Source organism: Haliotis rubra, unplaced genomic scaffold, assembly GCF_003918875.1.
Source record: "Haliotis rubra isolate DU_JTF1 unplaced genomic scaffold, ASM391887v1 Scf486, whole genome shotgun sequence".
In the NCBI taxonomy this organism is placed as follows: Eukaryota; Metazoa; Mollusca; class Gastropoda; order Lepetellida; family Haliotidae; genus Haliotis; species Haliotis rubra.
The window spans coordinates 136,140-417,711 of NW_025767175.1; the positions used below are offsets into that span (position 1 = coordinate 136,140).

The 281,572-nt window shown below is 40.7% G+C and overlaps 5 protein-coding genes and 1 long non-coding RNA gene across 10 annotated transcripts; 3 read left to right on the forward strand and 3 right to left on the reverse strand.

Moving 5' to 3' along the window:
- Positions 1-4,788: 4,788 nt before the first annotated feature.
- Positions 4,789-27,845, forward strand: LOC124291224 (DNA-directed RNA polymerase II subunit RPB1-like). The gene is given in 26 exon segments (XM_046728167.1): positions 4,789-5,110; positions 7,782-8,051; positions 8,339-8,497; positions 8,948-9,059; positions 9,062-9,228; positions 10,314-10,475; positions 11,206-11,426; positions 11,986-12,118; positions 12,520-12,644; positions 12,998-13,208; positions 13,370-13,579; positions 16,195-16,533; positions 16,865-16,993; positions 17,486-17,708; positions 18,270-18,480; positions 19,257-19,507; positions 19,875-20,003; positions 20,006-20,079; positions 20,554-20,778; positions 21,334-21,580; positions 22,210-22,307; positions 22,698-22,802; positions 23,195-23,377; positions 23,784-23,987; positions 24,407-24,590; positions 24,920-27,845. Coding segments are annotated over 26 exon segments (5,826 nt in total). The 5' UTR covers positions 4,789-5,029; the 3' UTR covers positions 26,293-27,845.
- A 6,185-nt stretch (positions 27,846-34,030) lies between these two features.
- Positions 34,031-36,206, reverse strand: LOC124291223. Its single transcript, XR_006902169.1, has 2 exons — positions 35,574-36,206; positions 34,031-35,488 (listed from the first exon to the last, which is right to left on the reverse strand). It is a non-coding gene; the product is annotated as an uncharacterized LOC124291223 (long non-coding RNA).
- A 13,058-nt stretch (positions 36,207-49,264) lies between these two features.
- Positions 49,265-143,907, reverse strand: LOC124291226 (kelch-like protein 9). Of its 4 annotated transcripts, none has more exons than XM_046728170.1 (5): positions 143,311-143,907; positions 95,352-95,463; positions 58,288-58,444; positions 55,566-55,772; positions 49,265-51,520 (listed from the first exon to the last, which is right to left on the reverse strand). In XM_046728170.1, exons 2-5 carry the CDS (start codon positions 95,384-95,386, stop codon positions 50,099-50,101), a joined length of 1,821 nt encoding a protein of 606 aa, XP_046584126.1. In that variant the 5' UTR covers positions 95,387-95,463; positions 143,311-143,907; the 3' UTR covers positions 49,265-50,098. The 4 variants fall into 4 exon arrangements, with proteins under 4 accessions (XP_046584126.1, XP_046584128.1, XP_046584127.1 ...); XM_046728172.1 differs by lacking the exon at positions 143,311-143,907 and adding an exon at positions 121,096-121,175; XM_046728171.1 differs by lacking the exon at positions 143,311-143,907 and adding an exon at positions 103,885-103,994.
- LOC124291208 (amelogenin-like) lies at positions 119,057-119,764 on the forward strand. The gene has a single exon (XM_046728144.1). The coding sequence runs from the start codon at positions 119,057-119,059 to the stop codon at positions 119,762-119,764; it is 708 nt and encodes a 235-aa protein (XP_046584100.1).
- A 6,037-nt stretch (positions 143,908-149,944) lies between the features above and the next one.
- Positions 149,945-212,513, forward strand: LOC124291209 (GRIP and coiled-coil domain-containing protein 2-like). The gene is given in 30 exon segments (XM_046728145.1): positions 149,945-150,052; positions 151,400-151,459; positions 153,267-153,351; positions 153,869-153,954; positions 161,868-161,972; positions 162,382-162,464; positions 162,661-162,688; positions 164,358-164,462; positions 164,724-164,843; positions 166,844-167,544; positions 167,547-170,466; positions 171,393-171,512; positions 173,966-174,109; positions 174,967-175,155; positions 175,476-175,583; positions 176,330-176,455; positions 177,321-177,483; positions 178,321-178,421; positions 187,479-187,611; positions 188,544-188,566; positions 196,719-196,798; positions 197,057-197,110; positions 197,275-197,397; positions 197,842-197,944; positions 198,861-199,076; positions 205,968-206,073; positions 206,691-206,776; positions 207,314-207,457; positions 208,227-208,335; positions 208,962-212,513. Coding segments are annotated over 30 exon segments (6,477 nt in total). The 5' UTR covers positions 149,945-150,046; the 3' UTR covers positions 209,012-212,513.
- A 5,305-nt stretch (positions 212,514-217,818) lies between these two features.
- Positions 217,819-251,184, reverse strand: LOC124291225 (malignant fibrous histiocytoma-amplified sequence 1 homolog). 2 transcript variants are annotated; one of them, XM_046728169.1, is made up of 5 exons: positions 251,024-251,184; positions 228,866-231,611; positions 227,819-227,986; positions 225,031-225,104; positions 219,390-219,549 (listed from the first exon to the last, which is right to left on the reverse strand). In XM_046728169.1, the coding sequence occupies exons 2-5, from the start codon at positions 231,561-231,563 to the stop codon at positions 219,535-219,537; spliced, it is 2,955 nt and encodes a 984-aa protein (XP_046584125.1). In that variant the 5' UTR covers positions 231,564-231,611; positions 251,024-251,184; the 3' UTR covers positions 219,390-219,534. The 2 variants fall into 2 exon arrangements, with proteins under 2 accessions (XP_046584124.1, XP_046584125.1); XM_046728168.1 differs by lacking the exon at positions 225,031-225,104 and having other exon boundaries at positions 217,819-219,549.
- Positions 251,185-281,572: the final 30,388 nt, after the last annotated feature.

A 281,572-nucleotide genomic window follows, 5' to 3' on the forward strand; every position in this document is an offset into this window, starting at 1 on the left:
CTTCCCAGATTCTTCAAGAAATATTCAGTCATGACTTTTCAGAAAGTGAAGTGAGTTTTCTTAGAAATAAACACGTTTTCAGGCCCTGACAACATCCTAGATATGTTCCATCAGCAAGTATTTCAAACTCTATTACAGCGGTTCCAAAATTGTTTGTGTTCGATTATGAGAAAATGTGATCGATTGCTTGGTCGTTTGGCCACTGCAACCAATCTTCGATTATTTCAATTAATCGGACCACCACTACGTGGAGTGCTTCCAAAATGTCTGCTGAACATTTATACCTATTACTTACCAGCTGTGTAAAACTGACCTGACATTGTGTATTCACTGGAGCTCTATATTATAACATTTCATCACCATTTTGACTACATTTTCAACTGACTGCGTGCGATGGACTGTTGATCAGTTGGATATGGATCAGTTCAATATTTTTTATATTTGTTTTTGTATACTTGAAAAAATACCAGAAAATTACTTGGGTCATTCTCAAAAAAAGGCCAAATTCGTGCTATGAAAAATATGAAAATACAAAGCATCATACTGAATTATCTCATAATTGTTATGAATGGTCAACACCTTAAAGAATGCGGTCATGATAATTTGCACACAGGAAAGTAATAAAATATTTTTAAAATAAACTTTTTTAAAGTATCCACTGAAAAAACCCGTCAGTGGTGTAACAAGCATAAAAGTATTCTTTTTTCAAACTTTGATGTCAGATAAGGAATTTTTCACATTTGTCATTATTTACAAACTTTTTCTATTTTCAAGTATAAATTAAATCGTTTCATTATTCTCACATATTTAATTGTAAATTTGGCAAAAAGGGCTTGGTGTGAGAAGAATGTAATGGTAACATATGATATTTTTTTCTGAAATAACTTGTATACTTAAGACTGATCATGTTTTATGTATACAGTGCTATTAAAGCTGTTTTAAGTTATCATAAAATATCAGTCTAACTGTTAAATTATTCTTTTGAAATAATTAAATGTTAGCAAATATGCATGTTACACCACTGATATATTTTGATATCCTGCCTGTTACACCACTGAACTTTCTGCAACTTACTGGAACAGTAAACCAAATCAACAGCCATATGATGCTTTGGATTACTTAATAATCATCATTTGAGAACGGCTTTCCAACATGTGGCGTTGGAAAACAAATGATATCAACAGTTAAGATTAAAATGTACAAATTCAAAGAGTACTGTGACACCAATGACATTTTGTGTTACACCACTGATTTTTCTTTACCTCACTCTAAATATAAATCCAAATTACTTGCCTTTAATTGATAATTAACAGATTTAAACAGCTCAACAGCAAATTCTGAACACTCAGATTTTAAAAGGTTTTTAAAAAATAATATACAAAATCAATAAACTGAACAAATAGTAGTAATATTGTTAAACCAATGACATTTTTTGTTACACCACTGATTTTTATTGAATTAACTTCAACGATAAATTCAAATTAATTGCCTTTAATTGATCATTAATATAATTAAACAGCTCAATAGCAACTTTTGAACACTCAGATTTTAAAAAGGTTTTTCAAAATAATATTAAAAACAATAAAATGAACATATTGTAGTAATACTGTTACACCAATGACATTTTTGTTACACCACTGATTTTTCTGAACTTTATATACTAATATACCAGAACAAATTACCTTCACAGACTTTACATGAGTTAATGGTAATAAAATATACTGGATAAATACAATGCAAAGCAGTTGAGTTTTGTGAACAAGTGACTTAAATGAACATTTTGTCAGTGGTGTAACAGAAATTGTCAGTGGTAACATTTTCCAATGTTATACCACTGACAGTTACACCACTGACCTATTCCCACTTTTATGAACTTTATAACAATTAATGCTTCCTAATCACAGACCACCTGGCATAAATGTTGATGTTTTAGCAACTTTGATGTACTTTAGATAAACATTGTTATGAAAAGAACACATGAATAAGAAATCAGCGTTACACCACTGACGCGATAAAAGTTATGATATGAAGTAGACTCACCAACTGCATCAAACTTCAACATCAAAATAAAATTTGGCCTCCACAAAACTTCTGCCACGAGAAGAAAGTCATCAGCAAAGGGACCATTTAGTGTTTCATATTTTTTACTCAAACGAGATAATTATTAATGTCACATGTTTATATTCGTTACACCACTGACTGTGACATTTTGGACAGTCATTGTTTTCATTGTAGTTATGTGATTTTCATTTTGTTTTCAATATTTCATGCAGGAATGTGTTTTTAATATTGGTGTTTCATTATAAATCTTTAAAAAATATGTATAAATACCCTGGAATTTAAACTTTATGGTGCTGCAAAGTAATGTCGCTGTCCACTGACAGTGGTTTTTCTTTCAAAATGATGATAAAAACCCAATTTTGTCCCAAAAATAACAAACAGGTACACTATTTTACATCATTATGAGGAACAAAATACATTTTTCTTTCATAATATGATTTTTGAAAAAAATTTGAAACAATATTTTCAGAGCAATGTGTTACTGACCAAAAGTTGGGCAAATTTTGAGAATGACCCACTTATTAAAACTGAAATTGAGAGGTAGAGCTGGTACATATTTTAAAAGCTTTCCAGTTTAAATAAGCTACATGTAAATCATTGGATATCTATGTCAAATTATCAGTGGATATGTCCGAGTCAATATATATTGTAAGATAAACAATTGGGTATTAAAATGACAAAGCAATTATGTACATTCAAGCCAAACATGTAGATAAAGTGTGAGTGAGAGATTATATATCATTTAACGCTGCATCAGCAATTTTGCAGCTATTCTAGGTAATATAGGAAAGAACTTGTGCAATAGAATGTGGGAACAAGGGAAATCATAAGACTATCATAAGACCTGTGTATATCTGCCCACTTGTACAGTCTCTAAAACAAAATGATCAATTGCAGTTGTTAACAAGACATGATTGAATATCTAATGAAGGCCAGTGGAACTGTCGAACACAAATTAGCATCCAGTGTATATCAACCTTGTCAATTGTATATACTCACTATTAGTGGGGTTCCGATTAATTGAAATAATCGAAGATTGGTCGCAGTGACTAAATGACCAAGCAAGCGATCACATTTTCTCATAATCGAACACAAACGATTTTGGAACTACTGGTTTAGTCTTTGAAACACTTGACGATGGAACATATCTTCAAAGTTGTCAGGGCCTGAAAACGTGTTTAATTGTTAAAATACTCACTTCACTAACTGAAAAGTAATGACTATTTCTTGAAGACTCCAGGAAGTTTATGTTCATGGTATATTAGTCATCACTTTAAAGTAGCAAGTTGCATCATGTTATACATATCTGCAATAACTACCTGAATAGGAAAATCTGAATAATGATGCTAACCAATTTTTTCGATGATTGATCTGTTATAATGAACCAATCATCAATTATAAGATTTTAATCAGTTCCCAACACTACCCACTATGCAGCTATGTATATATTCTCCTTGTTACAACTTTTTGTATCACTTGCAAGCTTGATAACGGGGCAGTCTAAGTAAACTTAGGCTCAGTATTATTCGTTACACTGCTATCAGTATAGCAGTGTAACGAATAATACTGAGTCTAAGTTTACTTAGACTGGAAAACGGGGTTAGTACCTACAAGGATATGTCGCACTCATTGCAATAAAGAAGTTGACTATCCATAGAACTTGGTTTTCCTTCACCTATACAACTTCTAAAATGCCTCTTAAAGAAGCTCTTGTCAACTTCAATGAAATTACAGTAGAATACTGACTGAACTTGGAAAAGTGCAGTGTTGTACTCGAATTATTGTACAATAAACATCTAAACAGATTCACAGCCTTATTTTTGGAAGGTAATATTGTTGACAAGCCTTGTGTATTTCACATTATCATAATTTACTTTGGGTAAGTGTAGCTTAGACTTTCGGAAATTCACTATGACTAATCAATGTGTAAAATCAATGAATCAATTGAACACAAACATACAATCTCATCTGGTCCTAATATCCCGAACTGGAGTTTCTTCACCAGCATAAGTGGCGCATTCGAGTCTCCCGTTGACATTGTGAAAATATGTCACGCAGTCAAGTTCCACGAAATACTAATCGATGCATAACTTAGAAGAGCACAATTGAAATGTGTATTTATTACTGTTATGCTCTGGTGAACACGAACTTTAGCTTAGAGTTGCGTGGAGTCAAAAGTACTTGTCTTGTAGCCATATGTGACAAACGTAACTTGGGTCGGGGGAACGGGCGATTTTTAATTTAGGATTTCTACGATCTTGTTTCCCCCGATCGTGTTGAGCAAGAACCATGATGGCAGCCAAATGCATGGCCGCGGAGGATATGTGGTATGATGTGGTTAAGATTTGATCACACTCTTTTGGCACACAAAAATATATTATTGCAATCTTAAACCAGACAGGTTTAATGTCCTGTTTCTTCGTTTCTGCTCGTCTGCTCAAGTGCGACGAGGAGCGCAAGATCTGGCCTGGTCCAGGCAAAATAGTCTCTAAGCTGGGCCCCGTCTCGCATATCGCGAACTTTAGCGCGCGCAAAGGGAGCCGGGAACCAGCTTAAATATAGTCTCATGATTGTAAACATGCTGCGCATCATTTCTATTTTGGCGCACTAATGACCTTCACCTTCTCTTCGGTTAAAATCGCACTGACGGAAATTACCGACATTGAACGATTGCACAACGAAGCCCATGTTAAGCAAAGGTTGAACCCGTAGCTGACCAAAAGGTATAAATACGCAGAAGGAAAGCTCGGAAGCCATCGGTCCGACATTGGACCAAGGAGAGGGGAAACGAGACTGAAAAGTCTTAGAAGTTAAAGGCTTCCGTTCCCCTCGACACGTTACAGGGGGACACAAATGTTTCTGTTCTCCTTACTGATCAAATAGCTAGTCGAAACAACTGGTCTATTTCTTGTAGTACCGAGGATTTCTTCATATATCCAGGAACGCATCGACGCGCCATATTTTCACAATGGCGTTTGTGGGAGACTCGAATGCCCCAGTTATGCTGGTGAAGAAGGTCCAGTTCGGAATATTGGGACCAGATGAGATTGTACGTTTGTGTTCAAATGTTTTTGTCGAAGATTGACTCGCGAATGTTAGGAAGTATTATTTTCATGTTTACATGCTCGTGAAACTATTTTTTTAAAAAGAGCACTTTCGATCTGTTTATATTTAATAAATCGATTATAAGACCCAACTTTTTCAAATACTGTGATTCAAGTTCAGTTTTCTATTGTCATTTGCTTAACAACTGACTGCAGCCTTACTTCTTAGACCTTGATTAGTCCAGATTTTTAGGCTAAACAAGCTTATGCAAATCAGCTTTTTCGGTATCTTCAGAGCATGTCTTAAGATATTGTACCGTTTCAGATGCCAGGGTTTACTCTCACTGTAACGGGGAATATAAAACAAAAAATGTACCTACTCAGAGAATGGCTACTGTTTAATAAGATAAGTAAATTAACGAGATGTTTTACAGCTGTTCAAGGGATCAGGCCTAACAATCCTACAACAATTGTTTGAAAGTCTGAAAGCCACAATATACAAAGATATATGCTACAGCTTATCAAGCTCATCCCACAACATTCTTTTCTATGTGTAAACTTTACAATTGGAGTGTGAAATGTATTATTACATAAGGAATAATCTCGGCCAGTAGCGATACATTTGCTTAAATTTATCCTTGCGTTATAGGTTTATTGACACCTAGAACATCCATTTGTCTCGACCAGGGCATGAGCAATTGTTAAACATCTCGCTAAATTATGGAAGGTTACTTTATCCTATACTTAAGCCATAATTCAAAACTTTACAAAATCTGTGACACGCCACACCTTGTTACTGCCCAAGGAAGCACTGCCGTCTGAAAAGGTGTGACATCCGGAAACCTATGGTCTTCAGTTCCATCCAAATGTTTGTCTGACGTTTCTGTACACAAACGTAGAAGTTGTGGTTTTGAATTTTTTTAAACAAATATACCAGAAAAGAGGCTATCTTCTTGCTTGTATAATGAAATGATCTTGAATTTCACATTATATATTGTTACTAATAGCAACAGTAACTTCAGCTGTTGTCCCAGTGTTAAGCCCTACAAGGTCTAAGAGCCATGACCAATATTTATTTGAAATAAACTTCAATTTGGAAAAACAACTCTGGTAGATATGGTCTTTAAGACAGAATGTTATGAATAGTTTGTTAATGACATCAGTTCTCAGATAGATATTGGATTTCTGCCTGCTGGATAGCCTGTAGGTCTCAACATTAGGGCAGCAACGATTCACCCAGACTAGATTCAGTTCGATTTTCAATATTGGACCCTCGATTCGATCATTTTCGATTCGTTTCTTCATACAAGTAAAACATCAGATTTCATTTAACTCTCTGAGTTGGCTTTATAAGCGTGATATCCATCGTCAGCTTGGCGATGTCTACTAACAAAATTCATATTGGATAATTAGCTTGGCGTCAACCAATCACGTTTTGCCTTATTTCAGCGCTCGAAACTGCTCAGGTTGGGAGTCAAGTGTTCGTTCTGGCTGTGCGGAAATAATTTAAATTGGTATTCAAATATCGAAATAGTGATAGCGGTTATCGAAAATATGGTGTCAGATTCAATTTTTGATGAATCAAACCAAATCGTTGTAGCCCTAGTCACCATACGGAACCACCCACGCTGTCAGGGCACAAAAAAAATTGGTGTCTACTGCCCCTAACATGACAGTCATTTATTTAAGTAGATGTTTCAGTTATCTTGTGAACCTTCACGAGCTGAGCTGACTACACCAAACATGACTTTACTAGACTCTGGCTTCGCACTAGCAGCTATTGTTAAAAGAGTGCACATTACGCATGAACCAGTACGATACAAAGTCATAATGTATATCATCACATAGGTGTTTATAAGAATAGAAAATAATAAGAGCTTATCACATAGGTGTTTATAAGAATAGAAAATAATAACAGCTTATCATCACATAGGTGTTTATAAGAATAGAAAATAATAACAGCTTATCATCACATAGGTGTTTATAAGAATAGAAATAATAACACAAACTCAGGATGCAAGTTTAATGTTGGCCCATTGTCCATGTTTTTGGATGGAAAGTCAACAAGCATATAAACACTGAAAAATGATATGTTACTTTAAGTGTACCTAGCTGCACTACAGTAAACATGCTTATCAGTCTGCGTGTTGAGCCAGGAGTGCAAAATATCACATTGAAGATTTTCTTTTTTGCATTGGCTGAGCCAATTGGGGTTTGAACCCCCTGAACCCCCTCCTTTCAAAATTCCTGGATCCGCCCATGAAGCCAGTGTGCGACTTAGTTGCCAAACTTTGCTAGCCAGTCATGCTAGCTATGCCTGAAAATTACTAGCCCACAAAATAATTCACTAGTCGAAAATTTGACGGTAGAAACTAAGCAAAAGAGTACAAAAAGATGAGAATAAAATATTGTCCGCATAACAGGTTTCACCATTAAGCTGCTAATATGGTGAACATTTTTATCAGGCCATAATCTTGCATGATTTAAAAGTGTATTATAACTTAACAAGTTGGAGAGAGTGATATATTTACAAAATGACCCCATGAAAATTCACTAGCCAGTCAGGCCAGTGACTGGAGATTACTGGCCCACCTTGATTTGTACTAGCCACTGGATAGTGGGCCAGTGGCTATTTTGCACACTGTATGAAACCATACCTTTTCTTTTTTTGTGCAGAAACGAATGTCTGTGACTGAGGGGGGCATCAAATACTCCGAAACCCAGGAAGGTGGTCGGCCAAAGATAGGCGGCCTGATGGACCCACGACAAGGAGTTATTGACAGAATGTCCCGATGTCAGACCTGTGCGGGCAACATGACAGAATGTCCAGGACATTTTGGGCACATTGAGCTGGCTAAGCCTGTGTTTCATGTTGGATTTCTAGTGAAGACAATCAAAGTGTTGCGATGTGTCTGTTTCTTCTGTTCAAAGATGCTGGTGGATTCAGTAAGTGGTCTTTATTCCGATTCTGATGAGAATGGGCGGTAAGAATGCATGCTTGTCTTATGTGCCAACTGATGTCAAGGTACAGGTTGTTACAATGTTGGACCTTATCTGAGGTAGTGTCAGAGATATATCCTGTTTTAGTTATTGCAGAACTCAGCAAATATTGGAACCCAATTTTCTCTTGATTTGAAAAGTGCAAATCATTACAGGTTGTGTGAAATTTTGAGAACCGGATAAATAACTAATGATTATTTTTAATCAGACCATTGTGTTCTGTTCTTTGACAGACTGGTCCCAAAATAAAAGATATTGTCAACAAATCTAAAGGCCATCCTCGCAAGCGACTTGCTCACGTGTATGACTTGTGCAAAAGTCGTAAAATTTGTGAAGGTGGAGATGAAATGGACAAGCGGACTGAGGAGGAAGATCCAACAGCTGAAAAGAAGGTATGTATAATTGTTACCAGGCTAGGATAACAATACAACAACAGAATGAGGTATATGCTATTGTTAACAGGCTAGGATAATGATACATTGTTAGCAGGCTAGGGTAATGATACATCATGGTATCGCCAGGTTGGGGTAAGACTTAGACAATAACTAATGAGTGACGGATATTGACAGGTTATCTGTCCCGAGTTATATCAATTACGTAATTCTCAAGCACAGCATATTGTTTTTAACCAATGAATCAGTTGGGTTTTTTTTTCTGAAATTGCCAATCAGCATTCACCAAAAGGTGTAACCTCCCTAGGGACTTACAGGAAAAATACTACCCTGTGTCCTTCCCATATGGGTAATAAAATCAGTTTATGTGGTAAGAGAATATCACTTGTAACCTGGTTTAAATCTTTGCTAATCAGAATATTGCTCAATTTCATGAACCAATGATTTCAGGGCCATGGTGGGTGTGGCAGATACCAACCCAAACTGAAGAGAACTGGTCTTGAGGTGATTGCAGAATGGAAGAATGTGAATGAGGAGTCACAAGAGAAGAAACTTGTTCTGTCGCGGAACGAGTACTTGAAATCTTCAAAGGAATTTCTGATGAAGAGTGTTTGATTCTGGGAATGGACCCAAAATTTGCACGTCCTGATTGGATGATTCTGACAGTGTATCCAGTGCCACCATTGGCTGTGAGACCAGCTGTTGTCATGTTCGGTTCGGCAAGGAATCAGGTGTGTTGCTACTTTCATTGGAAGTATTTGTGTAGGGTCTGTGGTTAAATTCAGGCTTGAAATTCAGCAGGAAAGTCAGGGGTTCTTGTCATGACCCTACTGTTGAATGTTAGGAACTGAGATGGTCTCCAGATTTATGTACTACTGGAGCAAACCCCAGTGATCCTAGGTACCCCAAATTTCAAAGGCTGTATGGGGACTAAAAGAATTAAAAAAAATTGTTTTTGTTGTTTTGAGTATCTTGACTTGAAAGTGTCAGTTACTTCTGATTGATTTTGGGGGATAGAAATTAGTGATAGCCTGCAACGTCAACCAGTTTTAATAATGTTTAAGCTATCGTAAGAGATAGTAGAATTTCACATATTGTTTTGCGTATTACTGTATGTTATCAAAATTTGGGCTTGTGGATGTCCATGTCCATCCCTAACTAACATGTACAGTACGTGCTACGGGTATTATAGATTTGCAAAAGCCCAGTGATGTAACATGCTTAACGTCTTGACTACCTGACAGTAACGTTAAACACTCTAATTTTTTTCTGAGGGCTGGATGCATAGTTTACTCTAGTGAATTCGAATTTCTGTACCCTCTGGACAAATGTCACCAGCAAAATACATAGGACACAACTTTGTGTCACAGGGCATGGGGCATTATTGGAATTAGTGTGTCAACAAAACCTGCTCAGTGTCATTTTACTATGACGTGTTTGCATTATCCTTTTCAATTTCTGAATTTAGGGATTATTTTGTAAATGATGTTTTCCATAAAGCTTGTATAGTGTTCATTATCCATGTGTTGGGGCAGTGGGGTAGCCTTGTGGTTAATACGTTTGATCATCACACCATGGACCCGAGTTGGATTCCCCACATAGGTATATGTGTGAGGACCATTTCAGGTGTGGTTGGTATTTCAGTGTAATGAAGGTCAAATTCTGAAGTCTAATAGAATTATCACCGTTGTCTTCTGATTACCCTACTTCTTGACTTGAACATAAGTGACATGTTTTTTGCAAATTTGTTCAGTATCATCAGTATGTTGAATCTGTAAGCTCCTTCAGTACAATAATGTATCTCTCTTGTCTCAAGGATGATTTAACTCACAAGTTGGCCGACATAGTGAAGGCCAACAACCAGCTTCGGCGGAATGAACAGAACGGAGCTGCAGCTCACATCATAGCTGAAGACACAAAGATGTTGCAGTACCACTGTGCCACACTGGTAGACAACGAGCTGCCTGGTTTGCCAAGGGTAAGTAATGTAACTCTCTCTTGACAGGCTTAGCAAAGAACATAATCCATTAGTCTGATTCTAGCATGATTCAGGAAGGAAAAATGACATTTCCTTGAGGACTCCACTGTGAAACTTAAGGTAGACGGCAATTCAATAGCATTTTCAGTAGAGATCATGTTTTCTCATAATCGAACACAAACAGTTTTGGAACACTTGTTTGCATTAACAATGTTTTCATTTCATAAGCACTACAAGCTCGTTCCTTGTCATGATTGAATTTATCTTAAAGACTCCAGGAAATTTATGTTCCTAACATACCAGTCATCCTTTAAAGATGTGACATTAGTAAATGCATATTGTGCAATTTGCAAATAAATCCCAAAAGACCTACATGTTTTTTCTATAGTTTTGGTGCGTTAACAAACATAACCAGGAGAATTTGATAAATGACGCTAACCAATTATTTTCGATAATTGATCTTCTGTAATGAACCAATCATCAATTGTGAGATTCTAACCAATTCCCAACGCTAATTTTCAGAGACTGATAGAAATATATTTTCTAAACCTGCATTTTCTCATACACTTCATCCTTCATTAGCCAGTACATTCTATCAGAACAAATACCCTACATCCACTTGCTATGGTATCTTTGTTAGGGTTATGATGTCACCTGATGTCATTTGGAACACAATTGCTCTGTTATGTAAGTTTGAAATCAACAATAAGAAATCTGTTGAATTTTACAGGCAGTACAAAAGTCAGGCCGTCCCCTGAAGTCAGTAAAACAAAGACTGAAGGGAAAGGAAGGACGAGTTCGAGGAAACTTGATGGGAAAGCGTGTGGACTTCTCTGCACGTACTGTCATCACACCAGATCCAAATCTAAGAGTTGACCAAGTTGGTGTTCCCAGAACCATTGCACAGAACCTTACATTTCCAGAACTTGTCACACCATTCAACATTGACAGGTAAGTGGTTAAAATAAACTGATAATAATCAAAATACGTTGTACTGATCATTGACAGTGTGTGCACAGACTTGGAACTTTCATGTATTTAAGGTGACTTGGTTTGATTGTGACATTTATAAGCCCGATGATGTAAAGCACTTAACGTCTTGACTATCTGATAGTAATTAAACACTCTAATTTTTTTCTGAGGGTTGAAACGCGCATGTCACAATGCAATACATAATATATCATCACATCACATCGAAATTCTGTTTTAGAATATAGGTGTCGAGCAAGCTATGCATGTCATAAGAGGCAGGAAGTGGATTGGGTGGACATTCATGTCATTGTGTCCCATTATTGTGCATTAGTGCCAGTACCACTGACCAAAGAATTGTCGGGTCCAGACTCAGTTATTTACAGACCACCATCTAATAACTGCAAATATTTCATCTCATCTAACGGGATATGACGACATAAATCAAGGATATCGTGTCATGGGATGTGTATAAAGATGCGGTTTTTATTCTGTCCCATCCAGCACTGCTTTGTCTCATAGTACTGCATGATCATTGCAGAATGCAGGAGCTGGTACGTCGTGGAGCCAACCAGTATCCTGGAGCCAAGTACATCATTCGAGACAATGGAGAGAGGATTGATCTCCGGTTTCATCCCAAGTCATCAGACCTGCATCTCCAAGTTGGCTACAAGGTTTGTGTGAAGTCGAAGATAGTAAACCTGGTTGATTTGTACTCTCTACCACTTGCTAGTATGATTCATATGGTGTTGAATAGCCATGCAATGCTTAACTCACAAAATTGATGTTTTGTGTAACTTGTCATTACATGCCAGTATTAGTTCAAAACATACATAAAAAGCAGCAAGAGCTGTTGGTTCATTCTATTTGAACATTGTTCACTTCCATGCCCAATGATGTAAAACACTTAACGTCTTGACTATCTGATAGTTACGTTAAACACTCTAATTTTTTTCTGAGGGCTCCACACAATCAACAGTTAAGCTGCCTTAAAGAGGTTGACTGAAGTAATTACATTGTTGGTGTGTTGGTGTGCTATTGCCAGTTACCCAAAGTGAATATTGCTGTGTTGCAGGTAGAGAGACACATGCAAGATGACGACGTGGTCATCTTCAACCGACAGCCCACTCTCCACAAGATGAGTATGATGTGTCACAGAGTTAAGGTCTTGCCATGGTCAACCTTCCGTCTCAATCTCAGGTATGTTTTTCAAAGAATAAAGTCAAATGTTAGGTACATCTCTAGAACCTCACTAACCTAAACATTAAGAAAAGAGAAGTCACGACTTGTCAATGCCTACCACAAGAAAAGAACTATGTTTTAAACAAACTGTTTTGTCACAAAAACATCGACCATCTTAAATGTTTGGAGTTTATAGCTTGCCCTGTGATGTTATCATTCAACGTCTTGATTTCCTGAAAGGATACGTTAGACACTCTAATTTTTTTTCTGAGGGCATGAGGTTGTAAAATGTCAGTTCCATTTCACTCCCTTACAGGTACATGGTCAGTGATTGATTTTACTGACATTGCCACCATTACTTTGTGTTTTAGTGTAACCACTCCCTACAATGCTGATTTTGATGGTGATGAGATGAACCTTCACTTGGCGCAGTCACTGGAAACCCGGGCTGAGATTCATAACCTGGCTGCTGTCCCTCGTATGATCATCACCCCCCAGGCCAACAGGCCTGTTATGGGTATTGTGCAGGACACACTGTGTGCTGTCAGGAAGATGACCAAGAGAGATGTCTTTTTAGACAGAGTGAGTATCTTTTCTTTCACGTACTCTGAACTGTTAATGGATAAAATAAGATGACACATTTAAACTTCTATTTAGTAAATAATCTTTGGCGAAAGTCGCAGGGCAACTCTGTGCAGTACTTGTGATGTCCGTGCTTTGAAATGTCATTTTGTTTTATCCAGGGTGATGTGATGAAGCTGTTGATGTTCATGCCCACGTGGGATGGCAGACTGCCGATTCCAGCCATCCTCAAACCCAAGCCATTATGGACGGGGAAGCAGATCTTCTCCATCGTCATCCCTGGTCGAGTGAATGTGACGAGGACTCACAGCACACATCCAGATGATGAAGACAAAGGACCATACAAGTGGATATCTCCTGGAGACACCAAGGTATTCACTGACTGGGTCAACTAAACTCTGAACAGTCAACATCCACGTGAACACTGAGGTGGCCAAGTAGTGAGGCTCTTACACATGACAAAGTCTCATGTTATATTCCACAACACGGGTTTACGGTGTTCCCAGTTGTAAAAGTGTCTGAACATAGGCAAAATGTCATACTGAATCTCTGTTGTATATTTTAATGAGTAGTAGAGCTGGATATTGCCCTGATTCTCATATTGCGATATATTGCAATAATTTAAGAGATATTGCAATGTATATTGTGATATAGTGAATGGAGGGTTTCTGCCCAAGTGCGTACATCATAAATTCATAATAGCTCTGTGTGTGTGTGTGTGTGACATTATCTTCTTCGTTGCTGTTACACCATACTTTCAGGCTCCCAGTCCTCATTGTGCATGGCTGTATGCCAATGGTTTCTTGGTATAATTTGACAACATATGAAATATGTGATAAATAAGCTTTCAAATGGTGTGAAATATTCCTAACATAGAGTACATTTCTTTACACAAGAGTTAAACGTTACCCACCTATGCATCATCACCGTACAAGTTGATAGCTGCTAATACAGTTGGTTGATAGTGCTTTCAAAAAAAATCACTGTACGGTTTCTAGTTAGTTCATGTTATCATTTCTAAATAATTGGAGTTCCTAATTATATTTTGCATCATTTTCTCTCACTTCTAAATCAACACAGGTCGACTAATGAACACTTCAGTTTGCTATTATTCTGATTTTCGGACAAATTCTTTCAACTTTCTTTCAACATTACCAGTGACCACTGTATTTCAATGGCCCATCCAGTGAATTAAAATACTAATTCTAATATCTTACCTTAAATTTTTTTTCTTCAAACGCAAAATTTCAAACTGAAGTATTCAGTCCCCTTAAGAAAAAGTCTACATGTGATATGAAGGAGGGTGTGTTTGGACAGATGCAAGCCTTGTCAATGAATGAGTTAACAGAGGAACTATATAGGAATACAAAAACATTTTCCTCGCATGAAGCTAGCACTCGGACCTCGTCGACAATTGTTATTCCTGCATGTAGGGAAAAGTCCCTAGTGGTGTGTATTTTCCCAATGATTCCAAAATAAACTTCGCAGTTCCTGATAAGACTGTTCTGGACAGAATGAAAGGTTCTTTTGAAGACAACCAACTTGTACCTTCTTGCAAATGCAGGACAGGACTGCTAAAACTGACCCAAAACAGGTTAACACTTACAAAATGTGTGTTAATGGACAGAAAACCAATGTCTGTACGGGTGGAAAGTTAGGGGATGTTGATTTATGTGGAGTTTAGGAGCATCCGACTCTCATCGGAAAATGTTAAGTATCACACGAAGCTCATATTTTGGAAAAATTGTGAAGAACTTTTAACAGTTTGGAATTTCATGAATTAGAACAGGTTACGGAATGTTCAGACGAACAAAAAAAAAAAGAGTAGTTCAAGTCGTTGGGTCATGATGTCAATAAGATTTGCAGTGGTCACGTTAGACAGTTGAGACAACTCAGAGCTTTAGAAACTCTTGCACATGACAAATTTCTGAAAGCTGTAACTTGTGAATGGAGACATTCCAAATATGTTTTCGTAATAAGTTCTCTCATACCAGTACAATAAATACATACGTTGAATGTGTCCAAATATATCAAAGCGCACCTTTGAATAAGCTCTGTCAGGACGTTATTCAGTTACGTGCTGTATTCCATACAGAGAAACAAACAGTTTCGGCTATAATCCAATACAGTGATGCTGCATTGTTGCCAGTGAATTCATTGATATTGTCATAACTAAACAACATTGAAACATGAAAATTGACACATACATTGTAAAATCTATTACGAATAGAATACTGGTAGCCCTTTGGGCTAACATGATGGTATATGTGAGTAAAAGCGAAAGCACACAAGTTCGTCGAATTTGACCTGATGCGCAAGAGGTGAAAAAAATTGTGTTTTCATTAACATACAAATATCTTGCTAATAATTACTGTAACTGTTATATCGAAGTTATCTAATGTTGTAGCACAGCCTATTTGCATGTAAAGTTATACTGTACTTTGTCTTTAAATACACGTTTTTGATCGAGCATACCTGTTCAGACGACATATCTATGAACCAAAGCACGAGCCTAGAGCGCACTATATTCGGTTTGCACTGTATGGGATCATACACTGTGCTTAATTCCTCCAAAATGTCACATATGAAACCATTCAAACCCACAATACGTAACGCATTTGGTAGAATATTTGGCACTTTTGGAGCCTATTATAAAGATACTCCCACTTGTAAAATGTTACATGAAACCAACAGAAATATGTGTATATTTGGAACTTTTAGAGCACATTTTTTTTGCTTGGAAATCAAGGGCAGATAATGCAAAGGGAGCTAACTCTGGCTGACCCAAGTATTGCAGAATCTGAACCATATCGCGATGATCGGATCGCGAGATACTGTACCGGTTTACCGGTAATATTGCACAGCCCTAATGTGTAGAGTCTTCTGGCCTTTGTCCCCAAAAATAATTTTAGGAATGTTTTCATTCCTTATTTCCGTAATATGTCATTGTTGGCATTCACATTTATTGGAATGGTTTCTTCCTTAGGTCTTGATAGAAGACGGTGAACTTATCTGTGGAATCTTGTGTAAGAAGACTCTTGGCGCCACCTCTGGAGCTCTCCTGCATATTGTATTCATGGAACTGGGCTATGACACAGCAGGAAGACTGTATGGTAACATTCAGACGTGTGTGAACAACTGGCTGCTGATCGAGGGTCACAGCATTGGTATTGGAGACACCATTGCTGATCCAGAGACATACATAGAAATTCAGGAGACCATCCGAAAAGCCAAGACAGAGGTGATAGAGGTCATTGAAAAAGCCCACAACGATGAGTTGAAGCCATCACCTGGTAACACACTCAGGCAGACATTCGAGAATCAGGTATGGGAGAGCTGATGAAAAATGTATACAAAGATTAATGTCATTTTTCTGAGGCAGATATTTTGCTCCATGTCTTCTGCTAATGCTAGAAGAAGTCCCAAATTGGAATGTTGCCTTGGGTTTAATGTTTAAACTTTAAGAGGTACCTTTTCCCCTTCACAAGGCTGCATGAGTTGTATTCATAATTGTGTTCATGGAACTGAGAATGAGAAGATTGAAGAACCCAGTGATCCACTGACTGAAAATAATGTGTCACAAAGGGTGTGTATTTTGGTGTATTGTTACTGTTTTGTTATCAGAGTATACATTTTTATTTTCTGTCATGCTTTAGGTCAACAGAATCCTGAACGATGCTCGTGACAAGACTGGAAGTAAAGCTCAGAAGTCTCTGTCCGAGTACAACAACTTCAAGGCTATGGTGGTGGCTGGATCCAAAGGATCAAAAATCAATATCTCTCAGGTACTCATGGAGAACAATAATATCCCTGTTGTCATGGTTATCATACCACATTACTCAAAATGGTGATATATCTGATGATAGCTGGAAAAATGATGTTTGCAATCTGCCTGGTTCAGGGTAAAAACAAAGAGGAGAGAAAACAATATTGGGCCTTTACGGGTTGGGTTTGGCCCTCAGTAACTCAAGCTTGTTATGAGAGGCAACATACGGGAACGGAATTGGTTGATGCATGTCATCATATCGCAGTTTCATAGATTGATGCTCATGATGTCAGTCACTGGATTGACTGGTACAGACCACTGTCATATAGCTGGAAACTAGCTGAGAGCTGCATTTAACAACAAACTAGCTGTGAAAGCTAATGTCCTATAATACATATTTTATACTTTCTATATATACTGTTCCATACTATATTTAACTTTCATTTATATGTACATGTACATATAACACAATAATACTTCTGTTTGCTAAACTTATTTCATTTGTCATCAGGTTATTGCCTGTGTGGGACAGCAGAACGTTGAGGGTAAACGTATTCCGTTCGGTTTCAAACATCGGACACTGCCTCACTTCATCAAGGATGATTACGGCCCAGAGTCTCGAGGTTTTGTTGAGAACTCCTATCTTGCCGGTTTGACTCCTTCAGAGTTTTTCTTCCACGCCATGGGTGGAAGAGAGGGTCTCATTGATACAGCTGTGAAAACTGCAGAAACTGGTGGGTAATCAGGCAGTTGTGTTCAGTAGTAAGGTTCTTGACACAAATGGTATAGACAACTGACATACATCATAGAATGCAATATGGAAATAACATTTTGTGCACTCAGTGATGCTAATCTTGATCAGAGATCCTGTGGTGAATCAACTGAATCACTCTAATTTTTTTCTCTGAGAGTGCATTCCCATTAATTCTCAGGTAGACATGTTGAAAGCTAATTATCATACAGCAGTTTCAAAACTGAAGACAACACAACAACACACAGAAAAGTACCTGACTACTTTGGGGAATTGGTGACCTATTTTATAGTTTGCTTCAAATCACTGCAGAGTTGTGTCCCTTTGACATGATTTGCAATGAGAGACCAGGGATCGTGTGCTTTTGAATCACTTATTTTCGTTGATTAGTTTTGTTAGTTTGATCTCATCAAAGTGATTAAGGTCCATACCCTGCCTTATTTCAGACACAAACAGCGATATAGCTGAAATACTGTTCAAAACTCTAAAACCAAACTCACTCACTTTCCGCGTGAACAGTGGCTCATGTACATGTTCACTTCAGGTTACATCCAGCGTCGGTTGATCAAGGCTATGGAGAGTGTAATGGTCAAGTATGATGGCACAATCCGTAACCAGGTAGAACAGCTGGTCCAGTTGAGATACGGTGAGGATGGTCTGGATGCCACACATGTCGAGTTCCAGAGTATGCCTTCTCTCAAGCCATCAAACAGAGCCTTCGAGAAGAAGTTCAAGTTTGAACCAACAAATGAAAGGTATGTTAGATGGATGCTTAAGTCAGGATTCTGTTTATACAGTGGAAGCTGTCTAAACCGGCACATGTCGGGACTGAATAAATAATCCGGTTCTGACAGCGTGCGGAATGTAGAGCTGACATGGTAACCTACAACTAGAACTAAACCAGTTTTATCACTCTCAAATACATTGTTGTATAAGGTGGTTCTCTCAAGTCACTAATTACATGTACAAGTACACCCATACTGAACTAAGATTAAATTTGTCAGCAACCATGTAGTTTCAACACATGATTACTGACTCCTTGCAACACGCCCGTTTAGACTGCGCTGATTACTGTATAAACCCATATTCGGGCGGCTCATTTCATGCCGATATCCCGAATTGACAGCTGCTGGATTGCAGAGCTTTTAAATGATGATAAATGTACTAGCCATGGACGGGACTGAGATTTTATGCCGATGTTGACAACTTGCCGGATTGGACAGCTGCCGGTTTTGACAGCTTCCACTGTATTATGCATTTTCACATAATTTGAGATTTCTTTTCCTGACTGTATGCTTGGTTTGTGAATTGAAGCTGTTGACTCGAATAAAATATTGTATTTTGTCAAAATTGCATAATAAATGTTTCTTTGAAAACAAGTAAGATCATGTGCAGACATTGATGCCCATTCTTGCAGAAAAGATGATTAGTTACTGTTCAAGAAAGATATTCCTTTGTGATGTTAAGAAGAAACCTGGGTTTTTTTTAAACTCCCTGACATTCATAATAACAGAAATTAATTTAATTGTAGGGATTTGAGAAGATGTTTGTCAGAGGAGGTGATCAAAGATGTGATTGGTGACCCAGCTGTCATTTCTGAGCTGGAACGGGAATTTGAGCAATTGAAAGAAGACAGAAACGCCCTCAGACAGATTTTCCCAACTGGGGATGGAAAGATTGTTTTGCCATGCAATCTGATGAGAATGATCACAAATGCTCAGAAAATCTTCCGGATCAACACAAGAAAACCAGCAGATCTACACCCAATCAAAGTTGTGGAAGGTGAGTAATGTTACTGAATGACTGTCATGCAAACATGGAGGTGATATGCCGTAGAATCTGTAGAGATTTACACCTGTTAAAAGGTGGAGAAGATAAGCATACTGAATAAGTGTATGCTTCAAGCGTGGAAGTATTTGTTGTATAAAATCTCTTAAGGCCGGGTATAAAATGGCACTAAAGTATCCATTGTCTAAACGGGGAGACACAATGACAATCAGTATTTGCTCCAGTAATTTTATATCATTTTACAGATGTTTGTAATTTGCAATGTATCCATTTTCACACTTATATCATTAGTATCAATAACCCTCCCAAGTGTTAACCATGCAGCATTTCTAACTAATGTTTGTTTCTTGTCCTCTGTCAGGTGTGCGAGAACTGTGCCGTAGACTGATCGTGGTGGCTGGAGAGGACAGACTCAGTATCCAGGCTAATGCCAATGCCACCATTCTCATGAAGATTTTAGTGAGAGCCACACTTTGCGCAAAACGTGTCGCCAACGGTTCAGACTGTCTGCAGAAGCATTTGAATGGATCATCGGTGAAATTGAGACAAAATTCTTACAAGCTCAGGTATAGTACAGAATGCTTCCTACCGTTTGTTTGTCTACACTTTGAAAGTTTATTTGACATAATTACATCCGAGTAATACTCTCGAAGTTCCAGGTTAGAATTGTGCTTCAGCAACCAATGCTTGTCGTAAGAGGTGACTTGCGCATTTGGGTGGTCAGGGACTTGGTTGAGACATGTCATCGTATCCCAATTGCATGAATCAATGGTCATGCTGGAGTGTCTGGTCCAGATTTGATTATTTACAGACCGCTGGCATGTGGCTGGAATATTGCTGAGTAAGGCGTTGAACAGTCAAAAAAAAAAAAAAAACCAAACCTTTCTCAATCATCTTTTCAAGTGTAATTAATGGAAGCATATGCTGGTTGTGTAAGTACCAGTAGTGTTTTCCAGAAGTTACAAATCATAATCAAACACTGCAAAATTTCTAACAGAAGTGTTGTGTCATTTGCTAATATTCTTGTGTGATATCTGTAGGCCCATGCAGGTGAGATGGTGGGAGCCCTGGCTGCCCAGTCTCTTGGAGAACCTGCCACACAGATGACACTGAACACTTTCCATTATGCTGGTGTGTCTGCCAAGAACGTAACCCTGGGTGTACCTCGTCTGAAGGAAATCATCAACATCTCCAAGAAGCCAAAGACACCCTCCCTGACTGTGTACCTTTTGGACCAGGCAGCAAGGGATGCAGAGAAGGCCAAGGTCAGTGATGAGACTAATCGTGATGAGACTAATCGAAAAGTCATGATAAAATGTTTTGTGGAGGGATGTCACAATAGATGTGACTTTTGGCAGAAAATTAACACAAGCTGAAGCTGAAAGTTTCATTAAACTAAAACTATTTTGATTAATAGTTTATAGGACTTGAGGAAATTCCCTGATAAATTTTGTGATGCAATATGAGTTGTGTGTAATATTGTTGTCAATGTTCTGTTTCTGTGGATTTTTGTTTAGTTCAAGAATTTGATGGCACTTGGTGATGAAGCTCTGTTCATATTTGCAATGATGATACATTTATCAATCACTCTAATTTTTTATCTGAAAGTGCCTATTTACTGTGATGTGCTAAAATTGATGTAATGTAAAACCTTTCAAGTCATGATCCCAAAAGATGGGGACCTGGCATTAAATCATCTTTATGAATCCAGGGAATGGTGTGTTTGAAAAGTACTTTTTTGAATTGTAAAGGGGAAGTAAACCTGTGTGTGAGACACAGAAGGACATGTTCATACTGAGTGATTGTTTGCTGTTCTGCAGGATGTACTGTGTCGACTCGAGCACACCACGTTGAGGAAGGTGACGGCAAACACAGCCATCTACTACGACCCTGACCCCATGAACACTGTGATTGTGGAGGACCAGGAATGGGTCAGTGTGTATTATGAGATGCCTGACTTCGACGCGTCCAGAATCTCAGCCTGGCTGCTCCGCATCGAGTTGGACAGGAAACGTATGACAGACAAGAAACTCACCATGGAACAGATCTCGGAGAAAATCACCGCAGGTATGTTGACTTGCTTTAGGTGGCAAGATTGAGAGAGTGGGGGGGAGTCCAGGCTGGAATGTTACCTTAGAATCACAGCCACTCAATCTGATCTAGGAAGAGGGGAACATTTGGACTGGGTAGTTGGGTCAGGTTTGGCATCATGTCTGACACTTCTAGGTCATCAGACAAGTGACTGGATCATCTGGTGTAGACTTGACTATTTACAAGCTGCCACCATACAACTGAAATAGGGGCCTGTAAGTCTCGAGGCTCTACTTCCTTCACTAAGCTGGTTCCCTGATCCCTTTTACACACAGCAAACTTGCGATATGCGGGCCCTGCTTACTTCTGCTACCAGATTTCCAGTGACAAGCTCATTCAAGTTTTGGTTCCAAATTGCGTGACCACCAAATGTGACTTTACTAGACCGTACCAAGTGTACGTTGTTTGATCCGGGAGTTCTAAAATCTCGCAAAGTGCCATGGCCTACTTACGGGCCCTATACATTGTGCAGCATGAGCAACAATAAACATATTGTCAAACATTACTGATCTTTAGGCTTGTTTAATTCTCCTGATTTGATGGTATGAACAATGCTATGTCCTGATCTAAGGCAAAGTAGCAATAATTTGAATTCCTATTTTCAGGTTTTGGAGATGATCTCAACTGCATCTTCAATGATGACAATGCAGAAAAACTTGTTCTGAGAATCCGAATCATGAACTCTGATGAAAGCAAAAATGAGGTATGAGAAAACAGCTATGTTTTATAGCCTTCTGTTGCTCTATACGTTTGAGACATATTTCCTTCCATTTTCTTATCAGTGAAATGTTTATACTCCAGCCAGACAATGGGTGTATTCCTTGAAGAAGGGGCAGTGGGGTAGCCTAGTGCTGGATAATTGCAACAAGCGGTGTAAAACTAAACTCACTCACTCACTCACTCCTTGAAGAAATGTCCTGTTACTGTGCACTCCATGATGATAATCTGACTCCTATGTTCTGTGATGAATCAACTGAATCACTCTAATTTTTTTCTCTGAGAGTGCACTCCTGCCCATAAGGTAGTGTCTCCTATCAGGTAGTGTCTTAACATAGGCAGTTTTAGTACTGTAGACTTCTCTACTGTGTTACAGGAAGAGGAAATCGCAGACAAGATGGAGGATGATGTGTTCCTCCGATGTATTGAAGCCAACCTCTTGTCTGACATGACACTCCAGGGCATTGAAGCTATTGCCAAGGTGGGTTGTGTTTCTTTAGCTCTCCTTTTTACTTTTACATCAAGAGATAAATATATTCCAGCATGCATTTGTCATGATCAGCAAATTATAGTGTGTAAAACCTAGGCAAGAACAAGTGCTTAACTTAAAGTTTGATTTTTACACTTTATGAACACATAATATTTGTCAGAAATTTACAACAATTTTATATGCATGCTGAATTGTATCAATTTAAATGATTCGATTGTCATACAATTTTTCCTCCGTCATGATTCCCAGTGAACATAATTTGTTAGGCCTCTGGAGGAGTGTCGGGGTCAGTAACACCCCACTCTCCATTCACACTCAGAGTCCAACATTTCAGTGATTTCTGTATCTCATCATCTCATCATCTGTCTCCAATCTGTCTTCAGGTGTACATGCATTTGCCAACCACTGATGACAAGAAGCGAATCTTCATCACGGATGAAGGAGAATACAAGGCTGCTGCTGAGTGGATTCTGGAGACGGATGGTACTGCCCTGATGAAGGTGTTGAGTGAACGAGACATTGACCCCATCAGGACATACACTAATGACATAGTGGAGGTGTTTGCTGTAAGTACAAGATGGAATACTTTCCTTAAACATACACTGAAACATACACAGATGATATATCTTAAATGTAGATCCCTTATATTGTCAATGCAGAAATTTCTGATTGGAATTTGGCCTACAAATACTTTTGTTCCTTGCTGCAGAACCTAAATCATTTTAGCCACTTGGCCTTATTAATGTCAGCAGAAAAAATCTTCCATATTTGAATATTTCTATTAGTTCCATGGATATTAAAGATGTTCTTGTTCCTTGAGGTTTGAATACACAGTGCTGGCGATTAGATGCCAGACTCTGAGAGTGTTGGTTGGAATCTTCAACTAATCTTCAACTGCTGGGGCTATGACAAGCATCCCTTTATGGATGATGGTTATGATTGCTGTTAATTATGAACATGCTTTTGTTTCAGACCTTGGGAATTGAGGCTGTGCGTAAAGCCATTGAGAAAGAGATGAACCATGTTATCTCTTTTGATGGTTCCTATGTCAACTACCGTCACTTGGCACTTCTGTGTGACGTGATGACAGCCAAGGGTCACTTGATGGCCATCACACGTCACGGTATTAACAGACAGGAGACAGGTGCTCTGGCCAGATGCTCCTTCGAGGAAACGGTAGGAAGCTTTGATAAACCTAAGTGATGGAAGTTCTAGAAAATAGACACATTAAACATTTAGTTGTGTATCATCAACAGAATGGTCACTATGTAATGAAGAATTACAAAATTACCTTATTCAGTTATAATGAACAAACAGAACTATCTTCTTGTGGATGCAAGGAACATTTACTTGTGAGCGTATTTTAGATGTAATTTTCTGTGATAGATGAGATGATTGACCAGTTAAAAATTCTGCTTGTGACAGGCTATTTGCTTGAGAAATGTTTCAGTGGATGAATATTTGAATGGAATCAGTTTTTGTTTCTTGTGACTTTCTGCTTTCTACATTGCAACTCAACTAATTTGATCATGAAATGATTACGTTTTATGTGTATTGTGTGAAAGATGAAAAAATCTGTGAATTCTTGTTATTAGGTGGACATTTTGATGGAGGCAGCAGCCCACGGCGAGCATGACCCGATGAAAGGTGTGTCTGAAAACATTATGCTGGGACAGCTGGCCAAGATTGGCACAGGCTGTTTCGACTTGCTCCTGGATGCAGAGAAATGTAAATACGGCATGGAAATCCCTACAGCTGGTGGATCAGGAATGATGTCAGGTACGAATGTACTCATTATGCTGGACTGTGTCCAAATACTTGTCCACTGTAATGTGAACTTGAATCAGTCTTCAGACTGATGTCCAAAGTCTCTAACAAATATTGGAGTCAAATGTTGGAATGGTTCTCTATCAATACATGCTGGTGACACAAGGCGACTTAATGGTTGAGGTAGTGAGTCTCAGTGTCATCACATACCAGTAAATTGCCTCAGACTTAAGATCAAGTAAACATTACTTCGGGCTGTACACTGTATTGCCTATTGTTACTTCAGTGTATTTTCATTCATCTGTTTGGGCAGACGTGTCATTATTTCATTTGTCTTGCAGGTGCAGGAACTGGTATGTTCTTCGGCAGTGTTGGCAGCCCTGTGAGCGGCATGTCTCCACAAATGACACCCTGGAACCAGGGAGCCACACCCGCCTACGCCAGTGCCTGGTCCCCTGGTATTGGCAGCGGCATGACACCTGGACAGGCGGGCTTCTCTCCGTCAGCTGCTAGTGAGAGTGGCTTCAGCCCCGGCTACAGCCCTGCCTGGTCACCTCAGCCAGGTTCACCGGGCTCGCCAGCCAGTCCCTACATTCCCAGTCCTCGTGGCGCCATGTCACCAAGCTACTCGCCAGCATCTCCATCCTACATGCCAAGCTCGCCAGCCATGACTCCTCAGAGTCCTGGCTACTCGCCAACAAGTCCATCATACTCGCCATCTAGTCCTGGATATTCACCAACCTCGCCTAAATACAGTCCAACTTCTCCGTCATATTCTCCAACAAGTCCAAGTTACAGTCCGACATCGCCGTCCTACTCTCCAACCAGCCCATCCTATTCTCCAACAAGCCCCAGCTACAGTCCAACATCACCATCCTACTCTCCTACAAGTCCATCCTACAGTCCTACCAGCCCATCTTACAGCCCGACCTCTCCTTCCTACAGTCCCACATCACCCTCCTATAGTCCTACAAGCCCGTCCTATTCCCCCACCAGCCCCTCCTACTCTCCCACAAGCCCCTCGTACTCTCCAACCAGCCCAAGCTACAGTCCAACTAGCCCCTCGTATTCTCCAAGCTCTCCTAACTTCAGCCCTCAGTCACCTTCCTACTCTCCAACCAGCCCATCCTATAGCCCAACAAGCCCCTCGTACTCGCCCACAAGTCCGAGCTACAGCCCAACCTCCCCAAGCTACTCTCCGACCAGTCCTTCTTACAGCCCCAGCAGTCCAAGCTATTCCCCAAGCTCACCCAAATACACTCCAACCAGTCCATCCTATTCCCCCAGCAGCCCATCTTACTCCCCCAGCTCTCCACAGTACTCTCCAACATCCCCAAAATACAGCCCAACCAGCCCCTCCTACTCCCCAAGCAGCCCCAAGTACTCCCCCTCGTCCCCCAACTATACCCCAACCTCCCCACAGTACAGCCCCCAGTCCCCCGAGTACAGCCCCTCCTCCCCACAATACAGTCCCAGCTCACCTCAGTACTCACCCTCCTCTCCCACCTACTCCCCAACTAGTCCCAAATATACCCCAACCTCCCCAACATACTCTCTTACCAGCCCTCGGTACTCCCCAACATCACCCACATACACCCCAACAAGCCCCAAGTACTCCCCAACCTCCCCCACATACACCCCAACCACACCCAAGTACTCCCCAACCAGCCCGCGTTATTCAGGTCAAGGTGATGAGGACAGTGATGAAGACTAGATCTCTGAACGGGATAAACCAGATGGAGATCACAGTGCAACATGCAGCGGCCTGGATAAAGACAGTTAAAACTACACTGCAAGATTCAGAGACTTGCTGCTATACAAAATGTGTTGTAGGTATATTTGTGGCACCTACACAGCTAGTGCTGGGAGTGAAAGACAGTTGTGGAGATGTATTATCAGACATTCTTGATGCTTGAAGCAGATACTAATCAAGTTGTATATAATGTACAAACATTGTTGAAATTCCTGTTTCTTGAATACAAGAAACCTGTACAAGATGTGGATCCAGGTTGTATATCATGTACAAACTGGCATCTTTGGTGAAATTCCTGTTTCTTGAATACAAGATTCTTGTACAAGATGTGGATCTAATTGTATATTATGAACCCTCACCTTTATTTTGAGTATTTTTTTGGTGTTTCTATGGAAATGGGAGAACAATTGAAAGAACTATGGAGCAACCATTAGAGAAAAAAAATGTTGAAAGTCTTAATTGGAAATGTGTATGTTGTACAGACTGTAAATCTACAAGATGTGTTCAGGTTGATGCAGGAACTACTGGAACTTGGAATAGCAAATAAGCTATTGCTGCCAGATTACTTTCCTTTTCGACCTTTCAATAAAGTGAACTAAGTATTTTTGTATTGACCTGAATGCTATATCCATATATCGTGTTTCAGTTCTTTGACATTTTTCATATTCAGCATCTTATATTTGCAGTTTTGTTTTGTCATCCTGAACTGATGTTCAAGTGTAATACATTTTTCATGGAATTCTTAAAATGAGAGGTATTTATGTGTAAATAATTGTTCATAGCATGAATTTTCTTCATTTTATATTTAAAATTCCAAAATTAGGACCATCAGTCCTGATATATAATGGATTGCTGTGTCTTGCGATAACTTTTCTGTTTGAGGACAAACATTGTCAGCGAAAAGAGCCTTAATCATTTTTTTCTGATAATTTCTCAAACCAAAAAGATCGTGTTGGCAATCTCTGTTACAGAATATTCATGTAAGATGACTACAGTGATGATGCCCCTAACTTATTGTAAATATTGTATATATACATTAACTGTAAATATGTCACTTCAGAATCATGCAAAAACATCTTGATGACATTTTTCAATAAACATGGCTGAATTTTCAATCAGGTTGACTTGCCAGTTGTCGCTTGATATGATTTTTTGTTTGAATGTTTTTCATGATTTGAGACAAAAACAATGCTTATTTATTGACTTGGTTGAAAAATATCCTAGGGCAATGATATAGAACTATGTTTGAGGTTGCCTTTGACTGACATCAGCTTTTGTGGATGTTTTTCTTATTATGATTTGAGACATCTTATTAAGAGTTGAAGTTTTGCATGACTTGTTTACAGTTTTGATCACAAGTTAAAAAAATGTTAACGTTATTTTCTTTGGTTGGAGCATAAATCTTGGTATGGTTCTTTATCTCTATATTTCTACCCAAGAATGGTAATTTAGAATGTACCTTTTGTGATGGAATTCCAGATACTGTTTGATCGAATAAAGTCATCATGAAAATACCCTTTGTTTTTCTGATTTGTCAGTACAGAAAGGGGCACAGGATGCAACACTCAATTCTTATGGGAAACCTATGGATATATTCAAATCCTAAATTCAGTTATTGGTTTCAATGGGGATTTTATGAGATGTTTAGTCAAGAATTAAGTGTTTTGATTTCAATTTTCAGACTTGATCCTAAAGCTGAAAGTAGTTCCTATTTACAGAACTGTCTTGTGACTGTTAGAATCAGGGTCACCAAGTGCATTTGAAATGCAATTTCCAGACGGCTTGATTTCCACAACATAGTAGGGAACCAGTACGATGTATGACAGACTGGGTGTCAAGTAGGAGTAGTCAGACAGGACGCCATATTCAGTTGGGATGCCAGAGGCGTAGCTACTGTTATAGGAAAAAGCCTGAGCTTACACATGATTGTTGCTTAAAACGTTGGGCAAGCCCTCAATACTATCTAAATATAAAACTTTGCAACCTATCAGGCTTACACGAAAAAAATGGCTTGCTAAGTGCCTGGATGCTGCTTGTCAAAAGATAGAACTGAATATTGGAGTTTGGATCACACTTCTGCCATGACTTGCTGTCTCCACAATTTAGAATCAAGATCATCTATCATAAGGAAATTTGAAAATGCTTTTCACTCTTAAATATGCTCATGATTAACTTTTCTCTCATGCCTTTAAGATATTCATTTGTCTCCTCTGAAAAGCAATACAAAGCAATTGTTTCTGAGTTGCAAACCCAACTCGGTCAAAGGGTCAAGAAAACTTCGCACTCAACATTCTCAATGCATAGCACAATTCACGGGCGGATCCAGGTATTTTGGGGGAGGGGGTGGGGGTGGGTTCGAATACCCCCATTGGCTCCGCCAACAACTTTTTCTCTTATTTTCATATATCAATTCCAGACACTCCAGAATATATACTACCCATTGAAAGTTTAGACTCACTTAAAGCACTCACTATGTTGTGTGTGTGTGTGTGTGTGTGTATATATATATACGAAGTCATTCTCAAAATTTGTGCATTTTTCATGTAGGCAAAAATTGTAAATTTGGTTTTCTGGTTTTACTTTGAAATGTTGTTGATTACGTTCCTACGTATACAAACAAATTATGCAAGCTTAACGATGTTTCATTTTTCATATTTTACCCCTTTTATTAGAAATTTCATGAAATTGCGTCACTACCGTTACGAAATTTATAACATTTTGAAAATAAAAAATCCAAAGATGATATTTATTGAATGTACATATATATTAAACTTTCTAGTTTTACAATATAACATGGCTAATGAGTTTTTAAATTTTATAGTTATTGCTTAATAGGGGCCAACAAGCCACAAAAATTCTTTCATTTCTGATTTGCAAGTGTAGAGTAATATGGAGCGAATAATTCAAAATGAGAATATGAATCATAGTATGCTTACTTGAAGCTCTACTACCAAACATAGTTGCATTACAAATTCCAGACATAAACAGATAAATCAATTTTAATTAAATAAGGAAAATGATATTGTTATGGCATGGACATTGGAATTAATTGTTACGGTAGTGACACAATAACGGTAGGTACATTTGTAATAATAGCCAGTTTTATATGTTTACTTTAAAAGATAATTTTATGAAATTAGTCAATCAGATATTTAAGAATGTTTGAAGAATATGTAATAGGCAAAAGATTTACTTACGGATGTTCCTGTCATGTAAAAAACAGGTAAAGACAGCATGTTACGGCAGTGACATTGTGACGGTATGTAATGTCACTACTGTAACGGCCCTATCACAGTCATTTTCTTCTTTGTCACAGCTGTTACACTTCCCTGTCCTTACCGTAACAAAAAAATCATACTTATATGCTTATTGATTTTATTAATTTGATACAATTTTTTTATGTTAAATAAGATTCCAAAACATTTGAAATCTTTGAATTGCAAATTTAGATACAAACAACATTAAACTAGAAAAATGTCACTGCCGTCACAAAATCTGTCCTTACCGAACAAAACCTATGATAACGGCAGTGACCGTAACGGTAGTGACAGCCACTAATAATATCAGTTTTAAAACAATAAATGGTCCCCAAAGTTTACTGAGCACATGGTTTCAAATGATTTCCCCTACTGTCTAAGGTACTTGGCATTGTTTGGCTTCACCAAATTAATTGGTTTCAGCGGTAGCCACCATAACGGTTAGGACATGCAAAAATCTCAGATATCATTTTGTACACACCTTTTTTGCGATAAAATTCAGAATAAAATAATGTTTTTGTGTCGGTGTTGACTGTCATGTTTCCTCAGTGCCATTGCTTTCAAACATGAAGTAGAATCAGAAGACAGTACAGGGAGTAATCATTGCAATTTTTGGGATGACGTTACGGTAGTGACATCAAACCTTGTGACAAAGTTTGACCTTTTTTTACAAAATGTTTTTCCATACAACAAAGGCCAAACCACGCCAAGCATGTAGCTGTAACATCATTAATTATGATATGTTAAAATATTTCCTTTGGAAAACATGAAAAAGAAAAAAAAATCGAATTGCACATCGGCCACTGGAGTTGTGACACATGAAAATTGAGAAAAATTTGGTGGTTTGGGGGTTTCAAAATAATATAAAAATATTTTTTCCCCAATTTTGTTACTGTAAAGTGTAGAATAAACTGAGATAAATTAGATACCGTAATTTTTTTAAATTTTTTACTTGAGTTTGTCGGGTACAAACATATAACATAAATATGCACGAATTTTGAGAATGACTCATATATATATGGTTACATCGAAAATGAATTTCTCCACTAACTTGGGGGAACCAACTGCAAACCATATGCAGATGAATTGTACAAGGATCATGCATTAAATCGTTGAAAAGCATGTGCAAATATTGTGCATGTTAACAGCTGTATTTTGGCAGGGTATGAAACTTCCAGACATTTCAACCAGACCACAGGGCTTCTTAGATATAAAACTTACCTGCCCATAAAATATCTTCATATACATGTACATGTCTAAAGTTTAACCCGACCGTCGGGCAGGTGAATGTGAGAATCTGGTAGTCCATGTTGAAAATAACCCATCCCGGGCGGTCGGGCAGGCATTTCGAACGCTGATTTTAGTGTTAAGTTTTGTGAAGAATTCGCCAATTGTTACTGAACTCGTGACAATAATCTTTTCAATGTTACGACTTTGTTTTACAATACATCAGTTCATGTGTAAACAGTACCTTCACACAGTATGGAATACTTTGCAAAATCTAGTTTAGAACAGTTGACTGAAGTAAGTGGCTACATTTACACCAGTGAGTCGAAACTTTTCATAGGTAGCATAAAATACTAAAATAAAAATATAACTATAACCAACTGGTTTGTAATCTGACTTTATTTCTATTGTTTATCATGCCAAATAACATGGCAGTATGTACATAGCCTCTACGTTTCCTACTACCACAAAGAGATGAAACAAAATAGACCTCTGATACAAGCAACAATCGCTTCATCAACATCATCACCGGGTTGTCAATGGAAATACAACATGTTAGGGTTCACATATAACAATAGTTCAACATCAACAGCTCCAACAAATGTCCCAGGAAATCGATTATCCTATAACAATCACGTCAGTATCAGTGTTCAAAGAGACTACAAGACAAATGGTTAATCCCAGTTTAAATCCCCTTTTTCAATTATCATGCATTTGAAATCTAATTTAAACTGGCTGTATTGTTTTCTTGATAGAAAATTCTGTCAGAAGGTCAAGAAAATCTTGTAAACTCAGTGCCATCATCTCCGATATTTAGCTGAAACATCAGTGTCTGGTCCTTGCTATACAGTAGCCAATCTCTTGTCTATAGTCTCTGCTACATACAGCCTATATATAGCATATAACAGCCAATATTCAGTGAAATCTGTCAAATCCTGACTCTTTGTAAACCATTTTTCTCCATAATCCGGACTACAGTACTCTCTGAGTCCTGGCAAAATTGTTCTTAATTTATCATTAAAGCTTGTTTTATAATCCGGACTCTCTCAATTACAGATTACGGACTAAAATAACAGTCCTGACAATCACCAGTGCTTTGTAATGCGGATCTAGCTGACTAAAATAACAGTCCGTTGAATAAACATCCCCGTTACTTCTTTTCTCAATGGTTAATTAATTCTATAAACACACATTATTTAATGTGACAGGATTAAATCAGTGTGACTTTGAAGTCCTATAAATGACAGATTCACTTCATAGTTATGTCAGACCGACCAGCGAAACATCATGGCATGTCTATGGTAACAGACAAAATTTGACTAATCCGGACTGCTGTATAATCCGGACAAATGAGTCTGTTCCAGGCCAGTCCATGATAGACAGATTCCATTGTAACAGTGTGACCTCTGCCTTAAATATACTGCTAACACACACTATAATGGTAGTCAATATTACAGTCTTGAACCTCATGTAAAACCAAGTTAGGAAACATCTTGAAGGCTCAAAATGTTTACCATATAGCATTGACTTGTCATCTCTGCATTTCATGTGATTTTGTGAGCAGTCAGATCTAAATGCAGCAAATGAAATCAAGAACAGGCTGCAATATAGTTCATAGCACTGCATAGATAGCATGGTTACACTGTGTAGCAAATAGGGCAACCTACTTCACCAACAGCAACTAATGACTGACAACCAGCAACGTCAAGGACGTACAATACTTGATAAACACATGACCCAAGACATTTGTCAGAGCACATTTCACATAAGCCACAGCATTTCAAAATCGACTCTCTAAGATATACTGACACAAGTCAGTACAGTCCCTGATTGAAGACTTGAGACCCTGGGTTAATACATTCAGTTACATGACAGTCATGAAAATCTACCTAAAATCTACACAAAACAATTCAAAGCATGAATACCACATTTGAAATATTCAGCACCACATTACTTAGAAATTCATCGCCCCTTGTCCACAAAGAGATTTTTAATTGAAAGACAATATTAACTCCCATTTTGAACATATACCCAGCATAGGCAGATCCCCCTTTTGAGCTGAAAGTTTGTTAGATCCAGAACCTCGGTGAAAATGAAGTGTGCCCCCCTCCTTTTCTCAATAGTGTGCACCCCCCTTTCTCAAAAAGCTGTATCCGCCCCTTGTGGACTGATTCCACATATTGATACCCCATCATCAGAGTGAGTGAGTGAGTTGGGTTTTACGCCGATTTTAGCAATATTCCAGCAATATCACGGCGGGGGACACCAGATATCGGCTTCACACATTGTACCCATGTGGGGAATCGAACCCGGGCCTTCGGCGTGACGAGCCCCATCATAAGACAAATCGCAGTTGAGAGATCGCAGATGAGACTTGCTACAGTCAAAGAATAGTCCTCAGGTTACCTGAAATCTCTTTTCCTATTTATTGTCTGAATCAACTTTAAGGGTGCTATTTATTTCAAATGCAGTATTATAACAAACTTTATCAAATACCCTTCATTGGTATAAAAATTGTATTTTTTTCCTATTAAGCTCCTCATGCAAAATGAAAACATAATCATGTACATATTACTCAGTTTGACATGTCTACAAGTTGTTTAAATATCATTAAAATATTACTATCTGACATTTATAGATTGTTGACAATAGTCATGTGATCATTATCACATGACCTGCATGTGATCACAGCCTCATTCTCATTTCCACTGGAATTCTCTCTCTCGGCAGAACCACAAAATATTTGGCAGAATTATGATTTACTACAATAAAATCATTCTGTTTTAAACAAAACAAAAAAGAATTCCAGACTCGATGGAGCCAAGAGTCTGAAACATAGAAATTTCAAAGGGTCTTACCAGAAAAGCACCCTGAAAACTGAAAACCTATTCATTTCAAGCATCAACAGCATCTGATAAAATTAAGAACTTCAGAATAAAATATATTCAGGGGTGGAAATAACTTTAAAATTGCTAGCGTACTCCAGTACAGTGGCACATGTAAAATCACTTGCCCTGATAATTTTTCCACTATACCGGCCGATTTTCTTGTTCATTTTTTAAATAATCAACATAATTAACATTGGTAAATCAACTGGACACCGGTACAGCATGATATACAAATTTGCTTGCCCGACAGAAATAATCACTGGACTGGGACGTCGGGCAATGGGTTATTTCCACTCCTGATATTGTTCTGTAAATTTAGTGCTCACAGAGAAAACTTGAAATTTATTTTCACTTATTAAAAACTACTATAATCAATGCATGGATTTGACCACCATCTTTTCCAAAAAATTCCACTAACATCAAAGATTAAATGAAAACATAATATGGCACTGCCTGGAAATTTTACCTTAGTTTTCATAGCAAAGAACACAAAGACAATATTGGGTGTATATTGAATCTTCAAGAATAAATCATTGCAAATCAGCCTTTCTAGTACATAAAGCAAATAAGGGTTCATGTGCAACTTGTTTCATAGTGTGGTTTTCATTTGTGCAATACAGTCATCAAATATTTGACCAATTTTCACAATCTTCACAAAAATAGCGCAATTCAGGTGAGGTCTAAATTGGTCAGATATCATACCTGTTGAAATATAGACAATGACATCTCACATGTGACATGATACAAGTCTTGATGTCATACGGCCTGTGATGTCATACAGATTGTGACATCATGGTATGGATGACGTCATTGGACTGTTCATACTGATTGATATCAAATTTCACATCATATTACACATGCTTTGATGTCATGCAGACTGTGATATCAGATGCCACATGACACAAATTTTACTTTATGGCATACGAAGGATATCACACATCACATGACATTATATATGCCTTGATATCATACAGAGACACCACACATCACATTACACATACCTTCATGTCATACAGACTCTGATATCAGGTGTCACATGACATTACATATACCTTATGATATACAGTGATATCACACATCACATGACAATTATATACCTTGATGTCATACAGACTGTGATATCAGATGTCACATGACACTATTTATACCTTAAGATATATGGAGTGATATCACACATCACATGACCTTTTTATATCTTATGGTATACAGAGTGATATCACACATCACATTACACATACTTTAATGTCATACAGAGTGTGATATCAGATGTCACATGACACTATATATACCTTAAGATATATGGAGTGATATCACATCACATGACATTTTTATACCTTATGGTATACAGAGTGATATCACACATCACATTACACATACCTTGATGTCATACAGACTGTGATATCTGATGTCACATGATATTGTGTAAATGACCTTGATGTCATACAAGACATTATACATATCCTAATGCAGGGACTGGAGTGTCATACAGATTGTAATGTCAAAGATGACATACGTAACATAATGTCAAACTGTCATGGTACACAGATTGTGATTTCTTACTCATTGTTAGGATGTCATCTGAACTGTGATGTCACAACATCAGATATGATAACCTCAGATGTGATGACCTCAGATGTGACATCATTAAACATACCTTGACCTCTTCAGTCACACAATCCCAACACAGTACAAGCATATTTCAAAGCTTCCTCCTAATCTCTTTGGTATAGTACAATATCTACAACATATCAGGGTGCTAGCCGGCAACGTCCACAAACCACCCACCTCCCTTGAAATATGCTACTACAAGTTCACCACCTCTCTGTCAACATATCAGGGTGCTAGCCGCCAACGTCCACAAACCACCCACCTCCCTTGAAATATGCTAATACAAGTTGACCACCTCTCTGTCAACATATAACCATTCAATAGTCAATCATCAATGAAGAATGTGGAAAAATATACATTTGAAGACAAATACAATGTTTACATTTAATAACAGTCTGCATTGATTTAATAAGATTTACAAAATATGTTCCTCTGAACTGCATTTTTGGTTCAAAGCACTAAGACAGTGTTAACATATTCCTCAACATCCCCATCGGCGCAGCCAGGGCTCAATATTTGTTCACACAGCATATAAACGCATCATATATATTGAAAGCAACAAATAGTATTCACTTGATAAGGACAAATGTACAAGATTGATAAACAGGTAGGTTATTAATCCACACTTTAATCAAACTGTTTGGAAAGTTCTGAATGAACCAAACAGTGATCACGTAGAACATATTTTCATCAGAACCATTTTGTAACAATAAATCTTTGGTCATTCAGTGTAATAATTTGCAAGGGGATTAATGTTGTGAAATTAGTATATTCTTTAAAAACGTTATATGAGGAGACCCTTTTCTGCAACCCCATCTAGCATTGTAATCCACTGAAGAATTTATAAATTATGTTGAAACTAGTACATTCATAAAAACAAGCTATATAAAACAGATTCTATTGTACAGCTCCATAGAATACCACTCTTTGTCTCTGAATTGTTCTATTGTCACCTAGCAATCTATATACTTGAATTAAAACACATCACTCAATGATCACAAATATAATTTTTTATTTAATTTGGTATTATAGTTCCAATCAATATTCCAAATATTTAGAAATAATTAAAATATGTAAATATTTTCCTAATTATTGAAGGAAAAAAAACAATAGATGTGTCCAAGATCATAACTTGAGAAAGTTGTTCAATGCAAACCGAATACTTTCAGAACATCACTCATGTTCATCTAACTGAGGTATATCATCATCATAATCATCACAAGTCTATACAACTACACACACTCCTGCGTTAATGAAACCGATGCTGTTAAGGTTGTTGTCGATGCAGGTACCTTTCTGTTTTCACAGTTGTACCCCCAAGGAAGTACCCTGGGCACATTTGTGTATACAACATGTACCCTGGGCACATACGTGTATACAGAATGTACCCTGGGCACATTTGTGTATACAGAAAGTTCCCTGGGCACATGCGTGTATACAGAATGTACCCTGGGCACATTTGTGTATACATAATGTACCCTGGGCACATACGTGTATACAGTATTTACCCTGGGCACACTTGTGTATACAGAAAGTTCCCTGGGCACATACGTGTATACAGAATGTACCCTGGGCACACTTGTGTATACAGAAAGTTCCCTGGGCACATTTGTGTGCACAGAATGTACCCTGGGCACATTTGTGTGTACAGAATGTACCCTGGGCACATTTGTGAATACAGAAAGTTCCCTGGGCACATTTGTGAATACAGAAAGTTCCCTGGGCACATTTGTGTATACAGAACATTCCCTGGGCACATATGTGTATACAGAATGTTCCCTGGGCACATATGTGTATACAGAGTGTTCCCTGGGCACATACGTGTATACAGAGTGTTCCCTAGGCACATACGTGTATACATTACAATTGGTACATTTGTGTATACATGAAGGTACCAACATCAACAACACCAGCGAAACTGATGGATTTAACGAATGAGGTTCTAAGATCTCATTAGTAACTGATGACCTCGAGGACAAAATGTGACAAGTGTGCACGACAGCGAGATATCCACCACGACTCATAAAACATCATACAACAAGACAGTTTGAAAGAAATACTTTTCTCTGCATATCTACATATTTCGTTTCAATGGGCTTTTTTCAAAATTTTACTATCATAAACCAAACATTATGAAATAATGAGGGCTTAATTATATATTCTTTTCTTAGAATTACAATGGTGTTGGTATTTATTTAAAATAAAAATATATCATCTCTGAGTTATGATACGACATTAAGCGGATGAGCAAGCAAGTTTTGTTTTATGCCGCTTTTAGCAATTTTCAAGCAATATCACAGCAGGGGGCACCAGAAATGTGCTTCACACAATGTACACATGTATCAAACCCGATCTTCTGCATGACGAGTGAACGCTTTAACCACTAGGCTACCCCACCGCCCCTTAAGCAGATAAACAAGACAGGTTGTCTTGGTGTCAGCACCAAGTGTTTGTGTGGGCTATCCCTGTTCAGCTGCATCATGGTATCTCAGCCGACAAGCCCCCCCCAACTTATATTAATCGGGAGTAGTACAAGCAGCATTTTACAGAGCACTGTGAAAGGGATCGTACATAATTTATTGCTAGGGGGGGGGTCGATGATGATTTTAAGGGTGGGTCTGACGTGGTAGTGGGGGCTCAGCAATTTTGTACATAAAAATATGTTAAAAATTAAAATTATGTTTAAAAATTATGGGAAGGAGGGGGGATCATTCATTTTGTACATGATATGCAGGGGAGACACTTACTTTGTACAGAAATGTGTATGTGGGGTGGGGGTTTGGGGTGTGTGTGTGTGCGTCGCGTCGCGTCGCGTCGCGCGTCGCGTCGCGTCGCGTCGTCGTCGCGTATGCGTCGCGTCGCGTCGTCGCGTCGCGCGTCGCGTCGCGTGCGTCGCGTCGCGTCGCGTCGCGGGGTTTTTGGTTTCCATTCACATTGTACATGCTTCTACATAAAAATCATCATCACACACCCCTTGCCATAAATTAAGAACGGTCCCTAAGTGAATAATCTGGAACGAGACGTTTCACCTCTTTGTTACAACACCTGTTTGTCCGTTTAAACCAGCACTTTCTGGAGGCCATTGATAGAAGTGGCAGTTAGGAAGTCACAGATTTTCATAAAACAAATTCAGTTACATCCCAGCATTCAAGAAGGGGCGCTGATCCAATTTGGAAGGAAAATAGTAATAAAAAGATGGTCACAGACATTAACCGTTTTGGTGACAGCCAGCGGCATGAACATGGATTATTGATCATTACATCATTCAGGGATTATCAATCATGTTATTCATGGATTATTTATCACAATGTTATTCAGGGATTATCAATAATAATATTATTCAGGGAATATAAATCATAACATTAGTCAGGGAATATTAATCATAACGTTATTCAGGGAATATTAATCATAACGTTATTCAGGGAATATTAATCATAACATTATTCAGGGAACATTAATCATAACGTTATTCAGGGAACATTAATCATAACGTTATTCAGGGAACATTAATCATAACATTATTCAGGGAATATTAATCATAACGTTATTCAGGGAATATTAATCATAACGTTATTCAGGGAACATTAATCATAACGTTATTCAGGGAACATTAATCATAACGTTATTCAGGGAACATTAATCATAACGTTATTCAGGGAACATTAATCATAGTTATTCGAACGTTATTCAGGAATATAAAGTAAGTGTTATAGTGAGGGCACATTGAAGTGGTATATACCGATTATACAACACTTTAACAAAATTGAATCAACACAGTATACCTTCAGGAAGACCCCACAACACCCACCACAACATAGGACTATAGTTTTGTGGGGCTAGAGAGGATGGTTTGAGAGCTGGTCTTTATCTAGGCATGTCATTACCATCAAATTTGATCTCTGATAAAAGATATAACTAGCACACAAGTGAAACATCAGTTGATCCATCTAATGAAAGATAAGAAAAAATATAGTACCCTGTGATACCCACCTATTACGTACTGCATTCAGGATGATTTTGTTTGTTTCATTGTTGAGATTCTTATGGTATAAGAAAACATGCTCCTCGGGATACTAAAGTCTTATCTCACATCTAAAATATCATGAAAACCTTTATTGGGAACAAGTTACATTATACGTCCAGCATACTGTATATATCATTGATTTTTGTCAGTTTGTGCATGTTACAATCACTGAAAAAAGATTCATGATCCTGAGATGCATAATTGTCTATTGAAAATGTGTGATCCTCTATTGAAGATGCATTTTATCCCCTATCACCTGATGCATGGTCCTCTATTGAAGATGCACGATCCTTTATTGAAGATGCATGATCCCTATTGAAGATGCATGATCCTCTATTGAAGATGCATGATCCTCTATTGAAGATGCATGATCCCCTATTGAAGATGCATGATCCTCTATTGAAGATGCATGATCCTCTATTGAAGATGCATGATCCTCTATTGAAGAAGCATGATTCCCTATTGATCCTCTATTGAAGATGCATGATCCGAGCTAAAATGCATGATCCTCTATTGAAGATACATGATCCCCCTATTAGCAGATGCACGATCCTCTATTGAAGATGCATGATCCTCTATTGAAGATGCATGATCCTCTATTGAAGATGCATGATCCCCTATTGAAGATGCATGATCCTCTATTGAAGATGCATGATCCTCTATTGAAGATGCATGATCCTCTATTGAAGATGCATGATCCTATTGAAGATGCATGATCCTCTATTGAAGATGCATGATCCCTATTGACAATGCATGATCCTCTATTGAAGATGCATGATCCGATATTAAAGATGCATGATCCCTATTGAAGATGCATGATCCTCTATTGAAGATGCATGATCCTCTATTGAAGAAGCATGATTCCCTATTAAAAATGCATGATCCTCTATTGAAGATGCATTATCCTCTATTGAGGAAGCATGATTCCCTATTAAAAATGCATGATCCTCTATTGAAGATGCATTATCCTCTATTGAAGATGCACGATCCGATATTAAAGAAGCATGATTCCTATTAAAGATGCATGATCCTCTATTGAAGATGCATTATCCTCTATTGAGGAAGCATGATTCGATATTAAAGATACATGATCCTCTATTGAAGATGCAGTACTTCACAGCCACTTAACCGAGTCTTCCACGCAATCCATGTATCCTGTCTACAACCATGATCATGTTTTCAGCCTGCCCAAGGGAGATAACTCTGCAAAGTGAGTAGGTTTCTGGGGTCTTATAAGAAGGGAAGGATGGCAAGGTTAGAGTTCAAGGGGAAGACTATCCGATTGCAGCAGAAATGATTAAAGGTTGAAGACCGTAGCATTATCCTGACCTTTGGTCCACACAGCAGGTGATATTCTTCACATTTTCAAAGATTAAAGAGTGTTGAGGAATTAACACAGACAGCCCAGAGTATCACAAGGTTCTCACATGATCAATGTACCTTAAACTTCTATATTTTATCAGCCATTTAACAGCTAACCATTCAGTATGCTTAATTATAAATATACTATTTTCCTTAAAAATCACAAGGTTCTCACATGATCAATATACCTTAAACTTCTATATCTTATCAGCCATTTAACAGCTAACCATTCGGCATGCTTAATGATAAATATACTATTTTCCTTAAAAATCACAAGGTTCTCACATGATCAATATACCTTAAACTTCTATATCTTATCAGCCATTTAACAGCTAACCATTAGGCATGCTTAATGATAAAATATACTATTTTCCTTAAAATCACAAGGTTCTCAATCAATATACCTTAAACTTCTATATTTTATCAGCCATTTAACAGCTAACCATTCGGCATGCTTAATGATAAATATACTATTTCCCTTAAAAATCACAAGGTTCTCACATGATCAATATACCTTAAACTTCTATATCTTATCAGCCATTTAACAGCTAACCATTCGGCATGCTTAATGATAAATATACTATTTTCCTTAAAAATCACAAGGTTCTCACATGATTAATATACCTTAAACTTCTATATCTTATCAGCCATTTAACAGCTAACCATTCAGTATGCCTAATTATAAATATACTATTTTCCTTAAAAAAAAAAGATTCTCACATGATTAATATACCTTAAACTTCTATATCTTATCAGCCATTTAACATCTAACCATTCAGTATGCTTAATTATAAATATACTATTTTCCTTAAAAATCACAAGGTTCTCACATGATTAATATACCTTAAACTTCTATATCTTATCAGCCATTTAACGACTAACAATTCAGTATGCTTAATCATAAATATACTATTTTCCTTAAAAATCACAAGGTTCTCACATGATTAATATACCTTAAACTTCTATATCTTATCAGCCATTTAACGGCTAACAATTCAGTATGCCTAATTATAAATATACTATTTTCCTTAAAAATCACAAGGTTCTCACATGATTAATATACCTTAAACTTCTATATCTTATCAGCCATTTAACGGCCAACAATTCAGTATGCTTAATTATAAATATACTATTTTCCTTAAAAATCACAAGGTTCTCACATGATTAATATACCTTAAACTTCTATATCTTATCAGCCATTTAACAGCTAACCATTCGGCATGCTTAATGATAAATATACTATTTTCCTTAAAAATCACAAGGTTCTCACATGATTAATATACCTTAAACTTCTATATCTTATCAGCCATTTAACAGCTAACCATTCAGTATGCCTAATTATAAATATACTATTTTCCTTAAAAAAAAAAGATTCTCACATGATTAATATACCTTAAACTTCTATATCTTATCAGCCATTTAACAGCTAACCATTCAGTATGCTTAATTATAAATATACTATTTTCCTTAAAAATCACAAGGTTCTCACATGATTAATATACCTTAAACTTCTATATCTTATCAGCCATTTAACAGCTAACCATTCAGTATCCCTTAATTATAAATATACTATTTTCCTTAAAAATCACAAGGTTCTCACATGATTAATATACCTTAAACTTCTATATCTTATCAGCCATTTAACGGCTAACAATTCAGTATGCCTAATTATAAATATACTATTTTCCTTAAAAATCACAAGGTTCTCACATGATTAATATACCTTAAACTTCTATATCTTATCAGCCATTTAACGGCTAACAATTCAGTATGCTTAATTATAAATATACTATTTTCCTTAAAAATCACAAGGTTCTCACATGATTAATATACCTTAAACTTCAATATCTTATCAGCCATTTAACGGCTTACCATTCATCATGCTTAGTAATAAATATACTAATTTCCTTAAAAATATTTCACATTTCAACACATCTCCAGCGAGGACAGAAAAATACCCTATTTCATGTACATATCTACATTATTTAATTCCAAGGTAAGACAGGCCAATAAACTTAAACAAGATTCATGCAATGTATTTAAAATGTGTGTTGTCCTCAACGGCACAGCATCATGACATGACAACTACATGGACAACATCTGACTCACTACACTGCTCCAACAGGAGCTGTCAGCACTAGACATATGTACAACATGGTAAACAATGTAAACAACCGCATTACTCGTACAAATCATGTATGATAACTGTTAAAAAACGTACATCAATGTGGATTAAATGCATAACATACTGATGTCAAAAATTTGAAAGTCTGATGTGCATAAATAAATATCAAAATTTCAAAGTTGGATACACGTCATGAAAAATCACACTCTGTTTTAGAACGCAAACTTGAGGATGAATGTAAAAAAAATAAGCAAATGTAACAATAGGCATTTCTACTGAAACTTCAGTATCTATATACAACATTCTGATCCGAACCTCGTAAAGGGAGACAACTCTGATCCCTGAAGTATTCACACACACACATATATATATATATATATATACACGGTAAAGAGAAGGCCAGTTAGGAAACATTGGTTCCAATTACCCGACTTCAATATTTCAGTGGTGCTATGATTGAAACTATTACTTAGATGACTCACACACACACACAAAATATACGAAAAAACAACAACACAACAATGAACTGGAGACTCTCATAATGACAGCCTTGCAATCGGAACAACGTTTTTTATGGCCATATGAAGTCAATTCATAACCAATTATAACCCTGATTTAATCAAATTGCATAACTAACACTAAAGTATATATAATGTTCACCATGACTAACACTAAAGTATATATAATGTTCACCATGTTTTCAATAAGACTAGAACCACGACGTAAACACCATACAAGACTTAAACACAGGGACAATAAACACTTAACTGGGAGAGTGAGTGAGTGAGTGAGTGAATATGGTTTTACACCGCTTATATCAATATTCCCGCAATATCATGGCGGGGGACACCAGAAATGGGCTTCACACATTGTACCCATGTGGGGAAGTGAACCCGGGTCTTCGGCGTGATGAGAGACTGACTGACTGACTGAGTTTGGTTTTACGCCGCTTTTAGCAATATTCCAGCAATATGATGGCGGGGGACACCAGAAATGGGCTTCACACATTGTACCCGTGGGGATTCGAACCTGGGTCTTCGGCGTGACGAGCCAACGCTTTAACCACTAGGACCCACCGCCCCTCCTGGGTGAAGGATTGGAGTCCATCACATCCATGTAGACGAGTGAATCTGAATAACTCCAGGCAAATAGAAGACATAGGGCACAAAAATAATTACTGTCAAAGTTTTTCCTTCTATTTTATCTCCTCAAACCCAGATTGATATATTTATTGAAATGCTACATTGAAAACATTTTCCTGCTTATCTATGATCAAACAACCCTGCTAAATTTACTTGATCCTAAAGTTTATATTTTATCATGCATGCTAAGTTCAGTTCCAATTCCACTTTGTTATTGTTTTGTTCCATTTCAAAGTTGTACTTTTTAAGCAACCCATTTCTACCGACACCTTTGACTCAAGGCGACTGTAGGCCCTTAACAAGTATTGAGTACTATGTATTGTATGACATTAAGGTTCAGGATTGTAGACTAGAAAATTGAGTTGGTTGGTAACTGGTGTGAGTGAGTGAATGAGTTCAGTTTTACATTGATTTTAGCAGTTTTCCAGCAATATCACGGTTGGGGACACCAGAAATGGCTTCACACATTGTGCCCATGTGGGAATCAAATCCAGGTCTTCGGCGTGACGAGCAAACGCTTTAACCGCTGGGATACCCTACAGCCCCGGGTGACAACTGGAAAACATATATGGGAGTTGCTGGCTAATGTGACTGAATGTCCTAAACACCGCAACCCAATATGTGTTGATACTTGAAACATCAACACAAACAGTCTACACAAGACTCAATCAATTTCACTTCTTGTGGTACACATTTCTTGCTCAATTTTCCAATATCAGGGGAAAAGTATAGAACAATATTTTTTTCCCAGGCTTGACTTTAGTTTCAAGTTCATAAAAATCTCTTCAAAATAATATTCATGACAGTATGACAATACTAAAATGCAAATAAACACCTTCATTTCGAAACATAAAATCATCAAGATTTTGGAAGCCTTGTGTGTGAAACGAGAAATATTACCCAGAACAGGTGATTTTACGAAGGAGATGTGAGGGAAAATATGGGAATGAACAATCAAAGTGCTTACAGTGTTTACAAAGACTGCAAAATGTCAGCAATACTTAAAACACAACTGGAACCATTTCTAAACTTTGCTACTGGAAATAACTTTGTCGTGATGGTTTAACATGATTATACTAACGACCATCCCAATTCTTCCAGTGTAAATTTCTGTAATACTATTATACATTTCCTGTACCAATTCACAATGAGAGGTTCGTTTTGAGGCTGGTTTGTATGTTCTGAATCTAAAATACTAAACAATGGAGCACTGGAAACCAAGGATACTGAACAACTACTGTTTGAATGTCCCAGCATGGGAGAGTGTGGACAGTAAACATTGGAGCACTGGAAACCAAGGATACTGAACAACTACTGTTTGAATGTCCCAGCATGGGAGAGTGTGGACAGTAAACATTGGAGCACTGGAAACCAAGGATGCGGAACAACTACTGTTTGATTGTCCCAGCATGGGAGAGTGTGGACAGTAAACATTGGAGCACTGGAAACCAAGGATGCGGAACAACTACTGTTTGAATGTCCCAGCATGGGAGAGTGTGGACAGTAAACATTGGAGCACTGGAAACCAAGGATGCGGAACAACTACTGTTTGATTGTCCCAGCATGGGAGAGTGTGGACAGTAAACATTGGAGCACTGGAAACCAAGGATGCGGAACAACTACTGTTTGATTGTCCCAGCATGGGAGAGTGTGGACAGTAAACATTGGAGCACTGGAAACCAAGGATGCGGAACAACTACTGTTTGATTGTCCCAGCATGGGAGAGTGTGGACAGTAAACATTGGAGCACTGGAAACCAAGGATGCGGAACAACTACTGTTTGAATGTCCCAGCATGGGAGAGTGTGGACAGTAAACATTGGCGCACTGGAAACCAAGGATACGGAACAACTACTGTTTGAATGTTTGAGTAGCTTTCCCAATTAGGGCAAAGGTACAGATACTGAAGTTTCAGCAGGACAATTTGAGGTAAATGTAGTTTCAAGTATATATAGACATTATATATCATCCTAGCTGGAAACACAACACATATGTATATACGAGGCAGTATGACTGTGTCACAGATGGCATACAACAATCAGACATCTGAGACAATCAGATACTTCTTGTAAACTATTAACAACAAGTTAACATAGTTGGTAACAATAGTGAGTAACAATAGTTACTAGTGGTTACTAACGAGAGGTCCCTTGATAGTTTCAGATAGTCATGGCCAGTAAATAAGCAGTTCTACTGTTGCCATGGTTACAGGGCAACGTGCTGCAATTCCAGACCTGTATTATGGAGAAAGTGGATCTAATCACTTGGTTGCCCCAAAGCAGTATCAATAGTTTAAAGAATCAGGATGTGATTAAAACGTCCCTGACCTAACCTAATTAACTCTACTTGGAGAAAACTCCGATATTTCCATTTGTGAACTAATGTACTCACTGAAACACTGTAATTCACAATTAAATGTAATCTGTGATTAGCTGTTCACAATAATCATGAAGTTATGACAAACTTGAAGGTCACTTCACCATGCCGGCAGTCTAAACCCAGACTGTAACCACACCATGCCTGCAGTCTAAACCCAGACTGTATCCATGCCCCACACCATGCCCACAGTCTAAACCCAGACTGTAACCACACCATGCCCAGTCTAAACCCAGACTGTAACCACACCATGCCCCCAGTCTAAACCCAGACTGTAACCACACCATGCCCACAGTCTGAACCCAGACTGTAACCACACCATGCCCCCAGTCTAAACCCAGACTGTAACCACACCATGCCCACAGTCTAAACCCAGACTGTAACCACACCATGCCCAGTCTAAACCCAGACTGTAACCACACCATGCCCCCAGTCTAAACCCAGACTGTAACCACACCATGCCCACAGTCTAAACCCAGACTGTAACCACACCATGCCCACAGTCTAAACCCAGACTGTAACCACACCATGCCCACAGTCTAAACCCAGACTGTAACCACACCATGCCCCCAGTCTAAACCCAGACTGTAACCACACCATGCCCAGTCTAAACCCAGACTGTAACCACACCGTGCCCAGTCTAAACCCAGACTGTAACCACACCATGCCCAGTCTAAACCCAGACTGTAACCACACCATGCCCAGTCTAAACCCAGACTGTATCCATGCCCCACACCATGCCCACAGTCTAAACCCAAGCTGTAACCACAGCCCTTCCTATGTCAACAGCCTAATCTCAAACAAGACAAAGAAATCAATTTGTTCAAACTTCTAAGCCTACTTCTCAGTACTTCTTAACAGCACATTAAAATTGGATGAAAAACATGTTCACAGCAGAACACATGATCCCATTGTCTTCAAACACTGGGCACAGAGACAACTCAAACAAAGGTACAATTGCTTTAGTTACCCTCAACCTCATCAGTTCAACATACACAAGTTAAGCATGTCTATGCATTCATACCTAAAACATCTAAACACCTATCAATATGTGATTATGATTCAACAACACTATTTTTTCCAGTGTCCAAAAGTAAGAGAGTCAAGGTTATCCTGAAGTCAAGGTTATCTCCTTTAGAATATGAACCAAACTTCCTTCACTGGTCAACTTGAAACATAACAGCTATGACCATAGCCTATTGACCCTTGTGTTACCATTTTGAGGTGGCTTGTTCAAATTACACAGCCGGATCAACCAGAGAAGCTTTGTTTCGGAATGCCTCAGGGTGACCGGTATGTGCGAACAAATGCAAGACCAGGCTAGATGTCGACCAAATTTTCAAAATGTAGGAACTGAAGACTAAGAACACTCAAAAGCAAACCTGTGTGCTGATATGATACAGAATTCTCCCAGAATCCAAGGCATCGGTAAAGGCCATGTGTTGCATACATGAGGTTGAGAACCTCTTCCCCTGATTGCATGTGTACACATGTGATGAATGTTTTGAGCTATTTATGTGCAGGTAGACGATGCCAGCCAGACACAGGTAGATAAACTATCAACCTCACCACACCATCACCTCACAACACTTCCCTCAGAGCACCTGTCATATGTAGGTCAACAATCAAGGTGGCCAAATCTAGAAAAGTCACCTGCTGAAAATAGGTCAACAATCAACCCTGCCAAGACCAGAAATGTCATCTGCAAATTCAATGTTGCCAAATCTCAAAATGTTACCTGCAAACCCTGGGTCCACAATCAAGGTTACCAAATCTAGAAAGGTCAAAAACAATATTTCCAAATCTTGAAAGGCTGTCTGCAAAACCTAGGTTGACAATCATTGCTGACAAATTGAGAAAGGTTTCTTGCAAATCTTAGGCTAACAATTAATTTTGCCATATCTCAAAAGGTTGCATGTCCTTTTCAGGCAAACAACTGATATTGCCAAATCTAAAAAGGTCAGCTGCATTATCTTGACCAACAATTCATGCTGCCAACTCTGGAAAGGACCCATGCATTTTCTTCACCATGCAATTTAAATAATTTAAATACATCCCAAGAAGGAGCACCTACAATACAAAACCTCTCCCAAAGAATTTGCTTTATTCGATAAAAGGTATACTATATATACAGATCTGTTTTGAAAAATGAATAGTAAAATAAATACTTTCTCAGAGGAGTTCACAAGACCAAACAAAACCTTCCAGGGTTCAGGATTCAAACTAATGGTTGAAGTTGCAAGATGTAGGGACATTGAATTTTGAATTTTGAGTTTTGGTTTACAAACACATAAGCAGGTGGACTACATTCAGCCATTGTGGTGAAGGTTGCTGACTGAGAACAAATCTGAACCTGAAGGCTGTTGTGAGACGATGACGTGGTGAGACGGACAACGACGAGGTGTGATGCTGACTGTCACGTTGAGGTACCTAGTGGAAGATCAGCTGACTGCAGACAACTCATACTGGGAAACTCCAACCAATCATTGTGTGGACTGCCTTAAAATAAAGTCATCCTGTATAGAAGAGCCACTTGAGATCGAAGACATAACCGTGACTGTGGGACTTCTGCTTAATGCCACAACACTGCACATCAGCACTGAGCCTAGGATTCAAAACAAAATCTTTGGATCCTAGCATGACTAAGGGATGCAACTCTGCACAAAAACATTTTGTGCTTTAGTTTCAGGCCCCAACAGCTAATAGAATTAAGGTATAATATAGATATTACAGAGTCTAAACATTCCGTTCTGATAGATACTTATTTCATGCAGAATGATTGATCACTAAAGGAAAATTTAACAATTAAATCAGTAACTCACAGTGAATGTATTATGGCCAAATACTTAACAAAGTTTATAAGAAACTTGAAAGTAAACCATTTTTCATCTTACACGAAACTAACAAAAGAATAAGGTACGTGAATGAAAAGCAGTGTTTTTTATTCTGGCCATCAGAGATAAGTAAAATATTTCTAAAAAATACTGTTTCTATCAACGTAAACGAAATATTTAAAATACCATAATTAAAACCTGTTGAAACATTATTTTGTAAACTTCAGAACACAACAAATAATGACAAATTGTGAGAAATAAAAAACTATACTTAAAAAGGGAAAGAGAAAATATTCAAAGTTACTGACCTAAACTTAACGGCTCAAATTTGTAAACCACAAACTAAAACTGTGCAGTCCTTACCACAAAATTCATTCACATTAAAGTTTCAAGAAATATTGCATGAACTGTTTCACATTTACATAATGAAGTATATCTGAAGCAGGGTAAAGCCATTACAATCAGAAAACACTTCAAACCAGGTTGAACATCAGCTCTGTGCATTTTATCAATTAAAAATCTCCCAGTCTGCATCGCCAACAGCAGCCAATCACTGATGAGGATAGAATATTGAGGTACTCTTAAAAACAATTCTCATAACTTTGGCCTGTTAAAAAAAGGTATAGGGACCATCTCAAAACTTTTTGAGGTATTGTCTAGAGAAATACAACTGTGATAGTCATGTCAAGTGTCATGTCACAGAAGCTTGAGATAGACCCCATCAATGCCTGAGATCAACCTTTGCCGTTGATTACCGCAAAGCTCAGCAATATACACTTTAGTCTCCTCCATTAGAGGTTCAAGCAGAGAGACTCTTCTCAAGATGCTTGGTAAAATCACAGCGATGTTTCTTGCACTCTGTAACCGTGACGAAGCTTGACGTCCTCTTGATCACTCCTTTTGTTACAGATGCAGTATCCAGCAATCACTTCTCCTTGATAAACTTCTTCGCGATCTTTTCATCGTCAAAGTTAACATACAGTTGTGTGCAAATAGCAGAGTTCAAACTCATTCTCTGTGGAGCTTTTGCATATTTCGACCAATCATCTAGATCTGTGTCATAAGCCCATATTTCATCCTCAGTAGCATTGTGGTGCTCATGACCTAGAGAAAGAATCTGACCTTCAAAGTTGATATAGTGACCGACTGACCGCCCACTTAGGGTGGATGACAGCATAGTCCACTGATTAGTATGGAAGCTAAAACACTCTATTGGAATTTGTCCATGAAGGGGAACCCCGGGCCTTGGGATGCCCCCTAGAACGTATATAGACCCGTCATAGGCTACCATGTCATGGAGGCGTCGGGCATAAAACATTCCTGGTTTAGTTTCGTAGCGCTGTGTAGCAGGATCGAAACTGATAAAAGTATTGATAGTTTGTCGATCTTGCCCGGAAATGCCACCCGAGAGGTATATTCTTTCTCCGTAAACTATAGCAGATAGAGAATGGGTTGGGGCAGGCATGGCCACAATGTCCTCCCATGTGTTGTTCACAGCGCTGTACCGTTCCACCGAGTCCAAGATTGCGAACTGTTCCGTGGAACCTCCAAATGCGTACACACTCCGATTAAACGAAACCAGGGTGAAATCGATTCGCAGTCTTCTCATTGGTCGAAGCTCTTGACCAATCAGATGTCTTGGATCAAATCTAAAAAGGGAGCTCATTAATGTCCCTCCTCCAAAATCTACAACTCGGCAAATGTACGCAAAGTTATCCACTGAGGCAATCCTGCAGTCTCTGCTACCATTAACGTCAGAGTAGACGCTGTAGAACATGCCGGCATTGCTGTTGTAGGCCGTCACCTGGAAGGGCATGTACGAGGTGCCGTGATGGATGAGGATTATAGACGAAGAATTGCTCCGTACCCTTGTCGACTCGTCGATCATTGGATGCCCCTTTTTGCAGGCATCGTGATAGTGATACCCTTTGCGCACCAGCTCTTTAACTTGGGTGGAACATCTCTGTATTATTTCACTGTCCCGAACCATTGCCAGTTCCTGTTCCGACATCAATGGGAATCGAATCTTGGAGAACACAGTGAATCCGTCGTTGACAATTCTCATTGGATTTGACCTGAACCACTTGTCAAGACAACACAGTAACTGATACTCCGATGTGATCCTCAAGGAATCTCGTGACAGGTGCTTGGACAAGGTTTCAGCGTCCATCTTGAGGTATGCCTGAGTCTGACTGAAGTCATAGAACTTTTCCTGGATCATGTTTTCCCAGTGCGTGAGGACCTTCTCCAGGGAATAGGTGTCTGCAATGTTGAGGAAATCTTCAGCATTGTCGAAGGTCATCAGGGACTTGATGTAAGTGCTGCAGACGTCAAGGGCAGAGGCAACCTACAAAATATGTAAAGTGAGTGATTCAGTGGGGACTGGGTGGGTGAGTGAGCTGTTGTAGCTCTGGAACACTGGACTGATTGGTTGAATTGGTTGGATGCTATGATGGGTGAGTGATCTGTTGTAGCTCTGGAACACTGGACTGATTGGTTGAATTGGTTGGATACTATGATGGATGAGTGATCGGTTGTATGATTTGGTAATTGGGTTGAGTGGTTGAATGTGTGACTGGGTGGGTGAGAGATCTGTGAACACTGGACTGATTAATTCAATGTATGGATGCTCTGATCGAATGTAGTGAGTGAGTGAGTTAAAATTTTACATCGCAGCAGCAATATTACAGCCATAAAGCGATGAAAACAAGGTAATCAATTTAAAATATCTGTCGACAAGACAGTAAAACTAACTAGACTATCACAGATATGTATGATAGATTGTATATTTGGGTTGAGTGGCTGACAGTGTGGATGATCTTATGGGTTAGTTATTGATTGTATGTTTATTTGGGTTGAGTGGCTGACAATGTGGATGATCTTATGAGTGAGTTATTGATTGTATGTTTGGGTGATTGGGTTGAGTGGATGACTGTGTGCATGATTTGATGAGTGAGTAATTGATTGTATGTTTGGGTGATTGGGTTGAGTGGATGACTGTGTGCATGATTTGATGAGTGAGTTATTGATTGTATGTTTGGGTGATTGGGTTGAGTGGATGACTGTGTGCATGATTTGATGAGTGAGTAATTGATTGTATGTTTGGGTGATTGGGTTGAGTGGATGACTGTGTGGATGATTTGATGAGTGAGTAATTGATTGTATGTTTGGGTGATTGGGTTGAGTGGATGACTGTGTGGATGATTTGATGAGTGAGTAATTGATTGTATGTTTGGGTGATTGGGTTGAGTGGATGACTGTGTGGATGATTTGATGAGTGAGTAATTGATTATATGTTTGGGTGATTGGGTTGAGTGGATGACTGTGTGGATGATTTGATGAGTGAGTAATTGATTATATGTTTGGGTGATTGGGTTGAGTGGATGACTGTGTGCATGATTTGATGAGTGAGTAATTGATTATATGTTTGGGTGATTGGGTTGAGTGGATGACTGTGTGGATGATTTGATGAGTGAGTAATTGATTGTATGTTTGGGTGATTGGGTTGAGTGGATGACTGTGTGGATGATTTGATGAGTGAGTTATTGATTGTATGTTTGGGTGATGGGTTGAGTGGATGACTGTGTGGGTGATTTGATGAGTGAGTAATTGATTGTATTGTTTGGGTGATTGGGTTGAGAATGAAGGATTGTATGCTTGGGTGATTGGCTTGAGTGGTTGAATGTGTTGATGCTATGATGAATGAGTGATCGATTTTATGTTTCGGTGATTGGATTTAGCGAGTGGATGACTGGGTTAACATGTGATTGATTGTATTTTTGGGAGATTGGGTTTAGTGGTTGACTGTGTGCATGATTTGATGAGTGAGTAATTGATTATATGTTTGGGTGATTGGGTTGAGTGGATGACTGTGTGGATGATCTTATGGGTTAGTTATTGATTGTATGTTTGGGTGATTGGGTTGAGTGGATGACTGTGTGGATGATCTCATGGGTTAGTTATTGATTATATGTTTGGGTGATTGGGTTGAGTGGATGACTGTGTGGATGATTTGATGAGTGAGTTATTGATTGTATGTTTGGGTGATTGGGTTGAGTGGATGACTGTGTGGATGATTTGATGAGTGAGTAATTGATTGTATGTTTGGGTGATTGGGTTGAGTGGATGACTGTGTGCATGATTTGATGAGTGAGTAATTGATTATATGTTTGGGTGATTGGGTTGAGTGGATGACTGTGTGGATGATTTGATGAGTGAGTTATTGATTGTATGTTTGGGTGATTGGGTTTAGTGGTTGACTGTGTGCATGATTTGATGGTTAAGTGATCGATTGTATGTTTGGGTGATTGGGTTTAGTGGTTGACTGTGTGCATGATTTGATGAGTGAGTTATTGATTGTATGTTTGGGTGATGGGTTGAGTGGATGACTGTGTGGATGATTTGATGGTTAAGTGATCGAGTGTATGTTTTGGTGATTGTGTTGAGTGAGCTAGTGAGCGGGTGATTGGGTTAGTGAATGAAGGATTGTATGCTTGGGTGATTGGCTTGAGTGGTTGAATGTGTTGATGCTATGATGAATGAGTGATCGATTTTATGTTTCGGTGATTGGATTTAGCGAGTGGATGACTGGGTTAGCATGTGATTGATTGTATTTTTGGGAGATTGGGTTGAGTGGTTGAATGTGTGACTGGGTGGGTGATCAGTATGTCTGTGTGATCATGTGTTTTTTTAGTGTGTTTTTTACAGTTGAGTAGGTGGTTGAATAAGTGGTTGAATGAGTGGATGATTGATTGGTAGGACGGTTGAGTGAGCGGATTAGCAGTTGTGTAAGTAAGGATTAGCATCGCTTTTGCCAAAAACATCATCATGACACTGGACACTGGATATTGAGCCCCAACGTTGTATCCCCACTGGGAATTGAACCCACTAATTCAAGCGTGATGAAGCAACCATTTGAACCACAACACCCCACCTACATTGAGTGTTTGACTAAAATTAATTGCATCTTAAATAAGTGCTGAGAACCAGGTCCAGGTATGGCACAAGGGACTGAGTGAATGTTGTTTTACGCCATAGTCAGAACTGTTTCGGCTACGTCAAGGCAGTCCCTGATAATTTTGTAGCGGCAGACAAGTTTTGTTTGTTTGTTGTTTAAGGACACCCTCAATAGTATCACGGCATTGGCGTAAGTGATGCCAGTCTGTACATAACTGAGCCTGGACCAGACAATCCAGTGATCAACAGAACGAGCATCGATCTACGCAAATTGGGACATGATGACATGTGTCAACCAAGTCAGTGAGCCTGACCACCCGATCCCGTTAGTCGTCTCTTATAACCAGCATGGGTTACCGAAGACCAATTCTAACACAGATCTTCACATGGGTTATCGAAGACCAATTCTAACACAGATCTTCACGGGGAGACTGATAATGAATGTGGAACAACCAAACCATTTTCTGAGAAATTTATGAGTCTTCAGTATCCCAGGTACATTCTGGTTGTTTGTTGTTTTATGCTGCATTCAGCAATATTACAGCTATGTTCTTACTTTATTGCTGCATTCAGCAATACTACAGCTATGTTCTTACTTTATTGCTGCATTCAGCAATATTACAGCTATGTTCTTACTTTATTGCTGCATTCAGCAATACTACAGCTATGTTCTTACTTTATTGCTGCATTCAGCAATACTACAGCTATGTTCTTACTTTATTGCTGCATTCAGCAATACTACAGCTATGTTCTTACTTTATTGCTGCATTCAGCAGCATTGCTGCATTCAGCAATATTACAGCTATACTATTGCTGCATTCCAGCAATATGTTCAGCTAAGTTCTTACTTTATTGCTGCATTCAGCAATACTACAGCTATGTTCTTACTTTATTGCTGCATTCAGCAATACTACAGCTATGTTCTTACTTTATTGCTGCATTCAGCAATACTACAGCTATGTTCTTTGTTCAGTGCTGCATTCAGCAATATTCCAGTTGTATGACGACAGTGTTTAAAATATTTAAATCTTGACCAGACAATGCAGTGATTGACATCACAGGCATCAAAGGATTCTCCCCTAGATTCCCAACTAAACTGTCTGATCTGCTTCAAGTATTGGCACACTCTTGGTGTTTAACTACCCGTGAAGATCTGGGTTAGAATTGGTCTTCAGCAACCCATGCTTGTTGCAAGAGGCGATTAACGGGATCGGGTGACCAGGCTCCCTGACTTGGTTGACACGCCATCGTATCGCAATTGTGTAGATCAATGCACATGCTCTGGATTGGCTGGTTTAGACTCGAATATTTACAGACCGCCCCAATATAGCTGGAATATTGCTGATTGTAGCGTTAAACGATAAACCAACCAACTAACTAACTTGTACTTGATTCCCCAACCCAGTTTTAACCACGTTCAACCCTGGCTGAAGTACCTGCAGGTGACTTGCTGTGTTGATGATCTCTGTGAGGTTTTCGTAGTGCAGCGCCATCTCTCCAGAATAGATAAAGTCGATGACCTGTTGCAGGCCGTCTGCCGTGACACCCTTGAGGTCAACAGTGTCCTGCTTGCTCTCAGCCATGACCCCTCCAAACATGACCCGGAAGTAGTCGCTGGTGGCCGCAAGAAGGGCCTTGTGGACCTGAAACATACATCATCGCTTTCACAAATCAAATTTAACATGGCTTTAAAGTTTGTGAATGAACCAGAAGATAATATTGCACATTGCGACAAAGTCGTTTTCTCTTCTTCGTTCACACGAAACTATACGATGTCGTTTTCTTACTGGTCACCAGACAAAAAAAATGTGACGAAAGTGTCACCCACAGATAAGCCGACCCACTTCTACAGGCTGCTTTGTTTGGTCTTCCAAATTCTGCTTATCTACGGTAATATATGGGAAGGTAGATGCCTTGGTATCGGCTATCCTTCGTTCACACGAAACTATACGATGTCGTTTTCTTACTGGTCACCAGACAAATAAAATGTGACGAAAGTGTCACCCACAGATAAGCCGACCCACTTCTACAGGCTGCTTTGTTTGGTCTTCCAAATTCTGCTTATCTACGGTAATATATGGGAGGTAGATGCCTTGGTATTGGTTATCTTTAGACATTCTCCCATCTTGCGTTGTGCAAACATGTTTTATCTATATATATGAACTCTGTGCACTGACTCAGCATTCACCTGATGAAGGAGCAAGAATTAGCTCTAAAACATGGTGATAAAGAATAAAACGAAGTTGTTATCCATAGAACGTGTCATGTATTTACATTTGTCAACCTTCTAAATGCCTTCCAGAACTTGAAACTTAAGTTACTTAAAGGTCACATGCAACCAAAAAATCAAACATAATTAAAACACAATTATCACTTATTCGTGACATATAATATACATTGCTGGTTATGAAAAAACATATAAACAAAATTATAAGCGTACAATTACAAATCAAAAGTGCAATATTGTGTACTTCGGTTTACTTCCCAAGAAACGAAGCAGCCGGGATACCGAACCCAGTCAGAGCGGGTGGGTGTGCACTCAAGTGTAACGGCTGGTTCATTTGCAGATGCCCTCACGGCTTATTGTGTGTGTATATGTAGAGATGTTGGGTTTTGTAAATACATGCTCATTTTTTGTGTATAACATTTTGCAATCAACAGACATCATTACATGTCAAGTGTTCAACTATCACATCTGCCTGTCTGTGTAATTACTTAATGTGACAGAGACCGAACTCGGGCCATAAATCAATGCATTTTGTTTATGGTGTATAGCCTGATTGGTGTTAAGTTCAAATTGCATGTGGTCAGTGATAGCAGCTGTGTATTAAATATTGTCATTAGCAGACAGGCAGGCAGACACACAGGTGTCAATAAAACAAGACATTGAGTTTTGTCTGTAACAACGATATATCTATATCACAGTTAGAAATTTTGTCAACGCTAAATAATGACATTGCTTTTAAGTATCGAACTGAGAAAGTGTCTCGGTAAGAAGAACGTGTGGTGAAATTATATAAACAGTTAATTTACTGTCATAACATATAAAAAGCTCTCGCCTGTGAGATATCAACAAAACATTATCAAAATAGCTCACACCAAAGCCTTCACCAAGTATTCACCGGACAGCCCGCGTCCAAGTTGCGCGAACCTATTTCACTGCACACGTGCTATAAGCGCAGCCCAGCTGTTGAAACCAGTTTTCCCCAGAAAAGTTGGGGGAAAATTAGCGAAACGTTTGAACTCTGATTTCGCGCGGTTTTTTTCATCGCATCATTTATCAACTTTATAAGTTGAATTTGCATTTTTGACGATTTGTTTCGGTAAGTCCATACCGAAAGGTATCAGAATCTGCAAAGTTGTGTTTTACGTTGCATGTGACCTTTAACAAGTAGTGACCCTGATTGTACAAACACATCCAAGTTCCAACACACAAATCAATTATCAATCAGCATGATCAGGGGCCTTTTCAAGCACAGTTATACATATACAAGGTACTTTCAAGCACAGTTATACATATACAAGGTACTTTCAAGCACAGTTATACATATACAAGGTACTTTCAAGCACAGTTATACATATACAAGGTACTTTCAAGCACAGTTATACATATACAAGGTACTTTCAAGCACAGTTATATATATACAAGGTACTTTCAAGCACAGTTATACATATACAAGGTACTTTCAAGCACAGTTATACAAGGTACTTTCAAGCACAGTTATACAAGGTACTTTCAAGCACAGTTATACATATACAAGGTACTTTCAAGCACAGTTATACATATACAAGGTACTTTCACGCACAGTTATACATATACAAGGTACTTTCAAGCACAGTTATACATTTACATGGTACTTTCAAGCACAGTTATACATTTACATGGTACTTTCAAGCACAGTTATATATTTACAATTCAATTTTCAAGCACCAGTTATACATTTACAATTCAATTTTCAAGTACCAGTTATACATTTACAATTCAATTTTCAAGCACCACTTATACATTTACAATTCAATTTTCAAGCACTAGTTATCCATTTACAATTCAATTTTCAAGTACCAGTTATACATATACAAGGTACTTTCAAGAACCAGTTATACATTTGCGAGCTGGTTTCAAGCATCAGTTTGTTAAACAGGTCTATTTCAACTCACCTCGAAGACGCGGCCATCAGCTGAGACCCTGAAGTCACAGAGTTCATTGTTTTGTCGAAGTGTATGAAGTTTCTGTATTACCATGTCCCCATATCCTTCTGCCTGGATCTTCTGGCCCTCACTCATTATGTCGCACTTCACCTCATCACCAGAGTTTCTGAAAGACATCAGGTAACCATGGCAACAGTTTCAGTTATCCAGTACATAATGTTCCATTCTATCATAATGTACATGCATTCTGCCTAACCACTATGGGTGATTACTTGGCTATTTTCACTATTGCGATAGTATTGCAATCATACGCAATATAATTTTATTAGTATTGCAATAGTAATGCAAACATACTCCACACTATTTAAGTAGCATTGCAATCATACCACACTATTTTAGTAGTATTGAGATAGCATTGCAATCATACCACACTATTTTAGTAGTATTGCAATAGCATTGCAATCATACTCCACACTATTTTAGTAGCATTGCGATAGCACTGCAATCATACCACACTATTTTAGTAGTATTGCGATAGCATTGCAATCATACCACACTATTTTAGTAGTATTGCGATAGCATTGCAATCATACTCCACACTATTTTAGTAGCATTGCGATAGCACTGCAATCATACCACACTATTTTAGTAGTATTGCAATAGCATTGCAATCATACTCCACACTATTTTAGTAGCATTGCGATAGCACTGCAATCATACCAAACTATTTTAGTAGTATTGCGATAGCATTGCAATCATACCACACTATTTTAGTAGTATTGCAATAGCACTGCAATCATACCACACTATTTTAGTAGTATTGCAATAGCATTGCAATCATACTCCACACTATTTTAGTAGCATTGCGATAGCACTGCAATCATACCACACTATTTTAGTAGTATTGCGATGGCATTGCAATCATACCACACTATTTTAGTAGTATTGCGATAGCATTGCAATCATACCACACTATTTTAGTAGTATTGCAATAGCACTGCAATCATACCACCCTATTTTAGTAGTATTGCAATAGCATTGCAATCATACTCCACACTATTTTAGTAGCATTGCGATAGCACTGCAATCATACCACACTATTTTAGTAGTATTGCGATAGCGTTGCAATCATACTCCACACTATTTTAGTAGTATTGCGACAGCACTGCAATCATACCACACTATTTTAGTAGTATTGCGATAGCATTGCAATCATACCACACTATTTTAGTAGTATTGCGATAGCATTGCAATCATACCACACTATTTTAGTAGTATTGCGATAGCATTGCAATCATACCACACACTATTTTAGTAGTATTGCGATAGCACTGCAATCATACCACACTATTTTAGTAGTATTGCGATAGCATTGCAATCATACTCCACACTATTTTAGTAGCATTGCGATAGCACTGCAATCATACCACACTATTTTAGTAGTATTGCGATAGCACTGCAATCATACCACACTATTTTAGTAGTATTGCGATAGCATTGCAATCATACTCCACACTATTTTAGTAGCATTGCGATAGCATTGCAATCATACCACACACTATTTTAGTAGTATTGCGATAGCACTGCAATCATACCACACTATTTTAGTAGTATTGCGATAGCATTGCAATCATACCACACACTATTTTAGTAGTATTACGATAGTATTGCAATCATACCACACTATTTTAGTAGTATTGCGATAGCATTGAAATCATACCACACAATTTTAGTAGTATTGCGATAGTATTGCAATAGGACTCCACATTACTTTAGTAGCATTGCGATAGCATTGCAATCATACCACACTACTTTAGTAGCATTGCGATAGCATTCCAATCATACCACACACTATTTTAGTAGCATTGCGATAGCACTGCAATCATACCACACACTATTTTATTAGTATTGCGATAGTATTGCAATCATACCACACTATTTTAGTAGTATTGCGATTGCATTGCAATCATACCACACACTATTTTAGTAGTATTGAAATAGTATTGCAATCATACTCCACACTACTTTAGTAGCTATTTTAGTATTTAGCGATAGCATTTGCAATCATACCACACACTATTTTAGTATTAGCACTGCAATCATACCACACACTATTTTAGTAGTATTATGATAGTATTGCAATCATACCACACACTACTTTAGTAGTATTACGCATAGCATTGCAATCATACCCCACACACATTTTATTAGTATTACTGTGATAGCATTTGCAATCATCGATACCACACACTATTTTAGTAGTATTGAAATAGTATTGCAATCATACACACTATTTTAGTAGTATTGCGATAGTATTGCAATCATACCACACACTATTTTAGTAGTATTGCAAATACCCCCACACCATTTTAGTAGTTGTATTGCAACTCATACCACACACTATTTTAGTAGTGCAATCATAGTGCATACCATCATATAGCAGGGTTGCCATTTATGCACATCTTTGTTTATTCTCTTTGTTCTCTTCAGATCATATGCAAACGATATTGAAAAACTTAGGCACACATCTAGATATTAGTAGTTTTCACAGTTGTAAGAAGCGATTTTATTGGGATAAAGATTTAGCAGTATTGGTCAGAAGATCTGATGCGTGACACTAAAACTTTAGATTTAGACAGAAGTTTTAGTATTGCTAATCTGAATAGTAATCGCTACCTATCACGTGAAATTAATGGAACCACACACTATGCTTTAGTATATATAGCATTAAGCATTGCGTGTCGGTGAATTTTAGTAGTCGCGCAAACATAGCATTAGAATATGCCAATAGTATTGCAATGAGGTTGGAGACACAGGTATATCCACACTGGACCGCTTTTTAGTAGTACTTTCTAACACATTTACACTAGTTCAGCCGAATTTTGCATAAGCATAGCATTGCAATCATACCACACACATTTTATAGATTTTATAGTAGGCATTGCAATCATACCACACACCATTTTGAAAGTTTAGTACACTACTTTAGTATAATGCAAATAGTATTGCAATCATACCACAGACACTATTTTAGCAGTATTATATAGCATTGCAATCATACCACACACTATTTTAGTAGTGTTACCACATAGGACTTCACACTACTTTAATTTTAGCAGCATTTGCATAGTATTGCAATCATACCCACACATTTTATAGTATTTAGTAGCAATCATACCACACACTATTTTAGTAGTATTGAAATAGTATTGCAATCATACCACACTATTTTAGTAGTATTGAAATAGTATTGCAATCATACCACACACTATTTTAGTAGTATTGAAATAGTATTGCAATCATACCACACACTATTTTAGTAGTATTGAAATAGCATTACAATCATACCACACACTATTTTAGTAGTATTGCGATAGTATTGCAATAGGACTCCACACTACTTTAGTAGCATTGCAATAGCATTGCAATCATACCACACACTATTTTAGTAGTATTGCGATAGTATTGCAATCATACCACACACTATTTTAGTAGTATTGCGATAGTATTGCAATAGGACTTCACACTACTTTAGTAGCATTGCGATAGCATTGCAATCATACCACACACTATTTTAGTAGCATTGCGATAGCACTGCAATCATACTCCACACTATTTTAGTAGTATTGCGATAGTATTGCAATCATACCACACTATTTTAGTAGTATTGCGATTGCATTGCAATCTTACCACACACTATTTTAGTAGTATTCCGATAGTATTGCAATAGGACTCCACACTACTTTAGTAGCATTGCGATAGCATTGCAATCATACCACACACTATTTTAGTAGCATTGCGATAGCACTGCAATCATACCACAAACTATTTTAGTAGTATTGCGATAGTATTGCAATCATACCACACACTACTTTAGTAGTATTGCGATAGCATTGCAATCATACCACACACTCTTTTATTAGTATTGCGATAGCATTGCAATCATACCACACACTACTTTAGTAGTATTGCGATAGTATTGCAATCATACCACACACTATTTTAGTAGTATTGCGATAGCATTACAATCATACCACACACTATTTTAGAAGTATTGCAATCATACCCCACACTATTTTAGTAGTATTGAAATAGTATTGCAATCATACCCCACACTATTTTAGCAGTATTGCGATAGTATTGCAATCATACCACACACTATTTTAGTAGTATTGAAATAGTATTGCAATCATACTCCACACTATTTTAGCAGTATTGCGATAGTATTGCAATCATACCACACTATTTTAGTAGTATTGCGATAGTATTGCAATAGGACTCCACACTATTTTAGTAGTATTGCGATAGCATTGCAATCATACCCCACACACTATTTTAGAAGTATTGCAATCATACCCCACACTATTTTAGTAGTATTGAAATAGTATTGCAATCATACCCCACACTATTTTAGTAGTATTACGATAGTATTGCAATCATACCACACACTATTTTAGTAGTATTGAAATAGTATTGCAATCATACCCCACACTATTTTAGTAGTATTGAAATAGTATTGCAATCATACCACACACTATTTTAGTAGTATTGAAATAGTATTGCAATCATACCACACACTATTTTAGTAGTATTGAAATAGCATTACAATCATACCACACACTATTTTAGTAGTATTGCGATAGTATTGCAATAGGACTCCACACTACTTTAGTAGCATTGCGATAGCATTGCAATCATACCACACACTATTTTAGTAGTATTGCGATAGCATTGCAATCATACCACACACTATTTTAGTAGTATTGCGATAGTATTGCAATCATACCACACACTACTTTAGTAGTATTATGCGATAGTATTGCAATCATACCACACACTATTTTAGTAGTATTGCGATAGCATTGCAATCATACCACACACTATTTTAGTAGTATTGCGATAGTATTGCAATCATACCACACACACTTTTTAGTAGTATTGCGATAGCATTGCAATCATACCACACACTATTTTAGTAGTATTGCGATAGTATTGCAATCATACCCCACACTATTTTAGTAGTATTGCGATAGTATTGCAATCATACCCCACACTATTTTAGTAGTATTAGATAGTATTGCAATCATACCACACACTATTTTAGTAGTATTGAAATAGTATTGCAATCATACCCACACTATTTTAGTAGTATTGCGATAGTATTGCAATCATACCACACTATTTTAGTAGTATTGCGATAGTATTGCAATAGGACTCCACACTATTTTAGTAGTATTGCGATAGCATTGCAATCATACCACACACTCATACCACACACTATTTTAGTAGTATTTTAGAAGTATTGCAATCATACCCCACACTATTTTAGTAGTATTGAAATAGTATTGCAATCATACCCCACACTATTTTAGCAGTATTGCGATAGTATTGCAATCATACCACACACTATTTTAGTAGTATTGAAATAGTATTGCAATCATACCACACACTATTTTAGTAGTATTGAAATAGTATTGCAATCATACCACACACTATTTTAGTAGTATTGAAATAGCATTACAATCATACCACACACTATTTTAGTAGTATTGCGATAGTATTGCAATAGGACTCCACACTACTTTAGTAGCATTGCGATAGCATTGCAATCATACCACACACTATTTAAGTAGTAGTGCGATAGTATTGCAATCATACCACACACCATTTTAGTAGTATTGCGATAGTATTGCAATAGGACTCCACACTACTTTAGTAGCATTGCGATAGCATTGCAATCATACCACACACTATTTTAGTAGCATTGCGATAGCACTGCAATCATACTCCACACTATTTTAGTAGTATTGCGATAGTATTGCAATCATACCACACACTACTTTAGTAGTATTGCGATAGTTTTGCAATCAGAGTGAACCTAAACCATTTATATCATACACCAAAGAGTGAGCCTAACCCATTCATATCATACACCAAAGAGTGAGCCTAAACCATTTATATCATACACCAAAGAGTGAGCCTAACCCATTTATATCATACACCAAAGAGTGAGCCTAAACCATTTATATCATACACCAAATAGTGAACCTAACCCATTCCTATCATACACCAAAGAGTGAGCCTAAACCATTGATATCATACACCAAAGAGTGAGCCTAAACCATTTATATCATACACCAAAGAGTGAACCTAAACCATTTATATCATACACCAAAGAGTGAGCCTAAACCATTTATATCATACACCAAAGAGTGAGCCTAAACCATTTATATCATACACCAAAGAGTGAGCCTAAGCCATTCATATCATACACCAAAGAGTGGACCTAAACCATTTATATCATACACCAAAGAGTGAGCCTAAACCATTTATATCATACACCAAAGAGTGAGCCTAAGCCATTTATATCATATACCAAAGAGTGGACCTAAACCATTTATATCATACACCAAAGAGTGAGCCTAAACCATGTATATCATACACCAAAGAGTGAGCCTAAACCATTTATATCATATACCAAAGAGTGAGCCTAAACCATTTATATCATACACCAAAGAGTGAGCCTAAACCATTTATATCATACACCAAAGAGTGAGCCTAATCCATTTATATCATACACCAAAGAGTGAGCCTAAACCATTTATATCATACACCAAAGAGTGAGCCTAAACCATTTATATCATACACCAAAGAGTGCACCTAAACCATGTATATCATACACCAAAGAGTGAGCCTAAACCATTTATATCATACACCAAAGAGTGAGCCTAATCCATTTATATCATACACCAAAGAGTGAGCCTAAACCATTTATATCATACACCAAAGAGTGAGCCTAAACCATTTATATCATATGCCAAAAAGTGAACCTAAACCATTGATATCGTAAACCAAAGAGTGAGCTTAAACCAGTTATATCATACACCAAAGAATGAGCCTAAACCATTTATATCATAAACCAAAATGTGAGCCTAAACCATTTATATCATACACCAAAGAGTGAGCCTAAGCCATTCATATCATACACCAAAGAGTGGACCTAAACCATTTATATCATATGCCAAAGAGTGAACCTAAACCATTTATATCATACACCAAAGAGTGAGCCTAAACCATTTATATCATATGCCAAAGAGTGAGCCTAAACCATTTATATCATACACCAAAGAGTGAGCCTAAACCATTTATATCATATGTCAAAGAGTGAGCCTAAGCCATTTATATCATACACCAAAGAGTGAGCCTAAACCATTGATATCATACACCAAAGAGTGAGCCTAGACCATTTATATAATACACCAAAGAGTGAACCTAAACCATTGATATCATACGCCAAAGAGTGAGCCTTAACCATTTATATCATATGCCAAAGAGTGAGCCTAAACCATTTATATTATATGCCAAAGAGTGAGCATATACGATATATATCATACATCCAAAGAGTGAGCCTAAACCATTTATATCATACGCCAAAGAGTGAGCCTAAACCATTTATATCATATGCCAAAGAGTGAGCCTAAACCATTTATATCATACACCAAAGAGTGAGCCTCAACCATTTATATCATATGTCAAAGAGTGAGCCTAAGCCATTTATATCATACACCAAAGAGTGAGCCTAAACCATTGATATCATACACCAAAGAGTGAGCCTAAACCATTGATATCATATGCCAAAGAGTTAGCCTAATCCATTTATATCATACACCAAAGAGTGAGTCTAATCCATTTATATCATACGCCAAAGAGTGAGCCTTAACCATTTATATCATATGCCAAAGAGTGAGCCTAAACCATTTATATTATATGCCAAAGAGTGAGCCTAAACGATTTATATAATACACCAAAGAGTGAGCCTAAACCATTTATACTACCCATTAAAATTTTCGACTCACTAGTGTAAATATAGCCAATTACTTCAGGCAACTATTCTAAACTAAATTTTGCAAAATATTCCATACTGTTTAAAGGTACTGTGTACACATGAACTGATGTATTGTAAAACAAGTTCGTACTGTTGAAAAGATTATTGTCATGAGTTCAAGAAATGATAAAAACTCAGTGAAAATTGGCAAATTCTTAAACTTTACACCAAAACGCAGCTGTTCACATGCACAATATTTTCACATGCTTTTCAGCAATTTGATGTATGATCCTCGTGCAATTCATTTGCATGAGGTGTTTGCATTTGGTCAGTGATGTAACCATATATATATATAACATATAGTGACTGTTTTCAGTGAGTCTAAACTTTTGATGGGAAGTATGACATACCAAAGAGTGAGTGAACCTAAATCATCTACATGATATACAAAAGAGTGAAAAGCAACCATTTATAACATATACCAAATGGTGAGCATCAACCATTTAAAATATAAAGCAAAAAGGTAACTTAAAAATTTATAACAAATCCCAAAAGGTGAACCTCAACCACTATGCTATCCCAGTACCCCACGCCAACTGGAACTTGAACTCATGTTAATATGTTTCTGGCATATAAACCATTATAACATGGCTCAAGGGGAAACATATACAGTTTTAGTCATGATGCAATGTTTCTGGCATGTAAACCATTATAACATGGCTCAAGGGGAAACATATACAGTTTTAGCCATGATGCAATGTTTCTGGCATGTAAACCATTATAACATGGCTCAAGGGGAAACATATACAGTTTTAGCCATGATGCAATGTTTCTGGCATGTAAACCATTATAACATGGCTCAAGGGGAAACATATACAGTTTTAGCCATGATGCAATGTTTCTGGCATATAAACCATTATAACATGGCTCAAGGGGAAACATATACAGTTTTAGCCATGATGCAATGTTTCTGGCATGTAAACCATTATAACATGGCTCAAGGGGAAACATATACAGTTTTAGCCATGATGCAATGTTTCTGGCATGTAAACCATTATAACATGGCTCAAGGGGAAACATATACAGTTTTAGCCATGATGCAATGTTTCTGGCATGTAAACCATTATAACATGGCTCAAGGGGAAACATATACAGTTTTAGCCATGATGCAATGTTTCTGGCATGTAAACCATTATAACATGGCTCAAGGGGAAACATATACAGTTTTAGCCATGATGCAATGTTTCTGGCATGTAAACCATTATAACATGGCTCAAGGGGAAACATATACAGTTTTTATGCCATGATGTTAAACAATAGCCATGATGCAATGTTTCTGGCATGTAAACCATTATAACATGGCTCAAGGGGAAACATATACAGTTTTAGCCATGATGCAATGTTTCTGGCATGTAAACCATTATAACATGGCTCAAGGGGAAACATATACAGTTTTAGCCATGATGCAATGTTTCTGGCATGTAAACCATTATAACATGGCTCAAGGGGAAACATATACAAGTTTTAGTGTTTCTGGCATGTAAACCATTATAACATGGCTCAAGGGGAACATATACAGTTTTAGCCATGATGCAATGTTTCTGGCATGTAAACCATTATAACATGGCTCAAGGGGAAACATATACAGTTTAGCCATGATGCAATGTTTCTGGCATGTAAACCATTATAACATGGCTCAAGGGGAAACATATACAGTTTTAGCCATGATGCAATGTTTCTGGCATGTAAACCATTATAACATGGCTCAAGGGGAAACATATACAGTTTTAGCCATGATGCAATGTTTCTGGCATGTAAACCATTATAACATGGCTCAAGGGAAACATATACAGTTTTAGCCATGATGCAATGTTTCTGGCATGTAAACCATTATAACATGGCTCAAGGGGAAACATATACAGTTTTAGCCATGATGCAATGTTTCTGGCATGTAAACCATTATAACATGGCTCAAAGGGGAAACATATACAGTTTTAGCCATGATGCAATGTTTCTGGCATGTAAACCATTATAACATGGCTCAAGGGGAAACATATACAGTTTTAGCCATGATGCAATGTTTCTGGCATGTAAACCATTATAACATGGCTCAAGGGAAACATATACAGTTTTAGCCATGATGCAATGTTTCTGGCATGTAAACCATTATAACATGGCTCAAGGGGAAACATATACAGTTTTAGCCATGATGCAATGTTTCTGGCATGTAAACCATTATAACATGGCTCAAGGGGAAACATATACAGTTTTAGCCATGATGCAATGTTTCTGGCATGTAAACCATTATAACATGGCTCAAGGGGAAACATATACAGTTTTAGCCATGATGCAATGTTTCTGGCATGTAAACCATTATAACATGGCTCAAGGGTTTCTGGCAAACATATACAGTTTTAGCCATGATGCAATGTTTCTGGCATGTAAACCATTATAACATGGCTCAAGGGGAAACATATACAGTTTTAGCCATGATGCAATGTTTCTGGCATGTAAACCATTATAACATGGCTCAAGGGGAAACATATACAGTTTTAGCCATGATGCAATGTTTCTGGCATATAAACCATTATAACATGGCTCAAGGGGAAACATATACAGTTTTAGCCATGATGCAATGCTACTGGGCTCTTAGATCTGATAACTGAGTAATAGTTGTCTTGACAGTAATCAACAAATATTGGTAATGTACTTTAGTTAAGTTTGAGTACATATTGTAATTTGCTGTTGTTTAAAACTAAGTTTAATGTTTGCCCATTAACTGCTCAGTGCTGATTAAATACCTGACCTGCTGTACATTGTTTTTTGTCAGTATTAAGCGTGAACCAGTACCATTTATAACAAATAATAATATCACAAATACTTTTTATAATTTCTTTGGAATTAACTTTTGTCTGGGGCTTTAATCAAGTCAAACAAAACGTTAAGTCAAGAATGCTCAGCCAACAATAGAACACATAAAAACATACACTGCATAGAATTAAGTATCACAGTCCCTGAGCCACATTATTTTCCCTACAGCCTGGCCCTCTGTCTGTGCTAGAGCCCTCAATGAACCAAGTCTAATTTCCCCTCTGGTCTCCCTGGGGCTCCTTTTCATTTCAAATGGGTTTGCTTATTCCTATCAAAATTATAAATATTCAGAAACTAAATGTTAGTCTACGAATGAAGCAGAAAGACATGTTTGGACCAGAAGATCCAAAGGTTTTTCGTTATGCTGAACAGTTGTGTGGGCTTTATTAACAAACCCTGGGGAACCATCAAATTGTAATGGTTATTTGTATGAAAAAGTCAGGAATCAGGGATTCAGATTGGTTCATTCTCTCCGACACTGAAAGAGGCGTTGGGGTGGCCTCGTGGTTAAGGTGTTCGCTCGTCACGCCGAAAATCCAAGTTGGATTCCCTATAAGTACTATGTGTGAAACCCATTTCTGGTGTCCCCTCCCCTCATGAATTTGCTGGGATATTGCTAGAAGTGGCTTAAACTTCACTCACTCACACTCTCTAACACTGACTGACTGTCATAACAAATATCCTGAATATAGGGGTTTTAAGTTTAATAGTGGGACAGAAGAATGTCCCATCAAAATTGGTTAATTTCATGAAAATGTCCCACTAACATATGTGCCTGGAAACATCACAGGGAAATAAAAAAAAAATCATCATAGCATTTACACAGCTGTATGCCATGGATGGTATTTGCACAAACAATTACAAATATGGATCACGTACCACTTGTCTCTCAGTGATTAATCTGGGATTCCTGAGTGAGTTGGCAGGCAAATTAGGGAAATTGCTATTGTGATCAAAGTAGAATGTTTTGCCAATTTTTATTTTGACACTACTAACATTACATTCATGTCATGTAAAACTAAGCAAGCATTAAGGCCTGTTCCGCTTACACGTATAAAACATGTTTATATCTTTTTTATTGACATCATTTCCTGTATTTGGTTCCCGAACTCAGTGTGTGTGTGTCTGAAAGAGATTTTCACCATCTCTCGGGCCACTACTGATGTTTCAGAGAGTAAAGCCAAATAGTTAAAAGTAACATGAATACTACCATTAAAACCATGTAACATGAAAAAACAAGATGACAAATATTTTGCATCATTTCAGTTCCCTTTAAAGGCACAGCTACTGACAATCAATTAATTTTATCCAACTGAAATTCAATTTCTTATTACAATACATGTCATCAAAAGTTATCAATGAAATCAATTTCTTTTATAACACCAAGAATATAATGAGCATAAATGGTCACAGATTTGATAAGATCATAAATAAGGAGTGAGTGAGTGAGTTTAGTTTTACGTCGCTTTTAGCAATATTCCAGCAATATCCCGGCGGGGAACACCAGAAATGGGCTTCACACATTGTATCCATGTAGGGAATTGAACCCGGGTCTTTGGCGTGACGAGCGCATGCTTTAACCACTAGGCTACCCCACCGTCCCTCATGAATAAGAGTTCCCAAACAAAGAATGGTTCAGTTTCATATAAGTTTCTCATTTAATATTTGCAGAGGAACATTTTGGTTCTAGTCTAGAAAGACTTAAACCCTTGTGCCTAATTATGTTGGGACAAATTAAAGCAAAAGTATCACAAGATAAATACTTACTGAATACAAACAACTGTCTTACTGAGAATTTAGTCAAAAATCATTAACATTACAGTCCATTTGACTTCATTTGAGACTGATGAATTGCTCACTAACACAAAATCGAATAAATGCAACAAAATCAAACTTTGCACAGTCACATGAAATCGACAGACCAACTCTGATGATTTGTCTCATAATTTTGGACACCCGAATACAAAAGTTGTTTAACAAACGATCATTATTTTGTTGTCATTTTTCGCTATTTCTTACAAGGGAGGACCACTTGCTGGTAGAACAGCCAGGTGTGCGAGGTGTACCTGTGAAACTGAAATTTCACTGCTCATGCTTGTTCATTACCTGGCTGTTCTACCAGCAAGTGGTCCCCCCTCGTAAGAAATAGCAAAAAGTGACAACAAAATAATGATTAGGGAAATTGCTATTGTGATCAAAGTAGAATGTTTTGCCAATTTATTATTTTGACACTACTTACATTACATTCATGTCATGTAAAACTAAGCAAGCATTAAGGCCTGTTCCGCTTACACGTATAAAACATGTTTATATTTTTTTGAATGAACAAGCGTGAGCAGTGAAATTTCAGTTTCACAGGTACAAAATAATGATCGTTTGTTAAACAACTTTTGTATTCGGGTGTCCAAAATTATGAGACAAATCATCAGAGTTGGTCTGTCGATTTCATGTGACTGTGCAAAGTTTGATTTTGTTGCACTTATTCGATTTTTTGTTAGTGAGCAATTCATCAGTCTCAAATAAAGTCAAACGGACTATAATATCAAACACTAAGAATATTTATAGTTGAGGCATGAAAGTCAAATGGGTCATTGTTTGTTTGTTGTTTAACGCTGCACTCCGCAATATTCCAGCTACATGACAACAGTCTAAATAATGTAGCATGGAGCAGATAATCCAATGATTGACACCATGTGCATCAATACACCAGTTGGGATATGTTAACATGTGTCAACAAAGTCAGTGAGCCTGACCACCCGAATCTGTAAGTTGCCTCTTATGACAAACATGGGTAGCTTAAGACCAATTCTTACGCAGATCTTCACTGGCCAAAACATAAACAAAAAAACGGTTGCTAGATTCAAATTCCATAGAAATCTTCAAAAGACACTGATGAAAATGACTGATATTATTGTCAACAGCATAAAACTCAGTAAATCTTCTAATGATTAAATTACAAAACAACAATAAACAGCTTCATAACAGAACAACACAGATTACATGTGTGTCATCTTTCAGGAGCTTAAACATTACTTTTTTTCTAATGCAGCTTGACACATTCTAAGATATACATTTCTTGAAAATGGGGCAGGAAGTAGCATTGACACATCCCCCCACCCCACCCCTCTCCCATGCTATTTTTTGTCAGCCGTGAATCATAGTTTCAATTGCCTGCAAAGTCTCTCTCACCTTTCATACAAGACACGTCTATGACACGCCTTACATTTCGTTTTGAGACAAATGTGCCACCATTAGGCTATTTTCTCATAAAAAATATACATGCTCAAACATGATCTAAAACTGTTCATTATTGTGTCCTTAGTGGCATTTAATAAACTGTAGTCTGAATGATGACAATGCATGTTTGATAAAACCACTAGCATCCGTAGCAAAACATCACATTGCAAGAATAGAAGTTGCAATATCTAAATCAACTCAGTGTTCACTCTCAGGTAATGATAGTGTTATTGGATTGAACATGTTAATAAGTAAATCATCAAATCTGTAACCATGGCAACATTTTACCTAATGTATTCAATTCATACAGGTTTCAAATTCTGGTCAAAAGACTGAATTGCACGGAACATTATACAAAGATACACAAGGTAAAATCCCAGCTAACATATTCAGAATTACCAATGCTTCGAACAATAACAGTTCTTTTTCTAATCAATAATTTGCAACAGGTTTGGGTTTTTTCATCATTATATCTGCACATATCTCTATAATCACATAAATAAACAAATATTGATCTTCATGATATCCGCAATCATTCCAGACAATGCGCTACACATTAACCGCAAATGTACACAGACACGCATACAAATAAAAACAATCTCTGACCATGTTGAAATGTACATATCATAAAGATAAGAGATTAAATATATTCAAAGTGGTGGCAGTTTGCATTGAAATGTTACACTCAGTAATCTCTTTGAATGACAGACATGGAAACCATGAAATTCATTAAAACAGAATCATTCCAATAATCAGTATGTCTGGGAGTTTTCTGCTGCTGGCTTGAAGATAAACTGGTTATATTTTCAAACAATTAGATAGGCTAGCATTGAAAATTACCATGAAAGATGTCTCTTGCAGCATCAAGGAGATGCATGGTGATGCCAGGGAAACAGATCACACAATAGACTGTTACAATTCAACACTGTACAACCACAGACATATTTTATGATGCTTCGTCTCAGTTGTCTGGGGTCTGTCTGGCACCGAGGTTCAATCAGGCAGACACACAATTTAATTTCCATGAACGCAAGTCACAATTGTATGCCTTCCCCAAAAATGACAACATCGAATTATAAATACAAGACGTCAAATGCTGCTAGTTGAGAATTAGTTCATCGAGACAAACACTGGAATTGCGTGCTCATTTCAGCATAGGAGGTCATTGACACCGGTTGAAAAATAGGTCATCTCACTCAGCTGTTGGCCAACGATGAATTGGTCAGACGGGTGGTTTTTAATCAGAATACATTTGACGTGGCAATGGCGAGTGACCTTGCCAGTCAATAGTATCCAGTTTTCATTAAATTATGCCCTGTCAGTAGTCACGGTAGCAGCTGTAAGGAACGCGCGCCGACAAGACAGCGTAAATGAGAACTCGGCCAGAGCAATCTGAAAGTAGGTCACACTGTGGGAGGAGCTGTTTCGCAACTTTTGCAACATCATCTACTGACGACGTCATACACGATAATGCAGAGGCATTTGGTCACCTCAAAGTACCGTACTGTGACTATCATCGTATTTTGACGGCGCAACATAAAGTTAGCCTACCTGGTTGGTCTTGAAAAAATAGAGCAGGCGAGTGAATGTCCGCCATGTTTAAAATAGATTACTTGGTTGTGTCGAAATTTGTGAATGGAAAGGGGTAATCGGAATGCAATTAAACATGCCCATTACGCAAAAGGCATCTCAGTCATTCATAAATTACACACCGTCGTATCCTCGGTTATTCTTCTTTTGTTTTGGAATGATTCATTTAGTTTCATTACGATTATGGAACTCTTAACATGAACATTCACGCGGTCCAGTTATTTGATTCGTCGCGAAATACACTCTACCCATATTGCAGTACAAATTTACCTCCCGCAACAAGAGAGCGTAAAGGTCTTGCCACAAGGGGCGGGGCATAGGAAGTGGCGCACGCGTTTTGAACAGGTGCCTTCTATTAATTGCCAGCATGTTGATATTTAGCTCAAGGCGATTTCACGATCCGAGAAAATCCTGTTTTCAGTTCATGCTAGGTTAGATGTGTAAACACACTTGGGGCGTTGACGAACAGTCATGTGGAGTTTTTAATGCCCGTGTGTAAAACTCGGTCAAAATGTCCTCGATCGGGGCTGTACTTGATTAAAAAGCGTAAAGATAAACGGTATGTAGACGCGACCGAATTGTTGTAAATAGTAACATGTAAACACATGTTATTTTCGACATAGATACAATGCGTGTGATTGCGTGCGAGGTGTCATTGTTTAGTAATATGCATGTTATTCTCGCTCTTAACGTCAGTTACACTGACACAGAAAGCTCACACCAAAATACGATTAATGATTAGTTACCCTGTTTATTCAGAAAAAAAATGTTAATAAGAGGGAGATCTCCGCATTACGATTAGATATATATGTAATCTGTCATGCACCTATATGATTTAATAAAACACCATAAATATATAAATAAGAAAAGTGGCACGTTCTGACATTTCATTAAACATATTAACCCAAATATCGATCTGGGATCAAATTGCAGTGTTAAAGGAATTACCAATGATCTCGACGCATATATTTATTGAAGAATTTCACTTTTCACAAAGTCGTACTGACAAGTCACATTCCTGGTTCATTTTCTGACTAAATGTAAAAATATCAGGGGATGGTACTGCTCAAAGTTAAAAAAATTTAGATGTAAGTCCTCTGTGTAAAAGGAAGTACTATGTACTACTATTTATTATGTGTATGTTATATGTCTTACATTCAGTCTACCAGCCCTGCCTCCAACACGTATAACCATTGTGATCTTCATATGCCGTTGTCTTACGGCCTGAAAAGCAATAAAGGTCTGTTCTGTTTACACACACAGTTATGGTGATGTTTGCCCATATACTCCTCAAAACATCGTCTTGAAATGTACTTTTATTTATTTTTATTTTTTTGCTTTGCCTTAATTTGTTTGCTTGTACTTGTTTTGTTGTTGTTGTTGTTGTTGTTGTTGTTGTGTGTGTGTGTGTGTGGTGTGTGTGTGGGGTCTTGCTTTTTTCTGTTTTTTTATTTTCTTTTAAATAAATTATTCATGTATTTATTTCCCATATTATGAACACAGAGATGTATATCGATATGCATATATGTGTATGTGGACATCTATATTCATACTCAGCAGATTTCATATAGTAGTATATATAATTATGTACACTATAAATTATTAAAAATCAGTTTATACATTATACAGTACAATACTCAATAGCATACAGTAGCAGATAAAAATAACCCTATAGCCGAACGGCGAGAAAGTTCACGTTCACCTTAGAAGACACAGCGAGATCTCGTTTGTCTGAAACCCATGGATTAATTTTTTAAATTTTTAATGTTCGTATCATACAAGACAATGTTATTCAGGAAACCTTTAAGTACGGGCGCTTGTCCCACGTTTGTCTGTTGTAATCGTAATAACCCATGCGCTATACTACCTGCGCACCACGGACAAACCCGTGATTGATATTATGAGCAATGTCACATGAGGTCAGCGAGGTCACGGACCCGACCATCCTACCTCATCGCAGTCCCCTCACACGACGAGGTTCATGAATAAGTTTAATTTATGTACGGTGATAAGACACGGGTTGACCAACTCAAAGACCGACATTCAGCCACAACTCTGCAACAGATGTTAGTAAAAATTCCCAATTCAGGTTTATAAGGGGAAAGACTAGTATTTCCCAGATAACAGGGGAAATAAGGATAGATAAGTGTTTATTCATAAAGAACGTATGTATGTATGTATGTATGTATGTATGTATGTATGTATGTATGTATGTATGTATGTATGTATGTATGTATGTATGTATGTATGTATGTATGTATGTATGTATGTATGTATGTATGTATGTTTGTACGTGCGTGCGTACATGTATGTTTCCACGGTGTATGTATACGTACGTATATATGCATGTCTATATATAATCAACATGAGTCCTTCTAAAACAATTTGCATAATAATCCTGTAATACGTATTTTCCATAATTGCAGAGAATATGAAATACCCCTGAAATTACGAAAATAACAAATCCCAGTTTAGAACAAAACATTCAGCCAGTACAATACAAAAAGATATTTCAATGTTCTGTACGCGACTTCATCATGTATTTCACGTCTTTTGGTACTTATAACTGATGATGCATAAAATTGGCTGAGAAAATATAGGTGTTTCCGCGGACAGTTTCTCATAGACTGATAAGATGTGCCGTTGAGATTGACATCCAATGATCAAGAGAAAAAATACCAGCGCCTTGAGCATGCACGAGTGCGTGGATATGTGCGCTATATAAATATCAATAATAAATAACACGACAGCGTGGATATGTGCGCTATATAAATATCAATAATAAATAACAAACAACCCTGGTACAGTTATGTAAAGTGCTTATCATATCCATAATTAAGCCTTACCTCAGTAGCAGCAACGTCCGAGTGTACATGGTCAACTTGGTGTGTTCGCACCGAATCATTAAATTGGTTTCTTGTTTGCTGATTGTGTGAATGTATACACCACGTGACTAGGTAAATGAGTTCATAATAACGTTTTGGGGAAATTCAACCTTTTCGTCGACCGTATATGAGGCTTTTGACCAGTAATAAAATCATCACCAGATACATAATAATTAGGTTTGAGAGCATGTTTGCATTGTCTTTTAATTACAAGGGTAATAATATTACGACATGTCTGGTCATAATTGCGCTGTCTGTCAACCAGACAGTCTGATTGCACCAAGCGCACAGACGAGAGTCCTTATCATCAGGCTTTAATTAGCATTCAACAGATGGCGGTTATGAAGAAGTGGGAATTCCCCGTTCTATTAATAGCACAGCAGCGCGCGTGTTTACAAAAGCGTTCGCCGATAAGATGATGTAATCGAATTTCAGTGCTTAGAAATGTACGCATGCGTATTTTGCTGTCTGACACTCAGCTTCAGACTATAATATTTCGGATATGTCTTTTCGAAAACGGAAACAAACCTTCTTAAAAACTGTTACGTACAAGCCCCGTGGAACTTCAGCACTAACACACACAATTCGGCGTAGGTTCGTCTTTATTTTGTTTTGTTTTTTAATCATTCAAATCAAACTGTCTTCAGATAACAACCGAATCTTCAGACTAATTTACTGTTACGTACGTGAACCGAACGGTCAGCTTTAACCGAGGGTTCACCTACGTGGTATATATCGTGACGTTTGCAATGGCACACGAGTGAAAAAGCGAGATGGTTTTCTGTCACATACAAAGCTTACACTCTTTTCAGCTCTTACAACACAGAAACAAACGAGAAGGCACCCATGTGACGAGACACAAATAAACCGGCCCTTACCTGTTATGTATCTGGAGTGAGCTGAAAGTTATTTGTAGTGAAATATACACGATAAAGGTTTGTTACTGGAGCTTCTTAATTACTGGCTATGTACTATGTTTATCTGAGATGATAATTCAGCTGTATACCCCAGGTGCATCGGTTTTGGGATGTACGTGCAGATTTTCGCATCAACGACAGCAGCGGCTGTAGTCGAGTGTTGATGTTCACACCTGAATCAACTTGTAGTTAGTGAGTGAGTTTAGTTTTACGCCACACTCAGCAATATTCTAGCTGTATGGCGGCGGTCTGTATATAATTCGAGTCTGGACCAGACAATCCAGTGATCAACAGCATGCGCATCGATCTACGCAATTTGCATACGATGACATGTGTCACCCAAGTCAGCGAGCCTGACCACCCGCTCCCGTTGGCAACTTGGAACTCTTCGTCGTTGTTTCCATGTACTCAGTTTCATCCTAGTGGACTTTGGTTGTGATAACGATTAGAAACACCCCACATTGGGTTTTGGTTTGTTTGTTTGTAGTCTGTAAGTAATCGAGTCTGGACCAGACAATCCAGTGATCAAGAGCTTGGGAATCGATCTACGCAATCCCGGGATACGATGACACGAGTCACCCAAGTCAGCGAGCCTGACCACTCGATCCCGTTAGTCGCCTCGCATGACAAGCATGGGTTGCTGGAGATCAATTCTAACCCGGACATTCTCGGGTGTCCAACTTTGGTGAAAAAAACTTGATTTCAGGTAACAAGGTGCGTAATAGTCTAATCAAATTGTGACAAAACCTCAAACTAATTGGTACAGAAATCATTTGAGTGTTTTCAACATGTTTAAGTTATAACTAATGAGTACTAAAAAGTCCTCCCTTGAAATATGATGCTAAGACATCTATTTTGGGATAAAAAGATGAATAATTGAAATTTTCAGTGAATAATTTTTAAAGTCTCATATCGAGACTTTATATATAAATTCACCTTTATATATAATTTTTTTTTCAAAGAGAACACAAGGTACTACTAATAAATGCGTTAGAAAAGTCAACTAATGTTTTGCGAAGTCCTATTTTGGAGTAAAAAGTTAAAAGGTTGAAATTTTCAGAGAATATTTTTAAACATTTCATGTTGAGACACAAATGTACTGTTATGGATATTTTCAAAGAGAACACAAGGTACTACTAATACTTTGGTCAGAAAAGTCAAATAAATTTATGCTAAATCTTATTATGGGGTAAAAAAAAAAAATGAAATGTTGAAATGTTCAGACAATAATTTTTTAAATCTCATACTGAGACCCAAATGCAGTTTTAAGTGTATAAGCAACTGATATTAGCATCAACATCCAAGGGAGGACTTTTTATATATTGTTTACATAACTATTGTAAATGATATAAACACCAAACCATTTCTGTACCAATTTTTTGGAGTTTCAGTGATTTGTTCCAGTACTTTAGGGGCGGTGGGGTAGCCTAGTGGTTAAAGCGTTGGCTCGTCACGCCGAACACCCGGGTTCGATTCCCCACATGGGTACAATGTGTGAAGCCCATTTCTGGTGTCCCCCGCCGTGATATTGCTGGAATATTGCTAAAAGCGGCGTAAAACTAAACTCAGTCAGTCAGGCAGCCAGTCCAGTACTTTTACTGGACTATAAACGACGATCGTATTTCGAATACACACACCAAGAAACTCATCTACACAATCTACACAAATCTTATACATACTTACGATGCACATAACGTTTTCCAATCCCAGAATACCTCAATTGAGAATTGTGTTATTTGTGGAGTTCATTTTGGGTATGTTGATATCATGATAATGTCAGACTGTAATCTGAGGTGGCTAATTTCACTTCGATTGATGTTCGTTGTTTCACTAACATGTTAGGTATTCAACGTGCCACGTCATCAATACCAACTGTAGGATGTGTGAATAGGATAAGATGTGAAAGTTGTATATGATGTGAAACTTTTATAGGATGTGTGAGTTATATAGGGTGTGTGTGTTGTATAGGATGTGTGAGTTCTACAGGGTGTGAGAGTTGTATAGGGTGTGAGAGTTACATAGGGTGTGAAAGTTGTATCGGGTCTGAGAGTTGTATAGGGGATGTGAGTTGTATAGGGTGTGAAAGTTGTATACGGTGTGAGAGTTGTATAGGGTGTGAAAGTTGTATAGGGGGTGAGAGTTGTACAGGGGGTGAGAATTGTATAGGGGGTGAGAGTTGTATAGGGTGTGTGAGTTGTATAGGGGTGAAAGTTGTATAGGGTGTGAGAGTTGAATAGGGTGTGAGAGTTGCATAGGGTGTGAGAGTTGTATAGGGTGTGAGAGTTGTATAGGGGGTGAAAGTGGTATAGGGTGTGTGAGTTGTATAGGGTGTGAGAGTTGTATAGGGTGTGTATAAGGGTGTGAGAGAGTATAGGGTGTGAGAGTGGTGTATAGGGTGTGAGAGTGTGTATAGGATGTGAAAGAGTTGTATAGGGTGTGTGAGTTGTATTGTAGTTGTATAGGGTGTGTGAGTTGTATAGGGTGTGAAAGTTGTATAGGGTGTGTGAGTTGTATAGGATGTGTGAGTTGTATAGGGTGTGAGAGTTGTATAGGATGTGTGAAAGTTGTATAGGGGTGTGAGTTGTATAGGGTGTGTGAGTTGTATAGGGTGTGAGAGTTGTATAGGGTGTGTGAGTTGTATAGGGTGTGAGAGTTGTATAGGGGGTGAAAGTTGTATAGGGTGTGTGAGTTGTATAGGGTGTGTGAGTTGTATAGGGTGTGTGAGTTGTATAGGGTGTGAGAGTTGTATAGGGTGTGAGAGTTGTATAGGTGTGAAAGTTGTATAGGGGTGTGAGTTGTATAGGATGTGAGAGTTGTATAGGATGTGTGAGTTATATAGGGTGTGTGAGTTGTATAGGGGGTGAAAGTAGTATAGGGTGTGAGAGTTGTATAGGGTGTGAGAGTTGTATAGGGGGTGAGAGTTGTATCAGGTGAGAGAGTTGTATAGAGTTGTATAGGGTGTGAGAGTTGTATAGGGTGTGTGAGTTGTATAGGGTGTGTGAGTTGTATAGGGTGTGAGAGTTGTATAGGGTGTGTGAGAGTTGTATAGGGTGTGAGAGTTGTATAGGGGGTGAAAGTTGTATAGGGTGTGTGAGTTGTATAGGGTGTGTGAGAGTTGTATAGGGTGTGAGAGTTGTATAGGGTGTGAGAGTTGTATAGGGTGTGAGAGTTGTATAGGGTGTGAGAGTTGTATAGGATGTGTGAGAGTTGTATAGGGGGTGAAAGTGGTATAGGGTGTGTGAGTTGTATAGGGTGTGAAAGTTGTATAGGGTGTGAGAGTTGTATAGGGTGTGTGAGTTGTATAGGGTGTGAGAGTTGTATAGGGTGTGAAAGTTGTATAGGATGTGTGAGTTGTATAGGATGTGTGAGTTGTATAGGATGTGTGAGTTATATAGGGTGTGAGAGTTGTATAGGGTGTGAGAGTTGTATAGGGTGTGTGAGTTGTATAGGGTGTGAGAGTTGTATAGGGTGTGAGAGTTGTATAGGGTGTAAGAGTTGTATAGGGGGTGAGAGTTGTATAGGGTGTGAGAGTTGTATAGAGTTGTATAGGGTGTGAGAGTTGTATAGGGTGTGTGAGTTGTATAGGGTGTGTGAGTTGTATAGGGTGTGTGAGTTGTATAGGGTGTGAGAGTTGTATAGGGTGTGTGAGTTTGTATAGGGTGTGAGAGTTGTATAGGGTGTGAGAGTTGTATAGGGTGTGTGAGTTGTATAGGGTGTGAGAGTTGTATAGGGTGTGTGAGTTGTATAGGGTGTGTGAGTTGTATAGGGTGTGTAGAGTTGTATAGGGTGTGTAGAGTTGTATAGGGTGTGAGAGTTGTATAGGATGTGTGAGTTGTATAGGGTGTGTGAGTTGTATAGGGTGTGTGAGTTGTATAGGGTGTGAAAGTTGTATAGGGTGTGAGAGTTGTATAGGGTGTGTGAAAGTTGTATAGGGTGTGGAGTTGTATAGGATGTATATAGGGTGTGAGAGTTGTATAGGGTGTGTGAGAGTTGTATAGGGTGTGTGAGAGTTGTATAGGGTGTGAGTTGTATAGAGTGTGTAGAGTTGTATAGGGTGTGAGAGTTGTATAGGGTGTGTGAGGTTGTATAGGGTGTGAGTTGTATAGAAGATTGTGAGAGTTGTATAGGGTGTGAGAGTTGTATAAGTGTGTGAGAGTTGTATAGGGGTGTGAGTTGTATAGGTGTATAGAGTTGTATAGGGTGTGTGAGAGTTGTATAGGGTGTGTGAGTTGTATAGGGGTGTGAAAGTTGTATAGGGTGTGTGAGTTGTAGTTGTATGAGAGTTGTAGTTGTTATATATAGGTGTGAGAGTTGTATAGGGGTGTGAGAGTTGTATAGGGTATGTGAGAGTTGTATAGGGTGTGTGAGTTGTATAGGGTGTGTGAGTTGTATATAGGGTGTGAGAGTTGTATAGGGTGTGAAAGTTGTATAGGGTGTGAGAGTTGTGAGTTTATATAGGGTGTGAGAGTTGTATAGGGTGTGAGAGTTGTATAGGGTGTGAGAGTTGTATAGGGTGTGAGAGTTGTATAGGGTGTGAGTTGTATAGGATGTGTAGAGTTGTATAGGGTGTGAAAGTTGTATAGGGTGTGAGAGTTGTATAGGGTGTGAGAGTTGTATAGGGTGTGAGAGTTGTATAGGGTGTGTGAGTTGTATAGGGGTGAAAGTGGTATAGGGTGTGTGAGTTGTATAGGGTGTGAGAGTTGTATAGGGTGTGAGAGTTGTATAGGGTGTGTGAGTTGTATAGGGTGTGTGAGTTGTATAGGGTGTGAGAGTTGTATAGGGTGTGAGAGTTGTATAGGGTGTGAGAGTTGTATAGGGTGTGTGAGAGTTGTATAGGGGTGAGAGTTGTATATGAGGTGTGTGAGTTGTATAGGGTGTGAGAGTTGTATAGGGTGTGTGAGTTGTATAGGGTGTGAGAGTTGTATAGGGTGTGTGAGTTGTATAGGGTGTGAGAGTTGTATAGGGTGTGAGAGTTGTATAGGGTGTGAGAGTTGTATAGGGTGTGAGAGTTCTATAGGGTGTGTGAGTTGTATAGGGTGTGAGAGTTGTATAGGGTGTGTGAGTTGTATAGGGTGTGTGCGTTGTATAGGGTGTGTGAGTTGTATAGGGTGTGTGAGTTGTATAGGGGGTGAGAGTTGTATAAGGTGTGAGAGTTGTATAGAGTTGTAAAGGGTGTGAGAGTTCTATAGGGTGTGTGAGTTGTATAGGGGGTGAAAGTGGTATAGGGTGTGTGAGTTGCATACGATGTGTGAGTTATATAGGGTGTGAGAATTGTATAGGGGGTGAAAGTCGTATAGGGTGTGAGAGTGGTATAGAGTTGTATAGGGGGTGAGAGTTGTATAGGGTGTGTGAGTTATATAGGGGGTGAGAGTTGTATAGGGGGTGAGAGTTGTATAGGGTGTGAGAGTTGTATAGGGTGTGAGAGTTGTATAGGGTGTGTGAGTTCTATAGAGTTGTATATGGTGTGAGAGTTGTATAGGGTGTGTGAGTTGTATAGGGGGTGAGAGTTGTATAAGGTGTGAGAGTTGTATAGAGTTGTAAAGGGTGTGAGAGTTCTATAGGGTGTGTGAGTTGTATAGGGGGTGAAAGTGGTATAGGGTGTGTGAGTTGCATACGATGTGTGAGTTATATAGGGTGTGAGAATTGTATAGGGGGTGAGAGTGGTATAGAGTTGTATAGGGGGTGAGAGTTGTATAGGGTGTGTGAGTTATATAGGGGGTGAGAGTTGTATAGGGGGTGAGAGTTGTATAGGGTGTGAGAGTTGTATAGGGTGTGTGAGTTATATAGGGGGTGAGAGTTGTATAGGGGGTGAGAGTTGTATAGGGTGTGAGAGTTGTATAGGGTGTGTGAGTTGTATAGGGTGTGTGAGTTCTATAGAGTTGTATATGGTGTGAGAGTTGTATAGGGTGTGAGAGTTGTATAAGGTGTGAGAGTTGTATAGAGTTGTAAAGGGTGTGAGAGTTCTATAGGGTGTGTGAGTTGTATAGGGGGTGAAAGTGGTATAGGGTGTGTGAGTTGCATACGATGTGTGAGTTATATAGGGTGTGAGAATTGTATAGGGTGTGTGAGTTGTATAGGGTGTGAGAGTTGTATAGGGTCTGAGAGTTGTATAGGGTGTGAGAGTTGTATAGTGAAGTTGTGTGAGTTGTATAGGTATGTGTGAGTTGTATAGGGTGTGTGAGAGGTTGTATATAGGGTGTGAGAGTTGTATAGGGTGTGTGAGTTGTATAGGTAGAGTTGTATAGGGTGTGAGAGTTGTATAGGGTGTGAGAGTTGTATAGGGTGTGAGAGTTGTATAGGGTGTGAGAGTTGTATAGGGTGTGTGAGTTGTATAGGGTGTGAGAGTTGTATAGGGTGTGAGAGTTGTATAGAGAGTTGTATAGTTGTATGTGTGAGAGTTGTATAGGGTGTGTTAGGTTGTATAGGGGTGAGAGTTGTATAAGGTGTGAGAGTTGTATAGGGTTGTGAGTTGTATAGGGTGTGAGAGTTGTATAGGGTGTGTGAGTTGTATAGGGTGTGAAAGTGGTATAGGGTGTGTGAGTTGCATACGATGTGTGAGTTATATAGGGTGTGAGAGTTGTATAGGGGGTGAAAGTCGTATAGGGTGTGAGAGTTGTATAGGGTGTGAGAGTTGTATAGGGGTGAAAGTGGTATAGGGTGTGTGAGTTGTATAGGATGTGTGAGTTATATAGGGTGTGAGAGTTGTATAGGGGTGAAAGTGGTATAGGGTGTGTGAGTTGTATAGGTTGTGTGAGTTGTATAGGGTGTGAGAGTTGTATAGGGTGTGTGAGTTGTATAGGGTGTGAGAGTTGTATAGGGTGTGAGAGTTGTATAGGGTGTGAGAGTTGTATAGGTTGTGAGAGTTGTATATAGGGTGTATGTGAGAGTTGTATAGGATGTGAGAGTTGTATAGGGTGTGAGAGTTGTATAGGGGTGAGAGTTGTATAAGGTGTGAGAGTTGTATAGAGTTTGTATAGGGTGTGTGGGAGTTGTATAGGGTGTGTGAGTTGTATAGGGGTGTAAAGTTGTATAGGATGTGTGAGTTGCATAGGATGTGTAGAGTTATATAGGGTGTGAGAGTTGTATAGGGGGTGAAAGTTGTATAAGGGTGTGAGAGTTGTATAGAGTGTATGTGAGAGTTGTATAGGTTGTTGTGTGAGTTATATAGGGTGTGTGTGAGTTGTATAGGGGTTGAGAGTTGTATAGGGTGTGAGAGTTGTATAGGGTGTGTGAGTTGTATAGGGTGTGTAGAGTTGTATAGGATGTATAGAGTTGTATAGGGTGTGAGAGTTGTATAGGGTGTGTAGTTGTATAGGGGTGAGAGTTGTTATATAAAGTGTGTGAGAGTTGTATAGGTGTGAGAGTTGTATAGGGTGTGAGAGTTGTATAGTTATGTGAGAGTTGTATAGGGTGTGTGAGTTGTATAGGGTGTGTGAGTTGTATAGATGTGTGAGAGTTGTATAGGGTGTGTGAGTTGTATAGGGTGTGAGAGAGAGTATATATAGTTGTATAGGGTGTGAGAGTTGTATAGGGTGTGTGAGTTATATAGGGTGTGAGAGTTGTATAGGGGTGAAAGTTGTATAGGGTGTGTGAGTTGTATAGGATTGTGTGAGTTATATAGGGTGTGAGAGTTGTATAGGGTGTAGAGAGAGAAAGTATATAGGGTGTGAGAGTTGTATAGGTGTGTGTGAGTTGTATAGGGTGTGTGAGTTCTATAGAGGTGTATATGAGTTGTGAGAGTTGTATAGGGTGTATAGTTAGTTGTGTGAGTTGTATAGAGAGTTGTATAGAGTTGTAAAGGGTGTGAGAGTTGTATAGGAGATTGTGTGAGTTGTATAGGGGTGAAAGTGGTATAGGGTGTGTGTGAGTTGCATACGATGTGTGAGTTATATAGGGTGTGAGAATTGTATAGGGGTGAAAAGTCGTATAGAGTGTGAGAGTGGTATAGAGTTGTATAGGGTGTGAAAGTGGTATAGGGTGTGTGTGAGTTGTATACGATGTGTGAGTTATATAGGGTGTGAGAAGTTGTATATAGGGGTGAAAAGTCGTATAGGGTGTGTGAGAGTGGTATAGAGTTGTATAGGGGTGAGAGTTGTATAGGGTGTGTGAGTTGTATAGGGGTGAGAGTTGTATAGGGGTGAGAGTTGTATAGGGGTGTGTGAGTTGTATAGGGGGTGAGAGTTGTATAGAGATTGTGTGAGTTGTATAGAGAGTTTTATAGGATGGGTGAGAGTTGTATAGTGTGTGTGAGTTATATAGGGGGTGAGAGTTGTATAGGTGTGAGAGTTGTATAGAGTTGTAAAGGTGTGAGAGTTGTATAGGGTGTGTGAGTTGTATAGGGTGTACAGAAAGCAGTTGTATAGGGTATGTGAGTTGCATACGATGTGTGAGTTGTATAGGGTGTGAGAATTGTATAGGGGGTGAAAGTCGTATAGGGTGTGTGAGTTGTATAGGGTGTGAGAGTTGTATAGGGGGTGAAAGTGGTATAGGGTGTGTGAGTTGTATAGGATGTGATAGTTATATAGGGTGTGAGAGTTGTATAGGGTGTGAAAGTGGTATAGGGTGTGTGAGTTGTATACGGTGTGAAAGTGGTATAGGGTGTGTGAGTGGTATAGGGGGTGAAAGTGGTATAGGGTGTTTGAGTTGTATAGGGGGTGAGAGTTGTATAGGTTGTGCGAGTTCTATAGGGTGTTTGAGTTGTATAGGATGTGAGAGTTGTATTGGATATGAGAGTTGTATAGGTTGTGGGAGTTGTTTAGGATCTGTGAGTTGTATAGGATGTGGGAGCTGTTTAGGATCTGTGAGTTGTATAGGATATGGGTATTGTATAGGATGTGACAGTTGTATTGGATATGAGAGATGCATAAGATGTGTACACATCCTATACACCTCTCATATCTAATACAACCTAGACATCCTATGCAACTCTCATATATAATACAACCCATACATCCTATACAACTCTCATATTCAATACAACTCACACATCCTATGCAACTCTCATATCTAACACAACTCACACATCTCATGCAACTCTCATATTCAATACAACTCTCACACCCTATACTACTCTCATATCTAATACAACTCTCACATCCTATGCAACTCTCATATCTAATACAACTCACACATCCTATACAACTCTCATATCCAATACAACTCACACATCTATATGCAACTCTCATAACTAATACAACTCACACATCCTATACAACTCTCATATCCAATACAACGCACACATCCTATACAACTCTTATATCTAATACAACTCACACATCCAATACAACTCTCATATCCTACACAACTCACACATGCTATACTGTTGTAGTGGATATCAGAGTTGTATTAGGTATGAGAGTTGCATAAGATGTGTGAGTTGTATTGAATATGAGATTTGCATAGGATGTGAGAGTTGTATTACATACGAGAGTTGTATATGATGTGTGTGTTGTATTGGATATGAGAGTTGTATTTGATATGAGAGTTGCATGGGATGTGTGAGTTGTGTTAGATATGAGAGTTGCATAAGATGTGTGAGTTGTATTGAATATGAGATTTGCATAGGATGTGAGAGTTGTATTACATACGAGAGTTGTATATGATGTGTGTGTTGTATTGGATATGAGAGTTGTATTTGATATGAGAGTTGCATAGGATGTGAGAGTTGTATTGGATATGAGAGTTGTATAGGTTGTGGGAGTTGTTTAGGATCTGTGAGTTGTATAGGATGTGGGAGGTGTTTAGGATCTGTGAGTTGTATAGGATATGGGTATTGTATAGGACGTGAGAGTTGTATTGGATATGAGAGATGCATAAGATGTGTACACATCCTATACAAGTCTCATATCTAATACAACCTAGACATCCTATGCAACTCTCATATATAATACAACCCATACAGTCCTATACAACTCTCATATTCAATACAACTCACACATCCTATGCAACTCTCATATCTAACACAACTCACACATCCCTGCAACTCTCATGTCTCTACAACTCTCACACCCTGCTACTGCTCATGTCTATCCCAACTCTCACATCCTATGCAACTCTCACATCTAATCCAACTCACACATCCTATACAACTCTCACCCTCTATATAACTCACACACCCATACTGACCTCTACACCCCTGACAACTCCACACCCTATACCACACTTTCAACCCCTATATAACTCAAACATCCCATACCACTTTCACCCCCTATACTACTCTCATATCTAATACAACTCTCATATCCTATGCAACTCTCATATATAATACAACTCACACATCCTATGCAACTCTCACATCTAATACAACTCACACATCTTATGCAACTCTCATATCTAACACAACTCACACATCCCTGCAACTCTCATATTCAAATACATAAATCCCCTACACCCTATACTCTACTCTCATATCTAATACAACTCTCAACATCTATGCAGCTCTCATCTAATGCTAACTCACACAACCTATAAAACTCTCATATCCAATACAACTCACACATTCTATGCAACTCTCATAACTAATACAACTCACAGATCCTATACAACTCTCATATCCAATACAACTCACACATCCTATACAACTCTTATATCTAATACAACTCACACATCCTGTACAACTCTCATATCCTACACAACTCACACATCCTATACTGTTGTAGTGGATATCAGAGTTGTATTAGGTATGAGAGTTGTATTGAATATGAGATTTGCATAGGATGTGAGAGTTGTATTACATACGAGAGTTGTATATGATGTGTGTGTTGTATTGGATATGAGAGTTGTATTTGATATGAGAGTTGCATAGGATGTGAGAGTTGTATTGGATATGAGAGTTGTATACATAGGTTGTGGGGTTGTTTAGGATCTGTGGGGATTGTATGGGATGTGGGGAGTGTGTTTAGGATCTGTGGGGATTGTATTTGGGGATGATTGATTATGGGGTTGTGGGTCCTGGATGTGTCCAGCTGTCCATGCAAGTCTCATATGCTGCTTGTCTATGCACCTTTCGTGTGTGCCATCCATGCTGTCTGTTGTCCATCCATGCCTTTTCCTGTGTGTGCCTCTGTGCAGCTCTCCACTGTGGCAGCTCCATTTACTACCATACCTTACCTCCATACCTTTCCTCCTTCTGCTCTCACACCTTTTTTTCACTCTCCTGTCCATCCATATTTCCTGTCCATGTCTGTGTGTCTGCTTGTCCTGTGGCTTTTCCTCCATGCTTGTCCTGTCTGCTGTGTGGGATGTCAGGTTGTGGGTCATGGGGTTGTGTGTGGAATGGGATCATCCCAGGGGTCCTCCTATATAAATGTGTGTGTTATGTGGATGAAAGGGGTTGTTTGATATGGGGTCCTTGGGGTTGTGTTGGATGATGGGGTTGTGTTCCGGGATCCTATGGCGATTGTGCTGGGTTATTTTCACAAGTGTTGTGTATAAGTTGTGTGTGGTCCTAAAGATGTCCATCCTGTCTTTCTCCATGTCCATGTCTCCTTTTCCTCTTTCACCTCACATGCTCTGTCTCATGTCTGTCTGTGTCCATGCCGTCCATGTCTCATGTCCATGTGTCCTGTGTGTGCTGTGTCTCCTGCTCCACTGTGCTGTCTCAGCTGTCGTGTCTGTGCTGGTCCACTGTCTGTCTCTGTCTCTGTCCTGTGCCTTTCTCACATCCTTGTCACATCCTGTGTCTGTCTTGTCACAAGTCCTGTCCATGTCCATCCTTGTCATACATATACCTTGTCATATCCTGTGTCCACCTTTCCTGGGTCCTTTCTTTCCTTCTGTCTATGCAGCTCTCACATCCTTTGTCCATTGTTCCTGTCCATGTCTCCATGTCTCCATGTCTATCCTTGTCTGTGCTGTCCTTCCATGCTGTCTGTCCTTGTGTCCTGTGTCATGTCTGTCTCATGATTCAATGATTCATCCTGTGTCTCATGTCTGACTCGTCCTATGTCTCAGTCCTGATCTGGCTCATGTCTGTCATGGCTCACATTCTGTCTCTCCATGTCAATGGCTCACATCCTCATATTTGATTCTAGGTCCATGCAGTCAATGCAACTCTGGATCCTGGCATCCATCCTATGCAACAAATGTCTGTCTCGTCCCTGTCTGACTCAGATCCTGTTGTCTCATGTCAATGTCGATCGTCCTGTCTCATGTCTGATACAGCTCTCATGTCAATGGCTCACATCCTATACAATCTCATCTAGTGGCTCCATCTGTATGGCTCTCATATGACTGATGCAGCTCATGATGTCATATCTAATGCTCACATCCTGTCTGACTCTCATGTCAATGCAGCTCTCGTCCTGTCAGTCCTGACTCATCCTGTCCTTTATGTGTGATGGCTCACATCCTGTCTCATGTCAATGCAGCTCATTCAGCTCATCATGATACAGCTCACATCCTATGTCTCATGTCAATCTGGCTCTTTATATCTAATGGGCTCATCCTGTCTGACTCATGTCCTGACTCACACAATCCTATGCTGTTTGTGGTGGATTATCAGGTTGTTAGATTTATGGAGTTGTGATGACTTTAGTTATGGGATCAATGAGGTTGTATTATCTGAGGGGTTGATATGATGTTATTATTGTTGTATTGGATGTATGAAGTTATTAATGATGATGAGTTGCATGGGATGTGAGGAGTTGTGTGGATATGAGAGTTGGTATGGGTTAATGGGGAGTTGTTTAGGATCTGTATGGGTTGTATAGGATGTGGGAGGTGTTGGGATCTATTGAGTTGTATAGAGATGTAGATTGTTGTATGGGACATTACTGAGGGAGTTGTATTGAATATGAAGGAGATGCATAAAAATGTGTGTACACATCCTATACAAGTCTCATATCTAACTCTAACCTAGACACATCCTAATGCAGCTCTCATACTCTCAATACAGCCCATTGCTTCCTGTACAGCTCTCATGTCTAATGCAAGCTCACACGTCATGTACAGCTCACACATTCTATGCATCTCCCATATCCATCCACCACCTCACTATTCCTTCCATCCAGCCACTCCTGAATCCTTTCCATCCCTACCATATCCACCACTCTATACCACTCCATCCCTTTCTCATCTATACCTTTCCTTCTATCCTTCTTTCCACTCATATCTATTCCTTTCCACTCCTTCCACTCTTATCTATTCCTTCCACTCTCATATCCATACAACTCTCATCCCTTTCTCACCTTCTTTCCTTTTTATGTCTTTCCACATCTCACTATATCCATATTTATACCTTTCACTATTCCACATCTACTACAACTCTTATCCATGCTCCACATCCTATACTCTTTATATCTAATACTTTCCACACATCCTATAACTCTCATATCTACACAGCTTTCCACATCCTACTGTTGTAGTGGATATCAAGTTATGTGGGAATATAAGTTATGTGTTCAAGATTCCATAGGATGTGGGGTTGTGTGTCCCCAAGTTATGTGTGTGTGTTGTGTGGATATGGGGTTATTGTGTGTCTATGGGGATGTGTGTGGATGGGGTTATGTATGGGTTATGGGGATTGTTTAGGATCTGTGGGGTTGTTATGGGGCTAATGGGGTGTTTAGGATCTGTGGGGATTCCATGGGGATCTCGTGTGTATAGGACATTAAGTTATGTGGGATGTCTGTGTTCCATATCTATATTTATCTATACCACTCTCTTTCTTCCTTTCTCATATTTATGTCCTTTCCACATCTATACCTTTCCTCATATCTATACTCCATCTATGCTGTCTGTTCCTGTCTCATGCTTGTGTGCTTTCTCACACCTTGTGTCTTGTCTTCCATGCTTGTCCTTGTCAGTGTCTGTGCTTGTCCTTGGGATCCGTTGTGTGGGGTTATGTGGGGATGTGTGTCCCATACAGGGGTTATGCTCAGTGTGTGTGTTGTGTGGATATAAGTTGTTTTGTGGGGTTATGTGTGGATCTATGGGATTGTATAGGGATGTGGGGATCTATGGGGTCTCGTGTGTATAGGGCGTGGTGGGATGGAATGGAATGTGTCTATGCAGCTCTCATGTCTGTCTATGTGCGTCTTGTGTCTGTGTCCATATTCCATGCTTGTCTGTGCTCACGTCTGTGCAGCTCTGTGTCATGCTCACACACTGTGTGGCCATCCATGCCTCCACTGTGTCTCTCACACATCTTTCCTCCATGCCACTTTCCACACATGCTGTGTGGATGTCAGGTTGTGTGGTCTCAGGGATGTCTCAGGGATTGCATGGGATGTGAAGTTGTGTGTCCATCTGGTGTGTGTGTTGTGTGGATATGGGGGATCATGTGGGATGGAATATGGGATTGTTTAGGATCTATGTGGGATTGTCTGGGTCCAGGATCCATAAGTTGTATAGAATATTAAGTTATGTGGATATAAAGATATTATTTTTATCCTACTTCTTTCCTTATCCTCCTTTATCCTCTGTCTCTTTCCATCTTTCTCACATCTATGCTTCCACATCTCATATCCTTTCCACATCCTTGTCTGTGTTTCTCACATACTGTCTGTACAGCTCTCATCCTTGTCTGTGTCCTGTCCAGCTCACCTGTGTCTCCTTGTCCATACCTTTCCTTCTTGCTCTCCACCTTACAGCTCTCCTTGTCTGTCTCACATCCTGGCTCACATCCTGTGAGTTCCACCTATGTCACTTTCATGTCACATCCGTCTGTCACCTGTCCACTGTCCTTCCACCCTATGTCACATCCTATGTAGTCCTGTCTCCTTGTCAATACAGCTCTCATCCTATCTGGCTCTCATGTCTGATACAGCTCACACATCCTATGTATCATGTCCTGACTCATCCTAGACCAATCTAATGTCATATGTCTCATGTCTATGATCATGCATCCTTGGCTCCATGTCAAATCTGATCCTATGACACTCATGTCCTGGAGTCCATACATCTTATACAACTCATCCTATGCATCCGATTATCAATGCATCCTATGGCCTCATATCCTATGGGGTCCTTACAGCCACTCATGTCTTATGGAGTCCTTGTCCGTGGCTCTGGATCCTGGCTCAGCTCCCATCTGACAACATAGATATCTATACAGCCCTCATCCTATGCAACTAACATCGGTTATTTCATGTCAATCCTGTCTCATGCTATAGAGTCTATTACATGTACATCTATGGTCATTATAGATATGAGAGTTGCATTGAATATGAGAGTTGCATGGGATGTGTGAGTTGTATTGGATATGAGAGTTGTTTAGGATCTGTGAGTTGTATAGGATGTGGGAGTTGTTTAGAGATCTGTGAGTTGTATAGGATGTATGAGTTGTATAGTAGATATGACTGGTATAGGATGTGAAGAGTTGTATTGAGAGTTATTAGAGTTGCATAAGGATGTGAGAGTTGTATTGGATATGAGAGTTGTATAGGATGTGTGAGTTGTATTGGATATGAGAGTTGTATAGGATGTATGAGTTGTATTAGATATGAGAGTTGCATAGGATGTGTGAGTTGTATTAGATAGTTGTATAGGATGTGTGAGTTGTATTAGATATGAGGAGTAGGGGTTGATATGAGGGAGTTGTATATGTACTGGATTGTATGAGAGCTTGTATAGGATGTGTGAGAGTTGTATTGGATATGAGAGTTGTATAGGATGTATGAGTTGTGTTGGATATGAGAGTTGTATAGTATAGGATGTGTATAGGAGTTGTATTAGATATATGAGAGTTGTATAGGATGTGTGAGTTGTATTAGATATGAGAGTTGTATAGGATGTGTGAGTTGTATTAGATATGAGAGTTGTATAGGTTGTGTGTGTGAGTTGTATTGGATATGAGAGTTGCATATGATGTGGAAGTTGTATTGGATATGAGAGTTGTATTGGATATGAGAGTTGTATTAGATATGAGGGTTGCATAGGATGTGAGAGTTGTATTGGATATGAGAGATGCATAGGATGTGTACACATCCTATAGTTGTCATATCTGTATGAGAGTGCTGTATAGGATGTTGTGAGTTGTTTAGGATGTGAGAGTTGTATAGGATATGAGAGTTATAGGATGTGATGAGTTGTATAGGATATGAGGGGTTGTATAGGATACAAGTAAGAGTTGTATAGGATATGAGAGGTGTATAGGATGTGAGGTGATATATGATGTGGGAGTTGTATATTATATGATGAGTATATAGGATATGAGAGTTGTATAGGATGTGGGAGTTGTATAGGATATGAGGAAGAGTTGTATTGGATATGGAGAGTTGTATAGGATATGTGAGTTGTATTGGATATGAGAGTTGTATAGGATGTGTGTTGTGTGGATGTATGGGATTATGTGTATTGGATATAGAGAGTTGTATAGCTGTATAGGATGTGCATGTATGAGTTGTATAGCATGTGAGAGTCGTAGAGGATGTGTGAATTGTATAGGATGTGTGAGAATTGTATAGGATGTGTGATTGGGATAGGATGTGAGAGTTCTATTGGATGTGATAGTTTTATAGGATGTTTGAGCTTTATAGGATGTGTGAATTGTATTGGATACGAGAGTTGTTTAGGATGTGAGAGTTGTATTAGAAATGAGAGTTGTATAGGATGTGTGAGTTGTATTGGATATGAGAGTTGTATAGGATGTGTGAGTTGTATTAGATATGAGAGTTGTATAGGATGTGTGAGTTGTATTAGATATGAGAGTTGTATAGGATGTGTGAGTTGTATTGGATATGAGAGTTGTATAGGATGTGAGAGTTGTATTAGATATGAGAGTTGTATAGGATGTGTGAGTTGTATTGGATATGAGAGTTGTATAGGATGTGTGAGTTGTATTAGATATATGAGTTGTATAGGACTCATATCTATAGATATGAGAGTTGTATAGGATGTGAGAGTTGTATTAGGATGTGAGAGTTGTATAGGATGTGAGAGTTGTATAGGATATGAGTTGTATAGATATGAGAGGGTTGTATAGGATATGAAGTGTTGTATAGGATGTGTGAGTTGTATTGGATATGAGAGTTGTATGATGAGGAGGTGCATATATATGATGTATAGGATATGAGAGTTGTATAGGATGTGGGAGTTGTATAGGATATGATAGGTGTATAGGATATGAGATTTGTATAGGATGTGGGAGTTGTATATTATATGATAGGTGTATAGGATATGAGATGTGTATAGGATGTGGGAGTTGTATATTATATGATAGGTGTATAGGATATGAGATTTGTATAGGATGTGGGAGTTGTATAGGATGTGTGAGCTGTATAGGATGTGTGAATTGTATAGGATAGTGTGTATAGGATTTGTGTTGTATAGGATGTGTGAATTGGATAGGATGTGTGAGAATTGTATAGGATGTGTGATTGTATAGGATGTGAGAGTTCTATTGGATGTGATAGTCTTATAGGATGTTTGAGTTTTATAGGATGTTTGAGTTTTATAGGATGTGAGTGTTGTATAGGATGTGAGTGTTATATAGTATGTGATTGTTGTATAGGATGTGAGTGTTGTATAGGATGTGTGAGTTGTATAGGATGTGTTAGTTGTATAGGATGTGTGCGTTGTATAGGATGTGAGTGTTATATAGGATGTGTGGGTTGAATAGGATATGTGAGTTGTATAGGATGTGTGAGTTGTATAGGATGTGTGCGTTGTATAGGATGTGTGAGTTGAATAGTATGTGTCAGCTCTATGAAGGTGGTCTGTAAATAATGGAGTCAGGACGAGACAATCCATTGATCAACAGCAATATCTTGATGGTCTGAGGGATAACCGGATACCAGGGATACTTACAACAATGGTGACGATCGTATGGCCGGCACAAACATCAGCCAAACAAACTGACCAAACCAAACACTGTCTGGAAGATTTCCGGAGCCCGACTTCTCGAATACGCCCAGCTCACCTGCAGACACAAGAACACGTGAGATCGATGCAGTCACACTAATGTCACTGTAACGTGATACAGTCGCCATACTTTAATATGCATGCAGTCGACGGAGAAGTAGGTTTGGTGCCGTATGTCTGGCTAAGAAAGAACAACCACCTATAGTCCGTTCGGCTCAAAAGCGGACCGATGAATTACAATCTAACTCGAAAACTAATAAACATATAAAACTAAATGAAACGCTGATCATAATCCAAACATCAGACCAACTCTGTGATGTTTTTGCAGAAATTATGACCTAAAAAAAAAAGTTGTATAGCAAGCTATCATTAAAATATAACACAGTTCACTATTTGTTACGAGGGAGGAGTGCAAAGAAAGGGGCAGCCAGGTGTACGAGAAAGGATGGAGACGGCACAGCACAGGTAAATGAATTAATACCTTTGACGGCACTTGTGCACATGCTTCACGTACATGCTTCACGTACACCTGGATGTTCCTCTCTTTGCACTACTCCCTCGTAACAATAAGTGAAATTTGTTAATATTTTAATGATAGTTTGCTATACAACTTTTGTTTTATTTTTAGGACATAAATTCTACAAAAACACCACAGAGTTGGTCTGATGTTTGGATTATGATCAGCGTTTCATTGAGTATTATATGTTTATTAGTTTTCGAGTTAGATTGCAATTCATGGGTCCGCTTTTGAGCCAAACAGACTATAGTGCTATATAGTGCATGGTCTGCTTGGAAATGGCCACTGGTAGTGTTTGCCATTTAATTTTTGTACCTTCATGGAGATGCAGTTTTTCGTTGTTGTTTTATATTGTTTGTTTTGTTTGTGGTGTGTGGTGTGGCGGTGTGTGGAGTGGTGGGTGGGGTGTGTGGTGTGTGGGTGTGTGTGTGTGTGTGTGTGTGTGTGTGTGTGTGTGTTTGTGTTTTGGGGTTGGGGGTTGGGGGTTGTTTTTGTTTGGTTTTCTTTTTAATTGGGGGAGATGTTGTTGTGTGTAGGGTGTGGGGTGTTAATGTGGGTGGGGTGGTGGTGGTGTTTTTGTGGGTTGTTTTGTTTTTCTTATCTTTTGTTCTTATTTGGGTGGTCGTGTATAATTGTAAAAGGGGTTTTTAATGTGTTGTTGCGTAAATCTACTCAAATGTTCAACAATAGCCAAATCGCAAGTGATTCCAAGGCTGTCATTAGCTAAGAAACCATGTCCATTTTAACGTTAAATGTTCCCATTAACCGAAAAATATAAATACACGATTTAGCGGACTCTTGTTTTCTAGTTGATAACAGAATGGGCGGGTCTAGGGTGGTATGAGCACCGGTCAACTGGGATACGACATGCATCAGTCAAGTCAGCGAGCCTGACCACCCGATCCCGTTAGTCGCCTCTTACGACAAGCATGGGTTGCTGAAGACCAATTCTAACCTGAGTCTTTAAGAGGCGTCGCACCTCTGTACCAGTTGACACAGAGTATATCAGAAAAATGATAACTTCTGTATTTTACACCGTCGCACAATATCAAGCACGGTTCGAGTTGTCAGTTCACCCGCAGATTTGACAACGCATAACGTAAATCTTATAAATATTTTATCCTCGCTTCTTCTCTAAATGCCCGTCAGGAAGGAAAAGCTATGGTACATTAAATACAGGTGTAAGAGTGTCTATAGGTTAAAGTCATGTTGGCCAATGCTCGTAGAACTTCCTCAAATAGTGAGTGAGTGAGTGAATTTGGTTTTACGCCGCCCTCAGCCATATTCCAGCAATATCACGGCGGGGGACACCAGAAATGGGCTTCACACATTGTACCCATGTGGGGATTCGAATCCGGGTCTTCGGCGTGACGAGCGGACTCTTTAACCACTAGGCTACCCCACCGCCCCCAGAAATAGCAGAGGATAGCTCATATTACACAAGCATCTTTGTTCCTGGGTCTGCGTGAGACGAAAGTGAAAAACACCTTATTTCTGGTGTCCCCCGCTGTGATTTTGATGGAATATTGCTAAAAGCGGTGTAAAATCATACTCACTCACTCACTCACTTCATCTAGCTGCACTATCCATCTGTTCCTACTTGTTCTTGTTCAATACAAGGAGATAGATTTTTTTGTCAGTTTGCTAATCGCTAAGATTTTCCTTATCTTTTATGGAATTTCCCATCTGTCCTTATCCTTCATAAAATTTGAAAGAGACAAACCTCAACCGTTCGTTTCCTAATTTCCATAAATAATCATGCCAATAATGGTTGTCACCCCCCTCCACACCCCAACCCTCCACACACCTTACACCCCCACCCCACACTCCCTCTCCAATTAAAAAAATTGAAGGGGGTGACAACCATTATTGGCATGAGTATATATTACATTAACGAACACTGCCTGTATTGTATTCATATATGTATGAAAAGCTACAAAAATGAGATTAGGAGGTTGTGCTTTAACATAAATATATATATGTATATTTCTGAAATATAAATGAGAATATGGCGCACTATTTGTGTTAAATATTAACGTACATGTACATTGCTGATATATATATGATATTAAGATACACTGTGTATGTTTAAATATTAATATGTATGTCGATTTTCTAAATATAATTGGGGCGTTGGGGTAGCCTAGTGGTTAAAGCGGTCGCTCGTCACGCCGAAGACCCGTGTTCGATTCTCCACATGGTTACAATGTGTGAAGCCCATTTCTGCTGTCCCCCGCCGTGATATTGCTGGAATAGTGCTAAAAGCGGCGTAAAATTAAACTCACTCACTCTAAATATAATTGAGAATAAGTCCCACAGTTTGTGTCGAACTGTTCATAATATATATTTATGTTTAAATCTTATTTTATAACATTGATACACACAGCTTTTTCACTTAATGATAATAACTATATTTTCTAAAATATAATGAAAAATAATACCCACAGTATGTGTTCAACTATTAATATAAGTGTATAGGTTTGAAATGAAAAATATAATCGTAAAATATACTCATGCCAATAATGGTTGTCACCCCCTTCAATTTTTTAATTGGAGAGGGGTTGTGAGGTGTGTGTGGGGTTGTCGTCGGGAGGGGGGTGACAACCATTATTGGCATGAGTATATTTTACTATTATATTTTTCATTTCAAACCTATACATTTCAAACCTATACACTTATACACTTCACGTGACATTACACGCAGTTCACATAGTCTCTCCTTATGAGGAATATCTAGTTTGCTCTTCAATCATCCAACTGTGATTTGAGCATTGAAATTTACAAATTTTACAAAACATCAGTATGCACATATACTAGTTACTTTCACAAAAACACTAATTGATATCTCTGGATAACACATAAATTCCGTATGCTACTTATCGCAGAAATTGTTGACTTATCATTGAAGGAAGCCCTTGTGTTGTGCCACATAGTTAGGTTGAGAAAAATATTGTAAATTGTTAATGGGTATCCATTGATTTATTGATGTCCCTATAATTTCGCAAATTTGTAGGTAGCGCATAATTTCACTGTTACAATTTTACACATGTACTATTGGCCCCAGGGCAACTTGTACAAATAGAAATCTGTCTGTCTGTCTGCCTGCCTGTCTGTATGTCATGGCTTCAGTAATGTTCCAATTTATCCATCTGTGACTGTTTATCAATTTCCACCTGTGTCTGTTTATCAAAGAAAAATTTCATTATCGGCAAGTGTCGAATTGAACCAAAAAAGAGAAAACCTGACTGACATTATTACGCCGCATTCCAGCAACATGTCACATTGTACCCATGTGGGGATTCGAACCCGGTTCTTCGGCGTGAGCCAACGCTTTGACCACTAGGTTACCCCACCGCCCACCGAGACAAAATGTTTTGTAATGTATATACATGTACCAACAATGTTTTGTGTTAATTTATACTGAAAAACATGTTATAAGGTGATATCTTTCTATTGAAATAACAGTCGCAAATAATTCATAAGTTTAATGTTTTGGTAAAATTTGAACGCACTTTCTCGCCTCTCGCGACAATATTTGGATTACTTCTACCGATGCGTAAATATCCTTCAGAAATATATGATGAACTGTGAGAATAGTGTTAATAAATCGAGAAAGATAAGTCTCTATCAGTAATAAAGAAGGGAATTACGGAACGGGAACAGCTGACATCCCTGACGAACACCGAATAGACACTACAAACAATGTTGTGTTTCCATCTTGTAATGATCACTTGTCTTCATTTTAATGTAAATATACATATTGTTAATATATCAAGAAAGAAAAAGAAAGAAAGACGAGCCTTTATCAATAAAGAAGAAAAATAAGAACGGGGACAGTTGACATCCCTGACGAACACCAAATAAACATTACAAACAATGTTGTGTTTCCATCTTGTAATGATCACTTGACTTAATTTTAATGTAAATACATATATTGTTAATAACTCGAGAAATATATATAGAAAGCTAAATATACGGACAACAAAACTACACAAAAATGTATAGACAGACATACAAGTTGACATACATTAAATATTAAAGAGCCCAAAAGGGAAGGGTTTGTGAACAGGGTTTTATATTGCTGATAGTGAAAATCGTTCGTGTCGCCAAAAGAATGCAATGGAAAATATGTATTCTAAGTTTGATGCACATATATATTGTATCCCAAAGCATACATCGTGGTCACAGATGGGGACCTCGAGGTAACCTCGTGGTTCTAGCGTTCGCTCTTCACGCCGAAGATCAGGGTTCGATTCCCCACATGGGTAAAATGTTTTATGCCCATTTCTGGTGCTCTCCGCCGTGATATTGCTAGAATATTGCTAAATGCGTCCTAAAACTAACATGCTCTCTTACTCACTCGCTCACAGCACAGGTGGTAAGAAGTGATCTTAAAAAATTCAATTGTGAGTAGAATGTGATACACAGCAAGTACCTATATTGACAGAATGTAGATGATTTCAATGCAGCCTAATCTAAAAGATTTGGTTGCAAACACTGGTGCACACACTTTACAAATCCAAAATGATTTAAATGCCTGAAAAGAAGTAATTGCATGACCAAGAAGACTGACAGCACAAATCATCTAACAGGGAAATGTCACAATTCGCTTTCAAAAGCGCAACGATGTTTTAACATGACAGCATCATCAAGATCAAAATTCTTCATTAATGTATAATGTTCAACCCCTCTGTAACATGGACGTCCACTTGTCAAGTAGCATTGTACCATCTCGTTCTGTAATATCAGAACATCAAACGTCTACGTCGTTAACAAAAATACAGTCTATCCCACAACAAAACATATTCCATGTGGCCTGACTCATGCTTTGTCCTTGATACTTAATTTTGCTATTTTTCGTAGCAAAACTATTTGCTGCGTTTGTAAAACTAAACAAACGTCGAAAGATAGCTCTCTGTCAACATTAATCTGGTAATAAATTTTATTTTTCGAGCAAAAATATTATAAAACTAAAGTTTGGGTACTTGGGTCAACCCTACTTTTTCTTCAGTCCATTGCTAATGAGTTTAAGTCATTGTCTCGAAATAGGAAAGGATCGTGTAATGAATAAGCAACACGTATCATGTTCTAGGGAGTAACGGACTTTAGTTGTATGTTTTTACAAAGAAGCCTGTTTAAATTAAAAAGGAGAAAAGGAGACCGAGTGAGATGAGAACCTAAGAATAATCTAAACCTAAGAAACCTAAGAATAATCTTCATTTAGGGCTTTCGCTGTGAGGGATGGCCGGAACAGAAAATAATGTGATTCAGGGACTATGAGACATAAAACCATATTTCGTAAAAGGCAAAAGAGCGTTAAATATGGACCACACACAATCAGTGATGACATCAGGTGCTGGAGAAAGGGGAACAAATGTCCTGCCCGACAGGTAGCCCACACTGTGGGTAATAAATGATAATATATGTAGGATATAACATGAACGGTGTATAAGACCATGTACCTTATGGTACCAAAACTGCAAAAAGGAATATCTTGCAAAATCAAGGATAGGAGATAATACAAATTTTACACGTAGTTTTGAAGACTTTATCACTATGGAAACAATTGAGAGATTTTCACAAGATAAGTGTAAATTTCAGTAAATAAAAGCGAGAACGTTTTTACTAAAAGCAGAGTCCAATACACGATTTTTACTACATATGTATGTGTTAATGAGTCAATATCAAATAGTGATAGTATCAGGTGTTCGCAAAATATTTTGAGCCAGAATCTTCAAAACGGTTGCCACGCTTTACAACTTGCAAAGACAAGACAACTTTTCACCTGAAAACACGAGAACATATACATCAAGTCGAACAATATTTTTGTTAGAGATGCGATCAAACTTTGAAATGTCTTTCATATGTCTACCCAAAATCCTTTTAAAATTTTACTGAGGCTTTGAATATTTTAATCCATGTCAAACAACTTTGGAACAAGAATTAATTGTATCACCGTATTTGAAATATTTGTACAAGGCTATGTATACCATAGTTAACCGTTTAATGTACATTTAAACTTGCATTGATAGATATTCGGTACAAATATCAATACCACAGGTACTGATACCTATACCTGATAAAAATCATTTCTCTGGGAGTGAGTAAAAAGTAAACAAACCAATATCACAACAGGTAACGCGCGGTTCCGGAGTAAAATACTCCTCAAGTTTTGAAAGTATAATCAGATATGTCATTATAGGGACTTGACGTATTATGAGAATCAGTTCTGTGTATCACGGAAATATATAAACGCCATTACTAAAAGGAAAGTAGTGTTTAAGTTGGGCGGTGAATCCTAGAAAGAAATGATTTATTCTCCTTGATGTGTAAACAAGTATATAGATGAAGAACAAATCTTTGTAATAATAGCGAAAATACCATTTCAAAATTCAGAAGAAATCTCTTCTGTAAGCAGTGTCCTTTGTACAATTCCAAACATATCATGAGCATGTGTTTATTAACCACTGTCCACTAGGGCTGGTACTAGGTGTTCGCCAAATGTAAGCATTTCCTGCAACACTGGTGGCTCTCATAAAAAATACCAGTGTTTGAGGAATAATGATGCTACGAAGTGCTCTCGAAACGGTGACGTCTGAGAACGAATGTTACAAAGTTTTAAATTTGAGACAGAAGTAACCTTACAAAAAGACAACAGAATATACTATGCTGAAACGTTTTCAAAGGATCAAAGTTTACCATAGGCAAGAAACACGTTTACTGACACCTTTTACACTCTAGAAGCTGGATCACGGTCAATTTGTGTGAAACATTGGTGGAGATTTGTAAAGGGATTTGAAGAATTCAATTAGCAACAGTTTAAGGCATGAACTTCAAGTTCAGTTATTGACAGACCGTCTTATTTTTGCCCTGTTTAATCGTCAGACAGGAATCCAATGGGAGTATGCAGTATGACTTTCAAAAAGTAGGGCTTCGATTAAGTTTATCAAATATTATCTACATTGGACATGACGATACAGTCACCTATAAATACAGATACAGAGCGTCAGTTCAAAACGATACTCCGTCTTGACTGTCCACAGAAACAAATTCCGTTTGAGGTGAAGGTAAACTTGGTTGTGAACATTATATGAATCGATCACTGAAACTCAGTGGTGGCACCAGGGATTCGCGTCTATAAACACGTCTCACGTTTAAAACAGCCATCTCCAAAACAATATGGTCATTAATTATATTTTTTTGTAAGAATATTTTGCGCATTTGCAAAACTAAATATTTTTCCTCATGTTTGGGTACATTGGTGAACTCTACTTTTTCTTCTTTCCATTGTGAATAAGTTAAAATCACTGTTCCTTACAAACAAAGGAACGTATAATGAACAAGCAAAACTTATTTTATGATACAGAATAACGGACATTAATTTTATATTCTAACATTCTTAATTTATGAATAGAATTAGTATTTCTAATTAAAATGAAAATAGGTTGAATTGCATTTAAATAAATACACATTTCTCAGCTGGTCAGAATTGATGACCTTAACGAACAACTTTCAATAATTTGAACTTTTGGAGAAGAGTCAAACACAAGAGTCAAAAACGTATATTACATATTTTAACAAATACTCTCCCCAGTATGTTTCATAAACACGACCTTTCTGTCATTTATACATCTTAAAAAGAAAAATGTTTAAGAACAAATTTTGAAAAGCATGACCTAGGGCTGAAATGTCAACATGGTCTAGTAGCGATAGACGGGTGATAACGCAAAAACCACGCGCTCCACTCGTGGACTTGAAAGAGGAAATATAATACGCATAATTATTACATCACGTGACATTCGACTAAGCCTAACTTATGACGCGTTCAACTTAACACCGTCTGTCCTTGAAAGAAATATTTCAAATTTATTTTTCAAAATAATCTAGTTGAAAATGGGATATTTGTAGCTCGCTTTAGTCGCGACTACTGAGTAATTGAATTAGGCAAGGAGCCTGACTCACCCGTGCATTATTTCTTCTGCTAACAACGCTGTTTTCCAGTGACACTCGAGGCAAATCATTGATACATTTCCTCAGCAGCACTTCTTCAGCCGTTATTTTGAATCGGAGACACAAATGTGTTTACAACTTGTACTAAATGAACTCTGGAGACCTTATTTCTAACCAATCGAATGTAGGGGTGGGTTTTGGGACGGGTTCTCCGCAAATCATCATAGGCCTGTGTAGATGCAAAATTGATTCTTACACGACGCACCCTTTTTTTCGTCAATGGAACGAAATATCACATGGCCTTTGTAAATTTATTTCTTTTGTCCTTGGATTGCATAAGGGAGTGCTATGAAAAATGTCCTTCACGAATAGAATGTGCATTATCAGTCTGTTCCCTCAATGGGATGGTCGTCTGTGTGATAAAAGCGTTTATCTCCCTATAGCTGATAATTAAGGTTATGACAATGTCAAAGGTATTTTCCTCCCAAATATTCTATGCACATAAAACTCTAACACAAGTAGGACACGTTCCACGAACTTTGAGAGACAGCAAGTTCATATGCATTTATGTTTGCTTTGTCAAGTGAAAAATCATGTGTACACTTGCCATTGAACTGTTAGTGGATGGTGGTGATGGTGCGATATTTTAACTAAAGCGATATAACATTAGTAGTAGTAGTAGTAGTAGTAGTAGTAGTAGTCGTAGTAGTAGTAGTAGTAGTAGTAGTAGTAGTAGTAGTAGTAGTAGTAGTAGTAGTCGTAGTAGTCGTAGTCGTAGTAGTAGCAGTAGTAGCAGTAGTAGTAGTAGTACAATGATTGGAGAGGCTGCAGCAGTTGTAATATTAGAAGCAGTTGTGAAAATAACAGTAGTAAAAGTAGTAGTCGTTAAACGTATAGCAGGTGTAGTAAACGTAACAGACTGTTGTCACACTGAAAATAGTAGTCGCAGCAACAGAGGCAATTGCTATGTTCCTAATAGTACCTGCCGTTAAAGAGGCAGTTACTACATTGATACTAGTAGCTGCTATAAAGAAACCAGTTGTCACACTGATGATAGTATCTGTAATGATAGGGAAGGTTATCTCCCTGATAATGGCTGTAGAAGTAAAAGCAGCTATTACACTGATGGTAGTACCTGTAGTAATGGAGGAAGATGGCACACATGTAATGGTAGCTGTAGTTAGAAAGAATAGTCACACAGATAATAGAACCTGTAGTAATAGAGAGTAGTCACACAGATAATGGTAGCTGTAGTAATAGAGAGTAGTCACACAGATAATGGTAGCTGCAGTAATAGAGAGTAGTCACACAGATAATGGTAGCTGCAGTAATAGAGAGTAGTCACACAGATAGTGGTACCTGCAGTAATAGAGAGTAGTCACACAGATAATGGTAGCTGTAGTAATGGAGAATAGTCGCACAGATAATGGTAGCTGTAGTAATAGAGAGTAGTCACACAGATAATGGTAGCTGTAGTAATACAGAGTAGTCACACAGATAATGGTAGCTGTAGCAATAGAGAGTAGTCACACAGATAATGGTAACTTTAGTAATAGAGAGTAGTCACACAGATAATGGTAACTTTAGTAATAGAGAGTAGTCACACAGATAGTGGTAGCTGTAGCAATAGAGAGTAGTCACACAGATAATGGTAGCTGCAGTAATTGAGAGTAGTCACAGAGATAATGGTAGCTGTAGTAATGGAAAATAGTCACACAGATAATGGTAGCTGCAGTAAAAGAGAGTAGTCACACAGATAATGGTAGCTGTAGTAATAGAGAGTAGTCACACAGATAATGGTAACTTTAGTAATAGAGAGTAGTCACACAGATAATGGTAGCTGTAGTAATGGAGAATAGTCGCACAGATAATGGTAGCTGTAGTAATAGAGAGTAGTCACACAGATAATGGTAGCTGTAGTAATACAGAGTAGTCACACAGATAATGGTAGCTGTAGCAACAGAGAGTAGTCACACAGATAATGGTAACTTTAGTAATAGAGAGTAGTCACACAGATAATGGTAACTTTAGTAATAGAGAGTAGTCACATAGATAGTGGTAGCTGTAGCAATAGAGAGTAGTCACACAGATAATGGTAGCTGCAGTAATTGAGAGTAGTCACAGAGATAATGGTAGCTGTAGTAATGGAAAATAGTCACACAGATAATGGTAGCTGCAGTAAAAGAGAGTAGTCACACAGATGATGGTAGCTGTAGTAATAGAGAGTAGTCACACAGATAATGGTAACTTTAGTAATAGAGAGTAGTCACACAGATAATGGTAACTGTAGTAATAGAGAGTAGTCACACAGATAATGGTAACTGTAGTAATAGCGAGTAGTCATACAGATAATGGTAACTGTAGTAATAGAGTGTAGTCACACAGATAATGGTAGCTGTAGTAATACAGAGTAGTCACACAGATAATGGTAGCTGTAGTAATAGAGAGTAGTCACACAGATAATGGTAACTTTAGTAATAGAGAGTAGTCACACAGATAATGGTAACTGTAGTAATAGAGAGTAGTCACACAGATAATGGTAACTGTAGTAATAGAGAGTAGTCACACAGATAATGTTAACTGTAGTAAAAGAGAGTAGTCACACAGATAATGGTAGCTGTAGTAATAGAGAGTAGTCACACAGATAATGGTAGCTGTAGTAATAGATAGTAGTCACACAGATAATGGTACCTGTAGTAATAGAGAATAGTCACACAGATAATGGTAGCTGCAGTAATGGAGACTAGTCACACAGATAATGGTAGCTGTAGTAAAAGAGAAAAGTTACACAGATAATGGTAACTGTAGTAATAGCGAGTAGTCACACAGACAATGGTAACTGTGGTAATAGAGAGTAGTCACACAGACAATGGTAGCTGCAGTAATAGAGAGTAGTCACACAGATAATGGTAGCTGCAGTAACAGAGAATAGTCACACAGATAATGGTAGCTGTAGTAATAGAGAGTAGTCACACAGATAATGGCACCTGTAGTAATAGAGAGTAGTCACACAGATAATGGTAGCTGTAGTAATAGAGAGTAGTCACACAGATAATGGTAGCTGTAGTAATAGAGAGTAGTCACACAGATAATGGTAGCTGTAGTAATAGAGAATAGTCACACAGATAATGGTACCTGTAGTAATAGAGAGTAGTCACACAGATAACGGTAGCTGCAGTAATAGAGAGTAGTCACACAGATAATGGTACCTGTAGTTATAGAGAGTAGTCACACAGATAATGGTAACTTTAGTGATAGAGAGTAGTCACACAGATAATGGTAGCTGTAGTAATACAGAGTAGTCACACATATAATGGTAGCTGCAGTAATAGAGAGTAGTCACACAGATAATGGTAGCTGCAGTAATAGAGAGTAGTCACACAGATAATGGTAGCTGCATTAACAGAGAATAGTCACACAAATAATGGTAGCTGCAGTAATAGAGCGTAGTCACACAGATAATGGTAGCTGCATTAACAGAGAATAGTCACACAGATAATGGTAGCTGCATAAACAGAGAATAGTCACACAGATAATGGTAGCTGCATTAACAGAGAATAGTCACACAGATAATGGTAGCTGTAGTAATAGAGAGTAGTCACACAGATAATGGTAGCTGTAGTAATAGAGAGTAGTCACACAGATAATTCTGCAGTAATAGAGAATAGTCACTCAGATAATACTGCAGTAATAGAGAGTAGTCACTCAGATAATACTGCAGTAATAGTGAGTAGTCGCACAGATAATACTGCAGTAATAGAGAGTAGTCACTCAGATAATACTGCAGTAATAGAGAATAGTCACTCAGATAATACTGCAGTAATAGAGAATAGTCTCTCAGATAATACTGCAGCAATAGAGAATAGTCACACAGATAACAGATACACTGCAGTAATAGAGAATAGTCACTCAGATAATACTGCAGTAATAGAGAGTAGTCACACAGATAATACTGCAGTAATAGAGAATAGTCACACAGATAATACTGCAATAATAGAGAATAGTCACACAGAAAATACTGCAGTAATAGAGAATAGTCTCTCAGATAATACTGCAGTAATAGAGAATAGTCACACAGAAAATACTGCAGTAATAGAGAATAGTCACTCAGATAATACTGCAGTAATAGAGAATAGTCACAAAGATAATGGTAGCTGCAGTAAAAGAGAGTAGTCACACAGATAATGGTAGCTGTAGTAATAGAGAGTAGTCACACAGATAATGGTAACTTTAGTAATAGAGAGTAGTCACACAGATAATGGTAGCTGTAGTAATAGATAGTAGTCACACAGATAATGGTACCTGCAGTAATAGAGAATAGTCACACAGATAATGGTAGCTGCAGTAATGGAGACTAGTCACACAGATAATGGTAGCTGTAGTAAAAGAGAAAAGTTACACAGATAATGGTAACTGTAGTAATAGCGAGTAGTCACACAGACAATGGTAACTGTGGTAATAGAGAGTAGTCACACAGACAATGGTAGCTGCAGTAATAGAGAGTAGTCACACAGATAATGGTAGCTGCAGTAACAGAGAATAGTCACACAGATAATGGTAGCTGTAGTAATAGAGAGTAGTCACACAGATAATGGCACCTGTAGTAATAGAGAGTAGTCACACAGATAATGGTAGCTGTAGTAATAGAGAGTAGTCACACAGATAATGGTAGCTGTAGTAATAGAGAGTAGTCACACAGATAATGGTAGCTGTAGTAATAGAGAATAGTCACACAGATAATGGTACCTGTAGTAATAGAGAGTAGTCACACAGATAACGGTAGCTGCAGTAATAGAGAGTAGTCACACAGATAATGGTACCTGTAGTTATAGAGAGTAGTCACACAGATAATGGTAACTTTAGTGATAGAGAGTAGTCACACAGATAATGGTAGCTGTAGTAATAGAGAGTAGTCACACATATAATGGTAGCTGCAGTAATAGAGAGTAGTCACACAGATAATGGTAGCTGCAGTAATAGAGAGTAGTCACACAGATAATGGTAGCTGCATTAACAGAGAATAGTCACACAAATAATGGTAGCTGCAGTAATAGAGCGTAGTCACACAGATAATGGTAGCTGCATTAACAGAGAATAGTCACACAGATAATGGTAGCTGCATAAACAGAGAATAGTCACACAGATAATGGTAGCTGCATTAACAGAGAATAGTCACACAGATAATGGTAGCTGTAGTAATAGAGAGTAGTCACACAGATAATGGTAGCTGTAGTAATAGAGAGTAGTCACACAGATAATTCTGCAGTAATAGAGAATAGTCACTCAGATAATACTGCAGTAATAGAGAGTAGTCACTCAGATAATACTGCAGTAATAGTGAGTAGTCGCACAGATAATACTGCAGTAATAGAGAGTAGTCACTCAGATAATACTGCAGTAATAGAGAATAGTCACTCAGATAATACTGCAGTAATAGAGAATAGTCTCTCAGATAATACTGCAGTAATAGAGAATAGTCACACAGATAATACTGCAGTAATAGAGAGTAGTCACACAGAAAATACTGCAGTAATAGAGAATAGTCACTCAGATAATACTGCAATAATAGAGAATAGTCACACAGATAATACTGCAGTAATAGAGAGTAGTCACACAGATAATACTGCAGTAATAGAGAGTAGTCACTCAGATAATGCTGCAGTAATAGAGAGTAGTCACACAGATAATACTGCAGTAATAGAGAGTAGTCACAAACATAATACTGCAGTAATAGAGAATAGTCACAAAGATAATACTGCAGTAATAGAGAGTAGTCACACAGATAATACTGCAGTAATAGAGAGTAGTCACTCAGATAATACTGCAGTAATAGAGAATAGTCACACAGATAATACTGCAGTAATAGAGAATAGTCACTCAGATAATACTGCAGTAATAGAGAGTAGTCACTCAGATAATACTGCAGTAATAGTGAGTAGTCGCACAGATAATACTGCAGTAATAGAGAGTAGTCACACAGATAATACTGCAGTAATAGAGAATAGTCACTCAGATAATACTGCAGTAATAGAGAATAGTCTCTCAGATAATACTGAAGTAATAGAGAGTAGTCACTCAGATAATACTGCAGTAATAGAGAATAGTCACACAGAAAATACTGCAGTAATAGAGAATAGTCACACAGAAAATACTGCAGTAAAAGAGAATAGTCACACAGATAATACTGCAGTAATAGAGAATAGTCACACAGAAAATACTGCAGTAATAGAGAATAGTCACACAGATAATACTGCAGTAATAGAGAGTAGTCACTCAGATAATACTGCAGTAATAGAGAATAGTCACTCAGATAATACTGCAATAATAGAGAATAGTCACAAAGATAATACTGCAGTAATAGAGAATAGTCACTCAGATAATACTGCAGTAATAGAGAGTAGTCACACAGATAATACTGCAGTAATAGAGAATAGTCACACAGATAATACTGCAATAATAGAGAATAGTCACACAGAAAATACTGCAGTAATAGAGAATAGTCTCTCAGATAATACTGCAGTAATAGAGAATAGTCACACAGAAAATACTGCAGTAATAGAGAATAGTCACTCAGATAATACTGCAGTAATAGAGAATAGTCACAAAGATAATACTGCAGTAATAGAGAATAGTCACTCAGATAATACTGCAGTAATAGAGAGTAGTCACACAGATAATACTGCAGTAATAGAGAATAGTCACACAGATAATACTGCAATAATAGAGAATAGTCACTCAGATAATACTGCAGTAATAGAGAATAGTCACACAGATAATACTGCAGTAATAGAGAATAGTCACACAGAAAATACTGCAGTAATAGAGAATAGTCACACAGAAAATACTGCAGTAATAGAGAGTAGTCACACAGATAATACTGCAGTAATAGAGAGTAGTCACTCAGATAATACTGCAGTAATAGAGAATAGTCACACAGATAATACTGCAGTAATAGAGAATAGTCTCTCAGATAATACTGCAGTAATAGAGAGTAGTCACTCAGATAATACTGCAGTAATAGAGAATAGTCACACAGAAAATACTGCAGTAATAGAGAGTAGTCACAAACATAATACTGCAGTAATAGAGAATAGTCACAAAGATAATACTGCAGTAATAGAGAGTAGTCACTCAGATAATACTGCAGTAATAGAGAATAGTCTCTCAGATAATACTGCAGTAATAGAGAGTAGTCACTCAGATAATACTGCAGTAATAGAGAATAGTCACACAGAAAATACTGCAGTAATAGAGAATAGTCACACAGATAATACTGCAATAATAGAGGCAGTTATCACACTGAGTGATACTAGTAGCTGCAGTAATATAAGAAATTGTAATAGAGAAATTATTGTAAATGCAGTTATTACATTGATTATTGTAGCTGCAGTAGCACTGACTGACTGAGTTTGGTTTTAAGCCGCTTTTAGCAATATTCCAGCAACATCACGGCGGGGGACACCAGAAATGGGTTTCACACATTGCACCCATGTGGGGATTCGAACCCGGGTCTTCGGCGTGACGAGCCAACGCTTTAACCACTAGGCTACCCCACCGCCCCCAGCTGCAGTGGCAGCAGCAATTACACTAATCATAGTAAAATCAGTAAGGAGACATGAGTGATGCACCAATAGAGACAGTTGTGTGATTGATAATAATACATGTAGGTGACTAAACAGAGGCAGTTGTCGAATTGATGTTAGTGTCTGAATTAGTAGAAGTCGTTAGACTGATAGTAGCAGATGTTTAGACAGAGGAATCAAGTATTAGCTGTAATGAAGGCAAGCCCTAAAAGAATAACGTGTGTGTAATGATACTGACGGAACCAGATGTGGGTTTTAATAAATGTTGAAATAAAAGCTAGACATATTGACATAAACTGTAGCTCATTCTGCAACGGCCGTTGCAACATGGACAGGAAAATATACTTCATAGACAGACAATGAAATGTAACATTTACACAAAGAGAGTTGAAAACGAGAACCCGAGCCTATGGTGTGGCTGCTACTTTCTAATAGGCTTGTGTTTCCCTAGCAACATCATCCATTAGGCACGCCCAAAACACGATATGTATTTTCCACGACACGCATGCTTGCATGAACTGATCTGCTACTGCAAATTAAAATGAATCAGATGAAAGGAAAAAATGAAACAACGATTTGAAATCTACGCAATAAGCATCATCATTACGAGGGTGATTTGGGTTTCGTATTTGAAACCAGGTATTTACGACCATATTTTTGAATTCTAATTTGTGAGGACATCCAATATGTTCCTGGAACTAATGTTCCGTGAGTGTCTCTTCTGCAGAGAAATACGACATCCAAAGACAGAAATAATACACGCGTTAAGTAGGCAGGTTATCTAACTACTGAACTGAATAGTGAAATAGAGATAATGTTCCACTCGGGAGGGGATATCGGAACGTGTACTCTATGACACATTAGTGGTGAATATAGCAAAAGTTACTCTATGACATATTAGTGGTGGATATAGTAATAGTTACTCTATGACACATTAGTGGTGGATATAGCAATAGTTGCTCTATGACACATTAGTGGTGGATATAGCAATAGTTACTCTATGACACATTAGTGGTGGATATAGTAATAGTTGCTCTAGGACACATTAGTGGTGGATATAGCAATAGTTACTCTATGACACATTAATGGTGGATATAGTAATAGTTACTCTATGACACATTAGTGGTGAATATAGCAATAGTTACTCTATGACACATTAATGGTGGATATAGTAATAGTTACTCTATGACACATTAGTGGTGGATATAGTAATAGTTACTCTATGACACATTAGTGGTGGATATAGCAATAGTTACTCTATGACATATTAGTGGTGGATATAGTAATAGTTACTCTATGACACATTAGTGGTGGATATAGTAATAGTTGCTCTATGACACATTAGTGGTGGATATAGTAATAGTTGCTCTATGACACATTAGTGGTGGATATAGCAATAGTTACTCTATGACACATTAATGGTGGATATAGTAATAGTTACTCTATGACACATTAGTTGTGGATATAGCAATAGTTGCTCTATGACACATTAGTTGTGGATATAGCAATAGTTACTCTATGACACATAAGTGGTGGATATAGCAATAGTTACTCTATGACACATTAGTGGTGGATATAGCAATAGTTGCTCTAGGACACATTAGTGGTGGATATAGTAATAGTTACTCTATGACACATTAGTTGTGGATATAGCAATAGTTACTCTATGACACATTAGTGGTGGATATAGCAATACTTGCTCTATGACACATTAGTGGTGGATATAGCAATAGTTACTCTATGACACATTAGTGGTGGATATAGCAATAGTTACTCTATGACACATTAGTGGTGGATATAGCAATAGTTGATCTAGGACACATTAGTGGTGGATATAGCAATAGTTGCTCTATGACACATAAGTGGTGGATATAGCAATAGTTGATCTAGGACACATTAGTGGTGGATATAGCAATAGTTACTCTATGACACATTAGTGGTGGATATAGCAATAGTTGCTCTATGACACATTAGTTGTGGATATAGCAATAGTTGCTCTATGACACATTAGTGGTGGATATAGCAATACTTGCTCTATGACACATTAGTGGTGGATATAGCAATACTTGCTCTAGGACACATTAGTGGTGGATATAGCAATAGTTGCTCTATGACACATTAGTTGTGGATATAGCAATAGTTACTCTATGACACATTAGTGGTGGATATAGCAATACTTGTTCTAGGACACATTAGTGGTGGATATAGCAATACTTGCTCTAGGACACATTAGTGGTGGATATAGCAATAGTTACTCTAGGACATATTAGTGGTGGATATAGTAATAGTTACTCTATGACACATTAGTGGTGGATATAGTAATAGTTGCTCTATGACACATTAGTGGTGGATATAGTAATAGTTGCTCTATGACACATTAGTGGTGGATATAGCAATTGTTACTCTATGACACATTAATGGTGGATATAGTAATAGTTACTCTATGACACATTAGTTGTGGATATAGCAATAGTTGCTCTATGACACATTAGTTGTGGATATAGCAATAGTTACTCTATGACACATAAGTGGTGGATATAGCAATAGTTACTCTATGACACATTAGTGGTGGATATAGCAATAGTTGCTCTAGGACACATTAGTGGTGGATATAGTAATAGTTACTCTATGACACATTAGTTGTGGATATAGCAATAGTTACTCTATATGACACATTAGTGGTGGATATAGCAATACTTGCTCTATGACACATTAGTGGTGGATATAGCAATAGTTACTCTATGACACATTAGTGGTGGATATAGCAATAGTTACTCTATGACACATTAGTGGTGGATATAGCAATAGTTGATCTAGGACACATTAGTGGTGGATATAGCAATAGTTGCTCTATGACACATAAGTGGTGGATATAGCAATAGTTGATCTAGGACACATTAGTGGTGGATATAGCAATAGTTACTCTATGACACATTAGTGGTGGATATAGCAATAGTTGCTCTATGACACATTAGTTGTGGATATAGCAATAGTTGCTCTATGACACATTAGTGGTGGATATAGCAATACTTGCTCTATGACACATTAGTGGTGGATATAGCAATACTTGCTCTAGGACACATTAGTGGTGGATATAGCAATAGTTGCTCTATGACACATTAGTTGTGGATATAGCAATAGTTACTCTATGACACATTAGTGGTGGATATAGCAATACTTGTTCTAGGACACATTAGTGGTGGATATAGCAATACTTGCTCTAGGACACATTAGTGGTGGATATAGCAATAGTTGATCTAGGACACATTAGTGGTGGATATAGCAATACTTGCTCTAGGACACATTAGTGGTGGATATAGCAATAGTTGCTCTATGACACATTAGTTGTGGATATAGCAATAGTTGATCTAGGACACATTAGTGGTGGATATAGCAATAGTTACTCTATGACACATTAGTTGTGGATATAGCAATAGTTTCTCTATGACACATTAGTGGTGGATATAGCAATAGTTGATCTAGGACACATTAGTGGTGGATATAGCAATACTTGCTCTAGGACACATTAGTGGTGGATATAGCAATAGTTACTCTATGACACATTAGTGGTGGATATAGCAATAGTTACTCTATGACACATTAGTGGTGGATATAGCAATAGTTACTCTATGACACATTAGTGGTGGATATAGCAATAGTTACTCTATGACACATTAGTGGTGGATATAGCAATACTTGTTCTAGGACACATTAGTTGTGGATATAGCAATAGTTGCTCTATGACACATTAGTTGTGGATATAGCAATAGTTACTCTATGACACATTAGTGGTGGATATAGCAATAGTTGATCTAGGACACATTAGTGGTGGATATAGCAATACTTGCTCTAGGACACATTAGTGGTGGATATAGCAATAGTTACTCTATGACACATTAGTGGTGGATATAGCAATAGTTGCTCTATGACACATTAGTGGTGGATATAGCAATAGTTACTCTATGACACATTAGTTGTGGATATAGCAATACTTGCTCTATGACACATTAGTTGTGGATATAGCAATAGTTGCTCTAGGACATATTAGTGGTGGATATAGCAATACTTGCTCTATGACACATTAGTGGTGGATATAGCAATAGTTGCTCTATGACACATTAGTGGTGGATATAGCAATAGTTACTCTATGACACATTAGTTGTGGATATAGCAATAGTTACTCTATGACACATTAGTGGTGGATATAGCAATACTTGCTATAGGACACATTAGTGGTGGATATATTAATAGTTACTCTATGACACATTAGTGGTGGATATAGCAATAGTTACTCTATGACACATTAGTGGTGGATATAGCAATAGTTGATCTAGGACACATTAGTGGTGGATATAGCAATAGTTGCTCTATGACACATTAGTGGTGGATATAGCAATAGTTACTCTATGACACATTAGTTGTGGATATAGCAATAGTTGATCTAGGACACATTAGTGGTGGATATAGCAATACTTGCTCTAGGACACATTAGTGGTGGATATAGCAATAGTTACTCTATGACACATTAGTGGTGGATATAGCAATAGTTACTCTATGACACATTAGTGGTGGATATAGCAATAGTTGATCTAGGACACATTAGTGGTGGATATAGTAATAGTTACTCTATGACACATTAGTGGTGGATATAACAGTAGTTACTCTATGACACATTAGTGGTGGATATAGCAATACTTGCTCTATGACACATTAGTTGTGGATATAGCAATAGTTGCTCTAGGACACATTAGTGGTGGATATAGCAATAGTTACTCTATGACACATTAGTTGTGGATATAGCAATAGTTGCTCTATGACACATTAGTGGTGGATATAACAGTAGTTACTCTATGACACATTAGTGGTGGATATAGCAATACTTGCTCTAGGACACATAAGTGGTGGATATAGCAATAGTTGCTCTATGACACATTAGTGGTGGATATAGCAATAGTTACTCTATGACACATAAGTGGTGGATATAGCAATAGTTACTCTATGACACATTAGTGGTGGATATAGCAATAGTTGCTCTATGACACATTAGTTGTGGATATAGCAATAGTTGATCTATGACACATTAGTGGTGGATATAGCAATACTTGCTCTATGACACATTAGTTGTGGATATAGCAATAGTTGATCTATGACACATTAGTGGTGGATATAGCAATAGTTACTCTATGACGCATTAATGGTGGATATAGCAATAGTTGCTCTGTGACACATTAGTGGTGGATATAGCAATAGTTTCTCTATGACACATTAGTTGTGGATATAGCAATAGTTGATCTAGGACACATTAGTGGTGGATATAGCAATAGTTACTCTATGACACATTAGTGGTGGATATAGCAATAGTTGATCTAGGACACATTAGTGGTGGATATAGCAATAGTTGCTCTAGGACACATTAGTGGTGGATATAGCAATAGTTGATCTAGGACACATTAGTTGTGGATATAGCAATAGTTACTCTATGACACATTAGTGGTGGATATAGCAATAGTTGCTCTATGACACATTAGTTGTGGATATAGCAATAGTTACTCTATGACACATTAGTGGTGGATATAGCAATAGTTACTCTATGACACATTAGTTGTGGATATAGCAATAGTTACTCTATGACACATTAGTGGTGGATATAGCAATAGTTGCTCTAGGACACATTAGTGGTGGATATAGCAATAGTTGCTCTATGACACATTAGTTGTGGATATAGCAATAGTTACTCTATGACACATTAGTGGTGGATATAGCAATAGTTGCTCTATGACACATTAGTTGTGGATATAGCAATAGTTACTCTATGACACATTAGTGGTGGATATAGCAATAGTTACTCTATGACACATTAGTGGTGGATATAGCAATAGTTACTCTATGACACATTAGTGGTGGATATAGCAATAGTTACTCTATGACACATTAGTGGTGGATATAGCAATAGTTGCTCTAGGACACATTAGTGGTGGATATAGCAATAGTTGCTCTATGACACATTAGTTGTGGATATAGCAATAGTTACTCTATGACACATTAGTGGTGGATATAGCAATAGTTGATCTAGGACACATTAGTGGTGGATATAGCAATACTTGCTCTATGACACATTAGTGGTGGATAGAGCAGAAAATACTCCACCACACATTAGCACGCTTCTTCAGTTAGACAGAGTGGTGGATAGAGCAGAAAATAATCCACCACGCATGTTTCTTCAGTCAGAGTGGTGGATAGAGCAGAACATATTCCATGACACTTCAGTATGATTCTTCAGTCAGACAGAGTGGTGAATGGCAAAAATTGCTCTATGACACGTTAGCACGTTTCTTCAGTGAGACAGTGGTGGATATAGCAAGATATACTCTATGGCACGTTAGCATGTTTCTCGGGCCGGACAGAGGTGGCTACAGCAAGATTTACTCTACGACACATAAGCATGTTTCTTGGGCCAGGCAGTGATGGATATAGCAAGATATACTCTATGACACATTAGCATGTTTCTTGGGTCAGACAGTGGTGGACAGTGGTAGATATACTCTATGACACATTAGCGTGTCTTTAGTATGACAGACAGGTGAATAGAACCGTAAATACTCTGTGACACATTAGTATGCTTTCTCAGTGAGACAGAGGTGGATATAGCAAGATATACTCTATGACACATTAGTATGCTTCTTCAGAAATACAGAGGTGGATATAGCAAGATATACTCTATGACACATTAGCATGTTTTTCAGGCCGGACAGAGATGGATATAGCAAGATATACCCTATGACACATTAGTATGCTTCTTGGGCCAGACAGTGGTGGATTTAGCAAGATATTCAGGTGAATAGAACCGTGAATACTCTAGGACACATCAGTATGCTTCTTCAGTGAGACAGTGGTGGATATAGCAAGATATACTCTTTGACTTATTAACGAGTATATCCAGACAGAAACGAGGATATAAGAATGTATCACCAAACTGACAAACTGATGGATATAGAAAGATATACTCTATGATACATTAGCATGTTTCTCGGGCCGGACAGAGGTGGGTATAGAAAGATATACTCTATGACACATTAGCATGTATCTCCAGTCTGACAGACAGGTGAATAGAACCGTAAATACTCTGAGACACATTAGTATGCTTCTTCAGTGAGACAGTGGTAGATATAGCAAGATATACTCTATGACATATTAACGAGTATATCCAGACAGAAACGTGTATATAAGAATGTATCTCCAAACTGACAAACTGATGGATACAGAACGATATACTGTATGACACATAGGTATATTTCTTCAGTCTGACAAGTGATATGGATATATACACAGAGGCAAAAGTTATTGTCACTTTGTTAACCTTGTGAAAGAATTCAACTGAACAAGCGACAGAGTGTGCTACAATGGTCGAAGAAACGCAGCCAAGCAAATTTGCGAGAAGCATGACATATTCGGGAAAATTGCCAGTAATGTTCACTTTAAAAAGACCAAGACAACCAGACGCTTATCATTTCCTCTCAATGCTGTCTTAAGACGTGCGGAAGTAAAAAAACAACTTTAATCATTGTTCTGGAACACGTTGGACATGACACGCCTCGGGGGAAATGACAGATGGAGGGCTAAAGGTATACTTCACTCCAGTACCTCCAGTACCTCCAATACCTCCAGTACCTCCAATACCTCCAGTACCTCCAGTACCTCCAATACCTCCAGTACCTCCAATACCTCCAGTACCTCCAATACCTCCAATACCTCCAGTAACTCCAATACCTCCAGTACCTCCAGTACCTCCAATACCTCCAGAACCCCTATACCTCCAGTACCTCCAATATCTCCAATATCTCCAATACCTCCAGTACCTCCAATACCTCCAGTACCCCCAGTACCTCCAGTACCTCCAATACCTCCAATACCTCCAGTACCTCCAATACCTCCAGTACCTCCAATACCTCCAGTACCTCCAATACCTCCAATACCTCCAATACCTCCAGTACCTCCAATACCTCCAGTACCTCCAATACCTCCAGTACCTCCAGTACCTCCAGTACCTCCAATACCTCCAGTACCTCCAATACCTCCAGTACCTCCAGTACCCTCCAATACCTCCAGTACCTCCAGTACCTCCAATACCTCCAGTACCCCCAATACCTCCAGTACCTCCAGTAACTCCGGTACCTCCAGTACCTCCAGTACCTCCAATACCTCCAGTACCTCCAATACCTCCAGTACCTCCAGTACCTCGCATCGTCACGTCCATAGATACACCATTTGGCACTTATGGCGACTGTTCCAGCAAAACAATCAAGCTATAGTGGCAACCCAACACCAACGACCAATAGTCAAGACTGACAGATTTGATTCACGACCCTCCAGGTTCCTGTCAGCATTCCTTACAGCCCGACACATGCCTGGCAACAGAGGTGGCTCTGCGAGAACCGTTCGACGACGTCCACGCGTCATCCATGCAAGACAGAACTCCAGTTACACCAGATCAATTTCGGAGGGAAGATGAAAGTGACGTCGGCCTCCGATATTGACCACTTTGATGGAGACCACGATCAATTTGTGAGGAAAGCAAAAAGTGACGTCGGTGTCCGACGTTTACCACTTTGATGGAGACCACGATCAATTTGTGAGGAAAGCAAAAAGTGACGTCGGTGTCCAACGTTTACCACTTTGATGGAGACCACAATCAATTTGTGAGGAAAGCAAAAAGTGACGTCGGTGTCCGACGTTTACCACTTTGATGGAGACCACGATCAATTTGTGAGGAAAGCAAAAAGTGACGTCGGTGTCCAACGTTTACCACTTTGATGGAGACCACGATCAATTTGTGAGGAAAGCAAAAAGTGACGTCGGTGTCCAACGTTTACCACTTTGATGGAGACCACGATCAATGTCATTTAAGAAAGTAGTCAAATGTAACATATGTTATATTTGGGATTACACTTTCTCAGTACAGTACAGATTCACGTGTGCCGGTGTGAAAGCCGCCGGTGGCTGATTGGGTTAGGAGGCAGTCTTTGTGTCCTGGCGATTAGGTGCCTGACTCTTTGGTTTTGGGTTCGAATCCTGCATGGGACTCAACCCAACAAAAGTACTGTGGTTCTGTACTTTCCTGAGAAAGTGTAATCCCAGATATACCGTGGGTCTCTGACGTTTACCCTGGATATAGCGCTGACTAAACTACAGACAAAACAGGGCCACACAGGGACTCGAACTCACAAAACCAGACCACTGAATGGAGAATCATGGCGCCTGAGACAGATGAGCCACCCATGACCCAAAATTGACCACGCAGCGATTGGTCAACTAAGTGTTTGATCGACATTCTAGAAGTTAGTGAGTCAATAATGAAGCATACGACTTCATGGATAATATGTTTTGGTGTATTGCATATAGCAACGTTTTGGTGTCGATTCTTACACCCAAGCTATCTACACCGATACGGCGCTCTATGCATTAAACAAGAAGTTCTTATCCATTAAGTCGTATGCCTCATTATTCGAGGGTCAATTTCTCAGGTAAAATGGAAGATGGATGCCTAGCGAAGAGTTAATCTCCAAATAAGATGTGCAATTATGATGGCTTTTCATTAATACTCGTCATCATCACGATTTTATGATTCATAACAGATACTCACGACACAATCAGAATCTTTACATGGGCGGTGGCATAACCTAGTTAAAGCGTTCGCTGATCAGCCGAAGACCCGGGTTCGTTTCCATCATTGGTACAATGTGTGAAGCCCATTTCTGGTGTCTCCCGTATCGATATTGCTGGAATACTGCTGGAATATTGCTAAAAGTATCGTAAAACCATGTCACTCACGAAATCTTACAATGGGTTCTGCTTTCATCAGAAATTTCTGTTGATCATGGAAATATTTTGTTCTCTTTAACAGTTTTCAATTTCCAAAATGGTAATAAATGCCTCCCACCCACTCAGTGAGGTATTCTTGGGTTGACATCCGTCGAGACACCCAGGGAGTGAGACGTCATGGTTGATGGTCAAGGACAATACACACGCGCACCTGCTGAAATGTGGCCAATGACGTAACTCATCTGTTAGACATCTTCCGCCATCGCAGCTTCCCATGTCAAGCTTATTGCGTGTGATTAATGCACATAATAGACTATCTATGAAAGGAGAGAATAATTCATTTCAATAGCCCAGACATTTAACATAAAGGCCTGTTTGTACTTTTACCAGCTCATTTCGCTCATGTCTTTTTCTCATTTGTGTCAATTTCAACTCTCTGTACTGTAAGGTTCAAGAAAACTATTGGTCCCATTTTTCTTGTTGATCATTTTGGAATTCCAATTTTCAGTTAAATGTTTATACTTTTGCAGAATACCCATGCTTAAAATTTATTGTGTGTTCCTTAAACTCTCCACATCGTAAGGCTGATGAAATCCATTTTTGAACTAACTAAAGAATGAGTCGAGCGGTGACGCAAACATTAAAGCTGTCCAGAAAATAGGACCAGCATACATTCATTCCTACTTAATTCAAGAAATGATAGGTGTTTGGTCTATTTCAGGCAATATTTACGTTCAATCTTTCAAAGCTCAGCAGTAAGATGAAAAAGATCAATGTAACACGTAATGTTACAGGTGTATCTGTCTGAGGCCTGTTACCGTGTGTGACATGAAGAAGTGCGTGTTTAATGTTTGCACTGCAGTGCTAGTGCGTGCGTTCTCAATATCTTTTATCCTAAACAAACACACGCCGCCTCCTAACTTTCTAGAGACCTTATGAAGGCCTTCCTTAATCATTACGTGTGCATGTTTGTATTTACATAGAATGGTTAACTCATCTTTAAATCAGTTTCCACAACATTAGCAACAGTTCTGAGAAGCGTACACCAAGAAGTTTCCATTCGCCCCAAACACATTGTATAATGATATCTCGATAAAAAAACATCTTCATAATTCAAGGCTTCAGCTGCGTTAGAAAAACTTGATGACCCAACAAAACAAAGACCTTGACCTTCACATGTCAACTTGACCCGGACAATTAACCAGAATGTCAAGAGAGTGAATTCATTACGTCTGTGGACGCCTTCGTGAAACCAGCTGCTGGCTCCATGCAACCTGGGAGTGTCTCAATCACTTGACTAGCATAAAGAAATGAATATTTAAACATTCATGGATACGGTTAGGTACTTCCCATTATGTTTTGTTTGACATAAAAAAATTAGATTGACGACTTAGGTGCTGCACGTCGCATTAATAAAGTGCACAGGTGTAGCCATTTGAAGTGGCTTAACGTACCCCATTACCATCCAAGCATAAACGTTCTACCGCCTCGCTGCTCAGGTTAGACTGACGTTTACACAATGCCTTCAATTCGAAAGCTGCTTAAAGCAGCACAAAAAGGCCTTGTTTCTATATGGTTTATTACAAAATGAATAACTTCGTATCTCGATTTTTTTATTCATTAGTATCCATGTTCTGATTCATAATTGCATTTATTTAATTACCCATTGTACTTTGATATTAATCTATATTGGAGTGAGGGATGGATTTATGAACGTATGTCTGTAACAATGGAACGACTTTCAGAACACATATGTAGGTTAAATGCTTTGTTAATTAATATTATAAATATCACCGTGTAAATTGATATTATAAATATTCTATCATCGTGTTGGTTGATCAGTATCATCAACATAAAAATATATCGAACTGTAACAAAATACAAATGTTTAGCAAAACATGGGTATGTTTACAGTAAATACGTTTATAACGAACAGACGGATATGACAAACTATTTTGGTCTGTTTTAGCTGAAATGCTTATAACGAAACACGGATAACCAACTAAAAAGTGGTCCCTTTGCTGTATTTGCTGTATGTGCTGTGTTAGGAATGAACAGTACTTTATGCATCACTGCGATGTGAAGTGAGAGGAAAGTCTGAAGTGATGCACTCTATCGTGGCATCCTGACACAACCAAGGGTCGCAACTCTTTAGAGTGATTTGCGGCGCCGTTAGTCACAAAAATACTGACCACACGTAACTTGACCTCGCGATGTTATTTTCTCCAAACCTACATCTATGCATTCTGTGCGCTAAAAAATAATTGTGCTATGGAGTATATGGATTTCCGTTATTGGTTTGGTCTGATTTGATCTGGGAGAAGGGGTAGCCTAGTGATTAAAGCGTTCAGTCGTCACGCTGAAGACTCGGGTTCGATTCCCCACATGGGTACAATGTGTGATGCCCATTTCTGGGGCAGCCCCGCCGTGATATTGCTGGAATATTGCTTAAAGCGGCGTGAATAAACTCACTCACTCTAAGTTGATCATAAACACTCGTCTTATGTCCGAAGTACTGATGTACACAGGCCCTCGTTTCCTTGCGAGGATTAATGATTAAAAAATATTGTTTTTGAGATGACCCCCGACTCGAAATGCTTCACAGTACAATACATCATGGCTAATGTATTATGCTGTGAAGCATTTCGAGTCGGGGGTCATCTCAAATTTTTGCATATATTTTATAAAATCTTTAATCCTCGCAAAGACACGAGGGCCTGTGCTGACGTACGGTGCCCGGTAACAAACGAATGTTAAATTAACTCCTTTAACAAAAACTGTGTGAACACCGGGTGCTACCGGCAGCGCAGGGCGTCCTTATATTTTGCGCGAACACCTGGTGTCACCAACAACTTTCGGTGCTCTATTCGTATCATTTTCTTCCCTAGTTTGCCTTTTTCGCATTTTGGAATCTGTTTGGGCGTTGACATTCTATATTTTTAAACAGTTTGGAGTGCAACAAGAAAAGATTCTAATAGAGGAAAGTGTTCATACTCAGTGTTTGTTTGTTGTTGCCTAACAAGAAAAGATTCTAATAACCGGAAAGTGTTCATACTCAGTGTTTGTTTGTTGGTGCTTAACGCCGCAGTTTTCCAGCGATGTCGCGTCTGTCTGTAAATAACCGACAATCCAGTGATCAACACCATGAACATCGATCTACGCAATAGGGATATGATGACATGTGTCAAGCAAGTCAACGAGCCTGACCACCCGATTACCAGATGCCTCCTACAAAGCATGGGTTGCTGAAGACCAATTCTTCACACGTTCATACGCAGATTCGGGGATGAAAACCACGTCAACAACGTTTTAAACTTTATTCTAGCACGACATTGTGTGATTCTCGATTCTGATTGGCTGAGACCTCATCAAAACCGTACTTAAAATGGCAGTTTAAGACCGCTAATTAAATAGACCGATTCACCGCGTATGAATACAACGAACTCGTTGACCCTATATTGTTTGTAAACAAACATGTCGGACATCGGCAATTTCTATCTCAGCAGCATCTTTGGTGTTTTTGAAGTAAAAAGCGAATGGTTTGAAGGAGAATTTCTTGACCCTAATCCCAGTGAAGAAACTACGAAGCTGGAAAATCCGTCAGCAGCGCAAAACGCGGCAGTATATATTCAAACCGGGTCCAGATCTACGTGTGTTGACGTCGACAACACACGCCGGCCAACACGTCCTAACCTGACCGCTTCCGTCCCGGCCGTAATGCCCAGTCCTTCCACTTCCACTGTCCATGTATCCCACATGTCAGGTTTTTTCCAAATTGGGAATAGTAGGGTGGTTATCAACAATTATTTCCGTGAATAAAGTTGGCGGCGACTAAACTTAGAGAGTTCACGGCATGAATTTGGGCGAGTCGATTGTCATACAGTAGGGGAGATCAATAATTCGCTTGAGAAAACTCAAATAATTGTACTTGCTCACAATATAAAGTGTATTTTTTTTAATTTATGTATGCTACTTGTTACAAATACAAGCATACAGGTTCCTGAAATAAAGCATTTATGTTGTTGAAAATATCTCATTTTGTTCATTACACAACCTGTCCCTCAACGGGACGATTCCAAGCGATTTCCCGGAAAAAGGCCCCTTCGCGACTTGTGTTCTTGCGCGACAAACAGTTCGGTTTTAAAACGTTTATCAGTCGTGCTAGAATAAAGATAAAGCTACTCTGTTTTCAATTTTGCGGTCCTTTATCGTTGATTTCAGACCGCGTGAGGTTTTAAATTAAACATTTAGCGGTCTTAAATCAACGATAAAGGACCGCAAAATTAAAACAGAGGAGCTTTATCTTCTAAATAAGATTCGAGCACACGCTCCTGTTTTATAAAATCGATAAATATGGGTTTTTTCACAGATATGCTGGTAGTATTGACTATTGAGTTCGGACATTTCATTGGGGCGATGGGGGTAACCTAGTTGTTAAAGCGTTTGCTCGTCACGCCGAAGACCCAGGTTCGATCCCCACATGGGTACAATGTGTGAGACCCATTTCTGGTGTCCCCATTCGTGATATTGCTGGAATATTGCTAAAAGTGACGTAAAACCACACTCACTCATTCAGAGTGACCTCTCCTAGCCCCGCATAAAACACTTTAATGTGCGGTCTGGGCAAATAATGGATCATCTATACTGACAGGACACAATGGTGAGTGAGAATGGCTTTAAGCCACTATTAACGTAATTCCAGCAATACTACAACGGGGCACACCATTGCTGGAATATTGCTAAAAGTGGCGTAAAGCTAAATTCACTCACTCACTCACTTGGACTTTTCATAGGGACTTACAACGTAAAATGTTTCGGCACATTTTAAATTCAACAAAACCCTCCAAAAAGGAATGTGCCCTGACACTGTTTCTGAAGCGCGCTCTACCGACGCGAATTCTGAAAGCAAACACTACGTAGCTCTCGAATGTTTTGACGTCAAAAGTGAAGTCATTTGCTTCAGTAATACAACCCGGTTAGGCAGAATGTGAGAAAAATAAACTACTAAATAATCTGATGTAAAATGTAAAACTTCCCTTTTTGTAAAAATGTTGGGGTTTTTTAAAATTTCTCCAATCCGAATTGTATGTGTTTTTCAATTTTAGAAAGAGAAAACGTACTTTTCAAGAAATGTATTCATTCACATACACTCTGGCAGGTCCGAAAGATTTCCGGGAAACTAACCCAATGTTCTCATCCGAAAGCACGCTTTCCTATCCATTTACAACGGGGAGAAAATAAAAGAATACTAATTATTAAGTATATTTCTTATAAGATATGTGAATATTTAGAGTCATGGTAGATAAGGAGCATGTTTATTCCAGCAATATCACACACTCAGAGTATATTACTCAAAATGAGTATCATCATAATAGAATATTTATATAGCGCACATTTCCAGGCAACTAGTGCATGCTCAAGGCGCTGGTAGTTTTCCTCGATCATTGGATGTCAATCTCAACGGCACATCGTATTATCAATCTCAACTCCCTAGGGAGTATACAACTCTTGCAGGCACTAGGCGCACCGAGTTATTGTGGCTTTCTATTGTGGCTATTGAGTACATAAAATGGAATGCAGAATATACACAGTATGCAAGAAGGTGACAGGGAATATACGCAATGATTGCTGAAAACTGGAACATATAGCCTACTCATGCCAATAATGGTTGTCACCCCATTCAATTTTTTTATTGGAGAGGGGGTGTGGGGTGGGGGTGTGTGGTGTAACAACCATTATTGGCATGAGTATATATACATTTGATAAATTTAGATAGGTGTTTGATTGTTGGAATTTTAGTACTTGACATCAATTTTTTATATGTAGAGAGATTAGGGAAGGAACAAGAGCTATCTTCTAGGTGAGTGATGCGTTGTTGGCTAAAATATGAACATCTAAAGATATAAGCGAATTCATCCCCAGTTAACTGCGAGTTACAAAGGTTACATACTCTTTCTTTTTCTTATCACGGCGGGGCACACGACTGACTGACTGACTGACTGAGTTTTGGTTTACGCCGCTTTTAGCAATATTCCAGCAACATCACGGCGGGGGACACCAGAAATGGGCTTCACACAGTGTACCCAGACAGACAGACAGACAGATTATTTATTAAAGTCTCACCCCTGTTATACATATATACAAACTAATCAAATATATATTTACATAAGGGCCATTCCATACGGAATTATGAGAGACTAAAATTCTTTAAAAATTGCATGTACATGTATTATGAGTAACAATAATTAAAAGTTATATAATACGGATTTTCTCCTTTTTAAAATAACATGGCAGGTTTTGGCAGCTATAAAACAGATATTGCTATTGGACAGAATAAAAGCAGTTTTTTGTTTATCAGTAAGATGTTAAAGACTACTCAAGCTGAAACATATACTGTTATATAGTTTTATCATAAACATTTTTTATTGATTCAGTTTATTACATTTTAATTATAAATTTTAGTCATTTATATAATTTATATATTATTATGATATTTTTATCATTTCTTTTCTGAAAAATTTAAGTATACGTACATCGACTGAAATTGACGGCATCTTTGCCCGTAAAATAATATCCGAGGCTTTACATATAAATTGTACACATACACAAACACATTACCTTCCTAATGTCCAGTGTTTCCCCCCGAAATGTATTGTTGGCGAGACTCCGCAATGAGGGAAAAGGGATTTCAATCTTGGACCAAGGATACAGATCCTGCCGGAGCCACGAAGACACGTCGATATAATCCGAAAAATTGTTCGAGTTAGGAAAAAGTATGCATGAATAGCATGGCTATAATTAAAAAAGCGGAATTGCTTAACAACTATATTCGGTAGCTATTTAATGAATGCAACATGAAAAATGACCAAAACAGCGAAAAAAAACTTTTATATAATTTGGTTTGAAATTGATTGTTATTTAAACACGTGCTTCCTCTTAGAATTGTTCAAACATGTTGGCAAATATTCAAAATTGTCATATAAAAACTATAAAGTGCCAATCAAAGTTCTACGGGCGTGATTTAACATCTGCTTCTGGGAAGGGCAACTGACAGGGGCCATCTCACAATATGATTCGTCATTTTCCAGAAACGTTTACTAATAACTAAAAAGTAGTTGGCATTTTTGTCCTTTTGAACAAACGACTAGTCGGAGTATATTGATATCAGGTAACTTTATATATCCGTCTCAAACTTGTGTTAGGACAAAAACAACTTGTATATTTGATACAGTCCCTACACCTAGGGACAGCTTGCTGACTTCAGTGTTTAAAGATGTGTTTAACGAAATCTAGATCATATTAACTTAAGTGACACTTTTGTAACTTCCTTGCTTTAAATGTTTGTTTCGGGATAATATGAAAACTTTTCAAAACTCATTAAATTTCGATTGCACATATGTTATCTACATGAATTACAGTTTTTCCCCTATCTAATAATCCGGGGACAAGTTTAATCGATTTCCCTCTTGTAACAAAATGATAAGAAACGCTCGGACTAAATTCATTTAAATAAAAGGTAGGTTGCCGTCAGCTGGGGAGATATGTCTGTTGCCAGTAGATGGCAATAATCGAGAAGATGCGGGAAAGAATTGGTGATCAGCACCTCATACTTATCATAAGGGGCGACACGTAACCAGTGCCGATTATAGTGTGTTTGCAGTGAAAACGTACCGATGAATTTCACTTAAAACAAAAAAGTAAATCCAATAAAGTGAAATTAAGATTGCGAATCCTCATCAATTTGCCTTGCCAACTGAACATTTAAATCTCAGAATTTTATTCATTGTAGGACAAAAGTTGTTTAACAAACGATCATACATTCAAATCGCTATTATTGGTTTGTGTTACAAGGGGGTGAGCGCAGTAGATGGAACAGTGAAACAAATGCACGTGCGGTTCGTGATGAGCGTTAACTTAGACCAACTCTACTTGTTCTCGGTGTTTCATTTAATGTGCATACCCCTTGTAATACAAACCAATAATAACGATTTGAAACTATGATCGTTTGTTAAACAACTTTTATCCTAAGTTGAATAAAATTCTGAGATTTAAATGGTCAGTTGGCAAGGTAAAATTATGAGGATTCGCAGTCTTAATTTCATCTTATTCGATTTACTTTTTTGTTTAAATTGACATTCATCGGTACGTTTTCAATGCAAACAGACTATAGGCTGGAGGTGACTGGCTGACTGACATTCAGTCTCAATAATAGTTATTTTCCTTTATATACAAAATGTCAAGCACGGTATAACAATCTAAACCGAAACGTCGCATTAAAATACAATAAAGACGATGTTATCCATAAAGTATTACCCCTTTCTTAGGTTGAAATTGTTTATGCATTTTTAGTGAAGTTATGTTGTTTTTATAAAGTTTTCTGGTTTCTTTGCATGCATAGTCAGGTGGAAACCGGTGTCACGGTACGTTACCGTTATTATTTTTCTTCTTATCTTCCGTCCCGAACTTACTGTAATGATTATACCCTAAATGAAGCAAGTCTAAATTATCCACCGGTTTGCGTTTTGAACCTCACATATATATGGGGCAGCTTTCCAATTAAATATATTTTATCAATCATATATTTCCAGAGACTGACAGTCTTGATACCAAGTCTCTGTTACAGACCCAAGAGTAAATACATGTATCCTGTCTCTTCCACTCTCATCCCTCTCGAGGGGGCGGTGGGGTAGCCTAGTGGTTAAAGTGTTAGCTCGTCACGCCGAGGACCCGGGTTCGATTCCCCACATGGGTACAATGTGTGAAGCCCATTTCTGGTGTCCCCCGCCGTGATATTGCTGGAATATTGCTAAAAGCGACGTAAAACCATACTCACTCACTCATCCCTCTCGCAGGCGTTACAGCATCTGCCTGCCCCCTTTCAGCTCTGGTATTCAGAACCTTGCGCGTTTCTCAGTTGCCATGCGTTTCGTTGGGGATTATTATATTTTTACCTTGTTCAAACTCAATTTTCTGTTCATATTTTAGACAGACATTAAGAGGGGTGAGTGTGCCTTAATTCTCTTGGGTTTGTTTGTAGGATTACCCTGGCTTATTCTGGCTTACCTACTGCTAACCATGGCGTACCTAAAGCTAACCCTGGCTTACCAAGGCGTACCTCCAGCTAACCCTGGCCTTCTTAGTGCTTTACAAAGGCGCACTCCAGCTAACCCTGGCCTACCTTCTGCTTACCCTACCCTGGCTTACTTAGTTCTTTACACTGGCGTGCCAACAGCTAACCCTGGTTTACTTACTGCTATACCCTGATTTACCAAGGCATACCCCCTCCTTACCCTGGCTTAGGAATGGTAGATCTTTAGTTGAAAGAAATGTCATGTTAATGGAGCGACACGTGTTATCAGACAATTAACAGATCCAAATTCCTATATTTCTATATAAGGTGCACATGATAAAATAGCATTTACATTTATAGATTCGTTCTTCCGTTCGTTACCCCCGGACTGTTTCCTAATACACTTTGATGCCATTTTACTGAGCATGCACAACCCAGTACCTTCTGGCATTTATTTTCAATGAAGGCGAATTGGGGTGCTGGCGAAATGGCGATGTAGAAGAAACCAAACCGACAATCACGTATCAAAATGCAGATAATGACAATCAGTTTCACATTTTAGCTTCGAATGAACTATTTTGCGCTATCTTGAACCAATACACATGGGTGGTTACTGCAATAAAATATCAAATCGGTCAAACTCAGATTTGACAAATGTCTGACGAATGTAACAGTTGTTATTACGTGAAACACATTGTCATAAACAAATCTCACGATATGCCAAGGAGAAAATTCAAAATCAATATGAATCATATAGATTTCTTTTTAATGAGTCTAGACCCCACATATTCTATTCTCAACTACCTTGGGAGCATCCATACAACTCCTGAATATATAAAGAACATGTAATATACTTTACTACATGTTAAGTTGTAATGTTTGTTGCAGGTGCGATGTCTATAGTGTTGCGCGTGTGTTTGGTGTGGTGTATTTAATGCAGGTAAAGCTGTGATGTATGCATTTATGTTTGAAAAAACTCCGCAGTATGAGAGATGGGTGGCATCGTAATGACGTCAACGGGTGACGGACACAATACGCTGGTGCGCGTGAAGTGGACATATGTTGGTACAAGTGCACGTAAGGTATTTATGACGTACCAATTTCGTCAAGTAATAAATCAAGTAATCAACACAAGTTCTGTTGTTCAACACTCAACGGTAGGAAATCTGTAAATCTCTGTTACCACCCCTTGTTTTTGTTGTTGTGGTTGTTTTTCAATCACCAACCCGTTGTATATTGCAGCATTGACATGTCATTTCAAATAGCGAATATAATACATGTAATTGATCTACTCATTTCCAAGTTCAAACCCTGTATATTTCTTTGTATACGCTCCGCTAGTTATATCTAGGTATTTTCTCTCTCCGTGATAAGTGATGGTGGGATAGCCCACTGGTTAAAACGTTCGTCGTCACGTCGAAGACCCGGGTTTGATTCTCCACATGGGTACAATGTGTGAAGCCCATTTCCGGCGTTCCCTGTCGTATATTGCGGGGATATTGCGAAAAGGCGGCGTAAAGCGTTTTGTGCTTAGTAAAAGTGAGTGAGTATGGTTTTACGCCGCTTTGATTTAAACATATTATATTCATTGAAGAAAAGGATTGGGCACTGAATAAAATATGTTTAAATCAAAGCGGCGTAAAACCATACTAGGTACAAAAGGGCATGTGGGTCTGACAGCAGTGGAGTACCGTAGTGGTTAAAGCATTCGCTCGTCACGCAACAGGCCCGGGTTCGCTTCTCCATACGGTTACAAGTGTGAAGCTTATTTCTGATGTCAGTTGCTATGGTATTGCCTTAATGTAGTCAAACATCTTTGTGTCGAAGCTAAAGGAACTTCCGTAAATACTTCGAGTTATCAGAGTTTCGACACTTACTAAACGTGGCGTAAAACCTTATTCACTCACCCTATGTGATATGATCTATCATTTAATCGTTTGTGAGATCTGGATTTCTATGGTGAAATGTCTTTATTTTGGTAATACGCGGCGTAAACTATTATTTATCTTAAACAGACAGACAGACAGATTTTATTCAATAAAGAGGCCTTGGGCCCATGATATAAACTTTCCTTGTGATAACAAATAATACCAAAGTGAAAATATAGGAGCTGAGCAGGCACAGGTATGAAAATTTGTAATACAATATTACATAAACAACAAAATGCTTTTATAAATTGTTGGTTTTAAATGATGAGTCTTACTGTGTATACCAGTGATAACTGCAAGGCTAAGTGCTTATGGGTTAATAGTGTCGGCTATTCGCTTGTTTAACTTAAATGTCAAGTTAAACACATGAAACGACCAGTTGGTTGACATCCAACAGCGATGGTATTCAGGCAGGGTGTGTCCCATTTAGTGACTTGACAAAGGTAATACCATTCATTTGATACTGGTTATTTTCCTGAATGGCATTTCACAGTAATGGTCCGATCACAACAGCAGCGCCCTTGTGGCATGTGTTACAATATGTTATCCCCTCGGAGTAGAATTTAAACCTTCGCAAGTCTTTTCATCGTCCACGTAATACTTTCTGACTGAAGAACGTTTTATTGCCTTGGGAGCTTTCAGAGCGTCCCTTGTAATGTGGAATTTAGCCTGTAGAAAGTTGCTTTCTGTCGCTCCATGTTTCCTCCCGAATTGAAACCCAAGGTGATGCGGATTAACACCCCAGCAACCTCGTTATACGTGAACTGAGCATGTGAGATTTGGTTCAAGGTCAACATATACAAGCAAGTTTGGAAACAAAATCTCCGTCTGTAAGTTATCAAAACATGTTTAGCCATCTCTGAAAATTATTACGTATGTAAGGTTAAAATGAGAATGAAACAACTTTGCCTAATCGCGTTTCAACTTTCTTCATCGATATCATCTTTCAGAGGATTTTACTGATTATATTTTACGTATGTGTAAACCATAATTGTAATAATAATATGTCTAATGAAATTACTATTTATTATTTATATTATTTTATTTTATTATTCATATTTATTATTATTTATTCTTATTATAAGTGTATTTACACCGCGCTGGATTCCATACAATAGTGTATGCTCAAAGCGCTACATACAGAAGGTGATGGGTGAGGTGAGGTGGGGTGAAATTGGGTTAAACGTCGTGCTTGAGAATATTTCGCTCATATGATGACGTGCATGCGTGTGTATGTGTATGTGCGGCTGCTTGTACTAGCCCAGACTTAAGCTGGTTTTATAGTGCGAGCCCACTGAGATACCACGCTGCCCCCACTCAGACACATTATACTGACTCCGAGCCGACCAGTCCTTGTTGTACCCATTAATTCCGAGCGCCAGGCAGGGACCAACAAGTACCATATTTTAACGTCTTTTGGAATGACGCGGTCGGGGATCGAACCCGCGACCTTCCGCTCTCCGGGCGGACGGAAGGTGATGGGAGTGCTGCAGCATATAAAACACATGTACATAAAAAGGTTGAAACTTTTCAGGATATGTTTGTTAAAATTTTCCGAAGAGGAATGTTTACAAGGCACATTTGACCACATAACGTTTCAAAGAACGGCATATGACTCTTGCTCAGAAGTTGTTCGATCAAGGTTACAGCATTCAAGGCCTCAATAAAGCTTTCGATGGTAGTATGGTTGACGTGAATGTGGCGGACGTTACCCAAACTGACGCATCAGATGACGTATCAAGGATGAAGATCAACAGTCCATAAGAACAGCGCACCTGCCGTATGTAAATCAGCCACAACACAAGAGTGGGGGTCACAAATAAGTAGCGAGTGTGTCCACCTTGTGCATTGATGCAGGCCTAGGGTCGGTGTGTTATTAAGACCAGTAAACCTCGATGAAAGTCCCGGCAAGATAATTCTATATCCGAGGAATGATTTCGCGGAGTTCCTGCATGGACAGGAGTTACGACAGGATTCGGATGATGTCGTAAGCATCGCTCCATTTCAATGGGTGACAAGTCAGGGTAGTATCGTGCGGGCCAGGGTAGCACATTGACATTGTTTGTTATCAATATACTGCTGTACAATTCGAGATACTTGTTGTCTTGCGGTTGTGTTTTAAACCGGTAAAGCGGCCATTTGCAAAATCTCGTCTCGTACCTCACACCATTCAAGTTCCCCTCAATCACAATCATTGTTGTCCTTGCTGTTGCTGTCATCCTGTCCCAGATCATAACGCCCCCACCCTTAAAGCGATTCCCTTCCAGAACACATAGCTCCCCATTACAAATGTTGTCCGCTCCACTAGAAACATCGACGTCAATGTTCTGGCGACGGAATTGGCCTACAGGCTGGGCGCCTTGCACGGAAGCCGAGGACAGACGTTTCCAGGTATGGTACGGGCTGTAAAGGCTACTGGCTGAAATCTGGCGTGGTTCGAATCCATCGGTCTGAACATGGGGTCGTTACTGGTGGGCGGCCAGTAGTCTATGACATGATTATTTTGCTGAAAACGTAGCTACAAGTGCCAAATGGTGTTTCTATGGCTGTTGAATCGACGAACAACGTCACGCTGCGAGCTACCAGACTGAACCACACCTATAGCTCTCCACCTGTCGTATTCCCCGAGGCGTGGAACATGTCCAACTTGTTCCAGAACAACGAATAGACATGTTTTTTCTAACTTCTGCACTTCGTAAGCCGCTTTCAGCGGAAATGATTAGCGTCTGGTTGTCTGACCTTGTAAAATGAACACTAGCCATTTATCTCGACTATGCTGTGCTTCTCGTAAATTCCGTGAAGTTCTAACAACTGTTTGATTGCGTTTCTTCGACTATTGTTTACACACTTCATCTCTGGTTCAAATCAACAAAATTCATCCACACTATAACCAATAAAAACATTCCATATCACTGTAACTTTAGCCTCTGATTATATCTTCCCTCTGAGTTCCATTATTTTCTGTCGGTTTGATTGTGAAGCGTTTGAACATAATCAGTTCTCCCCTAAATAAACTTGAAATAACGCTCTGTCTCTAAAACACAATTTAACAAATATGATAGTTTCTTAAACAACTTATTCCGTGATCGTGGCAGATTTCAGATCCTGTTTGGTACAGAGATTTCAGGACCATGTGTCTTAATTATGTTTTGTGCACTTATCCCAATTTCAAGTTATTTAATCATTTGTAGTTCTCATTTGAACCCAAACGGACTATACCTAAATGTGTATATATTCGTGCATCTAAAAGCTCAAACACTATACATTGACTTCATAAAGTCATAGGGTTACGGGTACAATGTGTGAAGCCCATGTCGGGTGTCCCCCGCCGTGATATTGCTGGAATAAAACCACAATCACCCACTCACACATCATAAAGTCATATAAAACGAAATATTCTTAAACGTAGAAAATGAAGGAAAGATTAAGGCTCAACACTGGGCAAAACTCATGGAATCAACGTGGAAATATCACACTGTTTAGGGTATTATGGGTTGCTAATATGAATATATTGTCATCACTAATGACCACGGTTGTTTATGAAGAAATACATAAATATTGTATCAGAAACAATAAGGGTAACAGCACCTGTCAATCGAAACTGTATTGTGTGTGCCATAATTGTCAGCTTTGAATACTTTTAGCAGATACTAATTATAAATAAACTGACGATCAAAAGAAAGTTGTCACCTTAAAATTGCAAATAATCCCAAAACGAGTTAGAACACATGTTAGTGACTTATGGAAACACTGCATGCGAACACAATCCACCCATTTGCAAAGAACCCAGCTCATGCATTCGCCAATGCACGTGCTGCGACCCTAAAACCAAAAAGACGTTATTCGTTTTTCCATGGAATCTCCATGCAGATACCACTATATATTTCAATCCAAATGGGCACACACTGTCACATCAGCCAAAAAAAAACATCAGAGCTATGTCAGGTTTAAGTGTAGAAGAGAGGGAGAGAGCCATTGGCATGGCCATGGCGGGGACGCCAAAGACACGTATTGCAAGAACCTGTGGTAGCTCACGTCAGACCATCGCTAAGTTGTTCCAGCGGTACCACCAGACTGGCAGAACCTGTGACAGACCTCGGAGTGGCAGACCACGCGTCACAACCCCTGGACAAGATAGATATCTACGCACATGACATCTACGCAATCGGTTCCTGACAGTGATGGAATCTGCAGCAACGGCATTGGGTCACTGGGTAAGCCGACACACAGTGAGCAGAGGGTTGCGTCATGTCGGTATCAGGACCTACCGACTCTTCCGGGGGATGGCGCTGACCGCCCAACCTTGCCTCCCCAGACTACAATTGGTACCTGCTATACTGTAACATTGAGGCGAATGCTACGAGAAAAGATGCAGCGGCCCTGAGAATAGCGGCGAGAATGGCAACGTATTCTGTTCACTGATGAGAGTAGACTTAATATGTTCCATGCAGACGGGAGAGTCCGGGTGTACCGCCGTAGAAACGAAAGATTGGCTCCAAATTGTGTCCAAAACGATACCTGGCAACGCATACCGGCTTACGTCATCAGAGGGTTGACGTCATCCCTGAGAAGGCGATGTGAAGCATGAATTCTTACCAGAGGTCACACGAGGTATTGATGGCGCCTCTCAAGTCCCCAATCACAGGGTTCACCAATTATTGGTCACAGTTGCTTTTACAGGTTGTGTGACAAAAACGACATTTTGTACCCCCAGTGTTTGACAGTAACTGTTAACAATGATCTTATAAGTCCATCACCTCGATATTGTGCAAGATTGATAGCACATTAATAAAATATATATATGTAGGACTCAGATCTATGGCGGGTTTGATTGTTCGATTGTTACATGACGTCAACGCGTAATGACGTCATTACGCGATGACGTCATCATCGCTAACCGTTCCCGACGTTATTCGACACTAGCCGTTCGTGGCAATAGTAATCTCAGGAAAATCTTCAAAGCAATGAAAATGGAAATCATAGAAAATGATGGTTTTGTAATTGCAGAGCCACCTACAAAGAAGAAGAGACCCGTATCAAAAGATCCCAATGCAGAAACATGTTGGAACGACATGGAAAAACTTGATACGTGTGGATTACAAAACTGAAAACGCTGAATCCGAAATGGGGAAGTGTAAAGATTTGCAAGATCCTCTCGTTTGCAGCCAGCGAAAGAATGGTAAGGAAAATCCTTGGCAAGAATGCATTATACCGGATACCTAGCAGGGTTAGGGTAAGGGCTAGGTTATGGGTTAGGGTAGGTTAGGGGTAAGGGGTTAGGGTTAGGGTTATTTTCATCTCAGTTTTATATTTTGTCACCTTTACGCGCTCGCATCACGTGACCTAATTCAATATGGCACGCATGTATCCGGTATAATGCATATGTACCCCCTCCCATAATACCATCGCTGTCGGATGTCAACCAACTGGTCGTTTCTTGTGTTTAAATTGACATTTAAGTCAAAAAATATTTTACGCCGAGTAATTACCAACACATTTCACTATAGGCATCCAGATTTCAGAAACGATTAAATGTCAGAGTATTTCACATAGGGTGAGTGAATAAGGTTTTACGCCGCTTTTAGTAATTTTCAAGCAATATCTGGAACACCAGAAATGGGCTCATAACCACATTTCACCTGTGGTAAAAGGGGACTAACGGGACCGAGTGGTCAGACTCGCTGACTTGGTTGACACATGTCATTGTATCCCATTGGCGTAGAACGATCCTCATGCTGTTGATCACTGGATTGTCTGGTCCAGACTCGATTATTTACAGACCGCCTCCATACACTGAGTTTTGGTTTTACGCCGCTTTTAGCAATATTCCAGCAACATCACGGCTGGGGACACCAGAAATGGGTTTCACACATTGTACCCATGTGGGGATTCGAACCCGGGTCTTCGGCGTGACGAGCCAACGCTCTAACCACTAGGCTACCCCACAGCTGGAATATTGCTGAGTGCGGCGTTAAACAACAACCAACCAACCAGCCTGCTGTATCCCAGATCCTTGAGATAAGAAGAGTTAGGAGTCCTACTCAAGTCTATATTGACAAGTACAGATTACCTCGGCTCTAGGCAAGTACAGATTACCTCGGCTCTAGGCAAGTACAGATTACCTCGGCTCTAGGCAAGTACAGATTACCTCGGCTCTAGGCAAGTACAGATTACCTCGGCTCTAGGCAAGTACAGATTACCTCGGCTCTAGGCAAGTACAGATTACCTCGGCTCTAGGCAAGTACAGATTACCTCGGCTCTAGGCAAGTACAGATTACCTCGGCTCTAGGCAAGTACAGATTACCTCGGCTCTAGGCAAGTACAGATTACCTCGGCTCTAGGCAAGTACAGATTACCTCGGCTCTAGGCAAGTACAGATTACCTCGGCTCTAGGAAATTAACAATTGTTCTGGGCTCCCTCTGGATTTGTTTTGTAGATATAATTTAACTTTATTTCTAGGACTTAATGTCAGGCTATAGAGTGAGTGATTGAGTTTAGTTCTACGCGCCGCTTTTAGTAATATCACGGCGGGGGCTACAAGAAGTGGGCTTCACACAGTGTACCCATGTGGGGAATCGAACCCGGGTCCTCCGCAAGACGGCGTGAACGCTCTAACCACTGGGCTACCCGCCCGCCCCGTCAGCCAATAGAAGCCGTACAAGGGGACAATCCTGTGATGTAGATGTTTTCCTCGGTAAAAACATGCTCATTAGAGTGAGTGAGTGAGTTTAGTTTTACAAAGCGGCGTAAAACCATACTCACTCACTCCTACTAAGCACAAAACGCTTTACGCCGCCTTGTAGCAATATTCCAGCAATACCACACCGGGGGACACCAGAAATGGGCTTCACACATTGTACCCTGTGGGGAATCGAACCCGGGTCTTCAGCGTGACGAGCGAACGCTTTAACCACTAGGCTACCCCTACGCCCAGTCTCATTAGATACATACCAGTATTTTACATCTGATAAGTAGAATCCCTTAATTTAAGTAGAAAAACCTGCTATTCAGATCCATTAGGTCCTAAGAGACATGTTGCATAGAAGCAATGACCTGACAAGTAGACGGTGGCGTTGGAAAGCCGTTACTAAGCCGTCCCTATCCCATCATTTATCAACAGACCGGTATTAATCCCCACCCGACCCACACTTAAATTCCCAATCAACAATCAGTTGGTATTGAGTTCATCTCGATAATGACCCAGATCATGCAATTATAGTACCGAAATAGCAGTTGATGAACTAGAAAACCTGTAAAGTAGAGAAGTATTCCTGATTCCTTTCATGGTTTAATCATCAGTGTTTTCAATATCGTATAAGACCAACTTGATCACTATTAATTGTCCATATGGAAGGACCTGTTATGAGCCAATGTAGCCCTGATCGTGAAAAATGTACTTATTTCTATCGGTATGCTTCTTTGAAAGGACAAAATGGCCATCCGTGGATAAATGAATTGTGTTGATGTTAGGGAATTGTTGATTCCGTTGAGTTTCACCTAATTCTACCAAGACAAATATTCTACTACATGACAATATTCAAATTTGGATAGTCTTGTGGTTTATTCATATGTTTATTTCCGAAGAAATCTGGAACGGTAAACAAGCAACCTGCTCATGTAAATACCTCGGCCAAAAGTATAAACAAGATAATGATAAACATTATGTACAAAGTGCATAGAAGCCAACACATGAAGCCAATATTTTGAAATCAGACGTGGCTGTGGAATAGAATAAAATAGTGCAGTTTTCTTTTTTTATTCTATATACAAACAAATCTTAAAATAAAGTTTTCAGACTCTTTTTGTCGTGAACTGATTGAAGGATGTTCATACTACTACTGACTAAACTATTGCCAATTAATATTATTATTGTACCAAGGTATGTAAAATTGCATAGTCTTCTGATATGATGGTGTTGACAGGTAAAGAGTAAAGAAATATATGAGTTGCATCCTCATGTTTGGACAATTAATATTATTATCAGGTCGTACCCATGCATGTAAATATACATAGTCTGTCCAATATTGTCATAGTGTTGACAGGTAAAGAGTAAAGAAAAAATAAGTTTCGTCCTCATGTTTGGAAAATTAATATTATTATCAGGTCGTACCCATGCATGTAAATATACATAGTCTGTCCAATATTGTCATAGTGTTGACAGGTAAAGAGTAAAGAAAAAATAAGTTTCGTCCTCATGTTTGGACAATTAATATTATTATCAGGTCGTACCCATGCATGTAAATATACATAGTCTGTCAAATATTGTCATAGTTTTGACAGGTAAAGAGTAATAAAGAATAAAGTCCAAGCCAGAATCGAATTCAAGATCTTGACCATTGTGTTCCAAGTGTCTACATGACCTAGCGCCTCAGTACCTCTCTGAACTCATCTCAGTGTACACACCACCACGACAGCTGAGATCACACCAACAGTTCCTCCTAACAACACCCCCTGTCAATCTCAAGAACTGCGGTCACAGATCATTCAGCTATGCTGCTCCTTCACTGTGGAACAGTCTTCCCATAACCATCAAAACAGCAAAATCTCTTGACTTATTCAAATCTTCATTGAAGACCCATCTTTTCAGGAAATATTACGAATGACTTGTACAATTGCTGCAGTGTTTTTAGCTTTACACACGGGGCGCCATGAGCATACACTAGTGTGTGGAAACGGCGCCATACAAGTGGACATTATTATTATTATTATTATTAAAGTAAGTTTCGTCCTCAACGTTATACCCTCAACTATTGTCTGGTATGTCTGCTGCATGGCGCCTAAACCTATTGGCATAAAAGTCATTGTTTGTCTTGTCACAACCTACTAGTACTTGAAAAGACTGATGGACAAACATGCAACCAGTTGAGAGACATATCTGTATGTACATGCAGAAATATTGCTGATGAATATGATTATATATCTCTCATTTTGTGAACGTTTGATGTCTATCATCCAATCCTATTTTACAAGAACCCCGCTGTAAAAACTGGTGAACTATAATCTATACACCCGTGCATTAATGAAGAACCACCCTATTTTGAAAATAAGCTGTAATGCTACAGAAAAGTTAAGGTATAGCCATCAATTTATTTAACCCATAGTTAAAGAAGCTTTATCCATTGACAGTTTTACAAATGCCATAACCTTTTCAATTCTTTATGAAAGAATATGTTGATGAAAATGTGAGGGGACTGAATTTTTACCCAAGGTAACTATTCCTCTCCTGCTCAAACTACACAATTAAATTAAGTTTTGACTAAAAATAACAATTCTGTTATATACCAAGATGACATTTACACATCAAGTAGGCTTTAATAAGGAGATAAATATCATGTGTTGGCTAACTTCCGGGGTGTTATTGAGTATTTGAAGCACGGGAATTCATTTGGAACCGACGGCGTCAGCCGGAGGTTTCAAATGAAATATTCCGTGCTTCAAATACTCAATAACACCCCGGAAATTCGCCAACACATGATATTTATCGACATTGTAAACACAAAAGTCAACTAAAAGGTCCACACACTTTTCTTGTGTCTGCACTCATTGACATCGAGTACGGGTACGGCAGTGAAATGTCATCAGCCGGCCGTTTCGGCTGTCTCCCATGGTAACATCTGGAACTGCTGTTTTGTGACGTCATTCGGACTTTACGTCACAATATGATTTTAATGACGTCACCACAGCTGACGACGTAACAATACAATGGTGTGAGCGATGTTTGTATGTATTAATACGCAGAGAATTTCCGGGAATCTAATACCATTTGATCACGTTTTTCAACCAATCAGATTAAAGAACACAGTGACTTTTGGTTTACAATTATGCATAATCAGAAAGAAACCTGAATGTCAAAGATTCAGACTGTTTTCCAACAATTCAAATTGCTAATTGACAAAAACTGAAAAAGGCAACATAAATTATATGATTTTGGAATAAATCTTTTATGATTTTGAGTTAATTGTATGGAATAAACACTTCTTGCCGGATACTGAAAATTTGTTTGTTTAGTTTGTAAAGCAATTTCTTCCTGCATTTTAAAATTTGTTTTAGTTTGACTGTAACTTTTCCTAAATCTTAGTTTACCACTTTTCATCCATTCACAATAAATAACGAATTTACAGGCCACATAACAATCAATAATTACTTCCACTTTTCAAAATAAGGTAACTTGTTTTAGGACAGAAAAACACCTGTATTAATTAAATTAATTAAAGTACATGGTAATTCAATGATGTTTTCGTTTTGAAATGCTAAATACTTGCTCTATCAAATTATAAAGGTTATTTTTGGGAAAGAGTTTAGAATTTCATTTCAGTCAAAATTAATTGGTAAAAATACAGGGTGGTACTTATTTTATGCTCGGATGTATATTTGAAACTTGCTCTTTCAAATTAAAAAGGTTATTTTTTGGAAAGAGTTAAGAATTTCATTTCAGACAAAATTATTTGGTAAAAGTACAAGGTGGTGTTTATTTTATGCTCGGATGTATATTTGAATGCAGAGGCAATGTTACCATGGAGAAGTAATCGATTTTCTGTAAATCCATAGTGAAGGGTTAAATTGATTCTTGTACATAATGTCGCGATGGAGTGTATCAGATGAAATGTCTTGTAGCTTTGAGCGAGGGAAAGTCATGTGGTTCAGGGACTGTGAGACAAATTATAAAGAAACCCTTTAATGGTAAAGTGATATGACTGGGATTGTAAAACAATGATAACAAAATCAAACAGGAAAACCTTTGAATGAAATGCATATTTAGTTTATATGTTTCTCCACATTCTGACACTTCTGCCGAGTGACATCTTTGCCTCTTTGAACAGTATTATACTGTAGTAATGAGTCAAGAAAATCCCCAATGAATAAAGTCGTAGATCACAAGTGTGGTGGAGGAAGCTAGAAATATTGTCAAGGAGAACATGGCAATCGAACGCCAATCCGCGGATCCCGGCATACAAAGGGAGGTAATCTATACTGACCTCCTAGACCCCAAGCTTATATTTGTAAGTGATTAATGCATGTATGATTAAAACTACTTACGTAGGTGTGGATACAATAATGTCCTTCTGTCTTAGTAACCCGATAGCCAATATGATTGCAGCTGCAATTCATGTTTCTTCTACTCCGCGGCCATAGTTTGTCACTGCACAGAGATGAACCTTTAGACAGACATGACAGCAACCCAACAATGTCTCTAGCACAACCTGCTTGCACTAGTTTCTTCCTCGGGTGAAATTAGGTGTCAGGTTTGTCTCTTGGCTTGGCATTACGAAACAGTTTCAATAATTACTTGAGTTTTTAAACGCCTTCGGTCTCACACGACGCCATCCAGAATATACGAACGTTCGGTTGAAATATATTGAAAACTCGTGGAGTTAATCAGCTTATATAGCAACTGTCACCGTGTCTTCGTATTGCATGTAATCGTTGCTTGGATGTCGCATTTCATCTTCGTCTTGGAAGACTTATATGTCGTCACGGCATCGTCCATATTCCTGTGTCTTGTACAGTTTGATGAAACGTCGAAGTGCGGTTTCCGTGGAACGATCGACACAAGCGACATTTCCTAACATTTCCCGTTTCGCACATGTTGTTTTCGCGAAAAACGCTATCGACAATTGTTTACTTTCAAGTTACTTCACGTAATGTCAGAAATGAGGTCAAGGCGACATGGTTGAATGTGTACATGGTGACAATAGCGGTTGTCTCCCTTATCCCACTTTCTTAACGTGTGCTGGATGAGGTGTCTGTGCTGTGCGTTACCGCGCCGTTATTTGTATAAACGTTGTTAAAAGTTGTCATCACAATCTTCCCGTGTCCTTGCATTGACAAGTCAAGACAGTTTTTTACATTCAAACAGACCAGGATGTCAATAATATCACAGTGAGAATAAGTGAGTACGGTTTTACGAAACTGTTAATTAACAATAGTCAAACACCTTTGTGACGAACTTTGATAAGTCGAACTTCCGGTTATCTCGAAGTAAACGCTTGATCCCAGCTTATTATGTCGTTTTGCGGTTGATCTCGAAGCAAACAGCTTGATCACAGCCATAACCTCCGCTTATAAATAATGTGGACCAGACAATCCGGTGATCAACATCATGAGCTTCGATCTGCGATTGGGAACCGATGTGTGGTCAACCAAGTCAGCGAGCCTGACCACCCGATAACTATGAAGCATTTACTGAAGATCAAATAAAGTTCCTTATTCAGCATTTACGGAAGTTCCTTCAGCTTCGACACAAAAATGTTTGACTACATCACAGCCATAACAAAGCGACTGAGTGAGTGAGTGAGTTTAGTTTTACGCCGCACTCAGCACTATTCCAACTATATGGCGGCGGTCTGTAAATAATCGAGTCCGGACCAGACAATCCAGTGATCAACTTCATGAGCAGCAATCTATGCTTATTATTAGGGCTGCGCAATATTTACCGGTTCAAACATGAAAGGGCGGTGGGGTAGCCTAGTGGTTAATGCGAAGGCTCGTCACGCCAAAGGCCCGGGTTCGAATCCCCACATGCGTACAATGGGTGAAGCCCATTTCTGGTGTCCCCCGCCGTGATATTGCTGGAAGATTGCTAAAAGCGGCGTAAAACCACACTCACTCAGTCAGTCAGTCAGTCAGTCAAACATAAAAACGATACGTATTGCGATACCCTGATCAAAAACCGGTATTTTGAATTGCATTCGGAAAACGTCGTAACACTCGGAAATCTTCGGATATTTCATTTGTGCCAAATATTATTTACATTTCTATTTTGTCATGATAAAGGTTGTTGTTAAAGCTTAATCAAGCATAGTTATTTTGTTGTGTTTTTGCTCTATAACTCAAGCTTTAACTCGATTATAAGTAGTTTTTTGTTTTAAAATACTTCTTGCAATATATTGCAATACATATCGCAATATATGCTTTCACATCGCAATATATCGCAATATGAACATTCTCTGCAGTACCCACCCCTACGTATTACGTAACTCGATGCATTCAAGGAAGTTCCTTCAGCTTCGACACAAAGATGCTTGACTACATCACAGCGATACAAAGCGACTGAGTGAGTGAGTGAGTGAGTAAGTGAGTGAGTGAGTTTAGTTTTACGCCGTACTCAGCACTATTTCAACTATATGGCGGCGGTCTGTAAATAATCGAGTCTGGACCAGACAATCCAGTGATCAACATCATGAGCTTCGATCTGCGCAATTGGGAACCGATGACATGTGTCAACCAAGTCAGCGAGCCTGACCACCCGATCCCATTAGTCGCCTCTTACGACAAGCATGGGTTACTGGCGATCAATTCTAACCCGGATCTTCACGGGTACTAAAGCGACTGACATCAGAAATAGGCTTTACACTTGTATGGAAAAGCGAACCTGGGTCTGTGGCGTGCTCAACCACCCACCGCTCTCAGACTTGCATGCCCTTTTTTATCTGATAGGAGTGAGTGAGTATGGTTTTAAGCCGTTTTTTATCAATATTCCCGCAATATCACGGCGGTGGACACCGGAAATGGGCTTCACACATTGCACTAAAGTCACGCCGAAGACCCGGATTCGATTCCCCACATGGGTACAATGTGTGATGCCAACGCAACTCTTGACACAAGACACTGTCAAAAAAATTCACACCAGAAATCGTCGACACTGGTCAACAAGGTGAATACCGTAAAAACGAAGGATGTGAAAAAGGATGTTTTTTGTCAACCCGGTCTAGTTCACTACCAATACATACCTATTACATGGTTGCTTCCACTGTCGTTTCAAGAACGACACTTGTTTTACTAGCGCCATGAATTGGAAGCATTACTGGAAACACACCTGTTATACTGACGTCATCGTTTCATGTCTTCCTGAAAACGAGGTAAAATGCTCACAGTCCTGAAGACGTCATTGGGAAACCCCCCTATATTCGTCGCCTCCTCAGCAGGAGAGCGACGATCTTTATTTACGACAATGCTCGTAAGATAATGAATTTACGAATGGATTAAGAACGCTTTGTGGATAGGTCGTAAAAATTAGTAAAACTTTCTTATTTTCGATCGTAAACTCTTACGAATAACGTAGGCTACGAACGCTTTGTGGATCCGGCCCCTGAAGAGCATTTTAATTCCCATTGAAAGCCCTCGACCTGCAAATAAAATAAGTACATATAACTTTGACATCCATGGGGCCAGAGAAAGCTTTTGATCTTGTGCTCCTCGGTCTGTCAGCTGCTTTTGACACTACTGAACATACCATATTGCTAAACAGACTCAAAGAACGCCCTTCAGTGGATCAAGTACTATCTTTCTGACTGTACCATGTCCGTGAAGGTTCGAAGAGCTTTCTGTCACATTAAAAAGTCACTATGGTGTTCCTCAAGGTTCTGTTCTCGGACCACTTCTGTTTACTGTGTACATTCTACCCATCGGAGATATTATGAAGAAACATTCTTTGCACTTCCACCTCTATGCTGATGATAATCATCAATATATTTCCTTCGAAACAGCAAAACTCGCTATCAACATCGCAAGACTCGAGCTGTGCATCAATGACACGCGGCACTGGATAATTACCTCAAACTAAATGACAGAGTTCTTTTTATTCTCGGGGGCGGTGGGGTAGCCTAATGATTAAAGCGTTGGCTCGTCACGCCGAAGACCCGGGTTCGATTTCCAATGTGTGAAGCCCCTTTCTGGTGTCCCCGCCGTGATGTTGCTGGAATATTGCTAAAAGCGGCGTAAAACCAAAATTTAGTCAGTCAGTCTTTTTATTCTCGGGTCTAGACAACAGCTAAGAAAACTTAATCATTGGTCCTTTGTCTTCGCATTGGCGACATTACTGTTTCTCCAACAACCAGCGCTCATAATCTTGGAGTCTCCCTCATAAGTAGAGCTGTTTTCATTGCATTTATAAAGTTCGCCATTCCATGGATACTCAGACAGCTAAATTGTTGATGCAGTGCCTTAGGTCTTCCAAGCTGGATTATTGCAATGCTCTCTATTAGTGGTGTAACGATTCTTCGATAGTATCGACGTTTGCATCGTCAACTACGCGATACGAATGCATCGATGCAAAACACATTTAGGCAGTATATCAGGATATTTATATCGCAACGGTCCATGATACATCGATGTATCGCCACAAGAGACGATATATCCCGATACAACTCAAATACTACTTAAAGTTGTAAGGAGTATTGCATAAGGAAAAGGAAGTGAGTCTCTTTGAAATCCTTTGAATTTAAAAAAAAATTGAACCTCATACAAATGTGTTTGTGTCTGCTATGTTTGTTACAGAGTTGAAAGAGTGTGAACAATTTTTAAACTCTTAACTGTAGAATACTTGTCTTCAAGTCACTGAAAAATGTTTTAGTTGTTTGACAAATAACACTATTAACATCTATGAAGGATGGCTTAGCTTTGTTATAAAAGAGAACGAAGAGAAGATAAAATTTAGAAAGCATACTTAAGAGTTTTTTCAGTTATTCTGAATTATGATATAAATTACATTGAATTGTTTGTGAACGCATTGTTGCAGAAACACAACTTCAGTTTCAAACTTACGTATGTTTGATCAAAGTATAATGAATATGTTTGACTGTGCTTTCTTAAACATTAAATGCTGAAACTTTATTAGATGAACAGCTTTTTAAGTGTGTGTGAATGTAACACAGGTTCTGCTGTATAACAAATAAAGTTTCAGTCATTTTATCTATCATATCTGTTCTGTCTTTAGAAATTGTAAAGTATCGGGATACGTATCGTATCGTGATGAAAATCGTCCCTCAGCTTCCTTGCCAATACTTTCATGATATATTGTCTCGCTTCATTAAACTGGTACCGGGATGTATTGTTTCGCCACTTAGACCACACAGTTCTAAACTCTCTATGTAGTTACAGAGAATTCAGAATTCTGCAGCTAGATGCATCGCAAAGATTTCTAGATCTGAACACATCACTCCTGCTCTCGAAACCTTGCACTGGCTTCCCATCTTCTCTCGAATCATCTTCAAGATCTGTATTATCATCCTTGACTGCCTCAACAATTATATCTATCCTTCATACCTCAAGGACTTGCATGATCTCCCTGTATTCTCATGAACATGCACATCGATCCTATACGGTGGCGCTCTACTTAATCAGCCTCAGTCTACTTTATGATTGATATCTACCCGTGAAGATCCGGGGTAGAATATTGGCCTTCAGCAACCTATGCTTGTCGTAAGAGGCGACTAACGGGATCGGATGGTCAGGCTCACTGACTTGGTTGACACGTGTCATCGGTTCCCAATTGCGCAGATCGATGCTCATGCTGTTGATCACTGGATTGTCTGGTCCAGACTCGATTATTTACAGACCGCCGCCATATAGCTGGAATATTTTTGAGTGCGGCGTAAAACTAAACTCACTCACTCACTCACTCCATGATGTCTGACGGTGCCTTCTCAGCCTGCAGTTCCCAGCTATGGAACTCTCTGCCATCTGAACTAGACTTTCAGGATTGTGTGTTTACATGTGCATGGGCTTGGTTTTCCCTTTGTCATAGCGCCAGTGAGCACCTGCCGATGGATACTAGGCGCTTTAGAAATCAACTATTATTTATCTATTATGTTTCTTATTGTTTAAGTGTTAGATACTTACAATTAAATTAAATGAATGTGGCATTTTAGATAAGATATAGTGCCAAGGGTTGAAAGGTTTAATTCTTGCTCGATCCTGGACGCCGCAGATTTCAAGTTGCACGGGAGTGGTCTTTGTAGCCAAGACGATCGAGCGTATGACCTAAATGCTCGTGAGCATCAATCTACGCAGAGGGTTACGATGGTATGCATCAACCAAGTCTACGAGCCGGATAACCAGATCCGTTTGTCTGTCGCCACCAACGCACGCACGCACGCACGCACGCACACACACACACACACACACACATATTGCTGAAAAACAATTCTTATCCTCATCCTCGCGATGAGCTGTTTAATTCGTTGCGTTTGATGATAGTAGTAGTACGAGTGAGTGAGTGAGTTAGTTTAGTTTTACGCCGCACTCAGCTATATTCCAACTATATGGCGGCGGTCTGTAAATAATAGAGTCTGGCATGAACATCGATCTGCGCAATTGGGAACCGATGACATGTGTCAACCAGTCAGCGAGCCGGACCACCCAATCCCGTTTGTCGCCTCTTACGACAAGCATGGGTTACTGAAGGCCAATATTCTAACCCGGAGTAGTAGTAGTAGTAGTAGTAGTAGTAGTAGTAGTAGTAGTAGTAGTAGTAGTAGTAGTAGTAGTAGTAGTAGTAGTAGTAGTAGTAGTAGTAGTGGTAGTGAGAATGAGAACTACCCTTGCATGAACGTATCAATTGTCTTTGATTCCATCATTGTACGACACTAACGTTGAGCATTATGTATTTGTATAGAAGAGAGACAAATGACATGTTTATGAGAAATGAAATAAAAAATCATAAAATATTTGTAATGGGAATTCTTTATGTAGAATATGCCACCATTTACATTAAATATGAATCTTATTCGTTTAAATGTGCTATTTGATTGGGTATTTTGGTCGTAGTTGTTTAGTGGATAGTAATAAACAAATTATGCTCGATTACCTCCCTTATATCTTCTGTTTCGTTTAACCACACTTCTAAAAGCATCGTATATTGTCCGTACTGGATTATCGAGTATATGAAGACACGACTCACTTCCGGGCTTTTTGTAGACTTTTGTTGATGTGTGATATTGATAATGTTTTATGTGTGATCTCTATTTTGCATTAGTTGTCGAGCACTGAAATAATGGCTGTAAGTATAGGTATATTTAGAGACTAATTGCTAGTCAGTCAGTTAGTTAAACGATGTCTGTCTAGATTCTGACGTTGATCTTAATTTTGTCATTTTTCGTAATTGTCACAAAATCACGTCGACTGCATATCGACAACGTGGGCTGTCCCTGGCTGTCAGCAACTTGCGTACTGCAAGAAAGTGTAAAAGACGTTGGAACGTGTAGCCTGCAGAGAAATGTACGCACTCGGTGTACAGCTGTGTGGATAAAACCTGTTTACCATGGGGGACAGTGTTCACAACTACAGCAAGTCGCAAGATATGGACTTATATTTATATACACCACTCTCTAATATCGTATATCTTTGTGCATAAAGCGTTTTTTTTACTTCGAATGGGGATTTAAGGAAGGCGGGGTCTTCTTATGCGCGAGGTAGATCTGACATATATTTTCCAGCTGTTTCACGTTTTCAAGTTCAACTGGTGATGTCAACAAGGGTTTGATAGGCATGCATTGGTGTTGGTTAAAAATAAAACTTCTTATTTACCCCCCAAAAATGTTCATTGGACTATTTTTTTAAATTATATCACATTTCTATTTGAATTTCTATTTGAGTAAGCAAATGTGGAATCATCTCAAAGCATCTGTTCTGCATGCTTTATTTTGTATTTATTCAAACTTCATAGAACACAAAACCAAAAACAAAATGTGCTTTTCTTTACTTGAGGTGTCCTCAACCTGTTCCACACACAACTGAACACATGTTCTTCCTGATGATTTTAACAAGTTTGTGCAGGAGATAGTAATAAAGCATGCTAACATGCTGTAAGTTAAGCAAACATAGGCATTGAAAATTATTATGCCATTTATTGATGATTTGTTTCCAGGAAATACATTTCAAATGTATCCTTATGTTGTAACTTCACAAATTAAATTAATATTGCTTGTACCAGTTTTGTGTTGCATCATGTCAGCTGAAAACAGTGCGGTGTGCAGGAATCATACACACAACAAAAAAGCATCATAGAAAACAACAAAGAAAGGCAAATCTAAGAATAGTGTATGCAGCGGCGATGTGCTTCATTCCAAAACATTTATATTTTAGTACTGATTTTAAAGGCTTTTACAGGTCGGTTTGCACTAACACATGGCGATATATTGTATATAAAAGTGCTCTTGCTATATATAGTTATGTGCAGTGTAATGCCATATCTGTGCTCTTGAGTTTCTGAGAATTGCGTCACTTCAGGCAATACTGTGCAGGGATCATGATTATTTAAAATCAATTTAAATCGTATTGAAGTAGAAATCATTGTAAATTTTATATCACTAACACCCGAGGGTAATCTTTGTTTTGTTGTGTTCAGGAGGCGGAGGGGGCCGACAGCAAGATGGAGGAATCTGGGACGAAGAGTCCAGCATCAAAGGTGCGACAGTTGGCTGAATTAGTAACTCAATGTTTGAACATTCAAATATATCCCTGAGGGGATACTGGGTCAGAATTGTTCCCCAACGACCAATGCTGGTCATACAGCTTGACTCGGTGATGTGTCCGATTGTTTGTCATTGGATATCAATGTTGTATGTCAGTGCTCATGCCTTTAGTCACTGGTCTCGCCTCCACATTTGATTATTTAGTGCTTTGAGCAAGATATTCATCCTGGAATGGCGTTATACAAGTGGACTATTTTTATTATTATTATTTGCAAGCTGTCATAGTGTGGCTGGAGTATTTGCTGTGTGCAGTTGTAAATGTTTCAGATATTTGGTGTTCAACATTCATTTATTGTCATGTGTTGGTTTCCCCAAGTTGAAACTAAGACGTTAACCGGGAATCTATAACAGAATTAGGTGGGAAACCAACAAACAGCAAAGAAATGTGCTGTAATGAAAGTTGTATTCTAAAACTGACAAACTTACATTCACAAATCAATACAAAGGCATCACCATGGCAGTACAAAATATACTGGACAAAAATAGTTAGGGATATATGTAAATTTTGAAATTATGAATAATGATCTATTTTTTCATTGACACACTGATAAAATATCAATCATAAAAATACCAATATCCCTAACTTAGTTTGTCCAGTATAGTACACATTCAAAGGTGATATAATACAAGAGCAGTGTTTATAGCAGTGAGCACAAATATGATAATATTCACCTCCCAGCAATGGTAATCAAACTTGCAACTATTCTGAGTAATCCAGGGTCCTGACCCACGAACATTATGAATGGTCTCCCTGGACTCTCCTTCTCTACACAAGAATGCTTTGTGGATCAGGACCCTGGACACAATGATCATTACTAGTGGTGGTCCCATTAATTGAAATAATCGAAGATTGGTCGCAGTGACTAGACGACCAAGCAATCGATCATGTTTTCTCATAATCGAACACAAACAATTCTAGAACACTTGTTTTCATTAACAGTATTTTTCACTAGGTTCGTTTTGTCTGTTACATTTCATAAGCACTACAAGCTCGTTCCAAGTCATGATTGAATTTATCTTAAAGACTCTAAGAAATTGATGTTCCTCCATACTAGTCATCCTTTAAAGATGTGAAATTTTGCCACAAAAACCCCAAAGAACTACATGTTTTTTTCCTTATTTTTGTGTGCATTAACACATTTCATAAATGATGCTAACCAATTATTTTCGATGATTGATCGGTTGTAATGAACCAATCATCAATTATATGATTTTAACCAATTCCCAACACTAATCATTACACACAAAGCTGGTCTTCTTGTAACCTGAGATGTAATGTAAGATTTGAGGGAAGAATCAACTCTCCTTATATACACAAGAATAAGATGCCAGAATATTCGCAATGCTGTCAGAAGATTCTAGAATCAGCTACTTGCAGCACTTTCCAGATTTTTCTGTCTGAATCTAGTACAAGGCTCAGCATAGCAAAGTGCAGCTCCTCGCTGAATATCACATGTACAATGTATTACACTGCAACATTGTTACACATTAAATGTCACCGCCACATAACAGTATCAAATCAACTAAATGGTTTTTCATGGTTTCATATTGGAATTTGCCAACAGGCAGACAGTCAAACAGACACAGCTTTTTGTTTCATAGGTATGTTACATAGAATGTTTTCAAAACTCTAATTCATAATTCAATAACCAAAGAACAACCCAAATAAACAGTTTCTGACTACATGCATGACATGTGACGCTATCCTGGTTTGTTATACTTTGGTTGCCATGGTTTCAGCTGGACACGTTGTCAAGGGAAGATCTTGTCAAGTTTGTCAAAAAGCAAATGGTGATGTTTCAAAAGACAAAGGCCAAAGTAGAAGGTACAGATCATGAGAATAGCTTGTTGTCTTCATTGTAAAATGTTCTTTGTCTGTGATGATGATGATGATGATGATGTTAGTGAGCGAATGAATTAGTGAGTATAGGTTTATGCAGCTTTAAGCAATATTCCAGCAATATTACAGCAGCGACACCAGAAATGGGTTTCACACATTTTACACGTAAGAAATCGAACCCGGGTCTTCGGCATGACACTTTAACCACTAGGTTACCCCACCGCTTCTGATGATGATGATGATGATGATGATGATGATGATGATGATGATGATGACGATGATGATGACAATGACGATGATGACCCCCGACCACTAATGACATAGTCATGACGGTGCCTCTGTTTGTCACACTGCTTATCACAGTAGGGCAATATTGCAAAGCAATGTATCCACAGCATGTAGAAAAGCTGAATTATGAATTAATTTTCAATCCGTCTGTGCAGCACATGTGCTACTTCTTTTCAAGCAAGTGATAATTACTTTATCCTGTATTTGTGTGCAGATCTGACGAAGAAGCTGCATTCTGCTGAAGGCAAACTGAGACAGGAGACAGCTGGCACTCATGAAGAACTCGTCAACGAGGTTCAGGTAAATCAAGGGCCATAGGTAGCCCAGTTGTCACTAACTCCCATAGGTAGCCCAGTTGTCACTAACTCCCATAGGTAGCCCAGTTGTCACTAACTCCCATAGGTAGCCCAGTTGTCACTAACTCCCATAGGTAGCCCAGTTGTCACTAACTCCCATAGGTAGCCCAGTTGTCACTAACTCCATAGGTAGCCCAGTTGTCACTAACTCCCATAGGTAGCCCAGTTGTCACTAACTCCCATAGGTAGCCCAGTTGTCACTAACTCCCATAGGTAGCCCAGTTGTCACTAACTCCCATAGGTAGCCCAGTTGTCACTAACTCCCATAGGTAGCCCAGTTGTCACTAACTCCCATAGGTAGCCCAGTTGTCACTAACTCCCATAGGTAGCCCAGTTGTCACTAACTCCCATAGGTAGCCCAGTTGTCACTAACTCCCATAGGTAGCCCAGTTGTCACTAACTCCCATAGGTAGCCCAGTTGTCACTAACTCCCATAGGTAGCCCAGTTGTCACTAACTCCCATAGGTAGCCCAGTTGTCACTAACTCCCATAGGTAGCCCAGTTGTCACTAACTCCCATAGGTAGCCCAGTTGTCACTAACTCCCATAGGTAGCCCAGTTGTCACTAATTCCCATAGGTAGCCCATTCTTTTTCACAGAGATCGTCCTTGGGGTACATATTATGCATTTTCCGGCTGAAAAATGTCCTGTGACAGTTGTATCAATGTTTTTTGAATAAAAAGATTGAACAATAAATAAACTCTTTTATTTATTATACGGACCCTACCTCACGGAGTTACCTCCCTTAGCGCATGCGCACCAACTGGGTAGGCTCCTAGACCCGTATCATCATTCCTTCTGCTGTCACTGCTGTGAACAGACGTTATATGTAACCATTCATGAGCCGTTACAGCGCTGAATACGCTATGTCTGAGACACCACCTGTATGTTTGGTCTTTATTTGCCTAAAACAAGGAACAGTAAAGCTTTACAGTTGGTTGTTTCATAATTGTGACTTTGTATTAATTCAAAATCGCGAACTTTCCGTGGTTTACGCAAGTGTTGCTCTGCCATGGCGGGAAGTTTAGCGTGCCGGCGTGGTCGTAATATTGCGTATTAAAACCAACTATTACTTTTCGTGGTAACCTTCGCGTATTTTTCAATGTTTTCTCGTGTTTATATGCTGCTGGCGCCGTTAACTAACATGCTTGCGTGTTTGTTTTCAGGCCTTTTCATCCTGTTAGGTCTGTGGGGGTAGTATCCCCGGGCGACAGTCATAAACTGTGTTGCCTGTCTGGAAAAGGCGGGACCACGGCGCTGATTCCTGCCCTATTTGTCTGGCCTTTTCCCCGGGCCCAGAAGAGGCGGCCCGATCGTTGTTTTATCGTGAGATCGTGGCGGGAGGGACCTGGCGCAGGGTCCCCGTCTAAAACAAAGCGAGCGTCAAAAAGGGAAAAAATCCGAGGCCCTTCCCCTCTCCTGCCGCCCAGTGGTTTTGACATGTCGGTAATGGAATCTATGTTTCAGCAGCATATGGCCTCCGTGAAGTCCGCCGTTCGGGAGTCGGTTGGAGGTCTCCGGCAGGAGTTCCTCACCCACTCGGACGGGCCGAGAGTCGAGGTGGGATCGCCGGGCTCGGCTCGATCCCTCAGCCTTGAAGGCGTCTGTAGATCCGTTGCCTCTGGCCCGGATCCGGGCCCTCGGCTGCTCGAGGAGAGGAGGTGCTCCCAGTCCCCTCTCGGAGTTAAGCGCAGGAGACCGTTGAGTATTCCTGGTATTCCGGTCCTTGCGCACCGCCCCATGAGGCGGAGGCACCAGTTCTGCCTGGCCTGCCTCCAGCGTCACCGGGACGGGAGTCCACGCGCGCCCGGCTGGCTGGCGTGGAGCCGTCTGTCTGTTCTTCCCTTCCTGTGGTTCCTAAGCTAGGCAGTCCACGGGTCGGGGTTAGGGTCCTCTTACGGAGGAGACCCAGCCACCGGACTTCGGGCTCGGCGCCGAGTCAATGGAGCTTGGGGAGGTTGAGGAGCATGGCCGGCGGCTTCCGTTTTGCCGACCTTGCGGGAGGTCCGGCAGAGAAATTGCGAGGGCCTACCCAGGCAGCGGTGCCTGCTGGTTGCGTGGACTTCGACTGAGTTCCGCTTGCCAGGCGGCGTTTGCCCCTAGGCAACCCACGCATGAGCGCAGCTCCGCATTCTGCCGCCGTTGGTCACCGGGTGTGGTCGATCCCCTCTTGTCTGGTGCCCGATGCGGTTTGACTTACGGATCTCGTGCTTGGCGCTACCACTTGGGGAGGATTCCCTGTTCGTTGTGCCAATTGTAGGCGAATGTGTGTTCACTTCCGTTAAGCCCTGGGGAGGCTCGGCTTCCTCGGGCAGCTCTCGGCTGCTTTCGGCAAAGCGCCTTACTCCACCTTTGCCCTGGCGAGGCATCCCCTGCTGACGCGCGTGCGGACCCTCTGAGGAGGTCTGCGGGCAGCGATGCAGCAGGTGCGGGTGGTGGTCCATGAGGCCTACCTCTCCTCGGTTCAGAGAATGCGGCCCTGGGCGGAGGGCATGCTGGCGGCGATGTCGCCGCATGTCGATGCTGCTCCGTCAGCTTTCGGAAGTTCAGGCTCACCTGCGCGTAGCGACTCTTTGCGGTCTGCTGCGTCGGCGGTGATGTCGCGCCAGTCATGGGGATCGCCAGGCTGTGGCTGTCGGCGTCTAGGTACTTTCGGCAGCAACACAGCAGACCTTGCTGGCCCTCCCTTTCCGTCTGGGGCGACCCTCTTTCCCGGGGCCCAGCAGGTCATCACGGGGAGGCTGCGCTGCAGCTACCTCCTTCAAGGACTCTAAGGCCTTGTTGGAGCACCAGCGGGTGTCGCCCCAGCGGCTCCCGTGCCACCTTCCTCCGCCGGGGGTGCAGCCTACACCCGAGTCTGCCGGCTGGCCGGCGCTTGGTAGGGTAGTGGCGGAGGAACAGGTCCGCCAAGGGTAGGGGCAAGGAGCAGTCCTCGACTAGCTCCCAGCCTTTTCAGCGGTAGCGGGAGGTCTGCCCGACCTCCGTTAACCCATCAGGCTGCGCTCAAGCCGTGTGTCGCGCCCAGTCAGCTCCGCTACCGGGTCTACACCGCAGCTCCTACCCATATCCCAGTGGGAGGCCGCCTCTCTCTATTCCTGCGGAATGGGAGAAGGCTACCAACAACAGCAGGTGCTGGCCGCGGTCAGCATAGGCCATCTCCCACTGTGGGCGAGTCCGCCCGACTTCACCGGCATCGTCGCACTCCGGTGCCGTCATGTCAAGCCAGAGGCGGACATATTGCTTGCGGCGAAGTTCAGGCTCTGCTGGACAAGTCCGCAATCGGCGCATTCCACCGGGGAGAGGAACAGGCGGGATTTTATTCCGCGTACTTCCTGCGTCGAAGAAAGGCGGCGGGTTCCGTCCGATTCTCAACCTCAAGGGGTTGAATCGCATGCTTTCGAAGTACCATCCTTCAAGATGGAGACACTGCGCTTCGGTGATCTCATCTGTTCAGCCCGGCGATTGGCTCCGTCAATCGACCTAAAGGATCGCGTATCTGCATGTACCCATACATCCATCGTTCAAGCAGTACCGCCGGTTCTCTTACGGCCGGGATGTATTACCAATTCAGGGTGCTCCCCGCCCGGCATATCGACTGCCCCAAGGGTGTTCACCAAGCTCATGTTAGTCCCAGCTACCCTAGCTTCGGCTCGCCAAGGAAGGCGTTGTTACCCTTACCTAGGCGACTGGTTGCTCGGAGCACTAACACAGCCAGCGAGTCAAGATGCTACTCACACAGTGATAGACATTCTAACTTCGACTGGGGTGGATCATCAACCTCAAGAAATCCGACCTGGTACCCACCCAGGACTTGGTTTTCTTGGGTAGCGATTCAAGCGAACAAGGATCTCGTTTCCTTGTAAGCCCGACCGGGTCACCAGAGTTAGGAGATGGTATCTTCATTCCTCTCCCAGCCCCAGGCACCAGCACGGACTTGGCTCCGTCTACTGGAGCCATATGGCGGCGGACGATCTCTGTAGTGTGGCGGTTGAGGATCGTCCCATACAGCAAGCTTTGGCTCGGCTGTGGACTCACCGCGGAGGATCTGGGCGCAGTCTCACAGTCCCAGTGGTTGACACCTCACCTTCAGTGGTGGACAAATGTCGGGGAATCTCACCAGGGGTTCCCCTTGGAAATCGGCGCCAGCTCTCACAGTTCAGACCCGATCGTCCCTCACGGGCTGGGGGTGTTCTGGGCAGTCTGTCGGCTTCCGGACTCTGGTCGAAGCGAAGCCCACCTTCACATCAGCGTGTTGGAACTGAGAGCTGTGCGGTTGGTATTGGCTTCAGAGAGCATGTCATTGGCCAGGTAGTCCGTCTTCAGTTAGACAACCAGGCGGCCATGTCGTACATCCTGAAGCAGGGGAGGCCGCGGTGTCCCAAGCTCCTCGGGAGGCGTGGGACTTTCTCCTCTGAGTGCGACCAATGCGATTGTCAGGTACTCCCTGTTTATCTCCGGGGCTGGAGAGCGTGCGAGCAGATCGCGGCTCTCGCGGATCCTGGCCCTTGCAGTGGATGCTTTCGACAGGCAGATATTCACAGTAATCTCCCAGTTATGCGGGTGCGTTCGAGGTGGATCTGTTTGCGTCGGCGGGGCGCATCAGACACCGTGTTCTGCTCGGATACGGACCCAGAGGCGTTGGCTGCCGGCGCCTTCCTGCTGGATTGGGCGGGCAAAGTGCTCTGGGCGTTCCCGCCGTTACCACTCATTCCCGTGTCCTTTCACAGCTGTCCACCCAGCCAGCTTCGGCTACTTGTGCTACTGGCACGCTTTGGCGTCACAGAGCTGGTTTCGGTAATTCTCAGGTTTCTGGCTCAGCCTCCTGTTCTATTACCTTTGCGACCCGGACATTCTCACTCAGAGCGGGCCCACCCAAATCCCGCAGTTCAGTGGGTGGCTTGGCCTCTGTCAGGTCTAACCTCGAGGCAGCGGAATTCCTGCAGCAGTTGCAGACACAATTCTGGCCGGTGGGATTGACAAGCGTTCAATGCGAGGATAGGTGGTCCCGCTATGCGGCGCTGGTGTTCAGATAAAGGGGATTGCAGATCCCTTTTCTGCGGATTTAGTCAGTATTGGAGTTTTGCAAGCTCGTTTGGAAGAAGGCCTGGCGGCCGACCATTGGCGGCTACTCCACGCTATTTCCACTTTTCACACCCCTGTCGATGGTGCTCTTCTGGGGCAGCACCCTCTCGTCTGGCGCTTTCTGGCTGGCGGAGCGGATTCGACCTGCTCTCAGGCGAACCAGTCCACCTTAGGATTTGTCGATCGTGCTTTCGATTGGCTGTCGGTCCCACTTTCTCACACCTATCGGCTATTTCCATTCAGTTGTTGACCTGGAAGCTGTTTTCTGGTGGCGGTAACATCTGGTGGTAGAGGGTCGGCGATTTACATGCTATGTCGTCCGACCGGCTGACTGTGTTTCCCGCGGATCGTGTCAGTATTAAGCCTCCCAGATACTTACCGACCGAAGGTCGATCCGCTTTCCATGTGACAGCTCTATCGAACTTCCTACTCTTACCCAGCCTTCCACACGCCGGGGACCACTCCTCGAGCACTCACCCGTTGGATGTCCGTAAGGCAGCTCAAAGTCTATATCAAGCGAGCGCGGGGGATCCGTGCGGGTACCCAGCTGTTCTGTTATTCTGACGGTGGCGGGAAGGCTGGTCTGCCCAGCGAGCAAGCAGACTTTGTCAAGCTGGCTAGTCTGGAAATGTATTTGTGCGGCTTATCAGGCTAAGGGCAAGCCTCCCCTGAGGGGTTGAAGGCTCACTTTCGGTCAGGGCAGTAGCGCCTCAAAAGCTTTGCATCGGCACTCCCCATTGAAGAGATCTGCTCCGCCCGCTATTTGGAGCCGGTAAACGCGTTTATCACGGCATTATCAGCTCGATCGCATTCCGTGTCGTCGCGAGCTTTGGCCGTACTGTTCTCTCCAGTGGACAGTGTCCTGCCACCCTGACGAGTGAGTCTTGGTTTATTGGTTTGTTTTGGGCTACTGTACAATAATTCCATTATTGACATGTCTGCTACTGTGAGCTCACTCAGAGAACCTGTACCCCCTTCGATTCTCTCACGGAGTTACTATATCGTTAGTGAGTGGTATTTTGCATTCCCCTCACGATTGCTCTCATGTAGCCACTTAGTGGGTGGGGATTCATTGACATTAAGCACTCGTGCAATGTCTCATTATGCTAGAGAGGTAGTCTTTGAGCACAATTCCTCCCTGTCAGTTCCCCTCCCATAATGCCTCTCGGCGAGGCGAAACTGGGACAAGTGACAGGTGAGTGTTATGGCGTCTGTTCAATTTTTTCCATGATCACGATCGCTATATTTGTGTGTGCTTGGACAGAATTCCCTCCTCCCTGGCCTCCGGTCTTTGGGAGTCTGTGTTTATGCATAATATGTACCCCAAGGGCGATCTCTCTGAAAAGAATTAACCAAACCTGCAGAGGTTTTCAATTCTTTGAAGAGAGTAGATCCTTGGGGTAGAAACCTCCGCCTCCCGCAATTCTGTTCACTGATAAGAATTCAGCAGAAGGAATGATGATCACGGGTCTAGGAGCCTACCCAGTTGAGTGCGCATCGCTAAGGAGAGGTAACTCCGTGAGGTAGGAGTCCATTATAATAAAAATAAAGAGTTTATTTATTGTTCAATCTTTTTATTCAAAAACATTGATACAACTGTCACAGGACATTTTCAGCCGGAAAATGCATAATATGTACCCCAAGGGCGACTCTCTTCAAAGAATTGAAAACCTCTGCAGGTTTGGTTAACAGCAACCAATGCTTGTTGTGAGAGATGACTAATGGGATCGGGTGGTCAGGCTCACTGACTTGGTTGACACATGTCATTGTTTCCCTATTGCATAAACTGATGCTCATGATGTCGACCACTAGATTGTATTGTCCACCATGTTAATTATTCAGAAACCAATGTCATATAGCGGGAATATTTTGGAGTGTATCATCAAACAACAAACAAAGAAACACAAAAAACAAATCATTACACATGTGCTCTTTATGAATTAATATTAACTCAGACAGACAGACTGACAGATTGTTTTATTTCCATATATATGGCCTGCTTTACAGTACATTTCCACCTGCTTTTATTTGATGCTTGTACAGAGCTCCAGATAAGATTTAGCTCATGTGGGTACTGTACCCACGGTATATTTTTGGAGTGGGTATTATGAATGTTGAGTGGGTATTTCATTTTCTGTTACCCACTGCTTTCAAATATGTGCGTACTTCAGTCAATTTACTCACCTAGGTATTATTTCATTGAGTAAGTTTACTATGCAGGTATGTTCTGCCTTATGTCATACCTAATCAAAACCAACTTAAATATAATGGAAATGATTTAATAAAAAATCACTCATCCTATACTGACAGTACAACACTTGTCCTATACTTACAGTACAACTTGATAGCAATGGATGTCTTTTTCATTCACATGGCGATTTTTATAAATATATTCGATGCGCATTTGTTTTAAACTTTTTGGGTATTTAACATTTTAAATCTTAATTGAGTGCATAACAATTATTTTCAATCGCGTGTGGTGGAAATTTTATATGCATATTTTACCCGGATACGCAGCTTATCTGGGCCTCTGCTTGTAAACCATTAACAGTCATACAGTATTGCCAGAGGGTTTGTAAAATATCAACATTTTTGCATAATGTATAGGCATAGAATCCTTCTAAAATAACATATCACATGTGTTGAACATACTGATAATTATGTAGAGTGTACGAGGAAGAGGGCTTGGTTCTGGTTGAATTACATTAGTCCCTTACCATTACCGCTTGTTTGATATCGTGAGGTACAGCTTTACATGTTTGACTGATTGTTCCAGAGCTTGAAGGATCAGCTGGCTGAATGTGAGACGGAGAGGTCAGAAGCTTTTGCTGCCTACAATTCAGTACAACAGGCACAGGAACAGTCGGCCAGCACGATCGAGGTGAACGTCTGACGGATCTAGCAGTTTTACATATAAGAAATCCTTATTGACAGAAATTCAGTCCCAGAAATAATGTTATCCTATTTTAAAAGATATATCTACAAATGAATAAATAAACTTAAAGTAGGTAAGTTACCATGTGACATTATTGTGGATTACCTCGATATACGATTTGTACACGTGACTGTTGCGGTTAGGCATCTGACGTTGTGTGCTGGCAATTAGGTGCCTGACTCTGAGGGTGTGGGTTCGAATCCAGGATGGGACTCAACCCCCAAAAAGTACTAGAATTTGTACTTCACTAAGAAAGTGTAAATCCATATATAACATATGTTGAATTTGACCACTTTCTAAATGGCATTGTGTAATCATGTTGAAGAGTAGTTGTCATGCCTGTATTATTCGTCAGGATCTCAAGACACAGCTGACAACTATGAAAGGGGAGAAGGAGCAGATTTGTGCCAAATTTGTGGCTTTTGAGAAAAAAACAAGGTGAGAAGGATAGACCTTCAAGGAGTTTACAAATTCATATAGACAACAAAGAAGGCTTCTGGACTATATCTGCAGTAGATCAAGTCCTTGTTGGCTTTTAATCAGTGCTTCATGATCTCCACAACCTATCAACAAGAATCACCACATTTCCTGCCAATTTATTAATGACACTACACAGTGGTTTAATCTGCTTCAGAGATTGGTTTGATCCTCATGCCAAACATGTAAAAAGATGGTACTTGTTGATACCCTGCCTGTTGCTGATAAAACAAGGAATGGCTGGCTTAGAGTCAGTACACTGTGTCTGTGTGGGGTATCTGTGCAGCTTGATATCTCAGTGGGTTACCACTTTGAGCTAGAATGGAATGATAGTAACAGCCAACACACATGTATGAGTGGAATGTCGGTGGTTTGATCTCCTAAGGTTCTTAACGCTTATGACTATTTAAGTGAAATAATCCTGGTAAAACCCAATTACACCTCAACCTGCTGTCCGTCACCTCACCTCATCTGACCCGATCCCACTTTACCTCACATTACTTTGCCTCACCCAAATCCACCTCACCCCTCAATATACCTCTGCCTCACCTCATCCCCAGCCTCACCTCACCTCATCCCCAACCTCACCTCACCTCACCTCACCCAACCCACCTCACCCCTCAAAACACCTCACCCTACCCCCACTTATCACCTCACCCCATTATCATCCCATACCCAACCGCACCTCACCTCATCCCCAACCTCACCTCACCTCACCTCATCCCAACCTCACCTCACCTCACCTCATCCCCAACCTCACCTCACCTCATCCCCAACCTCACCTTACCTCATCCCCAACCTCACCTCTTCTCATCCCCAACCTCACCTCACTTCACCTCATCTCCAACCTCACTTCACCTCATCCCCAACCTCACCTCACTTCACCTCATCCCCAACCTCACCTCACCTCAGCCCCAACCTCACTTCACCTCATCCCCAACCTCACCTCAACTCATCCTCAGCCTCACCTCATCCCCAACCTCACTTCACCTCATCCCCAACCTCACCTCACCTCATCCCCAACCTCACCTCTCACCTTCACCTCATCCCCACCTCACCTCATCTCACTTCACCTCATCCCCACCTCACCTCACTTCACATCATCCCCAACCTCACCTCACCCCATCCCCAACCTCACCTCACCTAATCCCAACCTCACCTCACCTAATCCCAACCTCACCTCACCCAACCTCACCTCACCTAATTCCAACCTCACTTCACCCAACCTCACATCACCTCACCCACCCTCACTTCACCCCATCCCCAACCTCACCTCACCCAACCTCACCTCACCTAATCCCAACCTCACTACACCCCATCCCAAACCTCACCTCACCTCACCCAACCTCACCTCACCCCTGAAAATACCTCACCCTACCCCACTTGTCACCTCACCCCAACATCATCCCATACCCAACTTCACCTCACCTCATCCCCAACCTCACCTCACCCAACCCCACCTCACCCAACCCCTACTTATCACCTCACCCAACATCTTCCCATCCCCAACTTCACCTCACCCTCAGAACACCTCACCCAATTCATCCCCACCTCACCTCACCTCCCCTCAAAACACCTCGCCTTACCCCCACTTATCACCTCACCCCAACTTCATCCCATACCCAACTTCACCTCACCCCTCAAAACACCTTACCCTACTCCCATTTCACCCCAACCTCACCCCATTCCCAACTTCACCTCACCCCTTCTCCAAACTCACCTCACCTTACCCCATTAGGATCATGGAAAATGTTTGTATTTATAATTGTTAATATAGAAACTGTGGAGCCTAGTCCTACTCAGATCTTGTAAAATGAACCACACTTGGACTTTGATGTGCTCGGTTCTGTGCAGGATCTGATGGAGCAGATGGAGTGTATGCAGATGAAGGACTCGACGTTGACCTCCACCCTGAAGTGTATGCAGGAAGAGCAGACGAAGTTTGCAAATGACAATAAGGTGAGCATTCCTCCACAGGATCCATGTTTGAAATTAGATATTCTGCTTGTGTGAAAATAGGTTAAATTGTAGCACAGCCTAGCACAACAGTCAAAATTGGGGAGTCAAACATTAGACAACATAACAACTGGGACATAGGAAATAGTCTTGACTCATTATACCCATCAGGGGAATCAAATCCGTGTCTTACCAGTTTGTTTGTAATCTGTGATAAATCCCTGGAAATATGAGTGTATAACACCTATTCAATTGTGTATTCAGGACCTTGCAGGACAGGTAGCCCGACTGACCGAGGAGCGTGATGACCTAGTACGTCAGATCGAAAACCTGAGTAGTGCTGACCAGCAGAGACAACAGCAGGGAGAGAAGAATGACATGGAGGTAATCATCTTTAACCTTTTCGATCTGATCTCTTTCTTTCTGAAATTGCCCCGACAAACGGCTTTTCAAGAACACCTGTAAGCACATAAAGCACACTTTCCGTTATTCTCACTGATCATTATGTTTCTTAAATCTGAATAGCTTGTTCACGCCAATCATTCAGTTGTTTTCTTCAATTTTTTCATTGCAATGTGTTTTCAATCATTATTGATGCTGTCGTCCATTACTTGTCTTGATTTGTGATCAGGAAACTCACATTGTTCCACATTACTCAGGCTATAAAGGAAAGAATATGTATTATGTAGAATAATCTACTGGCAACTCTGACTTATAGATACAGTGACTAAGTGTATCGTTACCGTTCTATGTATCAGCTGGGATTGTGGGAAAACAACATGTATCATGGTGACAATATGTATCGTTACAGTTCTATGTATCAGCTGGGATGGTGACAATATGTATCGTTACCGTTCTATGTATCAGCTGGGATTGTGGGAAAACAACATGTATCATGGTGACAATATGTATCGTTACCGTTCTATGTATCAGCTGGGATTGTGGGAAAACAACATGTATCATGGTGACAATATGTATCGTTACTGTTCTATGTATCAGCTGGGATTGTGGGAAAACAACATGTATCATGGTGACAATATGTATCGTTACCGTTCTATGTATCAGCTGGGATTGTGGGAAAACAACATGTATCATGGTGACAAAATGTATCGTTACTGTTCTATGTATCAGCTGGGATTGTGGGAAAACAACATGTATCATGGTGACAATATGTATCGTTACCGTTCTATGTATCAGCTGGGATTGTGGGAAAACAACATGTATCATGGTGACAATATGTATCATGGTGACAATATTACCGTTTCTATGTATCAGTTGGGATTGTGGGAAAACAACATGTATCATGGTGACAATATGTATCGTTACCGTTCTATGTATCAGCTGGGATTGTGGGAAAACAACATGTATCATGGTGACAATATGTATCGTTACCGTTCTATGTATCAGCTGGGATTGTGGGAAAACAACATGTATCATGGTGACAATATGTATCGTTACCGTTCTATGTATCAGCTGGGATTGTGGGAAAACAACATGTATCATGGTGACAATATGTATCGTTACCGTTCTATGTATCAGCTGGGATTGTGGGACAAAACAACGTTCTATGTATCATGGTGACAATATGTATCGTTATCCGTTCTATGTATCAGCTGGGATTGTGGGAAAACAACATGTATCATGGTGACAATATGTATCGTTATCGTTCTATGTATCAGCTGGGATTGTGGGAAAACAACATGTATCATGGTGACAATATGTATCGTTACCGTTTTATGTATCAGCTGGGACTGTGGGGAAAATACAATATGTCGCGTTAAGAAGCTCTATGTATCAGCTGGGATTACAACGTATCTATGTATCAGCTGGGATTGTGGGAAAACAACATGTATCATGGTGACAATATGTATTGTTACTGTTCTATGTATCAGCTGGGATTGTGGGAAAACAACATGTATCATGGTGACAATATGTATCGTTACCATTCTATGTTTCAGCTGGGATTGTGGGAAAACAACATGTATCATGGTGACAATATGTATCATTAGAGGTTTATGTATCAGCTGGGATGGTGGGAAAACAACATGTATCATGGTGACAATATGTATCGTTACCATTCTATGTATCAGCTGGGATTGTGGGAAAACAACATGTATCATGGGAAAACAACATGTATCATGGTGACAATATGTATCATTAGAGGTCTATGTATCAGCTGGGATTGTGGGAAAACAACATGTATCATGGTGACAATATGTATCGTTACCGTTCTATGTATCAGCTGGGATTGTGGGAAAACAACATGTATCATGGTGACAATATGTATCGTTACGTTCTATGTATCAGCTGGGATTGTGGGAAAACATTCATGTTTTAGGGTAGCAAAACATGCCATTAAGATCAGTGTTGTCTAACTGTTTCAGAAGCTGATCCAGCTGAACGAGCTGAGGGAGGAACTCTCTACCCTACAGAAGGCAAATGAAAAGTTTGAGGAGGAGAGGCAGTTCTGGGAGAAGGAAAAGGCGGAGTTGATGCAGAACCTCACACAGCAGGAGGCAGAGCAGACGGGGAAGTCGGAGCTGACACAGAAGCTGCAGCAGCAACTGGAAGCAGCTGAGGGGGATCTGGAGCAACTCAGGAGGGATGTTGCTGGGAAAGATGAAGAGATCGCAGCCATTCATAAATCTCTTGAAGCCAAGGATGCTGAAATTGAACAAATAAAGGTGGAGTTTCAGAAATGTGAGGATGTCAGCGACAAAACTAAAGGTGCTGAGCAGGAGAAGGATGCAAGGATTGATGAACTCAGTCAACAGATTGACTCTCAAAAGTCTGAAATTGAAGGCTATAGAAACAGGCTAGAAGCAGCTGAAGGTGAAGTGGCGAGTCTGTCTGAGAAACTGAAAGAAAGTAATTCCATGTTTGAGGATTTGGAAACTGAAAAAGTGAAATTGAATGAAGAAGCTCAGAGGTTGAATTCTAGGATAACAGAATTGGAAGAGGGAGGTAAAGAATATGAACTGACTGTTGAGAAATTAAGAAAAAGATGTAATGAGTTGGAGGGAAGTGTTGCATCCAGTTCAGAAGATGCCCAGAACGTTGTTGATGAGAAAGTTGTCCGCTTGGAGGGAAGGTTCAGGCTCTGTTAGAGCAGAAGGAGAAACTGTGTGCGGAACTGGCTCAAGCTAATGAAATCAAGGACACGCTGAACTTCGAGGTGCAAGAGTTGAGGGCTGAGGTGGAGTCCGGGAACTCTGATCCAGACTCCCAGAAGGGTCAGATTCAGGAGTGGGAGAGTCTGATGGAGATGTTGAAGAACGATAAAGATCAGGCACTTCAGGAACTGGAAGATTCCGAGAAAAGGGAGGAACTGTGTCGTAAGGAGTTGGAGTTCCTGATGACATCTCTGCATGAGGCTTTGACGGAGCGGGACACACTTCAAGACGAGGTGTTCAAGATGGCAGAGAATCCTTTGATGGATGAGATTAAGGAGATGAAGGTGATGATAGAGGACATCATCAACGAACGTAACAACCTTCAGAAGAAATGGGATGAAGCCAAAGCAACCAAGAAAGAATATGATGCTGCTATGGAAACTTTGAAGAAACAGATAGAAGAAGAAAAGCAGGAGAAAGAAAACATTGAAAGAGAGAAAGAATCAGGAGCTGTAGTCATGGAACTGTCACAAGAGAGAGAGAGACAGCTGAGGGAAGAATTAACAGAGAAGGACACTTTGGTAGTAGAATATGAAGAGAAGCTGAATCAAGAGATTGCCAAGGCAACAGGGGCTGAATCAAGAGTCAGAGAACTGGAAGAGGAAGTAGCTGGGTTGAGCACAGGTGCAGCTGAAAAGGAGGAGCAGATAAAAGAGAGACAAAATTATGCAGTAGAGTTAGAAGGTCAGATTCTGGACATGTCCAACTCTTTATCTGACAGTAAGACCAGGTATGGAGTACTGAAGGAACAGTTTGACAAGCTGACTGAGAACAGTTCTGACATCGCTACTTACTGTGAACAGATTGAAGAGCTGGGTTCTCAGAGAGATGAGGTAGCCCGTCAACGGGACATGCTTCAGACACAACTTGAACAGCTGAAGACAGAGAAGATGGACCTTGAAGGAAAGGTTGACACTCTTGGACATGATCTTCAGGCTGTTGTTGAAGAGAAAATGAAAGCTGTTGAAGAACTTGAACATGTCAAAGAGGAACTGGGTAAGGTGACTGAACAAAATGATGAAAGTCAAAGAGAAAAGGAGGCAATGAAATCGACATGTGAAGAACTGAAAACTAAGGTTTCTGATTTGGAAAATGAGAAGGTTGATTTGGAGCGTAAATTGGAGGGAAAGGATTCTGAGATGAAATGTCTGCAAGAGAGGTGTGATGACCTGGTACAAGTTCAGGAAGGCAAAGAGACAGAAATTGAAACAATGAAGACTGAGGCGAGTGAGAGACAACAGGCGACCTCTGAGGCTGATGTTGCACAGGTGGAGGAAATGGAGTTGCTCAAGGCGGAGAAGTCCGACCTGCAGGTTCAGTTTCTGATGACTCAGGAGAAACTGGCTGAGACAGAGAAAGAGATTGCATCATTGCAGAGTGAAATTCAAGCATTGAAACAAGCTGGTGGAGCGGCTTCAGTGGAAAGGGAAAAGGTTGATGCAAGGGTTAAGGAACTTGAGGAGCAAGGTGTCTTACTTCAGGAGAAACTGTCTGAGTCAGCTAAAGAAGTCACAGGTTTGCAGGGTGAGTTGGAGACGCTGAGAGCAGAAGTATCAGATCAGAAATACACTGATGGTGAGAGGGTGAAGGAACTTCAGGACAAGTTGGTGGAACTTCAAGAAGAGAAGGAAGCTGTGAGTAATACAAGTTCCAGAGATCAGGAAGAAATACAAGCTCGGGTTAATGAACTTGATGAAAGATTGTCTCAGGTGCAGGAAGAAAAGGAGACATTGAACAATAAATGTGAACAGCTGGAGGTTTCTCAGAAGCAAAAGAACTCTGAACTTGAGACTTTGAGAAGTGATCTAAGTGTCAAGAGTGATCGGGTTGTAGAGTTGGAGAGGATGTTGGATGAAAATGTGAAACTTGTTTCTGAGTTGAAGGACCAGATGTCAGGGGAACAATCAGCAGAAGCTGAGACTAAAGCTGAGTTTGCTTCATTGAATCAAAGGTTGGAAAATATGACAGTTGAATTGGATGATTTGAGAAAGGCAAATTCAAATTTGAGTGAAAATCTTAAACAAGTGTGTGATGAAAAGGAAAGCTTGTTGTCGGAATTGTCTACCCTTCAGTGTGATTTGGAAAATGTTAAAGATCAGAAAGAATCCTTGAATATTTCCTTGAAAGAAAGAGCAGAAATAGTGACAGCAGCGGAACAGAACAGTGCTGACCTGAATGAGTGTTTGAGTGAAAAAGTTTCATCAATGGAGGTTTTGGAACAGGAATTAGCTTCATTGAAGGCATCACATGAGTTGGTTTTATCTGACAAAAACAGACTTGACTCTGACCTTGAAAATTTTAAAACTCAAAAAGAAAACCTTGAAACTGAATTACATTCAGTGAGGTCAGAGTTTGTGACTTTGAAAGAAGAAAAGAATGTGCTTAATAGTGACCTTTCTTCTAAACTTGAACTGATGGTAGAACTAGAATCTAAGTGTGAAAAGCTTGAAAAAGAGATAGCTGAGAAAGACAGAGCATTTGAAGCAGTAACCTCTGATTCACAAGCTAAATCATCAGAGGAGATTATGAGACTACAGAGAGAAAAGGAGTCGGTTGAGACTTCTTTGATGGAGACAGGTGATAAGCTGTCGGATGTCCAGAAGTCCCTTGTGTTGAAGGAGGAGGAGGTGTCTACCGGCAAGTCTGTGGTGGAGGAACTGTCCCGGAAGTTGGAGGAGGTTCAGGGGCAGGCTGACGACCAGTTGCGGAACATGAAGGAGAGAGTCACTGAACTTGAAAGCAATCTTCAAGAATTAAAGGAAAGGAACTCCAGCCTACAGGTTCAGGTTCAAGAAACTACAGTCAAGGAAACTGCAGCTTTGCAACAGAGCAGTGTAAGTATGACAAAAGACAGCTGAGACATTAAGATGTATAACTGACTCATTTGGCTTTGGAAACCTGGCATTTGTTTTACTTTCCCAAATTAATTAAACCTGAGTGATTGACTATTTGAATAACACCTGACAGACCCCTGACTCACTTCTGACTGAAAACCCTACTCACAACTGCTCGAATCACTCCTGACTCTCATCTGATTAATCCTTGACTCACCTTTGATTGACCTGACTGACCCCTTAGTCACACCTGATTCATAGCACACTGACCCCTGACTGATCCTTGACTCACACCTGACCTGCCCCTGACTGATCCATGACTCACACCTGACTGAGCCCTGACTGATTCTTGACTCACACCTGACCTGCCCCTAACTGATCCTTGACTCACACCTGACCAGCCCCTGACTTATCCTTGACTCGCACCTGACTAGCCCCTGACTTATCCTTGACTCAAACCTGTCTAGCCCCTGACTTATCCTTGACTCACACCTGTCTAGCCCCTGACTGATCCTTGACTCACACCTGACCAGCCCCTGACTTATCCTTGACTCACACCCGACCAGCCCCTGACTTATCCTTGACTCACACCTGACCAGCCCCTAACTGATCCTTGACTCACACCTGACCAGCCCCTGACTTATCCTTGACTCACACCTGACCAGCCCCTAACTGATCCTTGACTCACACCTGACCAGCCCCTGACTTATCCTTGACTCACACCTGACCAGCCCCTGACTTATGCTTGACTCACACCTGACCAGCCCCTAACTGATCCTTGACTCACACCTGACCAGCCCCTGACTTATCCTTGACTCACACCTGACCAGCCCCTAACTCATCCTTGACTCACACCTGTCCAGCTCCTGACTTATCCTTGACACACACCTGACAAGCCCTCCACTGATGTTTGTTGTCTCCTGCAGAGTTCGGGTGACGAGGTCGGGCGACTGCAGGCCGAGGTGAAGACTAAGGAGGAGATGTGCAGCAAGCTGAAGCAGCTCGCCATCAAGTCCAAGAAGGAGGCCAGTGATGCCAAGTCCAAGGTACAGTACTTCAAGAGCCAAATCTTGTGATGTTAAACATAACCCCATTCTCTCACATAGTGGGTAGCTGTGGTTACCCTATCCCCACATCCATTCCTTGTTTAATAGCAGTCACAACTGAAGGTTATGGATTGCACTGTGAGAAAGGTCACCGTGTAGCCAATGTGTAGGTTTCACAGCGTATTTTTGGCTACAAATCATAAAATGTTTTCATGATGCCTAAACCTTTCTCCTCCTTATCTAACTTCTTCGGATTATGTATACAGAGTTTGTTGAAAGGGAGCTTTAAGTGAGAATTAAACATGGGTGGTGCTTCTGTTGTGATCGACATCCTTTTTTCAGGCTCTTGTTTTTATCTGGCCTTGAAGTATGACCCACTACAGGCTCTAATGGCCTTGAAGCATGACCCACAATCGAATATTATGTCAGACTGATGGTCTGTGAGCCTTGTATTTTATCACAGTAGGCTCTAATGGCCTTGAAGCATGACCCACAAAAGGGTCTAACAGCCTTGAAGCATGACCCACAATCGAATATTATGTCAGACTGATGGTCTGTGAGCCTTGTATTTTATCACAGTAGGCTCTAATGGCCTTGAAGCATAACCCACAATAGGGTCTAATGGACTTGAAGCATGACCCACTATAGGATCTAATGGCCTTGAAGCATGACCCACAGTAGGGTCTAATGGCCTTGAAGCATGACCCACAATAGGGTCTAATGGCCTTGAAGCATGACCCTCAATAGGGTTTAATGACCTTGTAGCTTCACCCACTATAGGATCTAATGGCCTTGTAGCTTCATCCACTATAGGATCTAATGGGCTTGTAGCTTCACCCACTATAGGATCTATTGACCTTATAGCTTCATCCACTATAGGATCTAATGGCCTTGTTGCTTCATCCACTATAGGATCTAATGGGCTTGTAGCTTCGTCCACTATAGGATCTAATGGCCTTGTACCTTCACCCACTATAGGATCTATTGACCTTGTAGCTTCATCCACTATAGGATCTAATGGCCTTGTAGCTTCATCCACTATAGGATCTAATGGGCTTGTACCTTCACCCACTATAGGATCTATTGACCTTATAGCTTCATCCACTATAGGATCTAATGACCTTGTAGCTTCATCCACTATAGGATCTAATGGCTTTGTAGCTTCACCCACTATAGGATCTAATGGCCTTGTAGCTTCATCCACTATAGGATCTAATGGCTTTGTAGCTTCATCCACTATAGGATCTAATGGCCTTGTAGCTTCATCCACTATAGGATCTAATGGGCTTGTAGCTTCACCCACTATAGGATCTATTGACCTTGTAGCTTCATCCACTTTAGGATCTAATGGCCTTGTAGCTTCATCCACTATAGGATCTAATGGGCTTGTAGCTTCGTCCACTATAGGATCTAATGGCCTTGTACCTTCACCCACTATAGGATCTATTGACCTTGTACCTTCACCCACTATAGGATCTAATGGGCTTGTAGCTTCATCCACTATAGGATCTATTGACCTTGTAGCTTCATCCACTATAGGATCTAATGACCTTGTAGCTTCATCCACTATAGGATCTAATGGGCTTGTAGCTTCGTCCACTATAGGATCTAATGGCTTTGTACCTTCACCCACTATAGGATCTATTGACCTTGTAGCTTCACCCACTATAGGATCTAATGGGCTTGTAGCTTCATCCACTATAGGATCTAATGGCTTTGTAGCTTCACCCACTATAGGATCTATTGACCTTGTAGCTTCATCCACTATAGGATCTAATGGCCTTGTAGCTTCATCCACTATAGGATCTAATGGGCTTGTAGCTTCGTCCACTATAGGATCTAATGGCTTTGTACCTTCACCCACTATAGGATCTATTGACCTTGTAGCTTCACCCACTATAGGATCTAATGGGCTTGTAGCTTCATCCACTATAGGATCTAATGGGCTTGTAGCTTCGTCCACTATAGGATCTAATGGCTTTGTACCTTCACCCACTATAGGATCTATTGACCTTGTAGCTTCATCCACTATAGGATCTAATGGGCTTGTAGCTTCATCCACTATAGGATCTATTGACCTTGTAGCTTCATCCACTATAGGATCTAATGGGCTTGTAGCTTCACCCACTATAGGATCTAATGACCTTGTAGCTTCATCCACTATAGGATCTAATGGCCTTGTAGCTTCATCCACTATAGGATCTAATGGCTTTGTAGCTTCACCCACTATAGGATCTAATGGCCTTGAAGAATGACCCCCTATAGAATATTATGTCAGACTGACAGTCTGTGGGCCTTGTATGTTGGCACGATAGGGTCTAATGGCCTTGAAGCACAATAAAGTCAATTGGCCTATTGTGGCATCACACTAAGGTCTTTTGGCCTTTGGGTTGCACTACCAAACTGTTGCTGGTTGCAAACATTTGTAAAAAATGTTGTTCTGTTGTTTTCAGCTTGATAATGTAACAAAGCAGCTTGAGTTAACAAAGAAGTCCTTGGCAGAAACAGAAGAGAAGTTGCAGAATGTCCAGACTGAGAGCACTAGCTCCTCCGAGCACGTCCTGGCCGAGTCCAAGCAGGTTCAGGACAACTATAAGGTCAGTTGTGTTGTCTGGACTGAGAGCTCAACATCTTCAGACTCAGCTGTCTGAGTCCAAGCAGGTTCAGGAGAACTATATGGTCAGTTGTGTTGTCTGGACTGAGAGCTCAACATCTTCAGACTCAGCTGTCTGAGTCCAAGCAGGTTCAGGAAAACTAAATTGATTTGCATGGTTGCACTCAGCAATAGTCCAGCTGTATGGCAGCGGTCTGTAAATTATTGAGTCTGGATCAGAAAATCCAGAGATTCACATCTTCAACATTGATGAAAGCTCTTGGGATCAGATGATGTGTCAACCAAATTTGACCACCCAATCCTGTTAATCCGCTCTAACAGCAAGCATGGGTTGCTGAAGACAAATTCTAACCTGGATCTTCATGAATTGGTCTCTATTGTGCCTAGTAGGTTAACAGCAACACATCATCACCTTAACTAAGATTGCTAAAATAGCTGATGAAGCGGGTGAGATACAAAGTCTCCACAGACTTCAAAAATGACTGAGTGATTATAATTGAACACTGCTGTCAGCAATATGCCAGCAGTATGACGGCATGGTACACCAGAATGGGCTTACCGACTATACCAGTTGTACCCGAGACTTTACCCAGAAGGCTCCTTCAAATTTAAATTTGGGGCAGTCGGGTAGCCTAGTGCTTAAAGCATTCGACGCCAAGCACAGTATGTGAAGCACATTTCTGGTGTATCCTAATTTGATGTTGCTGGAATATTGCTAAAGCGGTGTAAACCATTCTCATTCGCTTGCTCCCTCGATCGCTTGATCACTCACTCACTCACTCACTAAATGGCACTGTATTCATACTTAGTCATTCTCCTAATGCTTTCTGTTTTCCCTAGAGCCTTCAGGCAGACTTTGACCGTCTCCAGGACCAGCTTGACCAGGAGAAACAGCGGTCAACCCAGGCCAAGACAGACCTCCAACAGGCCGTGGAGCAACTGACCACTCTCAAGCAGGAGCTGGCCGACACCAAGGAGGAGAAGGACAGACTCAACAGACATATCGAGTCGGCATCCACAGATGTCAAGGTCAGTAGAGTATTGAACAGCAAATCCTCCCGTTACATGACCTTGAATTTAAAAGTATCAAAACACAGTCCGATTTTAGGCTACAATTATTGTAACTTTCTCACTTTCAGCCTAGATTTACAACTGTTGTACATGTTATTAGCATCCATTGTAACAGAGTATAAACCAGCTGTACATGATCTACACATGGAGCTATCTGCAGGAAGTGTTCATTCCTAAAGACTATCAACAGAACCTGCTTAACTCAGAATGAATTTTCAAAGAAGTTGTGAAGATTGAGTTAATTGTTTGTTGGCTGACACCATCATCTCCCTTTTCAGACTCGTGAGGCTGGTCTTGAGGAGCAGAAGGCCAAGATGAAGGCCATGGAGAGTGAGACGTCTGCTTTGCGAATACAGCTGGAAGAGGTTGTCAAGGACAAACAGAAGGTCAGTCAATACTGGGTGTGGATCCGTTGATGCTGTGTTTGAGTCCAAAATCGATTGTGGCTTCCACCTTCTTCAAGCTGATCGCAGGAATATATCTGAAACCAAATTAACCTGTCATAACAACATTTTTCAGTTTCGTATTTCGTTTCTTGCTTCTTGCATATTGATCAAGAATATCCATTGTCCGGGTACACATTCCTCTGAGCATTGTTAGTGGTAGGGTGATTGTAACTCCCATACTTTAACATAGATAATGCCCAATTGCGTAGATCAATGCTCATTGCTGTTGATCCATGGATTGTCTGGTCCAGATTCGATTATTTACAGACTGCCACCACATAGCTGGAATATTGCTGAGTGTGGCATAAAACTCAACTCACTCACTCACTCACTACCCGTGAAGGTCCGGCTTAGAATATTGGCCTTCAGTGACCCATGCTTGCCGTAAGAGGCGACTAACGGTATCGGGTGGTCAGGCTCGCTGACTTGGTTGACACATGTCATCGGTTCCCAATTACGCAGATCGATGTTCATGCTGTTGATCACTGGATTGTCTGGTCCAGGCTTGATTATGTACAGACCGCCGCCATATAGCTGGAATATTGCTGAGTTTCAGCGTAAAACTAAACTCACTCACTCACTCACTCACATAGATAATGATGGTCACTTTGTGGAATAGGTCTCTTGTTTTAAGAACTGTAAATGTGAGTTTGTTCTGTGACATCCCGAGTGGTGATTGTCTCCAGGCCGACGAGGACCACCAGGAGAAGGAGAAGCAGCTGAAGGCAGACATAGAACAGCAGAAGAAGATGGTGGGGAAGAAGGAGGAAGAAATCAAGAGACTGCAGGAGCAGCTCGGCACAGCTAAACAGGTGAGAGTAGGGAGAAGAAGAGGGGGAGAAGGGTGAAACTGACAGGAATAGAGGGGGAGGAAGATGAGAGGTGAGATTGGCAGAACACTGTGAGGTTGAGAGGGGATTTAAGGTTTGAAGAAGAAGAGGTGGGAGGTTGATGAAGGTGAGATTATGAGGGCGAGAGAGGCGGTGAGGTTGAAAGTAAGGATGTGGTTGAAAGGGGAGAGGCACAGAAGAGAAAGACGGAGGAGGATGAGAGGTGAGGACAAGAGAAGACTATTTGGAGTGTATGCTAAGAGTGAGAAAAGATGAGCAGAAAGGTGGTGAGGATAAGAGGTGAGGACAAGAGAAGACTATTTGGAGTGTATGCTAAGAGTGAGAAAAGATGAGCAGAAAGGTGGTGAGGATAAGAGGTGAGGACAAGAGAAGACTGTATTTGGAGTGTATGCTAAGAGTGAGAAAAGATGAGCAGAAAGGTGGTGAGGATGAGAGGTGATTTGGAAGAAGATGAGGACGGTTAGAATGAGAGATGAGATCTGGGGAGGAGAAAAGAAAAGAGGAATGTGAGAGCTGAGGATATGAGAAGAGGTCAAAATTGATAGAGTAATTAGAGAGGTGGTGGTGATGGGGTTCGAAGAGTGAGGTTTCAGAGGAGGTTGACGTATGAAAGGAGGGAAAAGTGTGCAGGGCGAGGGCTAGAGATGGATTGAAAGAGAGGCGAGCTTGGGGTGAAGCATCATAGAAATCTTTGAAGAACGTATGATGTGAGGCTCCATATGATGGTTGAGTTAATGGAAACTGAAAATACTGACAAAGAATTAAATATGCGAAGTGAGTCGGTTTGTGTTCCTGGGTGATATCTCGTTGTTTCTGCACATGTCAGGAAGCCAGCCAGAGCAACATGATGGACCTTGAGATGGCAGACTACGAGCGGACGATCCGCACTCTCAACGACCAGCTGAAGGAGAAAGACTCCTCCATGGAGAAGATGAAGTCAGAGGTGGAACAGATGGAACAGAATTCAGCCCGACTCAAGGAACAGATGGGTTAGTGCTTGTTGATCTCTGTTGGGAGAATAGTGTTAGCTGTACACCCACCTATGTCAACTTTCAAGTTGTGACGAGTATGACTGTAACGTAATACTTGTGTGGATCAGGGTAGAGATTTGAGTAGGGTTTCTTAGAAGCCGTCACGGTATCTGCGAGTTTTTTCATTCAAAACGTTATTCTAATTACATGTATTATGGTTCCAATTTATTGGGTGGTTTTCACATGTATTTGACTAATAAACATGATGAAAGGGTCAGATGAAATGAAGATGGCTCTTCTACACAATTTCATCAAATGCAAATTCACTGCATTTTGTGGAAATATGATCTGTGATGCTGCTATGATATAACTGGAATGTGACTGATAAAATGTTAGCAATAATAGCAAAGATAGAAGAACAACGAAAATGAATATTGATAATCAACAATATTTGACCTGAGTCACTGCTTTCAACTTCTGGTGCCTGGTCAGGCTCTGATTTCTGGAAACAAACTTAAGTTTTTACTCAAATTTCAAACTGAGTTTGTCAATTAGAAACAGCTGAATTTTTAACTCAAGTGTATTTGTAAAATAAAAAGCCCAAAGAACTTAAGTAATCTATCCACAAACTCAAATTGTTTACTATGTTTGAGTTTAATATCGATTTCAGTTTATTCTGGGAAATGCATTTTCCTGCATTGTCTCAAATTTGAGTAAAAACTCAAAACAAAACAAAAAGGACTTAAGTTTGTTTCGAGAAATCGGGCCCAAAACTGGCTAGCACAACTGCCTTGATGTAACAGTGATTGTGATGGTAGCATAAAATAACATTCACTCACTTATGTCACCTGACAGAGAAGGTGGAGGAACTACGTCTCCAGGCCGAGGATCGAGGCAATAAACTGAAGCAGCTCCTCGTCAAGACAAAGAAGGATCTGGCTGATGCCAAGAAAGTAGTGAGTGGTCTTACAGTCGTTCTTATGACAAGCCTCTTGTGATTTTACTGGAATACTGCTAAAAGTGGCATAAAACCCTACTCACTCTTACATCAAGCACTCACATCGACAGTAACTTTTACTAAAGTCCGTTTGAGTCAGAAACGGACCAATGAATTGCAAATTTTATCATTGTACAAAATTGCCACATAAATATAGTACACATGTTTATCATTTACTAATACCCAACAGCTTTCTTATATTTGAAAATTTTCCGGACTCCACCAAATAAGTTCTTTAAGAAACTATCATTAAAATTTTGACACAGTTCACTATTTGTTACGAGGGAGGAGTGCAGAGAAAGGGACAGCCAGGTGTGCGAGAAAGGATGGAGACGGCACAGCACAGGTTAATGAATCAATAACTTGGTGGGCACTTGTGCACGTGCTTCTCTAACACCTGGCTGTCCCTTTCTCTGCACTCCTCCCTGGTAACAAATAGTGAACTGTGTCAAAATTTTAATGATAGTTTCTTAAAGAACTTATTTGGTGGAGTCCGGAAAATTTTCAAATATAAGAAAGCTGTTGGGTATTAGTAAATGATAAACATGTGTACTATTTATATTTATGTGGCAATTTTGTACAATGATAAAATTTGCAATTCATCGGTCCGTTTCTGACTCAAATGGACTGTACCTGTTTTAGGGACCGGCCATTTATTACAGGTGTGTATGGGTCAGAGGTCTTTGATACACGAATGTAGTGAAAATCACGACCTTTCCCTAAGGGCATCATTTTTTTTGTGTGTTTCACGTAGCCACCAAATTCTAACATGGGTCAGTCGGTCGGTCGGGAAAACGAAAACAAAGAAAGAAAAAACAACATCTGAATAATGTTCTTGATTCTCATTAATTGTAATTCTTATCAGAATGTCTCGCGTTCTTTGGACTTGTGGCAGTGACTGGTTTAAAGATAAACATTTTATATGACAAGGCAGTACGTTGTAGGTTTGAGTCAGCGGTGTTGGAATGAATAAAAAAGTTTGGGGGTGGGGGGTGTCAGCAATAATATTAGAAGGGTCGGTCGGGCGATGAGAAACATCAAAAATAAAAATGCTGCCCTAGTACTTGTCATATGTATAGATGGCCTTACCCTTGTCCTTGCACTTTTTGTTCATACTAATGCACATTACACTTCATTATGAAATGGCCATCAGGTCTGAACTAGACAGCATGAGCATTGTCCTACACAGCTGGGATACGATGACATGTTTCAACCAAGTCAGCGAATCTGACCACCCGATCCCGTTAGTCGCCTCTTACTACAAGCATGGGTCACTGAAGACCAATTCTAACCCTGATGTTCACGGGTATACAGGGTACATTGTCGGGTCAGACTGAATCTGGGAAGGTCACCAAAACATATGACAGTCTCTAACATACAGTCATAAAACATAATACATATAATTTTTCCTTATCCTGACTCATGCTCTTTTTGCTTGTCTTCTTCTTCTTGCGAACATAGTGGAACACTTGTATCTCCCTAATTGAAGCTCCCTTCAATTTAAAATCACTAATTAGTATTCACCACGAGTTACCTCCTTTCCACAAGCGCGGGAATGAGGGCGCCACCTCTACCCATGTGCCTCACTCTCTACTTCTTCGCCCAGTGAGCTGGACGTGAGAGCGCCTGTGTCTCCCGACACACTATATCCTTTGAATTATATTTAGTTAGTTACCTCGTATAGACATCTATAGAGGTTTAGCTAGTATCCTTCAACGATTATATATTGATATTTAGTCGTTTTTCTACAGTTTATTCACGGGACGCCGTGTTTGTTTCAGTGGATTACGTTGATGAAAATTCTGTACTATTGCAGATTACGCGTTTTTATGCTGCTGCTGATCCGCCTTTAATATGATGTACGGCCATGTTTATTATATTCACATTGCAGTTGCGGTACTAATTTATCCAATTCTACCTTTTATTAATATTTACTTTGCGTTTGGCACGCACAGCAGATAGGTCGTCATTATGCAGAGTCTAGTATGACTGATACACGGAACCCTCGCCAGTCTACTGCTGTTGGCGACTCCCCTCCCGTGTGGTGTTCCGCTAGAGTGGTGGAGAGGTGTGGGGCGTAGTCCGCCATCTCCAAGAAGCATCCTGCTTCCCCAGACATCCCATCGCCGCAGCAGAAGACTAGAGGGTTTTTCTACTACATCTCAACAACCGAGACCGTTCCCATCGAAGTTTTGGGCCTGTATGATGATCAGCCGGTCATCATACCGGATGTACATCAAAGATTGACCGATGTCGGCACAGATCAGCATGCAGCCTGATGTACCAACGCAGATATGCGATGATCGTCCTGAGGGTCCCATCATTACCAACACTCAACGCAGACGCCGCGCACCCAGGGCAGCGTCGACCTCTGAGGGAAAATCAACGAAGTCTACTAGGACTTTCTCAACCGAGATTGTTCCAGCCGATGACCTGGACCTCTACGATGATCAGCTGATCATCATCCCCGGCATGCGCCACAAGAAAGCGACCGGGGACAGCTACAACGACATCAGCAGAGATCACCATGCAGCCTGATGCCTCTACACTGATGTCGGACGATTTTCGGTGGACCCCTCCATTAACACCGCAGATAAAGCACCGGCGACCCTGCAAATTCGCAGACCATCCCAGAAGACATGATGCGACAAATTATGAACATCATGGAGGACCAATATCTGCGGTAGCAGGGTCCGAGCCTTCGCGAAGGCTCCAACGTAGACAGCACCCCAGAGGCACCCCCCGTCAACGTAGCAGCCAGGACGATGTCACCTTCGCGAAGGAAGTCACGGACCACCTTGACGAAGGACCTAGATGTACAGCCTTCGCGAAGGCGGAAAGAACCTAGATGTACAGCCTTCGCGAAGGACTTCGCGAAGGCAGGATAGATCATCACCTTATGCGGTTTCATCCCTAGATGTGGACTCGGACCATCAGACATCACGGAAGCCTTCGCGAAGGTCATATCGTCGTTCCCCCGGACCGGACGCAGAGGAAGCTTCGCGAAGGCATGCGCGAAGGACACCTGAATCCAGATCATCATCATCTAGAAGGACATCGAGGGACTATACAAGAGCTTGTGAAACTATCAACGTTCCCCTCACAAGTCTCGAGAAGATCAACCCATAGACAAGTTGATCATCGATATCAAGTATAAGAACTACAATCGTATATTGGTTCTGTTGAATCCATGACGAGAGATGTATGTTCGCTGGCCTAAATAGATCTAGAACGATCAATTAGACACTTATCACCAGACTTCGTGAATAACGACTTCTGAATATGATAAGATGATCCATGCGGCCCTACTTTTAGGCAAGCGCCACGATCCCACATCCTGTTAAACACAGAGGCTGTTCACGAAGCAAAAGCTCATATATATATTATATATATATATATATATACTAATCGGGCTTTGATTTCGACACCTTCGCGATGGTCGCGAAGGCTAAGTGGCTCCAAGTCTACTTCACCCAGAAGATCTAGAAGGGATACTTCGAGAACTTCGCGAAGTCTCCGGGCGTTCACCGAGGAAGTCTCCTCCAAGGTTTCCATATACTAGCCACTTTCGTCATATATAGCTACTCGTCAGTCCGTTTCAAGACGCCGCATAAGTTGATTATCAACTGTATGCCAGATGCCGTCTATAAGCCTACGCGAAGATAATTGCTCAGGCTATTTACAACACAGAACGCCGCTGTATTATTAGTCAACGACATTTCATAGATCTTCACAGAAATCAACTATTCATTATAAATTGCTAATATACAATCCCCGGACGACGATACACGATTATCTACATGCGTGACCATTACGCATATCTGCAGACAATTCAATATCGAAATTGAACAGCAGCCTTGTTACAGCGAGTATAACTCTTAATCGTCAAAGTTTCTGAGAAGAAATATGTACAACAAGTTCAACGTTAATTCTACAATTATGACGATACATTCATGTATACAGTCTACAAGCTCACAACTTGCAAGTTGTTTATACCCTTATATATAAGGAAGTCGGAATTATATTCAAAACTGAAATTACTTTCACGACAACCAGGAAAATAACCTACCCAGCATAAAATTACAGAGCGAGATATTTTGGCGGGAGGTTTCAGCGGTTACCATTAACCCTCGAAACACGTGGTCACTCGGATAACCGGGAAGCTACGGTGAAGACCGGCGTTTATGCTAATATCAACGACGACAAGAATTTATTCAAGGTGGGTTTTTTTCCCGCTACACCGGTGACATCACAGCGCGGGTATTATACAGAATCAAAATGCCTTGTTCTGATTGGACCGCGAGGGACAACGACCTACACAGAGGTCGATCTCTATTCACAGTTCAAGACTTACGTCACAAGTGACAACTATATATCAGTGAACGAGCAAGCCTCATTACAGTCCAGTTAACCTGAACATTCATGATTAGACTGCCTTTCTTCAAGTTAGAGACCTCCCCTGTCAAGTATAGACGAGGGATCGGCAGTCAGGCGATTTTACATAAAGTTCAACGAGGACAGACACACCTGGTTGTGCACCTACATCGACAAGGACTTCGCAGCGAATTACCTAGACGAAAGATACAAGTGGATCTAAATCCACAGCGTTTCAGACTACAGCTGAATTTCATCAAGCTACTAACACAACTAGATGGTTAGTAAACCTACTAAACTTCTGTTTGGAGAATAAAGCGGAAATTTCTTCCCAACCTGGGGATATGAATATAGTGCTCCAACACCTCACAAGTGAGGTTTATGAACACGCTGGATGACATACTTGGACCCCATGATACGATGATTCTATCAAGATGGCCAGCAAGAGCACTGTAAATTTATCTCCACCAAACCAAACAGGAGGAAAAAATGCAACAGATTATTTCCTCTATCATCAACTTACGCAGAGTGAAGTCTCATGTACTATATCTCCATTTGGATCAGAACTGTCATACTACGTGCATATGCGGATGGACCTATTCCGACCCTCCATGAGCTTAATACTCATGATATTATAGCTTAACTTCTACAATTGTTCTACACAAATGTGATTGAAATAATGGAGGGTTTATTTCTGAAATCCGATATGGTGGTTGCAAACCATTATCTGAGAGATATCACCACCGAGGACGTCTCAGGTATACACCAATTCGATCCCATGGTCCTCGCAGACAACAGCTGACAGTTCCTCGGAGAAGATAAGTCAATCTAACAGATTTTTACTTATCTTATAACAATACTAAATAGCTTCATGCTATATATAATTTACTTAAGTTCCTTTTATCATCACAGTACTATGATTATTACATCATACAATATATAAGTTAACAACTCTACAGAGTTTGTTATTATATATATTTACCTTAAGTTATTCATATCTTAAGAGTAATACTATGGTTACATGATAAATGCATTAGCTAACAAACTCTACAGAGTTTTTGGCTATTTTATACATAGCTTAAGTTAATTAAGCTAACAAACTCTATGGAGTTTTACTATTATATAGGTAACTTAAGCTAATTATACCTTAAGCATAGTACTATACTCATATTATTAAAATATATTGGCTAACAAACTCTAAGGAGTTTTGCTATTATATAGGTAGCTTAAGCTTATTCATATCTTAAGCTTAGTACTATGTTTATATCATATAAGTAGATTAGCTAACAAACTCTAAAGAGTTTTTGCTATTTGGCTTAAGTATCATCATATTTCTAAGCAATATGGTTATATTATAACATGTATTAGCTAACAAACTCTACAGAGTTTTAGCTATTATATATGTAACTTAAGCTTATTCATATCTTAAAGCGCAGTACTATGTTTATATCATATAGGTATATTAGCTATCAAAACTCTAAAAGAGGGTTTTGCTATTATATATTTCCGCTTAAGTTTCATCATATTTTAAGCTTTATGGTTACATTATAACATGTATTAGCTAACAAACTCTACGGAGTTCTTGCTATTATATATGTAGCTTAAGTTTTCCTTCATAAGCTCAATACTAGGTTTATATCATAGCTAACAAACTCTAAAGGGTTGTTTTTAAGCTATTATACAATTAGCTTAAGTTTTCATCATATCTTAAGCAGTATGTTTACATTATAAAGGTATTAGCTAACAAAACTTCGACGGAGTTTTGTTATTATATATATATAGCTTAAGTTTCATCATAACTTAAGCTCAGTACTATGTTTTTAACATAAAAGTATATTAGTTAATAAACTCTAAGGAGTTTATTTTGCTATATACATTTAGCTTAAGTCTAATCTTATCTTAAGCTTAGTACTATGGTTACACTATAAACATATTAGCTAATAAACTCTACAGAGTTTTTGGCTATTATATATGTAGCTTAAGTTAATAATATCTTAAGCACAATACTATACTCATATTGTAAAATATATTAGCTAACAAACTCTCACGGAGTTCTGCTATTATATATGTAGCTTAAGTTCATTATATCTTAAGCACACTACTATACTCATATTGTAAAATATATTAGCTAACAAACTCTCATGGAGTTTTGCTATTATATATGTAGCTTAAGTTAATTATATCTTAAGCACACTACTATACTCATATTGTAAAAATATATTAGCTAACAAAACCCTACAGAGTTTTGCTATATATATGTAGCTTAAGTTAATTATATCTTAAGCTCAGTACTATACTAATATTATAAATATATATTAGCTAACAAACTCTACAGAGTTTGGCTATTATATATGTAGCTTAAGTTAATTATAGCTTAAGCACAGTACTATACTCATATTATAAAAATATATTAGCTAACAAACTCTACAGAGTTTGGCTATTATATATGTAGCTTAAGTTAATTATAGCTTAAGCACAGTACTATACTCATATTATAAAAAAATATATTAGCTAACAAACTCTACAGAGTTTTGCTATTATATATGTAGCTAAAGCTTATTCATATCTTAAGCTCAGCATTATATCTATATCATATAAGTATATTAACTAACAAACTCTAAAGAGTTTGCTATTATATAAATAGCTTAAGTTTAATCATATCTTAAGCTTAGTACTATGTTATATCTTAAAGTATTTTAGCTAACAAACTCTAAGGAGTTTATACTAGCATATTAACAAGCTTAAGTCTATTAGTCTTAAGCATTGTATTAATGTTATATTTACTTTATCATAATAAGTACATGGTAATAACCTTTTATATGGCAGCTGATAAGTTAGCACTAGCAGCAGGAATTCATCAGTTCAGTGCCTTTATGAAGTTCCCATAGGGTTATTACAATCATCACAGTTCAAATCACTAATTATTAAAAATCCAAAGTATTAGATATTCCCACCTCCGTTCGTTAGTAGGATGCTACAAACAAAAAGAGCATGAGTCAGGATAAGGAAAAATATGTAATTTTGGAGTAAAATTGATATTTTATACTTATCCTGACTCATGAGGTCAGCCCTCCCATCCTCCCCAAATAACACTTTGGATTTCCCTGTAAATTCAAATGTTGGGCTCAGTATATGAGGAGAGAGTGAGGCACATGGGTAGAGGTGGCGCCCTCGTTCCCGAGCTTGTGGAAAGGAGGTAACTCGTGGTGAATACTAATTAGTGATTTTAAATTGAAGGGAGCTTCAATTAGGGAGATACAAGTGTTCCACTATGTTCGCAAGAAGAAGAAGACAAGCAAAAAGAGCATGAGTCAGGATAAGTATAAAATATCAATTTTACTCCAAAAATTACATTTTTGGGAGTCATAAAAAATTTACAGACTGTCATCATATAGCTGGAATATTGCTGAGTGCGGCATAAACAAAACTTACTCAATAAATGGCCGGTCTAAACACCTTAGACTTACAGTGTATTGTGGTTTAAACATATTTATTTCATGAAAAAGCAACCACAGAATTTTCATGAGTTGGATTGGTCAACAAGCTCAAAAGAACTTATATGAAGACCGCTCCAATATACTGCCTGACTGACTGAGTTTGGTTTTACGCCGCTTATAGCAATATTCCAGCAACATCACGGCGGGGGACACCAGAAGTGGGCTTCACACTTTGTAGCTCCAATATACATAGATATATGAAACAGTATCATGACAAGAAAAGATGATATCTAAAATGAAAGTAGATGGTATGACATGTAGTCGGAAAATTAAAATCATGATGGTTGTATACATTTATGGCATCTGCAGTGTATTGTTGGTTCATGTGTTCACTATTTAGTTTCATGAATGTCTTGGACCGCCTCCGTGGTGTAGTGGTTAGAGCCGTCCGCCCGGAGAGCGGAAGGTCGTGGGTTCGATCGCCGACCGCGTCATACCAAAAGACATTAAGATATGGTACTTGTTGGTCCCTGCCTGGCGTCCGGCTTTCATGGGTACAAGGACTGGTCGGCTCGGAGTCAGTATAATGTGTCTGAGTGAGGTATTCATGCTTCACTGCGGCATGGTATCTCAGTGGGCTAGCACTATAAAACCAGCTTAAGTCTGGGCTAGTACAAGCAGCCGCACATAGACATACACACGCATGCACGTCGTCATATGAGCGAAATATTCTCAAGTACGACGTTAAACCCAATTTCACCTCGCCTCATGAATGTCTTGACTCAGTGACTGAGTAGGGGTGGTGGGGTGGCTTAGTGGTTATACCGTTCGCTTGTCATGTCGAAGACCTGGGTTTAATTCCCCACATGGGTTCAATGTGTGAAGCCCATTTCTGGTATATCCCGCTGTGATATTGCTGAAATGTTGCTAAAGGCGGCATAAACCTAGACTCACTCACTCACTCGTTGATTGAGTCTCGTCTCCAGTATTTTATACAGAAACTGTAATTACTTTCGCCGATGTATAAAATTGAGTGATGGCGGGAATAACAAGGATAGAAAGTAGCATCCATTGACTTTGTTTGTTCCTTTAACCAGCTTGCAGTGTGGAATACGCGATATCGAGGGTTAATACATGATCTGTGTGAAAGTGGAAGTTTTACAGAGGCCAAACTGTTGTATGGAGGTGTTTGGTGTGTGTTCCAGGAGTCGGAGCAGAGGACGTCCTCAGCTCAACTACAGGGTCAGATGGAGCACCTCAACCAGCAGACAGAGGAGTACAAGGTGAGACAGGGGACAGGGAGATGGACCGAGGGAGGGATTGAGGGAAGCAGAGAGGGTGGGTTGAGGGAGAGAGTCTAACCAAAAAGGTCTTGTTAAGACATCATTGCTCTATGGCTAGGTGAGAGGTGCGAGCCAGGTAATTAGCATTAGCCACTGAAGCGAGAACCTTTGTTTAAGGGCTATAGTCAGTGTAGGAAAGATGTAGAATATCTAGCCTGTCCACAGGACTGGCAGGTCAAATTTTTTACCAGTCCTGCCAAAATCTAGCCTGTCCTCCAAATATAAATAAAACACCTTCGGCAGTAAATATTCAAAAAGGTTATAATCATTATATATATGTCATTGGTTTGCTAAAATTGACCCGACATGAGGACGGACTAGATATTTTTTTAACCTGTCCTCCACAAAATTCACCCGTCTCGGACGTTGGGACGGGCTATCTTTCCTACACTGCTATAGTCTATATCTACAATGCAACACGATTTAAGAGTATGCAAATATCTGTGCGTTTGTTTGTAATATGAAAATTCGGTTTAAACGTATTTATTCTGCAAAGGGCTAGATGAAAACTTAAGATTGATTAAATCTTCTTGAAGTGATAATAAAATTATGTTGATTTGATAATATCATGATTTATAGATCTAGGTCATTCTTGGTTACCATACAGGCGTTATTTATGTTATATCCGTGTTTGGGCATTTAAATCGCTGCATTCTAATTGGAGTCTGCAGTGGATTTTTTGACAGAACCTGTTTCCAGTGTTGATATCAAACCCAAATGAAGTATTACAATATGATGTAATCTTATTCTTGAATTCACTTGGTGATTGAATACGTCTGAGTTCTTCAAGCAAAAGAATTCCAAAGTCCAGTAGTACTGGGTAAAAATGTTAGTTCATGATAGTGATAGTTAATTTCTTAATGCACCTTCTTTCTACCGGAGGGAAGAGATCAGTTTCTAATTTATTATGACTTGTTCCCCTTGTAGCCCCACATAGTGTGCACCAAACTGTAATTTTTCAAGCACTTATGCCTGACTAACTGTACAGTTATCCCATATACAACTACAATATTCAAATAATGGCAGAATAAAGGATTTATAATAATGGATAGTTTTTTTCTTGATAATCGGTATTTGTAACTCCTTAAACAAATTATCATTGGTGAAACTTTATCAAGTACAGAATTTATCTGTGCAGTCCAATTTGCGTCTTTTTGAAACCAGAGGCCTAAATGTTAGTGCTTGCAATAATAATTATTTTTACATTAATAATCTTGGACTAGTTAAAATCATTTCACTAATATCACTAATTGAGCATTTCCTGAAATACCCCAAGAGAATTCAAATAATACCATATCAATGTATCTCACTTATTTACAAATGTCACTAATGTCAAATCCTCCCAAAAAGTTCAAATAATACCATATCAGTGTACATGTATCTCACTTTAATACAATTTTCACAAATCTCACTAAGGAGGAGAGGAAGGGAGGGGGGAGATAGGGAGAGAGGGAGGGAGATAGGAGAGGTAGGAGGGAGGGAGATAGGACAGAGAGGGAAGATAGGAGAGGGAGGAGGGGAGATAGGAGAGGTAGGGAGGGAGATAGGGAGGGAGGGAGGAAGATAGGGAGGGAGGGAGAGGAGGAAGGAGGGAGATAGGAGAGGAGGAGAGGGGGGGATAGGAGAGAGGAGGGAGATAGAGAGAGGAGGAGGGAGATAGGAGAGGAGGGAGGAGATAGGAGAGGAGAGGATAGGAGATGGAGAGACAGGGAGGAAGGAAGAGAGAGAGGAGAGGGAGAGACAGGAGGAGGAGGAGGAGAGACAGGAGAGAGAGACAGAGAGGGAGGAAGACAGAGGGAGGGGAGACAGGAGGGAGGGAGGGAGGGAGAGGAGAGAGAGACAGGGAGGAGAGATGGAAGAGGAGGAGAGGGAGAGGGAGAGGGTAGAGACAGGGAGGGAAGAGACAGGGAGGAGGAGGAGAGAGGAGGAAGAGATAGGAGAGAGGAGGGAGAGAGGAGGAGGACAGAGAGGAGAGAGGAGAGGGAGAAAGGAGGACGGATGGGCAGAGAGGGAGATGACAGGAGAGGGAGGGAACGACAGGAGATGTCATCCGTCAGTCGGAGAGGGAGGGAGGCATATTTGCCCTTATCCTGGACTCATGCTCTTTTGCTTGTCTTCTTCTGCTTGAACATAGTGGAACACTTGTATCCCCTAACTGGAAGCCCTTCAATTTAAAATCACCAATTAGTATTCACCACGAGTTAGCACCCCTTTCCACAAGCGCTGGGAATCCAGGGCCACCTCTACCCATGTGCCTCATCTCTCCTTCTTCTACCAGTGAGCTGGATCGAGAGCTCTGTGTTCTCCGACACACCATATCCTTTGAAATATATTTAGTTAGTTACCTCGTGATAGACATCTATAGAGGTTTAGCTAGTATCCTTCCAATCGATTATATATTGATATTTAGTCGTTTACAGTTTATTCAATGGACGTGGTTTGTTTCAGTGGATTACGCTTGATGAAAATTCTGTACTATTGCAGATTACGCTTTATGCTGCTGCTGATCCGCCTTTTAATATGATGCACGGCCATGTTTATTATATTCACATTGCAGTTGGCGGTACTAATTTATCCTATTCTACCTTTTATTAATATTTACTTTGCGTTTGGCACGCACAGCAGATAGGTCGTGATGCAGACTCTAGTATGACTGATACACCGAACCCCTCGCCAGTCTACTGCTGCTGGTCGACTCCTCGCGGTGGTGTGGTGTTCCGGGCTAGAGTGGTGGAGAGGTGTGGGGACGTAGTCCGCCATCTCCAAGAAGCATCCTGCTTCACCAGACATCCCATCGCCGCAGCAGAAGACTAGAGGGTTTTTCTACCACATCTCAACAGCAGCCAGACCGCTCCCATCGCAGTTTGGGCCTGTTTGATGATCAGCCGTCATCATACCAGATGTACATCAAAGATTGACCGATGTCGCTCAGATCAGCATGCAGCCTGATGTACCAACGCGAGATATGCGATGATCGCCCTGAGGGTCCCCATCATTACCAACACTCAACGCAGACGCCGCGACACCCAGGGCAGCGCCGAATTCTGAGGGAAAATCAACGAAGTCTACTAGGACTTTCAACCGGCGATTGTTCCAGCCGATGACCTGGACCTCTACGATGATCAGCTGATCATCATCCCGACGCATTTCACAAGAAACGACCGGTGACAGCTACAACGGCATATCAGCAGAGATCACCATGCAGCCTGATGCCTCTACACTGATGTCGGACGATTTTCCGGTGGACCCCTCCATTAACACCGCAGATAAAGCACCCGGCGACGCACCTTCGCCGCAGACCATCCCAGAAGACATGATGCGCGACAAATTATGAACATCATGGAGGACCACTATATCTGCGGTAGCAGGGTCCAGAAGCCAAGGCTCCAACGTGAGACAGTAACCCAGAGGCACCCCGTCCAACGTGAAAGCAGCCAGGACGATGTCACCTTCGCCAAGGAAGTCCACGGACCACCTTGGACGCAAGGACCTAGATGTACAGCCAGCGGCGGAAAGAACCTAGATGTACATAGCCTTCGGAAGGACTTCGCGAAGGCAGGATAGATCATCACCTTATGCGTTTCATCCCCCTAGATGTGGACTCGGACCATCAGACATCACGAAGCCTTCGCTGAAGGTCATATCGTCGTTCTCCGGACCGACGCCAGAGGCTTTGCATAAGGCATGGCGACACCTGAATCCAGATCATCATCATCTAGAAGGACATCGAGGGACTATACAAGAGCTTGCTAAACTATCAACGTTCCCCTCACAAGTCTCTCGAAGATCAACCCATAGACAAGTTGATCATCGATATCAAGTATAAGAACTACAATCGTATATTGGTTCTGTTGAATCCATGACGAGACGTATGTTCGCTGGCCTAAATAGATCTAGAACTATCAATTAGACACTTATCACCAGACTTCGTGAACACGACTTCTGAATATGATAAGATGATCCATGCGTCCCTTACTTAGGTAAGCGCTTCACGATCCCACATCCTGTTAAACACAGAGGCTGTTCACGAAGCTAAAGCTCATATATATATTTATTATATATATATATATACTAATCGGGACTTTGATTTCGACACTCGCCTGCGATGGTCGCTAAGGCTAAAGTGGCTCCAAGTCTACTTCACCCAGAAGATCTAGAAGGATACCGAGAACTCGCTAAGTCTCCGGCGCTCACCGAGGAAGTCTCCTCCAAGGTTTCCATATACTAGCCACTCGTCATATATAGCTACTGCGTCGGTCCGCTTCAAGACGCCGCGATAAGTTGATTATCAACTGTATGCCAGATGCCGCCTATAAGCCTATACGCCGAAGATAATTGCTCAGGCTATTTACAACACAGAACGCCGGCTGTATTATTAGTCAACGACATTTCATAGATCTTCACAGAAATCAACTATTCCGTATAAATTGCTAATATACAATCCCGGACGACGATACGATTATCTACATGCGTGACCATTACGCATATCTGCAGACAATTCAATATCGAAATTGAACAGCAGCCTTGTTACAGCGGTATAACTCTTTAATCGCCAAAGTTTCTGAGAAGAAATATGTACAACAAGTTCAACGTTAATTCTACAATTATGACGCATACATTCATGTATACAGTCTACAAGCTCACAACTTGCAAGTTGTTTATACCCTTATATATAAGGAAGTCGGAATTATATTCAAAACTGAAATTACTTTCACGACAACCAGGAAAATAACCTACCCAGCATAAAATTACAGGTTTAGATATTTCACCGGAGGTTTCAGCTGTTACCATTAAACCTCAAAACACGTGGTCACCGGATAACTTGGAAGCTACGGTGAAGACCGCCGCTTATGCTAATATCATCGGCGGCCTACAAGAATTTATTCAAGGTGGGTTTTTCCCGCTACACGGTGACATCACAGCTGGTATTATACAGAATCAAAATGCCTTGTTCTGATTGGACCATGAGGGACAACCGACCCACACAGAGGTCGATCTCAATTCACAGTTCAAGACTTACGCCACAAGTGACAACTATATATCAGTGAACGAGCAAGCCTCATTACAGTAAGTCCAGTTAACCTGAACATTCATGATTAGACTGCCTTTCTTCAGCCAAAGTTAGAGACCTCCCCTGTCAAGTTAAGACGAGGGATCGGGCAGTCAGGCTGATTTTACATAAAGTTCAACGAGGACAGACACACCTGGTTGTGCACTCTACATCGTCAAGGACTTCTGCTTAATTAATTACCTAGACGAAGATACAAGTGGATCTTAAATCCACAGCGCTCAGACTACAGCTGAATTTCATCAAGCGACTAACACAACTAGATGGTTAGTAAACCTACTAAACTTCTGTTTGGAGAATAAAACGGAAATTTCACGCCCAACCTGGGATATGAATATAGTTCCAACACCTCACAAGTGAGGTTTATGAACACGCCTGGATGACATACTTGGACCCCATGATACGATGATTCTATCAAGTTGGCCAGCAAGAGCACTGTAAATTTATCTCCACCAAACCAAACAGGAGGAAAAATGCAACAGATTATTTCCTCTATCATCAACTTACGCAGAGTGAAGTCTCATGCTATATCTCCATTTGGATCAGAACTGTCATACTCACGTGCATATGCGGATGGACCTATTCCGACCCTCCATGAGCTTAATACTCATGATATTATAGCGCTAACTTCTACAATTGTTCTACACAAATGTGATTGAAATAATGGAGGGTTTATTTTGAAATCCGATATGGTGGTTGCAAACCATTATCTGAGAGATATCACCAATCGAGGGCGTCTCAGGTATACACCAATTCGATCCCCATGGTCCTCGCAAGACAACAGCTGACAGTTCTCGAGAAGATAAGTCAATCTAACAGATTTTTACTTATCTTATAACAATACTAAATAGCTTCATGCTATGTATAATTTACTTAAGTTCCTTTTATCATCACAGTACTATGATTATTACATCATACAATATATAAGTTAACAACTCTACAGAGTTTGTTATTATATATATTTACCTTAAGTTATTCATATCTTAAGAGTAATACTATGGTTACATGATAAATGCATTAGCTAACAAACTCTACAGAGTTTTTGGCTATTTTATACATAGCTTAAGTTAATTAAGCTAACAAACTCTAATGAGTTTTACTATTATATAGGTAACTTAAGCTAATTATACCCTTAAGCATAGTACTATACTCATATTATTAAAATATATTGGCTAACAAACTCTAAGGAGTTTTGCTATTTATATAGGTAGCTTAAGCTTATTCATATCTTAAGCTTAGTACTATGTTTATATCATATAAGTAGATTAGCTAACAAACTCTAAAGAGTTTTTGCTATTTGGCTTTAAGTATCATCATATTTCTAAGCAATATGGTTATATTATAACATGTATTAGCTAACAAACTCTACAGAGTTTTAGCTATTATATATGTAACTTAAGCTTATTCATATCTTTAAGCGCAGTACTATGTTTATATCATATAGGTATATTAGCTATCAAAACTCTAAAGAGGGTTTTGCTATTATATATTTTCGCTTAAGTTTCATCATATTTTAAAGCTTTATGGTTACATTATAACATGTATTAGCTAACAAACTCTCACGGAGTTCTTGCTATTATATATGTAGCTTAAGTTTTCCTTCATAAGCTCAATACTAGGTTTATATCATAGCTAACAAACTCTAAAGGGTTGTTTTGGCTATTATACAATTAGCTTAAGTTTCATCATATCTTAAGCAGTATGTTTACATTATAGGAGATAGCTAACAAGGCTTCGGCGGAGTTTTGTTATTATATATATATAGCTTAAGTTTCATCATAACTTAAGCTCAGTACTATATTTTTAACATAAAAGTATATTAGTTAATAAACTCTAAGGAGTTTATTTTGCTATATACTTTTAGCTTAAATCTAATCTTATCTTAAGCTTAGTACTATGGTTACACTATAAACATATTAGCTAATAAACTCTACAGAGTTTTTGGCTGTATTATATATGTAACTTAAGTTAATAATATCTTAAGCACAATACTATACTCATATTGTAAAATATATTAGCTAACAAACTCTACGAGGAGTTTTGCTATTATATATGTAGCTTAAGTTCATTATATCTTAAGCACACTACTATACTCATATTGTAAAATATATTAGCTAACAAACTCTACAGAGTTTTGCTATTATATATGTAGCGTTAAGTTAATTATATCTTAAGCACACTACTATACTCATATTGTAAAATATATTAGCTAACAAAACCCTACAGAGTTTTGCTATATATATGTAGCTTAAGTTAATTATATCTTAAGCTCAGTACTATACTAATATTATAAATATATATTAGCTAACAAACTCTACAGAGTTTGGCTATTATATATGTAGCTTAAGTTAATTATAGCTTAAGCACAGTACTATACTCATATTATAAAATATATTAGCTAACAAACTCTACAGAGTTTGGCTATTATATATGTAGCTTAAGTTAATTATAGCTAAGCACAGTACTATACTCATATTATAAAAATATATTAGCTAACAAACTCTACAGAGTTTTGCTATTATATATGTAGCTAAAGCTTATTCATATCTTAAGCTCAGCATTATATCTATATCATATAAGTATATTAACTAACAAACTCTAAAGAGTTTGCTATTATATAATTAGCTTAAGTTTAATCATATCTTAAGCTTAGTACTATGTTATATCTTAAAGTATTTTAGCTAACAAACTCTAAGGAGTTTATACTAGCATATTAACAAGCTTAAGTCTATTAGTCTTAAGCATTGTATTAATGTTATATATACTTTATCATAATAAGTACATGGTAATAACCTTTTATATGGCAGCTGATAAGTTAGCACTAGCAGCAGGAATTCATCAGTTCAGTGCCTTTATGAAGTTCCCATAGGGTTATTACAATCATCACAGTTCAAATCACTAATTATTAAAAATCCAAAGTATTAGATATTCCCACCTCCGTTCTGTAGGATGCTACAAGCAAAAAGAGCATGAGTCAGGATAAGGAAAAATATGTAATTTTTGGAGTAAAATTGATATTTTATACTTATCCTGACTCATGAGGTCAGCCCTCCCATCCTCCCCAAATAACACTTTGGATTTCCCTGTAAATTCAAATGTTGGGCTCAGTATATGAGGAGAGAGTGAGGCACATGGGTAGAGGTGGCGCCCTCGTTCCCGAGCTTGTGGAAAGGAGGTAACTCGTGGTGAATACTAATTAGTGATTTTAAATTGAAGGGAGCTTCAATTAGGGAGATACAAGTGTTCCACTATGTTCGCAAGAAGAAGAAGACAAGCAAAAAGAGCATGAGTCAGGATAAGTATAAAATATCAATTTTACTCCAAAAATTACATGCTTGTCATAAGAGGCGACTAACGGGATCGGGTGGTCAGGCTCACTGACTTGGTTGACACATGTCATCGGTTCCCATTTGCGCAGATCTATGCTCATGCTGTTGATCACTGGATTGTCTTGTCCAGACTCGATTATTTACAGACCACAGCCATATAGCTGGAATATTGCTGAGTGCGGCGTAAAATTTAACTCACTCACTCCAAGGTTGTGTAAGTGTTGTTGGAGAGTAAGGGAGGTAACTATGATTATTGGCTATGTCCCCACAGGGGTACTGAAGGATAGGTTCCCAGAATCCTTTGCTTGCTGTTAGCACTACTGGAGAGTGGCTTGTCTGTTTGAGTGTCGACAAGTGATTTTATTTATTGTGACTTGTGACCACAGTCAGTGTTTATCCTGGTCCAAACTGACCCATGAAGGTCCGGGTTAGAATTGGTCTTCAGTAACCCATGCTTGCCATACGATGTGACTAACAGGATCAGGTGGTCATTCTTGCTGACCTGGTTGACACATGTCATGCAAGTCGATGCTCATGCTGTTGATCACTGGATTGTCTAGTCCAGAGTCCATTATTTACAGACCACCACCATATAGCTAGAATATTGTTGAGTGCAGTATTTAACAATCAACCAACCTGGTCCAAACAGGTATCTGTGCAGTGTTGCAGAACAACGAATGATTTTACACATGTGCTGATTTGCAGGTTCGAGCACACAGTGTCCTGCGACAACAGAAGACGAAGTCTCCACAAGATTCAGCCAAAGAAGTTGAGAAGCAGGAAAAGTAAGTTGGACATTTAAAAAGGACTTTGAACAATTGAACACCATAATGTCTGAGGCGTTTGGGTTGCCCAGTGGTTAAAAGTGTTTGCTTGTTACACTAAAGGCTCGGGTAGGATTACGCACATGGAAACCACATGAAGTTAGATCAGGGCAGTTGAATGGAATGATGTGAGATTAAAGTGTAGGAGGAGTTTTTATCATCAGTCTCCATCCACATGAGACTTGGGATGTTTTGTAACAGTGTTCTGTTTGGTTTCAGAGAGAGGCTTGAGGCCGCTGTAGAACAACTGAAGTTCAAACTGCAGCAGGTCAGGTAAGTGAGATCCTATCCTGCACACCCACCATTGATGACCTTCATGCTCAGGACAGACACAAGGGGCTGTAACTCTCATTGTTTGTGTTGATACTTTTCTCGGTCAACAATACATTAGAACCAGACTTGGGCTGACCCTACCTCTCACTTATTCCGTGTTTCAGCGAGAGCCTGAGTACGTCCCAGGCAGATCTGGAGGTCCTACAGGATGAACATGAGCGTCTTCAGCAACGACATGACAGCCTGCTACAGGACATGGACACCAAGGATGCCAACTACCGCAAGAGGTGAGGTTGTCAGGCTGGAGTAGAAGCTGAGTCTGTGGCCCTGAACACAGGGTAACTTCATCCCGAAGAATAGATTGCCCGAGCAGTTAATATCAACAGCAAAGTATTGGACAGTACTTTATTGACACCTGTGTTTTGCCCTCAGGCAGGTGTTAGTAAGGCATTGACACCTATGTGTTGACTGTGATCAGAAGTTAGTGAAGTATTGACTGATGTGTCATACCAATGTATGTTATGGATTTACAACTTCTTTGTTATTTACAACACGTTTCCGGGCTACTTCTTGCCCCTTCATCATCATTCACCTGATAAAGGAACGGAAGCAACCCAGAAACGTCATGTTGTGAATAATAAAGAAGTTGTAAATCCATACCTTACTTTGTTATGTTACCTTCCAACTTCTAATTGCCCATCAAGGAAGTGACTAATGTGTGTTGCCTGCAGGCTGGAGGAGGTGTCGGCAGAGAAGACCAGCAGTGCTGTGGAGCAGCAGGAACTCATCTCACAGCTCACCTCACAGAACGAGTCACTTGCTGTCTCACTCAAGGTTTGTGCAAAGGGAGATAATCAAGGGATGCAAAGGGAGATAATCCTGGCATGGAGACAACTGGAAAATATGGTCAAAACACGTATGTTCCAACCACACAAACCTTTGACTTTGATATCACAGCTTACCTCACAGAACGAGTCACTTGCCATCTCACTCAAGGTGAATATGTTTAGTTTTACGCTGCACTCAGCAATATTCCAGCTATATGGCGGCAGTCTGTAATAATTGAGTCTTAACCAGACAATCAAGTGATCAACAGCATGAGCATCGATCTCACTATGATAACCGCTAACGGCCTAACTGCATCGATCCCGTTAGTAGCCTCTTATGACAAGCATGGGTTACTGAAGATAAATTCTATCCCGGATCTTCATGGGTTCACTCAAGGTTTGTGATGTGTGTTGAGTGAGTGAAACAGAACAGCCACTATCTCACTTAAGTCATTGATCTGTGTTTCAATGTGTTTTATTGAGTGATCACTTATCAATTTTGCAGTGAATGTTATGAATGAGTAACATAAAAGAAAATAAGCGTGGTAAATGATAAATATCCATTCAAGAATGATGAATTGTTCGGTACAGCCTGGAGACTGGAGACAATAACATACAGACAATACAATAAGTTCGATCCTAGGGAGCACACCGTGTCTTGTGGGGGTGGGGTATGTGTGTGTGTGTGTGTGTGTGATTAAGGTACAGAAGGAATGCAAAGGGAGATAATCAGATAATCTTGTTAATGGTGTGACATGGAGACCACTAGAAATATGGTCAAACCTTATCGAATATCCTCAGTGACACAATCTTTTGTTGTTGTTATGTCATGGAATATTTCCTGGCTACAGAATAAAATGTTTCACTCACTCACTCACCCTAGTACCAGGCTGATTTATAAAACTCGTTGATTTGTGATGCAGGAGCAGATCCGTGCAATGCAGGATGACCACAACAAGGCCCAGGAGTTCCTGCAGAAGCAGCTCGACCTGGCAGAGACTGAGAACCTCCGCCTCCAGAGGGAGCTGCAACAACAGCTACAAAGGTCACTGAGGGTCAAGGACAGCAGCGAGACACGAGATTCGCCCCAAGAGTTTGTGGCAGATTATATGCATCCTGAAGAGCGACAGGAAGGGGAGGTAATTAACATATACCAATTCACACTACAATAGGATGGGGGTCTGATTGTTAAAACATCTGATTGTCTGTCAAATGCCATGGTTTATTCTTTTTCAGAGAGATCGTCCTTGGGGTACATATTATGCATTTTCCGGCTGTAAAATGTCCTGTGACAGTTGTATCAATGTTTTTTGAATAAAAAGATTGTACAATAAATAAACTCTTTTACTTATTATACGGACCCTACCTCACGGAGTTACCTCCCTTAGCGCATGCGCACCAACTGGGTAGGCTCCTAGACCCGTATCATCATTCCTTCTGCTGTCACGGCCCTGAACAGACGTTCGTTGTGATTACCTTTCATGAGCCGTACGGCGCTGTATTTTAAGATGTCTGAGACACCACCTGTATGTTTGGTTTTTATTTGTTTAAAACAATAACAGTAAAGCCTTACAGTGGTTGTTTCATAATTGTGACTTTGTATAAGTACTATCAAAACACGCTAAACTTTCCCCGTGGTTTACACGCAAGTTTGCTCTGCCATGGCGTGGAAGTTTAGCTGCGTCGCGCGGGTCGTAATATTGGCGCTTTTAAAACCAACTATTACTTTCCGTGGTAACCTTCACGTATTTTTCAATGTTTTCACGCGGTTTCTCTGCTTCTGGCCACAAGTTAACTAACATGTTTACGTGTTTGTTTCAGGCTTTACCTGTTGTTCGGGTCTGTGGGGAAGTATTCCCCGGGCTGACAGTCACTCCCAATGCGTGGCCTGTCTGGAGAAGACGGGCCATGTGGCTGATACATGTTCAATTTGTCTGGCCTTTTCCCCCGGCACAGAAGAGGCGGGCGGCCGACACCCTGTTTTACCGCGAGATGCGGAGGCGGAGGGGACCTGACGCAGGTTCCCCGGCCAAAATCTAAACGGGCGGCCCAAAAAGGAAAAATCCCGCGGCCCTTCCCCTCTCCTACCACTTCGAAAGTGGTTTTGACATGTCTCTAATGGAGTCGATGTTTCAGAAGCAGATGGACTCAATGAAGTCCTTCGCTCGGGAGTCGGTTGGAGGTCTCCGCCAGGAGTTCTCGCCCACCTCGGACGGGGGCGGAGAGTCCGGGTGGGATCGCCGCCTCGGCTAGATCCCTCAGCCTTGAGGCGCTCTGTCGCATCCGCTGCCTCTGGCTTCGGTCCGGACGCCTCGGCTGCTCCGGAGAGGGAGGTGCTCCCAGTCCCCTCTCGGAGCTTGGCGCTTTGGGCCGCTTGAGTATTCCTGGTATTCCGGGTCCCTGGCGCACACCCGCCCCCATGAGAGCGGAGGCACCAGTTCTGCCTGGCCTGCCTCCTGCGCCTCGACCGGGGTCCACGACGCCGGGCTGGCGCTGACGTGGAGCAGTCGGTCTGTTCCTCCTTCCTGTGGTGCCCAGCGCTAGGCAGTCCACCGGGTCGGGTTAGGGTCCTCTTACGGAGGAGACCCAGCCTCTGACTCGGGGCTCGGACGCCGGAGGCAATGGAGCTCGGGAGGTCGAGGAGCATGACGGCAGCTTCGCTTTGCTTCGCCTTGCGGGAGGTCCGCAGAGAATTGCCGAGGGCCTACCCCAGGCCGCGGGTGCCTGCTGGTTGGCGTGGACTCGACTGAGTTCCGCTTGCCTGGTGAGGCGCTTGCCCCTAGGCAACCCTCACAGACGCAGCTCCGCGATTCTGCCATCGCTGGTACGCGGACGGTCGATCCCTCTTGTCTGGTACCCGAGTCAGGTTTGACTTACCTGAACTCGAGGCGGCGCTACCAGCTTGGGGAGGATTCCCTGTTCGTCAGACCCGATCGTGGGACGCAGTGTGTTTTCACTTCCGCCGCCTCCTGGGGAGGCTCGGCTTCCTCCGAGCAGCTCCGCTGCTTTCGGCAAGGGCCACTCCACCTTTTGCCTCGCTTGGCGGCTCCGCGCACGCCGCATCGGACCTACGCAGGAGGTTCTACCGGAACGCCGGCGCAGCAGGTGCGGTGGTGGTCCATGAGGCCTACCTCTCCTCGATACAGAGGTCGGCCCTGGAGGGCGGAGGGGCATGCTGGCGACGATGTCGCCGCGATGTCGCTACTCCCGCCAGCTGTCGGAAGTTCAGGCTCACTCGCTGACTCTTTGCGGTCTGCTGCGCCGACGGTGATGTGCGCAGTCATGGGATGCGCGAGGCTGTGGCTGTCGACGCCCAGGTACTCGGCAGCAACACAGCAGACCTTGCTGGCTCTCCCTTTCCGCCTGGGAGCCGCCCTCTTCCCGGGCACAGCAGGTCATACGGGAGGCTGCCGCTGCAGCTACCTCCTTCGGGCGATTCTAAGGCCTTGTTGAGCACCCGGGTGTCTCTGCGCCTCCAGCCCCTGCACGCCACCTTCCTCCGCCGGGTGCAGCCTACACCCGAAGTCTGCCGGGCTGGCTTCGGCCGCTTGGTAGGGTAGGCGGAGGAGTAGGTCCGCCAAGGGTAGGGGCAAGGAGCAGTCCTCGACCAGCTCCCAGCCTAGCCTGGCGGTGGCTGGAGGTCTGCCCCGACCTCCCGCTAACCCAACAGGCTGCCGCCAAGCCGCGGTGTCACACCCAGTCAGTTCGGGCTACTAGGGTCCACGACGCCGCCTACCCCATATCCCAGTGGGAGGTCAGCTCTCTCTATTCCTGCCGGAATGGGAGAAGGCTACCAACAACGCTTTGGGTGCTGGCCACGGTCAGCATAGGCCATCTCCCCACTGTGGAAGCGAGGTCCGCCCGACTTCACCGGCATAATGACGACTCCGTGCCGCCATGCTGCCAGGGCGGACATATTGCGCCGACGAAGTTCAGGCTCTGCTGGACAAGTCCGCAATCGAGCGCATTCCACCGGGAGAGGAACAGGCGGATTTTACTCCACGCATTCCTCGTCTCCGAAGAAAGACGGCGGGTTCCGCCCGATTCTCAACCTCAAGGGGTTGAATCGCGATGCTCAAGTACCATCCTTCAAGATGGAGACACTGCGCCGGTGATCTCATCTGTTCAGCCCGGGCGATTGGCTCACGCCAATCGAACCTAAAGGATGCGATTCAGCATGTACCCATACATCCCTCGCTCAAGCAGTACCTCCGGTTCTCTTCACGACGGGATGTATTACCAATTCAGGGTGCTCCCTTCGCATATCGACTGCCCCAAGGGTGTTCACCAAGCTCATGTTAGTCCCAGCTACCCTAGCTCGCCGCGAAGGAAGGCGTTGTTACCCTTACCTAGACGACTGGTTGCTCGGAGCACTAACACAGCCAGCGAAGTCAAGATGCTACTCACACAGTGATAGACATTCTAACTCGACTGGGGTGGATCATCAACCTCAAGAAACCGACCTGGTACCCACCCAGGACTTGGTTTTTCTTGGAGCGCGATTCCAAACGTAACAAGGATCTCGCTTCCTTTGTCGCCCGACCGGGTCACCAGAGTTCGAGATGGTATCTTCATTCCTCTCCCAGCCCCAGGCACCAGCACGGACTTGGCTCCGGCTTACTGGGCCATATGGCGGCGACATCTCTGTAGTGTGGCGGGCGCGGTTGAGGATGCGCCCCATACAGCAAGCTTTGGCTGGGCTGTGGACTCACACGGAGGATCTGGAGCGCAGTCTCACAGTCCCCGAAAGTGGTTGACACCTCACCTTCAGTGGTGGACAAATGTCGGAATCTCACCAGGGGTTCCCCTTGGAAATCCCCGACGCCAGCTCTCACAGTTCAGACAGATGCGCCCCCTCACGGGCTGGGGGCGTTCTGGTAGTTCGTCGGCTTCCCGGACTCTGGTCCGGTCAAGCTCACCTTCACATCACGCGTGTTGGAGCTGAGAGCTGTGCGGTTGGTATTCGAAGCTTCAGAGAGCATGTCCGTGGCCAGGTAGTCCGCCTTTCAGTTAGACAACCAGGACGGGCGTATGTCGCATATCCTGAAGCAGGGAGGCACGGTGGGTTCCCAGCGCCTCCGAAGCGTGGGACTTTCTCCTCTGGAGCCACCAGTACGCATTGTCAGGTACTCCCTGTTTATCTCCGGGGCTGGAGAACGTACAGCAGATGCGCCTCTCTCGCCGGATCCTGGCCCCGCGACGAAAGTGGATGCTCGACAGGCAGATATTCACAGTAATCTCCCAGTTGTACGGGTCGCTCGAGGTGGATCTGTTTGCGTCCGGCGGGACGCATCAGACACCCGTGTTCTGCTCTCGATACCGACCAGAGGGCGTTGGCTGCCGACGCCTTCCTGCTGGATTGGACGGGCAAAGTGCTCTGGGCGCCGCTACCACTCATTCCCGCGGTCCTTTCACAGCTGTCCACCCAGCCAGCTCGGCTACTTGTGCTACTGGCACCGCTTTGGCCGTCACAGAGCTGGTTTCCGTAATTTCAGGTTTCTGGCTCAGCCTCCTGTTCTATTACCTTATGCATCGACATTCTCACTCAGAACGGAGCTTCCACCCAAATCCACGGATTCAGTGGGTGGCTTGGCCTCTGTCAGGTCTAACCTCGAGGCACGCTGGAATTCCTGCAGCAGTTGCAGACACAATTCTGGCTTCGGTATGGATTCACAAACGCTCAGTATGAGGATAGGTGGTCCCGCTATGCGCGCCGCTGGTGTTCAGATAGGGCATTGCAGATCCCTTTTCTGGCGGATTTAGTCCCAGTATTGGAGTTTTGCAAGCTCGCTTTGAAGAAGGCCTGGCGGCTTCGACCATTCGTGGCTACTCCACCGCTATTTCCACTTTTCACACCCCTGTCGATGGTGCTCTTTCTGGGGCAGCACCTCTCGCAGACAGCGCTTAGCTGGCGCGGAACGGATTCGACCTGCTCAGGCAGGGTAACCAGTCCACCTTTGGGATTTGTCGATCGTGCTTTCGATTGGCTGTCCGTCCCACTTTCTCACACCTATCGGCTATTTCCATTCAGTTGTTGACCTGGAAAGCTGTGTTTCTGGTGGCGGTAACATCTGGTCGAAGAGTCGGGCGATATACATGCTATGTCGTCCGTAACCGGCGCTGACTGTGTTTCACACGGATCGCGGTCAGCATTCGCCCCAGATACTTTACCGACCGAAGGTCGATCACGCTTTCCATGTGACAGCTCCTATCGAACTTCCTACTCTTACCCAGCCTTCCACATCGGGACCACTCCTACGAAAGCACTCACCCGCTGGATGTCCGTGAAGACGCCAAAGTCTATATCAAACTAACGCAGGGGATCCGTGACGGTACCCAGCTGTTCTGTTGTTACGTATGGAAGGTTGGTCTGCCAGCGAAAGCAAGCAAACTTTGTCTCGCTGGCTTGTTTCTGTATTTGTGCCGCTTTATCAGGCTAAGGGCAAGCCTCCCCTGAGGGGTTGAAGGCTCATTCGGTCAGGCAGTAGCCGCGATCAAAGCTTTTTGCAGCCGCACTCCCCATTGAAGAGATCTGCTCTGCCGCTATTTGGAGCCGCCAAGCACTTTTATACGCCATTATCAGCTCGATACACATTCACGCAATCGCGGCGAGCTTTGGTCGCATCGTCTTCCAGTGGACAGTGTCCTGCCACCCTGACCAAGTGAGTCTTGGTTTATTGGTTTGTGTTGACGCCCTGTACAATGATTCCATTATTGACATGTCTGCTAACGAAAGCACTCAGAGAACCTGTACCCCTTCGATTCTCTAAGGAGTTACGATATCGTTAGTGAGTGGTATTTTTTTTCCCTCACGGTGCTCTCAATGAAGAAGCCACTTAGTGGGTCGGATTTCACTGACATTCGCACTACGCAATGTCTCATTATGCTAGAGGTCGCCTTTGAGCACAAATCCTCCCTGCCGTCCCTCCCATAATGCCTCTCGCGAAGCTTAAACTGGGTCGAAAGTGACAGGTGAGTGTTATGGCATGCCTGTTCAATTTTTTTCCATGATAATGATCGCTATATTTTGTGTGTGCTTGACAGAATTCCCTCCTCCCTGGCCTCCGGTCTTTGGGAGTCTGTGTTTATGCATAATATGTACCCCAAGGACGACGATCTCTGAAAGAATTTTCCAAACCTGCAGAGGTTTTCAATTCTTTTGAAGAGAGTCGCCCTTGGGTAGGGGCCCACCCACCTCCCCGCAATTCTGTTCACTGATGAGAATTCAGCAGAAGGAATGATGATACGGGTCTAGGAGCCTACCCAGTTGGTGCGCATGCGTTAAGGGAGGTAACTCCGTGAGGTAGGGTCCGTATAATAAGTAAAAGAGTTTATTTATTGTACAATCTTTTTATTCAAAAAACATTGATACAACTGTCACAGGACATTTTACAGCCGGAAAATGCATAATATGTACCCCAAGGACGACTCTCTTCAAAGAATTGAAAACCTCTGCAGGTTTGGAAAAATTTCGAAGTATATTGTGTGTAGATCATTTCTATTATCCAGGCAGTCATTGGGCTGGAATATTGTTAAAACTGGCAAAAACATATTGACTGTTTGCTAAAACTGGACTATCAATCTTCGCATATTCAACTTGATAGCCTTTTCAAGAGGTGCAGTAGGGTAGCCTAGTGGGTAAAGCCATCACTCATCTTGACCCAGTTTCGATTCTCCACATGGTTAAAATATGTGAAGCCCATTTATGGTGTTCTCAAGTTTCACAGCAGTGGGGAAAATAGAAATAGGAAATCTTCTTAACTTTACATCAGAATGAGTGAGTGAGTGAGTTGGGTTTTACACCGCTTTTAGCAATATTCCAGCAATATCACAGTGGGGACACCAGAAATGGGCTTAACACATTGTACCTATGTCGGGAATCATACACGGGCCTTCGACGTGACGAGCGAACGCTTTAACCACTAGGCTACCCCACCGCCCCTCACATCAGAATGAAAATATAGGGTTTATGGTAGTTGTGAAACAAGGAAAGTGTAGTTAATGTTTAATGTATGACATTTTACCTTTAGGGATCTGAGATCAATGATCCTGAGCCATGTGCCAAGACGACTGTGAGTTCTGCAGGCTCCGTCTCCTTTGAGCAGCTGCTAAAGAATCCCCTGGAAGAAGGACAAAGTAAGATTCTGGAACATAGTGACCTCGATGAGGTCGTCAGAGCTAGATGGGTTCCAAACCCATGAAGATCTGAGTTAGAATTGATTTTCAGCAGCCCATGCTTGTCTTAAGTGGCGACTAACAGGATCGGGTGGTCAGGCTCACTGACTTGACCGACAGATGTTATTGTATCCCAATATGCGCAGATCAATGCTGATGACACTGGATTGTATGGTCCAGAATTGATTATTTACAGACCGCTGCCATGCAATTGGAATATTGCTGAGTGCGGCGTTAAACAACAAACAAACAAACAAACAAACGTTACAGTTTGAAATATAGGTACTCTTGTCCGAGACCATCAGATATTTATTGTTTTCAGATGCTAACTTTTACTTTTTGTAAGTCGGTATTTATGGATAATCGACAGAGGAATAATTGATTACACTGTTGCATCATAATTGTCCCAAAAGCGATAGTGTTACAGTCTCCTTGTTTTTCTGTATAACCTTGCCTACCATATATAAGTTCTGTACTAGAATTAAATCATAATGCAATTTTATTCCATAACTGGTTTATAAGATTGGCAGTTTACATCAATACTCATACCATGGACTACAAACTGATATTTTCTCCAGTGATGAAGGTAGAGCCAGGTGTTGATGAAGAAATGCTGAAGACCAGTCTTGTCACAGCCCAGAAGAGGATCGAGCACCTCACGGAGGTAGGAGATGCCATGGCTACAATGGTTACCTAGCAACGTGAAGTCTTGCTATTATTGATCATCTCACCAATAGTTCATGCACTGACTACATTGTTTGCCTAGCAACATGAATTCTAGCTTTGTTTGTTATTGAGCGTCTGACAAATACATACATACATACATACTAACATTTGTATAGCGCCGATATCCAGCTCAGCTTCTCAAAGGCGCTTTGTTTTTCCCTCGTTCATCGCTGGATCCTGGCGCTTTAGCCAGTTAACCACCCAGTGTTTATACTCCTGGGCATACTAGAACACGTCATGGAGTTAAGACATGCAGTGGTTACAATGGTTATGCAGCTGCATGAATTGTAATCTTGCTACTATTTAGCACCCCACCGAGGTTAATGCAGTGATTACATTTATCACTTAGTAACCAGAAGCGTAGTCTTACTGCCATGTTACACTCAAAAGAAAAATATCTGTATGTAATGGGACGATCTTTTGTGTGTTGTTGAGTTGACCGGCGATGATGGTGTATATGTTGTTGCTGCTGCAGCTGCTGAATGACAGCGAGGAGACCGTGAACCTCTACACAGAGCAGGTGAAGATTCTCAAGGAGGAGATCCGCAGACTGGAGCGGAATGAGGAGCGTGAGACTGAGACACGCAATCTGGAGTACCTCAAGAACATCCTGATGAAGGTGAGACAGCAAATAGGCAGGAAGAAGGGAGGGAGGGGACGGAGGGAGGGGTTACCCACCAAGGTGCTGGCTGTAAGAGGAGATAATAAGAACTTGGAGTCAGTATACTCTGAGCTCAGGAGGGAGGTAGGGGCCATTCGTAACTACTCGTCCCTTTCAGTAACCTGAAAGTAGACTCGTACCCCTCTCGTAGCCATGCCAGGGAGAAATATTCCCCCAGCGTATGTAGAGAAGAAATTGAGTCAAAATAGGTCTTTGAAATATTTTTCATTTCAGCTTTGCATAATTTTTTCCCAGACACTTCAAATATATTCTAATTATTGCATAGTCCTCCTGGGTTTCCTGAATTTTTATAACCAGGATATATTAACATTATGCCATAGGAAAGTATTTAAGCATGTTAAACACACCCTTTGAGGTAATTTCCTTGGCGTGGATGCCATGTGTTTTTTCCAAGTAAACTAGAGTTACATGCCCTTGAAAATAGTTCAGTGACTAGACTGTTTCTTTCTCTCTGCTGTTTTGCACTCAGACAGAGCCACGTTCAATAAAATGGCTACGAGAGGGGTGCGAGTCTACTTTCAGGTTACGGAAATGGACAAGTAGTTATGAATGAGGTAGGGGCCTGGCTTCAAGGGGAGATAATAAGGACTCAGTGGGCTACCACTACAAACTTTAAGTCTGGACCAATACAAACACACATGTGCTCACACAGGCACCTTCAATGATGCCACATCAGATGTTTGACCAATATCAACTCACCTTGCAGTTCCTGTCGCTGAAGGTGGGGGATGAGAGACAGCAGCTGGTGCCGGTCCTCACGACCATGTTGAAACTCAGCAAGGAGGAGATGGACAAACTCAACGCCATTGCTCAGGGTATGTCTGGAATCTGTACTGCTGCACGGGATAGAATCCGCAGAAAATATTCAATGATATTTCAGTTTTTGTTGCACATTTATTTTTTAAATGAGCCCCATTCTGGTGTCCTCCACCATGATATTGCTTGAATATTGCTAAAAGTGGCATCAAACCATACCCACTCACTCACTCTTTTAAAACTCTGAAGAACTGTAATTTTTTGTTCAAGCATTTTCTGGGACAATATATTTATTTTTTTAAATTATCCCAGACTCTGCAAACCCAATATCAAAAACACAGTCCTTCACAATAAGTCAGTTGATCAACTTCTCTGATATTTATCGAAAATCAATCAATATTCTGTTAACTATTGTGGATCTGTATTATCTATACCTATTTAGCCCTATTTAGACTGGGTGTGTGTGTGTGTGTGTGTGTTAGCCTAGTGGTTAAAGCATTCGCTCGTCACGCCAAAGACCTGGGTTCAATTCCCCACATGGGTACAATGTGTGCAGCCCATTTCTGGTGTCGTCCCCCCCCCCTGTGATATTGCTGGAATATTGCTAAATGTGGCATAAAACTAAACTCACTCACTCACTCATTTATACTGAGAAGTATTTCAACTGTGGCTCTTCTGTCTTCAGGTGAGGAGGTAGCTGTGGCAGGCCAAGCAAGCAGCAGGATGGGGTCTTGAAGAAGGAATAGTATCTACATGGCTGGTCTGGGCTGAATGTTGAAACACATTTGTAGTCACATGACAGGCCATGTGACTGTCACATGACTTGAAGAAGGAATAGTATTTATTTCAGTGGCCAGGAACTGTCACACTAAACTAGGATTGTCGGTATCAGGGTCCTCTTGTCACATGACTGAATGTTGAAACACATCTACGTTCTTGGAGTGTCACATGACAGACCATGTGACTGTCACATGTTATCAAACAACATGGCTGACTGTATTCAATACCAACATGGAATTTTCACTTGTGCATTGCGCATTATAAACAGTTGTACATATCAGGAATCTGACAAGGTTGTCATTCAAGAAAGCATGTTTCTAAGTGTCTTTGAACAACATTAAGAAGTGAGACACATAAAGTCAAGAATTTATGGATGTCTGTGGGTTATTCTGCCCGTCAGATGAAGACGTTGACATCAGTACATTCATGCCTTTATATAGCTTAGTGTTGAGTTTGTTTGGCCTTTAAACTATACATATGATGTGTGCATACACTGTATGAGCTTGTGTTTGAGAGAAAGTGACCATTCGAGTTGACTGGATCTTGAGTGTGTGTGTGAATTTATGTTCAGAAATTGCATGTGTAGTATATCAGGGTTTCCCATGCATTCTTACAGTAGAAGATAGGGGATGTGTTCTATTGGTTGAATATTCTTACAGTAGAAGATAGGGGATGTTTTCTATTGGTTGAATATTCTTACAGTAGAAGATAGGGGATGTTTTCTATTGGTTGAATATTCTTACAGTAGAAGATAGGGGATGTTTTCTATTGGTTGAATATTCTTACAGTAGAAGATAGGGGATGTTTTCTATTGGTTGAATATTCTTACAGTAGAAGATAGGGGATGTTTTCTATTGGTTGAATATTCTTACAGTAGAAGATAGGGGATGTTTTCTATTGGTTGAATATTCTTTCAGGGGGTGCATGTGATATTTTAAGGAGATATCACATGATATTTTTGAGGGGATATCACATAATATGAGGGGATATCGTGTGATATTTTAAGGTCATGTCACATGATATTTTGAGGGATATCATGATATTTTGAGGGGATATCACCCGATATTTTGAGGGATATTACATGATTTTCTGAGGGATATCACCCGGTATTTTGAGGGGATATCACCTATTTTGAGGAGGAGGAAAGGCTTCCTTGAATCCCTACATTCCACAATTTGCAATCACCTTAGTCCCAACACAAACGGTATTACCAATGGATCATGTTCAAATCTGATGGTGGTCTTTACTGACTAGCACCATTTGTGGGCTGTAATTCTAAACCAGCTCTCAGTGCTCCAGTTTTACTACTATTTGAAACTGAATAAAAATGACACTAATTTCAAACATACTAAATATTTTTGTCTCATTCTCATGACTAATTCAGGACAAGTAAGGCTTACACTGAAAGACACACCTTTCTTTATTATGTCTCTATTTTTGCATTATAGATGAAAATTTGACATCATGGATGAGATTATACAAGGTAGGGAGGGATGTGTGGTAGGAGGGATGCTATTCTTATGGCCATTAATGAGTATTTTATTTGAAATATATGCAAAGAACAGGCAGTCACCATAACCCACAGACTTCAGAACTTCCAATATAATGAAATACCAGGCTACGATTTGGAACCGGAAAAGATGCAACACTTGAAGATCCGTGTTAGAATTGGTCTTCTACGACCCATGCTTGTCGTAAGAGGTGACCAACAGGATCGGGTGGTCAGCCTGCTGACTTGGTTGATACATGTCATTGTATACCAATTTCATAGATCAATGCTCGTGCTGTTGATCACAGGATTGTCTGGTTCAGACTCGATTATTTACAGACTGCCGCTATATGGCTGAAATATTGCTGAGTGTGGCGTTTAACAACAAACAAGGAAACAAACACAGAAGATGTCCTCAGGTCCTGGTTTGATAAACTACAGCTTATTGTTAGAAATATCTCCCACTTATGTAAACTAACAGATGACAAGGACCCATACAAGTCTGAAACTACAAGTCCAATACATGATCCATCAGCCTAGGGGCATGTGCTTGTTTTGAACACTATAGTCTTTCATTGTAGACCCAGATACTTGCACCGATTTGTTTTTTGATAAATTCTATGTAGATGTATATATGTATGTGTTGTATATTTTATCACCATGTAGAAACATTACTCTGGGGTTAAATGTCTTCATGTGATTCGAGGTTGACCGTCCGATATTGTTGATGTGTTTAATTTCTGTGTAGATAGATGTCTGTCTGTCCATGTGAGGGAGAGATTAGGACTTGTGTGGGAGGGGTACTGAATGAGGGGAGATTGTTGGTGTAGTATGCTCACTACTGAAGGGTTAGGGATGGTTGGGTAGCCAGCGGTTATAGTGTTTACTTGTCTCAATGAAGACCTGGGTTTGATTCCCCATTTGGACAAATACATGAAGCAGATTTCTGGTGTCACTTGCCATGATATTGCTGGAATGTTGTTAAAAGATTTAAAACAGCTCATCTACAGTAAAAGGGTTACTATGGATATTGCCATGTGTAACACATGTATCACCATGGTGTTGGGAGGATAACTATCACCTCAGTGTCTGGAGGATATATATCATGGCAGTGTCAGAGGACATGAATCTTGGCAGTGTCAGAGGACGTGTTTCATGGGGATGGCCGTTTCATTTGGAAGGCTGTGTGTCACTGCAGTGTCAGAAGGCATTTCACCTGTGTCAGGATGAAATGTTTCACCACAGTGTCAAGGAGCCTTGAAGGGTAATTTATACTGTGTGTGATCTGTGATGTATAGATTGAACAGTGGTCCATGAAATCAGTTGCAATTTATTTTGTGAATAGTTTAATTCATTGTCTTAGTTTCAGAGAGCAATTATGCATATCTTTAACCAAACATTCTTGTGTGTGGCTCTATACATATATGTCTGTGTGGACGGACTCAAAAACAACCATATTATGTAAATAATGTTCATCATAATCATGCCAGTGATGAAGATAATCGTCAACTATGTGGCCTTTGTGTAACAATACATATACTGAGGGAAACAAATAAGGTAACACCACTTCATAGGAGTGATCCTTTATTTATTCTCAGATGTCCTCCCACAGCGCTATTCAAAGCTGGTGCTGAAAACTGGAAAATATTATAGGAACGCTTGAATTTTCCTGTGTTCGTTTATTTGTTTCTCTCAGTATATATTAACCATGTATGTGATTTTATGTTATCTGTTGTAGCATTCAAATTCTTTATTTTGTTATTTTAATCTTTAAAACTACCGCACCATTTGATAATCAAGGAAGTGGTCTGGCTTTCACCCACTTTCAGGTTACACCTCATGATACGACTAGACTACAGTTCAAATAGCCTCAAACCCAGCTCAGTCAGGAAGTGTTGACTGGGAATTGACTTGGAGAGACAGAATATTGATTTAGTCAGCACTTACAAACACAACAATACATGCGCATTCAAAATTATAATTCTCTGAAAAATTGAGCTAAAATTGTTTTGGGGACCATGTCAAAGTACATTTTGAACCATTTAGTATGAAGACAGTGGATATGTTTTTAGCCTTTTAAGGCACAGAATAATTTTGGGGGAAAATAGTTTCAGATTTCCAGTGATTATCAGGTGGTCAGCCTCTTGGACCATGATCCAGGTGTGATCCAGGGCAAGTTGGTTCAGGGTTATGTTGATGTGTTCAATTGTGTCCTCAGAGGACCAACAAGTTCTGACTCCTTGCGATCATAAAGGTTTGGTTGTAATCATTCAGAACCATTGGCGGTGGATGTTTTAGTTCCAGGGTTTGTTTCCATAACACAGATGTTGGTTGATTCCATATATGGGTACATTATGAGAAGAGCATGCTTGGTGTCAAAGACCAAAATTTGCTGGAGTATCGCTTAATTGAGTTTATTCACTCTGTAAGTTTGGGTCTTTTCATCTTCAGTTATTTTAAACATTTTTCCTTTTGGTGGAGGAAGCAGAGTTGTGTTCCTCGGAAGCAGGGACCTGTGTTTGCTTTGAATCAGGGTTCACCGCGATTGTTTCTGGGTTGGTTGGCGCTGTTCTCATGCTGGTAGGTTCCACCAGAGCCGAGACCTCGATCACTGTCCTTCCACATGAAGCTGACCTGCTGTGATGTAACTGGTCTATTGTTAACAGCTGAGAGTCACTCATACACACACTCACTCATACACTCACTCACTCACTCACTCACTCACTCACTCACTCACTCACACACTCACTCACACACTTACTCACTCACCCATCCACACTCTCACATTTCCTTATACTGATCTATCTCATATACAAGAAATGTGACATTTTAAGGAGACAAAGTATGGGATGCATTATAAACGTCCACCGTCTGCCAACTAAGGTTTGTATCAAGGGTGAATAGTGGTACTCTGGTTGTAATTACAGTAAATAACAGTAAAGTAAAACAATCTATTTGTCGGTGTACTGGTCAGGGTGGTAACTGAGCACCTATCCATGTGTTGACAAAGTTGGAAAGAATTGTTCAGAGCCAGAATGTTTTTAAATATGTAGTCTCTAAAATACATTTTCATTATAGTTTGAGTTTGGATAATATTATTTGCTTAAAGTATATGTTTTAAGTATGAAAACATCTTGTATATTCTGATGCAACATTTGGATAAAGATGTTTGCCCGATGCTAAGCAGAAATTGAAAGCTTACAAAATATGTAACAGGCGATTACAAACATAAAAAAGATTACAAGTTGACAGGAATATCTTCTAATAACAATGCATTAGAATGTAGAAGTTTTTCATGAGCAAACATTTTTTACAGCCACAAACTTATGTGTAGGCAACTGAATTTTTGTCCATATAGCAGTTTTGCCCCTTACGATTTGACCGACAAGAATGTAAACACTATTGAAGGGAATTCAGTTCAAATCTGCATGAGTAACAAAATCATGGATAAAACTGTGACAGTTGAGTTTACATGAAGCTAGAACTCATTGTATTTTTCCTGCTGCCAGCTTGTGTATGTTTAATGTGTCAGACAGTATTTCTGTGATATTTCATATTCAGGACTCATCAGCATAGAGATCTTAGGTATATTGTGTCTTTCTACATTTTAAATACATTATAACTATAATTTTAAATATCTTAACTTTTGATGGGGGTACTAGAACTATGTATCTACACTCAACCAAAAAAGTTAAGGATCACCATGACTTTCCGTAATAAAGTATTTAATAGTTCATATTACGATCCATAGAATACTTAAATATTGGATATTGGTGTGGTCCTTAACGATTTTTGTTGAGTATATTTTGAAAATTTGTGGGCAAAGTATTATCAAGTCATGTACTTTTATTTAACTAACTTTAAATAAAGCAAAACATGATTCAGTTCCTCTTGAGTATCAGATACTATTAGCATGAAAATATATCTCAATAAATCTTATTCAGCCTTGTCAATGCAAAGGTATCCTTAAACTGTACTGGCTACTTGTAATTCTATCACAGGCTTGTCTGGCCAATACATGGGGTTCAGGGGGTTGAACCCCTTGAAAATGTCTGGCAGAGCCAATACATGATTGTTTATGGATCAAATTCCTGTCCGCCCATGGTGTGGCTAACATGCTGCTGACTGTAGCAGTAGACACCAAACAAGGGAAACACTGAACCAGTGTTTGAAGAGGAAAAAAATCAAGCTCATTTGCTGAGAGTAGAGCCAATCCATGTCTGTTGATTTGACAATACAAAACACAATATGACGTGTCAAATGTTTTTCAGGTGGAACAAGCCTTGTGTGGTTGCATGTACATAAATGTCCTGTTGCTTCATTGAGGTAATATTGTTGTATGATGTTGTATTGTGTTGAGGTTTAGAATATTGTCATCAGAAGATCTATTTTCTGGGCTATTTTTGTTATGAGATTGATGGTGTGAATGTTTAAACTTCCTTGGGAATAAATAAATTGTTAAGAGGCTGTGTCTATTGTTCTCTGTTTACCAACAGTGTGTTCATAGTTCGCTGTCCATCAATAGTGTGTCCATTGTTCTGTATTCTCCGAACAGTGTGTCTATTGTTCTCTGACCATCCCTGGCCTCCCAGGTTATGTGTCTATTGTTCTCCACCCATCCTCTAGTCAGACACACCTGATGCCAGTACAGTAGAGTCTTGTGTCCATTGTTCTACGCCCATCCCTGGCCTCCCAGGTTATGTGTCTATTGTTCTCCATCCATCCTCTAGTCAGACACAACTGATGCCAGTACAGTAGAGTCTGTGTCCATTGTTCTATGTCCAGGAACAGTTCCATTTTGTTCCATTGTTCCCAGTCCACCAACAGGGTGTCCATTGTTCCCAGTCCACCAACAGTGTGTCCATTGTTCCCAGTCCACCAACAGTGTATCCATTGTTCCCAGTCCACCAACAGTGTATCCATTGTTCCCAGTCCACCAACAGCGTGTCCATTGTTCCCAGTCCACCAACAGCGTGTCCATTGTTCCGAGTCCACCAACAGTGTATCCATTGTTCCCAGTCCACCAACAGTGTATCCATTGTTCCCAGTCCACCAACAGTGTATCCATTGTTCCCAGTCCACCAACAGCGTGTCCATTGTTCCCAGTCCACCAACAGCGTGTCCATTGTTCGGAGTCCACCAACAGCGTATCCATTGTTCCCAGTCCACCAACAGTGTGTCCATTGTTCCCAGTCCACCAACAGTGTGTCCATTGTTCCCAGTCCACCAACAGTGTGTCCATTGTTCCCAGTCCACCAACAGTGTGTCCATTGTTCCCAGTCCACCAACAGTGTGTCCATTGTTCCCAGTCCACCAACAGTGTGTCCATTGTTCCCAGCAGTCCACCAACAGTGTGTCCATTGTTCAAGCAGTCCACCAACAGTGTGTCCATTGTTCCCAGTCCACCAACAGTGTGTCCATTGTTCCCAGTCCACCAACAGTGTGTCCATTGTTCCCAGTCCACCAACAGTGTGTCCATTGTTCCCAGTCCACCAACAGTGTGTCCATTGTTCCCAGTCCACCAACATTGTATCCATTGTTCCCAGTCCACCAACAGTGTGTCCATTGTTCCCAGTCCACCAACAGTGTGTCCATTGTTCCCAGTCCACCAACAGCGTGTCCATTGTTCCCAGTCCACCAACAGCGTATCCATTGTTCCCAGTCCACCAATAATGTATCCATTGTTCCCAGTCCACCAACATTGTATCCATTGTTCCCAGTCCACCAACAGTGTATCCATTGTCCCTGTCCACCAACAGTATGTCCATTGTTCCCAGTCCACCAACGTGTCCATTGTTCCAAGTCCACCAACAGTGTGTCCATTGTTCAATGGGGTCCCAGTTTATGTGTCTATTGTTACCAGCAGTCGCCACCAGACGTCAGTTATGCTGTGACGTCACCACCAGACGTCATATTTCCTGTGAGATCGTCACCAGACGTCAAATATGCTGTGCGGTCGTCACCAGACGCCAGATATGCTTTGCAGTCGTCACCAGACGTCATATATGCTGTGCAGTCGTCACCAGACGTCATATATGCTTTGCAGTCGTCACCAGACGTCATATATGCTGTGCAGTCGTCACCAGACGTCATATATGCTTTGCGGTCGTCACCAGACGTCAAATATGCTGTGCGGTCGTCACCAGACGCCATATATGCTTTGCAGTCGTCACCAGACGTCATATATGCTGTGAGGTCGCAACCACGGCTTATCTTTTTCCCTGAGGAGCATTTCCCCCTAACCTTTGGACTTCATGATTTATGTGCACCCCCAACCCCCTTCTCCAAAATCCTGGATCCGCCCCTGTTGCTGGAATATTTCTGATCAATAGTGAGCAGCGTTTTGCAGCTTTACCAGCACACTCCACAGATTGTGGCCACCTAGAAGTCTACATGTATGGATGTGGTAGACGATGAGTGACCCTGTCTCTTCTGCCGCCGCAATATGACTGGAATACTGTTCAAACTGACTCATTTGAAGGGGTTTGTTAGCATCATGTCATTAAGCGGCCAGACACTCTCTTGATCAGTTGTGTAATTCCACGTAAGGGAAAGAGGCAAGCTGTGGGGGAGGAACCATCGTCGTTGGACCGTCGCTTACATCATTTCAAAAGGAGAGTTATCGCCCCTCGCAACTAAAAGATCGCCCATTAGGGATTAATCCGTGCCATTCAAGGACAAGAAGATAACGGAAAGATGCGGGCAAGAAGTAGCCCAGAAACGTTGTGATATACAATAAACAAGAAGTTGCCATCAATATACTCGTCTTATATATTCACCAACTTCCAAATGCCTCTCAAGAATCTCGAAAAGATGCGGGGTTGGACAAATCCACATTTCGCAGCCGGGCGTGATACATGTTTGTTAGGTCGTTAACATACGTCATATATGTTGTGAGGTCGTCACCAGACGTGATACATGTTTGTTAGGCGGTTAATATACGTCATATATGTTTTGAAGTCGTTGCCAGACGTGATATGTGCTGTGACGTCGTCACCAGACGTCATATATGCTGTGAAGTCGCCACCAGACGCCACCATATATGAAATCGCTACCATTCGTGCGATTCCTCAGGAAACGTTATGATTAACCACGTGAAACTTGAGAATCTAGTCCTAATATGGATTTCAACCAATGGTAGCCTGACGACTCTGAGTGATTAGATTATGACCAATGTTTTGTCATATTCTGAGAATCATCCCTGGACGGCTTATGAGAGAACATTTTGTTACTATGCTGAAAACATCTCAAAACATACTTTGACCTCAACAAATACTTTCAATAACATTTTAATGTTTATTCAAATGACATGTGTAAACATAAGGCACAGACCTTTTCATAAAGCACTGGCATTGTTACGGAATTTTGTTCTAAATATGGAACAAAAATAACTTTGTGTACAATATATGCAGTCGACAAAATATGTTCGTAATGCTGGTCTCTTGACTGGATCATAGAGTGAAGCGTCGTTAATCCATAACGTTAAGATCGGATAAACGAGGCATCAAAGGTATCCCTGATGAAAGTTGTTTTTTATGAGCCTTTTTCTTGACTAATCTGTTATAAGTTGACAAATGATATATTTATTAACTCTATCTACCCAGAAACACTGTTTTACCTACAACCTCCCGAAGCAAGGGAGGTAACTGGAAATGAACGTCCAGTTTTAACCCTAACAAAACAAGTTTGGAATATTCTGGCAGGAATAACGAGTCTCTACGTAGTCAAATGAAAATCGGAATCGACATCCATAAACAATATGGCGACTGTCGGGCAATTTCGTTAGACTGCAGCTTTTGCAAAACACTCTGTATTGTCAAATAGTCCGCAACACACATTTTTCTTGTCTCCACTTCGCGAGGCCAGACACATTTTATAACAAAATAGATCTTGATTAATATATATCAGTCGGCCATGGATTATGGCATTCTGTTTGAAGCACATTCTAGATGGAATTTGATTGGTCAATGACATAGAAAGTGCATACCAGCGAGTAACTCGCAATAGCCACTGGTGCCGCTGCGATCGATTCACGAAACCCCAGTCTAATTTGGCAAGTGGAAACGGGACGTTTACTCAGTTAATTCCCATGACTCGAGAAGATGCTTTATATATTGACAAGAAGGTTGTCTGTTATAGCATTCAATAGCACGCTCTGTGGCAAAGCACTTCGTCAACGTGTACAATAAGTCACGTAATTATGTTAGGACGAAAATAAATAAATATCATAACCATTAAAGAACAAGAATTCTTCCATTCATAGAACTGTGTACATGTCCATAAACAAAACACAAGCGACATGTCTCTCACACATGACTTTGTCCTTGACCCGAATGCAGATAGTCAAGGTAATCACGGGTTTCAGTGTTTAAACGGGGACACTTGAGTTACTATGGCGTCTAAATGATGTATTTGTTTCTTATATAAAGAATCAGATCTGAATGTCAGCAGCACTGACATCACCGGACATGTTATTTCACTCGATAATCTCATATTAAGAATAAATGTGCTAATTTCTCAAAGGTTCCCCCTTCAGCTAGATATTATCCGTGAACGTCAAAACCTTTTCATTTTTGACTGGAAGAGTACAACGTCCGTTGAACGCCAAGGATGTCCAAAACATAAAAATTCTTAAATTATCTTGGAAAGACAAATGCAAATCAGCCGTCACACAACAGAAGAAAAGAACGGAAGAAGATTTTGCAGTGTACCCATTTGACAGATATTCACAGCTTGCGTTCGGGGCTTTACGTTTATACAGTAGGTATAACGAATAAACAAAAGCGTTATTTCAATGGTGGTCAGTTGTCACTTGCTAGTGACGTAACAGAGTCACGTGATCCCAGCAAGCCCCTCAGCCCCTCTTGTATCTCCAGTTCCGGCATCACAATTGCCACGCGCCTCGGATTAGGCGGCGCCATCTTGGATATGGCGTCAATGTCTTGCGTCACAGCAGCTCCACGACGTCGCCCGGTACGTCTTCGAAGCATTAAGAGGACATCGTCTGCAATTTCAATGACCTTGAATTACAACATGAACGGTAATGCTGTTGACCCACCCTCGTCTAGTTTCGGAGAACGTATAGAAGTTGCAATCTATCAATATTTACCCAATTACTACAAAACTCAAGACCTTTACCTATATTTATCGATGACATAGAATCTTACGATTACAGAAATCGCTTCAGCTTCTGTGGACATATTGAACTTGCGGTTCAAATAACATTTGACAAATTATTACGTAAATCCAGACCTTTACGTTACGCACGGATGATAAAAATTACCTTAATGGCGTGATACTGGAATTATATTTACATGCGTGACATGAAAAAATTAACATCTGTTACGCTATTCGTGGTTATATAGATGATATACACCTGCACAATGAAATTGATACATGACACGTTTACTGTAATTACAAAATCCTTTGGGGTAAGTGATCTTCCTTCAGATACAATTAGGCGTGTCGCCTAAATTAGCGCTGTCAGCTAAACAGGTAATGCTGAAAGACAAAGATTTATAACAGGTGAAATTTTTTTTTATAAACCCAGGACCAGAAACCTTGACGATCCATAGCAGGTTCTACTGGGCCACCCGTACCCACGTGTTGGACTGACTGACTGAATTTGGTTTTACGCCGCTTTAAGCAATATTCCAGCAACATCACGGCGGGGGACACCGGAAATGGGCTTCACAAATTGTACCCATGTGGAGATTCGAACCCGGGTCTTCGGCGTGACGAGCCAACGCTTTAACCACTAGGCTAAACACCTCCCCCACCCCCACCCCCCCCACGTGTTGGATACAAGCATCAACTCAATGTCGACTATCCACATACCCTCATTTTAACTATCAAACCGAACCCATCCACCATCACACATCACCCACCCACAATGTCCAGCTGTCCAAGCGGTTGCTAACCCTCTCCTATAACCAGCCACCCCCAGACCACAAGGCGTGTCTTCAATACGATCTCACATCCGTCCTTCCCAATAAAAGTCCCAGTTTAATATTTAATCTTATTATATCACGTTTGCCCACCTGTTATAAAAGTCACCTTATGTAATTCTTTCCCATGTCATATTACCAGAATGTCTTCCCTATCTCACATGTGACCACCTTTTACCATTCTTTTCCAAAGTATGCTTCCTTTTAATAGTTTAGACTCACTTAAACACTCACTATATGATTGATTGATTTCTCCACTAACTTGGGGGAACCAACTGCAAACCTTATGCAGATGAATTGCACGAGGATCATGTATCAAATTGTTGAAAAGTATGTGCAAATATCGTGAATGTTAACAGCTGCGTTTGGGTGTAAAGTTTCGTCAAGAATTCGCCAATTTTCACAGATTTTTATCATTTATTGAACTCATGACAAAAATCTTTTCAACGTTAAGAATTTGCTTTACAATTCATCAGTTCATGTGTAAACAGTATCTTTAAACAGTATGGAATGTTTTCAAAATTTAGTTTAGAACAGTTGCCTGAAGTAAGTGGCTATATTTACACTAGTGAAGCTAAACTTTTGAAAGGAAGTATATATAATGAGTGAGTGAGTGAGTTAATATTTAACGTCACATCGGCAATATCTCAGCCATATCGTGACGAAAACTGGAAGTATATATAACCACCTTACTGGCCCTCATCTACTATATAACCACACTATATCACACACACTAACATCTGTTACATGATACCATTATATCTCTCTCACACACACACTTTATACAACACATCTACTATATAACCACACTATATCACACACACTAACATCTGTTACATGATACCATTATATCTCTCTCACACACACACTTTATACAACACATCTACTATATAACCACACTATATCACACACACTAACATCTTTTACATGATACCATTATATCTCTCTCACACACACGTTATACAACACATCTACTATATAACCACACTATATCACACACACTAACATCTTTTACATGACACCATTATATCTCTCTCACACACACACGTTATACAACACATTTGCTATATAACCACACTATATCACACACAACACATCTTTTACATGATACCATTATATATCACACACACACGTTATACACACATCTACTATATCACACACACTAACATCTTTTACATGATACCATTATATCTCTCTCACACACACGTTATACAACACATCTACTATATAACCACACTATATCACACACACTAACATCTGTTACATGACACCATTATATATCTCTCACACACACACGTTATACAACACATTTGCTATATAACCACATTATCGAACACACACTCCCATGTGTTATATAACCATATTATATCACACACACACGTTATACACCATGTCACACACATATGCTATATAACCACATTATCGAACACACCCTCCCATCTGTCATATAACCATATTATGTCACATACTTCTGGTATATAACCTTGTTATATCACACACATCTGCTATAAAACCAAATTACATCAAACCCACTCTTGTTACATAACACATTATGTCACATATATATGCTATATGACCTCATTCTATAACACACGCCCAACTATGTGTTCTATAGTAACGACATTGCATCACGCTTACCTATCTGTTAGCCATCTACCTGATCTACCCACGCAGAGACCGGTATATGGCCTCTGACTCGCGTTATTACGTTCTATAATTCCAGAAGTGCGAAAGACTTGCCATGCACAGAGGTAGAAGCGTTTACACATGCTGTATTGCGTTACAGAAGGGAACAGAGGTCTCCCAGATGTAGTCGAGAAGCGTTGACACATGCTGTATTGCGTTACAGAAGGGAACAGAGGTCTCCCAGATGTAGTCGAGAAAGATGTCGAGAAGGCATGCACTGATTGAGCGATATTGCATATAGACAGAAATACAAGACCATCATTGTATCAATAATCTACCAATAGAAACCAGCCGATGGCATTCTATTCCAAAAGAAGAAATATTATGTGAACTGCGTAACGCTAACGTTGTTGGAGATGAGTTTCACTTTCTCTTTAGACACATATATATGATCTCCAAAAACATTCAATGTTAAAGAAAATATTATGAAATAAAACCACTAAGCATTTAAAGAACTTAAATTCATTTCTGACTGTATTGTTTAAATTGCTTAAGTAATATTCAAATGATCTTGTTCAATCACTTGCCATGTACATATCTGTTTATTGATGTGCATATATATATTCTCATGTAACCCCGTTGGTTGGTTGAGAAATAAACTGTTCTGCCTGCCTGCCTGTCTGTCTGTCAACACATCACGGCCTCGCTTACACCACGCCCCTCACTCACCCGTGAATACCTACGGTCGTGGTTGGGATGTGTTTTCATAACTCTTGGCAGGCAAATGAGCAAGAGTCTTCACCGGAACCTTCTGTTGACTGCTATTTGCGGAGTCGACAGTGAACCAAATCGTCACCATTCGCATGTTTCCGTAACCTTCAACAAGGCTTATCCCGGAATTGTCCGAGTGGTCACGATGTCGCGTTGTAAATTAAGGAATGCAAAATGGACGCCCATTGCACATCTCACCTGTGGCTGAAAGCATGCGGTGACCTGATTCGCAGGTTCAAATAACACATCCGGGAATTCACGGGTGACTGAGTCAGGAAGTATGGACAAATCTCTGAAGTATTGACGATGTATGGTCGTATCTGGCAGTATGTCATGCTCATTTGTTTAAATTGAGTGAGTTGAGTTGAGTTTTACGCCGCACTCAGCAATATTCCAGCTATATGGAGGCGGTCAGTAAATAATTGAGTTTTGGGCCAGACAACACTGTGATCAACAGCATGAGCATCGATCTACGCAGTTGGGATACGATGACTTGTGTCAACCAAGTCAGCGAGCCTGACCACCCGATCATGTTAGTTGCCTCTTACCACAACCATGGGTTGCTGAAGACCGATTCTTCCAAGCAATAGGGTACCTTCAGTCTCCACTTCGACACTTGGGAAATTCCCATGAATCAAAGGAGGGTCGAATGTGTGTACCGAATACGATTTATCTACGGGTGCCTCGCTGCAGAGTCCCGAATACCCTGTAAGCAGATTCCTAAATGCCAGGTACAAAAAGAGGCTGGCAACCTCACCATGAGTACAGACAAGTATGGCATAGAGATGATCAGCATCAGTATAGTCGTGACGTCATTCAGGGGACCATATGTCGGAGTTCACATTTCAATAGGCTTCATCTCCAACAGATATCTGTCATCCTAAAGGTCCACGATAATATGGTGCAGCCGTCATTATATTCCATTCGGACCTGCTCGTTTACTGTTTTGATCATAAACCAGACATGTTGATCTAAATGATTCGCTGGCTCATCCGACTAACTTATTTGAAAGTAACTGTAAAGAGAGTCAACAGATTTGATTTTGACGAGGGTTTTTTATAATTGATATTTACACGGGTAATATGTTTTACAGTTGTGTAAAAGTGCTCTATAAGAACTGAACAGTTCACTAAAACATCGATCAGAAAGAAGAATGTTGTGAAGACTGTAATGTCGACAATATTTGTAACAGGTGCGCAGGATGATGGACCATCACTTAGCACGGTAACGAATATAAACAGAAGGAGCATTCGGTACGTCTAGCTCATTTAACAAACAATTTCAGAATTTATTTAATTTAAGAATTTAAGTATCAGATAAAGAAACGACACAAGAGAGGATTTCATATCAATTCACAACAGGAATCTAACGAAGAAATTGGTGAAGATGACTGGACCGTGGTAACTGTTACTGTAGTGACGGAGATAACGGGACCGCGGGAATATCCATGGTAACCCTTTCTGGGTGAAAACTGAACCATGTTAAACGTTACTGTGGTGATAGGGACAATATGAATATGAACTTCAAGGTAACCATTCCTGTGAGATAACGTTACCATGGTTACCGTTGCTATGGTGATATATGCAACAAGAGTTCGGGTAGCTATATTGTAACAATGTCGTATGAGAAAGCAGTTTTGGAGATAACGGTACCAGGTTACCTGTTACCATAGTGATGGAGATAACAGGACCTAGGGGAGCTTCATGACAGCCATTCCTGTGAGATAAGTGGGTAGGAGATAACGAGAAGTTTGAACACGGCAATAAAGAAGTCGATGGGGATAAAGATGACATCGCTTTGCCGAAATCAGACAGATTCTATCATACGGTCCACGAGATAATCTAGAGATCCTACAGAGGGGGAATCTAATATGGCCGCCAGGGGCCAAGAGATGAGATCAACTAACAGATTCACCTGTTTGGGTAAATAATACATTAACAGCCCTGAAAGAAAATGTAACAGGTATTAGTAACGAATAAAGTAAATAAGAAACAAGCCACATCTATAAAAAGTTAAATTAATAAGCAAACCATATCATTAATATAAACCAAGATGAAACACGTGTTTGAGCAGTGCATCACACAAACTTGTGTCAGTTGACGTCATGATGACGTCACACATGCAACCTTGACCTTACTCACGCTGATGAGGTCATTCGACTCAGATTGCAATTTTTGAGCAAGGCGTCTGCGTCTAATTTCATTAATGATGAGAACTGAAATAAAGTATCGTTAACTATTATTTCTAGTAACGTAAAACAAAACCTCTATACTAGTCCCTTGTATTGTTAGTGAGTGAATGAATTTGGCTTAACGCCTGTTTTAACAGTATTTCAGTCACGTGACAGCGTGTCTTAGATATTTATAAGTTTGCTCTTGACACACCAAAAATATGATTTCAAATTTAAAAAATCCAAAGAAATATTTCACAACAGAATAGGTTCCAAGTACCCGAAGGAACGTGACTAATACCTTAAAGGGGATTTTGGTTGGCTCAGATTCAATTACTTACATGCTATGTTAACAACTGCACCAACACTAAAATTAATGACGAGTAACTTAATATTAACTTCTCGTTGAGTCCGACTTCGCATTGACGACGGCGGTCCAGTTTGAACCTCAGTATAATACAACAGTCCATATAACTGATCGATTTTCCCTACAATCATTTTAAACCTTCTATGAATATTGTTTTAAAAACACACGAAAAGTGAAAACGAAAGGGGTTTGGCAATGTGATAAAAGAAAAAATAATCTCGTTGACTTTGATTTGTTTAACGAAGCCTTGATATGATACGTATTGACGTAGCTTGGATACGATACGTATTGACGTAGCTTGGATACGAAACGTATTGACGTAGCTTGGATACGATACGTATTGACGTAGCATGGATACGAAAAATAATCTCGCTGACTTTGATTTGTTTAGCCTTGATACGATACGTATTGACGTAGCCTGGGTACGATACGATACGTCTTAACGTAGCCTTGATGTCGTCTTAACGTAGCCTTGATGTCACTCGTCTTAACGTAGTTTGGATAAGTAACTTCGTTTTAATAGTATACGTCTTACGTATCCTGAATACCGTATGTTTAATGTAGCTTGGATTTCATACACTTTGAGTGAGTTTTACGCCGCTTATATCAATATTCCAGCTATATCACGACGGGGGACACCGGAAATGGGCTTCACACATTGTACCCATGTATGGAATGGAACCTGGGTCCTCGGTGTGGCGAGCTAACGCTTTAACCATTAGGCTACCCCACCGCCCCTCATACAATTTGAAGTTTGGATAGCATTGTCATACCGTAGCCTGAATATCATACGTCTTACATATCATGCTTGACGATGGTAAAGATAGGTGCCAAACTATCTGTGTCTGGTCCAGTCTTAATTATTTACAGAATTCTTGCTGAGTGAACTAATCAACAGAATCTACAATTTAACATATAAAAAGCTATCGCAAAATTATTATTATCATTAGCCTTCTAAAATCTGAAGTACTGATGTTAGTTCTGATGTGACTAGGTCAGTCTAGCTACACGTCACGTGACCTAGTACTCACACTCTCCGATGACGTATCGTTGTCGTCATCGTCCTCATCGTTGTTAAGTATTTCACTAAATACGTTTATGACCTCAAAGGTCATTTCAAGGTGATAAGCAGTCCCTGTAAAGGTCAAATTGTAACTCAAACACGTTAAAAACAATAAGAGGAAAATGCATTTATCACCTTTCCAATAACCAAATTCAAGAAACATGCAGCAGTAAAACTCTAAAAGTTTTAGATATTTAAAACAAAAAATGAAAATAACAATAAAAAATATGTCACACATTGTTATCATTGAAAATAAAAATGTATTATTCAAAATTTGCCGTAGATTAGAATTAAAGTACTCGAACATATACCAATGTTGCTTCAGTACCACGTGACTAAGATGTCCTGTAAACAAAGTGTGCATCACCGTTAACTCATACAATCACTCCAGATAAAGGGAGGTAATATATGCATGACATCTCGTGTATCATGAGGAACACGACGTTTCGGAGTGTAGTCTTAACCTTAATCACCTTATGAAGGAATAAGAACTCACTGCAAAACGTTCCTCAGAAGACAGAAGCTGACATCCATAAGTGTTCCCCCATTGTACGTAATACTTGCCATTCAAATGCCATTCAAAGACTGTTGACAGCCCTTCATTCTATTCATAGACAAGTGCGCCGAATGCTCAGAATCAAACTACATTTGACAGCCCTTCATTCTATTCATAGACAATGGCGCCGAACATTAACAATCAAACTAGATTTGACAATCCTAAATTCTCTTTATAGACAATGGCGCCGAACGCTTACAATCAAACTAAAGTTGACAACTCTAAATTCTCTTTATAGACAATGGCGCCGAACACTAACAATCAAACTAAAGTTGACAACCCTTAATTCTTTTCATAGACAATGGCGCCAAACGCTAAGAATCAAACTAGAGTTGACAACCCTTAATTCTATTCATAGACAATGGCGCCAAACGCTTAGAATCAAACCAGAGTTGACAACCCTTAATTCTATTCATAGACAATGGCGCCAAACGCTTAGAATCAAACCAGAGGTGACAACCCTTAATTCTATTCAAAGACAATGGCGCCAAACGCTTAGAATCAAACCAGAGGTGACAACTTTGACTGACTATTTGGGGGGGTTTCAAGTTAAAGGTTTCTGCTTTCTTTAGAATCCAAGAATCCATTCTTACGTTTCCATGGCGACATCTATACTGGCTCCTAAAAGATCGTCTGTGCAAAAGTATCCACCCTTCAAGTGAATTGTTATTTTAAATAAATTTCGAATTTTGAATCCACTTTATTCAGCGTAAATTGCTATGAACGAGATCTTCCGCACTATCGTTTACCTAAACAAGCAACAGAATACAAACCTCGTTTCTTCTCGCGAGGCTGCACGATAAGTGATGTGTCAACTTGCTGGCCGCAGACCTCGCACGGCTTTGTGGGAAGACTCTGTGTATCCTTGGGCGTGAGCCATTCCCCCATGAATGACGGTTCGTTGCACATTGGACACTCCACCAGACGTTCAACCCACACTCCTGCCGGATATTAAATAATGAGTTTGGTTTAACGTAGTTTGTCTCACAGTCCATGAACCATATTATTTTCTCTACTGGGTAGCCCTTCCTGCAATAGCCGTAAATGAAGCAAGTCTAGATTTCCTTGGTTCAGAATCTCCCATCTCAATGGGGCTCCTTTTCAATTTAAATGGGATTATTTGTTTCTATTAAAATTATGTATATTCAGAGACTAAGCGTTAGTCTAGGTTTAACGCTGCTTTGAATCGTGTTCAGTTATATGACTGAACGATCGTTCAGTGATGTTACTGGGATTTCTAACTTATAATCCAGATCCTCAATATCCAAGGGACGCAACTCCGAAGAACTAACTTTGGCGCCAGAGACGATGTGGCAATAATCTACATAATAGAGCATTGAACTTAGATCGACGTTTCTGTGCAGATTCTTACACAATTATTAAGCTAAATGTCACTTCTTGTTGTTATACATCTTGTTTATTATCCATAACGTTGTATGCTTCATTATTGACTCACCAACGTCTAGAATGCCGATCAAACAATTTATAATATACATAATTCATCTGCAAAAACGTATTTAATACACATAACGTAAATCTGTTTTCGAACCCCTTTCTATGACATATTATGTTTTCGTTTGTCCTTCCTTCCCGTGTTTTATCCTTTCACGCTCTACTTTCTGGATCCCAGGGAAGAATAATTCCTTAGGACCCCACGTTGTTCATTAAACCCCACTTGTCAAGATTGGTTATATTTATTGTGAAACCGACTCATTGTAACCAGCTGTTGCTCAAAATATCAACCACTGATTATGCCCTAGTGGATGGAATATCTTTAGTGAAACAACACTTATTCTCTAGGTTCTGCGTAGTTCACTTACCCAGGTAGCTCTTGATGATTTCTTCAAAGTCCAGTATGAGGGGCAAGAGCGTGTTCCACATGGTGGAGGCGGGCACCTGGTCCTCTCCGGAACTGTCGTCTCGGACCTCGAACCTCAGCACCACCCCGTCTCCCTCCGCTCGGGACTGACAGTACATAATCAACACCCGCATGGAATGAACTTTGTGTAGAGCGTGTATCCCTCCGCCCCAATGTGACAAAAAATTCAGTTTATGTTTTTCTCTGTGTGCTCGCACACAAAGCAGTTCGAACATACCTGGGGGCATATAGCGCGGGAACTGGAATAGCACTGCCACCTTCCTTCTGTTAGCAATACCTTCCCATTGTTCTCGTAGCTCGCTGGGCTCACCGGACTTCCTGAACCAAGGAATCAGAAGCTTGGATATCCGGACCTTACCTTCCTCGTCCGGTTCACACACTAAGGAATAGGTCTTCTCGGTGGATCCTTTACTCACAGGGTAACCGATTTCTAACGCTTCAGTCAATAGGTGCAGGACTTGGTTGAAGCTTGCAATGAAGTTGTTCGGGAGGTGGTACAACAGCGCCCCTTTGAGGAAGTCCCTATCAACAACCCCTTCAGTTAAGACCTCCTGTTTAAGCCGTTCGAACCTCACAGGACTGATACCAACGTTTTTGAAACTGTCTTCTGAGTGGTAGCCGTATTTCTCGCTAATGTCGTGTCTGAATACCTGTCTGAAGATGTCGAAGAGCCACAGCGGTCGGACAAACACGTACTGCTTCAGGGTTGGGATCTGGGAAAACCAGATGATCTTGCCGGTGTCATGGAGGTATCGAGAGATGTCGTCAATGAGATGTTTCATCCCGAACTTGGAAGTTATCTCCCCTGTGTACTGCTCATATGTCATGATTGGCACCGGCATGTTGTTCCCCCTTTCCTCGATGTACGTCTCCACCTCCACCCAGAACGTTGGGATCACTCGCATCACGTTGGGGAACAACTTCTCCTCCCCGGCCAGGGTCTCCACAGCGGAGCGGAAGGTATCAAATCCTGTGTATTTGAACGAACTGGTGACTATCACGTCTGTCTGGACCGTGAACTTGGCCTGCAGGAGTTTCATGTAGGACTTGAGTTGTTCGGACAATGTTGGAGAGATGTTGGGCTTTTCCTCAATGACCTTGATTCTCTCCTGAACCATCCGTCTCTGTTGGTTCAGATGATCCTGTAGCTGTTTTGGAACCTCCGTGGAAATTTCTTTGATCCTGTTCCTGGAGATGAGATCGCTGTGAGTCCCTACCAGGATCACCACCAGTTTGTTGGTTTTGGCTACCATCCAGTCAAACCAACTCCCGATCATTTCCTCAAACTTTGAAGTGGTGTACTCCGCCATGTTGAAAGTCAGAACCGTGATTGAAGGAAGCTCAAAGAAGATGTAATGTGGATAAAGGTAGAAAGGATGACCACAAAAGTCCCAAATACACAGATTCAGAGACCTGCCCGGTCTTCCTTGTTCAACGTCATAGTCAAAACTGGTTTCGTAGGCATCAACTCCAGCAGAACTCTCAAACACCTCCTCTGCAATCCGCGGTTGCCCGTCGACCAAAGAGTGAGCGAAGCTTGTCTTACCACTCTTGTGTGACCCAAGTAGCAGAATCTTTATTCCTTGGAATACTTTAGCCTCTGCCTGTGACTCCTGGAAATACTGCATTATAGACCTGAGACCAGACTCACAAACATCTAAGGGTGGGTATGTGAGGGGATTCCCTTCTAACACCAACTCCTGGTCGGTGTTCCATTCTAACTTTTTGATAATGTTCCATGATAGCACTTTGAGTCTGTTGCTTCCGAGGTCGAGTTTCTTACACATGAATAGCAAGTGACCGGGGAACTTTGTCAGATTGTTACCCGAGAGATCAATTTCACTGATCAGATGCCTGCTCTGGACTTTCACAGTGAACGTGGGCACCTTGGTAACCTGGTTATGACTAGCGTTCAGCGCCTCCAGTTGCGGCAGCAGGAACACATCCGTGGGGAGAACTGACACTCTGTTACTGGATATATCTAGGTCATTCAGCAGCCTTAGGTTGCGTATATCATTGGTCACATCTCTAATGTTGTTGTCGCTGCAACGCAGAATCTCCAACCTCCGCATATGTCCAATGTCTTTGAACACCGCACCGAGATTGTTATTGTCCACGACCAAGATCTGAATCCTCCTCAGCTTCTCCAAGCCCTTCAAGCTCTCCAACTTGTTGTTGCTAAGGTCGATTCTGCAAAGGTTCTTCAACCTTTTAAGACAAGTAGGAATCTTCGTCAAATGGTTGTCATTCAGTCGAAGTTCAAGAAGGTTCTCCAGCATCTTCATGCTGTCAGGAAAACCGGCGTCCCCGAGACTGTTGTTCCCGAGGTCCAACTTCTCCAGGTGGACCAGACAGCCCACGAGTGTCTCGGGAACCGTCTTCAGCTTCATGCCGTTGATGGTCAGACGTCTGATGGTGTCCGAGAGCCTCTGAACCTGGTCCAGCGTGTCTTTGCTGACCTCGAGGAGTCGCACGGACACTGCCTTCTCTCGGCTGGGGGTGGGCAGTCTCTCTGGGTTGAGATGCCGGGCCTGTTCGAAGCCCATGTGGGTGAGGGGCCTGGGGCCATAGGGGCTCTGGAACCTCGGAAGGGTCTGTTTGTTTCTACTTCTATTGTGAGCTTTCATGGCTGTAGCCATTATCCGATGTCTGAAGAGTTATCCATATTCCATCCTTTGTGTTGGAATCTGAAATGATACGCCATATATACGTACGTATGAAGTATTTATAGACATTTATATTAAGAACAATTAGAATACCGTCATCATTTCTGTGACAGTGTATGCGTATTGTTTTCGCACCCCGACCCTCACGCCTCTCACTTTCTCTCTCTGACTCTCTCTCTCTCTGTGTTCCATTCATCCACCAGACAGTTACAGTCTCTCTCGCCCCTCTCTCTCTCTCTCTCTCCTCTCTCTCTCTCTCGTCCCTCTCTCTCTCTCCCTCTCTCTCTCTCTCTCTCTCTCTCTCTCTCTCTCTCTCTCTCTCTCTCTCTCTCTCTCTCTCTCTCTCTCTCTCTCTCTGTTCCATTCATCCACCAGACAGTTACAGTCACGCCTCTCACCCCTCTCTCTCTCTCTCTCCGTTCCATTCATCCACCAGACAGTTACAGTCACGCCTCTCACCCTCTCTCTCTCCTGTCTCTCTCTCTCTCTGTCTCTCTCTCTCTCTCTCTCTCTCTCTCTCTCTCTCTCTCTCTCTCTCTCTCTCTCTCTCTCTCTCTCTCTCTCTCTCTCTCTCTCTCTCTCTCTCTCTCTCTCTCTCTCTCTCTCTCTCTCTCCCATTCATCCACCAGACAGTTACAAGTCACTTGTTCCCAGTCATTAATCTCTCTCCTGTATCCTGTAAGTAAATCCCTGCACTGACACCAACCCTCCAGAACTAGTTGCTATATTCAGCCCCCTTTCTCCTTCTATTTGTTTCCAGCAGAAGGCAAACTACTAATGGAAAATACCACTCACGAATATGCCAATATGTAAGCCAATACCCCCACCATTGTTTAATAACCCAGATAACTGCCAAGTCTGACAATGTTTCTCCAGCTGGGATTGTTAGGTCTGTATATGCGTGACATATCCTTCTATCTACCGAATAACTTTGATATCGGTTGAAATCCTTTTTGATCGACTGGGAAATTGTCCCTCCTGTTCTGCTATATTGTAACCCGTTGATCGGTGTCTGTTAACTGAAGCGATTCCTATCAACGGTCACAAGTAACAAAATGTAATTAGATAGCTAACCTACATAGGACATTTGTCATAAAACGATACCCACCTATTCAGTTTTGTATCAACATAACGCGGTAAAGCCCTACAACAAAAGGCGATTTTTTCCGACTGCAGCACAAATCACGGAACGTCGACATGGATGGTTAACCACTTAAACAACAATACAAAGAATGACATATGCTCCGTTAACCTATATCGTGTTAAATTCAATTGTATAAGTGTAGATGAATGTCAGAGCGGTTTTAGTTTAAGCAATAACGTACTTGGTATTCACCACGACTTCACTGCAAAGTTTGACATATTGATCTATCGTAATAACACCAGAGTGTTATGCATTCAGGTTTCAAATCAACGCGAATAATTGATTAAAAAATATTACCGATAAGGTTATTTTGTTAAAAGTAGTCTTAATATCATAACTGTCGTTGCTTTTCAATGAAGTATTATGTCTTTGACGGGGAAATTAAACCAAATATATTGTTTGTGTGGGGGCTTGTGATTTGATTTAGAACAGCGCTTTTGAATACCAACATGTTTTTTGAATCCACAGTGGCGCACTCTCTTTATCTCGGTGTCTGCACAATAAGGTATGGTAACGAGGCACACCTCTACGAGGGCTGGCACGCAATCCCTCAAACATCAATGCTGCAGTAAAAGTGTTTAATCTAAAAAACAAGCTCATTAGAGCGATGCGGGATTTGTGGAGTGTTGCGGAATTACATTATAGCATGGGAGAAGTCCTATGTGCCGTGGACGTGATTGTTGAGTGTTCGTTCAGCATTGTGGCATGGCACTGTCAAATCGTTCACTCACATCGTCTTAAAGGGAGTCACTGTTCAAACGGCTGGTGCTCAGGTCTTGCCTTATATTAGATTTTATAATTAAGACATGAGTGATTCTGAGACTTTGTCACTGCAAAATTTCGGTCTACATCTCAATTGTTACATGGCATAGTTTGCAGGGGCTGCTGCTTTTCGCGCGCTTAATTCCCCTTTAAAATAAAGCCCGGTCAAGTTAAATATAACAAGAAATACAACTTGTGCAAAATTATCTGTCCATCTATCTATCTATCTATCTATCTATCTATCTATCTATCTATCTATCTATCTGCGGATGTGTGGTAGCCTAGTGGTTAAAGCGTTCGCTCGACCCGGGTTCGATTCCACACATGGGTACATTGTATGAATCCCATTTATGGTGCCCCACCCCCCACCCCACCCCTAATATCTATCTGTCTATCATGTGGGCGTGGTCTTCCAATTGTGTTAATTGCATAGCAACGCTGAATAGTCTGTCTGTTGTGTAGATGCGTCTATTACACATACATGTATACTATGTTTATTTGTTGCCTTATTGCTTCCTGGTGAATAGACGCACCGCCTCACCTGTGTCTAATCAAGCAGCCTTAGACACACACGTACAAATATCGCACAAAAATCTCCGATTAGAATTCCTTTCCAAAACCCGTCATGCTCTGAAACAGCCTTTGTATCGCCCAGTGTCAGGGGTATTTACGGTAATGTCAATATTTCGTTTCATTCAAAACCATATTACATTGACAATAGTGGTGACGAATGTTACTCTATGTTTATGACCTTTATCTGATTAAACAAGACAAGATTGTTGGCGTTGGTGTCATAAAAACCTAAGTGTTTGTAAGTTACTCTTAGAACAGTTTTTCAATTCTGTTATTTTATTATTTAGTCTTTTAGGAAACCACCTAATTCCAATACTCAATTAAAAGCCGTTGGCAACGTCTCAACTGGGTACGGTATTTGTGACTGGTTGCCTGGTTTGTTGCTAACGCAGCACTCAGCAATATTCCAGCTATATGACGGCGGTCTGTAAATAATCGAGTCTGAACCAGACAATCCAGTGATCAACAGCATGAGCATCGATCTACACAATTGTCCACCAAGTCAGCGAGCCTGACCACCCGATCCCGTTAGTCGCCTTTCACAAGCATGGGTTACTGAAGACCAATTCTAACCCGGATCTTCACAACTAAGTATTTGTGATGTGCTTGGCAACACGTCTGTGATTTGATAGTCACAAGGAGATACGTATAGTTGAATACACATGTTAAATTATTGTGACCAACCTTTCTGTATTATATTGCTGAAATACTGCCGTTGTGACTAGAAATCTGGGCCTAGATTTTCGAAGCTCTCTTAGCGCTAAGATAGTCGTAAGTGCCATACATTAACATTACCTTACGACTATCGTATCGCTAAGAAAGCTTCGAAAATCTAGGCCCTGAACTCTTAAGTCACAGTGAAAACGGAATACTTACGTCGTTTTTTGGAAAACACTCACAAAACAATAGATGGGTACTTTCTTTTGTACGTCAGTTTAGTTATCAGTGTAACACCATATTTATTTATTTATTTATTTATTTATTTATTTATTTATTTATTTATTTATTTATTTATTTTTATTTATTTATTTATTTATTTATTTATTTATTTAAATTTACCAAACATATGGATGTGAGACTGAGTAAGGTTGTTCTGTCCTGTCCTGGTCTGAATTTCTATTAATAATTTCATATAAGTACAGAAGAACTCCTGTTATAACGAGCTCGAAGGTACCACTAACTTTAGTTTGTTATAACCGTACTTCGTTATACGCATTTCGACAAAAACCCGGAGCCGAAAAAAACAGTTCGTTATATCCGTCACTTCGTCAAAGGTGGGGCCGGTGGGATTACCGAATCCTTGTGCTACTAACGGACGCAGTTCTACGTAGACGTTATGTTGCCTTCGACCACTGGGTCACCTCGACCACCGATAGTTTGACAGGTCTATTACACGCCTATCACAATTCATCAGGGCGGTGGGGTAGCCTAGTGGTTAAAGCGTTCGTTCGTCACGCCAAAAGCTCGGGTTCTTTTCCCCACATGGGCACAATGTGTGAAGCCCATTTCTGGTGTACCCCGCCGTGATATTGCTGGAATATTGCTAAAAGCAGCGTAAAACAATACTCACTCGTTAAAAGCGTGTTCGGTATAACGTAACTTATATACGGTGCATGTTGAAAAAAGTACTGAAATCAATTGTTTGTGTGTCTCCATTTTTAGGCATTTAAAAACACACCCCATGTTCACATCGTAAGCAGATATATTCCAATCGTGCCCACCAACGTCTATCAACACGTCGTTTGATACATGCAAGTGCATATTAAGGGCACTTTAACTGATATAAAACGCCAAGTACCTAACCCTCTAGAGTGTTTACTTTACATGCCAATGCCACTCTGGGGGTTTGGTGAAAGACGCGTGTCAACATTAACACAATAATCGCCACTTTTATTACAGATATAAATGATGTGTAATATGTGATTGTAAACACCCTGCACTGTGCATTCAACAAATGACGCGATCTACCTGAACCCTATGCCGCGACCTTATTTGATAGACGACCTGCCATGCAGAGAGTGGTGGTCGATATCTGCAATGCATTGTGCACAATGAATCGATGAAGTTAAAGGGGCACTAAGCTGAGTTTAAACTGACAGGCCCAGCAAGGTTCTACCCACTCTTTCTGCTGTAATTCCATCATGTATGTCAATCTAGTTGTGGGTAAGTGATAAGTATCAATGTCCCAGTGTAACGCATGGCGTTTTCTAGACATGGACCGGGAATGAGACCCAACCGAGGCCCCCTTTAACCTCTGGGTTCTTTATTTACCTGAGTTGTGTGCCTGAATACAAGCTATAGCGGTCGCTATGTGCTCTGTCGTACGACCCGTCAACAGGCTGAGTGCCAAAGAATGCAGTGATACAATGTTAATACTTGCCTCTTTAATATGCAACATTTATGCGAAAACGCTTACCTGTACAATGTAACATGAATGCAAATGCAGTGAACATATTTCCTTGGACTGACTGACTGACTGAGTTTAGTTTTACGCCGCTTTTAGCAATATTCCAGCAATATCACGGCGGGGGACACCAGAAATGGGCTTAACACATTGTGCCCATGTGGGGAATCGAACCCGGGTCTTCGGCGTGACGATATTTCCTTGGAGGAATGAATGATCGATAGGATGAATATGTGGGTGGGTGGATAAATAAATAATTTGATGGGTAAGTGGGTATGGTGGGGTCTCAACGGTGTGCTTCATTTAGACAGAGAGTTCTGGAAGGTACTACAGGGCCTTTCAACCCAATGGGTCTATCGCCTATACTCATACCCAGGAAGTTGGGGAATCTTCTGGAGTCTTTTCCTTAGGGGGGCGGTGGGGTAGCCTAGTGGTTAAAGCGTTCGCTCGTCACGCCGAAGACACGGTTCGATTCCCCTCATGGGTACAATGTGTGAAGCCCATTTCTGGTGTCCCCAACCGTGATATTGATGGGATATTGCTAAATGCGGCGTAAAACCAAACTCACTCACTCACTCACTTTTTCCTTAGGTATATAAGGGGAGCTAACTCTTGCCTCCCATCTCACATTACATCTCAAGTCACGCCGAGTTCTTTTACGTACTGATTTCCGGTTAGTTACTGAGCTAGTTTTAGATACCACATAGACGTCCAAATTAATCAGCGGCACCTTTTTTACCAATTCTTCCTTGTCTTAATCAATATATATTGAACATCAATTGTATGAGACATTACGTGTCTCTATCTTAATCCCACATAAGTGCAGGCGATTCTGCGTATAGCGTGAGATGTGACCCAACGTCGACAGGAAATGTCAGAAATGTCACCGATAGCTTCTAGCGGCTGTCTGCTACAACCATATAAGGTGAGCCACTGTTTACGTGCCGCTCGTTGGGGTGTAAATCATCTGGTAGAGCAAATAGCGGCCTATACGATTTTGAGAGGTTAATAATACCCCAATAAGTGTGGCCCTCCGCAAGACACTATGGTGAGTGAGGGAGGGAGTGAGTGAGTGAGCTTTACGCCGCTCTTAGCAATATTCCAGCAATATCACGGCGGGGGACATCAGAAATGGGCTTCACGGATGTTGTACCCATGTTGGAAATCGAACCCGGGCCTTCGGCGTGATGAGCGAACGCTTTAACCACTAGGCTACCCCACCACCCCGCAAGAAACTATACGGCGTCGGGTATATGGAAAGAAAGTGAGTGAGTGAGATTGATTCAGCGCCGCTTTGAACAGTATCCCTGTAAATCGGATGTGTCCGCTGAATTGGGAGATTCAAACAAAAGTACGCAGATATCCTGTCTCCCAGACCCATGAGAATTTAATAAATATGGAACCCCAGTCTGAAATGACTCAGCTCTATGAATATCAACAGAAATTGAATTTACGCCGCAAATATACATAGATCTGTCACTACAACAGGCTGCCGTGCGTGTGTGCGAGCGTGTGTGTTATTGCATCTTAATGTGTACATTGTCATGTATTTACTTTAATTCCTTCGCAACTACCAAGCTATGCTAAACTTCCCTGGAATAAAAATGCAAAGTCAACTCTTTTTCTCAAAAATAGTCCATCTACAAAGACAACAAAAAGCCAAGAGCGGTGCCGCAATTGACCGAGTTACGTCCCTTTGGCGAGCTAGGATCCACTGCTCGAATACCACTTTTTCCCTGATATACCGCTTGGATCAATCAACATTATATTCGCGTAACTGAAATGTACAGTGAACGAACACGCTTATAACGATCTGACGGTTATGACGATCTGACGATCATAACGATCTGACGCTTATAACGATCTGACGGTTATGACGATCTGACGGTTATGACGAACTGACGGTTATAACGATCTGACGGTTATGACGAACTGACGGTTATAACGATCTGACGGTTATGACGAACTGACGGTTATAACGAACTGACGGTTATAACGAACTAAAGATTATAACGATCTGACGGTTATGACGAACTGACGGTTATGACGAACTGACGGTTATTACGAACTGACGGTTATAACGATCTGACGGTTATGACGAACTGACGGTTATAACGATCTGACGGTTATGACGAACTGACGGTTATAACGATCTGACGGTTATAACAATCTGACGGTTATGACGAACTGACGGTTATAACGAACTGACGGTTATAACGAACTGACGGTTACTACGAACTGCTTGCTGCATATTTTAGTCAAAATTCATATAACAAAACATGGTTATAATGAACTAACATCAGTGATCCCATTGGGTTCGTTATAAACGTAATTTACTGTGTGACATACCTCTACCATTGTACGCCAAGCTGACTATCGGTCTTATGACAGAAATAGCGTTCAAAGCCCCACCCCACTAAGGGCTACGGTATCCAATGTTTATTCGTGTTGTTTAACGCCGCACTCAACACATTTTCCAGCTGTATTACAGCCCAGTAATCAACAACATGAGCATCAATCTACGAAACTGGGATACGATGGTATGCTTACAACATGCGTGGGTTGCTGAACAACAATTCCAACCCGGATCTCCACGGGTCTCTACGCAATTGAGTGTCATAATCTCACCTCGACTTGTCACTTGTCAAGGAAATTTTGCAAGATGAAAATATGCCTCAATTTGGTTTTGGTTTGGATGTTGCTTAATGCCGTACTCAGTGATATTCCAACTATATGGCGGCGGTCTGTAAATAATTGAGTCTGGACCAGACAATCCAGTGATCAACAACATGAGCATCGATCTGCGCAATGGGGAACCGATGACATGTGTCAACCAAGTCAGCGAGCCTGACCACCCGATCCCGTTAGTCGCCTTTTACGACAAGCACGGGTTGCTGAAGACCGGATCTTCACGGGTCTCTACGCAATTGGGATACGATGACATGTGTCAACCAAGTCAGCGAGCCTGACCACCCGATCCAGCCTTCGGTATCGATGTCCATCGTCGGCTGGAGTGACCTGGCCATTGCCAGGCGTGCTGATCAGTCGAAACCATCGATCTCCGCGATTAATGACCCCTGGGGTCTGGCTACAATCATGACCAGGTAGTAGGGAAATTGTCCTTTACAAATGGCGAGTAATAACTCAGCGTGCGACTGGTAGGTCGGCAGGGGTTATCAGCGTGATAACCCGGTGGCTTTCTGATAACAGGCTCTCCGGGTACTTATTTAGTAGGATTGGATCTTGATAGCCTTTTCCATGGCATAAAACACCAGATCGGTATATGAGATTTGCTTTGAAGTTTGGATTTGTCAAATAAATTAGACAGCAATGTGGAATTAATGGATTTTTATAGTCGACAGTGGTTGTCACGAATCCAGAAATTGCTTGCGGCAACTATGTCAACTTAGATTTCAAGAGATTCTGTTCAGAATTGGTCTCCATTTATCCATGCGTGCCGGCACAGCATAATGAGTGAGTGAGTGAGTGAGTGAGTGAGTGAGTGAGTGAGTGAGTGAGTGAGTGAGTGAGTGAGTGAGTGAGTGAGTGAGTGAGTGAGTGAGTGAGTGAGTGAGTGAGTGAGTGAGCAAGTTGTGTTTAACGTCTCTATGGGCGTCTCTTTGAGCATTCCAGTTGTATCTGCTCGCTTTGTGTGTGTGCGTGCGTGCCTGCGTGCGCGTGCGTGTGTGAACAGTCAGGTGGGTTTCAGATGTTTTTCACCTTGGTGGAACCGACAAGCACTTGTTTAGGAATAATACCCGTATATACACGTAGACGTCCTAGACGGGATCCACCTAAGAACAGACTATCGGGTGCGAATAAACAAGGTTTCCACTCGTTACACACCCTCTGTCAGCGCCTGGTACACCGCCTGGATTAAGCCCCTTTGAAAACAATCCTCTTTCACGTTACGGGTTGTGTAAATATTGCAACTTCGGAATGGTACATAAGACACCCGAACCGCGCAAGTGAAATTTGATTTAACGTCGCGATCAAGATTATTTTTCTTACATAGCCATGCACGTGCATGCCTTCGTGTGTATGGCTGCTTGTATTAGTCCAGAGTTATGCCAGTGTTACGGTGCTAAACGGCTAGGATTCCACGTGGTGTAAGGGACCGTTCATAATTTATTACTGGCGTGTGTGTGTGTGTGTGTGTGTGTGTGTGTGTGTGTGTGTGTGTGTGTGTGTGTGTGTGTGTGTGTGTGTGTGTGTGTGTGTGTGTGTGTGTGTGTTGTGATGATGATATTTATGGAGAAGCATGTACAGTGTGAATGACCCCCCCTAAAATTTATGTACAAAATAAGTGACCCCCCTGTATGTCATGTACAAAATCAATGACCCTCCCTTCCCATAATTTCTAAGCATAATTTTAAGCATAAATTTTATGTACAAAAGTACGTGTGTACAAAACTGATGAACCTCCCCAGAACAAAATGGGTGACCCCCTTAAAATCATCATCACCCCGCTAGGCATAAATTATGAACGGTCCCTAACGTGGGTACCCCACTCAGAACCCCCACGGTGACTCCGTGCCCACCGGTCCTTGTTTTATCCCTTAAAGCCAACAGCCAGACAGGGTATTACAAGAAAAATCTTTAAGCCTTTTTGTTAGAAGGGCCGATCTTCAACTGATCAGACAGACGCTAATTCCACTAGACAACGGAGGTGTTTCGAACCCAAACAGACCAAGAGTGCAAAGATATTTTTTTCTAAACAAACGGATATTTAAATGTCGGCCAGTGAGTTTAGTTTTACGCCGATTTTAGCAATATTCCAGCAATATCACGGCGGGGACATCAGATATGGGCTTGTACCCATGTTGGGAATGGAACTCGGGTCTTCGGCGTGACGAGCGAACGCTTTAACCACTAGGCTACCCCACCGCCTAACGGTCGGCCAGGTTGGAGAAACAAGAAAATGTGTCACTGTAGTTGCCATTATCGACAGAAGATCGCGCTGAAGTTCAAACACAAATCCCCTCAATCTGTAACTTATGCTAAATTTGGGATTACACTTTTTCAGAATAGTACAGATTCTCGTACTTTTGGGGGTTGAGTCACACCCGGGATTCGAACCCACACTCTCAAAGGGAGCCCACAACCTGAGCCATCTAACCTACTCTGCCACTGTGGCTTCAACAAAAATGGAAGTCTGACAACTGATACTCGTAATCATGTACTTCCTATACCCATCTGACAAATGTATATCACCCATATGATTGCTTTGTTGATGTCAACAAGTCAGTTAAATAAAATTAAAGAATTTGTTTAGTCAAGTGAAAAAAGGGCTGAAATAGCATGTGTGTGGAGTTTCGCGGTATAGGGGATCGCGTAACAGTAAAGCTAATCTGACGGCAGACTGACACACTTGACTAGGTTCCGTCTACATATCGCAATCACTCAAAATCAGCGATGTGGAAGTTAATGTGACTAACTGCTGGCCCTTTGGCCCGTGGCCATCAAAAATTACAAATGGTGTATTATTGTTTGAACACAGTGGTTCGTTTGGCACGTTAAAACAGACAATTTGAATAAATCATCGAGTCACGGGGTAGACACTTGAGAACCATCAGAAATAGAAGTCAACAGTGGCACCTCAACAAGAATGATGTTAACGGCAATACAGAAATTCAAAGAAATAGAACCTTGCAGATTTGGTTAGTCCATGAGATTAAACAGTGTTCCCCGCCCTGTTTGGCAATATTAATTTATTTTATGTCAAATATATATACAGTCACGGAATAGATTAGGCACAACGAGTTCTACTAGAAGCATAGTCAACAGCCCCTCCATCTTATCATTGGCTGATACTGTGAGTGTGTTTGAACCTTCTCTTTTCACACATCCATGTGAAGATCTAGGATCGATCATCAACAACCAATGCGTGTCGTAACAGGCTACTAACGGGATCGGGTGGTCAGGCTCGCTCACTTGGTTGACATACTAGTATGTCATCGTATCCCAATTGCAAAGATCGATGCTCATGCTGTTGATCACTGGATTGCCTGGTCTCGATTGTTTTTGAAATGTCATAATATTGCTGGAATATTAATGAATGTGGTATTAAAGAACAAACACACAAACAACACTTTTCAAAATAACCTGGTTTATGAATTGAAGGTACTGCTGCCAAACTGTCCTTTTAGAACGGCTGCATAAGAAGGGACATTCAGAATACGCCCTCTGTCTTACTGTACACATATAACAAAATATCATGTTTCGCATGACATGCACGTGCAGCACACAGTCACAAGAGGAGGGAGAGGTGGTATAACGTAATGGCTTAGAGCTTTTACTCTCCCAAAAATACCTAACCCAGGAACAGTTTGCGAAACTCCAACGGGTCCAAAACACTGCAGCTCGGATCGTGACCCGAACGAGGAAGTGTGCACATATAACACCAGTGTTAACTTCCCTACACTGGCTCCCAGTCCCAGCTCGAGTCCAATACAAGATTCTCACATTGACATATAAATGTGTCAATCAAACAGCTCCTGCCTATCTGACAGAATTGATTGAGAAATATGAACCTTCTCGGACACTAAGATCTGCTGATCAGTTACTTAAAGTACCCAAATCCCGCCTCAAAAAGTATGGACAGAGATCATTTGCTTACATGGCCCCAACTCTGTGGAACGATCTTCCCTTGGGAATAAAGAAATCCCCATCAGTGACAATCTTTAAAAGCTGCATAAAGACTCATCTCTTCCAAAAGTTCTATAAAGATTGATATACCAGTGAAAATATAGCATCTCTACTGCGGTGTTTTTTCAATTTTGTGTAGCGCCATGAGCAGACACCAAGTGCCTGGAGTTTTGGCGCATAACAAATCTACTGTATTAAAAACATTTCAGATTGCGGTGTTGCTATCCAATCTGCACAAAGGGCAGAACGCGAACAGTAAAGTCATATGTTAATATATCTTTATTGCCACATTTCTAAACCACCATAGCCTTATAATTCACGTACACAAACAAACCTTGCGTTCCAAGAATGTTTAAGAGACATCAAAGGTGTACGTTTCAATATTTCTGAGACACATATTTCATATTTTATGCTCCGGGTTGTACAAAGGTCTTCTTAAACGCCTACAGAAGTATATTGCACGCCCGATAAAATGCCGACAATAGACGTTACCTGTGTTCACCTGGACTGACTCTATACCCTGTCTCAATGGGAGAAGTCGGTCTGTGTGCTGACATATTGCCCCCCGTGTACTGGTGCGGTGTGAAAGGTATTATACACATGTCGACCTGTGAATGTTGCCGTACACGTGTCGACCTGTGAATGTTAATGTACACATGTCGACATGTGAATGTTGCTGTGAATGTTGCTGTAAACATGTCGACCTGTGAATGTTGCTGTACACATGTCGACCTGTGAATGTTGCTGTACACATGTCGACATGTGAATGTTGTTGTGTGAATGTTGCTGTACACATGTCGACCTGTGAATGTTGCTGTACACATTTCGACATGTGAATGTTGCTGTACACATGTCGACCTGTGAATGTTGCTGTACACATGTCGACCTGTGAATGTTGCTGTCGACATGTGAATGTTGCTGTACACATGTCGACATGTGAATGTTGCTGTACACATGTCGACATGTGAATGTTGCTGTACACATGTCGGGTGTGAACTTTACCCATTTCTCAGTCTATGAACGTAGGAGTCGACTAATATTCCATCTGGAACTATTCAAGTTCTCCTTCAATGTAAGAGTAGATATATCTACCTTATACGGAAAATCCTCGAGTAATTGGACACCTCACGATCTTTACACTCGGGAACACCTCGCTATGAACACATGTTTCGTGAACTCGTTTACCCGGACCATATGACAGAAAGCTAAACCCGCAGGTAAATCCTAGCGTTATGGCGTTTCATACTGACGCTGCCCGCGGATGACAGACGTATAGTCATCTTAAATTTAGAAAATATCTTCATGGTTAAAAACAATAGAACTTACGTCAGGCCTTGTTATCCCAGTTTATATCGGTGTTATGAAACTAATTGTGAAAAAACATCAGGTTTTAGTTCAGTTGGAGCAAAGGAACGCAATCTCATGCGCAGGAAAACACGTGCAGAGTTGCGTCCCCTGGTCAAGCCAGAATCCTATGAATCCCGGTTCGCCCTGATTATGTTTCTAGGTTTGCCAGCACCATGGCCACGGGTATCAACAACACACCAACGCCTGAGACGTTAACATACTGAGGACGTTGTACATGTAACGTTCACTTAGCTGTTATCCACACCGTCTATATATCACAAATGTGGCAACGATTTACACGTAAAACATTGTTAAGACAATGCACATGTTACGTACACATAGCTGATATCCACACCACCTGTATACCCAAATAAAACATTCAGTAACCCTCGTTAATTTACATAAATTTCAATAAAATGGAAGTGTTCCCCAGTTCAAACCGTCCGAATAGAAAGGCTTTGACGATAAATTGTTACAGAGTGATGCCCGCAGCGATTTATAGGAAATATTTCCCGGCTAATTTCAATGTAATTTGCAGAAAATGGGTATAGTACCTGTAATTTGTTAAAGCGTTCACAATAGACCTGGGCCCTTATTCTCGAAACGTTCGTAGCTCTAAGAATTCTTAACTTTGATCGTAGCCAATGTGTTAAGAATGGGCTTAAGAAGTTCGTAGGGCTACGAACGTTTGGAGAATTGCTAGCCTGGCTTTGAATCCCCATAAGGGTATACAGTGTGAACCGTTTGTCCAACCAAATGACTTTTCTCACCCACACGCATATGCGCAAGTCGGGTAAGCTCCTGTAATACGTTAATCTACAACCACTTAATCCAGAAAGGATAAACCGTTTTATCAGCTAAAGACCACGTAAAGTGACCCGTTCCCGTATGTTTAATGGTAGCTATGTCAAATGCGAGATGCACGGATTGAGTGAGTGAGTAGGGATTGCCTTCGCTGTGGGCAATATTCCAGCAACATCACGGCGGGAGACACCTGAAATATGCTTCACACATTGTGCCCATGTGGGGAATCGAACCCAGGCCTTTGATGTGACGAGCGAACGCTGTAACGACGGTGTATCACAGACCCTGCTTTACACGAGCTGACGCCCCGCTTTAGGTAGACCTACACTGACCAAGACTAGGGTCATGCTTCATTACATGCTAAAGGTCTAAGCATAACTGTTTTTGCCGAACATTTAACTATGATACAGCTAGCTATTTGCTGTATAATATATACTTCCCATCAAAGGTTTAGACTCACTAGAGTAAATATAGCCACTTACTTCAGGCAACTGTTCTAAACTAAATTTTGCAAAATATTCCATACTGTTTAAATGTACTGTTTACACATGAACTGATGTATTGTAAAACAAATTCGTAATGTTGAAAAGATTATTGTCATGAGTTTAATAAATGATAAAAATCAGTGAAAATTGGCGAATTCTTAACAAAACTGTACACCAAAACGCAGCTGTTAACATGCACGATATTTCCACATGCTTTTCAGCAATTTGATGCATGATGCACGTGCAATTCATCTGCATAAAGTTTGCAGTTGGTTCCCCCAAGTTAGTGGAGAAATCAATCAACCATACAGTGAGTGTTTTAAGTGAGTCTAAACTTTGATGGTAAGTATATGTGAAAAACATAATTTTACAATCCAGTAGATTTTTACTGATCTGGCTACCCGAGTTCTTGTTCCTAATGTCAAATACACTAAACTGGTGTACGTTTTGATTTGCGAAGTAAATGAAGCACTGTTGTCATGTGGAATGGCCGACATCTTGAAGTTTTGAATTGGTTTTCCGAGAGTCAAACAATCGTCCAAAGTTGACAAAGCATTGTATTTGTATGTAAAATATATTTTCGAATGACCTCAATATAGAGCCTGGGATATTTTTAATAAGACATAAATACCCTTATTTCTGAAATATACGTGATTACACATAAGTTGCAAACTGAACTGAATGCATCTTCTATTTGTGAATGATAACCACTGTTGTTGTTGGGTTTTTTGTAACATGTGAGGGAAACAGCTATGGTTATTTTAGTTTGATCGAAAAATGTTCAGAGCAAATTAAAAAAGTGTCTGATTTTGGTCAGGATAGGTCAGTTAACGTGAATTACCTGAAAGCGTGTCCAGGATTGCTTTCAAGAGAAACATTTCATTCATTCTTCCAACCCATTCAGATAACTGAAGTACGGAAGGGCATAATAGGTGACACCAGCAATAAGTATACCATGGCAGTTGTCAAAACCGGCAGCTGTCCAATCCGGCAAGTTGTCAACACCGGCATAAAATCTCAGTCCCATCCGTGGCTAGTACATTTTTCTTTTAAGAGTTCTGCAATCTGGCAGCTGTCAATTCCGGATCTCGGCATGAAATGAGCCGCCCGAATATGGGTTAATACAGTAATTAGCGCTGTCTAATCCGGCGCATGGCGAGGAGTCGGCGGGATGTGTATTGTCACCAATCAGTGTTGACAGATTACAACACAGTCAGTTTCTTACATATTTTTTTTAGTTTGATTGATTTACTTATTTGATTGCAGGTAAAACAAAAAGTGATCCTCTAGCCGAGCAGGTTACACAGCCAACATCTGTTGATGTCAAGGAGCCCACTTCTTCTTCAGCTGTTTCCTTGTGAACTGCTGCCATGGAAGCTGCAACTCGTTCAGCACCAAATCAGCCAGTCCCGCCACTCTCATTCAGCACCAAATCAGGCAGTCCCGCCACTCTCGTTCAGCACCAAATCAGGCAGTCCCGCCACTCTCATTCAGCACCAAATCAGGCAGTCCCGCCGCTCTCGTTCAGCACCAAATCAGGCAGTCCCGCCACTCTCATTCAGCACCAAATCAGGCAGTCCCGCCGCTCTCGTTCAGCACCAAATTAGTCAGTCCCGCCGCTCTCGTTCAGCATCAAATTAGGCAGTCCCGCCACTCTCGTTCAGCACCAAATCAGGCAGTCCCGCCGCTCTCGTTCAGCACCAAATCAGGCAGTCCCGCCGCTCTCGTTCAGCACCAAATCAGGCAGTCCCGCCACTCTCGTTCAGCACCAAATCAGGCTGTCCCGCCGCTCTCGTTCAGCACCAAATCAGTCAGTCCCGCCGCTCTCGTTCAGCATCAAATTAGGCAGTCCCGCTACTCTCGTTCAGCACCAAATCAGGCAGTCCCGCCGCTCTCGTTCAGCATCAAATCAGGCAGTCCCGCCTCTCTCGTTCAGCACCAAATCAGGCAGTCCCGCCGCTCTCGTTCAGCACCAAATCAGGCAGTCCCGCCGCTCTCGTTCAGCACCAAATCAGGCAGTCCCGCCGCTCTCGTTCAGCACCAAATCAGGCAGTCCCGCTACTCTCGTTCAGCACCAAATCAGGCAGTCCCGCCGCTCTCGTTCAGCACCAAATCAGGCAGTCCCGCCTCTCTCGTTCAGCACCAAATCAGGCAGTCCCGCCTCTCTCGTTCAGCACCAAATCAGGCAGTCCCGCCACTTTCGTTCAGCACCATCAGTCCATCAGCACCAAATCAGGCAGTCCCGCCTCTCCAGTCAGTCCGCCGTCTCGTTCAGCCACTCGTTCAGTCAAATCAGTCAGTCCCGCCGCTTCGTTCAGCAGCACCAAATCAGGCAGTCCCGCCTCTCTCGTTCAGCACCAAATCAGGCAGTCCCGCCACTCTCGTTCAGCACCAAATCAGGCAGTCCCGCCACTCTCGTTCAGCACCAAATCAGGCAGTCCCGCCACTCTCGTTCAGCACCAAATCAGGCAGTCCCGCCGCTCTCGTTCAGCACCAAATCAGGCAGTCCCGCCGCTCTCGTTCAGCACCAAATCAGGCAGTCCCGCCACTCTCGTTCAGCACCAAATCAGGCAGTCCCGCCGCTCTCGTTCAGCACCAAATCAGGCAGTCCAGCCGCTCTCGTTCAGCACCAAATCAGGCAGTCCCGCCGCTCTCGTTCAGCACCAAATCAGGCAGTCCCGCCGCTCTCGTTCAGCACTAAATCAGGCAGTCCCGCCGCTCTCGTTCAGCATGAAATCAGGCAGTCCCGCCACTCGATGGCGAATACGTTGCAATGTTTTTACTATATCAGTGGTGTGTTGGCATCACAGAAGATGTGGACAGAAGATGATTGACATCAGCTATGCAGGCGACGTCATGCCATTCCTTACGTCATTACAATTGTCCTAGGAGAGAATATATGGTCTTGGGTCATGATTCCACAAAACGTTCGTATATCTCTTTTACATTCGTAAGCTACAATAACCTATAGACTTACGACAGGTCGTAACGTTACGAACGCTTTGTTTATTGGGACCCTGATCCCTTCCTCTAATATCCTCTGCGTTATCGAGCAACCACAAGCTGTTTGACGATGTGGGCTCACATTTCAATTCCATAACGAAGACATACGGTTGATTTAGATCATGATCTTCAACAGATTTATAAACAAGTGTTACTAACAAGAGTGGAATGTTTGTCAGAACTGACATTGCTAAACGAGTTTAGATTTGGTAGAAAAGTGTAAATACCATGTAACATTTACAAAACTGCAAAAAATTACACAACCTTTGTGAAAGTGTTACGTCGCTAGCGAAACTTTGTTGGTTTACCAATATTAATTCTTATATGGCTCTGTATTCGCGAACAGGTGAACCATATTTCCATTACGTGTTAAAGTGTTACACAGTATTAGTTTGATCATGATTGTACGGTGCAAATTTGATTTATTGAAAAGGACACCGTTTTGAAATTTTAAAGCAGTGTGAAATTAATTTTGTCTCTTCGGGAATATCTTGTTATGATGACAACGCTTTGACATTGAGTATCCTGTGGTTGTTAAAATAAACGTTGTTTATCCTAAATACTGGACATATCTGAATTAATTCTTCTTGCGCTTGCTTCTTGTGGTTCTCATGTTTAGGGTCTGTGTTTGATGCTGATGCCCTGTAGACACGTAGATTACAAAGATAACTGTTGGTAACCAACTTTGGCAAGTAGTGAAATTTATTCTGAAACCTTCGACTTTCGTTATTTTGATATTGTGACAAACAGTATTGTTCTAATTGTAAGCGGGTTCGATGCCCGGCCGCGTCATACCAAAAGACGTTAAAATATGGTACTTGTTGTTCCTTGCCTGGCGCTCGGCATTAATGGGTACAACAAGGACTGGTTGGCTCGGAGTCAGTATAATGTGTCTGAGTGGGGTATTCATGCTTTACTGCGGCATGGTATCTCAGTGGGCTAGCACTATAAAACCAGCTTAAGTCTGGGCTAGTACAAGCAGCTGCACATACACACGCATGCACTTTGTGAAATGAGCGAAATATTCACAAGTGCGACGTTAAACCCCATTTCACCTCACCTCACCTCACCATTGTGAGCGTCATTTCATTCAATATATAGGACATAATTATTTGGGTGTCAACTCTATACCACATGGAGCTTTGTCTTTGACTCTGGGTATGTTTCAGTGGCATTTAGAAGTTGGTGTAATCAACAAGGGATATAGTTCTATATACATACAACTTCTTCCTTACAATAGATGCGACGTGTCGGTGTATATGCTAACACCGTTATCAAGCAAGTGTTTAAAAACGATTAGGTTTCGTCGTAAAAGACAATACTGGATACGAACTTAAACAACTGTTACTACTAGAAAGCGGTGATTAATCATTGGCCATATATACACGTACAGAATATAATACCAATAACACGGGGTTATAATACAAACAAGTAGAATATAATGTAAATTAATTATATATATATAGTTTGATGTAATTAAACAGGTAATTAACATCTAGGGAACAAATACTTATTACTTGTAAGCAGAAAACGATACATACAGACAGACATACATACAGACAGACATACACACACACACACATACAGACAGACATATATACATACATACATACACACAAACACACACATACATACACACATACATACATACACACACATACATACATACATACATACATACATACATACATACATACATACACATACATACATACATACATACATACATACATACATACATACATACATACATACATACATGCATACATATATACATACAGCTGTTAATTTACATTGCACTGTGTGTACTTGTAGGAGGTGGAAGATAGTTTAAAGGGGGGGTGAAGAAAGGGGGGAGGGGTGCCGTCGAGTTGGCCATTAATACTTAATATATGCATATCCACATGCAAATCCATGAATGAGTTTAGAACATCACACGTGCGACTTTATTCTATACTAATGCCTGAGTAAAACGTGCCAGTACATTTCACAAGGGCAAATATAGTTGTGTCATCTTCATGGAAGTACAAGATTAAATGGTTTTCCTTTGCCCGATCACGCCCCAAATTGTTCCCGGATCGCGGGTCTGAACTGAACTACAGCCGAGCAGAGATGTATGGGGTGTGTTGAACATATTTAAAACCCATTTTATTGTCATGTGCATCAGAAATACCGCACAATCAGCCTGGTGTTCACTCACGGATGTTATCCGTTTGTTTAATAACACGCTTACCAAGTTAATAATGACTTTAAACTATCTCACCTTTTCAGAGAATAGCGTCAGTGCTGTCATTCACTTCTCACAAAGGGAACCGTTTTCACTGCCCCAGTCCACTACACCAGTAATATCCAATCGAGACTTCCACGACAAGCTATAGCTGGTAATATCACTTGAATGCAAGCCCGGTATTAACCTCTTCGGGTGTTTGGCTATCAGACCGATCGGCAGTGCATTCGAGTCACGTGACGTACCGTCTAATCTCGTGTCACCATGGTGTCAGCAATTGTTTACAAATGGCGGCGCGGTGATATCTCGGCAAGCGGTCAAGCTGTTTTCCACACATGCCGTTTTAAAAGCTACTCGATTAATTTGTAAGAAATGTTGGCTTGGATTGGGCCCTTCAGCCGCTGTTGAATTGATTCGTACATTAGTAAAGCAAATAAACACACGCACCTGTCAACGTGTGGACAGCCTTAGGGGGTAGGGAACGAATGATTGTCGAGGAGGGTTATCGTGTTCCCCGAGAGATTGTATCTCGGGGGTTAGAGAGGACTATGTAAAGACAAAATACAATGTCGGCACGCGAACATAATTAGCAGCTAACAATAGTGACGGCAATTACCGTGATTTGGAAGAGGTTCGCTTTTAGTTTAGGACCCAAGAAACTTGGTAATAGGCTGGGTTTGCTGGTTTGAGTGTAATTTCAAAATTTAAAGACACATTATAGGTAAGTTGTATATGGGCTTTTGGTGTTTCAGAAATAAAAGAACCAAGATTGTTCCATCGTGGCGATACCCGTGAAGATCCGGGTGAGAATTGGTCTTCAGAAACTCATGCTTGTCGTAAGAGGCGACTAATGGGATCTGGTGGTAAGGCTCGTTGGCTTGGTTGACACACGTCATCGGTTCCCATTTGCGCAGATAGATGCTCATGCTGTTGATCACTGGATTGTCTTGTCCAGACTCGATTATTTACAGACCGCCGCCATAAAGCCGGAATATTTCTGAGTGCGGCGTAACACTCACTCACTCACTCACTCACTCACTCACTCACTCACTCACTCACTCACTCACTCACTCACTCACTCACTCACTCACTCACTCACTCACTCACTCACTCACTCACTCACTCACTCACTCACTCACTCACTAACTCTCGTGGCGATGAATGATTGGCACGGCAGTAAAGCCTGTGAAGAAACTAATGTATGTAATCGATACTTTGACACCCGGAAAAAAATCTGAGTTGTATTGTGAGAGATACCCAGATGAAGTTCGGGACTCCGACATAGTGAGTGGGTTTAGTTTTAGGCCGCTTTTAGCAATTTTCCAGCAATATCACGGCGGGGGACACCAGAAATGGGCTTCACACATTTTACTCATGGGGGACTGGATCTCACTGCATTCTCCACTTTGGATAAAACAAATGTAGAATGTTCACCAAAGAAACAGGTTGGTTAAATCGAACCCGAGCCTTCAGCGTGACCAGCGGGCGCTTTTACCATTAGGCTAACCCACCACCCCTCCGACACAATGATTTTACATGAAATACTTAACTCGTGTAGTTGTCAGTCTTAGCAATTATATCGTGAAATTATACTTTGGTATATTTCAGTTATATACTGCGGGACTGGATTGGCCTCAGGACTGTATCAAAATTAATTTCAGACCAGTGCCAGTTATATTCAGACACTTGACGTAACTTCCGTAGACTTACATGTTAATTTAGTGTAGCATTAATAATTTTCATTAATTTAATTTTCGTATGATCCAAGTCATATTTTGCACATTTGTGAGGAATCATCTTACCTACAATCACATAATTTCTGTTTAATTTTCCGTTGCTTATTTATCGAGTGGCAACAATGTAATCAACATGTACAGTGCCGTGAACTCCTTTAACATGGCGGCCTATGGGATTGTGTATTGTGGAACCATACGTAGGTTGATGAGTGTGATGTCATTAGATTTATAGTGGTCGGAAAATTGAACTGAAATAAGGTGCGCAGAGCAGAGATGATTTCAAATTTGCCTGTCAAATTTTACAAAGATCTATCCTGAACTCACCTCATGAACATTATTTATGCTACACTGAAATAACATGTAAGTCTATGGAAATGACGTCAAGGGTCCGAATATAACTGGCACGGGTCTGTACCTTGTTTCCGCCCTCAACACTGCTCCATGCAGTATGATGTAATACGATAACATGCATCAACCAAGTCAGCCATCCTGACCATGAGACCCCGTTTGTCATGTCTTGCAAAGCCAGTGACCAAACAGCAACAGCGGCCAAGCTTCCAAAACAGGCATTCAGAAGCTTGATTAGACTTGCACAAGTCTGTAAGGTAAAAATTAACAGTTTAAATGATAATTTCTTTAAAATGATAAATAAAAGACTGGGGTCCGTTTATTATATCAGGATTTAATAACCTCGTTAAGATGAGAAGTCCACAATAACTCGGTGCGCCTAGTGGCTGCAAGAGTTGTATGCTCCCCAGGGAGTTGAGATTGATAACACGATGTGCCGTTGGGACCGACATCCAATGATCGAGGGAAAAAAATACCAGCGCATTGAGCAAGCACTAGTTGCCCGGATATGTGCGCTATATATAAATCATATAATTTGCCTCTTCGAAGGATAGAATTATTATACATGCATGGGCTCAGCATTCAATACAGCCTTGGAGCAAGGGTAAGGCTTGATAGACAGGGTGAAGATAATGATCTTCACAGACTGTTGGTTGTGACTTAATGTGAGATGACAGAGGCAAGCGCGTGCCAATATGTTTATTTGAAAAGCTCCCAGAAGTCTGTTTCTAGGCTGGATTATCCCGGCTGATCCAGAACAGTCTAAATACTGCGACTGGCACACCGCTGCTCTCTACAGAATCTAACAGAAACTGTATAGTACAATCACAACACTGTCAACCTATTACAGGGGATAATACCGTTACATAACAATATAAACAAATATCTTTATTTACATTGAAAAGCAGCACCAGCGAGATGGGAGATTCTGAGCCGGCTGAAAATCTAGACTGGCTCTATATGGGCTATTGGCACAACTGGAAGGGCTGAAGTGTGTGCATTTGATGGTTATAAACCATGAAATTATAAATAAATGCATTTTGATATGATAAAACATAAATATTTCGCAATAAGAGAAGCAATTGCACAGTAAATTAACATGATCAATATGGCTGTCACCCCGCGCGGCCTTGTTTAATCCTGTATCTGAACAGAGAGTGAGTCAACTTTTACGCCGCTTTAAGCAATATTCCTGGGGATCCTTTAACGAAGCAACCTTTACCAAGGTTAACCTTAACTCCCATTCTTTAACACTGTACTAAGGTTACCTTAGTGACTTACGATCACCTAAGGGCTTTGTGAAAGGAGGCCCAGGACACCAGAAATGGGCTTCACACGTTGTACCCATGTCGGGAATCGAACCCGGGTCTTCGGCGTGACGAGCGGATTCTTTATCCATTAGACTACTCCACCGCGCTTAGATCAGAAGATATTGATCAGTTTTGGGACGCTATTGCCGGAATCATATGTACAAAAACTTCAGTTTCAAAATCCAAGAGGTTTCAGAGAAGATGCCGAAATAAAGAAATAGAGTACATGTAGAAAAATAGGAGTAAGTGAAACTCCGAGATCGGAACGGTGCAAATGAACAGCAAAAACATCATACGATATTCTTTATTCCAAGTCTTCACTGAGTCACATTTCATAATAATACATGCAGTATTGGTTGTATAGTGGATAAAAAGTACATTTCCAATAAGGCCGGTGTGACGGCCATCTTCAAAGCCAGATCAAGATCCTGTGACCTGTGATTCTCCTCGCACAGGCTCATCTGTTGTTTATATATTTCCGGTGTCCCCCGCCGTGATATTGCAGGAATATTGCTAAAAGCGGCGTAAAACTAAACTCACTCACAAGCTCATTTTGGTTACCTACACCGCCATTGCGACTCCAATGTAATCCGGTGTGTCGAAAAAGTAGGATTATCGGGCATTAAATGCGGATTAGGATTGTGTATTGAATATAAGGAAGAGTTGTTTTGTCATTGCAATTCATGGTTCCATTCCAACCTTTTCACACTCTAATCCCTGTCTAGCAGGCCTTTGTGTCTGTAATGCCCGTTTAGGACGTGTGATAGCGTACTGTCCCAACCCTGTCCGCGCACAAAGGTTGGGGCTGTGATAGTGACTCACAATGTAACGCAAGCATGTGTTTATAGGCATTAAAGACTGGCAGGGTAGACAAGTGTCTACAGCGTTCACGCGTCACGCCAAAGACCCGGGTCCGAATCCCAACAGTTGTAAAGTGCTTGAAACCCATCTGCGACGTAAAACCACACTTGCTCACTCACTATAGGTAATTACTGGCGATGAGCCTTCTATGGTTAAAAGCTTTCAATCGTTACGCGGAACACCCGGGTTCGATTCCCGTGTTATTGTTTAAAACGGTTTGGTTTCTGTTCTTCGTGTCGGAATTGTCATTATGTCATTGCATCTTTGTCACAATTTACCTCAGAGCAGGACTAACTGTCGGAAGGGTAGCTGACACGAGGCTAACTGGGGGAAGGATAGCTGACACAAGACTAACTGGGAGAAGGATAGCTGACACAACACTAACTGGGAGAAGGGTAGCTGACACAGGACTAACTGGCAGAAGGATAGCTGACACAAGACTAACTGGGTGAAGGATAGCTGACACAAGACTAACTGGGAGAAGGATAGCTGACACAAGACTAACTGGGAGAAGGATAGCTGACACAAGACTAACTGGGTGAAGGGTGGCTGACACAAGACTAACTGGGAGAAGGATAGCTGACACAAGACTAACTGGGAGAAGGATAGCTGACACAAGACTAACTGGGTGAAGGGTGGCTGACACAAGACTAACTGGGAGAAGGGTATCTGAAACAAGACTAACTGGGAGAAGGATAGCTGACACAAGACTAACTGGGTGAAGGGTGGCTGACACAAGACTAACTGGGAGAAGGGTATCTGAAACAAGACTAACTGGGTGAAGGGTAGCTGACACAAGACTAACTGGGTGAAGGGTGGCTGACACAAGACTAACTGGGAGAAGGGTATCTGAAACAAGACTAACTGGGTGAAGGGTATCTGACACAGGACTAACTGGGAGAAGGGTATCTGAAACAAGACTAACTGGGTGAAGGGTATCTGACACAGGACTAACTGGGAGAAGGGTATCTGACACAAGACTAACTGGGAGAAGGGTATCTGACACAGGACTAACTGGGAGAAGGGTAGCTGACACAGGACTAACTGGGTGAAGGATAGCTGACACAAGACTAACTGGGAGAAGGGTATCTGAAACAAGACTAACTGGGAGTAGGATAGCTGACACAGGACTAACTGGGAGAAGGATAGCTGACTCAAGACTAACTGGGTGAAGGGTGGCTGACACAAAACTAACTGGGAGAAGTGCAGCAGACACAAGGCTAACTGGGCGAAGGGGAGCTGACACAAGACTAACTGGGAGAAGGAAAGCTGACACGAGGCTAACTGGTTGCAGGATAGCTGACACGAGGCTAACTGGTTGCAGGATAGCTGACACAAGACTAACGAGGAGAAGGATAGCTGACACAAGACTAACTGGGAGAAGGATAGCTGACACAAGACTAACTGGGAGAAGGATAGATGACACAGGACTAACTGGGAGAAGGGTATCTGACACAAGACTAACTGGGAGAAGGATAGCTGACACAAGACTAACTGGGGGAAGGATAGCTGACACAGCACTAACAGGGGGAAGGGTATCTGACACAAAACTGACTGGGGGAAGGATAGCTGACACAAGACTAACTGGGAGAAGGATAGCTGACACAAGACTAACTGGGAGAAGGATAGCTGACACGAGACTAACTGGGAAAAGGATAGCTGACACAAGACTAACAGGGAGAAGGATAGCTGACACAAGACTAACTGGGGGAAGGATAGCTGACACGAGACTAACTGGGAGGATAGCTGACACAAGACTAACTGGGAGAAGGGTGGCTGACACAAGACTAACTGGGAGAGGGGCAGCTGACACAAGACTAACTGGGCGAAGGGGAGCTGACACAAGACTAACTAGGGGGAAGGGGAGCTGACACAAGACTAACTGGGAGAAGGATAGCTCTCACCACTGTAGATGGAACGACCTGAGGCAAGATCAGCCGAAACGTTTTCTTTAGCAGTTTATTGACAATAACGGGCTTCAGACTACAGTGTGGAAGAATTAGGTGATTGGATAGGAGATTTAAAACATATACGTGGCAGAAATAATAGGTATGCCATGGACGTATGATAAACAGATAACCTCAAGTATTCAAAGCCCTTTGAAACGTCTCGGGATATTATGGAAGCGTTCATAAAATATGATTACGATTTGCTGTTTTGTATTTTTACTGTTGTTTGTATTCGTTTTGCAGACTGAAGAACCAAAATTTACCCGTGCAAGATTGACTCTATAGTGAGGCTACTTAACAAAATATTTGTGCAGAATGTGATAAAAGCACCATTCTTGGCACAGATGTTCACTAATATGTAGTAACAGAATTTAAGAAGTGTAAAGGCAAGTATATGTTTTCATAACGTGAGCTTTAAGCGTGGCGCCCTTGTTCGTCATCATGATCCAGGTCTGTCGTTTACCTTTTCGCCTAATCTTTGTTTTGCTTGTTTGCTTCTTGTTTTCTCGACTTAGCAGCGTTGCTGCTATATGAGAGCGGTCTATAAAATATCGAGTCTGGACCAGACAATCCACTGACATCAAAAGCACCAACTCCAGTTATGAGGACGTTATGACTTGCTTCAACCTAGTTAATTATGTTTGCTTGTTGTTTTACGCCGCACCCAGCAATATTCCAGCGGTCAACCCTGTTAGTTAAACCTATCCTGTTAAAGTACTGTCGGAAATGCTAGAAAAATGCTTTTTAGCCTTAATATCTTTAGAAAGGTGATAAATGTATTATGTTGTCAATATATCAACTCACCTATAGTGTACCTAATTTTTATTTCAATTGATTTAACATTCCCATGCATTTAAAGGGCAGTTTACAGGAGAGAAATTGGTACCAAAACAACAACTTAAGATTTTTTCAGAGTTCAACAACAGAAATCTGAAATAGTCCTTACATTTATGTTAATAATACAGGTGGTGTAAAATATAACTTAACGTTTTTCTTAAACAAATAAATGTTGAATGTTTGTGTTACTTTACTTAATTATCGTATCTTTATTGAGGAAATATTAATATAAATGTTAAGTCTTGATAAATAAGTTTCCCGTCATGCATGCATATCTTTTTCACAGCGTTTTTTGTGCTTGAAAAAGACAGAGGTAAACCTTTCATTAGTATAGAAATGGTTTATTACAGAACTTGTAGAGCTGTTGGTATGCCTACCAACAAGTTTACAATATTGTAAACAAATCAGACAAGACAGGGACCGTCTCAAAAGCAAAACCGGGACGTAAAACCATCCCTGACAACTTTGACAAGGGAGTACTTAGACGGGCGGTCTACAAACTTTAGGAGAAGAAAAATATATATATTCTAATGAAGCTACACTAGTGAATTCGTTAAATCTATGGCCAATGTTCACAACTAGATTTAATGTGAATTACATCCATATTTTTGCAATGAAATATACTGTTGACATGCAAAACATTTATTAAAACGTTGCACATTTCTACAATCAATCGATAAGATAACACAAGTGATAGGATTCTTTCCAATTTACAGTAATTCGTATGTTTATTTCACAACAAACACACATACACAAATGATCCCTTACATAACCAATACGTATTATATATGTACACATATTCAACATTTTGAAGAAAACATCTATTGAGATGACCCCTCGCGTGTGCTCAGGTGTCAATTTCACCTGTCGATACCGTGCATGCTGATGACGTAACACAGGCAGTTAATGTTTGTATCAAATAACGTCCCACTAACCCTTATTTTTCTAAGTTTTTGGTATTTTCATCAGTAAAAACGCATTTTAGGGCATGTCTCAAAATTTATTCCCTCGGTCTACATTAGGTAGATGTTTCTTAAAGTGATATTTGTTATTTAAGTAACAGGAATATCTCTGAATTTTAAATATAAGTCAAAAAGCATTTTTCTAGCATTTCCGACAGTACTGTAGTCGCATCTCACAAGGATAGTCACATCTTTTGACACGCACTGGTTTGTGAAAACCAGTCTTAATCTTCGCTGATGAACTACTGAAAGTAAATACTACAAAATTCGTTCGTTTATGAATTTCAAAAAATACGTAACGTCATATTCCAGTCTAGAAGCCAGGGCCTTGCTTCACAAAGCTACCGTAGCGCTATGACTGCAGTAATGGAACTCTGGGTAGGAGAGTGAGTCGTTGCCCTGCGATAGCTTTGTGAAACGGGGCCTAGTCTGGTTCGGGTGTGCGTCGACACGCATAGCGCAGCAGAAGACGAGAACCAGGCTGGTCCAAAAGCGAGTGGGTGGTCATACATGTGGGAGATAATCGATATATCGATCACTGATTGATCAAAATGCACAGGCGACGGAATGTACAAGGCGTAAGGAAATTGCGGCGAAATAGGATTTCCAAGGCTGCTTTGCTAATCCTAGTTATTGACGGTAATGAAACAGACATGAATGAAAGGGATCTGAGTTAGACATCACGGAGACGTTGTGATAATGTTGATTGGCGAAATTAATCCTGGGGGTTAAAAGGGTTGATATACGTCAATATTATCGTCAGTCATCTTGACGGGACATCCATCTTGTAGCACTGAGGCTTGCGATACAACAATCGAGTCTGTGCACGGTGCTCGCTAGGGAGGGATATAAAGATATCAGGATAGGTGAAGTGAGGCTTAACGTTCAGATTATTACACTCATGGTGTGTGTGTGTGTGTGTGTGTGCGTGCGCTCGCGTGTGCGTGTGCGTGTGTAATGTGGGTCTGTAGATGCATGTGTCTCAATGTGTCTTGGGGCAGTGGGAAGTTTGTTATGTCCTCTGATGTGATATTACCTGAATATTGTTCAGAGCGGCATAAAGCCCAACTCATGGTGTGTGTGTGTGTGTGTGTGTGTGTGTGTGTGTGTGTGTGTGTGTGTGTGTGTGTGTGTGTGTGTGTATGTCTGTCTGTGTGCCTGTGTGTGTATCTGTATGTCTGTCTGTGTGCATGTGTGTGTCTGTCTGTGCCTGTGTGCCTGTGTGTGTCTGTCTGTGTGTATCTATGTCTGTCTGTGTGCCTGTGTGGTCTCTGTGTGTGTTTATGCCTGTGTGTTTGTCTGTGTTGAGGGATTATGCATTGTGAAGAAAGGACAAGTTTTCTCCCGCCTTCAAATAGCTGAACAAAACTGAGAGACTAACACAATTAACAAGCAGTTATCACGTGTCACGTGTTTTCACGACAAATGTTATCACAACAGAAAATGTATTTGAAGTGAGGTGAGGTGAAATTTGGTTTTACGTCGTGCTTAAGAATATTTCGCCCATATGACGACATGCATGCGTGTGTATGTGTATGTGTTCGCCTGCTTGTACTAGCCCAGACTTAAGCTGGTTTTATAGTGCTAGCCCACTGAGATACCATGCCGCAGAGAAGCATGAATACCCCACTCAGACACATTATACTGACTCCGAGCCGACCAGTCCTTGTTGTGCCCATTAATGCCGAGAGCCAGGCAGGGACCAACAGGTGCCATATTTTAACGTCTTTTGGTATGAGGCGGTCGGAGATCGAACCCGCGACCCTCCGCTCTCCGGGCGGACGCTCTAACCACAACACCACGGAGGCGGGAAAATGTAATTGAGAATAAATCTTCAGGGTATCCGCCATGAAACAATGCAGAGAACGGAATCTAAATATCAGCTCGGCATCAGTACAGTTAGCAAGATATATATTCAGGAACATAATCAGGAACAAATTATGCCAATGGAAGTTCTCTATGTACTACACCGTACCTTTCAGCAGGTTTTTAACACTCGGCCGTCATATTATAGACGGACAGAAACTCATTCTTTGAGTGCGTGACTATGGTTTTACGCCGCTTTTAGCAATATTCCAGCCATATCACGGCGGGGGACACCAGAAATGGTCCTTACACATTGTACCCGTGTGGGGAATCGAAACCGGGTATTCAGCGTGACGAGCGGACGCTTTAAGCATTAGGCTACCCTACCACCTCTCTCAATCTGTGCAATAACCACCTATAGAGAACTGAAAGAGGTATAGCAACACGTAGTGTAGCTTGATATATGTGTAAACCTTCCCCAAGTGAGTGAGTGAGTTCGGTTTTATACCGCTTTCAATAAACTTCCAGCCATATTCCAGAAATGGGCTTCACACATTGTACCCATGTGGGTGATCGAACCCGGATCTTTGGCGTGACGAGCGAACGCTTTAACCACTAGGCTTCCCCACCTTCATTAAGCAGTACAGAATGATTGCTATTCTCCTGGAAATAAGCAAACTTTAATTTGAATCAAAGGCCAATTCTCACAATGTGAAATACAATTTAGAAATACTGAAATGTTTTAAAGTTTGGCCCTGTACACACGGATGAAACATATACCAGGGAATCGTAAAAGGTGAGAATTTAGAAGTTGTCTTTTTGAAGATTCAAAATTGTTGAATTGTTTATTTGAGTTATGTTCCGGAATTTAACCCGGACAACATCAGCACCGAGTCAGTCATGAGCAGCAAAAGGTATAATTTCATCACTGGCTCTTTAGCAACCTCAGGACCTGGAAGACAACTGGACATAAACTCCGGAAATCGATACTCATAATGTTCATAAATTTGTATCTTTTTTATTTATTTTTATTATTTTACTTATTTATTTATTTTATTTATTTATTATTTAATATATTTTTTAATTTTATATTTATTTATTATTATTTTTTTTTGGGGGGGGTGTCATTTACATTATACATGCTTTTACATTATTTAATCACCTACCCCACCCCAACTAGCCATAAATTATGAACGCTCCCTTAGTTCCACTTGTAACCTTGGAAACGCAAAAATATACATGGTCACATTGGTGAACGGCAAAAGGAATGACACTGTTTACGCCCCGCAGTGATTAATCTTTTGGCAATCTCAGTTCCAGCTTTCAGCTGATTTCTTGCCCTCCTGAGGCCATTGAGGGAACGTTGTAAGGCTATAATGTTTAACATATTTGCAAGTTTCAAAATGAAATGTACCATTTAGAGATCAGTGAGTGAAAGAACGAATGAGGGATTAACGCACTTTAAGCGGTATGCTATATAGGGATGTCATAATAATACCACTATTCTGCGACACTTTGCCCCACAATGCGTGTGACATTCGGAGGCAGATCTTTCAGTGTGACAGCAGCTGTCAAATGGAATCAGCACCCTGACTCTTTAAAAAAACTCTGACTCTCTTCCATCATTCAAAGCCCTCCTGAAGACCTATCTGTTCAACAACTATCTCTGAGTCTGGACTCTCTTTGCTAAAGCGCCTTGAGTGTGCATTGATGTGTGGAAAAGCGCTATACAAATGGAACTATTATGATTATTATTATTATTATATGAAATCGGTATAGCTTGTCAAGCGCACGTAAAATCACCTGGCCCACCTTTGTAACTACTCGCCTCTTTCCGTGACCTTGCCGGAATGACACGAGTAGTTACGAATGCTGGCCCACCTGTATCGTCCAATTGTCACCACTCGCCCCTTTACGTATAAACTTCGCTATTCATTCTTTACTTATTGTTACAGTGAAGGAAAACGTCTTGTTATTCACAATAAAGAAGATATTGACATCCATAAATCTTGCTTTTCTTATGTATTCCACTTATAACTGTCCTTTAAAGATTTGATCCGGTAGAAATGTTATACACCATGACCCGAGATCCCATTTATATTTCATACATCCCGAACTTCCAATTCTGGTTTTGAACGTTATCTGTCTTAAGTAAAAGTTTTATTTTGCCACTGGCATCGATTTGGTGCCGCATTAGTTTCATTATTTATCACAGCATTGTAAACCAAGATTTCCTCATGATTAGTTGAGGTGAATATTGATTCTGGTAACCTGTCTAAAGATTATCTCATAGATTAAACACACTGTGCAGATTAAAACATTCAAGTACAGCGTGGTGTTAAATCGACTTCCTGTTGGGTTCTTTAGCGTGTCTCGTCTGTCAACTAGTCCTTAATCTTTTCGCATATCCTTGGAATTTTTTGTATTTTATGAAAATGTTGTTCAAGTCAAAATTCTAACTATATGATGGCAGTGTTTAAATATTCGAGTCCGGACCATACAATCACGTGATCGACATCATGGACATCGATTTCCGTATTAGGCATAAGATGACATGCATCAAACAGAGAGCCCGATCATCCGATCCCGTTATAGTCGCCTCTGACGACAAGCCTGGGTTGCTGAAGACGTCTTTTTCAACCGAGTTGTCCACATAAACACCGTATCTATCGTTTAACAATAAACATGTTGTTCACCATAAACCGATGGGCATAAGAGTCTTACGCTGTTTTAGCAATTTATACATGTCTGTCAGGGCGAGGGACAAAGGATGTGGGCTTCGATCCCAGACCTTCGGTGGGGAACGGACGCTATGGGCGCATCAGGATAAAGGAAATCAAGCAAACAAGCAAAACAATAGGACGATGAAGCGAGACTGTCCATGTTTTCGGTGTGAATATAGTAACATCGGTACTAAACCACTGTCCTCTTTTCTTAGGAAGTTAGCTAGTCTTTGTACCGTTGACTAATACATATATGAGGGCCCGGTAAAGTCATTTATTGCGTTGTATACTGTAGTGTAAGATATTAACTAGGGCTGCGCAATATAACCGGTTTACCGGTATTTACCGGTTCAGACATGAAAACGATATGTATTGCGATACGCTGATCGAAAACCGGTATCTTGACATGCATTCGGAAAACTTCGTAACACTCGGAAATCTTCGGATATTGCCTTGTTTCATTCATGCCAAATATTATTTACATTTTTATTTTGTCAGGATTAAAAGTTTTTTATTAAAGCTTAATCAAACATGATGATTTTGTTTTTGCTTTATAAATCAAGCATTAACTCGAGTATAAGTAGTTGTTTTTGTTGTTGAAAAAACTTCTTGCAATATATTATTATGTTTTACAGATTAAAGATAGTATGCAGCAGAGAGGGTTCGGGTGATCCTGGCACAGTCAGGCTGGTAAGGCTCATCATCAGCTCAGGGCCCTTGCCCCCTCTACACGCAGCCCAGACAGCGAATGGAACTTCTCCCAGGAAACGATGCCTAGTCGAACCCACCAAGAACTTTCCGGAGAATATGAAGGCTCCCCAACACTGCAGCCTTCTGCATTACCCAGAGTGTCAGAAGGGCTGTACTCTTGGCGGAGAACCCGGGCACTCTCCTGATCTGCGCCAAGAGATCAGGAGGTACCAAACCTAGGGCACCGAGAACAATGGGGAGCCTGGCGACAGTGTACTTGGGATGCAAGCGAGACATTTCAAAGGCGAGGTCCGCATATTTATCATGCTTTTCCTTAATCTTGCCAATCACATTGGTGTCAAAAGGGACAGAAAATTCAATGATATAAATAAATTCATTGGCTTTATCAAAAAGGACAAGATCAGGTTTGTTAGCTGGAATTCTTCTCGGGCTGTATATGGGCCTATTCCACAGAAGTTTGAAAGCATCATTTTCCATGACGCCCTGGACATGTTCAGGGTCGTACCATGGATGGACCTCGGAGTCAAAGCCACAGGCATGTCGGAGACGGTAGTAAAAGCAACGAGCCATGCCATCATGTCGTTTAAGATATGCTGTTTGTGCCAAGGAAGGGCATCCACTGACAAGGTGTTGGACAGTCTCTGTAAATTCATTGCAAAGTCGACATTTCATGTTAATATTCTCTTTAAGAATCACATTTAGGCGATTACGAGTGGGAAGTGACTGGTCCTGAGCAGCAAAAAGGAAGGCCTCAGTTTCACATTTAAGACCAGCCGACTTCATCCAGGCGAAGGAGTCGGTGGGATTGCTATTCTGTTCAACACACTGCATGTACACACGATGCAATGGCTTCTCAGAAAGCTTCTCCACAAAAGACCGACTCTGGGCAGACTTGGTAAAAGACTTCACCTGGTTTACTCCCATCGCTGTACCGTCCAGCAGTACATTGCCATCAGCAAAGTCAACCTCAAATCTCAGATTCTGTCCAACAACCTTGGCACGCTTAACATAGCTGTGGAATTCCTTGCTTTCATCATGAGTCTTCACATGCATCACCAGAGGATCATCCGATAAATAAATATGTGCAAAAGTACACAATAAAATTCTGTCATGAAGAGCCTCCACATTAATCAAACCCCGACCACCAGAATTGATTGGCATATATAAACGGTTAAGAGAGGAACGAGGGTGGTGGGCTCTGTTATCAGACATGATCCTTCTGGTCAGACGGTCAAGACTCTGGATGTCTTGTTTCGTCCAGTCAACTACTCCAAAGGAATAGGAGAGGACTGGCACAGCAAAAGAATTGGTGGCTTTGACCTTGTTACAAGCATTTAGCTCTGAGCTCCAGATTTTCTTCAAACGAGATTTGTACTCGGCCCGAAGTTTTTCTTGAATTTGGGCATTCTTGAGCTTGTCTCGAACTTGCATTCCAAGATAGGTGTAGGCCTGATCTTCCACAAGATGCTCAATAACTCCTCCCCCTTGTAACCTGACAGACCCATCATTAACTACCTTGCCACGTTTCAAATGAAGAGTATTACATTTGTCGAGTCCAAATGTCATGCCAATATCATTAGAAAAGGACTCGACAAGGAGAACCTGTTCTTTCAAATTGGAATCTCCTTTGGCAAGGAGTTCGATGTCATCCATGTAAAGGAGATGAGTCAGAGGTGTTGGGGATCTGGGCTGAGGAGGTCCGGGATGGTAACCCTCCTCTCTGTTGAGCAGAAAGCTCAAAGGATTTAGAGACAAACAAAAAAACAAAGGACTAAAGGAGTCCCCCTGGAAAATTCCCCTTCTGATTGGAATAGATTCCGAAGTCTGCACCTGCCATTGCGAGTACGTCTCAAGTTGAGTCGACCAGCAACTCATTAAAGACTTGAGTAAATCAAGTAGTCGCTCAGGGAGGTCAATACAATGAAGAGACTTCAGAATCCATTCGTGAGGAACAGAGTCGTATGCTTTTTTGTAATCAATCCAGCACATGGAGAGGTTGCGGTGATATGCTTTAGCCTCTTCCAAAATCATTTTCTGTTCAAGAAGTTGATCCTTGCACCCCCAACATCCCTTTCTTGCCCCCTTCTGCTCTCTGTAAATGATATCATTGGAAGAGCAGTAAGATGACACGAGGTTTGTCAAACACCCTGTGAATATTTTATACTGAGTATTCAAACATGTGATAGGGCGGAAGTTTTTGGGATCAGTCAAGTCTCCTTTCTTGGGGAGAAGTATCGTGCGACCTTTGCAGAACCATGGAGGGACATCACCTGTGTCCACAAGAGAATTGAAACAGTGAAGTAATGGTGTTTGGACACAGGGGAACAGTTTCCAATACCGGTTTCGAATGCCATCAGGCCCTGGAGCTGTATTAGATTTGGACTTTTTGATGACACTTTTCAGGCAATCTGGTGAGATGTAACAGACAAACGACCTAGTTACTTTCTCATGCATTGCATGGTCATAATCACGGACCCATGGTGCGTAAGGTTACAGTTGCCGGGTACAGACCACAACTGTTTCCAGAACCTTTCATTGGCATCCATGGGAGGCCGTTTATCATGTTCACCATCACCCTTTGTTTTCAATTGCCTGTAGAAATGCTTTTCATTATTTCTCAAAAGTTTATTTTGTTTGATAAATTTATTTTTCTTTTCCCATTTTTTCTTTCTTTCAGTCCAAACCCTTATTTTGGCCTTAAGGGAATCGACAATTTGGAGAAGTACCTTTTCTTTTGTTGTCTTGTATTGTAATTTTAATTTTCTCCAAATTGACTTTTGCCGTTTTGACATTGGACTCCCTGATGATCTTAACTTCAGGCACAGCTCTATCCAGGAAATGTATTTTCTCGTTTCCGTTAGTTTTACTTGAAACCGGTTTTTCTTTGGTGTATTGTTCTTAGTATTAGATGATTTTTCTTTGGAAACTGTGTGAATTTCCTCCAAGGTTCGAGCGGCAGCATAGACACAACAATTAACTTCATGTAATGAACAGTCCGATGAAAGTTTCATAGAAATAATATCATTTAATAAATTGATTTCAGTTTTGGGAACAGATTCATTTGTTTGTTTAATTGGCCTCCGCTTTTCTAAAGGTATGCCAGATATTTCATCATAAATAGAATGAAACAAAATATACACAGGGTTTTCGGAAAGATCTGCAACTGAGGAAGAGGAAGAGTGAGCATCCGAAATTTCGGGGCCAACTGGCTCAGTGCCGAAAGAGTTTCCATCAGGAAGAGGAGAGAGGTTAACATGGACGTCCATCAGAAGTTTTGGGTCTGCTGCCACTTGAGCATTCTGTTCATGCAAAGGTTCCTGACGGGCACCATTGTGGGTTGAACTGGCTCACGGGGCAAGAGATTTTTAAGCCGCCGGAATTGATTTCGGAGATTTTGCTCCGTCAGGTAAGCATACATGGGCATGGCATTGTCCCAATGCAGCTTCAGCGACTTGCCATTGATACGTGGATTTTCAGGCCATCCTGTCGCTCTCGCACACTCAAGCAGTGTGGTTTTAAGGTGGTTTGACCAAGATATTCTTTGTCGGGTTCTGTGCCTTCCCCTGGGGCAACTCCCATCTCCAGTATGGTTAGTGTCACTACCGGAGGAAGGCTGACTGGGCTGCGGAGTTGAAAGATAAAATTCTTCATGGCTATTTGTAACACAGTGAAAAACCAGCTTCGGGGGGTCAGCCCTAACTGGGTGATGTACGTTCAGTTCAAGGAATAAAATTCCCCTATCTAGGCCCACCACAAAGAGGCGTACTATTATTATTATTATTATTATTATTATTATTATTATTATAGGATATTTATATAACGCACATGTACACGCAACTAGTGCATGCTCAAGGCGCTGGTATTTTTTCCATCGATCATTGGATGTCAATCTCAACGGCACATCGCATTATCAATCTCAACTCCCTGGGGTGTATACAATATTGCAATAGATATCGCAATATATGCTTTCGCATCGCAATATATCGCAATCTGAAAATTCTCTGCAATACCCACCCCTAATATTAACATTACCTATATTTAGAAACTTTGTTCATGAGAATTTGGTACGCTGAGTGCTATTATGCGTCCCCCAGGATGTTAATACATAGTTTTTTCTACCTTCATTCTATACATTTGTACGTACCAGACGCACATTACTGCGTCGCGTATAACTATATAGGTGTTGATTTGCTCTTTTGGAGTAATTTGGTAATTAACGTATTTACTATTTCGTCATTTATTGCGCTGGTTCTCTGTCGCCTTTCTGTTTAATGGTAGCTATGTCCAGTGCGGGATGCGTGAGTGAGTAGGCAATATTCCAGCAATATCACAGCGGGAAACACCAGAAATGGGCTTCACACATTGTACCCATATGAGGAATCGAACCCGGGTCTTCAGTGTGACGAACGAACGCTTTAACCACTAGGCTACATAACAGTCCATGAACTAGCCATGTCAAACCATCGTTGGTCGAGGTGACCCAGTGGTCGAAGGCAACATACCATCTACGTAGAACTGCGTCCGTTAGTAGCACAAGGATTCAAGTTCAAAACCCATTTTCACCCTGATCCTGATCCAGGGTCTCTAAGCGCCATACATATAACCAGCCCTATGGGGATTGCTCATGTATAGTCCGTTTGGCTCAAAAGCGGACCGATGAATTGCAATCTAACTCGAAAACTAATAACCATAACATACTCAATGAAACGCTGATCATAATAAAAAAAATCATACCCACTCTGTCCTAAAAATAAAAAAGTTGTTAACAATCTATCATTAAAATATTGACACAGTTCACTGTTACGAGGGAGGAGTGCAGAGAAAGGGACAGCCAGGTGTTCGAGAACGGATGGAGACGGCACAGCACAGGTTAATGAATAAATAACTTTGTCTGTGAACGTGCTTCTCGAACACCTGGCTGTCCCTTTCTCTGCACTCCTCCCTCGTAACAAACAGTGAACTGGGTCAATATTTTAATGATAGTTTGTTAAACAACTTTTTTTAAAATTCTGCAAAAAACCCACAGAGTGGGTATGATGTTTTGATTATGACCAGCGTTTCATTGAGTATGTTTATTAGTTTTCGAGTTAGATTGCAATTCATCGGTCCGCTTTTGAGCCAAACGGACTATAGTTTGGGCAGCGTGTGCTGGTTGGGCAAGGTAGGGAATTATGAGTTTAATGGCACCAGATCCGGGTAGAATTTGACTTCAGTAACCCATGCTTGTCGTAAGAGGCGACTAACGGGATCGCTGACCTGGTTGACACATGTCATCGTATCCCTGTTGTGTATATCGATGCTCATGCTGTTAATCACTGGATTGTCTGTCCCAGCGTATTATTTATAGACCGCCGCCATATAGCTGGAATATTGCTAAGTGCGGCGTTAAACAACAAATAAACAAAGTAATTGCAGGAAATGAAAGAAAACAAACTGCATATCGTTCTGTCAAATACAACTTGTGTAGTGGCCGTTTTCTGTACTAATGTGTACATGTTCTGCGTAAGGTTGAAAGTCAAACTTCCAAGCTTACTTTTTCAATTTTTCATATCATATCTCAATGAATAAATCATTCGTTTCCATAGTTACAGGTACTAGAACATCCATCGTATCTGCGGCGCTAAAGGTCGGCTGTAAAATCAGGTTCCGTGCAGACGCGGAGAAAATCAAAATATGATAATGCATAAAATATTCTGATAAGCAGTTGAGCTGGATCAGTGGCACCATACCGCCGATGGCTGATGGGTTCATGGTTCCGTATGGTTCATTACACGGAAACGTTTCATATTGTGAATACCCGTGTGTTGTGACCTTAAGGCTAGAATGGTCTTGTGTAGAATAATCATGAATATTCATGAGTGGGCGGATATTATGTGACCACTCATGAATATTCATGATTATTCTGCACTTAAGACCATTCTAGCTTTAAGGTCACACCCCCGTGAAGATCCGGGTTAGAACTGGTCTTCAGAAACATGTGTTTGTCGTAAAAGGCGACTCACTCATGAATATTCATGATTATTCTACACTTAAGACCATTCTAGCTTTTAGGTCAAACACTTGTGAAGATCCGGAATAGAATTGGTCTTCAACAACCCATGTTTGCCGTAAAAGGCGACTCACTGGATTGTTTGGTCCAGACTCGATTATTGACAGACCGCCACCATATAGATTTTGCTCAGTGCCGTGTTAAACAACAACCAACCACACCAACCATCATTCCGTGAAGGAGGCATTGGATGGGCAACACAGAACTGTCCTTAAACTATCTGTACTTGTTAACTAATCAACTTCTTGAAGTGGGAGGTGTCCATTAAACTGCAGTGTCCTTGTGCTGGAACTAGAGGATATCTTGTCAAGATGTCCATATCCTTGTACTTACCATCTCTCGCCACTCCTGGGTCCCGTTTCACGAAGCGATCTTAGCTCGGCTGTCGTAAGTCTGTATTGAAGTATTTTAGTTACTGTCATCATAGCACCAAGATCGCTTTGTGAAACGTTTCCCCGAACTTTCGTTCCGACGTGAAATAGGTTTGCTTATCCCAATTATCCCCACCGCCGTTGAAATATATACCCTGTGGTGATAAAAATATATACCCTGGGGTGATAAAAATATATACCCTGGGGTGCTAAAAATATATACCCTGGGGTGCTAAAAATATATACCCTGGGGTGCTAAAAATATGTACCCTGGGGTGATAAAAATATATACCCTGGGGTGATAAAAATATATACCCTGGGGTGATAAAAATATATACCCTGGGGTGATAAAAATATATACCCTGTGGTGATAAAAATATATACCCTGTGGTGATAAAAATATATACCCTGGGGTGATAAAAATATATACCCTGTGGTGATAAAAATATATATACTGGGGTGATAAAAATATACTCTTAGTCTTCCCCATGCACACGCATGAAAGAAAAACGGTTATCTAGCCTACATTTAGTAAAAATTTGTTTTTCAAAGTGACTCGATGTACTCCATAAATTGAAGTAAAACTATTACCAAATGATGCAAAATATATTTTGCAACTGATGGAAAAGTTATAGAGTCATTGAAAAACACTTTTTGTATATTTAATTGTCTCTTGCTATCCATATTTATCACTCTCTTGTAGGTTGAGGATGGAGAGAAACACGTGATAAATTCGGACAAGTTGTAAAACGTGTAACCATAGAGATTTAGTATACTGACGTGCAAAAGAAACTACACACCTGATCCTTTCCTGAAAACAGCGTAATATTTAGGAAAGTGATTTGATTGTGACTCACAAGTCACAAATATTGTGTACGTGTTGCAATAACACCACAGATATCGTACCCAATTGGAACATTACTAGCAAAATATTTACGTTGTTTTAATAGACTCAACACACCAGGTGTGTACTTTCTTTTGTACATCAGTATAGTTGGGATATTGATGACTACATGTTCTGTGAAAGAGGTGAGGTGAAATTGGATTTAACGTCGTACTTGAGAATATTTCGCTCATATGACGACGTGCATGCGTGTGTATGTGTATGTGCTGCTGCTTGTACTAGCCCAGACTGAAGCTGGTTTTATAGTGCTAGCCCACTGAGATACCATGCCGCAGTGAAGCATGAATACCCCACTCAGACACATCATACTGACTCCGAGCCGACCAGTCCTTGTTGTACCCTTTAATGCCGAGCGCAAGGTAGGGATCAATAAGTACCATATTTCAACGTCTTTTGGTATGACGCGGTCGGGGATCGAACCCGCGACTTTCCGCTCTCCGGGCGGACGTTCTAACCACTACACCACGGAGGCGGTGTTCTGTGAAAGAAGAAGCCGAACACTTCTCATTGTCAATAAATACAAACACAGTTGTTTCAGCACAACAGGCTTATTCAGCTAATACACTATTTTAAAAAAAAAGAGAAAAAGAAAATTGTAGTACGAATATCGATGACAATGGCCAAAACAAAACTTAAAATAAAACTACGGTGTCTGCTGGCATCAAAAATTTAATTCAGGAGTAGTTTTACACAGAGGCACATACAAGGCACATAACATGATCGATATCCAGGTTGTAGTATTGGCAAAACGGGTACGTGTTGGTACGTTGGGGTTGCTATATTATTTACTTAGGGCCATAGGTAGTGAGTGGCTTTTAAGGGTGTGTTTATGAGGTATTCGGTACCATGGGTCATTATATGGGTACTGGGGACAAGGGGTAGGTATATGGGGTACTGGAGACCAGGGGTAGGTATATGGGTACTGGAGACCAGGGGTAGGTATATGGGTACTGGAGACCAGGGGTAGGTATATGGGGGGTACTGGAGACCAGGGTAGGTATATGGGGGTACTGGGGACCAGGGTAGGTATATGGGGGTACTGGAGACCAGGGGTAGGTATATGGGGGTACTGGAGACCAGGGGTAGGTATATGGGGGGTACTGGGGACCAGGGGTAGGTATATGGGGTACTGGGGACCAGGGGTGGGTATATGGGGTACTGGAGACCAGGGTAGGTATATGGGGGTACTGGGGACCAGGGGTAGGTATATGGGGTACTGGAGACCAGGGGTAGGTATATGGGTACTGGAGACCAGGGGTGGGTAAATGGGGTACTGGAGACAAGGGGTAGGTATATGGGGGGTACTGGGGACAAGGGGTAGGTATATGGGTACAGGGGACCATGGGTCATTATATGGGTACTGGGGACAAGGGGTAGGTGCATGGGTACTGGAGACCAGAGGTAAGTATATGGGGTACTGGGGACAAGGGGTAGGTATATGGGGTACTGGGGCTGTCAGAGGCTGTCAGATAAGGCGACGTAAACGTTTTTCATCTTAACCCGACAAATTGCTGAGCGCGGCGTTAAATAACAACCAACCAACCAACAAACAAACAAATTTAACCCGACAAACAAACAATTAAGTGGTGTTGTCCCCAACACGTTGTCTAGACACGTTTACAGGCCTTTCGTACTTTAGCTTCTATATCTCAGAGTGGAGTTTTTTGACAACAAACAAACAAACACACGGCGTAACAGGAAATAGAGCTGGTCTTGTAAAGGATAGCGGACGTTGTTCCTCAGTCTGGGTTCAAGAGGTCGTTCATGGTCTAACCCTTTTTGACGAAGTAGTTCCAACCCTTGCCGTCTTTAGTATCGCTTGATTTGGTGAACTTGCGGGTGCTCAGCTCACATCCCTTTTTTGTCGTGGTAGAAGAACGATTTGCACTTGGCGGTCAACTCGCATTCCATGGAACACCTGTTCTTTGATACCCTCGGGCTTCTGCCAAGGTCAGAGCTGACATACTTCCCGGCGAGCTTCTTGTCCAGCTTGAAAATACTACCGGCATCAGAGCTCGAACCAGCCCAAGTTGGCTTCTGCTTCCCGCCATGACACTCCGACACGAAGCAGACGACAGCGACAAACACCCACACAGGGACATTCCAAGACGCGGCCATTTTGTGGAGCCTTGACGGCCTGCAACAGTCGATACCAATATGCATAAACATTAAATAGTCCAAGATCGGGTGGGACGGCACTGTTTTGATAATTCCAGGAATTAAGTATTTTCTTATCAAGCGAATAATTTGATTTTGGGGACACCTGGTATTTTCAATGGAAATATATGTATATATGTTCCCAGCCACTCGTCACTTTGATCGCCAGTTTGATATTTGTTACTGTCTTGGTTTGAGGAATCCTGGAACAAGAAGTCTGAGATTTGGGGAGAGTGGGTGAGTGAATATGATTTTACGCCGCTTTTATCAATACTCCAGCAATATCACGGCGGGGGACACCAGCAATGGGCTTCACACATTTTACTCATGGGGGACTGAATCTCACTGCATTCTCCACTTTGGATGACAAAATGTAGAATGTTCACCAAACAAACAGGTTGGTTTGGTTTTACGCCGCTTTTAGCATTATTCCTGCATTATCACGGCGGGGGACACATGTGGGGAATCGAACCCAGGTCCTCGGCGTGACGAGTGGACGCTTTAACCACTAGACTACCCAACCGCCCCTCCAGCTGTGGAGGAACAGATCCCGAGGTGAGGAGGAAACAGAGTAAAGACAACACAGTTCTTAGTGAGTGAGTGAGTTAAGTTTTACGCCGCAATCAGAAATATTCCAGCTATATGACGGCGGTCTGTATATAATCGAGTCTGGACCAGACAATCCAGTGAACAACAGTATGAGCATCGATCTGCGCAATTGGGAACCGATGACACGTGTCAACCCAGTCAGCGAGCCTGACCACCGATACATTTAGTCACCTATTACGACAAGCATGGGTTACTGAAAATCAATTCTAACCCGGACCTTCACGGGTCGACAACACAGTAGGTGGGGACGTGAATGAACATCGTGCAAATAGTAACACAAATATTTAAATATAAACATAAGTATATAATTTTCTTACCTTCTCTTGCAACAAATGTTAGAGGATGCACAAGTTTCTCTCTAACCTTAAACAATCGTCGTGGCTGGATCTGGAAGTATATCCTCCGCCCTCCTTTAAAAGGAATATAAGCCCAGAGAGGACAAAATGCCTCATTTCCATGGCAACCAGAAATATTCGATTAAATTATTTAGTGGAAATGAAAGTTTCTTCAGATACAATTTCACTTGCTATACATGATAATCGATGTGTTTCATTAATATGGGTGTTAAGCATAATATCTTAACCTACAGGGAATATCTGGCAGTATAACTAGAGGTACAGCGGCTCACCTTCATTGCATAGCAATCGATGTGTCTCAATAATAACAATGTGTAGCAGAATTTCTGCAAACGTATAGGGATCATCTGACAGTTGATATAAAGTTACAGCTCAGTGTTGTGTATGCCAATGGAGTTGGTTTGTTGTTTAACGCTGCGCTCAGCAATATTCCAGCCATGTGGCGGCAGTCTGTAAATAATTGAGCCTGGACCAGACAATCCAGTGATCAACGTCATGAACATCGATCTACGTAATTGGGATACGATAATTCCTAAACAGTGACTGTCACATACGGGACATCAATATTTTCACTACTTTCACTTAACACCGTACCTATACATTCCCACTGACTGGATTGAATGCTAAAGATATGGATATGTGCTTTGACCAACACTTCAGCAAGAACTATCGGTAGCGTTAAACCTAGGCCTGGCTATCAATATAGATCACAGAGATTGATAATCGTTTTGTAAATATAAATATTTGAAAATGTACTTTGACTAAAAATGGCAAAACAGTCTTAAAAAATTAACATAGTAATTTCACTAGTAATTTCAAACTATATTTCATCACAAAAGTTAAAGTTCAAGGTTATCGATAACACAATTTTCATATTGATAATTTTTACAAATTCTTCTCATGGACGATACTTTCTGATTATCCATCTTTTAGGCAGTAAAAGATATATCTGAAGCACATGTAAAATCACTGGCTAATCTCTGGGATTTGCTGTGCAAGGAATCGAAGCATCACTGATTCTATATTTCTTTGTACTATCCCGATCAAAAGTAGGTCACCATATTAAGGCTTAATTGTTTTAGCCAGCTGGTATTTATAACATACAGAAAAAATCTTTAAAATGATCTGCTAGTCATCATGTTAAATTTGCTCTCGGGCTCTGAAGGACCACTGTCAGTTTTTGCGGCTGTGATAGGAAATTACTTTTGGTGTAGTGAGTTTCAAATTTGTATCTTCATCTGAGTTTGGCATTATCCGAAAGTAAATTTTGGATCAACTTAGTAATGGTCTTTATCTGTTCGTCTCAAGGGTTTAAATACACAAATCTGGCCACTTCCCTATCTGAATATATATTCGGTAGTGTAGTATCCTCACCCAAGAGGTTATTACACCTAGACGACCGAGGAACCGCCTCCGTGGTGTAGTCCGCCCGGAGAGCGGAAGGTCGCGGGTTCGATCCCCGACCGCGTCATACCAAAATACGTTACAATATGGTACTTGTTGATCCCTGCCTGGCGCTCGGCATTAATGGGCACAACAAGGACTGGTCGGCTCGGAGTCAGTATAATGTGTCTGAGTAGGGTATTCATGCTTCACTGCGGCATGGTATCTCAGTGGGCTAGCACTATATAACCAGCTTCAGTCTGGGCTAGTACAAGCAGCCGCAATGCATGAGAAGATAACTAGGTTGTTTGTCTGTTACATCTCACCAGATTGCCTGAAAAGTCCAAATCTAATACAGCTCCAGGGCCTGATGGCATTCGAAACCGGTATTGGAAACTGTTCCCCTGTGTCCAAACACCATTACTACACTGTTTTAATACTATCGTGGACACAGGTGATGTTCCTCCATGGTTCTGCAAAGGTCGCACAATACTTCTCCCCAAGAAAGGAGACTTGACTGATCCCAAAACTTCCGCCCTATCACATGTTTGAATACACAAAAAAAATATTCACAGGGTGTTTGACAAACCTCGTGTCATCTTACTGCTCTTCCAATGATATCATTTACAGAGAGCAGAAGGGAGCAAGAAAGGGATGTTGGGGATGCAAGGATCAACTTCTTGTACAGAAAATGATTTTGGAAGAGGCTAAAACATATCACCGCAACCTTTCCATGTGCTGGATTGACTACAAAAAAAGCATACGACTCTGTCCCGCACGAATGGATTCTGAAGTCTCTTTTTTGTATTGACCTCCCTGAGCGACTACTTGATTTACTCAAGTCTTTAATGAGTTGCTGGTCGACTCAACTTGAGATGTACTCGCAAGGGCAGGTGCAGACTTCGGAATCTATTCCAATCAGAAGGGAATATTTCAGGGGGATTCTTTTAGTCCTTTGCTTTTTTGTCTGTCTCTAAATCATTTGAGCTTTCTGCTCAATAAAGAGGAGAGTTACCATCCCGGACCTCCTCAGCACAGATCCCCAACACCTCTTACTCATCTCCTTTACATGGATGACATCGAGCTCCTTGCCAAAGGGGATTTCAATTTGAAAGAGCAGGTTCTCCTTGTCGAGTCCTTTTCTAATGATATTGGCATGACATTTGGACTCGACAAATGTAATACTCTTCATTTGAAACGTGGCAAGGTAGTTAATGATGGATCAGTCAGGTAACAAGGGGGAGGAGTTATTGAGCATCTTGTGGAAGATCAGGCCTACACCTATCTTGGAATGCAAGTTCGAGACAAGATCCAGAATGCCCAGATTCAAGACAAACTTCGGGCCGAGTACAAATCTCGTTTAAAGAAGATCTGGAGCTCAGAGCTAAATGCTCGAAACAAAGTCAAAGCCACCAATACATTTGCTGTGCCAGTCCTTTCCTATTCCTTTGGAGTAGTTGATTGGATAGAACAGGACATCCAGAGTCTTGACCGTCTGACCAGAAGGATCATGTCTGATAACAGAGCCCACCACCCTCGTTCCTCTCTTAACCGTTTATACATGCCAATCAATTCTGGAGGTCGGGGTTTGATTAATGTGGAGGCTCTTCATGATAGAATTTTGTTGGACAGAATCTGAAATTTCAGGTTGATTTTGTTGATGGCGATGTAGTGCTGGACGGTACTGTGATGGGAGTAAACCAGGTGAAGTCCTTCACCAAGTCTGCCCAGAGTCGGTCATTTGTTGAGAAGCTTTCTGACAAGCCATTGCATCGTGTGTACATGCAGTGTGGGGAACAGAATAGCAATCCCACCGACTCCTTCGCCTGGATGAAGTCGGCTGGTCTTAAATGTTAAACTGAGGGCTTTCTTTTTGCTGCTCAGGACCAGTCACTTCCCACTCGTAATCGCCAAAATTTTGATTCTTAAAGAAAATATCAATATGAAATGTCGACTTTGCAATGAATTCACAGAGACTGTCCAACACCTTGTCAGTGGATGCCCTTGCTTGGCACAAACAGTATATCTTAAACGACATGATGGCATGGCTCGTTGCTTTTACTACCATCTCCGACATGCCTGTGGCTTTGACTCCGAGGTTCATCCATGGTACGACCCTGAACATGTCCAGGGCGTCATAGAAAATGATGCTTTCAAACTTCTCTGGAATAGGCCAATACACAGCCTCAGAAGAATTCCAGCTAACAAACCTGATCTTGTTCTTTTTGATAAAGCTAATGAATTTATTTATATCATTGAATTTCCTGTCCCTTTTGACACCAGTGTGATTGGCAAGATTCAGGAAAAGCATGATAAATATGCGGAACTCGCCTTTAAAATGTCTCGCTTGCATCCCAAGTACATTGTCGCCAGGCTCCCCATTGTTCTCGGTGCCCTTGGTTTGGTACCTCCTGTCGTCAGGCTCCCCATTGTTCTCGGTGCCCTTGGTTTGGTACCTCCTGATCTCTCCTGATCAAAATGAATGATATGCTAAAATACATCTGCATGTATGTGTTCTCAGTCCCTTCATCCACGTGTGTGCCAAATTTCACTCATCTACAGCTGTGCTGCATGCTTGAAAATACAGATTTATGAGAGAGCAAAAACAGTCCTGCTAACAGGCGCAAGTGTCCACGGAGGCGGTCTGATTTTGTAACGGTCATCTGGTATAACCTGGCCATTGAATGGAACCACTGACATAAATGTGCTCTTTGCGCTTAAAGAAACCAATAATTCTAAAGGTAGCAGTGTAGAAACAAGTGGGTCTTCAGTTGAGATGTAACGGAAGAGAGACTGGAGGCCAATTTGAAATTTTCTGGGAGATTTCCCATTTGGATGCTGCAGCGTAGGAGAATGTTTTTTGCCAAAAGTTGAACTTTTCACTCTAGGGGTTGAGAATAAACATTTATCTTGTGATCTTAGAGTCCTTTGTGGGCAGTAGGCTGGTAGAACTTCTGTCAAGTACAAAGGAGCACTGTTGGTAAAAGATTTATAGGCAAGAACAAGGACTTTATAGTCAATGCGTGCAGCAACTGGAAGCCAGTGAAGTTGTCGTAGCAGAGAGATATGGTCAAAGTTAGAAGTTTTGTAGATCACTCGTGCAGCTGTGTTTTGTATATGCTGTATACGTGTGATGTGTTCTGTGGAGATGTTGGTCAGAAGGCTGATGCAGTAGTCAATGTGTGAAATAATTAAAGAGAGCAGTAATTTTTCAGCTGATGATTTTGTTGGGTAGGAGCGAATTTTTCCAACATTCCATAAATGAAAGTTTGCTGTCTGACAGCAGTGTCCCAGCTGGGGTCACTGGAAATGAGCTTAACACATTGTATCCATGAAGGGAATTAAACACGAGCCTTCAAGGTCGAGCAGATGCAAAACAATGTATGCTGACAGGAACGACAGAAAGACAACTAACAATTCTATTCTGATTATGATGCAATGATTTTATTAACAATTAAATAAATATGAACACAAATGACTCAACAAAGACAGTTAAAATAGCCCAAACATACTTAGTGATATGTTCTCAAATCTCAAAATCAAAACACACTTTATGAACATGCAATGCCAACCACTTCAAATAAAACTGAATACAAAAGAAATATATACTATCTTCCAACAATCATATCTTAATTTTCATGGTATGGTATATATAATAATCACTGCAGATGGGTTCAAAGTTTATTTATTTATTTATTATAGGATATTTATATAGTGAACATATCCAGGGAACTAGTGCATGCTCAAGGTATTTTTTCCTTCGGTTATTGGATGTCAATCTGAACGGCACATCATAATATCAATCTCAACTCCCTGAGGAGTATACAACTCTTGCAGCCACTTGGGGCACCAAGTTATTGTGGCTTTCTCATCCTAATGAAGTACCCATTCACAGCTGGGTGGACTGGGACACATAGTCACAGTACTTTGTCCAAGTTCACTGCACGTTGCTGTACCCGCAACTAGGTGTTTGCACGTATTCATGTGGCCACCATCTGGTCATCTACCAACGGATTCGTGGGTTCTTTTAAGTGCACAGGGTTGTGTACTGTACACTAGGGATTGTGACAACACTGAAAGAGTCTGCACACAAAGTTGACTCCAAGGTTTTTGCACCCGGTCACAGGTGGGCTCGAACCCGACACCTCAACCTCGCTGGATCACTAGCCTGGTGCCTTAGCCAGCTCACCCACAGTGCCCCCTTGTTTGACAGAATATTGTGTCAAGTAAACATGGAGGGAGAAAACTTAACTACTTTGCCGAAACCCTTGCTAACTGAATTGCTATGTGTGGTGTATTGTGTATTGTATGGCCAATTGAATTGCTACATGGTTTAGTTTATCATGTATTGTATCGTCAGTTGTATCACTACAAGGGTCTACATATTGCCTATTATTACCTACGAGGGCGAAAATATTGGGGTTCATATTTTTCATACGATGACCTAGGGCAAAATATCACTTTGTCATGGTGACGTGACGTCATGGACAATGCTATGACATCACGTTTCTTCTGTGACGTTGTGTTCTACATGCCGTTATTTTCCACAATTTGACGATTTCGGTAATAAACAGAATATATATTCGTGCCCATATCACACTATGTTTACGACACTCGTGCCTAAATATCGGTATATCTCTTGCTCTCGCTCGGGAAATACCAACATTTAGGTACTCGTGTCGTAAACATCGTATGACATGGGCACTCATATAATATTCTCTATTTGTGTGGTCCAGTGAACCGCTAGTATAATTACTGGCCATGCAGGTAGAAGTGACTGTTGCAGGGGTAGTTGTGAGTTGTGGTGGCGAAGTTGTTGGTTGTGTGCAGGGCATGTACATATGATTTACATACAGCATTTTTTCATGAAAATATTACACCGTAACCAGAGTGACACAAACATTAACTGGAATGACTGCTCAGAAAGTTGAAAACATGTGACTTAGTTTGTGTTTACAACATGGTGCTAACAAAGTACATCTTGTGCTGACAGCAATATCCTTATCATCAATACTTCGTGGGCTTGATTCCTCTATACATCACACAAACAGCAACATTCCATGACTGACATAGCATACACCATGACCTATGGTTTTGTGGCTGTTTGCTCTACATATTGCTCTAATGGCAGACAATGGCAGGATTTCCCAGAAGGTTCAAGGACACTGATGATGATGTCATGGAGCAGCAAAGTGCAGACGAACCTGTGACTTATGAATTATGTATAATAACCACACAGACGGTTCATTTAAAGAAAATTTCTTCTAAATGGAACCATTCCTGAAAAAGTCGTCCAAGTAATGTATAATATTACATAAAGAATTCGTGTTTTAAAATTTCATATTTCATTTTCTATGTTCAAGTGATCACTGACAACCATTACTCAGTATTTGATTTCTTTCAACCATTAACTGCTCAAATCTTTTGTAACATCACATCATAACACTAACATCAACAATAATCAATAAAACATATATATATATATATATATTCGAATCATATTCAAATTATGT

Excerpts from the sequence above, each read along its gene's own strand:
- LOC124291226 (XM_046728170.1), bottom strand. The coding sequence starts at position 95,386 with ATGTTTGTGCCGGCCATACGATCGTCACCATTGTT. Across the intron at positions 58,445-95,351 it reads ATACGATCGTCACCATTGTT|AAACTCTGGTGATGAGGTGA; the intron begins GTAAGTATCCCT and ends GATGTCTTTCAG. Across the intron at positions 55,773-58,287 it reads CTGATGGCCGCGTCTTCGAG|GTCCACAAGGCCCTTCTTGC; the intron begins GTGAGTTGAAAT and ends TGTATGTTTCAG.
- LOC124291208 (XM_046728144.1), top strand. The coding sequence starts at position 119,057 with ATGACAGATGGAGGGCTAAAGGTATACTTCACTCCAGTACCTCCAGTA.
- LOC124291225 (XM_046728168.1), bottom strand. The coding sequence starts at position 231,563 with ATGGCTACAGCCATGAAAGCTCACAATAGAAGTAGAAACAAACAGACC. Across the intron at positions 227,987-228,865 it reads AATCATCAAGAGCTACCTGG|GAGTGTGGGTTGAACGTCTG; the intron begins GTAAGTGAACTA and ends AATATCCGGCAG. Across the intron at positions 219,550-227,818 it reads GCCTCGCGAGAAGAAACGAG|ACGATGTCCTCTTAATGCTT; the intron begins GTTTGTATTCTG and ends TTGAAATTGCAG.